Raw genomic sequence first — 209,096 nt, 5'->3', positions numbered from 1 at the left:
ATTGTCCCCTCTGTTTCTGTGCTTTATTTTTTGATCTACCATCTATGAATGAGATCATCTGGTATTTATATTTCTCCTTCTATTTTCTTAGCATCAATCTTCTAACATCCTTTACTTCTATCCATGTTGTAACAAAAGGGCAGATTTAGTCTTTTCTGATAGCTGTATAGAATTCCATTGTGTATGAAATACATGTGTGTATATATGTATATATATATATATACATACATGGTGTGCACATATTTTTAAGTAGTGTTGTATAGACTTGCTGGATCATATTGTATTTTTATTTTATTTTTGCAGTTAAAGGATTGAACCCAGGATTCCACTTGTACATTGTTTTGTGGGAGAGGGGTTATCAAAAGTTTCTAGGGGACCTAAGGAGTCACTGTCTGGCCAACCCAGTAGGCAGTTCAAAAGATGCAGTGTTACAAGGGTCCTGCAGTACTGGGATCAGTAGGACCACCCCAGTGGTTCTGGGTTGGGGGTGGGGAGCTCCAGGGTCACACCCTGGGATGTTTAGGAGGTCATGTGGTACTAGTAACATAGTTAACCATAACATGCTATTTTCTGGCCCCCAAGGCATGCATTTTACTGCAGAGCCACATTCCTAGTCCCAAGAATTTTACTTTTAAGTTTTTGATACATCTCCATAGCATTTTCCATTGGAACTAAATAAGTTTACATTCCCATGACCAGTGAAGATTGATTCCTTTGTCTTTATACTCTTGTTAGTCCTTTATAGCCTTATTTAAAGTGATCTCTCATATCATGTTAAGTGAAATTAGTCAGAAAGAGAGGGACAGACATAGAGTAACTGCACTCATTTGTGGAATATAAAATATCATAATATGAGACTAACACCTAAGGACAGTAGAGACAAGGGCCAGGAATATTGCTCCACAGTTGGAAGCCTGACTTATGAGATGGGGGAAAAGGCAATTGGGATAGAGAAGTCAATGATGGTTGGAGGGATTGCTTGGGATGGGAGATGTGTGCTAAAAGTCGATGAAGTACCAAACATGATGGTCTCTCATTATCTGCATTGCAAACAATAATGCCCATAAGTAGAGAGAGTAAGAAGGAAATTATCTGCCATAAAGGCAGAGGAAGGGGAGGGATAGGGATGGGGGAGGGATACTGGGGACATTGTTGGTGGAAAATATACACTGGTGGAGGGATGGGTGTTTGATCATTGTAGGACTAAAACTCGAACATGAAAACTTTGTAGCTCATGGTGATTCAATAAAGAAATAATAATAAAGTGATCTCTCACTATGATTTTGATTTGTGTATCACTGATAATAATAAAACAATCAGCATGTATGCAAGTCCTTCTTGGTTATCTGTATGTCTTCCTTGGTAGGGTATTTGTTTAAATTTTTCTCCCCATTTTTTGATGGAGTTGTTTGTTTCATTGCTGATGTGCTCAGTGAGTTCTTTTTATATTCTGTTTTGTTTTTGCTTGGGCGGGGTCACACCTAGTGATGTTCATAATGAAGCATAGGGTCCTCGGTATTGAATCTGGGATCCACATATGCAAGGTAAGTCACTGAGCCACATACCTGGCCCCAAGTTCTTTCTTTATATAGCTTTTGTCAGGTGTATGTTGTGCAGATATTTTCTCTGCACATTCATTCAGTACGATGTATTTTTTAGTGATTTATTTATTTTGTAAGGTAGAAACTTTTTACTTTGATACAATGACATTTGCTTATTGTTTAGTAATTTCCTTTATAATCTGAAGTTTTGTTTTGTTTTGGGGCTACACCCAGAGGTGGTCAGGCTTACTCCTGGCTCTGAGCTCACTGACGGATCACTCTTGGCAGTACTCAGGGGACCATCTGGGGGTGCTGGGAATCTAACCTGGGTCAGCCACATGCAAGGCAAATGCCCTACCCACTGTACTATGGCCCTGGCCCCCAAATCTGAAAAATTTTAAAAGAGTAACTCCACTTCAAGTACAAACAGCTCTGAGGAGGCGTTGCTGCATAGATTACTTCTCAATATGCACATGTCTATTAATAGTGAGAAGGAAAAACAGAGGAAGCCAAAAGGGAAGTTAAATTCAGGCTCCATATATAAGTGAACAAAATGGCAATCCCACTCCTCCCTGTCTGCTACCCAGATACTCTCTACTAACAAAAATCTTAGCTTCTCTCTCTGGCCCTTGGTTAAAATTTTTCTTTTGCTAAATACTGCTCACTAGTTCCCTCCTTTCTCCAGACTCTTTCCACTTCATTTTCACAGCTGCAGCACTACCCTGGCTTTAGCTGTGAACTTTATCATACTGATTTTTATATAGCAGGAAGATTACTTTTCCTTGTACACCATTTCCATGCTCCAGAATGTCCAGGAGCTTCCTGTGACAAATTTTGTCAGATTCAAATTCTTCACCCTAGACTTGAGGTATTTTTTTTAATTTATTTTTTTTTACATTTTATTATTTTTTAAAAAATTTTTATTAGCGAGACACCATGAGGTACAGTTGTAGACTTACAAATTTTTGTGCTTGAGTTTCAATTATACAAGGATCAAATACCCCTCCATGGTGGAGGGAAATGGCCTTGAGGTATATTTTTACAAATTTCCTTGATAAGCTTTGTCATCTCCTCCAAACCCTTTCACATAATTTTTCAATTAACATATTTTTTGGATTTGATTTTTTGTTTGTTTGGTTTTGGTTTTGGGGCTACACCGGGCAATACTCAGGGGTTACTCCTAGCTCTGTATTCAGGAATCACTCCTGGTGGTGTTGGAGACCATATGGATGCTGGGGATCAAACCCTGGTCAGCCACATGCAAGGCAAGTGCCCAACCGGCTGTACTATCTCTCTGACCCCTGACAAGAGTGTTTTTTTTTAAATGTTCAATTTTCACTTTTTTGTTTTCTAAAATAGAACTCAGCAGGACTTTTTCCTTTTTCTGTAGGGTAAAGTGAGGGGGTCATCAATGTCCTGTCACTGTGCTGTCACCCCCACCCCATATCCTCTGAGGCTCCCCAAACCATTGGTTACAAAAGCCCCAAAGCGATAGGGGTTCGCCTTCAACAGAACTTTCATTAATCATTTAAATCCTTTGTAAAATTGTCCCTGGATTCTCTAGGTAAATATGTTAATGAAGTCAAGTAAATTTGCAATGATTTTTCTTCTAAGAAAGCTCCTCTAATGGGCCCTACCCAAGTTTGATCAGGGCAATTGTTTCTTAAACCTGCCTGGAAATATTCAGTATTGTGTTCATTTGTACTTAGTATTTTATGCTTTCTTGAGTCTTCTCTCAGAATAATTTTAGTCCTCAAGGCCAGATACCCTGGCTTTTCTTCCTTTGTAATTTTCCCTTTCAGGGTTAAGGCAAGTGCTTCATAAAGGTTGTTGAGTGATTGATGGTGTGAAATAGTCAATGTAGAAGAGAAAAGTCTTGTTAGAGGTAAACAAAGTAATGCGACATTGAGCCTTTGGTTCCTTTAAGTGCAGGTAACAAATAACTGTGTGTTCTGCTGCTTTGCACATCAGGGTAATTTTCCTAATAAGACAAGCCACTTGCCTCTGACAAACAGGGCATCCTTTCAACAGAAGCCAGAAAGCTGATCTCTTCATTCTATTCCTGGGTGTGTAGGCATGTAAGCAAAAGAAGGCAAAGGCAAGGCTGCCATGACATGTCGAGGGGACTTTGATGAGACAACACAAAGCCAGGAACTTCACAGTGATGAGAGGAATCAGGTTGCAACTATCTCTTTGTCACCTAACACAGCAGCCAGCAACCTGGCAGTGTTCCCTCCTACTGCTTAAAGAAAATGCTCTCCAGTTTAGGTACTGATTCTGAGGAGACCTTATAATCTCTCTCCCAATTCCACAGGAAACAAAAGAAGATAGATTCCATGGAGAGCATCCAACTCTGATTGAGCGATAGATAGTGGGGAGGAGGTCAGACATTTCTAAAGTAACGCTTGAAATAGGTAACTAAAGGAACTGAATCATAGTTCCCCTTTAGCCATTCTACTTCTTTGGTAGGATGACGGAAGAAAGGTAATAATTGGAGCCATTGAAATTAACACTGAATCATACATACCAGTTACACCAAATAGAGCAGAGAAAGCCTATCAACATTCATGCAGTGTCAAGTCATACGGAAAGAAAAATGATCAAATTCCACAGAACTTAGGTGTAGCTTTTATTTTAAAGGTTGAAGAAAGTGAGATCTCTCTTTAAGATCATAAATAGAAAGAGACAGAATCACAGAATTTTTGAGTCCCTGGAGTTTAAGTTTTTTATTTTACGAATGAGGAAGAAAGTTCTAGAGAAGATTAAGGCCACAAGAGTAGTAACAGCCAAGATGGAAGCTTAGGTTTCTTGATTGAAGAAGGACGTACACTGTACACTAAGCAATATGAAAGGTGTGTGCTTGCAACTTGGAAGACTGTGAATAAACTTTCCAGAATAATAAAGGTCTTGTGCCTCCACCCTCACCAAAACAACAGTACCTGTTTTTCTAAAAAGTTCTAGTTTATCTGATTTAAAAGTTAATCTTTTGTCTAAGACAGAAAAATAATAATAAAGCATGTGAAGGGAAAGGGAAGGAAACAAAATAATAAAAAGCAGAAAGCAGGGGCTGGAGAGAAAATACAGTGGGTAGGGCACTTGAGGCTGACCCAGGTGCAATCCATCCCTGACACCCCATATGGTCCCTGGCATCCCATACAATCTTCCAGGGTGATCCCTGAGCGCAGATACCAGAGTATACTAAAGCCCTAAGCACTGCTGAGTGTGCCCCTCCCCCCAAGCAAATAAACAAAAGAACCAAACCAAACAGACAAAGCAAAAAGTAGCCCCGTTGGTGGTTAAGAGTTTTTAGAAGCAAGCTGTGAGCCAGAAGCCTGGTTTCCTGATACTAACTGCCACTGACTAAAGTTATGCATCTTTTCTGACTCTCAGTTTTCACATCTGCCAAGCAAAGGAGCTCTATAGTAACTCACTCCTGAGGTCACTTTCATCTCTAATCTGTTAGACCCTTAGACTTATATTAGAGAGGGATTCAATCCTCAAAGAACTAACATAATTTTATTGCATCCTCAATTGGTTATATAAATGGGACACAGTATAGAAGTTAGGCACATGCTAGTTTGCACCCAACCTGAGTTCAATTTCCAGAACCACATCACCCTGAGCAGCAGCAGTGCAGTTCTGGAAGTACCAGTAGGTGTGGACTCAGAGGCCCCAGCACTGCCAGAATGGTCCAGGTATCCCTCAGTAACATTGCATCCTAGGACTCTTGCATTGGCCTAATGGGCCAAGAATTACTGGTGGGGTCCCTGAACCTCCCGAGCACTGCTTTGGAGTCCTTCCCTCCCCATATCTCATAAATATAAAGCAAATATACATATAATGACATTAGTAGGCGATTAATAGTTTATTGTAAATTCAACTGAAGAGACATTGTGTACCTGCTCTATGCTAGACTTAGATACAACCCATGTACTCAAGGCACTGTTAGAATAAAACAAAGGACCTACAAGATACTGTATTCACAAATACTCCAAAGATCACACAAAGTCCTGTCTATTCAGAAGTCAAATTTCTGGTTTCTTTTCCATTCTCTCATCTCCACCAATTCCCAGATGTTACAAATCAAAGGGCTGATTGGTCACTGTAAGATCCCACCTGCATATGCTCACTGGCCAGAAACTTGGAAGGTTTACATTATTTGCTGTTTTAAATAATGGATGTCAACAGTCATTATCTCATGTTTTTATCCTGAATCAAAGCAAAATGCTAGGAATTTGGAGGGTACACCCATTAATCTGCTCTGAAAGGGGGCAAATCAGCCTAAGTATTTCTAAGTAACTTAGGCAAAAATTGGCTTATGGGAATAAGTAGTACAGGAGGTAAGGCACTTGACTTGTATGATGCTTACCCTGGTTCAATCCCTGGTACTGCATATGGTCCTCCAAGCTATGCCAGGGGTCATTCCTGAGAACTATCATGTGTGATTCAAAACTGCTTTCAAACTCACTTTCCAAATAACCAGGATTTTAAAGGATCATCAATAGTCTCAACTTCTTTGACCTGTTCTTTCTGATACCTATGTTGTTTTGTGTCCATCAACTATTCCTTGAAATCCTTTATTATATAATTACTAAAAATGAAAACTTTAATATATTTATTTGTTTGGGGGCCACACCCGGTGGTGCTCAGGCCTTACTCCTGGCTCTTCATTCAGGGATCACTCCTAGTAGGGCTTAGGAACTATAGCAAGACCCTCAGGGTACCTTATTCTCATGGGGACCAACGCAAGTATCCTACTGGCTGCACTTTCTCTCCGGCCCTGCTGAACAGTTTAAATACTCTCTTGGCTCTTCTGCCTTGCATCCCATTTGCTATGTTGTCTTACTGACATTCTGTCTCTAAACATAGACCTTGTCCTTGAACTTTTTCTGAACCCTCTCTATATACAGTATTCTCTCTTGGGAATCCGATTTCATTTCCAGAGCTAAAATGTTTTTAAATCCTCTGCAGAGGATTCTTCATTCTAGGATGGTCCTCAAGACCTATCAGAGGTGTAGGCAGAGTGCTTTACATAAAGTGATACTTCCTCTATTATAAGACTAAAATTTTAGTTTCTGCCATCACTGTATACTGCCTACTTAATGTAGGTATTTGCAGGCTAAATCCATCACTACTCCATGTAATGACTCGGCAGTTGTTGCCTTTCAGTTCACCACATAACAATTTTGATGGCCACGTAGATGTTTTATGCAAAGTAAAAGCTCAGATACGTACAATAAAAAATTAGTTTATTATACCTTAATTTAGGTGGTTACTTTTATTCAAATAGTGCAGACTTGGATGAGTTACTCCCACTACAAAGTCAGGAAAAGGAGAAGAAGGGAAAGATAAAGGAAAATATAGAGAGTGGTCTCAGCCTCTGAAGAAATAATCGACTTCAGATTAAAAATGCACCGTCCAGTTTTCACTGAAACATGAACCGCCACCTTCAGGCTCCTAAACTAGGAATTATAGAGCTCAGGACTGACCATAAGCACTCTGCTCTCCTTTGAGAATCTCATGCCACAAGTTTGAAAGTTGAGTTCAGAGTCTGCCTAATCATAAGCCTTAAACCAAGATGAATCATTCAGTTATAATGTGACAGGCTTCTGCAGTGTTTTAGGATTAAGCAGAAACCTTTCCATACCTCCAAACAGGAGTAAAAGCACTAAGTACCCTTCATGGCACATTACACACAAGGGCCCTTATGAGAGAGGGATGGAGAGAAACAGTAAGGAGTGCTCAGAAAATTTTCACCCTACCCCTGCAGCAACCCCCCACCCCCCACCCCCCTGCTGAAACTTCCCTGAGAAGCAGAAAATTGAAAAATGTCTAGGGGGAAAAAATACATGTCTAGAGAAGTGTTGTCTAAAATGTGCTTTAGGCACAGGGCATCTCTCTCTCTCTCTCTCCTTTCAGTGCGGTTGGGGGAGCGGTTCCTTTAAAGAGTATTCACAACTTATTGTAGAAAAATTTAAGATGCATAGTTGAGCAAAAATAAGTGAATAGAACTAAAAGAATATCACCCATAGTATCTTCAAAAAAAGTTACCATTAACTTTCCTAGCCATTTTCCTGTGCATTTGTGTATTAAGAAAGAATAGAAATTATACTGCATGTTACTTTTCAGCCTGAACTATATTCCTTGAAATTCATTCCATGCCAAATATTTTTATACAGCCATTTTTAATGGCACTATTAAAACATATACCTTTGGGTTGGAACGTTAGCACAGGGGTTAAAGCTCTTGTTTTGCACACAGTTGACCAGGGTTGATCTCCAGCACCACATATGGTACCCCAAACACTGCCAGGAATGATCCCTGAGCGGTGAGCCAGGAATAAGCCCTGAGAATCACTGAGTGTGGCCCCCATCAAAAATCAAAGTAACTAGAATATGAGAAATAAATTTTTGTTCATCACCCAGTCGGTTATGCTTTGTTACAGCAGTCCAAACAAAATATAGGCTGCTTCCGAGTTTTTCAATTAAGAACATCCTTTCATTTAACACTCTGGGCGTACGTCCAATTATTTTCTTGGAATACATTTCTAAACAAAAATTGTTAGGTCAAATGGTTAGTATCTTTTTTAGGCTTTGGACATGTATTGTCCAGTTGCGGAGGGCAAGGGTGTGGTTTCCAGATAGTCCCAAGGCCACTTCCAGGTGCCAGAGTTTTTCATAGGTTTTTTTCCTACTAGAATATTTGTTGAATTTTCCATTAGCAATACACATTGCCTTTACATTAATATAATTTTTGTTGCTATTGTTATTCTAGAAGGTCACACGTGAAGGCTGTGTTATCTCTGCTGGCTTACACATTTATGGTGGGAGTGGTATCGGGCACTATTCCCAACTCTCTGGTCAGGAGTCACTCCTGGAGCTATACACTGGTGCTGGGGTTCGTTCCGAGGTCAGCTATCTAGAAAGCCGTTGCATTATTTACTGTACTACCTCTCAGGCCTGCCCACTTATTATTCTCTTTTCTTAGTTTAATAGGTTCTGTTATAGCAGTGCTGGGGAACCTGAGGGCCACACTTAAGGGTGGAAGTGGCTATCATAGGTTTGCTCCCGGAAACCTGGGGTCACCAGTATTGCACAAAAGCGTGAGGGGTCGGACAGGTGGTATGGTAAAGGAGATTGATCACAGGGCCTTGATTATGCCTTTTTTAAAATTTTTATTATATGGGGGTATGGTGCCGCCAAGTCAATCTGTACCTGTGAGGCGAGTGCATAAGCAACTTGATGGCGCCTTCAGACTTCCAGATACCCCAAAATTGCTGCTGTGCCTTTGGCCAGACCCCAAAAACTTGGGGCAAAGTTTACCAAGAAAGTAAATGACCAAAAGTTAGGTATGTGGGAGACACACCCACAAACCACCTCTGGCTAAGCTATATAATTGGAGGCATGGCCTCTCTGGTTCCTGATTGAACTGCTTAATGGCCATGATCCCAGAGACTCAGAAACAAATCTCAAAACCCAACGGCTTTTGGCAGAACTGTGTCCAGTCCCTGCAGTAGGTTACAGGACCTGGGCCACCCCAGGTGGGAATAGGTGTTGTGCCTTGGCCTGTTCCCCCTGGTGGCCTGGTGGCCACCATCCTCCAGAGGCCACTGGACAGTCAGGTGGGGCCCACAGAGACGAGACACATGGGGCCTCATGGGATGGGGGTGGAGCCAGCCCTTTCCTCCCCGTCCCAATGAGACCCCGAGTTGCTGCCCATGAACGGCCGCTCTGGGTCCTGATCAAGCTGTTAAATGGCCATGATCCCAGAGATTCAGAAACAAATCTCGAAACCCAGTGGCTTTTGGCAGAAATGCGTCCAGTCCCTGCAGTAGGTTACAGGTGCTGGGTCAACCCAGGTGGGAATATGTTTCATGCCTTGGCCTGTTCCCCCTGGCGGCTTGGTGGCCACCATCCTCCAGAGGCTGCTGGACAATCAGGTTTGGGCCCACAGTGACAAGATAATCACAGGATGGGGGTGGATCCGGTCCTTTTCTCCCCACCCCAATGAGACCCCAGTCGCCGCCCACGGGCAGCATCTCTGGATCCTCATCAAGCTGCTTAAAAGCCATGATCCCGGAGACTCAGAAACAAATCTAGCAACCCAGTGGCTTTTGGCAGAAATACGTCCAGACCCCACAGTAGGTTACTGTTGCTAGGCTGCCCTTGGGGGGAAAGGGTGTTGTCCCTCCGCCTGCTCCCCCTGGGCGGCTCTGTGGCTGCCATTCTCCATAGGCCTTTGGGCAGTCAGGTTTGGGCCCTCAGTCGCGGGATGGGGGTGGAGCCGGTTCTTTCGTCCCCGTCCCAGCAAGACACCGTGTCACCGCCCATGGATGGTCTTTCTGGCTTCTAATCAGGCTGCTTGGCAGCCGTGGTCCCAGAGACTCAGGAACCCAGCAGGTTTTGGCAGGGGTCCCTCCAGATTTGAGTGTTGAAATTTCAAAATTTGGGGGACATGTGGCCACTGCTGCAGCCACGCGACATCATATGTTGTTCATGACCAGCAGTGGAGAGCTGATTGTCTACTGTTGCCTTTTCAGCAGATCTGAGTGTTGGGGTGAAATCTCAGGTAGTAATGGTGGGTCTGGTGTCAAACTATTGAGTGTGGTCAGGGTGGAGAGAGAGTAGTGTGGAGATCGTCTACCCCGCAGGTGGGGGGAGGGTGTGGGGTAGGGTTATGCTGGGGTTTTGGGGGATGGAGAGTGGGCAGTAGTGGGGGTGCGGGTGTTTCATTGTATGGCTGAGACTTGGACCCGAAGGCTTTGTGGCTGCTCTCAATGGTGATTCAATAGGTAGAATTATGAAGAATAAAGAGAAGGGAGTGGGGTGGAGTTCATGCCCAGTTCAGTCAGCTGATCGATGGCTGGATGGATGGCAGTGCTCCTACATAAAAAAAAATTAAAAATAATTTTGGTTATGGGGCCACAGTAATAGTATGGAGAGTAGAACATTTGCCTCACATGTGGCTGGCCCAGGTTCAATCCCTGGGATCCCATATGGTCCCCTGAGCACAGCCAGGAGTTATTACTGAATGCAGAGCCGGGCTAGTCCCTGAATTTGGGCGGTATGTCCCAAAAACAAACAAAATATTTTTGACTACCAGGGGTTAGGGAGTGAGAGGAGTGATAAGTGTGTTTGTTATTGTTAATGTTTTATTTTGTTGTTGTAGGGATCAAACCTAGGGCCTCAGGCATGCAAGGTATACACTCTATCACTAAGCTATATCCCTGTGCCCTGAATTTATTTTTTATAAGGAAAAAGAGAGACATATAAAAGATTTACACTTTGGACTAAATTCAAATGAAACTTACATGAAATAGTAGTTTGAAGAAAAAGAACTGAAAGCTAATCAAGATAATGAAAAGACAAGCCATATACCAGGAAAAAATATTTGCAAAAGACATATCTGATTGGAGATTGTTATCTAAACATATATAAAGAAGTCTTCAAACTTAACAATAAGTGGGCTGGAGAGATAGTGGTGGGGTGTAGGTACTTGCCTCAGAATTGAATCCTGTTTGATCCCTACCATCTCACTGTGCCAGGTGTGATGCATGAGCACAGAGCTATGAGTAATCTCCAAACACAGCTGGATGTGAGCCAAAAACCCAAAACCAAACAGACCTCAAAAATCAACAGTAAAAAAACAAAACAATCTGATTTTTAAAATGAGTAAAATACCTAGATGGATATCCTACCAGAGAAGAAATATAGAAGGCAAATAAGTATATAAAAAGATGATCAGCATCATATGTTATAGTGCATTGCAAATTAATACAGCAAGGAGATATCACTTCACATCTATTCACTTGATCACTTGACATCCTGTTACCGATTTGCTCAAGCAGGCATCAGTAATGTCTCCATTCATCCCTGTTGCGTGCTAGTGTAGCCCAATGGCATCTGCTCACTACAGGAACACAAAGAGCCTCAAACCGATCATTCAGGGTCTTCACAAAGAAGTCTGACCATCTCATAGATGGGCGGCCACATGGTCTTTTGACATCCCGTGGAATCCAGTCAGTAACGGCTCTAGTCCAGTGGTCGTCTCCAAATCTCATTACATGTCCAGCCCTTCTGATTTTCGACACCTTGGCTAATGAGACAGTGTCCCTGATTCTTGATCGTCGACGGAGGTCGGAACTCTGGATTCTTTCTCTCATTTGAGTGAAGCATGATACTCCAAGCATAGCTCATTTGATTCCTCTTTGGGAGACCCAAATAGCATTCTCATCCTGTTTTCATAGGGCCCAGGTCTCTGAGGCATATGTCGATGCAGAAAAAACAGTGGAATCAAAGAAATGTGCCTGGAGCTGGAGGTTCTTCATCCTCTTAGCTATTTCTTCAATGCTCTTGAAGGAGTTCCAAGCTGCTCTCTTTCTCCTGCGCAACTCAGGTGCCAGGTCATTTGTTATGTTGACGTCTCAACCTAGGTACACACAACTGTTGCATTCGGAGATGTTCGTTCCATTGAGAGCAAATGGAATGTCAGGAATGGAGACCGTTTCTCATAAACATTGTCTTCATGAGATTCAGCTGTAGTCTGACCTTTCCACACTCACAGTCGAAGTCGGCCAGCATTTGTGACACTTGACTAACATTTGGTATTATTAGAACGATGTCAGCAGCAAAGTGGAGATGGTGTAGTTGCTGACTGTCTATCTTCACTACCATTCCTTTCCATTCCAGTGGTCGCATGACATTCTCGAGGGTGGCACTGAAGAGTTTTGGTGAAATAATATCACCCGGCCGAACACCTCTCTTGACATGGATGATCAGTTCCTTGTAGAATGGTGAGATCCTGGTAGTGAATCCGTAATACAGCTCATGGAAGATCCTGATGTATTGAGTTTGAATACCCTGTTTGGCTAGGGCTTCAATGACCGCTTCAGTCTCAACAGAATCAAAGGCTTTCTTTAAATCAGTGAACATTAGACAGAGCGGCATCTTGAACTCCCAAGAAACCTCAATGAGCTTGGTTATTGTGTGTATATGGTTGATCGTGCTGAATCCTTTTGGAACCAAACGTTCGCAACCGAATGTCCGACCTCGCAAAGCAGTGCAGAGAAGCAATAAAGGAAGACCTCAAAGAGGGAAGAGCAGCAGTGCTGGCAGATGTGGCAGAACCTGGGAAAAGCATTCGCAATGCCCGCCTGTACTTCCCCAACTATAAGACCAAAATGACTGCCCTCCGATGTCCTGATGGATCTATCACATCTTCCAGAAGGGCAATGGAGAAGATTATCCATGACTTCTACTCGGATCTCTTTGATAGCCACGTCCACCCGCCCACAAAACAGATTCCACAGGATAGATATGATCGTTCCCAACATTCTCCCTTCTGAAATCTGACACGCCATTTTGTCGATAAAGAAACAAACAGCACCTGGCCCAGACAAGGTCAGACCCGAAAACCTGAAGAACCTGCCAACAGTACTCATCAATACACTGGCTTGGCTCTTCACACGCTACCTATCTGAATGCAAGGTTCCGTCCCAATGGAAAACCAGCAGGACTGTACTACTGTACAAGGGAGATATCCACGACATTGGAAACTATCGCCTGATCTGCCTGTTATCTTTCATCTACAAGCTGTTCACTTGAGTCATCCTGAATAGAATTGGCAGAACACTAGATGAAGGACAACCATGCGAGCAAGCCGGGTTCTGAAAAAAAAAAAAAGAATTCAGCACATCTATTAAAATTGTGAAAATCCAAAACATCAATAATATCGAGTGCTATATTAAGCAGTATCAATTGTTTATGGGAATACAAAATGGTAGGGAAACTTTGGAAGATAATTTGGAAATTTCTAACAAACTAAATATAAATATACAATCCAGAATTATGTTTCTTCATGCTTTCCCACATTGAAAATTGAAAAATTAATGAGTCACCAAACTTGCATATGTTTGTAGTGACTTTGTTAATAATTGCTAATATTTTGAAGCAATCAAGAGGTCAACAAAAGGCAAATGACCTGTAATCCATCCATACAACAGCATGATCTTCAATATTAAAAAAGAAATGAACTGGAACTGAAGTGATAGTACAGTAGGTAAGGCTCCTAATTACACAAAATGACAAACTTGTTTGTCCTTCTTGAAGAATTCCCTATCTAACTACCCACTTCCATTCACTTAGTATTCTTTTCAACTCAGTTGCCACCTTTCCAACCTGAAATCATCATTGTCTTTCTTTAGGACCAGAAGTACCTCTACCAAATCTAACTTCCACTGTCTAAAATAATGAAGGCAGGGAATACCTCACCAGTTCTTAGGTGCTGGGGACCACTCCCAGTGATATTGGACAGGCGGTGACATGCCTGCTAGTTCAGCATTAGGGCCAGATGAGGCAATGTTTCTTGGAGCCACCAGGTTTACACCATCAGAACAGCCCCAGATGCTGTTGGGGTAGAATTGAGGAATGTGGTGTTGGAAATTGAACTTGAAGCCTGTACATACAAGCCATGTGCTTCAGCATTCCAAGTTAGTTCTTTGCTCCTTCTAACTTCTATACTTTTTTAAAAAATTTTTTGGCAGAGTTAATTATCTAACCCAAGCCATCATATATGCAAGGCAGGTACTTTTACCACTTAGCCACAACTGTTCATTTTTATTGAACAAGACAAAATATCAGCATTCATGCCTATAATAGAACATATAGGCTTAAGTTTTTTTCAAATAAAAATACATCAGGTAGGGCACTTACCTTACACATGGCCAACCCTGGTTCTATCCCTAATATCCCATATGATCCACCAAGTTCCAAGAGTGAACCCTGTGTGCAGAGCCAAGAGCAAGCCCAGGTACTGCCAGGTGTGGCCCCCCCAAAAAAGATAAAACCAAAAATGAGATCTAGAGGATAGCAAAAGTGAACAGTAGTAGTCAGAGAGCTAAGACTAATACCAGAGGGCTGGAGAGAGAGTATAGTGGGCAGAGTGCTTGCCTTTCTTGTGGCCAACCAGACTTCAATCCCCAGAATCCCATATGGTTTCCTGAGCAACACCAGGAGTAATAATTCCTGAGTGTAGTGCCAAGAGTAACCCCTGAGCATCGCTAGATGTGGCCTAAAAACAAAAACCAAATAAAAATTCATTGATGTGTGGCCAGAGAGATAACACAGCAGGTAGGGTCCTTCCCTTGCACATGGTCAACTCAGGTTCTATCCCTGGCACCATATATGTGATCTTATGTGGCCATAAAATATCTCTAAGCACAGAGCTAGAAGTAAGCCCTGGGCTGCTGCTAGATGGCATCCGCTCTGCACCACCTGCTGCCTAAGTACAATAATATGGGCCTGAAGAGATAGTAGAGAGTGTAAGGCACTTGCCTTGCACGCAGCTGATCTGAGTTCAATCCTAGTAGTACATAAGGTTCCTGAGTTAACTCCTAACTAGGAGTTATCTCTGAACATAGCCAAATGTGTCCCAAAATCCCCCTTAAAAATACATTAATGTAAGTAAAGTAAAGTAAAGGCCCTCCCGTTGATCGTCGATTTGCTCGAGCGGGCCCAGTAACGTCTCCATTGGAGACTTTGTTGTTACTGTGTCTGGCATATCGAATACTCTCGGTAGCTTGCCGGGCTCTCCGAGAGGGGCGGAGGAATCGAACTCGGGTCGGCCATGTTGGCCGCATGCAAGGCAGACGCCCTACCCGCTGTGCTATTTTTCCTTTTTTTCTGTAATGTTATTTATTTTTTTATATATTTGCTTTTCATTTTATATTCAGAATTCAAAAAACAAAAATATTTGTTGCTTCCTTTCTGGCAATTATTATTGCTCATTTTATGATTCAAAATTTATTATCATCATCATTGTTATTGTTACTATTATTTATTATCACTATTATTTCTATATTTGGACCACAACTAGTTGGGTCACACCAGAACAAAGACTGAACTAGGTGTTCAGTGTCCATATGAAGTGCTGGGGATTGAACTCAGGGTCAGTTGTGTGCATGGAAAGCACCTTAGTCCCTCTGCTATCTCTTCAGTCCCCTCATTTAATGATTTTTATTAAAAATAATTTTGTTATACAGGGGAGCTAAAAATTACCTATTCCATGTTTTAGCTATTACAATGTTGATAGGTCTATTTGTTGAGTGTATAAATTAATCAATTAAAACTCATTAATGTGTAGGAATACAATTTCTTTCAAAATAACCAGCCACAAACTAACTACAAGGACAACTTTATTTTCACATGCAAATATACTTATTTATTCACAGAACAGAGTAGACTGGACAAGTATAAGACCAGATAAATAAAATATTTTCAAGAGGCAAAAACATATCTACCTATAATATGACAATGAAGTCAAGGACTGACTTAAACCATAATCACAAATCTACAATTTAAAAATGACTGTAAATTCTTCTTTTGTTTGTTTGCTTTTAGGCTACACCTGGCAGTGCTCTCAGGGCTTACTCCTCACTCTGCACTCAGGGATCACTGCTGGCAGGGTTCAGGGAATCATATGATGTGCCAAGGATTGAACCTATGTTGGCATCCAAGGTAAGCACTATACCCCCTGTACTATTGTTTCAATCCCTAACAATGACCCATACATTCAATGGAGTAGATGGAGTGAGTCACTCCTTTCAGAGATACAAATTCCCGAGTTTACCAGACAAAGACATAGAACTGATGGTATAAAGAAGAACATTTCAAAGAAAAAATTTCAGCAGGTTTTGGCAGAAATCCCTCCAGATTTAATAGTTAAATTTTCGGAATTTCAAAATCACGCAGCCACTACTGCAGCCTCGCTACATCATATGTTATTCAAAACCAGCAATAGAAAAGAAATTGTCTACTGTCGCCTTTTCGGCAGATCTGAGCATTGGGGTAAAATCCCAAATAATAATGGTGGGTCTGGTGTCGAAATATTGAATGTAATCAAAGTAGAGAGAGAGAGTAATGTGAAAATCATCTGCCCCACAGGTTGGGGGAGGGTGTGGGATGGGGGTATACTGGGGTTTTTGGTGGTGGAGAATGGGCACTGGTGACGGTACGGGTGTTTCATTGTATGACCGAGACTTAAACTCGAAAGCTTTGTAACTGCTCTCACCGTGATTCAATAAATATAATTAAAAAAAAAAGAGGAACATTTCATTCCTTGCCTTAAGGTCTCTGAGAAAAGATGAGGAGATGTTTATTCAGCAAAGAGTAGGCAGCTAAAACAAACCCATCACTTCTTTTACCTTGTGAGTATGCCTTTCTATACTGCTAGGACAACAAATTTTCTAGGTTTTGGCAACTTCTAGGTAGTAATTTAAGTGAAATGTATGTTCCTCTGCTCAAGGAATCAAAGGATCCCTTTGAGTTTCTTAAATTCCAGTCATTGCTTCTATTTTCTCTATCTTAATTTGCCTTGTCATCTTATCCCTTGCTTTCTTACACACACACACACACACACACACACACACACACACACTCACCAAAGAGCCTCCAGCCCACCACCTCCACTCCGTGCATAGAAGAAAATACTGTTCCTTAGTTGTAGCTACAAAGAGGCCTTTGGTGTTGTATCATAGTTTATCAATGTCTGTTTAGCAGGTGGAGCTTATCTGAAAAATTCAAGGAACTCTTTGAGCTATAAAGCAAGTTCCTGCTTTGTCTAAATTAATTAAAATATAATCTTAAAAAAAACCCAAAAAGTCATAAGTTAGAGTTCAAATAAATTTAATTAGTTTATTTTTTCTTGGGGGTGGGGGGCGTGTGGGTGGTAATGGTGGTTCCTTGCCACTCCCAACAATGCTTAGGGCTTATTCTTGGCTCTGTGCTCAGAGATCACTCCTAGTAGGGCTTGGGCAAACTGAAACTTTAATAGGGAAAAGAGATTAGCGGTATGGTGTTCGCCTTACAAGCGGCCAACATGGCCGACCCGAGTTCGATTCCTCCGCCCCTCTCGGAGAGCCCGGCAAGCTACCGAGAGTATTCGATATGCCAGACACAGTAACAACAAAGTCTCCAATGGAGACGTTACTGGGCCCGCTCAAGCAAATCAACGATCAACGGGAGGGCCTTTACCTTTTTTACTATTAACTCAGTTTTTTTTAATTGAGGAGTTAACTGCTTTCTACTTACCCACTGTCTGGGGAAAAGTTTATTTTCCTAGATTAGAAGATAGTACAAATGAAGGCTTTTAAGTTTGTTTTGGGGTGGATACTTTTAAGAAGGTGCAGGAGGGGATAGAAAGACAGCAGTGGGTAAGGTCCTTGCCTTCTATGTGGTGAATTAGAGCCTGGGGTAAGCCCTGAGGACAGCCAAGTGTGGCCCAACCCTCAACCCTAGGGAGGAAAAAAAACAGTGCAGGCAAGAATAATGTGGAATTACAGGACACAAAAATATAGTCATTTTCTACAAAATTGTAAGCTTTTATATTGCTTCAAGTTTCAGTTTTCATCTTTCCCCTTTAAATTATACAGTGCATGTTAATTTGTGTGATAAATGTGATATTGAAAAGATTATTTGTATTAGAAAATAGCATAAAAAATTTTTGTTAAGGGATCAGAGTGAGAGTATAGTGGGCAGGGCATTTACCATGCACATGGCTGACCTGGATTTAGTTCCTGGCACTACATATGGTCCCCTATCCCTGCCAGGACTAAGATCTGAGGACCACCTGATGTGGCCCCAAAACAAAAAAAAAATATTGGTGAGGCTCTTAAATGAATTAATCACATTCCATTGTACACAGTCAGGTTTTCAGCAGATTTACTTAAAGAGAGGCATGCCTGTACCATGCAATAAACAGAACACTTGAATTCCAGGCTGAATTTCACTAAAGATTTAGTCTAGAAGAAATAAAGCAACAGTATAACAAAATTAGCATCGATAGCCTTACAAAAGATGAAATAGTGAGTTATTTATTGTATATTAAAATTAAAAGTACTAAAGGTCTAATTTGGGCCACCATTATTTAGGAGAAAGGAAATCAGAGGAAGTTAAAGCACATAAGAGAGCATTTATAAACAAATATACTAAACAGAGGTCAATAGAAAGGTGGAAGGGGATTTTATACCCTCAGTGGGCCACATGGAGGGAAATGGTCACTTTGATGGGAGGTGTGGTGCTGGAACATTGTATACATGACACCTTATCACAAATAGGATTGCAAATCACATGTTTACAATTTATATTATAATAAAAAACCAAATTAAAAAATTCTAAACACATCCCAGAGCTACAAGTGGAAAATGTTTAGGTGAGAGGCATTTGTTTATGAAGATGAGGACATTAATATACGTTTTGAAGTTAGTAGCAGATAATGTCACACTTCTCTGGTGAAACAAGGGGCTTGACTTAGAGTAAATGATTTCTGAATGCCTCTTCTTCCTGGTGTTGGTATCTAAAGGGGGTGAATGTATGTTTTATCTTACCTTTGCTTTTTGGGTCACACCCTATGATGCATAGGGGTTAATCCTGGCTTTGCACTCAAGAATTACTCCTGGCGGTGCTCATAGGACCATACGGGATGCTGGGAATCGAACCCGGGTTGGCCTTGTACAAGGCAAACACCCTACCCGCTGTACTATTGCTCCAGCCCCACCTTTTCTTTCTTAAAAGAGGTCTCCCAGAGAGAGAACAAAAGGGAATGCTCTGCCACAGAGGCAGGGTGGATGGGGGGGATGGGGGGTGGGAGGGATATTGAGACCCGCGGTGGTGGAAAATGGGCACTGGTGGAGGGATGGGTACTTGATCATTGTATAACTGAAACCCAAGCACAAAAATTTGTAAGTCTGTAACTGTACCTCATGGTGTTTCACTAATTAAAAAAAATAATAAAAAATAAAAGCACTCATATATACAAAAAAAAAGGCCAGAAGTTGGAATGATTAAACACCATTTTTATAACAAAAAAAAAAGAAGAGGTCTCCCTTTCTACTTTTTCTGACCAAGTATCAAGTATCAAGTTGTCTTCTTTTTTAAGCATTGAGAAGCTTCTGCAAAAACAAGTAAGAAGGGTTCAAATGTGGGGTTATTTCTGATGACTCTATTTTGCTTGGTAATACATATAATAAAACTTCGTTTGGGGTTTAAAATGAGTCAAACTGGTAAAAAACCACACACCAAAAAACTTATCTAATGTAGTTATCTCAGGACTTGTGAACCATATTTTTAGGTTTCAACAGCAGATAGGGGAAGAACATAGAAATTAAGTAACAGTAGTCTTCCTATGAAAGAATAAAATTGCTCACGACTGGAGAGAAAAAATAGCTGCTTAACTTCAAAGTCTAAGCCAGAACTTTAAGTATGGCAAGCATTTTCTCTAGGTCCTTACATCAATTATATGACTAGGATGGGAATTGCTGACCAGAGGGACACTGGAAAGACTAGGATGGTAGTAAAAATGGTATGTATTCTTGTATAAAAGGTCATTTGGAATTGCTGTGTTTTTGGGATAAGTGAAGTCCAGATCTTACCTATATGACATTCAAATAAAAACAAGTTTTTTTAAAAATTTAATTTTTATTAGTGAAACACCATGAGGTACAGTTGTAGACTTAATAACTTTCGTGCTTGGGTTTCAGTTATACAATGATCAAGTACCCATCCCTCCACAAGTGCCCACTCTCCACCTCCAATGATACCAGTAACCCTCCCACCCCCATCCCATCTCCCCCCACCCCGCCCCTCCTCTGTGGCAGGGCATTCCCTTTTGCTCTCTCTTTCCTTTAGGGTGTTGTGGTTTGCAATAGAGGTATTGAGTGGCCATCGTGTTCGGTCCATAGTCTACTCTCAGCACGCAAGAGGCTGTCCCGGGTTAGATCCCTGGTATCCCAAATGGTTTCCCAAGCATCCCTGAGTGCAAATCCAGGAGTAACCCTTGAGCATTGCTGAGTATGGCCCCCAAGCAAAACAAAAAAATGAGGACTGAAGAGATAGTATAGGGGGTTAGGTGCTTGCCTTACATATTATTGACCGTAGTTTGATCCCAAGCACCACATATGAGCATGACCAGGGATTACTACAAAGCAAAGAGACACCTCGGAGCACCACGGGGTATAACCCCCAAACATATATATCACTGTCACTGTCCTTCCGTTGTTCATCGATTTGCTCGAGCAGGCCTAGTAATGTCTCCATTGTGACAACTGTTACTGTGTTTGGCATATCGAATACGTCACGGGTAGTTTGCCAGGCTCTGCCATGCAGGCGAGATATTCTCGGCAGCTTGCCGGGCTCTCCAAGAGGGGCGGAGGAATCAAACTCGGGTTGGCCATGTTGGCCGCTTGTGAGGCAAATGCCCTACCTGTTGTGCTATCGCTCCAGTCCAAACTATCTATCTATCTATCTATCTATCTATCTATCTATCTATCTATCTATCTATTCTGGAGCCCAAACTATATATATGTGTGTATATATATATGTGTGTGTGTGTATATATATATATACACACATATATATGGTCTGGAGTAATAGCACAGTGGGTAGGGTGATTGTCTTGCATGCGGTCAACCTGGGTTCGATTCCTCTGTTCCTCTTGGAGAGAGCCCAGCAAGCTACCGAGAGTATCCTGACTGCATGGCAGAGCCTGGCAAGCTACCTTGGCATATTCAATATGCTTAAAACAGTAACAACAAGTCTCACAATGGAGACGTTGCTGGTGCCCGCTCGAGCAAATCGATGAACAATGGGAGGACAGTGCTGCAATGTATATATATATATATATATATATATACATATATATATATACCCAAAGTTCCTAAAATTGGTAACCAATCCAAACTCGTGTTTGAATTTAATATAATGATATCTTATTCTTCGTTATTTCATTTTCATCTTTAACAAGAGATATCAGAAATTGCATTTACCAGTTACGGTTTCCAAATAATTTCTTAACAATTGATAAACTTCCCGTCAGTTTATATACATAAAAGCATTTTAATGGAAACAAGAGAAAAGATTAAATTATAGGAAAATGGTACATTTTGTTACTTTTAATGATATACAGAGTAATATTGAAGGCTTTCCTATAATTGTTAATGTTAAGAATGTTAAGGTATAAAAAATAATTTTTAGGTATAATTAAATAAGGTAAAATAATTTTAAAGTATAAAATGAAGCAAGATGAAAGATGAAAATGTATCACAAAATGAAGTACCAAGATAGCCAAAGTCAATAATGGTTTAAAAGTCTGAAGCCTAACCTTGCTTACAAAATGACTTCATAAAACTCTGCTAAACTAGTCCTGACAGATACTAGTCTTAGAAAAAAGTGTTTAAGATCTGGATTAGACATCTCTCCATACGTTTCGGGAATTACAAATTATCTTTCATTGCAAGACTGAAATGAAGTCATAGAATAACCAGGTCACAGTAAGGATAACCATGTTAAGTCTTAGCCTTGATATATATATATATATGTAAATATATATGTATATATATGTAAATATATATATATATATTTTACTAGTGAAACACCATGAGGTACAGTTGTAGACTTACATATTTTTGTGTTTGTGTTTCAGTCATACAACGATCAAGTATCCATCCCTCCACCAGTGCCCATTCTCCACCACCAGTGAACTCAGTAGCACTCCCACCCCCCCACCCCTATGGCAGGGCATTCCCTTTTGCTCTCCTTTAGGGTGTTGTTGTGGTTTGCAATAGAGGTATTGAGTGGTCATCGTGTTTGGTCTATAGTCTACTTTCAGCATGTCCTGCATCCCGAGCAAATCCTCCAAACACCCTTTACTTGGTGTTCCCTTCTCTATCTGAGCTGTGTTTTCCCCACTGTGTGCTTCCGGCTTCCAAGCCATGGAGTAAACCTCCTGGTACTTATCTCAACTAATCTTGGGTGTTCGTCTCCCATTCTGTTACTTTATATTTCCCAGATGAGTGCAATCTTTCTATGTCTGTCCCTCTCTTTCTGCCTCATTTCACTTAGTATGATACTTTCCATGTAGAACCACTTGTTTGCAAATTTCATGACTTCATCCTTTCTAACTGCTGCATAGTATTCCATTGTGTAGATGTACCAAAGTTTCTTTAACCAGTCATTTGTTCTCGGGCACTCAGGTTTTTTCCAGATTTTGGCTATTGTGAAGAGTGCAGCAATGAACATACAAGTGCAGATGCCATTTTGACTATATATTTTTTGCCTCTCTGGGATATATTCCCAGGAGTGGTATTGCTGGGTCAAATGGGAGCTCAATTCCTAATTTTTTGAGAATCGTCCATACTATTTTCCAAAAGGGCTGAACCAGTCGGCATTCCCACCAGCAGTGAAGGAGGGTCCCTTTCTCGCCACATTCGTGCCAACACTGGTTGCTTTTGTTCTTTTGGATGTGGGCCAGTCTCTATGGTTTGTGGTGGTATCTCATAGTTGTTTTGATCTGCATCTCCCTGATGATTTGTGATGTAGAGCATTGCGTTTTCTGAAGAGGAGTAACTTGTAGATCCAGTAGCCCAAGTCTTCTCATTCAATATAAAGCAGTCCTGATAGCACTGTCCTCCCGTTGATTATCAATTTGCTCAAGTGGGTACTAGTAACCTCTCCATTGTGAGACTTGTTACTGTATTTGGCATATTGAATATGTCATGGATAACTTGTCAGGCTCTGCCGTGCGGGCAAGGTACTCTCGGTAGCTTGTATATTGTAATAATAAATAAGTAGTATTAATAGGGTCACTTCTGCTTTTTATTCACAATAAACGCAAAAATATTATGAAGCAAATTTCACAAGACATACCACGACTGAAAAGAAAGGAATCCAGTTGTTGCAGTTCTTGGAGTATGAAGTATGAGAGCCATCCAGTGGTCAAAGTGGTGTACAGACTTGCTGCTGAGCACCCGAGAAATAGTGCTTCTGCTCTTTATTACCATCTGAAAAAATTCAACCAACCAACCAAACAAACAATAAACCAAGAGGGGGCTGGAGCGATAGCACAGTGGGTAGGGCGTTTGCCTTGCACGTGGCCGACCTGGGTTCGATTCTCAGCATCCCATATGGTCCCCTGAGCACAGTCAGGAGTAATTCCTGAGTTCAGAGCCAGGAGTAACCCCTGTGAATTGCCAGGTCTGACCCCAAAAGCAAAAACAAACAAACAAACAACAACAACAACAAAACCCCAAGAGGATAACAGCATTTAACCAAAGAACCCGCTTTCTTTTTTTATTTTTATTTTATAAAGTAGTTCACAATATTTGATTACATTTAATATTGAAACACCAATCCCACCAACATTACAGTTTCCCACCACCATATTTCGGATGTTTTCCATCCTGGCCCAAAGCAGAACCGAAATAATATATTTTGTATTGTTTGTTATGAAAAACTGCTGAAGATGCTACAAAAAATGTTTTCTTAGAGGAAAGAGTGTGAAGATTGTTGTATTTCACCGAAGGGCCATTAAGCCCTTATATAAGAGATCACTAACAAGTTGCTAAAGGTTGAGCCTTGTATGCACATATATACATGTATATATGTGTGTGTGTGTGTCTATCTGTAAAAAAAAAACATATTTCCCTTTAAGATTGGTTGCCTTCTACTTTGAACCCCATCAAATGTGGTGCAGTACTCTAGGAGTATGTGTAGCGTGTGTGGTGTGAAGAATCAGATGGCCTCAAATGACGGTTCAGGAATGGGATCACTCATGGGTGATGTTCGCTAGAACTTTTGGAGAGCGGCATGGTGGTGGTTGAGTTCTGGAGGTTTTTAGCTGCCAGTGCTGGGTCCCTTGGGGGCAGGGCGGGGTCTTACCTGCCCCCCTTCTGGGGCGTCCAGAATGAAACAGTCCGGTGCAGAGAACCTGCTTTCTAAGTCCACTTACTCTAACTCACTTTTCCTGCTTAATTTTTTTTATGGGTAATGTTTACATTCACGTTTAAAATTTTGTGTGGGTGGGGGTCTGCATATAGTATATCTGCACATTCTCTCAGTGCTTCTCATTTGGGTCAATTTTAATCCTGAAGATGAACCACAAATCACTTGCAAATGAAAAGTAGCAGTTGAGCTCCTTTTAAAAGCATAGAGAACATAGGTGGACTAAGATATTTGGTTAAGAGGGGTTGAATGAGAATCTACTGTAAAATTTTTAAAGTTAAAATCAGTTCTTCAGGACAGAATCTCCCCACTCCCCCACCCCCATAAATCCCTCTTTGATACAAAGACTGACAATTCAATATGGAGGCACTATAACTATAACACAGCTATAACTACAAAGTAGAGAATGAAGACTGAAAGAAAGCAGCTGCACTGTGGACAACTTGGAATGTTAGGTTGGGAGCTTTAACCATGGATAACCTGATGGAAGCATTGGGTTGTCTAGACAACTGGCATCTGAGTATAAAATTGCATGATGTAGGAAGAAACTAAAAACTAAAGACCAAATATCCCCATAGTAGGATAGTGGTGTGTGTGTGTGCGTGTGTGTGTGTGGTGGCCAAGTGTGACCAACACTGGAGCTTGAATCTTTCCTAAATAGGGGCAACAAACCTTGAGAGTAGATTAAGATATTTTACTTTTAAATTTTGCTGAATTTTTTTTTCAATAAGAAATGTGGCACTTAGAAGGCATCCACAGTGTCACAAACAAATGATTTTGGTGTGGTGGTTGGTGGTGGTGAGTGGGGGTGTTGGGGCATATCCAACTATGCTCGGGGGCTATTTTGACTCTGCTCAGGAGGCCATATGGGGTTCTGGAGACTCAAACTGAGGTTCGTAACATGCAAAGAAAGCACCTAAACCCATGTACTATCTCTGCCCACATAAACAAGTAATTTTAACAACCTTATTAACTTTTAAAAGAAAATAAAATTTTTATTAAAAAAATCTGTGTAATTCAGGGGCCAGAGAGATAGTACAGCAGAAAGGGCATTTGCACTGCATGAGGCTGACCTGGGTTTTATCCTTGGCACTACATATGATTCCCCAGAACCTCCAGGAGTGATCCCTGAGCACAGAGCCAGAAGTCCTGAGCACTTCCAAGTTTGACACCCCATTCCCAAAGTCCAAGTAACTCTAAGTTTCTACATGACATCTAAGGAGAAAAAATTTGTTTTCCTATTTAATCTTGGATTTGGAGAGATAGCTCAAAGGACAAGAGTGCATGCTTAGCATACATAGAACCCCAGGTTTGATTTCCAGTGCTGCATGGCATGGTAAAGTTTCTTTTACTTTATTAAAAAAATTAAATACACATTTGGTTCTTATATTCTTGGGAAAATTCTCTGGAGTTTCCCACTGTTCTAATTAAATAAAGGGTGAGGGAAGAGGTCCTACGTTGAGAGAGGAAGATTTTGATGATATCCTGGAAGAGGGAAACTCTGGGAAAAAGAAACACAACTTGCCTTTCTTGAAGATGACTTATGATCAACACAACTTCCTTGCTATCTACCATTTTAGGGCATCCTATTATTGCTATTGTTCCCTTTAAAGCTCAATGCTCAGTTTTATAGGTCAGGAACAGGGCAACCCCCAAAATATCCTAGTAAATTGCTATGTGCAATAAATAAGACACTATTTTTTTTGAAAAGCAAATTGAATTTTTGTGTTACTTCCAAGGAAGGCTCTCTTCCTGAAAGCATTTCTAAGAAACAATTGGTGAAAACTATATCCATGTATTTTGGGAACCAGAAATATGAACTCATGATATAATAATAGAACAGAATAAAAACTCTTCTATTTTTAAATATTATAATTATAGACCTTTCGGTAAATCACATATTCCCTGACATTTTTAATTTCCCTGAGTTATGGTCAGTCCTTTTGCCAAACTGAAACCCTAATGTTGGTCTTTACCTCTTTCAATGCTCATTGGAATGGCTCACAATAGCACTGTAGCACTGTCCTCCCATTGTTCATCGATTTGCTCGAGCGGGCTCACAGTATCTTGATTTTTTTTTCTCTGACCCAGTCTGTCCTTTCCTACTAACATGACTTCACTCTTGGTTGAAGCTCTTGTTATCTATTATCAGAGTATTGTCCAGGTTTCTATATTCAGCTACCTTTCTCTCAATCTATTCTTCATATTTATTTTAAAGCTCCTTTGTGCAAATGCTTTCATTGACTTCTAGAACAAACAGCATTGTAAGCTAGCCCTTCTATGATATAGTACTATCTAGGTCATGTGTTCTTCGGTATCATTTCTCCCGTACTTTCCCACCCAGTACCCCATATTATACTCTTATAGAACATCTTTCCTTTACTTTGAAAAACCTCCATTCTCACAAGGATGTGTGGGTGCTACAACTTCTGCTTAAAGGGTTTGTTCATCATCTGACAAATTCCTAGTCATATTTTCAGTCAGGAAAGTTATAACAAAAAGGAAAAATTAATAAAACTGGCTTAATAAAGTTGGATTAGGTATCCTTACTATTTACTGCCATAGTATTTACGTTTTAGTCTTTCAATTAGAGCATGTGTTCAAATTCCTTCGGTCACTTACTTTCCTAAGAAACTCTGATCTCTCTATGACACCAAGTGATATCTAGTTTATGATAGCAAGTGTAACTCAATAGTTTGGTCTGGCTTTCAGAATTCTCTCTGTTTAGATCTACTTATTCTGCTGTATTTTCAGTCTGTATTCTTCTTTAACCTTGGTCACTTCAAATATTCTGCCCATGCTAGAGAGACAGCTTAACGGGTTGGAGTGCATGCTTTGGAAGCCTGGTTCCATCCCAGGACTGCATAGTCCTCCAACCATTCCTGGGAGTAGCCCCGAAACATTAGAAAGTATGATTCAAATCCCTCCAAAGAAAACAAAGAATAAATATTCCACCTTCCTGATTTGTTGAACTTCCACCTATCTTTTCAAGTCCCTGCTTAACCCAGATGAAAGTTTGCTTGCGTATTGAGCTTCTAGTTTAACCACTCAATTAGATACTTACAAATTCTAAATTCTTTTGTTTTGGGCATAGTCATTTTCTAGGTAGGATTTCTCTCTTCCACAAGATGGATTAAGTCCTGAAGGGTAGAATCATATCATACTTTTTGATATTTCTCAGTATAGAAAATTATTCAGCTTCAAAAAATTGATACCATATTATACCAATAAAATAAAAGCTGACCAAATATAAAATGTAGACTTTAATTTTAAAAACACTAGAGAATAAGGAAGATTAATCACTATCTTCAATTATCCTTAACAGTAAAAAAAGTTTCTTTTACACAATACATTATGCTAAGATTATTTTACAGGATCTTTTCAAAATATGAAGGATCTAGCTGAGAAAATTACTTGATGTGAAATACAATCACATATTAGGCCAATAGAGATGGTTGCTTTACTACATGTTTCTACAATTTTAATGTCCTCAAACTATTCAGCTATGTTCCTCCTGGCTATGCTATTCAACCAATGTACCATTTCCCATTTTTACTTTTGAGTTAGTTTCTAATAACTAGAGCTTGAAAACTATAGTTAAAATATATATTATATATATGTGGTATAATCTCATCTTTGTCAATTCGTGGCTTTGGTAAAATATTTAACAAGCTAAAGGACAGTGGTATATATTTTGAAGAATTGTTTTGAAAATTATCAATAATATATATTAATTGAAACAGTGCCTGGCATATACTATGTTTGACTATTATTCTAACAGAAGCTAACTTATGAGGCCTGGGAATATATAATACTGAGTAATGGAGGTCATAGAAGATATAACATTTATATCTAGGGGGAATATTCTGGAAACATAATAACAATAATAATTTCTGGTGACCTTATAAAAATCAAGATACAATTACTGTTGTCATTAATATGATCTTTAATAAATGGAATAATGCACCATTTTACAGCAAGCCATTTTAAACCTAAAGAACTGTCTTAAAATCTCCTTCTCCAATGTCTCTTCTGTATCAATACAATCTTTTTTATTTAGGTTTATATATATCAAAGCATTTACTTACAATTATTGATAGAAAACTCTTTAGTGGCTTAATGTCAGCTTTCATAGTGGCATCCATAGATAATACAAAAGAAAAGTGATTTGCTTTATTTCATACTCACACTGATCCATCAAACACAACTTGTACAGCATAGCAAGGTCTCAGACAGCTTATACAAAAGCAAAATAACTGAAAGTAATTATTCATAAATTCATATATGATATCTATCTGTAGTGTAAGAGCAAAACACACCAACAAAAGATACCCGTTAACAAGAAAGAGGGTTCTGAGGGAACTGCCAATATTTTTCAGCTTTTCCTATTCCAGAAAAGCATCCTCAGAGAATACTCTGTAGCTCTGTTTCTCTTGTCCATTCAGAAAAAGCATGGCAGCTACACATCTTCATGTTTCAGCTACTACAACACCCTAAGAGTTAGTGTATTTTACAATTATCCACTTATTTTTATTGGAAAAATTATCAACAGAAAACTAAGAATGATTCCAGCTTATACAAACACTTATACAATATAATATCCATGGAAACATAACAAGACATACACAAACTGTTTAAATAAATAAATGTGACCAGAAAAAGGAAAGCCACAGAAGCCAAGCAATTCAATATTAAACCAGAACCTATTTTTTAATTGCATCTTTTAGCAATTTAGTTTTCTTTCCTGTTAAGCGTCTTTTAAAATGTTTCTTTATTTTATTTAAAAGGATTGATTGGTAATAAGGTAGAGAGCCTGAGACAAGAGACGGGTTACAAATAAATTCACTCCTAGTATTTGAAATATACTGCATACCAATTTGGAGCTTGAATTTACCTGTTTGAAAGAAAAATTCTATTTGGATCTGACAATGCAATAAATAGGTTACCATAGTTTACCTTCTCAGAACCATCAAAGCTCTTACAAACATATATTAGCTCACTTTTAGAAGACAGTATTATGTTTTACTACCTCAAGAAAATTATATCTCAGAGGAACTACTTTACTAAAATCTCCCATTAAAAACAAAACGAAATGAAATGATTTGTCCCATCATGTATAACTAATTAAGAAACAGAAATGGTTTGAAGGTGACGCTTCCAACACTAAGGCCTAAATATGCTGCAACATGTAGCCTGTTAGCTGAGTCATTTTCCCTCTATTCAGTAATTATAGAACTGGGCAAGACTTTATGATTAATGAAATGTGATGTACCTATGCAAATTAAACCAAATCATAAGGTAAAACATTAAATGAACCATGCGCCACAAAACACATTACTTATTTAACTATAACTGTTTGCTAACTATTGAAGTTTTTCAATGTTCAGTGTGCAAAAAAGATGAAGGGGCCCTGAGTTTTTAAGTAATTATTATGTCTGTAGCATGAATCTAAAACGTAAAAATGGTTCTGAAGTCAAAATGTACATGTAATGGGAAAAATCACAAGTTGCCTTTCAAAACATTTTTTAAAAATTGTAGTTTAAAGGTGGAGTTCATGCCCAATTCAATCAGCCTAATCAGTGACTGAATAAATAGCTGTACTTTACATAAAGTAAAAATAAAAATAAAAAATAAAAAATAAATTCTTGTTCTGTTACCTCTTCTCCTGGTTCCCGATTCCCCTGTCCAAAAAAAAAAAATCATAAACAGGAACACCCTAATTATGTGATTTGTTTCTAAAGATTCCTTCTCTCCTATCCAGATTTAATAATCTGGATTCTTAATTTTTAAAAAATGCTATAACATTTAACAGTGACACTACAAGTAGCACAGAAATAATTGACTAAAATTTTTAAGAATGGCTAATTTGGGGAATAATTTTAATATATAGCATACATTTTTTCTGAAGTATTTTATTTCAAGTGTATCAGTTATGAGATAAAATCATAAATTTTTCTTTATATGCACAAACACTTAACTTGAATCTGTCACTTAAAATTTAAATGAAAATTGGTACAGCCCTGCCTACATCGCAAAACTGTATTTCAAAAATGATTTGCAAAAAGGGCCATAGATATCTGATTATTGAAGGGTTTTCTGTTGAAAAAATATTTAATATAAGTAAAAGCACAAAAATGTGTGGCTCAATCATAAATGTTAAGCTCGCTGCATTATAGGTTAAATTTTTAATGGCAAAATGATACATAATTCTGTATGCATGGCTTTTTAGTTTTAACTAATGATAATATAAAATCATACAATACAAATTGATAGAAACTTTTAGGTGATACAAAATGTGAGTAATTTGCTGACAATCTCATGATCTGATCCATTGTTAAATGCTAATAACATCTTGGTTCTTAATTCAATCCTAGTAAGCTATTTACTTAACTGGCATAATGAATTTGAATATAACATAATATTAAGTATTTAAATATATAAATAATGAAAATAGTACTGAGAAGAAAATTCTAAGTGAACCAAAGCAATTTTGACTGAAGAACTGAGACTTAGATGTTAATAGAGAAAAAGCTCAAAGCATACTGAAGAACAAAAATGTTGGTGAGAAGGGTCAAGTGCTCTCTATTTTTACTAACTGGATAAGAGAAAGGAAAATAAAATGAAAGTTAAGGGAAGCAGAAATGATTAAAACTTGCCTGACTGAGAAGACTGCGAGTAAAATAATCAAGGGACAGAATAAGTCCAACACAAAGAAAGAAGAGACTGAAGAAAAGTAATATGTCTGTGCACCAAAACACCGTAAGATTTCCTAGGATTCTTTAATCTGGGAACCTGTAGAAAAGCCTTCTTTTGATAATAACATTAGTGTAACTAGCTAAAACAGTCATTTGCCGTATTTATTTAATAAAAGTATACGTAGGAGGGGAATCATGCAAGGTAACTTTGGCCAAAGTTTGCATAATTCAGAACTGTATAAGTTAAAATTCAATTTTATGTGCTAAAAGCAGACTAATAGTCAAATGTATGGGTACTTAGAAACATCCCAGTCTGAAAGACTCCTTTTAAACCATATATATGGAAGTGGTAATTTCTAGAATAACTAGTCTCAATAATCAACTAACATGTTTGTGCAGATGCTAGCTTTAAGATAGCCTCAAAGGTAAATTAATATATAAGATAATCTGTAAATAGTTATGTAATATCCAGCATATAAATGGTATTAAGTTCAACATAAATTTATAAAAGGTTGCATAGAAATACAATGCAATTTCAAATTCTAGCAGCTACTTCCAATAAAATATTTACTTTCATAAATATGAAAAGAGCAAAATTTATTGAAATATTTTTACCATCTTAAATTACTTCGACTAATGAGGCTTATAGAAAATAAAAATTTCAATAAATTTTTGCCTAACCAGGTATTCTATTTGGCTTTAGAAGTCAAACTTGTCAGTTTTTTTTTTTTTTGGAGGGGGGCCACACTTGATGATGCTCAAGTGTTACTCCTGGCTCTGCACTCAGGAGTCACTCCTGGCAGTGCTCAGGGGACCATATGGGATGCCGGATTGGCTCTAATTCAGGCCCTAAGGTAAGTGCCCTACCCCAGTACCATGATTCAGGCCCCATTATGTTAAATAAAAACAACTGCCAAATTCCGTAACAATTCCCACTGAATACTTGTGTGTTCCTACTTTTCTCTAATTACCTTCACATTAAGAACCAAATGGACACACATAGGAAGCTACACTAACTGCTTTATAAAGGGACAGTCTCCTGTTATCTTCTTACATCCTGCTCAACTAGTACTTTGTAATAGTACATCTTCTAAAGTTACTAAAAGTAAAAATTTTCAAGATGGATTAATACAATGAAAAGTCTTGTTAAATCTATTTCTCCAAATATAGTGTTAAATCAATTAAAGAAAAAACAGCTCAGTTCCCACAGGCTACCTTTACTTTCCTTTAAAATTTCCTTTATGTTCTACAATATAAGAACACCAAAAATAAGAGAAGTAAAATGATTTTATGGTGGACGTGAAATTAAAATTTTATCTTGAATCAGTAATTATTCCTTAAGCAACAATCAGCATAGAACAAGTCTACACATCTTAAGTTTGCCTAACTTCTAAAGTCATTAAGGTATCTGGTTAGGCTTAAATACAAGCCATAATTGTGCTGGAATATAATGACTAAATTTCTTACAGAATGTTAGTCCATTACATATCCTATCACACAGTGTGTAGGCAGTGTGGTGTAGATGAAAGAGATATGAAGAGAGGCAAAACAAGTTTAAAATTTCAGCTTGTCTATTACTAGATGTGAACTTTGGGTATATTAGATTCTCTTACCTTTGGTTTCCTCATCTGTAAAGTGGAAATATTAATTACAATCTTTATATGATTGCAAAGCAGATTAAAAAGGCAGACTGTGGACAGCCCAGTATTAAATATATAATAGATAGTCAATTAGTATTATTTCATTCCTGTGCTTTCCCAAAACTTTTTACTCTGGTGATATGCTCCCCCCCAATTATATATTTTAAAAGAAATATAATATTTTAGGAATTATAATTAATTTTTGATTAAACACAATTTTAATCAAGTTCTTTCAATGATTTAATACTGTTACATAATTAAAATAATTACGAGAATTAACATTAGACTTTGATAACCTATTATGATGTTTTTAAGAGGTTTTAATACTTTAGAGAAAAAGAATTTTTTTTTTATTAAATGGTTTTTAATTTAAAAGAATGCAATGTTTTTCTACATCCAAAATTTGGTAATAAATATTAGCTTTCAGACACACTTATCAAAAAATGAAACATTTCTCATTAGATAAATAAAGTTAGCAAATAAAATTTAAGTCACAGTAATTTTGCTTACTTGTATATTATAGATGCTAAAGTAAACCTGATGTACAATTTAAAATTTATTAAAATTATATACATTTTCTACTTCTACTTTTTCTAGAGTACACTAAAAAAATGGATAATTATTTGTTTTAAGCATGCTTCACAAAATGGACATTTAAAAAATTTAGCATGTAAGTTTTGCATTTTTTGATTACACATTTTAAAAAGTTGAAAAAATAATCAACTGGCCTGAAAACAAAGTGTAATAGGATGTAATATAATTCCTCTTTCTGCCAAGAAAAAATGAATTTTATCTCAAATGTTCATTTATTCTTCAGTGCTTCAAATTGGAGATGGAATATAATTTATTTGACCACCAATGTCTTACAAATGTTTAAAACAGTATCTTGAAATATAGTGGAAGACAAAAGCAAGAGAACTAAATAAAATTTGCTGGGAATGATAAAAGTAACTTGCCATAGAAAAGAAAAACAATGAAAAGGTTTTATGATAGAAGAATATTGATAGGGCTATGAATCAAGAGAAGGGTCAATAAAACAGAAAAGGTAGTAATCCTAGGCACTGGTCAATCTTCTAAAAATTTAAAACTGATTAGTAATTTAGCTGAGTAAAGTGTGGTTAACACCTAACTCAGAAATTCATAGAAGATGTCAAACAAAAGAAGGCTTATACACAAGTCAGTCACAAGCATATTGGACAGCAAATGAGGAATATGAAGCTTCTTTTAGTTAAACTATGAAAATAGAATAATATGGCTGAGAAAATATTATTTGAGATAAAAACCTAAATCAGAAATTTGGGTTTTCGCATATTTCTCTTAGTGCTATCATTGTTATTTGCAGATTGAGTGAAAATGTGTGACTTCTAAAAAGGTCCCTTATTTTAAAGAAAGTGCTTTATTTTAAAAAACAATGCAGAGGTTGTAGTTTTAAAACAGTTATTAATGGAAGAAGCAAAGAAGCTTTAAAAAGCACAATTTCAGGGATATATGTTATCACTGAAAGGTAAGATCTAATGTAAATAATAAAGGTTGCACACATATTAAAGAATATGTGAACAACTGGCAAGAGGAGACATTATGAAAATAGGATTAGTGAAGAAATATAGTTTTGAAAACAGACTTAAGTCTCAGTCTACTAAAAGGAAAAGGACTGGCAGCAATCCTTTCTCCAATGGGGATTTGGCATGCCGGATGAATGATTTTTCTACACAGTGTTTTAGGTCATGGGAAGAAGAATAATTTTCAGATAAGTTACCAGGTTTTGCTTGGAAAAGGAATAAAAAGATAGGTTCAAAACTATGAATTACTTTAGAAGTTTTTTTATTTTTTTAAATAGGCAATGTGTGGCCAGAGAAATAGTAAAGTGGGTAGGGCATTTGCCTTGCACATGGGTGACCTGGGTTTAATCCCTGGCATCCCATAAGGTCCCCTGATCCCTGCCAGGAGTGATTCCTGAGCACAGAGCTAGGAGTAACCTCTGAGCCCTGCCAGATGTGGCCCCAAAACAAAACAAAAAACCAAAGATGGCCCACTCAGCAAATGAAGGCTATAACACTTAAAAATTCCATATAAGTATACTACTATAAGTTTTTCAATAAAAAATGTGCTTCTTAAATAAATGAGTATGAACATGATCACACATACAAAAATAAAATAAAAATTAAAAAAGGCTATTATTCAATTTTCTCTGATTTGTTCTATGCTCTCTTATGAACTCTAAAACCAGAACTAAATGTAATTCTTAAAATGTTGGAAGAGGGACTGGGATGTATCTCAGTGGTAGAGCGCATGCCTTGCATGTATGAGGCCCTAGATATGATCACTGGCATAAAAAATGCCTGGAAGGAAATGTTTAGTATTTGGAAGGTAAGAAGAAATGGCATTTCAAATTAGGTTTTGTTCCTTCTTTTAGAGCCCTTTAAGACAGTGTTTCTGCATATCCCATAAGGAGAAAATAAGAAATCAGGTAGCTGCTTTCTCTTGTGCAAAATTCACTGTCACTGAACAGATCTACCAAAATATATGGGGGACAGGGGAAAAAATGTTTATATTATGGAAGAATGTATACTCTATTAGGAAGAGAGCTTACAAGAAAGTTTATTTCTGGCCTATAGACTATTGCACATTCAAACAAAACACAAGAAGAAGAATGTCCAACAGAGAGTATGTTCAGGAACGTATAAACTAGCTTGTGCCCAGAAATAAAACATGGATACCAGACACCATTGCAGTCAAAACTGTCTTAATTTGCTTCTGTTTTAATGACCTTTAGAAACTGGTCCAAACTGATTATCAGCATACAATGTTTTTTGCTTTTTATCTTAAAAAAATATTTTGAGACCACTTTTGATACACACACATATAATTCTGTGGTCATAACAGACAAATATAACTTTAGCAAGACTAAACAAAAGTGCAAAAACATAAAAAAATTAAAAAATATGGAAGCATAAGCTAAATTTTTCTGCATAGCTGAAATCTATTTAAAGCAAGTCCTTGTTGCAGGGATTGGAAGGGTACTGACAGGAGGAGAAGCAGTTTTAAAAATGTCTTCTGCACATTTAAATGATGCAAAAAATAATTTCACTTCAAAGGCTTGGAAACATTTCACAGACAGTTCATTCCTATATCTTTAGACACCATGGTTGTGGCAGTGCCTCCTTCTGCAAGGTAAACAGCGGTGCTGGATTTAGAATGAACTGCCCTGTCACTGCCATTGTTGTTGACCTCGCAGTCCAGTGGCTCAGTGGAGATGACCCAGGTGGAAGGACGCCATCGTTTAAGAGAATAGGGAGTTTTCACACGTTTTTTTATCTTTTCGCCAGATCCTGATTTGCCATCTTGTATGGACTCACCAACTGAAAGCAAAAGTACAGAAAAATAAATTTTATGTTAAAAAATACTCTTACAGAGTTGTAACTACATTACAGAAATCAATTTCAGAGATGGGTGCTAAAAAACATTCTTTGTAATTCATGATGCCAGGCAACATTTTGCTAGGCAAAATTTAACTGAGATTTCTGAGATTCTTTAAGCCCAATTATTCTCTAAGATAAGGAAGAAAAACTACATATAACACAAAAGTCAGAGTCAGAGGAAAAAAATTAAAATTATCACTTGTGTTCTTAAATGTTTGATTAATAGTGAAGAACTTAACCTGGCGGAATTCACTTAATGATTCTATTTGGTGATCAAAGTGGATCAAAAAATAAGGGTTTGTTTGTGTTTTGGGTTTTATTTGGGGGCCACACCCAGTAATACTCAGGACTTACTCCTAGCTCTGGGCTCAAGGATCACTCCTGGAGAAGCTCAGGGAATGCCCTGAGCTATGTGGTGTTGGAGACAACCCAGGTTGGCTGCGTGCAAGGCAAGCACCATCCCTATTGTACTATATCTCTCAGGCCCCAAAGTAGATCAAATTTTAACAGCATTGATATAGTATTTTTCAGAAGGACACACAAATGTTAAAGTACAAATTTGCCAGTGACTCCTCCTTTCCATATCTGAAAAGATTTTTATGAAACATATGCCATATGAATGCCCATTAAGTTCAAAAGGTTAACACCTTACCCACCATACTATATCTCTCTGGCCCCAGACAGATTTTTTGAAAGCTGAATCCTTTTATTCAATTTTGTAGTCCTGGATAACACCTATTACAAGAATTTTTTTTAAATTAATGTTATCTGTCTAAAATAGAAACAATTTGTATAATGATGACTGTTAGAGACTTTTAGTGAGCTTTCTCCCTTCTTTTTTCTTTGTGGGGGAGGGGAGTGTTTGGGTCACCAGTGGCGATGCTTAGAGGTTACTCCTGGCTCTACACTCAGGAATCATTCCTGGGAGGCTTGGAGAAACATGTGGGATGATAGGGATTAAAACCTGGGTTGGTTATGTGCAAGACAACATCCTACCTACTGTACTATCTCTAGGGCCCTTCTACTTTTTCTTGTGTTATAAACTAAAGAGTACAAGAACCCAAGAATCAAGCTACTTAAATACTGTGGGGTCCATGGTACACTATAGAAGACCTTTGAAAAAGGTAACATCAAAGAGCTGAGAACTTTACAGTTTCTTCGTAGTGACTCTTTTGGGGGGTGGGAGGTGTACATACCAGTGCTCAGGGGACCACATGTGGTGCAGGAGATTTAAATGGGGCTGAGGTATGCAGGATAAATACATTATTTGCTTGTACTACCTCTCTGGTCCCACCTCTGAGCTTTTAAGATTTCTTAAGAGTTTAAGAATACTCCGATAAAATCTAAATGTGTATATAAAAATATTAAAATGCTGAACAAACTGTTTATCATTTTACTTAGTCTTTTTAAATTTGAAATAAGGATAACATCGTGTGTATGTGTGTGTGTGGGGGGGAGGGTGAGTAAAAAGGGGAAGCAGGGTTGGAGCTGCAGGGCTAATGGACCAGGAGACAATTCAGTGCTCATGCTGGTGCTTCCTACGGGTGCTACTAGGCTGAGGGGAAACTAGGAGCATACACAGTTGTTGGAGGGTAGGATGGGACGTGTGATACCGAGGATCAGTCTCAGGGTGTCACACATGCTAGGCTTTGCTCTACCTTATCTTCCTAGTTCCTACTTAGAGCTCTTAAATTGATATTTACTTAACCATCACATAAAGTTTGTGAATTGTATTATAAATCTGCAGCAATGCCAGGCACATATTATATACGTAATTAACTACTATGACACTGACTTTAGTTAGCTACAAGAAAAAAAATTATTTTTTTCTTTGGAATAGTCTAATTAAGATCAAAATGAATGGTTTACATTCATAAGTGATAACATTATATAATTACTAGTTGAAACACAATCTGACTCTAAGCAGTAACTTTAACTGACCCAAAAGACAAGAAGAGATGACAAATTTCCCCACTTACACTGCATACTGCTGCCTTCTAGGACATTTGTGGCTGAAAGATCCAGAGAATTAGGCCTCTGTGCTCTTCTGGGCTTTGATGGTACAGGATCTGCTACTGTGCTTGGAATACCCTGTGTAAGAACATCTTGCTCTGAACATGGATTACTGTTGTTGTTATTGGAATTAGTTCGGCCACCTTCCAGTGGCCGTTCTCTCCTGTCCACAAGACGATCCAGAACAGCTTCATCATGGCCAGCCTGCTGTTCTCGTCTCAGTAAAGGTTCATGTTCATCAGGGCTGGAATTAATATTGAGTCGGGTATCCTCACCAATGAATTGATTCTGCAGCATTTCTTGAGATCTATGTGCCACTGTGTTGGCTGTCTGGCCAGTTGGTACTGCCCCATTGGCATATTGGGTAGTGGCAGCAATGGAGTTAACATTGTGGTTTCTACCTGCTACACCATTCATGGTGACTGTCACCACATGAGGTTCTGCAGCATTGATTGTATTCATCTTGGCAACTCCAGTTTCTACTTGTTTCAAGTTTGATTTGTGCTTGCTGCCAAATTTCAACCGGGGCTCCTTTGTTGAATTTTTGGTGTTTAAAGGCAAACTAGTAGGTCTCTTAGGAAGGTTTTGCTGTTTGGGAAGAGGATAGATCTGAGCAGGTGGTACATCAGGAATTAAACATGCTTGACAATTTGCAGCATGTGTGAAATCCTGCTGTCCAGTTGCTTCTACTGCAAGTTTTATGAGTGGATAAAGCAAGCTAGAACTGGTACTGCTTAGGGGGTCTGGCCCACTGAACTGCTTAAGAGAATGCTCCATAAGATTCTCATCAGAGCTTTCCTTGAGGTTCTTATCAACTTCTTTTGGATCCAGCTTGTTAGTCTCCAAATCTTCTTCTGTCAATTGTAAGCAGACAGGGGTTGGCCCTATTGGCTGTGAAATATTTGCAGCATGGAGATTTGTTTCATCTGGATACGGCATCTCAGATATAGTGGTCATGCCAGTGCTTGGAGTGAGACCAGTGGTGTTTGTGGTTGTTGTATTAGTGGACAGGCTGGTGACACTTGTTTCAGGGCTAGGGATTCGAGCTTGTGCTTGCTGCCGTTCATAGTTAATGGAATTTCGGTTCTTTTCCCCTATAGTCAAAGGTGTGCTGGACATAGAATGCTCAGAGGAAATATTCTTCACAATGCTGTCAGTGTGATGGATAGAGTCTTCAATGTATGAGGAAGAAGAATAATCTGGATAAGGTCCAATCTTTGGCACACGCCTATTGTGTGACAGATTGCTTAAAGATAGAAAAAAGGCATCACAGTAAGGATATACATTTATAATGAATCAACTCTCCAAGTATAACACACATTATTTTAAAATCTGAAATGTTTTTGTTGATGTTGTGGGAGCCATATTTGTCAGTGCCTGGGGCTACCAGGGCAATACCTATCAATGCTAGGGTGAGAAGCAGGAATGACACCAAACCCAGCAGGGCCTCACACATGCAAATCGTGTGCTCTAAGCTACATTGCTAATCCCTAAATACTCTCTTTTATTCCTTTATTCTAGAGGTAATTTAAAATTTTAATTAAAAAATTTATTTTAAAGTAATCAGTATCAATAACTTGACAAATGATAGTTTCACATGAGTTAAAGCTACTGGAAAGTTTATATGATACTTGGCCCAGATGAAAGGGACTGACAGTTTAGTGCTCAGGAAGGTGACGTGGTGTTGCCTGGCACTGAAGTGCTAGGGGCCACAAGAGTCAACCTAGCAGTGCTTCAGAGTCACCAGAGTCATACCCAGCTGTGCTGGAGTAGGGGCACGTAGTTCTGAGGACTAAATACATAATCCGGAGTGTGCAAAACATGCACTCCAACCTTTGAACTATTTCTCCAATCCTTTGATATAATTTTAATACTTATGCTATCATATTTATAAGACTAATTATTAACTTAAAAACCTCTCATGTAGTTTATGATATCACTGAACTTGAATATATACTTTGCATGCTAACATCCTTGGTCTGATCCCTGGCAGAACATGGTTACCTAAAAACTGCCAGAAGCTACTTCCAACCACTAGGCTGGGATTAGATACTGTGTACCTCCAGGTATGGCCCCCAAACAAACAAACAAAAATTGAAGAACTACTAAAAATATCTTTGTGACAAATTTGTGGATGGACATCTTATCCTAAAACATGAAACAAGGAAATGTAAATGAGAGCCTGGAAGTTCCCAAATTTTAAGACATTTATTTGATTTTGGTCCAAACCTGGCTGTAATTAGGACTTACTGTTGGCTCTGTACTCAGGAATCAATCCTTGCAAGGCTCAGGGACCATATGGGCTACTGGGAATTAAACCTGGGTTGGCAGTATGCAAGACAAGTATGCTACTCTCTATATTATCTCTTTTGCCCTTCAAATATTTTAAGTCCTTAAATTAAAAAAAAGTCCTTTTATTTAGAACCCCAAATTGATTTTCAACAAATAAGTGTCTCAAAAAACAAAGTACATATGAGATGGAAAGACTATTTGAATCGCTTTCTATTTTTGAGAGGAGTGTGGGAAGAACCACACCTAGTGTTGCTCAGGCTGGTTTGTGCCCAGGGGTCACACTTGGCAGTGCTCAGGGAAGCACCTATGGTGCTGGAGATTGAACTGAAGTTGACTGCATGCAAGGTAACCTCGCTGGCCCATGAACTGCTTTTTTATGAAAGTAGTAGTAGTAGTAGTATATCCTGTAAGAAAGAGCACTGGATCACAAGCATGAAAACTTCAGCGTCTAATAAAACACTTGCCTCCACACAAGTCCACAGTTACATTTCCTTTAAAAGCAACATCAGTAGGGACCAGAGTGATAGGACAGTGGGTAGGCATTTGGCTTGCATTTAGCTGACCTGGGTTCAATCCCCAGCATCCTATAGGGTCCCTGAACCCTGTCAGAAGTATCCCTGTGCACAGAGCCAGAAATAAGTCCTAGGCACTTCTGTGTGTGACCCCAAACCCCAAAACAAAAAACCCACCCCCAAACAAAAAACAACATTAGTAGCAGCAGTGGGGGGTGGGGGTGTAGGGATAATGATAATAATAATGACAACAAAGTGCAAGTATTTAAAGCTTCTGGAATTATGAAAATATAAAATACTTTTATAATTGTAGGGAAATGGAAACATTTATTAAGAAAAACTAATCTCATTACTATGTCTCTAAACATTACAAAATGAGATGCCATCTTATACTTTTACCACACAGACATCTTCAGTAAGAGTGGGAATATTTAAGAAAAATTATCACTGGATTGTTGATATTAATCACTGTACTATTAGGCTGATTTAAGAGTACTTCTTTCCTGTTCTCTATTGGGTCAATCTTCAATATTGACTGATAGATGCCAAGCCCCTAGAGTCTTACCGTTCATTCTGCATAGCAGTTGACATTGGATTGACTGTGGGGCTCACAGACTTGTTTCTTTCCCATATCATCATCAGTTCAGCCATCCTTTCCTCAGCACACTGTGCAGTAAGCCGAGCCTCTGCATCCTGATCCCAACAGTCTTCGATTGTCTCCTTGAGCGACCTCACTGCCTGTAATAAAGTACATGCAAAATAGTGTAAATTTTTATTTAAAAAATTTTTTTTGGTTTTGTTTTCGGGTCATACTCAGCTCTGCTCAGGGCTTACTCTCCTGGTTCTGGTTCCGCACTGAGGGATCACTCGTGACAGGCTCAGGGAATCACCTGGGGTGCCTGGGATTGAACCCAGATCAGCCAGGTGCAAGCAAAGTACCTAACCTACTTTACTATCTCTTCAGCCCTGTAACTCCTTAAAAAACAGTATTTAACTGATCAGAGGAGAAAAATCAGTATTTCCATAACGCCTATAAAGCATTGTAGATTTTGGAGATTAGTAATGGGGTTTTCAAAAAGTGAAGAACAAGTAAATAAGCACAGTTAACTCCTTGAAAAATTATTCATGAGAACAAGCAACTTTAATACTTACATGATATATATCCCAGTTGACCGACAGTGCTGATATTTCAATCAATAACCACAAATTCCAGCTCAAAAATAAGCATTAATTATTTTGTTTGGTTTTGTATTATACCTGGAAGTGCTCAGGGTCTACTTCTGGTTCTGTGCTCAGAGATCACTCCTGGAAGGGCTCAGGGGACCTTATGCAGCACCAGATATGGAACCCAGGTTGGACATGTGCAAGAAAATTTGCCTACCACTATACTATCTCTCCAGCTCCTCAAAGTATTAATTTTGATGGAATTTTAGTCCCAGATGACCTTTAATTTTTAGGTTTTTTTTCTTACTGCCATTGATAAGTGTTTCATTTCCAACTATAAAACATGAGGAGTTGGGAAGACAATACAGCAGGTAGGAAACTTGTTTTGCATGTGGCCAGGTCAACCTAGCTTTGATCCCCAGCATCCCTTATGGACCTTGAGTAGTGCTATGAATGAGTACAGAGCCAGGAGTAAGTCCTGAGCACTGCCAGGTATGGGTACCATTCTCCCACAAAAAGAATGACCAATTATAACACTCTTGAGATTTGGAACTTTCTTTCCTAAAAAAAAATTGAGTAGTTTAAAGTAGTATTATCTTTATTAAGAAAAAATTATTTTTAAAAATTGAATCAGTAAGGTACACAGTTACAAAGTTGTTCATAATTGGGTTTCAGTATATAATGTTCCAGTGTCATTATGTTATCACTCGTCCATCTCTTCATTTCCTCTCCTGCTTCTTCCTTGGCATTCTTACTTCTATAATCAAGGGGTTGCCATCATGTGATACCTTAAAATGCCTTTCAACTGAGAAATTAGATCTATTTTAAAATAAGCAAATATGAATCGGGGGGGTTCCCAATCTCGGGGTGCACAGGGATCATTCCCAGTGAAATTTATCCCAATGACACAGGCCAGGCAGTTCTGCTTGAGTCCAGTTCATGAGGGGCTGTTCAGTCACTCCCTTCTGGCCTGAATAGTTTCCGCAGACAAATCTGATAGTATAATGTAGGATCCCTTATAAGTGACTATGTATTTTGATTCCATCTTTAAGAACTGTTTATCTTAATTTTTGCCATTTTAATTATAAGGTGTCTTCATGTACACCTACTTGGGTTTGTTTTGTTTGGAACTCTTCCTTGATTTGGGTGTCTAGTTCCTTTCTCCGCTTGAGGAAATTCTTGGTTATTATTTCTTCAAATAAAAATTCTTCATCACCACTACACCCTCCCACTCCTACGACCACACACCTCTCTTTTCCTTCTAGAATTATTAATGGTGTTTGTTACTCTTGATGCAGCTACTATATTATCTTCTACATTTTTATTTATTACTTCTTTTGCTAGTCTTTTTTTCCCTGACTTCCACTATTTTTATCATGAGCTCAGTGATTTGATTTTCTGCTTCCATCCTGCTGTTTGAGACTCAACTATTGGAATTTTTAGTTCCATGATTTCTGTGTGGACTTCTCAAACAAAAAATTCCCTGGAAAAAGAGATAATACAGGGGGATATTATCAACTACATACACTTGCCTTGCATGTAGCTGACCCTATCTGATCACCAGCGCCATATATGGTCCTCTATGCACTGGCAAGAGTGATACTCAAACATAGAGCGAAGAGTAAGCCCTGAGAACTGCTAAGTGTGGCTCACACTTCCCATGATTTCTCCCTCAAATTTTCACTTTGTTAAAACTCTGTTCCCTTGATCTCATTTTAGTAGGCATCATGAGAACTCTTGCATTAAAGTGTTCTTCAGGGAAGTTTTTAATAGTATAGTTCTTTCCAGGACATAGTCTTATCTTGATGTATCTGTGTGGGTGTGTTCCTCCATTTCCCTATTATGTGTGGTGCTCCATAAGTATCTGTGGTCAGGTAGGCATAGGTGGCAACCAGAGAATTCAGAGTCAGAGGTGCCTAACCTTGGTTATGGGATCAAATGTGAACAGTCTTGTGCAATGACCATGAGGCTGTGGTTGCGAGTGGCTGGGATTGGCTGTAGCTTCTAAGTGAAGTATGCCTGGGGGAAACCTGGGGATTCTCAATTTCAAGTTCCAGGACACTTTTGTGCCACTAAAGTTAACTGAGTCCGAGCAGTGATTAAAGGTTGAAAATTTGAATGCCAGGGGCATGTATGAGTCAAATTCAAGAGAGCTTGGGTAGTGAACGGGGTTTCAAGTGCTCGTCAGTGTCATTTGGCTGCCACAGTTATGAGAACTTGAGTGTCTGGAGAACCTATGCCAAGATAAGTTAGAGTGTGCAATGTGGAGCTGATTGTGTGCTGACAAGAAAGCAGAGAACACGGTTCCCCTTGCCAACTCCTTCCTTCTTTCCCTCCCTCCCTCTCTCCCTCCCTCCTTCTTTCCTTCTGTTCTGGCACATCTGGCTGTGTTCAGGACTTAATCTTGGCTCTGGCAAGTTTGGAGAACCATATGGTGTGCTAGGGATTGATCTTGGGTCAGCTGCATTCAAGGCAAGCACCTTAATCAAGGCAAGCACCTTAATCTCTGTATTATTTCTCTGGGTCTTGGTTATTATTCTGAAGACTGGCATGTGGTTTCTGTTTGAAAGGGTCTGACTTGCTTACTAGTATCCACTGCAGATTCGCAGGGGCTATGTTTGTTTGTTTGCCAGGAGTAAGCACTTTACATAATTGTCTCTCAGTCCCCAGCCAATTGAGTTCTCAGGAATTTTCCCCAGAGGGTCTATTATTAAGGAGAATAAAATCTAAAAAGGTAGTCACCACCACTGCTATCAGCAAGGTAGAGGGAGGTTCTTAATATGATGCCTATCACTTGCCTTTCATGTGAGAGGCCCTGGGTTTGATCCTTGTCATTTAAAAAAAGGGGAGAGGGAAGACAGCACCTGCCAATGACTGTGACCCTATTTAAATAAAGTACCGTATAGTTTCTTGCCTCCTACTCTAGTGTTTAAGTCTAGAATCAAATAATTGGAGTTCCAAAAGTTTGATGCAACCCTACTCTACCATGTGCCCCCCAGGATAAAGTTAGTGATAAACCTTTCCCCATAGTGGAATTCTTTCTTGACAAGAGTATATCCCCACTTCACCCAGGTGTGCTTCTTTGTCTACTGCGGTGAAAGCTTGCTCATCAGGGTTTCAGGCTGTTTTTTATGTAAATTAATCCAACTCTGGTATAGATCTTCTATGATTATGAGAGGAGGTAAACACAAGTCCCCCACCTGACTACCTTAGCCCTGGTCCCAACCTTTATTTATTTGTTTGTTTGTTTATTTATTTATCTTTAAAATTTTTATTAGTGAAACACCATGAGGTAAAGTTGTAGACTTACAAATTTTTGTGCTTGAGTTTTAGTTATACAATAATCGAGTACCCATCCCTCCACCAATGCCCATTCTCCACCACCACTGATCCCAGTACCCCTTCCACCCTCCCATCCCCACCCATCCCACCCTACCTCTATGGCAGGGCATTCCCTTTTGTTCTCTCTCTCCTTTTGGGTGCTGTACAACCTTTATTTTTTTAAGTTAAAAATTATTGGCTAGACCAGACCCTAGATCCAAATTCTTTGGACTGTAGCCATGTATGCAGCTACAAGACACCTTCTAATTCCTCAGTACTGAAATTCCAGTAGACACCAACAGGAGCATACCAAATTAGGTGGGAAAGTTAAAACAGAAGTAAACTCAACAAACAAAACAATAGCACAGACGGCTCAACAAGCAATAAACAGCTTAATAAATTTTTAGGCAAAGACAACCCAGTGATGAGAGGTAACAATTTTTCACACAAGATTTTTCTTTTTATACTTATTGATTTTAATATTGGAGCTTTGCCATTTGATCAATTCAAATCTAGAATTTTTTAATTGTATCAACAGTTGTGGTTTTTGTCTACATTAAAATAAACAAAATGATTACTGGCTAGATGCTTTATAGACTAATTTTTAATTTGATATTTTCTCATCCAAGGTATGGGGTTTTGGAAGAAAATTGCAGAAGAGATGCTGTGTTCTTACTGCATCTTCTCATATGGTGTTCAATTCTGATTTGTCCCATTATGAGTGAAGTTAACCTTGAACACATGATTGAGTTGATGTCTCCCAAGTTTCTTTACTATAAAATTCCATTTCCCCCTTTATATTCAATGAATATCTTTTCTATTACAATCTGTGTTTGGGGGAAATTACTCTTAGCCTCTGTAAATATCCTGTTTTGCAATCACCTTTCACTCACTGGTTTTAGTATCTTTCAATGTTTCCTTTTTTCTGTATATTTGGGGGGACAGATTTTGGGGCCACACCTGGCAAGCTCAGGGCTTACTTCTGGCTCTGCACTCAGGATCACTCCTGATGGTACTCAGGGAACAAAAAGGGTTCTTTAAATATGAGTCAGCCACCTGCAAGGCACACCTTACCCACTATACAATTTAACTGGTCCCTCTTTTGATGCTTCTTGGCTGATTTAATAGTATCTATGATGTCTGTCAATACTATTAAGTTTTCAAAAATAGTAAATAGGGGCCAAAGTGATAGTACAGCCGGGAGGGCGTTTGCCTTGCACACGGCCAACCTGGGTTTGATCCCGGGCATCTTATATGGTCCCCCAAGCAATGCCAGGAGTAATTTCTAAGTACAGAGCCAGAAGTAACCCTTGAGCATTGCTGGGTATGACCCAAAAAGCAAATAAATAAATAGTAAATATGTTAAGTGCATGCTTTGCACGTGGCGGGGGGGTGGGGGGGCTAGGTTTGATCCCTGACAGAGCCTGTCCACCCAATCTCTGCTAGGAGTGACTCAGGAGCACAAAGTTGGGAGTAGCACCCATGAGCTGTCAGTTGTTGTCCAAAAATAAAGAAAAACAAAAGAAACCTATAATGGAAATCTAAACAGGGGCACATAAACAAGAAATGCAAATACCACAAAATATAAGCAGCCACACATGTTAAACTTTATTCACTAAGTTAAAAAATTCAGTTGTGCCAGGAGGCTCAGTATAGCTCAGTGACAGGGAGTGTCTGCCCTAAAGGCATGAAGCTACAGATTCAATCCCTGGCAGCATCTTTTAGTACCTTTTCTATAGAAGTCTTACAGAAAATTGAAGGTAAGAAGAAGGAATGAAATAGAGGAACAAGGAGGGGCCAGGGGCTTCAAGGTATTGGTAATCTGGGAGGAGTGGTATAACTATATATCCAAACCACAGACTCAACTGAAAACATGAGATCCAAACTACAATAATCAATTTTTAAAATATGCCTCTCAAGATGACAGGCTGGGAGATAGGAGGGAACTTGGGAACACTGGTGGAGGAAAGCTGACACTGGCAGTGGAACTGGTTCTAGAACATTTATGTGTCTAAAAATTAACTATCAATAACTTTGTAAATCACAGTTCTTTAATAAAATTTAAAAACTTAAAAAAAAACCTGAAGAGGAGTAAAAAATTCCTAACTCAATGTCAGATATTCCATTCAATGGTGATATCTGACTAGTGAAAATGGTAGAGGAAGAACTCCTGCAAGGTACCCAGAAACCTCCTCCCCTCCTTCAAACCAGAAAAACTGCCAGAAATAACTTTATCACTGTATTTAGGGCCAGCGCGATAGTGCATTGAGTAGGGCACTTGCCTTGCACGGGACTGACCAGGGTTCAATTCTGGCACCACATATGCTCCCCACCAAGAGTTATCCCTGAGCGCAGAGCCAGGAGTTTGCCCTAAACATTGCTAGATATGCCTCCCCACCCCCACCAAAATAAAAGAGAACTAATCTTATTGAAACTCTGAAAGAAAAGCAAATGTTTACAGCAACTAAATCATCAGAATAAATTATCTATGAAAAAAGGTTGGAGAGCTTTGTGTGTGGCATTTTAATTTTGTACCACCTAGTGGTAAAGAGTGACACACACACACACAAACACACACACACATACATATATGACAACCTATGTTCCCACTGTAGTATCTGGACCCAGAGGAAATGAATGATATTGCTCCCATGAAATGATATTGTCTGTTTTTATACATCTATGAGTTCCCCAAAGGAGCAATACAAGAGGCCTGCTTTATTTTGTCTAAGGAATCTCTCAAGTCAGGGAAAGTGGCTATGATTAAATGGTGCACATTCCGGAGTAAGGAAAGCCTCTTTAACAAATTGTGCTGGCATCACTGGACGGCTACATGCAAAAAATTGGGCTCAGAACTCTGCCTAACACCGTGTACAAAAGTAAGATCAAAATGGATTAAAGACCTCAACATCAGACCAGAAACCATAAGGTACATTGAAGACAAAGTTGGCAAAACCCTCCATGACATTGAAGCTAATGGTATCTTCAAAGATGCCACGCCACTGGCCGAGCAAGTGAAAACAGAGATAGATAGATAAATGGGACTATCTTAAACTAAGAAGCTTCTGCACCTCCAAAGAAACAGTGACCAAAATACAAAGACAGTCTACAGAATGGGAAAGGATATTCGCCGAATACACATCTGACAAGGGGTTGCTATCCAGGATATAGAAAATACGGGTTAAACTCCATAAGAAGAAAACATCCAACCCCATCCAAAAATGGGGCAATGAAATGAACAGAAACTTTCTCAAAGAAGAAATCCGAATGGCAAAAAAGCACATGAGAAAATGCTCTACATCATTAATCATCAGGGAGATGCAGATCAAAACCACAATGAGATACCATCTCACACCTCAGAGACTGGCCCACATTCAAAAGAACAAAAGCAACCAATGCTGGCAGGGATGTGGCGAGAAAGGGACACTCCTTCACTGTTGGTGGGAATGTCGACTGGTTCAGCCCTTCTGGACAACAGTATGGACGATTCTCAAAAAATTAGAAATTGAGCTCCCATTTGACCCAGCAATACCACTCCTGGGAATATATCCCAGAGAGGCAAAAATGTATAGTCGAAGTGACATCTGCACTTGTTTGTTCATTGCAGCACTCTTTACAATAGCCAGAAACTGGAAGAAACCTGAATGCCCAAGAACAGATGACTGGTTAAAGAAACTTGGTACATCTACACAATGGAGTACTATGTAGCTCTTAGAAAGATGAAGTCATGAAATTTACATGCAAGTGGTACAACATGGAAAGTATCATGCTAAGTGAAATGAGTCAGAAAGAGAGGGATAGACATAGAAAGATTGCATTTATCTGGGGGATATAAAGTAACAAAGTATGAGATTAATACCCAAGAATAGCTGAGATCAGCACCAGGAGGATTACTCCATAGCTTAGTGGCCAGTCGGGCATTCTAGAGGAAAGGGCAGCTCAGACAGAGAAGGGAACACCAAATAAAGGGTGTTTGGAGGACCCTCCCAGGAGGGGAGATGCATGTCGAAAGTGGACTATGGACTGAACATGTTTGCCACTCAATGCCTCTTTTGCAGACCACAACACCAAAAGGAGAGAGAGAACACAGGGGACTGCCCTGCCACAGAGGCAGGGGGGGATGGGGGGATGGGGTGGGGGGGATATTATCCATGGTGGTGGAAAATGGGCACTGGTGGAGGGATGGGTATCTGATCATTGTATAATCAAACCCAAGCACAAAAAATTGTAAATCTACAACTGTACCTCATGGTGTTTCACTAATAAAAAAAAAAAATTTAAAAAAAATGGTGCACATTCCTCACTGCTAACGGTTACGTAAAAATACAATTGAGGGTCACAATAGACAAGGTACAAGTCAGGGAAGAAGAGCTGAGGCATCAGAAACTTTGGGGAGTAAGGATTTGAAAAGCTCTCAGAAAAGCTCTTGGAAAATCCAGAAACGTATACTTGGAAAAGGCCATAAGCTGTGATCCTTAGGTTTAGTGTCATTAAAAACTAAGTAAAATCAAAGGCATTGTTGTAAAAGGCCTACATAATCGTTAAATGAGGGTACATTAGAGAGCCAAAGACTTGGAGAAAATTATCACACATTTTCTTTTGTTTCCTTTTTTGGCCATCATGATAGTCAAAGCATCCAGTTTTCTGTGGTGGAAGTAGTGATAATACTTTGATTGTAAGTACAGTATATATACATCATATGCTTTTAAGAAGCATGAAATTATACACTTAAAACTATACTAGAGTTGTTTATACAACAGTTGTTTAAGCTACTGTTATCTCAATTTTAAAATGCAGTTTTTATTGTTATTTGGGCAACACCCAGAAGTATTCAGGGATTGAAAACAGGTCTTCCATGTACTTCAGTCCTTTGAGCTATCTCTCAGCTGCTAAAAATTCCAGTTTTAAATAAAGAACTACATCATGCAAAGAAACAAAAAGTATCCCATTCACAGAGAAAAAAACCAAACCAAACCAAACCAAACATAAAACCCAGAAACTATTCAGGAAGCATTACTGACACTGAAGACAACAAAGAAGATTTTATATGATCAAAGAATTAAAAAACACATGGGCAAAGGAAACAGGAAAAGAGCATCTTAAGAGAACAATAGCAATAAGGGCACAGAAATTCTAAATGTAACCAAATAGGAGTCACGGCCAATAACCACCTCTGCCATGGAAGCTCATCTTCTACCGGCGGAATTTAGTGAGGGGAGAGAGAGAGAGAGAGAGAGAGAGAGAGAGAGAGAGAGAGAGAGAGAGAGAGAGAGAGAGAGAGAGAGAGATGACAAAAGCGTTCCATTTATTCAGGTGATAATAGACAATAAAAAAAAAGATTACTTAGAAAATATTTATAGGGACAAACCAGACATTATTTTAACAGAGGAAAGAGAACACTCTGCTATCCAAGACACATTAAGAAACAGAGAATAAGAATTTGGAACAGAGGGACTGGAGAGGCAATACAGGGGTTAAGGCACTTGCCTCTTATGTAGGCCACACCAGGCCTGATCACCACCATGACACATCGTTCCTGAGTACTGCCAAAAAGTGAGCCCTGAGAACAGAGCAAGGAGTTGCCCCTGAGCACAACCAGTTGTGGCCCAACATCTTCGCTCCACCACCCAATACCACAAAAAGGATTTGGAAAAGAATAATACATGAAGAAAGGTGTCATAGTTGAAAGAGGAATATTTAACATACGACAAAAAAAACTCTGCTGTTTTTTTAGGGGTCACCCCTGGCAATGCTCAAGGACCATCAAAAGAGTCATATTCTGTCATGCTTGGGTTGGGGGATGGTGGCACACATATGGTACCAGATATTAAATCTAGGACCTTATGCATGTTAGGCATCTGCATGTTGAGGCCCCACAAAATATTATTTTAAATATAAACTTGATGCATTAATTTTTCTTTCTGTCAACACTGTCACACTGTCCTATTGTTCATCGATTTGCTCTAGCGAGCCCAGTAACGTCTCCATATTTTGAGACTTGTTGTTACTGTGTTTGGCTTATCGAATACGTCACGGGTAGCTTGCCAGGCTTTGCCATGCAGGCGAGATATTCTTGGTAGCTTGCCGAGCTCTCAGAGAGGGGCGGAGGAATTGAACCCGGCTCAGTCAGCCTGGCCGTGTGCAAGGCAAATGCCCTATTGCTGTGCTATCGCTCCAGCCCATTTTTTCTTTCAATAACTAAAAATATTAAAACAATAGCCTTCAATTATAGTTTAATAATACATTTTTACTGTAAAACATTTTTTGTTGTTGTTGCTGTTAGGGTCACCCTGAAATGATGCTTAAAGCTTAATCGTGGAGGTGCTCAGGAGACCATATGTGATACTGGGAATTTAAGGTAAAGTGGGTGGGATACAGGACAAGCACTTTAATCCCTGTGCTGGTTCTCTCCCTCCCTTCCCTCACCTCTTCCTCTCACTATCTCCTGTCAAGTCTTCAAGTAGAGGGGAAAAAAAAAGAAAATCTTCATGAGTCCACTACTAAGAGATAACTTAGACTATTTTCAATACTTTCAACTTTATCTGGAAAAATATTCTTTCCATCTATAGTGAAGAATTGATGTTGGGGCCCCTGAAAGTTTTTAAAACCAATTATTTATATTCATTTTATTTGAAAGATTAAGTTAATAATTTAAAAATATTTCAATGAACTATGAAGCAAAAGTTCCTTTAGACTGCTGTGTTTCTCATTTTATGTTCTGTACAGCTGCTATCTAAATCTACTATTGGACTGTCACTGCAGATAAGCAGTTCTAGTAAATGCAGCATATTAGATTTAAATGGGTTTATTGGAAACAAACCAAGCATTACTTATCCCTTACTGAGCAACCTAGTCTAAATTGGGAGAAAACATTTTCAGGTATATTTGCTTATGATGCATATGCTATAATGGTAGGGCTGCCAAAAGATATTTTAAAATGAGTCTTACTTGCTTTGGTGAAGTAGAACAGCTTAAGGAAGATGAAGTTGTATTTTAAAAAATAAAATTTCAGAGATTTTTCCTAAAGTGATGTTGGACTGTGAGGCTCATAGGTCTAATAACTCCCTATAAAGGATTCTGCCTCTCACCTGCTGTCAGGGACCTCTTATAGGTCTGTTCCAATTCCCAGAACTGCAGTGTAGTGGCAATCTAGGGCACAAGTATCATGCCTTCAATTACCTCATACTAGAAGATTTCAAATTAATTTCAAGTAGAAGCCTCCCTTGAAGATAATCTACTGACACAAAAGTGACCAAAGAAAATATTCAATCTATATCTTTATGGAAACATATTATTTCTAGTCTTTCTCTGACATACCATTATACCATATCAGTAGGATACAGTATGAAAATGTACTAATCCTACAGGACCATATAAAATTAAAATATGAAAATATATAGTAAAATTGTTTAGTGAAACTATTTTTTGGTTTCTTGAGCCCCACTTTACTGTGCTCAGGACTTATTCTTTGCTCTGAACTCAGGGATCACTCTTAAAGGGACTTTAGGAACCATATGGGGTGCCAGGGATCAAACCCAGGTCTGTCACATGCAAGGTAAGCATCCTATACATGTACCATTGCTCTGGTCTATCATCATCATCATCATCATCATCATCATCATCATCATCCAAACAGGGGTCATTCCCAGTATTATTTGTCCCTTGTTATCTTAGGCCTAGTGGTACTTAGGGGCAGTGTTATGAATAGTGATGCTGGGAGGCAGGTGTTAGAATCATACCAGATGGAGATGGAACAAGGTTTTGAACACACTAGGCATGTGCTCTACTGCTTGAGTCTCTTCTTTCCTCTTAATTTTAGTATCCCACAAAGTAATCAGGGAGGCAAGGTGACATTCAGTTCGCCGTATAGGCCTGTAGGTCACCACTCTGCAAAGTAGTGCTGCTACACCAGGTACCATCAGGGCTATATCCTGCTGTGTTGAGGGGTCACCAGGGCTATAACCAGAGGAGCTTGGAGAATCATGGAGTGGAACTCAGGTCCTCTGTATGTAGAATGTGCACTTAGCTCTTTTATTTCTTTCCTCAGGTGCCAGGTCTTGATTTTTATTTTCAACTATAATCAACTATTTCTATAAGGTGTCAAAAATTCTATGATACCTTACAAAATAATAAAATTTATTACATTTATAAAATAAGAATATATTGCTATTGCTATAGGGGGCTGGAGAGATAGTAGAGTGGGTCATGCACCTGCCTTAAACTCCCTTTAATCCCTGGCACTCCATCTGATTCCCTGAGCACTGCTAGGAGATCCCTGAGTAACGAGCCAGGAGTAAGCCCTGAAAACCACAAGATATGGCCTAAAAAAACAAACAGAATAAGAATATCTGATATATATAAAATCAAACAATAAGGATTTCCATATATATATAAACTATAAAAAATAAACATTTAATGAAGAGATAGTGATGAAAAACTAAATGAGTGCTTGAAAGATAAATTTAATTAAATCAAAGAACAATCTACCCAAAAAAGGGAAAGAATAAGTGAAAAAGAATTGAAACCTTTTAGATAGCCTAAAATCTATAAGAAAAAAACAAAAAAGAAGAATAACTGTAAGCAATTCCTTTAATACAGCTTTTCTGAAGTTTCACCCCAAAAGTCTGTTCAGTGCAAAGCAAAGTGTGTGAAAAGACCATGATTATAAACAACCAGTGGAAATATAAAAATTCCAACAATAAAAGGCATAAGCTTATAGTTTTGTGGGAGAAGGGAGGATAAAGCAACAACAACAAAGCAATGTAATCAGACTGGCTGGCTCTGAAAATTCTCATTAACATCTATGGATGCTAGGAGACAACGTGAGAAGTGGTTTCAAAACAGTGAGGAAAATGATTTTGATCTTGAAACCAATGAAAGAGAAACATTTTTGAATGTCAAGAGGTTGTAACATTTTCTACCCATGCACATACCAACACATTACTTAAATAAAATTTTCATTAAGGAAACAATTATTTATAAGAAAGAATAATGAGTTTCTGAAAAATACTCTACTAAGTAGAATCTAAAAATAAAGGAAAAGATGATTTAAAATAAATAAAATAAACTGAATAGTGCCTTTCAAAAAATTCTTACTTTAGAAAGTGATATGCATGAAACCCTGTCAGTGACAGTCTTGTAAACCACAGTGCCCAAAAGGAAAAAAAGAAAAAGAGAGCCTGTCACTTGTCATAGAGGCAGACTGTGGGACCTGGGGACATTGGTGAAAGGGAAATGGACACTAGTGAAAGGACTGGTGTGGAACATTGTATACGTGAAACTCAATCATGAATAACTTAGTAACTTTGTAATTCATGGTGATTAAGTAAGTAAAATAAAACATTTCATAAAAATTTAAAAAATTTTCTTCCTGTAGGATTTTACTTCCTTGTTCAAGTGCAATACTCTATTATGCAGTTGATGCTTAAATAATCTTAATTATACAAGCTTTAAAAATATTAAATTTAAATTATATATCAAACTTTATACAAAACAAATTTAATAACAGAATATTACAAAATACCTAGAGTGAGAATGAATTCAAGAAATAAGAATAGCAGCTAAAGTAACCAAAGTGTCCCTAGAAAAGAAAATTAGAAATAAAAGACCTCAGAACACAGTTAATGGGATCTATGTTTGAAAAGTGGACATAAGAGTAGGGAGTCTCTTCCTTTTCCACTTATAGGTATTTGTGGAGGGGTTGGCAGGTGGAGGGCTCACAAGCAGTACTCGGGGTCTGTGGGCCAATCCCAGGATACTGGGTCATCAGGACAGATGTTTATTTACTAGGACCCAGTGATGTAGTGCTGCTTGAACTCTGTGATACAAAGTCACACTCAGTATGCTTGGGGACCTTTGAAGCTATGCCAGGTAGTGCTGAATCAGGTATTAAATACCAGGGATCAAACTCAGGTGCCTGTCATGTACCCTTGATCTTGAATCTTTCCAGTCCTTCCATTTATGTTTTATGACCTTTAAATTTCATTTCACATACCTAGAATAGTTATAACTTAAGTTATTCTAAAAACTGTTTTAGAAAGAAATGCAAAATAATATCATTTATAAGAGAAAATATAGACATCTACCACTGTCCCTATGTCACCTCTAGTGAAAAGTTGTGTTGTTTTCTTTCTATTTAAAAAAACTGAATCACCATGAAATACACAGTTATAAAGTTGTTCATGATTGATTTTCAGCCATACAATGTTCCAACACTCAGTGCACATTTCTGGACACAATGTCCTAGTCCACTTCTTCCCCACCCTCCCAACTGTGGACATTTTTGAGTGCAGTAGCACTGTAGCACTGTCATCCTGTCCCATCCCAGTGGGCACCAGCAATGTCTCCATTCGTCCCTGTCACTGCTAGTAGTAATTTTATGTACTGATACTCTAAACTTTAACACTATTCAACTAACTAAACTATAAAAAAATTATATCCTTCACTGATTAATTGACAAAATGAGAAAAAAACACTTCTATAGGTACTGACATAAAAAACTATCCAGAGAACAGTGGTGCAGGGTCATGGGTAGGCACTTCAGTGGTGGTGGTGTTAAGTAACTTTGTATATCAGTACTATGAACTTAAACACTTTTCTAACCATGTTACTGAAACTAAAATAACATTCCAAAAATTAAAAATAAGTGAATAAAAAGGAAAACATGTTTATAAGTTTTAAAAATAAACTTAAAAAATGAGAGCGGATAATGAAATAATTCTACTCATAAAAGAAACTGCATGTGAAAGATGGAGAAAGAGAGGGTGAGAGAGAATGTTTGTAAGATCTTTTCAGTGTTAAAAAAACAATTTATGCAAATGGCAAGAATCACTGAAGATATATAAATGTTGTGAACTGCATTTTTAATAAGCAGAATTTAGAGGTTACACCTTGGTTTCTTTCAGGTCTAGCCATAGAAAATAAAAGTTTAAACTAAATAACATTTTTGGCATCACTCTCAAGAAAAAAGATTAAATTTTAATAAAGTTTAAAATATTAACATACTAATTATTCCAGCTGTTATCCAAATCTGGCAAACTTCAGACATCAGTTAGTCTCCCTAAATAGTACTTAACTCTTAAAGAAAAAAACTGAACCAAAAAAAGAACATTTTCTACAAGGAGAAAGAAAAATTAAATGTACATCAAAAAGATCAAATTGGATTTTTGGCAGAAAACTCTTAAAATAAAACTATTAATATTATTAACATTCTATTTTTACTTCAAAAATATTAAAACATATTCAGTCACAGCCATCTCTTGAATAATTTAACTTTTTCTTACCAGGCTATTTTCTTTCCATGCTTCTGGGAATTTGGGTCTCTGTTTTTCCCTAGATACCAGAACCTGCATATCTTCAAAAGTGGGATGGTTTCCAACTTCTGTCTGAAAAGCCATCTGGTATTCTGGTACAGATTCACCTGTGTTCATAAAAGAAAAAAAGTAAAATTTCAATTATCAAAAAATTATAGAATAACAGAAGTATTTCTGACATTGATAAAGAAAAAAGTTGTCATTTAAATTTTTAATTTCAAGTACATTAGGAAATAAAAAATATTGTTTGTGTTAAATGCATTATTAATAATAACTTTATTTAGAATACTCTTTGATAGAGTAAATATTAATAAATTAAAATAAAAAATTTCAATGATGTACAACTACTTCTAAATGGCTTCTAGTCTTACTAAACTTGGGGAGATTATTATATATAGGACAAAATATGTATTACTAAATTTGAGGAGAAAAATTATCATAAGCTATAATTTACATGTGAAAGAATGTATCAACTCATCCCATACAATAATGTAATATTGCAAATATTAGGAGAAAGTTGAGGATCCTGTAAAACAAACATATTTGAAAAGAAAATTAAGTGGATGTATTCTCATCATGTTTCATTATATCACTGGTCTCATTTTAGTCCAGCCAGAGTGTATCAAATGTCACAAAAATTTTTATGACAATAAAAGTGTCTGCAGAAAAATCAATACATATTTTTAAATTCCTCTTAACAAGCAGTACCTACATCAAGAATTTTGTAGTGTTGTTAACTTTTCTATTACTGCTTAATCACCTTATTCATAACAATATGCAGAATCAGCTGCTTCTGATGACGCTCTTGATTTTTTACAAAATGTTACCAAGTTAAACTCAAGGAGCTGCACCACAAACTTCTGGATCCAACAATTAGAAAACTAATGTTGAATCAAAATTTAAAAAAAAGAACATAGAAAAAGTAGAGGATCCCCCGCCCCCTCCACCCGACACACACACCTCTCCTAAACGACAAACAGAACACAGGATAAGGAATTAACAGGTTCTACAATAAGCCCTCACAAACAGCTAAAGCAATTCTTGGGAAAAAAAAAATGGGAGGTATAACATTCCCCACCCTCAAACTGTAATTAAAACAGCATGGCATTGCAATAAAGACAGATCCGCAGACCAGTGGAATAGAGTTAAATATCCTTACACACATCCTCAAATATCTGATCATCTAATCTTCGATAAGGCAGCAAGAAATATAAAGTGGAGCAAGGAAAATCTTTAACAAATGGTGCTGGCAAAACTGGACAGCTATGTGCAAAAAATCGAGCTGAGACCTCTACCTAACACCATGCACAAAAGTTAGATCAAAACGGATTAAAGACCTCAACATCAGACCAGAATCCCATAATGTACATTGAAGAAAAGGTTGGCAAAACCCTCCACGACACTGAAGCTAACAGTATCTTCAAAGATGAAACTTCACTGACCAAGCAAGTAGAAGCAAAGATTAGCAAATGGGGCTATCTTAAACTATGAAGCTTCTATACCTCAAAACAAACAGTGACCACTTCCTGTTCCCCCTGGCAGCCCAGGGTCTGCCATCTTCCAGAGGCCAATAGACAGTCAGGTAGGGGCCCACAGTGACAAGACACATGGGGCCTCATGTGATGGGGTTGGAGCCAGCCTTTTCCTCCCCTGCCCCAATGAGACCTGGAGTTGCCTTTCCACGAATGGGCCCTCAGGCTACTGATCAAGCTGCTTAAGCCATGATCCCAGAGACTCAGAAACAAATCTCCAAACCCAGCAGTTTTTGGCAGAAATCCCTCCAGATTTAATTACCAAAATTTCAGAATTCCAAAATTCTGCCCACGTGATATTATATGGTACTCATAATCAGCAATCGAAAACAAATTGTCTGGGCTGGAGCAATAGCACAGCAGGTAGGGCGTTTTCCTTGCATGCTGCTGACCTGTGTTTGATTCCCAGCATCCCATATGGTCCCCTGAGCACTGCCAGGGGGAATTTCTGAGTGCAGAGCCAGGAGTAACCCCTGTGCATCACCAAGTGTGACCCAAAAATAAAAAAAAAGAAAATGAAAGAAAAAAACCTGTCTAATGTTGCCTTCTCGGCAGATCTAAGTTTTGGGGTAAAATTCCAAATAATAATGGTGGTCTGGTGTCGAAATATTGAATGTAATCAAGGTAGAGAGAGGGAGTAATGTGGAAATCATCTGCCACACAGTTAGGGGGAGGGTGTGGGATGGGGGGGTAAACTGAGGTTTTTGGTGGTGGTAAATGTGCACTGGTGAAGGGACGAGGAATTTCATCATTGCATGACTGATACTTAAACGCAAAAGCTTCGTAACTGCTCTCAAGGTGATTCAATAAATAAATTTAAAAAAGAAAAAAAAAAGAAAAAAAACAGTGGCCAGGATACACAGACAGCCAATGAAATGGATAAGGATATTCACCCAATACCCTTCTGATAAAGGGTTAATATGAAGGACATACAAGTCACTGGTTGAACTCTACATGAAGAAAACATCCAATCCCATCAGAAAATTGGGCAATGAAATGAACAGAAATTTTCTCAAAGAAGAAATTCAAATGGCCAAAAGGCACATGAAAAAATGCTCTTTGGGGGCTGGAGCGATAGCACAGCAGGTAGGGCATTCCCCTTACAAGCGGCCAACATGGCCGACCCGAGTTCGATTCCTCCGCCCCTCTCGGAGAGCCCGGCAAGCTACCGAGAGTATTCGATATGCCAGACACAGTAACAACAAAGTCTCCAATGGAGACGTTACTGGGCCCGCTCGAGCAAATTGACGATCAACGGGAGGGCCTTTACCTTTGGGGGCTGGAGCAATAGCACAGCGGGTAGGGCGTTTGCCTTGCACACAGCCAACCTAGGTTCGATTCCCAGCATCCAGCATCCCATATGGTCCCCCGAGCACTGCCTGGAGTAATTACTGAGTGCATGAACCAGGAGTAACTCCTGTGCATCATTGGGTATGACCCAAAAAGCAAAAAAAAAAAAAAAAAAAAAAAAAGGTTCTTCATCATTAATCATCAGGGAGATGCAGATCAACACAACAATGACATATCATCTCACACCACAGAGACTGGCACACATCCAAAAACAAAAGTAACTGGTGTTGGTGTGGATGTGGGGAGAGAGAGAGACGCTCCTTCACTGTTAGTGGGAATGTCGAGTGGTTAAGCCTTTTTGAAAAACAATATGGATGTTTCTCAAAAACTAGAAATTAAGCTCCCATTTGGCCCAGCAATACCATTTCTGGGAATATACCTTGGGTGCCCAAAAACACAGCAGAAACATCATCTGTACTACTGTGTTCATTACAGCACTATTCACCATAGCCAGGATTTGGAATTCCTGAGTGCCTGAGTGTCCGAGAACAGATGAATGGATAAAGAAACCATGGCACATCTACACAACGGACTACTATGCAGCTGTCAGAAAAAATGAAGTCATGAAATTTGTCTATAAATGAATGAACATAGAGAGTACCATGCTGAGTGAAATGAGTCATAAGAAAAGGAACAGATACAGACTGACTGCATTCATTTGTGGTATATAAAATATATATTTTACATATCACAATCACGATCACGATCACCCTGTTATTCGTCGATTGTCCCGAGAAGGCACCAGTAACGTCTCCTTCTACCTAGCCCTGAGATTTTAAAAGAGCCATTTCAATGCTTTTTCAGGATTAGGAGGATGAGACTCATCATTGTTACTGGTATTTGGCATATTGAGTATGACACGGGAAGTTTGCCAGACTCTGCTATGTGGGCAGGATACTTTTTGCAGCCTGCCAGGTTCTCCAAAGGAAAGATAATAAGATGTCACGCGGCCGTGCGCTTCCGGGAGCTGGGTTTTATAGTCTCTGCGTCTTGGCCATTGATGGGACCAACCTGGCGCTGTCAGCAGCTGGTTGGTGTGACACCTACCTACTGGAAGATGGGGGATCTGGGTGGAGAAGGCCCAGTCCCAATCCGAGTAGGTTTGGAGACCTCAGCCCCGGGACCCACATGCCTGGGTTCCTCTGCCAGTTCTTTCATATTTTACATATATATTTATATATATATATATATATTTATATATATATTTAAAGAATAATATTCATGCCAGGGGAAAAAAGACTGGTCAATGGTTAGAACAAGCCAGAAGTGTGTGTGTGTGGGGGCGGGGGGGGGAGGGCTTGGGCCATACCTGGAGATGCTCAGCTGTTGTTCCTGACTTTGCTCTCAGGAATTACTCCTGGTGGTATTCAGGGGACCTTATGGAATGCTGGGATTCAAACCCAGGTCAGCCACATGGAAGGCAAGCACCCTACACACTATACTATCTCTCTGACACATAGTTTAATACTCTAAACGTTAAAGTTAAAAGATGGGAAACCTTTTCCTGCAAAGGACCACTGGATATTTATAGTAACACTCATAAGACATTACTATCAAATGTGCCACAGATGGCCCATGAGAAGCATCCATGTCTGTCCCTCGTGTTCCAAAGTCAGACAATATGCTTTCATGGACCTTCTGTGGCCTGTGGCTGAACATTATACACCTTTGATTTAAGCAGGTACTTAATTTTTTATCAACGATTACCTACTTTGCCCTGTTTTGTTTTGTTTTGTGGGAGCCACACTTGACCCTGCTCAGGGCTACTTCTGGCTCTATACAATATTGCAAAACCATCACTAGCGCCCACTTCATGAAAATTTTTTAACAAGGTGAAATATCCACTAAATAATAATATCTTCCTTCTCTTTTCTTCACATAAACCTTATTTTTATTGAAATTAATTTTATAATTACAAGTAATATTGAATTGCCTTACCCTTCAAGATCTGATATTGTTCTCGATAACTTATCAGGCCAAATGTGAGTTCTTTGAATATTTATATAAAAATGTTGCTGATGGCAATATACCAACACTGACATAAGAATCAGAGACAAGGAAACACAGCAACAGTACAAGGAATAAATTCCTTGCCTTGCACATGGTAAACCCAGGTTTGTCCTGACACTACATATAGTCCCTAAGCAAAGAGCCTTGAGCAGAGCTGGATGTGAACAAAATTGCCTTCCCCACAAAATGAAAATCATACTCAAACATACTTCTGAAAAGAATTCTGAATTAGTATATCTAAAAAAACTGATCAGAATCCAATAAACAGAAATAAAAATTTTAAAATTCCAAAAGCTTTCATATTTAATACTGTGACACTGTTACCATAGATATTTTTTTAAAAAGGGGGATAAGATAAAAATTCTGACTTAACTACACTGTATTTTCAATTAACTGGAAGATACATTAGATATTGTAAATTTATTTCATAAATTAAACATAAATTGCTATTAAATGCTTTTAAACATAAATTGTTATTAAATGCTTGAGTGGACTTTCGCAGGGGTTCTAAGGGTTTAAGGTCACTGTCACAGTATCACTGTCATCCTGTTGTTCATCCATTTACTTGAGCAGGTGCCAGTAATGTCTCCATTTGTCCCAGCCCTGAGATTTTAGCAGCCTCTCCTTACTCATTTTTCCCAATGCTGCCGTATTGGAGGCTCTTTCAGGGTCAGGGGAATGAGACCCCGTTATTGTTATTTTTTTTTTTGGCACATCCATATGCCATGGGTAACTTGCCACGCTCTGCTGTGCGGGTGGGAGACTCTCAGTAGCTTTCTGGGCTCTGTGAGAAGCATATATATATGTGTGTATATATATATATATATATATGTATGTATGTATGTATACATAGATATACACACACACACATATTTCCCTCTAGGATTTGTTGCCTACTGCCTAAACCCCATCAAATATGGTGGTATGGTAATTATGGAAAATGGGTAGCGAGTGTCTTATGATGTGTCCAGGAATATGTTCACTCATATGTGAGGCCTGGCCCGATCATGTAGAAAGTGGCTTGGAGCGTGCCTTGGTTGGTAGTGGAGGTCAGCTGCTGGGGTTGGGTCCCTTGGGGCGGGGAGGGCTCTCACCTCTGGTGGCATGGTTATGGGGGTCGTCATTTTATGCCCCCTTCTGGGAGAAGCAGTCATGAGTTCTGGAGGGTGACCAATGAAGGCTTAGGGTTAATCCCAGAAATATTGAACCTTGACATTCTAGTGCACATCCCTGACAAAGCAGTACAACTCAGGTCAAGTAGTGCTGGTGGCAACTAAAGTTGTACCTGAAGGTCTAGGGGGAGAGGGATACAGAGAGTATTGAGACTCAAATCTGGGGACTTGTACACGGCAAGTGATGCATTCCAGTACTTTGAGCTATCTCCATTGTCCCAAAAGCTTAATGTTTATGAAACAAAAGTATTCAACTTCACCATGGTTTTTATTGAATAGTGCCATTTCATACACTTGTTTAATGCTTCCTATCATATCATTTTGCACACCATCTAGAAGAATGCAATACATAGACTGGTTGTTAGTCTACATTTTCCTAGGACAATAGAATAAAAAAAAAGAAACTAATTTAACTATTTCAAATAAGCTTCAATAAGCATTCACATTAAAATGAGTGTTCTTTCACTGATACGCAGGCAAGGAGGGAGAATAGGAAATGGGAAAGAAGAAAACAGAGAGAGAAGGGAGGACTTAAGTGTGGGAGAGAGAGAGAGAGAATGAGAGAATTCATAATGGATAATTCGTTGCTTCTAATTCCTTTGGATTAATCGTAAACAATTTAACAATAACCTGTAAAATAGTCAGAGGTATGGTATATAAGAAAAATGATGCAAGTTAAAGAAACTAGAGAGCAAACTACACAGTGAAATAAATTAATATAAACAACTTATGTTATACTCAGAGCAAAATTAAATTCTTTTAAAACAATTTTTTCTTCTGATTGATGGTCTTTTGTTAAAATGTTACTGAACACTAGGTGGCAATGAACTAAAGGTTTATGCAAACAAAAGCTAAGTGATCTGTTTAACAAAGGCAGAGGAGAAGGGAGATAACCACTTCACTCCAAAACATACATCAAATTTTAATAGCAGTTCTCTTACCTGGAAAGAGATCTGTGCATCTCATAAATATCTCCCAATAGATAAGCCCAAGCGCATACATGTCAACTTGTTTCAAAGCTGATTCACAGTCCCTTAGGTTCACAGCTCCCTCTAGAACTTCTGGTGCCATATATCTGATTGTGCCAACCTTTCAAAAGTACAGAAAAATCATTTTCAAAAATAATCCAGCATATTTAGAAAGGCATACAATAAATCAAAATTACATATAAATTTCATATCAATCTGTTTATTTGACCGTAAGCATGTAACTGAAAATTTCTACACTGAATTTTTAAAATACCTTTTTTAAACAGTTAAACAATGATAAATCAATCTGTCCTATTGAATACTATTCACTAATCAAGAATGATTTAAGCCAAGGATGTGGCTCAGTGATCCTGCACTGCAAAAAAGAAAAAAGAAAAAAAGAAAGAAAAAAAAGAAAAATAGGGAGGCTGGAGCAACAGCACAGTGGGTAGGGTATCTGCCTTGCATGTGTCTGACCCGGGTTCGATTCCCAGCATTCTGTATTGTCCCCTGAGCACTGCCAGGAGTAATTCCTGAGTTCATGACCAGGAGTAATCCCTGTGCATCATTGGGTGTGACCCAAAAAGCAAAAAAAAGACAGTTTTTTTTGTTGCTTTTTTGGGGTCACACTTGGCAACACACAGGGGTTACTCCTGGCTCTGCACTGAGGAATTACCCCTGGCCATGCTCAGGGGACCATGGATGCTGGAAATCGAACCCAGGTCAGCTGCATGCAAGGCAAACGCCCTACCTGCTGTGCTATCGCTCCAGCCCCAGAGTAAGTATCAAAAAAAGAAAGAAAGAAAGATAGGGGCCAGAGAGATAGTACAGTGGGTAGGGTGCTTGGCCTGAACACAATACACCCAGGTTTGATTCCTGGATCCTATGTTTCCTCGAGTACCACCAGGAGTAATTCCTGAGTGCAGAGCCAGGAGTAACACCTAAGCTCTGATGGGTGTGGTTCAAAAACCAAAATGAAAGAAAAAAATAAAAAAAGAAATGAGGTATACCATACTACAAAAATAAACAGAAGTCAGTCTGATAATACAGCAGGTAGGGCTCTTGTCTTACACAGGATCAATCTGGGTTACAACCCTCGTATTCCATATGATTTTCCAAACCTCACACGAGTAATCCCTGAGTGCAGAGCCAGGAGTAAGCCTAGAGTAAGGCCATACCTGAGTACACACTGGTGTACACACTGGCCCCCAAAACAAAACCGAAAAACATAAAGGAGCCAGAGATATACTACAGTGGGAAGGGTGCTTGCCTTGCAAGCAGCAGACCAGAATTTGATTTCCAGCACCTCACAATGTCCCTCAAACCCAGTCAGGAGTGATCCCTAAGTACAGAACCTGAGCACAAGTGGATGTAGCCCCAAACATCAAAATAAATATTAATTTTTAAGACACAATTAGAAAACCTGAAAATATGAATGCCATTTCATATTTTGAAAAGTCAGTAAGTACATACATATGTAAAGAGAGACATTCATATATGAATGCAAAGAAAGAAGTCAAGAAGGAGATATTTCATATTTTAACAATTATCAGATGGTGATTACTTCATTTCAACTTTGATAACTACCTTTGATTTGAATATCATACTAGGGGCTGAAAAGATAGTACAGTGTGTAGCTTGCCTTGCATGCAGCTGACCTGGGATTCGATTCCTAGTATCCCATATGGTCCCCAGAGCACAGCCAGGAGTAATTCCTGAGTGCAGAGCCAGGAGTTGACCCCCTGAGCATAACTGGGTGTGACCCAAAAACTGAAAAAAAAAATCAATTCCTATGAACTTCTTATTGCTTGCCAAAATGTGAAGGAAAAAAAGTGATTTCCATAATGTATGATGAACTTCATAAGATATCGTCTTTATGTCTTAATTTTGCAATTCCAAATATATTTAAATTGACAGCATATAAAGATAATTTTCCGGAATAGTAAAGTGGATTCATTCATCTCTCTAGGCTTGTCAGGATTAATCTTTTGCATAAACTTACCTCACTTATGGCTGCATTGTCTTCTTCCCCTGGGCGCACCAATCTATTTCCAGTCAGCCTCATGGACAACCCAAAGTCACTGATCACACAGGTCCCATCATTTTTCACCAGGACATTTCTGCTGTTTAAATCTCGATGGGAAATGGCAGGTTTATAATGATCTGTGTGGATAATTCAAATATTTATTAAATTTAAATAGTATTATTAGAGATAAGATAAGCATAGATAATGGGTTACATAAATACAGAAGACTGTTACTTTTGAACGATAATTTTCTTTCTTTTTTAAATTTTGTTTTTATTTTATAAAGTAGCTCACAATATTTTATTATATTTAATATTCAAACATCTTCCCACCACCATATTTCAAATGTTTTCATCCTGAATCGCAATCCCTGCCCCAAAGCAGAACCAAAATAATATTTTATATTGTTTGTTATGCAAAACCGCTAAAAATGCTACAAAGAAGTATCCTTAGAGGAAAGAGTGTGGTGAAGATTGTTGTATTTCACCCAGGGGCCACTAAGCTCTTCTATAAGAGATCACTAATATGTTGTTAAAGATTGAGCCTTGGGCCATTTCCCTCTAAGTTGGGTCGCCTCCTACTTTGAACCCATCAATTTTTTTTAACTGAAAATTAGAATATCTTTAATGGGCAAGGCTGATCCCAGAATAACTATGGCCTTGGGCATTATTACTGTTTCACAAAGGGCCACCAGTGCCATTCCCCAAACAGAGCAACCCTTCGAGTCTGCTGGTGCAGCATCTTCATTAGAGTACAAAAGGGCACAAGCATAGTTGCCCTCAACTGGAGGAGGGGAGAGTGACTTAATAAATGAGCCTTTGACACAGCAGGTAGGGCGTTTGCCCTATACACGGCCAACCCAGGTTTGATTCTCAGCATCCCACATGGTCTCCTTGAGCACCGCCAGGAGTAATTCCTGTGTGCAAGAGCCAGGAGTAACCCATGGCATCACCAGGTATGACCCCCACTCTCCTCCCCCCCCCAAAAAAAAGAAGAAAAAATGAGCCTACGATTAGAATAACAAGAGTGTGGTACTCTTGGAGTATGGGTAGGGTATGTCCTATGAAGTGTCAAGCAGCTGCAGATGTGGCCTGGGCATAGACCAATAATTTTCTAACATCAAAAAAAAAAAGACATAAGAAATAAAAATTTAAAACAGGAATGAATGGAGACTTTACTGGCACCTCCTCAAGTAAATCGATGAGTAACGGGTTATCAAGTGATCAAGTGATAAAAAAAAATTTAATGCACGATTATTAATTTCTACTATATTTTACAACAAAACTACTGCATATACAATTAAGCTTTAAACATTCAGCTACAACTACCATGCTGTTGTTTCTAAATCTAAAATACCGTTGTTTTTCTCACGTCATTTCTATGGTATCAAAAAGAGATAACAGAGAAAGGGTTATTTCTTACCCGTCTAAAAAATAGTATAAATGAAAACTGACATGGTTCAAAACTAAGTATATGAATTTTATACTATTCTATGACTTAAAGTTCAAACCTATGATGAAACATATCAGTTTCGTCCTTCAACCCAATTCAGCTTTTCAAATTAAACTAGAAATCGTTTTAAAATCGATTCTTAAATAAGAGAACAAATAGAAGCACTATTATCTCTCAGTATCATACTAAATCTATTTACATGGGACCAGGAATTAGTGTAGTAGTTAGGATGCTGCCGAGTCTGAGCTTGATCTAGTTTAATTCCCAGCACCTCACGGTTCTCTGAGCATCATCAATGGGTGTAGCACAGGGCCTCTTGTGTGGTGCTGGAGGTATCCAGCACTGCTGAGCTAGCCCAGGAATCCCAGAACCACAGAGCCTGAGCTGCAGTACATCTTCAGGTCCTTGCAATGAACCTCCAGTCCAGCTGGTGAAGAATTGCTAGCGGGGATGCCAAAAACAAACAAAAATCCACCCTGTTTTCTAATTTACAAAGAAAAACACATATATACTCATTCTATTAATTTTGTCACTAGACTATATATTCCATGAATGTATCTTCCAAATTCAAAGAGCTTTTACGTAGCAAATAAAAAAATTTACTGAAAGAAATGCAACTCAAGCCCTGCATCAAAAAAACATTTTATGAGTTGGAAGGCATTTGCCTTGGGTAGGGCATTTGCCTTGCATACGGCTGACCTGGGTTATATCCCTGGCAACCCATATGGACTTAGGAATCTTCCAGGAGTGATCCCTGTGCACAGAACCAGAAGTAAGTCCTGAGGACAGCCTAATTTGGCTCAAAAACTCAAAGAACAAAACAAATCATAAAGAAAGCAAATATAATTCCTGTATCAAAGTAACCTAGAACTCTTTTTAAAAATTCTGTAATATGTTTTCTAAAATGTAAATAACACCCAAAGTAAACCCAAAAAAGTAGTAAAGCAAATATAGTTAATATTAGTTTTAATAGACTCCCATGTAGCGTTCAGGGGACCATTTTTGGCAAAAGGAGGTTGAGAATGAGGGCCTGAGGATCTGATACTGAGTGCAGTGACCTCCAGGGCCATCCTGGTAGTGCTAAGAAGCCTCCAGGACCATATCTGGCAATGCTCAGGAAGATATGTGGCACCAGGGATTAAACTTGGGTTAGTAGCACACAAGCAATGTGCCCTAAGCCCTATATTATTTCCCTAAGCACAGCAGTAGAACCGTTAAAGCAATAGCATAATCGGAAGGAAAATGTGGTTAATAAGTTTCTTGGGTGTGGGGGAAGGGTTTGGGTCACACCCTAATGATGCTCAGGGCTTACTCCTGGCTTTATGCTCAGAGATCACTCATTGCAGTTCTTAAGGGACCATATTCGGTGTCAAGGACTCAAGCCAGGGTCAGTCACATGCAAGGCAAGCACCTCAACCCCTGTACTATTGCTCTAGTTCCAGCTAACAAGTCTTAATATCAAGAGTTCTTTCTTCTTTTCTTCCCTTCCTACTTTGTGGCTTGGGTTTATAAAATGTGTACTAACATGGCCCACTCAGATCCTAAAAGGTCTGCATTTCTTACTCTGCATAAAATGACAACTAAAGTATATATACAATAATCTAGAGCTGATATTTATCTAAGAAAATTTAAACACACTGGAAAGTGTTTAGTACTACCAAATCAATACTTAAAACTACCTCACACATTAGGAAAGCCTAATCATGGAAAGAATGTACAATGAGTTCGAAAAACAGCCAGAGGGGAAACAGTAGAATTTCAACTATACAAACTAATTAGTAATGTTCTAGTTAGGTTTAAGTGATCTGTATGTGTGTTTTTTTTATCAGGGTTTTTTTTTTACTGGGAGAGAGGGAATAAATTCATCATTAGTTTTAAAAAAGCATAGGGAGAATAAAGCACAAACAAGTAGGTTCAATTTCTTATTCTGAAGCAAAAGGACACATAATTATTGTTAATTAGCACAAAGTTTCTGTACTAAACAGCAAGTTAGATTCGAAGACTATAAAAGGAATAAGGTTCTCTAAAAGAAAGTGAAATGATACCTTATATGTTTAAAATATTAAACCTTAGATATTTAAAAAAAATTAGGCAAAATATACATTTAAATAGCTATTATACTTATATTTGCTCAAGCGGGCCCAGTAACATCTCCATTGGAGACTTTGTTGTTACTGTGTCTGGCATATCGAATACTCTCGGTAGCTTGCCGGGCTCTCCGAGAGGGGCGGAGGAATCGAACTCGGGTCGGCCATGTTGGCTGCATGCAAGGCAGAAGCCCTACCCACTGTGCAATACTTAGTGACAACATTATTTGAGTGAAATTCTGTAGAGAAAACTTATTTAAATGGCAATCATTCTTTCCAGTTAATGTCGGACTTGAAACTTTGCTGAATCATGCAAGCATTGAATAGATTTAAGATGTTGTTTTAAATTCTATGCTAAGCCAGCTTTATAAAGCAGTAGAACAATGTTTAAGAGTAAGGAAACATAGTCCAAATGGTTAATGTGCTTAAAACACTAAAGCAAGTACTTCAGGTTGCTGACACAGGCAATAGCACTAACCAATTCTGTATTCAGGAAAAGCAAGATGTCAAGATAAATGAATTGATAAATTATTCAAGAGATATTATTTATATATGAAGCAGCAGCTAAAAAAGATGATCCTCGGCATTATACCATGAAGAAAGATATTAGGTACTGATACATTATGGATTCTTTTCACTACAGAGGTCAGAGAATAAAAAAATGTTCTGAACATTTTTGAAGTACATGTACAGAGCTTTAAGTTTGGCTACATATATATATTGTAGCATAATAAGAAACTTCTTTAAAGGATGAAAGCCTAAAAAAGTTTGAAAACAATTTTCACAGTAAAGTTAATTCAGAGGTAACTGTGATGTGAGGTGTATTTTGGAAGCAAGTGATAATGCAAATGTATTTTTAAAAAGCTGCTTTGAACACCTAGCCAAAATGTGCATAAAGGACAAAAACTATAGTTACAGCATACATTCTCCAACTTCTACTTACTAACAGATCCCAAAATTATTTGAAGTGCATGTTCTCTCCTCCTCTCTCCCCTCCCTCCTTCCCTCTTTCCCTCCTCCCCCACCTCTCTGCATCCCTTGAAGGTGAATGTGGTAGCTAAGTATGGACCATATTCTGGGAAACAAAGCATACATTCAAGGATTATATTTTAGGAGGCAGAAGGGGACAATTTCTTATCTCTTCTCTTTTTCTCCCCTGCTGACTAGAATAAAGAATGATGGATGAGGTGACCTTGAAGAGGAAAAGCTTATAAAAGTAATAATGAAGGAGGAATACAGGAGCAAGGAACCCTAAAAACACAAAGGTGCTGCTAAGCCAATTTTAGATTCCCTCCAGATATTTACATGAGAAAGTGGGGGGACAGTCTTTTTTTAAAAAAAAATTGGACTCACTATTATATTTCTCCCTGACAGATATGACCAAACTTAATGCAAGTTAACAGAAGAATTCACTTAAACTTTATACTAAAGACTAACCAACTTATGATAAAAAAAAAAGATCCATGCACTATTAAAAGAAGTTTATTTTAAGCCTAAAATCAGTGATAATGCATTGCAGTTCCCTTTTTTTTTTTTGGTCACACCCAGCGATGCACAGGGGTTAGGGGTTAGTCCTGACTCTATACTCAGGAATTACTCCTGGTGGTGCTGAGGGGACCATATGTGATGCTGGGAATAAAATCTGGGTTGGCTGCGTGTAAGGCAAATGCCCTACCAGCTGTGCTATGGCTCCAGCCCCGCACTGTAGTTCATTTAAGTGAGTAAAAGAAATTTAAAAAAAACTAAAAGGCTATTAATTTAAGTCCATACATGGACTTCAAATAGTCTACATGGTTCTAAAATCAAAAGACCAAGTTAGAGGTAGAAGTATCTCTCTGCATTCAGTATTTAGAACTTTACTCAAATTCTCAGTTAAATCTTGAAATTCTATTCTTTACTCTTCCTGTTGTATTTAAATACATTTCTCCATGTCAGATCTAGCAAGTTTAGCAATAAGTCTATTTTAATACAAAACATACTTTCACTGTGAATATTTCAATACTTTCTACCCCCCTGCCCCTACCCCCCAAAAAAGGTGATTCATCTTCTACTTATTGTCTTACCTCCTCGTGGTAATTCTGTATGAAGATAAGCAAGTCCTCTAGTCACAGAATGAGCCAGACGGCAAGAGCTTACCCAATCACTTGTCTGAAGACTCAAATACTTGCACAGAGATCCCTACAGAGAGAAAAAACATACACATAAAGAATAGTACTTATGCGAACATGCTGTGAAAACAATCTTTAAAAAGATTTACATAGGCTAAGGTTCCCCAAAAAGAGGATGGTGAGAGCGCACATGCCCTGCATGCTTGAGGCTTTACACTGGGTCTCTGACACTAGATAACCCCAAAATACTATCAGTGTAGCTCTGGGGGCCTCTAAGCACTGCTGCATGTAGACCTGATAGCCCTGTATGATGCCAAGATGGTAAAACTCCAAAAAGATTCCACAGAAATCTAGTTAATTATTTTTCAGAATTTTAAGGGAGAATTAATAAAGGAGAAAAGAAAAACAATTTTATAATTGATTCTCCTGTATTAAAAAATCATAGCACACAGTTTTGGCATTTGATATTCCCTAAGTTTCTTTATATTATGTTTAAGAAGTAGAAAACAAAAGACTTTTGTAAATATACATATCAGTGCTACTCAAAGTACTCACCTACAAGATGCTCTGGGATAAGACACTTATCAGTGGTGTTTGGAGGGGGGAAGAGAAGGTTGGGGAGTGGTAGGGGACAGCAGGTTATATCAGAAGGTCAATCAAGGCACTAGTTTTTTTTAAGAAAATATGACTATAAAAGAAACTGAGCCCTCAAGGAGGGAAAGGGAAGCAAAATCCTCTAACTAGTGACACAGTTGGTTCAACACATTCTGATGTGAGGACCTTATTTCACAGCATAACATTAATAACCAGTCTGCATAGCAACTATGCATTATATTATAGAGGCCCTCCTGATGGTCTGATGGTCAGTTAATATAAACATCAGTTTACATTTTGGAGAACCTACATTTGGATAATATTCCATCACAAGCAGATACTCCATGCGTCCATCTGCAGTGACTCTCTCGTCTCCAACTATAAAGCGGGCAATGTTGTCATGTTCCATCAAAGGCACTCTGTAAATGTTCTTCTCGTTGATAAAATTCTGACGGTTTGCAAAGGAAAATACTTTTACAGCAACTGGACGCTCATCCAAAGAACCTTTATATACTGCTCCATATCGACCTCGGCCAATCAACTATAAAAATTTGTGTTGAAAAAAGCAAGGTATTAATTCATATAAAAAAAGAGCATCATACTAATTAATTAAGTATAAATTCATATGCATGCCCTATTTCCTTAATTCTTATAGTTTTAATGACATTATTATGATAATAATAAAGCCTACATCTTATATGGTTCGAGAATCTCTGATTCGACCAAATCCAGAGATAACTACTTAGGCTCTTAGGGCCCAAGAGATAAGACAGTGGGTAAGGCACTGCCTTGCATGCTGCCAAACCAGTTCAATCCCTGGCACTCAGTATGATCCCCTGAGCACCGCCAGGAATGATTCTCCCCCAAAAAACCCAAAATCCAATACTACTATATACTTTAAAAAATTTTTCAAAAAGAAATCTAATGTATTTGTACATTAAACAAAACAAATGGAGGTACATTCTATACTAAGTCATTTGGGAAAAAAAAGGTATGATCTGGGCTTAATTACCCACATTTATAGCTGTTAGCCTAAGAAGAGACTGAAATCAGTGTGTGATGGTGCAAAAATTGCAATCCATAATCTCTTGAACCCTAGATACCAGAAGATCTGGGGAATCTAAAACCAAAAATTTCAGGCCAACATGAACATGACTATTAGAAAATAAGAAATGAATTCCAGAAGAAGAGAGGGAAATGCAATGGAATACATGAGAAAGATTCTACCTGTAGGTACAATAACTGAACTGAGATTTAATGTGGCCAACCAAGTTAACTGCCTACTAAAATTAACAATGAAAATCAACACACTTTAGAAGATGCTAACAGAATTTAAGGTCTCCACAGCATGATATTCATAGTATCTGGATACAACAAACTATCCAATATGCAAAGAACCAAAATTACAATATATTCTCTCCATTTTGGCTTTTAGTCTCTCTCTTTCTCTTTCTCTCTTTCCCCTCTCCCCCCACCCTTTGGGCATTGTGGTCTGCATACTCAGATACGAAAGGTTATTAAGAATATTCCTTTACCTACTTTTAACACTCAGTTCTTCTCCAGCATGATCATTCCCAGCTATTCTTGTCATACTGGTCTCTATCTTACCTACCCTCTGCCCCACACACAACTGTGTTGGTTGCAACCACTGCCCAGTACTCTTAGCCCATGTTTCTATGAATAGCATTGTAAGGGTCTATCTCAACAGTGATTCAATAAAAAAAGAAAAAAATAATTTTTTAAAAGGTTAGTTAACACATGCCAAAGCAAGGGTCTAGGGTGTTGAAACATTTCCTCTTGTAACAATTACAAACAAGACAAAAATAGTGAAACACTGAAATACTAATGTAATTACATAAGATAAAAATAGTTCAGAAATATAGTAATTTTATAAATCATCACACTGTTTGAGACAATAGACCATGATTATTAACAAGCAACTTAAAAATATTGTTAATGTATGAAGAACAAAGGTCAAAATTATATTTCAGCAATTCAGTCCGTGTGTATCACAGATGCTGATTAAAATATACTTAATTCTAAGAAGCTTCTGCACCTCAAAAGATAAAATGACCAGAATACAAAGACAATCAAGAGAATGGGAAAGGATATTTGCCCAATACCCATCTGATAAGGGGTTGATATCAAGGATATACAAAGCACTGGTTGAACTCTACAAGAAGAAAACATCTAACCCCATCAAAAAATGGGGTGATGAAGTTAACAAAAACTTTCCCAAAGAAGAAATCTGAATGGCTAAAAGGCACATGAGAAAATGCTCTACATCACTAATCATCAGGGAGATGCAGATCAAAACAATGAGATATCATCTCATACCACAGAGACTGGCCCACATCCAAAAGAACAAAAGCAACCAGTGTTGGCGTGGAGGTGGTGAGAAAGGGACTCTCCTTCACTTCTGGTGGGAATGCCGACTGGTTCAGCCCTTTTGGAAAACAGTATGGATGATTCTCAAAAAATTAGAAATTGAGCTCCCATTTGACCCAGCAATACCACTCCTGGGAATATATCCCAGAGAGACAAAAAAGTCGAAATGACATCTGCACTTCTATGTTCACTGCTGCACTATTTATTCACAATAGCCAAAATCTGGAAAAAACCCAAGTGCCCAAGAACAGATGACTAGTTAAGGAAACTTTGGTACATCTACACAATGGAGTACCATGTAGCTGTTAGAAAAGATGAAGTCATGAAATTCACATACAAGTGGTACTACATGGAAAGTATCATGCTAAGCGAAATGAGTCAGAAAGAGAGGGATAGACATAGAAAGATTGCATTCATCTGCGGGATATAAAGTAACAAAATAGGAAACTAACAGCCAAGAATCACTTGATCACTTGACTTCCCGTTAATCGTTGATTTGCTCGAGCAGGCGCCAGTAACGCCTCCATTTGTCCCTGTCGCGTGCTAGTGTAGCCCAATGGCGTCTGTTCGTTCTAGGAACATGAAGAGCCTCAAACCGATCGTTCATGATCTTGATGAAGAAGTCTGACTATCTGGTAGGTGGGTGGCCACGTGGTCTTTTGACATCTTATGGAATCCAGTCGGTAACAGTTCTAGTCCAGCAGTCGTCTTTAAATCTCATTACGTGACCAGCCCATCTGATTTTTGACACCTTGGCAAACGAGACAGCGTCCCTGATTCTTGATCATCAACAGACGTCGGAACTCTGGATTCTTTCTCTCATTTGAGTGAAACATGATATTCCAAGCTCTTTCAATTCCTCTTTGGGAGACACAAATAGCGTTCTTATTCTGTTTGCGTAGGGCCCAGGTCTCTGAGGTGTATGTTAATGCAGGAAGAACAGTGGAATCAAAGAGATGTTCCCGGAGCTGGAGGTTCTTCGTCCTCTTAGCTATTTCTTCAATGCTCTTGAAGGCGTTGCAAGCCGCTCTCTTCCTCCTGTGCAGCTCGGGTGCCAGGTCATTTGTCATGTTGACTTCTCGACCTAGGTACACATAGCTGTTGCATTCAGAGATGGTCATTCCCTTGAGAGTGAATGGGGTGTTAGGAATGAGACTGTTTCTCATAAACATTGTCTTTGTAAGATTCAGCTGTAGTCCGACCTTTCCACACTCATGGTCGAAGTCGGCCAGCATTTGTGCTGCTTGGCTAATGTTTGGTGTTATTAAAACAATGTCATCAGTAAAGAGGAGCTGGTGTAGTTGCCGACCATCTATCTTCACTCCCATTCCTTCCCAGTCGTCACATGATGTTCTCGAGGGTGGCACTGAAGAGTTTCGGTGAAATGGTATCATCCTGCCAAACCCCTCTCTTGACATCAATGATTACTTCTTTGTAGAATGGTGAGATCCTGGTAGTGAATCTGTAATACAGCTCATGGAGGATCTTGATGTATTGAGTTTGAATGCCCTGATTGTCTAGGGCTTCAGTGACTGCTTCCATCTCAACAGAATCAAAGGCCTTCTTTAAATCAATGAATGTTAGACAGAGAGGCATCTTGAACTCTCCAGAAATCTCAATGAGCTTGGTTATCATCATAATTGGATGTTGGTGTGTAGACAACGAAGATAGAAACTGCTGGCAGTGAGCCACATCTATTCAAATGTAAACATCCGATTCAGGTTGTTAGGCATTTGAATGAATCAATGCTCATGGCCAAGTTTGTGTTGACAAGGACACCTCTTTTATCGCATGTTCCGAGGAACAATTCTTCTCCAGTGTTGAAATCGGCGTGATGAGATTGGTGCCTTCTTGTCTCAGTCAGACCAATGATGTCGTACTTGATCTTTCGCGCTTGTACCATCAGGTCCTCGATGGATGCATCTGATGCTAGCGTACGTGCATTGAAAGTACAGATGATCATTTTTGTCTTCCTTCGTTGTGGCAGCCGAATTAGGCCTTGAGATTTTATCGGCCTCTCCTTTCTCATCCTTCTCAGTGCTGCCATATTGGTGACACCTTCAGGGTCAAGGGAATGAGACCCATTGTAATTACTGGTTTTGGCATATCGAATACACAATGGATAGCTTGCGAGGCTCTGCCATGCGGGCGGAATATTCTCGGTAGCTTGCCAGGCTTCCCAAGGGGGATAGGAGGCTTTTGGGGTGACCTCTAATTGCCCTTGTAGGTGTTACCATATTTGAACCCTATCAAATATGATACGGCAATTCTGCAAAATGGGTATTTAGTGTCTTATAATGTGTCGCGTGGTTGCTTTGTGGCCACGCAGGTACGGAAAGCATCCTGGAGTGTGGCAGCAGCTGGGTAGTGGAGGTAGTGTAGGATAGTTGAGATAATTACCAAGAATAGTTGAGATAATTACCAGGAGGTTCACTCCATGGCTTGGAGGCCAGCAGCACATGCTAGGGGAAAAGGCAGCTCAGACAGAGAAGGGAGCACTAAGTAAAGGGTGTTTGGAGTATCCTCCCAGGATGAGATATGCATGCTGAAAGCAGACTATAGACCGAATATGATTGCCACTCAGTGCCTCTTTTGCAAACCACAGCACCCAAAATGAGAGAGAGAACAAAAGGGAATGCCCTGCCTCAGGGGTAGGGTGGGTGAGATGGGGGGGATGGGGGGTGGAGGGATATTGAGAGCATTGGAGGTAGAGAATAGGCACTGGTGGAGGGACGGGTACCCAATCATTGTATAACTGAAACCCAAGCTCAAAAATTTGTATGTCTACAACTGTGTTCCACTAATAAAAAACAAAAAATTAAAAAATAAAACAATATTCTTAATTCTGACCAAGCATGTGGTAGCAGAGAAAGAAATCGGACTATCTTAAATTAAGATGCTTCTGCACCTCAAAAGAAACAGTGACCAGGATACAAAGACAGCCCATGAAATGGAAAAGGATATTCACCCAATACCCTTCTGATAAGGGGTTAATATCAAGGACATACAAGTCACTGGTTGAACTCTACAAGAAGAAAATATCCAATCCCACCAGAAAATGGGGTGATAAAATGAACAGAAACTTTCTCAAAGAAGAAATTCAAATGGCTAAAAGGCACATGAAAAAATGCTCTTCATCACTAATCATCAGGGAGATTGCAGATCAACACAACAATGAGATATCATCTCACACCACAGAGACTGGCACACATCCAAAAACAAAAGTAACTGGTGTTGGTGTGGACGTGGGGAGAGGAGAGAGAGATACTTCTTCACTATTGGTGGGAATGTCAACTGGTCCAGTCTTTTTGAAAAACAATATGGATGTTTCTCAAAAACTAGAAATTAAGCTCCCATTTGGCCCAGCAATATCATTTCTGGGAATATACCCTGGGGGCCCAAAAACACACAGCAGAAACATCATCTGTACTCATGTGTTCGTTGCAGCACTATTCACCATAGCCAGGATCTGGAATGCCTGAGTGCCTGAATGCCTGAGAACAAGATGAATGGATAAAGAAACTATGGCACATCTACACAGTGGAATACTATGCAGCTGTCAGAAAAATGAAGTCATGAAATTTGTCTATAAATGAATGGACATAGAGAGTAGCACGCTGAGTGAAATGAGTCAGAAGGAAAGGGGCAGATATAGTCTGACTGTATTCATATATAGTATAAGAATATACTATACAGTGGTGGCAGTCAGAGAGCCATGAAGTGTCAGAAATTGGATTTGAGTCCTCTACATAACTATCATGTACTCTAGTCCTTTAATTATCTTTCTTGTGCCATAGTAAGGATATCTTTGGCAAATATAGGGAGGGAAGGAGAGAGAGACACGTGCTCAAGTGAGAACATGGGTTTCTTCAAAGTAGAAAAAGCCCAAAATACACAGTCTAAGCACAGATGTGCCGGTCATTTCCCCATAATAGGGAAATATGCCAAAAAAAGAAAGAAAGTACACATGTCTGGTAGATGCAGCCAAAGAGGCACACTCTATGGTAAGACTTTAACATAGATTCTGAAATATTACCAAATAAATTTAAATTACATAATAGTCAGAGATATTTATAAAAACATAGTATTTTCAAACTCAAACATTTATTTGACATCTATCATGAATGCCTTGCCTACCACTCTTCTCAGAATTTCACAGCTTCATTAGGATACTCTGTTGTCTGTACTCAAATATCTCCTCCTTTCTAAACATATTTTCTTTAATAACCTCTTTTATTATTTTATTAACTCTAATTACTTTATTTTACTCCATAGCACTTACTGCTAGGAACTATGTATATTCATTTATTTACCTGCGAGTAGATTCTCTCCCACTAGAACACAAACCTCAGAAAGAATATGTTGATAATGCATATTCTCCCTGCCTACACTGGGCTTTGGCACAAAAACGCCAAATGTTCACTGAATAAGTGAATTGATGTGTTAGTAAGTGAAGTCACTGTCCCCAATAAACTACAAAAGTAGGAAAAATAGTCCACAATATAAAAGCAATGAATCTTACTTCCAGTAGTTTCAGATTATCTAAGTCAAGAGAGGGTTCTGATGTTGCTGCCTCCATCATGTTCATACTGTGAAGACCCTGTTTCCGGTCTCCTAAGGGAACAGGGGAGAAAAAAAGGTTACAAAGTGCAGTTCTCTGATAATTTTCATTACATTATAATCTAAAGAATAGCAACAAAAGGGTTGGGGGAAGGACATGACTAATGTCCATGGAAAAAAACTATTTACTGAACTGGGATTCATATATGAGGATCAAAGATGAAACTCCTGAAAGCTGAATACTGGAAAGAGATAATTTCAGCAACAGACCTAGTTTATAGTCTTACAGATGCTGCAGAAACATTAAAGAATGTTTTATTAAAGTTATTGTAATGAATTAACTGAGTAGATGATTTCCCTTAAATGCCCATTGAACCTGAAACTCATTAGAACATTTCATGATACTGACAAATTTTTAGAAGTAAAAATGGTATTGTAGTTATAAACATACTTTTAAACTCTTACAATTTTGAGATTCAAAATAATCAGGTAGCATTACTGTCATTACTATAAGGAAGAATGTAGTGAGTTGTGCTAGGATGTAAACAATGTTTCCCAAATGGGAACTATTACTCCCTTGAGGGTGCTGAAATTATCCTAGTGTGCATTTGGCATGGAGTTTTGAGGGCGGGGGGGGGGGGGGTGCTGTTTGTTTGCTTAGAAGATAAAATTTTGAAAGGGACACTGAATAATTTTTTTCTGAAAAGGGGGTGGTAGGTCAAATAAGACTGTGAACCTCTCATGTAGGGGATGTAGATGTAATAGTTATTGAAGCTGGTTGATAGGTATTTTTTAAATGTTTAAACCTTTCTGTAAAAATGGGATCAGAATGATAGTACAGCAGGTAAAGCATTTGCCTTGATCCCTGGCATCCCATATGGTCCCCCAAGCACTGCTAGGAATAATTCCTGAGTGCAGAGCTTGGAGTAACCCCTGAACATTGCCAGTTGTGGTCTCCAAACAAACAAACAAACAAACAATAAATGAATCTTTAGAATAAAGTAAAAGGTTCCATGAGAAAGGATGAGAAGGGGCCTGAGATGAAAACAGTGGTAGAGTGCATGATTCACATTGACAATGTACTGGGTTCAATCTCTGGCAGCACAAAAATTAAAATAAAAAGAAAGATGAGAGCTGCTATAATACAAAGGTGATTTTTTATACTAAGAACAGAGACTTTTTTGAAAGGGTGGGGGAGGCTGAGGATGGAAATTTTATTCCCTTTCCTTCTTAACTAATCGACATGACCACTGGTGACACATTACTGTTACTGATACAGAACACTCAAAGATAGAGCCTCTCGAGCTGGAGAAATAGAAGAGCTGAGAGGGTGCTTTCCTTGTGCATGGCCAACCTGGGTTAGATCACCTGCACCCCCACTGTGGTCCCCAGTCACAGCCAAAAGTGAACCCTAAATGCTGAGTGTTGCCAGATGTCCACCCGCCAAAAAAAAAAAAAAGGAAGGAAGGTGTCTCTTCACTCAATGGAGACAGCTCAGGTAAATGGAGTTCCTTAATGGTGACAAATAAGTATGAAGGCTGTCAGCTCATGGCACATACCCAAACCCTCTTGGTTTTAGTGGTTTCAAGTTACCCATAAATTCCACTCAGGTTTTATGCTCTAAGCACAGATTTTTGAAAAGGAGAAAATAAATTCTAGTTAAATGGCTTGTTTAATATATAATAGGTAAAGAGTAGGTTTCATTTTGTTTCTTACCTGTCAGCATTCGGTATCCAAAGCATAAGGCAACTAGCAAAACAGCTAACACAGAGACTGATGCTAAAGCAATAATTATTGTCTCATCTCGACTAAATGAATGAGGTGGACCTAAAAGAAAACAAAAATTTAAATATAGTCATCCTTTAAAAAAAAAGCATTTTGTTAAATAAGACTATCCTTTGGATATGATGTATCAATATAGTCAAATCAACAGTTTTTGTATCAAAGAAATGAAAAAAATATTAATAACCCAGTGATACTTACAAAGCATATACTTTAATCAAAAATTTTTTACATATTTAGAACACTGAAAAACCTGTGCTCCTATTTAAATAAATAGCAACTACAACATAAAATATCACACATAGAATAATAATTAGGAGAACAATCTGTGGAATCACAATTGGTTTTTAATTCTGAATCCATATCACCTGTTGGTCTTTAGCAAATAATTTGGCTTTTCTGAGTTCAAATATCTTACTAGTGAGATGTTCTCTAATTTAAACTTTTCTGAGAGGCTTACAAGCTCAAGTACTTGGTATTGAGTATATTATCAAACAATAAATGGGAGTTATTAGGCTTGTCAGTGCTGATATTATTTAATGAAAAGAGCATAACTTTGCAGGAAGTAAATCTGAACTGGGTTTGAAATTCAATTCTGTGGTTTCATCACTTTGAGAAAATTTCTTCTCTGGTCTGAGTCTATTCACATGCAGGTTGGGAATTCATATATCTAGCTCACAGGGCTATTATGAGCATATAAACCACTTTATGTTTCATTCCCCATATCAGATCACACCTAGAGAAATATGAAATGACCAGTAGGATGGTGTCAGGAACAAGAATACATTTAGAAGATAGCAAGAATAGTGAAGAGAGTGAAGGTAACTCTAACATGTGATGAGTAGAGAACTTCTGATGTGAAACAAGAGAAAACTAAAGGTGTGGTAGTTTCCTTGATGCAGAACAGACTTGTAGTTAGAGCAACAAGATACAATTAGAGAGTGTTCAGTCACTGGTTAAAAGAATATAGTTTTAAGTTCAGCATACAAAAAAAAAAATCCTACCAAGTCTACAACAGAGTAAGTTACCCTCTGCAATAGCTATTTTTTTTACTAGAGATTTCCGTATAGTAGTACTGTAGTAGCATTGTCCTCCCACTGTTCATCGATTTGCTTGAGTGGGCCCAGTAATGTCTCCATCGTGAGACTTCTTGTTACTGTGTTTGGCATATCAAATATGTCACGGGGAGCTTGCCAGGCTTTGCCTATAGTAATTAGTAATAATACACTTACTTAATTTTTTCATTCAAAATCAAGCACATTGTATATTTAAATTAAGACTCTTCTCAAAAGCATTTTTGTTGTTGTTTTGGGGGGCCACCCCCTGCAGTGCCCAAGTACTTGCTCCTAGCTCTGCATCCAGGGATCATATCTGTAAAGGTCTGGAGATCATGTGCAGTGCCAGGGATCAAACCCAGGTTGGCAACATATAAGACAAGTCTTAACCCCTAAAATCTTTCTCAGTTTGGATATCTTAATTATACATGGTATCAAACTAGATATCCTGCTCACAAAGTCATAAGCCTCTATAGCAAAAATTTCTATGGTAGGCATTCCTCTTGTAAGTATGCATTTGCTTCCATCAAATTAATTAAACACAACTGAATGTTAAAATGTCAAAAAATAATTTGGGAAAAAAATTTAAAACATTTGAAACACTTTAACACTCTTTTAATATATAGGACATTTACTGAATTTTAAATAAAATTTAACAATATTATACCTACTTTTAATACACAACAAGTTACAGAAAGAAACTACACATAGACACCCATTTTACCTGAGACACCTCTTCACCTATAGTAGGATAGCTATAGTTTTAGTAACAATCATTTTGAAAGCATCTCAAAAGTTAAACATATAGTTATCTAGAAATATACATCAATAATCTGAAAACCAGACCTCAAATAAACTTTGAAAAGGATGTTTATGGCTGGGGTTGAAACGATAGTACAATGGATAGGGCATTTGCCTTGCACATGGCCGACACTGACCAGGGTTCAATCCCTGGCATCCACATCCAGTAACGTCCCCTGAAAACTGCCAGGAGTAATTCCTGAGTGCAGAGCAGGAGTAATCCCTAAGCATCACCAGGTGGGTGTGACCCAAAGAGCCAAAAAAATTATGGTCTCACCAATCACAACAGTCCAAAAGATACAACACAGATGTCCCAAAGGTGATGCATGCATAAACAAAATATAGTTTTTCCACATAAAGACACAAAAGATCACAATTCTCTTATTCCACTTATATGCAATATAGAGAAAGGGCAAATTCGTAGATACAGAAACCAGATTAGTAGTTTTCAAGAGCCATGAAAGGGGGAAACTGATAGTGTCTGTTGATCATGTAAAAATTTTAGAGCCGTCCACATCCCACACCAGGCTGTCTTCACCAGGGCAATTCAGAGGGGGCAGGTAGAGTTTCCCTCCCCAGCCCAACAGAGTTCTTGGCAGGCGAAAATCTCTAGAACCCAATCGCTGCCATGCTCAGTCATTCTTGGATGAGGAGTCTGCAGAAAAACCCAGGTATGAGGGACCTATGACTGAAATCTCTAAGCTCGCTTGGAGTAGAAATGGGCCTCCTCCTCCCATCTCCCAAGTTTACCAGTAGCTTGGCAGTCACCCCCACAAACTGTCGCTGGCACCATATAACCTTATCAATGGTCATGATCCAGAGACTCAGAAACAAAGCTCCCAGAAGAGAGAAACATAGGCTTCACCCATGTGCGAATCTGCTGTATTCTAGATTTTAGAATTCCTGGAGTAACCTCTCATACTCTACACCACTGATATACATAGCGTAGCACACAACATCTGATGGGGTTTAACACACGTTAGCAATCTCTTATACACGGGCTTAATGGCTCCAGAATGAAATACAACCAGCTTCACACACTTTCCTCTAAGGAAACTTGATTGGACCATTTTTAGCATGTTATTCTTAACAAGCAATACAAAATTAATTGTTTTGGTTCTGCTCTGGGGGACACAGCTTGGGTTCTGGGGTGGAAACATTCAAAATATGGTGGTGAGGAGGCGCAATGGTGGTGGTATTGGTGACTGAATATTAAATGTAATGAACTATTGTGAACGACTTATAAAAATAAAATAAACTTTGGAAAAAAATTTTAGAGTTAGAGGAGATAGTTTTATAATATTGAGAAAAAACAGTTTAGTATGATTAATTCTATTTTTCTTTTTTTGCTTTTTTGGTTACATCTGGCAATGCACAGGAGTTACTCCTGGGCCTGCACTCAGGAATTACTCCTGGCGGTGCTCAGGGGACCATATGGGATGCTGGGAATCGAACCTGGGTTGGCTGCTTGCAAGGCAAATGCCCTACCCGCTGTGCTATTGCTCTAGCCCCTAGTATGATTAATTCTATTCTGTGAGTTTCACCTCTGTTTCTTTTTAAAACCTGATTTTAAAATTTGTCTAATTCAAAGAGAAACTTTTCAATACATGAACAGGAACTTTATACAGATTCACAAATCAATCTATAAATTCTTCACTATAGTAAAATATAAACAAATATTTTATATGCTTTATTATTCTTTCCTTGGGCTGGAGTGATAGCACAGTGGGTAGGACGTTTGTCTTGCATGCGGCCGACCAGGCCGACCCAAGTTTGATTCCTCCACCCCTCTCAGAGACCCCAGCAAGCTACCGAGAGTATCTCGCCCATATGGCAAAGCCTGGAAAGCTACCCGACATATTCAATATACCAAGACACAGTAATAACAAGTCTCACAATGTTACTGGGCCCGTTCAAGCAATTGTTCTTTCCTTAAACTTAGTATCAGATATTTTCTCTTCTTAGAAAATTCTTGGGGCCAGAATGATAGTACAGGGACTGGAGTGACAGTACTGCAGATAGGGCATTTGCCTTGCATGCAGCGGACCCAGGTTCAATCCCTAGCATCCCATATGGTCCTCTGAGCACACCCAGGAGTAATTCCTGAGTGCAGAGCCAGGAGTAACCCCTGAGCATCGCTGGGTGTGATGCAAAAAGCAAAGAAAAAAATCTTAAGCTTCTAAGTAAGGTATATGGCAATACTATTCCAGACTCATTAATATGGAAACTATCATTTAATCAAATAAAAATGTGTAGCACTGTAGCACTGTCCTCCTGTTGTTCATTGATTTGCTCGAGTGGGCACCAGTAATGTCTCCATTGTGAGACTTGCTGTTACTGGTTTTGGCATACTGAATACGCACGGGAAGCTTGCCAGGCTCTGCTGTGCGGGCGGGACACTCTCGGTAGCTTGCCGGGCTCTCTGAGAGGAACAGAGGAAACAAACCTAGGTTGGCTGCATGTAAGGCAAACGCCCTAGCCACTATGCTATTGCTCCAGTTCATAAAAATGTGATATAATCAAAATTACACAATAAAAAGGTACATAACTTATTATGGCATTATTTTGTTTTTAATTTATACATACAGCAAGTTAAACATCACTATTTATTAAAAAATTTTTATTATAGCTTAATATAGTTAGGTAATATGGTCACAAAAACATTAATGTTTATAGTACTGCTGTACAACGTTACTGTGTACTTCACCAAAGTATCCAAGAATTTATACCACTGCCTTTATGTCATCTCTTCTGATCTTCATTCCCTCCTCACATCCCTCTCACTGTTTATCACTTCTGTAATCCATAGCCAAGAATTTTATATTGTTTGATACTGCCTTGTCATCGTTGTTTTGTCTCTATATATTCCACAGATGAGTGGGATTATCCAATATTTGTTCTCCCTCTGTCTTGTTTTGCTTTATAAAATCCCTTATTTTTTAATTTTTATTAGTGAGACACCATGAGGTACAGTTGTAGACTTACAAATTTTTGTGCTTGGATTTCAACTATACAATGATCAAATACCCATCCCCCCACCAGTGCCCATCCTCCACCACCACGGGTCCCAGTATCCCTCCCACCCCCCACCCACCCCCCATCCCACCCTGTCTCTGTGGGCAGGGCATTCCCTTTTGTTCTCTCTCTCCTTTTGGGTGTTGTAGTTTGCAAAAAAGAGGCACTAAGTGGCAATCATGTTTGGTCTATAGTCTACTTTCATTCAGCATGCTTCTCCCATTCTGGGAGGATCCTCCCAACACCCTTTATTTTTTAAGGAAGAAAATAAATATTTAAGGGGCTAGAGAGATACAATAGCAGGTAGGGCACCTTCCTTATATGTAGTTGACACGGATTTGATCCCCAAAACCCCATATGGTCCCCAAGACCTAATAAGAGTGATCCGTCAGCACAGAGCCAGGAGTTAAGCTCTGAGTACCACCAGATGGCTCTTGGCCTCCCTCCCCTCACCTTAAAAAGGAAAACAAAAAAGTTGATTTTACCAAGTAAGAACAAAACAAAACAAAAAATACAGCAAATAAAGCTCAAATTTTATTTTATGGTCCACTAGGGTAAAGAGAAAAGGTGGAAGATAAAAAGGGAGGACAAAAGCAGAACAAGGAGAAAACAGAACATACTGATATTTAAAGCAGACGAGGCAAAGGATGTACCTCAGGGGTAGAATGCAAGTTTTGCTTGAATGAAGACTTGGGTTTGATCCCTGGCACAAAAACAAAACAAATTAGAGAGGTCTGAATAAGGCAGAAGAAAGATCCAAAAGGTTTCCATGGTGAATGCTTGTTTTTGAGATGTTTTGTTCTAATCCTATTTAGCATTCCATTGGGCAGTATGCATCAAAAAGATTATCATCTATTTTTAGATCTCTATAAATCCAAGTTCATAATCTTTAGTGTTACATTTATTATTTTGAAAGACTATTCTTTAGAGTTGTTTTAGGTCAAAGAAAAGTTATGCATAAAACATAACTGAGTTTTATATTTACATATGTACCTACCCCAAAATACCTCTCCTTCTGTTTATATAGTTCATATTTTATAGTATGTGTATGAACATGTCTGTATTCTCTTTATTTTTAATTTTATTTGGGAACCTTTAAACAGCATTCGGGGGTGGGGGGTGGGAACTGGGGTTATACCCAGTGACACTTGCCAACCTGGCAAGAAGCAGAGCGACTCAAAGTCTGTGGTGCATTGAATTTTGAGGCCACTTAACTACTTCCCCAACCCTCCACATTCCCTTGAAAATTCATGTATTGAAGGGGCTGGAGTAAGAAAGCTCAAAGGGCTAGTGCACAAGCTTTGTGTGCTGTTAGCTTGGATTCAATTCCTGGTACCACCTGGTCCTTGAGCACTGACCAGAGTGACTTCTGAGCATCAAGGAGGGAGAAACTCCTAATACTGTTAGGTGTGACCCAAAAGTGTAAAAATAAAATAAATGCCAAGATGACCCATCCTCACAATGTGATGGATATTATAGGCCCTCCGGGAAATAATTAGGTTTAGGTGTAGGGTGGGAGCCTTATGATGAGACTATTGCCTTTTGAAAAAGATAAGGACAGCTTACTTTTTCCCTTCCCCATGTGAGAAGGCAGCCCTCAACAGAAGATGCAATCCTAATTTTAGACTTCCAGTCTCTAGGACTGTGAGAAAACAAATTCCTTTTTCTTTCTCAGTCCATGCATTATGGCTAGTGAATGCAAAAATATGAACCAAAATATTTCTCTTTGGCAGAAGAATTAACTAGAGTTGGTTACTTTTTAAAGAAGAACAAACATGCCAAGGAGCTAGACAGCATGCCCTATATGCATGAGACCCCAAGTTCAATGCTTGGCACTGCATGCCCCCCGCCCCATTATCACAGGGTGTCTTACCAGGTCAAGAACTGAACATCAGGCTAATAAGTTTACTGGAAATTGTGAAAGTAGCCCTCAGGCCCTCTTAGCACAGCTAGGCAGGCTATACCCCTTCAAAATGCTGGAAAGAGAAGGCATACAGTAAAGCAGCTATCCTTGAAAAGATACTTATTTACATTATATGAGAAGCTCTACTTGTAAAGTTGTCATTCTACCACTCCCTATATGGAAGAGGAAGTTAAAATTCTAAAAACAATGAAGGAGGCGGAAAATTGATTCTATTAACAAAATATTTGGGTTTCCTGTGCTTTTTCAGGGCTTTCGCTTACCTTTTGAATTGAACTGTTCATTTTCTTATTCTTAACAGTTCTTTGTAGTTGGAGGATATAAATAACCGTATTAGATATGTTTTCCACATTTTTTTATGTTTTGTATTCGTTATGTCTTGTCTTTTTATTGTCTTGTTAGAAGAGTAATACTAGTCTCACAGAATGAAGGCTAGTATTCCTCTGCTTCTATTTTCTGAAAAAAATTACAAAAATAGTATCATTTCTCTAAATTCTTGCTATAATTCAATAGTGAAGCCAACTGACCCTGTTGCTATTTTGTAAAGTTATTAACTGTTGATTAAATATCACTAAAGGGTGTCTACTCATCTTACATATTTCTTCCTGTTTGAATTCTAATTGTGTCTCAAGGAGCTGGTCCATTACATTTATCAAATCTGTGATAGAGTTCTTAATAATATTCCTTTTGTTATCCTTCTAATGTCCATGGGATCAGTAGTGATGGACCTTTTTCATTTCTGATTATTGGTAATGTAATTTTCTCCAGATAGCCCTGCTAGAGATTTATCAATTATATTGATCTTTTTAAAGAACCAGCTCTTGGGCTTGTTGATTTTTATCAATTAATTTCCTGTTTTCATTTAAACTGATTTTTTTAACCCAAAATGTGTTTATTGGAAATATTTCATCTTGACACAAAGTGTTTTTACTAGGGCATCTATCCAAAAGAGAATCCTTCTGTAAGCCCTGATTTTCCTTCTATAATGTTCTTGGCCTGGAACAACTCTCATAAATTCACATGATACCTGAAACTACCACATACCAATCTGGAATAGTATGTCTTTTTCCTCAGTCTCTCCCTGTCTTCTAGTTATGACGATGAGGGAGTAGAGGCATTTCCAGATTACATACCAAATAAACAGCAATCTGCCCTACAGCACTTATATATATATGACTTTATTAATAATATATTCTGATTAAAAAACCAACTCTACCATCAGAAAAAAGGCACTCAGGTAGCTTTCCTTCCTCAAGTATGTACTTTATGCACCAAAACTAACAAACATAGCATTGTCTTTTGTAGGATAACACTCTTTTGTCCTTCCTCAGGTAGCTTAGGTTTGTCAGGTCAAACCCATCTAAGGACACTGAACTTGTATTGTAAACAATGTCCTTTCTGTGTGGACACAGGAAGACAGTTAATATTATGCTTTGTAACTTGGGAGTTGATTGACTCCGAATCATATTTACTCCTGGGCATCTGATTTCTTGACTCAGTTGCCCTTAGTTCCTAGCACCCCAAAAGCAGGGTCCCGACGAGGGACTGAATGGACCCAGGGCAAGCAGTGAGCTACCCTGGCATCGAAATAGGCCAGGCCAAAGAGTCACGATACTCAACTATAAGTTGAGGGCATGATCATGGACAAATGCTGTCATGATCCAAAAGTAAGTAACGACGAGACTAGGACCCTGCTGGAGCTAGGAAGATTAACCTGGCCTGAGGACTACGAAATGTATAGTGAGATGTTCTCAGGAAGAACCAAACTAAATTTACATCTCTTACTGTGCTCATACAGAATGACATTGCTAGAAATATTAGAAGTAGATTTATTACAACTATTTAAGTAGATTACTGACTGAAGGAAGAACACACCCTTGTTGGGATCCCACCCTTGGGTGGATCTCCTAGTAATCTGAAGTAATCTCTGTAGATGAGATTTTATCCTTGAGTTAATCTCTTGGAGGAGTGGTCTTACCTCTCTTTGTTGATTCGTCAGTATTCAACCCACCTTTATGTCACCGCCTTATGTGACTGCTATATAAACTAAGACTTAAGCTTGGAAAGGGAGTCAGAAGCGAGAGAGCTTGGGCTCCAGAGATCCAGAGTCAGAGCCAGAAGGAGAGAGGGGCCCAGGAGAGAAGGAGGCAGAGAAAGACAGGAGTGAAGAGGACTGGAATAAACTACTATTGATATAGACCGGCCTGGCCCTCGTTTCTTCTTCCGTCTGCCCTTGGCCAACAGCCATTCCGATCCAGGCCACACACAGCGGCTCAAGAGCACCAAACGCAGGCAGTGAGACAGTGCCATCCAGTGAGCCCATGAACACACAACCTTCGGCGTATAAGATTTTACAGTCTTTGAAGACAATAAACGGATCAGACTCTTTATAGATGACAGCCGTAACAAAATAGGGGACAACAATCAAAATAAGAAGTTACCCTATTACACAACAGAATAGACTCTGTAGTCTTATACCTGTAGCACTGTAGCACTGTCCTTCCCATTGTTCATCGATTTGCTCAAGTAGGCACCAATAACATCACCATTGTGAGACTTGTTGTTACTGTTTTTGGCATATCAAATATGCCATGGGGAGCTTACCAGGCTTTGCCGCGCGGGCGAGATATTCTCGGTAGCTTGCTGGGCTCTCCGAGAGGGGACAGAGGAATCGAACCCAGGTCGGCTGTGTACAAGGCCTACCCTCTGTGCTATCACTCCACCAAGTCTTATACCATAAATACAAACTCATATAAGACTACAAAGTCTTGCTCTCATACTAAGTTGCAAATTTAAAATACCAAGAAAATAAAAATAGCTATATACAGTCTTTAAAATGTTACTTGAACCACAGACCATGGTTGCTGGTGGTGTGATTTATAAGTTTCATGAGAATAAGAAGTGCTGGTTTTACTTGGAATAATAGAAAAGAGAACCCTGTGTGACATCTTCTTCTCTGCATATCAGATGTAGATAAGCTATGAAAACAACTACTTGGATTAAAATTTAGTATTTCATTTATATTTGGCCTAATTGAACATATTAAGAAAAACTAGTGGTAGTGTCAAGTATTTATTATCTAAACCAACACTAAGGTGCTGGAACTCTAAATAATCTTTGAAAATTGAACATGTTTCCTTCCGCGACCCCCACCCCCTGCCCCTGGCAGCAACGTAGCCACTGCCTCAGAGCTTATTGGAAAGCCAGGTATGAGCCGGTGGTGACAGGGCAACTGCAGTCTCATGGGAAGGGGGGTGGTACCAGTTCATCCTTCACGCCCTACCGAGGTCACCAGTTGCCCCCCACAAGGGGGTCTCCTGCATGGCCATGGCTCCAGACGCACAGAAGCCAATCCTGTAATTATCTGGCTCTTTGCAGAAATCCCTCCAGACTTACCTAGTAAAATATTAGAAACCCAAAATCACCTGGCTGCTAATGCGGCTGCGCAACATCATATGGTTCTCATAACCAGCTATAGAAAACAAATTATTTCACAACGCCTTTTCAGCAATTCTGATTGTTGGGGGAAATTCTAAACAATAATGGTGCATTTTGTCGAAATAATGAATGTAATCAAAGTAGAGAAAGAGAGTTAAGTAGAAATCATCTGCCTCACAGGCATTGGGAGGGGTGGGAGGGGCGTATATTGGGGTTCTTGTTTGTGAAAAATAAGTACTAGTGAAGGGAAAGGTGTTTGATCATTGTATGACTGAGACTTAATCTTGAAAGCTTTGTAACTTTTCTCACAGTGATTCAATAAATATAAGGAAAAAAATTGAACATGAGGAAGAGATTAGTACTCTCAAAATCTGATTCATATATTTCATTGTGTAGAAAAAAAACTTATACCATGAAAATCTCACAGATTTGCAAATACCACTGCTGTACTACACACAATATATGGATCAAATAACTATAGTTATATATAGTAATAATTTCATGTATTTATAATTTTTAAAATAATACCTTATTATTTATCACTGAATACTTTAGACATATTTAAACACATCAAAACCATATTTTATTCCCACCTAATGCCCAAAGGGGAATTTACTTCGCCAAATAGCATCAATGAAAAATAACTCATATTGGAGAATAAAATATGTTGACAAAAGTGGCTGATTTGTATCTGTAAAGTTTGGGGGATTTATTTTTGTTTTTATTTTGGGGCCACACCAACAAATGCTCAAGGCTTACTCCTAGCAGTGTTCGTGAGATCAACCCTGGGTCAAGTGTATATAAGACAAGTTGTTTATCCACTGTCCAAAACCAACACAATATTTTTTTCTGCCTTTCTTTACACTAAATATATTAGCACAAATTTCTTTTCTACTTGAATTTCTTTACACTAAATATATTAGCACAAATTTCTTTTCTACTTGAATTGGGATTGTCATTCTGAATATCAAAATAATACCTTATGTTAATACTTTCAAGGTCTATCAAGGACCTCAGACCATTGAGTTTTTCTAAAAAATTACATTTGATTTCAAGCAGATTCTTACTTTGTCTGCTATGTCTATTACATGTTACATGCTTGCCTTGAAGTTTTTTATAATACAGAATGAACTTCTGTATAAGGTAAATGGCTTAACTTGTTTTAAATTAATGTAAGTTGTGCGGGTAGGGTGTTTGCCTTGCATGTGACTGATCTGGGCCAACCCTGGTTCGATTCCTCCGCCCCTCTGAGAGCCCAGCAAGCTAACGAGAGTATCCCGCCCACACGGCAAAGCCTGGCAAGCTGCCAGACGTATTCAATATGCCAAAAACAGTAACAAAAAGTCTCACAATGGAGATGTTACTGGTGCCCGCTTGAACAAATCGATGAACAATGGGAGTACAGTGCTACAGTAAGAAAACAGACTTTAGAAGTCTAAAAAGTACTTACTAAATACATGTGTATTTTAATACATTTTGTGGCACATATCTTGCTGTCCTCGCCGGGGCCCCTTGGAGGGGAGCGAGATGAGTTTTCCTCCCCGGCTCCGACCAGGGCTCCGGCAGCCGAAGACCTCCAGGACCAGCCACCACCATGCTGAGACCACTCTCCGCACACATGAAGGTACTGGCAGAGGGACAAAGCCACGCAGGTTTCAGGGCCGAGATCTCCAAGACTACTCGGATTGGGGCTGAGCATCCTCCACTGAGATCCTCCAAATTCCAGTAGGCGGGGGTCACACCCACCAACTGGCCCCCTGGCGCCGTTTAATCCCATCAGCGGCCAAGATTCAGAGACTATAAAACCTAGCTCCCCGAAGCGCGCGGCCGCATTTGCGGCCGGGCGACATCTTATCATCTCATTCCTACTTTTAACAACCTGGCAGGCTACCAAATGTAACCTGCCCACACGGCAGAGTCTGGCAAACTCCCCGTGGCGTACCCAATATGCCAAATACCAGTAACAATAAAGGGTTTCATTCTCCTAACTCTGAAAGAGCCTTGAATATGGCACTTTTTTAAAAAAACAATCTCAGGGCTAGGATGAAGAGATGTTACTGGGGCCTGCTCGAGGCAATCGACGAATAACAGGATGGTTGTGGTTGTGATTGTGATATCTTGCCTTCTGAGAAGAAATACTATTACAGGCTTGATATTATACAGTTCATTAAGTTAGGTATTATTAAAAGTCCATTTAACTTTTATTCCCCAACTTTCCTTTCAATGTTCAGTAACAAGAATTAGTCAAGAATATCAAAAGAGATCTGGACTCACAAATGAATCTTGGAAGAGACCAGCATATCACAGAGATGCTTCTAGACTCCAAATATTTAAAAAATTTTAGAACTCTAGGAGCTCATACTATTCATAACAAGCAATACAAAATAAATTATTTAGCATCTGCCTGTGGGGCCGTCTTGGGTGGTGGTGAGAAAGTTCGAAATAATGGTGGTGGGAAGATGTAATGGTGGTGGCATTGGTGTTGAAATATTGAATGTAACCAATTATTGTGAACAACTTCATGAAAATAAAATTTAAAAAAAAGAGAGAGAGAGAGATCTGGATTGCCAGAGCACAATTGTCTAAGCTTTCCAGGAAGCAAGTGAGGCCTGCTTGGTTAGCCATCGTTGAAGACACCAACCTGTGTGGTATCTACGCCTAATATAAAACAATTAAACCAAACAACAATCAAATAACAGGATATGTGTATATATATATATATATATATATATATATATATAGCCTAAAACTATACTCTAACAGGAACGTTTTAATATTTCCTTAAAGTATTTTTTCTCTTATTGCTGTTATTTTTACCCATGGAGTCAAAAGGCAACTACTGAAATATTTATTATTAGAGGAAAAACAGGAGCAAGAAATTATATATTAGCAGTTTTCTTCATTTTCATGTGGGTATGAATTTCAATATAAATGAGGACAAAATATACCAATACAAGTGAAAAAGGTTCAGTGAACAAGTTTCAGTAGTTAACTTTATAACAATTATAAATAAACCTTCTAAACGTTTCTGGACAATATCAGCATTGGGATTTTTTTTTAAAAAGTAAATTTCTTAAAGATAAGTGTTTTTTGTAGCATTTTTATAATAGAACATTTCATCCATTTAAAATACTTTTCGTTGCCCTAGATTCATGTAAGTATATATCTTTAATATCTGTCTTCTGTGCTGTTCAAGCTTGCTATTTAAGTTCATTGAACTATTTTTAAAATGGTAATACTAGATGACTTTATTTTCCAAACATTTGAGGAGTCGTGTTGGGCCATCTCTGGTATATTCAGGACATACTCTTGTCTCTGTGCACAGCTACTCCTGGTGGGAAAAGGGAACAAATCCCATTTGGCAGTACCTAAGACAAACACCTTACCCACTGTACTATCTCTCTGACCCAGAAGACGACTTTTAAGGCCCTTCTAATTTCAAAATTCATTAATGAGTTCTCAAATATTTTTGAAGACTCAACATTCTTTTCCTTGTATTCTCAACTTTACAAAATAATATACAACGTAACTCATACATAAAGTCATTAACCCAAAATCAAAAAGGGTAATTCATAATGACAGGATTTTTCAAATGTTAATATATATTTTTAAGGATGTTTTTAAAAACATGCTAATGGTTAAGTATTTCAAATGAAAAATTTTGCAGGATATGTCACATGGTCTAAAAATATGAGCTCTCCCAAAAAACAGCCAGGAAAAAATTCAACATGTGTATTTACGTGTGTGTGCAATAAAAGAGGTCTTAAACTAGAAAACTCGGATCTTTTTTTCTTTAAAAGTAGTTCTCTTATTTTGCATACATGCTACATAATATGCTATACTTGAAGTTGTCTTCCCCTCATTCTAATAAATCCTCTTCTTCCTCCTTACCAGCTTTCTCAGTTAAATACTCAGCCAAATGTAAACACTGCTATGTATGCTTGTGTGCAATGGCTGGGCTTGTACAAGCAAGAGCTTCCTGAATGTAGAACAGACAGGGAACCGCTGTCTGCCTTATTGGAGCCTGGGATGTTTCTGTTTACAAATCCTGGAGCCAGGCGGGGGCCACTATTGGAGGCGTGCTGTCTGCTTCCTTGCTACACTCGGCCTTTGTCTGGGTCTGTGTCAAAGAAAGAACAACATTGTTGCATGTGTAGCAAGCAACAAAGAGAAGCTTAAACATAATACAGTCTGTTATGTCAGTTAAACATAATACAGTCAGTTTCTTAATCTTTAACAACTGAGTAGATAGGCAAATTAGGGATCAGATTTTTAATTTTTAAAGCAATAAAACATTTACAATCAAAACAATCTGATCAGAGTTATAATGTATTCCTTAGGAAATTATTCAAATTGATAGTTTCTGTAATGAAGATATATTGGTCAGCTTAATGTTTTGAACAAATATTTTTATAAAGAATAAATGTTATTTATATTAATATGTAACCTGGCATTTTATACTAAATATTAAAAATAAATTTAACTTAACAATAGTTCACTGGAATAAATTCACTAAATAAATATTAGAACAAGAAAATCATTTTTAGTAAATTCCAAAAAATATGTGATAAATTTGTAGACTATGTTATTTGGATGGAGGAGGGTGGGCAGGTTAGGCCATAACCAGTGTGCTCAGGAGTCATTCCTTGCAATGTTTTTAAGACCTATATGGTCTGATGAACTGAACTGAGATTTGCCACATGCAAAGCAAGTGCCTTAACCCTTATCCTATTTCTCCAGTAGCTTTTTATTTTTTTGCTACAGTTAAAAAAAAAAACAGAAAACCCAAACGATTAAATATATTCTCAAAGTAGTTTTAGTATGACTCTTCCAGATTTTAATTGATTTTATTCTGTTATTTACTTCTATGTTATGATAAACAGTGTTGTTACTACACGCAATAGTTCTGGAAATAATTATTTCATAGTTCTTAGTAAGTACCAATAATGTAATTTTTAAAAGTCAATCTGAGACTAAATTATACCCAGAAAATAGAAACCTAATTATTTCAATATTTATTATTCAAAACAAAACAAAAAGAGCCTTAAAATATGGAATCAAAAAGCAAAACATTTAAAATCCCTTAATCTTCTAAACTGGCCTACTTCAAAATCCAGAATTTATAGTAAAAATCCTTCTTGAGAAAATGACCATGTAATATAATCTGTGGAAGTTTAATTTTTCCAGTAATTTACTCACTGGACAACAAAATATGAGTTTGCATTGTTCAGCTGTTAGCTTCCCCTACTTGATATTTTTTTCATTATGACAGTAACGTGCCTACTCTTAAGGAAAAAAAGATGCACTACAGATAGAAACTTAAAATTAAATTTCTGTTTATGTTCTCCACTTTTTTTGTCCTAACTTTCCCATTGTGTATAACTGCTTTTCTTTGTTTAATACACTTTTATTAGAAAACATTCCGTGCACTTTTTTAAGTTACAAATTTTTTTTAAATAATGAACTGTTGTATATAAAAATGAATATCCAACATGTAACCACAATGTTAAAACTAATTCTCCACTAATACACTAAACATGTATTAGTTTTTAAAATGCAATTTTCTACATATTTTCTAAAATTTACTGATAGTAACCTGACAGCTATTATAAGGATCAAAGTTTTTTCTAATTTTTTTGTTAGGTTAGTTTTTAGCTGATCATGTTTGTATGCTGGCTCTACTGATGAAAGGTTGAAGCTACTAAATATTCATTCATTTAAATAGATGATATGACTTTTTATAATTTGAAAAATACTGAGATTTTTTATAACAAATTGTTCTATATCACAGAAATTATAACTTTTGTGGGTTTTGTTTGAAAACTAAGAGACAATTGGGTTAAAAACAATTATCGCATTGCTCAGAATGTTACCAGTGCTTTTAAAAAAGCACGGCATGTGAATGCCTCTAAGAAACAGGTTTGCAAGTAGAAATATGCAGAAAGAAGAAAAGATGCAAAAAAAAAGGAATTGGGGATAACTGAGGAGTTAGGAAAAATAAGTGCCCATTAGAGAGTAATCCAGTACTAACAACACTTATTCTAACTCTCTTTGGCCTCTTTAATGCTCTGGATATTCTGTGCCTTGACCACTTTCAACTTTTGAAAGTTAAGGGTTTAAGGATTGGACCATACGTGGGTAAGGTGCTTGCTTTGCACGTGGCCAGCCCAGGTTGGACTCCTGGCATCCCATACATTTCCCTGAGCACCACCAGTAGTAACTGCTCAGTGCAGAGCCAGAAGTAAGCACTGAGCACCTCTGGGTGTGGCCCCAAAACAAAACAAAACAAAAAAGTTTAGGTTTTTTCAGAATTGAGTTAATACATTTATGAACAGTTTTGGTGAGAATAACCAATTATCTGATAGAGAAACCATTTCTTTTAAATAACTGTTAAATTACAGTAGGAAATAAACAATGTAGAAACTATGAAAAGATGAATATGGCACTCAGTAGATTAGTGCATCTTTTACTTTTTAATTTTGGGGGGCTTTGGGCTTACTCCTGGCTCTGTATCACTCCTGGTGGGGTTCAGGGGACTATATGTGGAGTCGGGGATCAAATCCAGATGGCTGCGTGCAAGGCATCTTGCACTTAGCAAGCACCTACTTGCTCTATCACTCCAGCCTCACTGGTGCAACTTTCAGCAATGGTTATCTTGATTACTTCTACTGCTAAAGCATTAGAATTTAATATTTTTGCTTTAATTAACAGTTTTCTCTTACCAAATAGTTGGATACTTGAACAATATTAAGTATAATTGAAGTTTGTAAGTACTTTTTCTTCCTATATACTCAATACTCGGTAGCACTGTAGCACTGTCCTCCCATTCATTGTTCATCGACTGGCTCGAGTGGGCACCAGTAACATCTCACAACAAATTATGAGACTTGTTGTTACTGTTTTGGGCATAATGAATACGTCATGGGTAACTTGCCAGGCTTTGCCGTGCGGGCAAGATGTTCTCGGTAGCTTGCCGGGCTCTCCGAGAGGGGCGGAGGAATCGAAATATTCCTAATACTCGGTAATAGGAATATTTGCGTATATTTTGTTTGGGTTTTTTGATTGCACTGCAATCAGATGAGTGCAATACCATAACTGAAATTGGGTGGCACAAAGAAAGCACTATAACAGAAGTGTGCATGAGCACTATACCTCTATTGCAAACCACAACACCCTAAAGGAAAGAGAGAGCAAAAGGGAATGCCCTGCCATAGAGGTGGGGTGAGGTGGAGGGGGCATGGGGGGGGAGGGTAACTAGGTTCATTGGTGGTGGAGAATGGGTGCTGGTGGAGGGATGGGTACTTGATCATTATATAACTGAAACCCAAACATGAAAGTTTTTAAGTCTACAACTGTACCTCATGGTGTCTCACTAATAAAAAAAAAAAAATAAATAAATAAATAAAACAAGATATACAACCTCGGAGGAAAAAATAAAGTGTGTGACATCCTTCCCTAGTAAGAACTATTACCAAGTATGTGAACACTGCAACCAAATGTATGCAACTTCAGGTCATGCAACAATTAAGGGAAGGGAAACGCTATAAAAATATTCATTATGTCAAGTATGTGTGTATACACAGACATATATATACACATGTATATATGCATACATAATCCCAGCTAGAACTCACTGATTCAATTGCCAATATTGATAACAAGCTTCAGAGGCATTGTTAGCCTTTATCTCAGAATATTTTTAATCTATGATGAAGGAAATAGAAACGTCAATTTCCTTTTCCTTCTCTTCAAAACACTGACCTTTGGTCAGCAGCTTTGGCAGCTGGAAATACCATGTGACTTACTAATTTGGCACTAAGATGTGTCTGATTAATTTTTTAAGTAAAAAAAAATAGTAAGATCAAGTTTATTTTGCTTGATCTTTAAGCAAAATAAACTGGTAGACAAATTATTCAAAACATGAAAAGAAGACAGCCTTGGGACAGATATAAAAAGATGATCCTTGCAAAGGGACTCAGATCAAAAACACAAAAAAAGACCACACTTGGTAAGAACAGGGAGATATTAACATAGTTAGGGTGCATGACTAGCACTTGCTTACCCCAGATTTGATCCCTGATACTGCATACCACCTGAGAACCCAAGTATCACCAGGTATAATCCTGGAGACCCTGGAGTCACCCTGGTAGTACTTAGGGAGTGTTCTACAGATCATATTCTAAACCCTTAGCACTAAACTGCCAAAAAAGTTTGCTGAGTATTGCTGGGATAGGTCCCCGATGCCCCCTGAGCACTTTCTGGGAGCCTCCCCTCACCACATGCCAAAAAAATACTTAGTAAAATAATTGCTAAGCGGGTAGGGCGTTCGCCTTATAAGTGGCCGACCCGAGTTCGATTCCTCCACCCCTCTTGGAAAGCCCGGCAAGCTACCGAGAGTATTCGATATGCCAGACACAGTAACAACAAAGTCTCCAATGGAGACGTTACTGGGCCCGCTCGAGCAAATCGACGATCAACGGGAGGGCCTTTACCTTTACCTTTTATTCCAAATATATACACATATTTCATTTTAAAAGTATATCCAAACTGGGTCTTTGATATATTTTTTGCCTTTACATATTTAAAAGGTATGGTATTTGCTTTATACACAGTAGACCCAGGTTCAATAACCAGCACCCCACAGAGTCCCACCAGGAGTGATCTCTGAGTGCAGAGCCAGTAGTAAGACTCGAGCATTGCCAAGTGTTCCCGAAACAAAAAACAAACAAGTATAGGAATATTTCTTGTGAGGATTCACATAAAAGTGAGTAGAAAAATTCTAGTTCCAGGCAGCAAGCAGAAACAAAAGTGCTAAATAAACTTTTTAACGGAAAGTCTAATTTGTAAATGAAATAGCCAACTTTAATCTCTGTGTCAATATTAACAGAAATTGAAATTAAAGACTGATACTTCATTTCTCCATCTTAAAATATCTGAAAAAAAGCAAAAAATAACCATGAAAATATTGCTTTTTCATAACACTCAACTACTGGTTCTTCATGGCGAAGACACTTCCACCACGTCTGATCTAATTATGTCAATCTCTGTCAATCACTAATTTAACAAATAACTGATTATCTTGAATATTCAGATGATTAATTATTCTGAGAAGTAGAAAACATAAATATATAATGAAGACCTATGGAGTATCCTAGGATTAAAAGAAATTAACTGGCAGGAATATGAGAAATTTTAAATAATTTCATAATTGTTAAGACTTATAGAACTTTTTACAATAAAAAAAGTAGTTCAATGGTATATACAATAGGATTCTGCATTTTTTGTCTATTCATTTTGGAGTCACATCTGGTAGTACTCAGCAGTACTCAGGGGTAATTTCTGGATCTGTGTTCAGGAATCACTCCTGGTAGGCTCAGGGGACCACATGAGATGCCAGTGATCTGGGCCAGCTGCAGGCAAGGCAAATGCCCTATCCACTGCACAATTTCTTTGGTCCCCAGTGTCTGCATTTCTGATAATGCAACTTCTTCTTGTTACTATAATAAGTACCCCCCCCATCCCATGCTTTTTCTCTCTTAAAAAGAACTTTAATAAGTGCCATAATATATTTAAGTTAGCTAAACCTTTATCAAATCTGTAATCCTTACTACAGAGTCTAGAAAATGGAGATGATTTGCTTTATAGCCACTGTATTTCTGTAAACATATGTAGGATGCAATGCATTTCAACTCTTTTAGGTAGTTGTACTCAAAAAACATAAATGAAAATAATCACATGTGCATTATTAATTATAGCCTTAGGAGATGCTTATGACTATATCTCTTCAACCCAATCTGTAATCACTGTAATCCTATGACACTAATAAACAATCTGATTATTTAACAAAAACACATATTACCATCTGTCTTAGCTAATCATTTTCTATTTATTTACATGGCATAATTAAGAAAATGAATGAGTTAAAAAAATTAGAGAAAAAACAGCCACCTGAATGATAGGCATTTAGAGTCTCAAGTATTACATTACTAGTACTTTTATTAGAATATATTTTCCATGTAGAGCAGACTAAGAGAGTTGATTTATTTCCCCAGAAATTATATATAAATAAAAGTTTCTGAGAATGTTCCTTAGAAACTATGAAGTTGGCAAAGAATTTCCTAAAGATGCCATGTTTCTGTCCCTAGGTACAGAAAACCATACTGAAACATGCATATGGGGCAAATGGGACAGCATGAACAAGAGCATGATAATATTCTGAGCATGTTTATAGATCAGCTAAGGAAAGATATCACTAGGACTAGTGAAAGAGTACAGGGTTTAAGACACTTGTTTTGGGGCTGGAGCTATAGTACAGCGGGTACGGCATTTGCCTTGCACACGGCTGACCTGGGTTCGATTCTCAGCATCCCATGTGGTCCCCAGAGCACCGCCAGTAGTAATTACTGAGTGCAGAGCCAAGAGTAACCCCTGTACTTAAGCACTAGAGGTTCCAATATATGCCAAAAACACCCAAGAGTTGATATCAAAGATCACAGATCTTTCTGAAGGGCCATGACATAGATGGTCTGTTTCATGGGAAAGCAAATATTGAGAGAGTAAATATTTGGCACAAAATAAATACACTATCATAAGTTGTTTCCCCAGTATACTTGGTGTACTTGCCTCTTTGTTACCTCCACTTTCCCAACTTACAAAAAACAGTTACATTTTGTATCTAAGAAAACATAAAAGGTATTATGATATCTGTTATGATATAATGATGTATTCATTATAATAATGCGGCACCTAGATGAGTAAGATATCCCCATAATTTACATTCAGCCTCCATTCTAACGTGCTTTCCTAAAATGCTGAGGCTTTTTGAAGAGAAGGAAGATGGTTTGGGACCACACCCAGTGGTACCTACTCCAAGTTCTGTGCTGAGGAGTGATCCCTGGCAGTGCTGGGGGAATGGGGTCTATATGTAGTGCCAAGGATCAATAGGATTGGCTTAATGCAAGATAATACTTTATCTCTTATACTATCTCTCCAGTAATTTAAAGGCTATTATATAAAAAACCTATGTTTTCTAGATTCTTCCATAGCTAGAACTTCAATCTGGTAACACTTCAGCTAAATGAACACTTATAAAGAAAAAAAAACTTGAAAAGAAGACATGAGATGGAATAATTCTTCTGCTGTTTCTAAAATCAAACATGACTGCTAAAACTACTTTTCTCTCTTTTTTAGGCACCATAATTTACAATATTGTTAATAAAAAAAGTTTTGGACTTACTGTCCCAATATTATACCCACTACCAGAGTGTCAGTGTCCCTCCCTCTTAAAAGTTTCTTCCCACACCCTACCCACTTGACAAACTCAGTTCTATAGGCCAAATCTCAGAACTGGTAGCCACTGGCTATTTGCTATTCCCTTACTATGTATCTTTAAACTTCTTCAGCTATGCAATTACTTGTGGCAGCTGCAATAAATTTACCACAATCGTGGAGACTTGAAATAACAACTATGTATTCTTATATGGTTCTAAAAAATAAGAAGTTTAATGCCTGTTATATTAGCTGAGTCAAGGTTCAGGAGGTTTTTGTTCCTTCAAAGATTCTCACCACCACTAGCTGGTGGCTAAGACACTTGTTAGTTTAAAGATGTTTCAGTCCAGGGGCTGGAGCAATAGCACAGCGGGTAGGGCATTTGCCTTGCACATGGCTAACCCGGGTTTGACCCCCAGCATCCCATATGGTTCCCTGAGCACTGCCAGGGGTAATTCCTGAGGCAGAGCCTGGAGTAACCCCTGTGCATCACCAGGTGTGACCCAAAAAGCCAAAAAAAAAAAAGATGTTTCATTCCAAATCTCTTGCCTCCTTAGTCAGACTAACTTTCCCATATTCTGTACGCTTTAATTTTCCCTCACTAAGGATAATCTTGAGGTCATTTCTATAGCTTACCCAGATAACCCAAAATAACCACCATCACAAGAACTTTAATCACTCATATTCACAAATATCTTTGCTTGAATTAATATTTACAAAACTCATAGATTAAGGCTAGAGATCTTTGTGGAGCCATTTTTCAAACACTTTATGCTGTGTCAGGGGAAACATGATACAGTCACAAGATTTGTGGATACAGAACAGATTCTGAATCTAGTCTTCTGGTGGGAGGTATAAAAGGTATTGTAATATTCTAAAGCCAGCAACAGTCATAGTTTCCAGAATGATGGTTTCCTGATCATGAAAGTGTCAACACAGCTTTCAAGAAGTCAGCTTTCTGAGAAGAAATGTTAAGTCCCTTGGACTTGCTCTATGGTATGGCCATGGAAGGAATCCCTGAAAATTCAAGCTATACAATGCTTCATTAGCCTAGTTGTTTGGTAGGTGTGGTCCTTGAAACATCACCTGTAAACTTGTTAGAAATGCAAATTATTTTGCCCTATCATAGAACAGCAATGTTTAAAACAAATCAACCTCCAAGTGATTCTGAATTATGACATTCGTGAACCATTTATTTCTGAATCATTAATTTAATGGAAATCTAATCATTACATATATGTATATACTTGATATAAAACTGATCATTTATAATGATACATACGTAATCATATATAATTGATACAAAATGTAAAAGTCCAACTACTATCTATTTAAATTAGTTTTAAGGGGCTGGAGCCATAGCACAGTGGGTAGGGTGTTTTCCTTACATGCGGCTGACCTGGGTTGATTCCCAGCATCCCATATGGTCCCCCAAGCACTGCCAGGAGTAATTCATGAGTGCAGAGCCAGGAGTAACCCCTGAGCATTGACGGGTGTGACTCAAACAGCAAAAAAAAAAAAAAATACTGTTTAAAATATATTGGTTAGGGCCGGAGTGATAGCACAGCGGGTAGTGCGTTTGGTCCCCCAAGCACCGCCAGAAGTAATTTCTGAGTGCAAAGCCAGGAGTAACCCCTGAGCATTGCTGGGTGAGACCCAAAAAGCAAAAATAAAATAAAATAAAAGCATACTGGTTTATTATAGAAATCTCTTATTATATAGAATTCTCTGTGTTTAGTGCACAGATTCACTAGAGGCTTCTGACCTGGTTCTTAACTGTTAAGTTCCCAAATGTTGATTATTGAATAGGAAAGTTATTTTCTATTTGCTAGGGGTGCCAGGGATTGAACTGGGGGTCTCATGCATGCAAAGCATGCCATCTACCACTGAGATACTTCCCTGATCTCATAAAAAATTTTTTTTAAATATTTGGAGAAAATAACCTGAAAAATTATATGTATAGTCTATGTTACTTAAGTAAAGCTTTATAAAACCTAGTTTAAAAATTTGATCCCATGCTGATAAATTTCTTTAATGATGCAGATTTATTTCTTGTTAGCAAAAAATGGAAATCAATTATTATAAGCATAATTTGTAGAGTACACATTTTCAAAATCTATGAACCACAGCAGTCACTAATAATGTTTTTTAAAGTTCTTGGTTTGAAGTAGCATGGTACATACATCTCATTTTTAAAATTTGTAAAATTAAGCAGACAAAGAAAAAATATCCAGTCCAGTGATATGGTGCTTGCTCAGACCTAGCAGTGCTGGGAGCTACCATGACAGGTCTTAAGACATGAGGAAAGAGGATGAGGAGGTCTGAAGTGTTGGAGATTGAATTTAATGCCCTGTATGCACAGCACACCTTTCAATGATTTCCCCTGCCCCAGAGTCTATATTCATGACATTCTTCAAACATACAGGCGAAATAGTACTAAAATGTGTGACTTATCACAAAACATACAGTGCTTTTGGTAAGACAGGCTTTTTATTTTTGTTTATTTGGGGGCAGTCTTCAGGGCTTACTCCTGGCTCTATTCTCAGGGATCACCCCTGGCAGGACTCAAGGGACGATGTGCAGTGCCCGGGGATCAAACCCAGGTTGGCTGTATGCAAAGCAAGTGCCCTAACAGCTGTACTATGGCTCTAGCCCAAGAGAGCTATTTTTAACAATGTTATCATCCGCTGCATAAACATAAACATAAATCCATTTCTGGGTCTTCTATTTATTTTAATGATTATTTCATACTCTTCAACAAACAATTTTTACCTCCTTTGTTAATACCTAGATAGGCTATTTTTTACACAATTATAAACAGGTTTATTTGTTTTTCTTGTACGTCACTGTCTTCATATATAAATGCAAGAGATTTCTGTGCATTAATTTTGTACTCTGCCACCTTACTGTCTAGGTTTATTGTTTCTAGGAATTTCGAAGTAGAGTCTTTAGGATTTTCTATGTACAATAGTACATCGTCTACTAACATTGATTGCTTGATTTCTTCTTATTTGAATTCCCTTTCTTTTACTTGCGTAATTGCTATGACTAAAGACTTCCAATCTATATTGAGTAACAGTAGTGTCAACTTCCTTATCTTGTACCTGATTTCAGAGGAAAGGCTTTTAGGTTTACACTGTAAAATATGATGCCAGCTATGGGTTTGCTTTACTATACTAAGTTTTTCTATCCCCATTTCATTAATAATGTTTTAATAGTCAGAAATGGGTACTGAATCTTGTGAAAAACTTTTTTCATCTATCTATACAATGTTACTTTTATTTTCTCTCTTTGATAAATCATATTGATTTATGTACATAAAACATCTTTGCATTCCTGAAATAAATTCATTTGATAATGATGTATAATCTGTTTAATGTACTATTTAATTTGGTTAATCTAATTAATAAGATTTAGCTGAGTATCTTTGCATCTATACTCAATAGCTGATTAAAATTTCCTTTCATATTATTGATGCTGCTTTTGTTACATCAAAGTCGGATGGCAGGGATGAGTGCAATTAGTATAAAGAAGGGACCACTATGAAAATGATAGTTGGAAATGATCACTAGAAACAGGTACTAAATGCTGAAAGGAGGTAAAGGGATATACATGATAACCTTTCAGTACCTGTATTGAAAACCATAATGCTCAGAAAGAAAGTGAGAAAAAGAAAGAGAGAGAGAGATAAGAAAAGTGCCACAGGGGATGGAGCAATAGCACAGTGGGCAGGGCATTTGCCTCACGCTGAAGCCAACCCAGGTTCGATTCCCAGCATCCCACAAGGTCCCCCGAGCACAGCCAGGAGTGATTCCTGAGTGCAAAGCCAGGAGTAACCCCTGATCATCGCAGGGTGTGACCCAAAGAGCCAAAAAAAAAAAGGTGCCACAGAAGGGGGAGAGGGGGAGGGGGAGGGTTGGCAGGAGGGAAACTGGGGACATTAGTGGTGGGAAATATACACTGGTGAAGGGAAGAGTGTTGGAACATTGTATGACTAAAACCCAGTCATGAATAAGTTTGTAACTGTGTATCTCATGGTGATTCAATTAAAAAAAATTTTTTTAAAGAATTATTGGTTGAAGAAATTGTAGCTGAGAACTTTCTCAGTCTGAATCTCTAAATTCAAGAAGCTGAAAGAGTTCCGAACAAAATTCATTCAATAAAAAAAAAACCAAGATATACTGTAACTAAAAAAAGCAAAAGAGATAGAATACTATAAGCAATAAGAGTGAAGCAAAACTCACAGATTAAGTGAGCCCCGTAGGATATCTATCAAATGAAACCATACAGACCAGAAGGAAATGGAATGATGATGACAACACACTGAATGTAATAAGCATCTGATCAGAAATGCTCTATCCAAATAGATTATTCTCAAATTTGAAAGACTCACAAAACTTTACAGACAAGCAATAGTTAAAGGAGTTTATAAATACAAAACAAACTCTGAAGCAGAACTCAATAATATTATTTTTAAAAAGTTTAATGAAATACCAAGCAAAGACTTTTAGCCATCATAGTTCCTGTTTTCTGTCTATCACCTTAATGCTGTTGCAGAAGCATAAAAACTGATTTTAAGAAACCACAATCACAGGAGCTAAAAACCTAACTGTGGAGTTACGCCAAAATGAGTTTCTTTGAACATAGCCTTTCTTTTCTTAGGAGGAGATAAAGATATTTGCTGCCAAACACTGAAATTAGAATTTCTAATCTTAACGGCACAGAATAACTTAGAATATAATTTCAGAAACCTAGCTTTAGATGCAATTCAATCTTTGTCTCTCATTAACCATCAACTTGGGCTGGAGGGATAGCACAGCGGCAGAGCGTTTGCCTTGCACGCAGCCAACATGGCCGACTCAAGTTCGATTCCTCTGCCCCTCTCGGAGGCCCGGCAAGCTACTGAGAGTATCCGCCCGTGACGTACTCAATATGCCAAACACAGTAACAACGAGTCTCATGATCGAGACGTTACTGGGCCCGCTTGAGCAAATCGATGAACAACGGGAGGACCATGACCATGAACCATCAACTTAATAAATAATATGCTTTAAAAAAATAGCGTATTCTATATTTGTGCTGAATTTCACCAAAACAAACTCCAACAGTAAACAAAATTACATTTATTTAATTTTTAAATGACAAATTTTGCCCACTTTGCAACTAACTTGTTTACTTTTTTGTTAGAGATTAATTATACCAATTCTAAGGATTGTCCTAAAATAAGTTTCCAAACCTTGCAATAATTATATAATCCTTTATGGGAAATTACAAACATATAGAATAAAGGTATAAGAAAGTAAAAGAATTTTGTAGATATAAAAACCCATTTACTTAAAATAAAGACTGGCTATCTTTTAGAATAAATTAGGTATTGCAGACTCTCATAGTTGGAAAAGACTTGGAATAATAAGCTTCACTTTCCGAAGTGTCACAATTCTGGCTTTAAGTTGCACATTAACATATATTAGTAAGAGTTTTTCATTCTTTTGTCTCATCACCAGAAAAGAAAAACTCAATTTAGTGGTGATGTGGTGTTAACTATAACGAGCCTACTAGATTTATTCCATGTAGAATAACATTCTCAAAGAATCTTGTAAGTTTAATGCAAGTATTTTATGAAACAAAATCATTAAATATCTAATACTAAGGTTTTAAGGGAAAGAGAGAAAGAGAATAACTTGCCTACTAGATTTATTCCATGTAGAATAACATTCTCAAAGAATCTTATAAGTTTAATGCAAGTATTTTATGAAATAAAATAATTAAATATCTAATAGTAAGGTTTTAGGCTGGAGCTGGAGCGATAGCACAGCGGTAGGGTGTTTGCCTTGCATGCAGCCAACATGGCCGACCCAAGTTCGATTCCTCCGCCCCTCTCGGAGAGCCCGGCAAGCTACCGAGAGTATCTCGCCCGCACAGCAGAGCCTGGCAAGCTCCCCGTGACGTATCTGATATGCCAGACACAGTAACAAGAAGTCTCCAATGGAGACGTTACTGGGCCTGCTCGAGCAAATCAATGAACAACGGGAGGACCGTGACCGTGACCTAATAGTAAGGTTTTAAGGGAAAGAGGGAAAGAGAATTCAGAACAGCCTATGTTGAGGGAAGAGCAGTGCCTTAAAAAGTTAATGTATCAGACCAGAGATATACAGGAATGAAGGTACATGCTTGGTATGGGACCACCAGTACCACATAGTACCCTAAACACCACAAGGTACAGCCCACGAGGCAACACCCCAGCATTAGACTATGACATAGAGCTTCACAGATAAGCAACAGCTCAGGAATTTCATAGTCTTAATTCCAACTTTGCCAAAAGCATTTAAGAGGCTTCTTTAATATGGAATAAATTTCAGTAACTCCTACAAAAAGGTGGCAAAAAGCTTCATGTCATAATCTCACTCAATGTCAATGGCCTAAACAAACCAATCAAAAGACACAAACCAGCAGGATGTTCCAAAAACTGAATTCAACTTTGTGCTGCCTACGACAGACAAATTTGAACTGTCAGGACAAAAACAGGCTCAAGGTCAAAGGCTAAAATACAGTATTTCAAGTAAACAACTCCCTTAAAAAAGACTTTGGTAGCCATACCTGTATCAGACAACTTAAACTTCAGGTTTAAAAAAGTTTAAGGGGATTGGAATGGATATTTCTTAAGGCCAAGGATTATATACACAAGGAGGAACTCATACTCCTAAATGTGAGAAAGCGAGAAAGACAGCAGGGAGGGAGGGAAAGAGAGAGGGAGGACAAAAACCTCAGTAATCCGAATCATAAATGAAAGGGTTGATTTCACAACTGATACCACAGAAATTCAAAGGATCATCAGGATTACATAAAAAATCTTTATGCCACAAAGTGGGAGAACCTAGAAGAAATTGATAAATTTCTGTACTCCTATAACCTTCCAAGGATGAAACAAGAAACACAGTATCTGAACAAGTCAATTATTATAGACAAAGTAGCAATAGCAATTTTTTCTTAAATCCCCCAAACAAAATCCCAGACACAGATGGTTGACGGTGAACTAAACCTTTAAAAAAGACTTATTCCCAATCTTTATCAGGCTCTTTTTAGAAAGCTGAAGAAATAGGAATCCTCCAAAAGTTTCTGAGGCAAACATTACCCTGATATCAAATGCAGAAACATCACAAAAATAACCCTGATGTACATGAATGCAAAGATCCTCATCAAATTATCAGCAAACTGAATCCACCAATTTATCAAAAATATCCATACATCATTACCAAGTAGAATCTGTCCTGGGGAAGCAAGGATGGTTTAACATATGCAAGTCAGGGGCCAGAGAGATAATACAGAGAGGTAATACAGCAGTTAAGGTTTCAGCTTTGCACATGGTCAGCTTGGATTATATTCTCAGCATCCCGTATGGTTCCTCAAGCCCATCAGAACTGATTTCTGAGTGCAGGCCTTAGAGTAACCCCTGAGCATCACTGGCTGTGGGCCCACAAAACAAAACAAAATGAAAAAATATATATGTAGGTCAATCAAAATAATACAACATATCAACACAAGGAAAAACAAAAATCATATGACCATATCAATATATGCAGAGAAAGCACTCGACAAGCTCCAACATCCATTTAAATTTACAAAATCTATAAACTGGGAGTTGGAGGAGTTTCCACAACAGAGCTAAAGCCATTTACCACAAGTTCACAAAATGTAAAGTACTCCAGGGTGAAAAACTGAAAGCCTTTCCTCTAACATCAAGCACAAGACAAGGCTGTCTTTCCACCTGCACCACTACTATTCAATATAGTACTAGATGTCCCTGAATAGCAATTAGGCCAAAAAATACACTAAATGCACTCCAAAAGGAAAAGAACTTTCTTAAGAATACTCATTTTCATGAACAACAGCATATATGCTCATTTCTTAATCCTACAAAGCAATACATATACAATCATATTCAGAAATAAAAAAAAATCTTCTAAAAAGTGTTCACTATTTGTTTTCAGGGCTGGAGCAATAGCACAGCGGTAGGGCATTTGCTTTGAGCGCAGCCAGCCCGGCTGAGCCTGAATCGATTCCTCCGCCCCTCTCGGAGAGCCCGGCAAGCTACCAAGTATCACGCCCGTAAGGCAAAGCCTGGCAAGCTACCCCTGACACATTTGATATGCCAAACACAGTAACAAGTCTCAAAATGGAGACGTTACTGGGCCCGCTCGAGCAAACTGATGAACAGGAGGACAGTGTTTTGTTCTTTTGTTTGCAATTTTTCATCTTTTATATTCCATCTTGCCCCATATATATTTATTTATATATAGCCAAATAGTATGATTATAAAATTTTTAATTACTTTATTCATTTCCTTTAATATGATTATAGATACATAAAATAAAATTGGGTACATTTGTTTCATTTCCATCCTTATTCATTTACTTTTCTTTGCAGATATTGAATGGTTACATGGATCAAAAAGTCAAAATTATATATAAAAAAACCTATATTCAGCAAATTACCACTCCTTTCCTTTTTTTATACTTTTTTAAATACTTTTTTTATACTTTTAATACATTTTTTATACTCTTTTTTTTAAACTTTCTTTATACTTTTCATTCAATACCCCATTCCTGGTAAGTAACATTTTTATTTTTTATTTAATCCTTCCATTGTTTCTTTCTGTAAAAATCTATTTATCTATATTACACAAAAGATAGCATATTACATATGCTTTTTCTTTCATCTGAAATTTTCTCCAGATATCACCTCCTATGAGTTTCGAGAGAATACTAGTTTTTTCAAATTTTATTTTTATAAAGTAGTTCACAATATTTGATTACATTTAATATTCGAACACCAATCCCACCACCATATTTCAGATGTTTTCATTCTGAACTCCAACCCCTGCTCCCAAAACAAAACTGTAATAATTTATTTTATACTGTTTGTTATGAAAAATCAGCTTAAGATGATCCAAAAATGTTTCTTAGAGAAAATTGTGTGAAGATTGTTATATTTCACCTAGGAGCCATTAAGTCCCATACACACACACACACACACACACACACACACACACACATATATATGCAAAATTATATTTCCCCCTAAGATCGGTTGCCTTCTACTTTAAACTCCATCAAATGTATGTACTCCTCTTGGAATATTAGTGGTGAAAAGCATGAGATGTCTACAGTCACATGGTCCAGAAATAGGTCCACTCATGACCCGAGGCTTGACCCGAGCATGTGGAGAGCCACTATGAATGTAGTGGCGGTTGAGATCTGGAGGTTTTTCGGGCTGCTGGGGCTGGCTCCTTTGGGGGCGGGGGACGGACCTCACCTGCCCCTCTCCGGGTTGCCCCAAATAAAATAGCCTGGTGCGGGGTATGGAGGCATGGCTAAGGCATATCATTCTGTGCTCTCTTCCAAGAGATTTATTGTTGAGTCTCTGGATTATAGTTGTTGATGAGGCAATATGGCGCCAGTAAGAAGTGGCTTGTGGGGGTGACTGCCAAGTTGCCAGAAACAGGGGGAGACGGTAGAAGGTCACCCATTCCCGGTAACGTTAATCTTGGATACTACTCAATTTTTCTTTAGTACAACTGACAGACAACACTATTTCAATTTCAAATATATGCCACACTGTCACTGTCACTGGCCTCCCATCATTCATCGATTTGCTCGAGCGGGCCCAGTAACGTCTTCATTGTGACATCTGTTACTGTGTTTGGCATATCGAATACACCACAGGTAGCTTACCAGGCTCTCCGAGAGGGGTGGAGGAATGGAACCTGGGTCGACTGGGTTGGCCATGTGTAAGGCAAAAGCCCTACCCGCTGTGCTGTTCAATATTTTTATATGATGCCTTATGATGACCCCCAAAAGTCTAGTTTATATCTGATATATGAGAATTTTTAAGACCTATTCTCTTCAAAACTGTCAAATATGCAATACAGTATCACTAATTTTAGTCAAGCTGCTATATATTAATCCCATGACATATTCTTTCTATAAATGGATTCACCTTTTTTATTGTACATAGTAATTTATTATTTGTATATACATGTATTTCAATTTCCTATTTGTAAACATTTAGTTTCAAAATTATAGTTATAAATAGTATGTTAATATTACAGTTTTATACATAGATATTTTGATACTGTTTATATGTAGCTTTAAGATGAATACCAAATAGGCAGTAGAAATGGATAGAATAACAAGTAATGTGTAGTCTTCTTAACATTGGCAAATTTCCCCCAAGGAAGCTGAAAAGCTTAGGTATTTTTTTAAATTTAAAATCTTCAAAGGAATTACAAAGAAAAGTAAGTTACTCTAATTACTCACTGAGTGGTGTTGTATCTGGAGGTGGAAAATTCTCAGTAAAGTTGACATTACACAAATCTGTGCTACAGCAACAGAAGCGGTATGTCCCATTCTGAATTGAGGGAGGAGTGGTAGTTACTACACATTCTTCATAGTGACACTCCTGGGGATCTCCAATGTGAGACCAACATCCTACAAATTGACATTAATGTATTTAAGTTACTAGACCATACATTAAACAATACAGTATCCTACAAGAATAATGTGCACTACAATAGAAATGACATCTGTACCTATATATTCATTGCAGCACTATTCACAATACCCAAAATCTGGAAACAACCCAAGTGCACGAGAACAGACTGGTTAAAGAAACTTTGGTGCATCTATACAATGGAATACTATGTAGCCGTCAGGAGAGATGAAGTCATGAAATTTGCCTATAAGTGGACAGACATGGAGAGTATCATGCTAAGTGAAATGAGTCAGAAAAAGAGGGACAAATATAGAAGGACTGTACCCATTTGTGGCATATAAAGTACATAACATGAGACTGACACCCAAGGACAACAGACACAAAGGCCAGGAAGATTGCTCCATAGTTGGAAGTCTGCCTCATGAGCATGGGGATGGGGTGGGATGGGGTGGGGTGGGGTGGGGGGGCTGGGGGAGGGTCGAGAAGGCAGCTGGAATAGAGAAGGGTTCACTAAGAAAATGAAGGTTTGAGGGATCAGTCAGGATGGGAGATGTGTGCTGAAAGTAGATAAACGACCAAACATGATACCCTTTCAGTATCTGTATTGCAGAATATAATGCCCAAAAGTAGAGAGTATGGTGGAAATTATCTGCCATGGAGGGTGGGAAAGGGGGCCTATACTGAAGAGATTAGTGGTGGGGAATGTGCACTGGTGGAGGAATGGGTGTTTGATCATTGTGTGATTATAACTCAAACGTGAAAGCCTGGTAACTATATCTCACGGTGATTCAATTAAAAAAAAAAAAAGGAGCAATGTGTATGCAGAAGTTTAAAATGTTTCCAAAGAGGGATGGAGTGACAGTACAAAAGGTTAGGCGCTTGACTTCAACATTGCTGACCTGGGTTCTATCCCCACTATATCCGTTCCCCAGAGCTCACCAGCAGTGATTTGAGTGCACAGCCAGGAACAAATCCCAAACACTGTCAGGTGTGCTCCCCCACACCTCCACCTCCCCCATAAAAAGAACTCCCAGGTGTGCTTCCTCAAAAACAAAAAGTTCTCAAAAGATATTTAAAGGCTAAGGAAAATATGCATGATAGGGAAAACGGGGAATTGATTTATTTATATAGTATTATCTTAGTTTTGAAAAAATAAAGTACGTAAACATGGAAACACATTAAAAAACATGGAAACACATTAAAAAATACCTCAAGGGAATGAACTTATAGAGTAAAATAGCTTTTAACAGGTAATTGTAGACTTTCTTAGTTTTCTATATTTTTCAAATTTCACACAATGAGGTATATTATCAATCTAATGATTTAAATATATCATTAAAATAAGCTACAAACCATTATCCTTTATAAATCTAATTCTTGTGAACACATATGCACATATACAGACTTTTAAATTTACTATTTCCTTAGAGAGCTTTTTCATAGCAGCAACTCTCAGTAGTACTCAGTGTCCATTCCCAAAGATGTAGGCCTGGCAATCTGGTGCTCTGAGTTGAGCAACAGTGCCACATGTGGCAGTGCTGTGGAAAGGGGATGGCCTCTGTGTCACAGAACAAACTCAGGACCTAAAATACGTTCAGGCACATGCTCTGCTACTTTCAGCTGCCTCCCGATTCTGGGTAAGGCATTAACCTATTTCCATGCCTTTTTTAAGAAGAGTTAATTGTATGAAAAACAAAGTTATTTCCATCTAGAAAAGTATTACTTACCTTGTTTTACAAGATTTATGTCCCCTTTTGATTTCTCCCAAAGGCCATAGCAGGTGCTACCTTTTGAGCATAATACTGTTCCATTTTCATGGGAGATTCGACTCTCACCAATACCAAGGTCTTGCTGATATGGGTCTTTAAATGCACACAGCCGTTCTTGATTCTGAGAAGCTAAAATAAATAATTTTTGAAAAGATTAATGAAAATCTCTGGAAAACAATTTTTTTTTGCAAAATCTTAGTCTTATTGAAAAGTATCATAAATTTCCCTACTAAATAACTGACAAGGTTTAAATAAACCTGCAATTTTATATTTATTCAATAAGTCCTTTCTATTCATTATGACCTCCAAGCAGTAAGAAAAAAATTTCTCAAAAGCAATCTCCTCTTACACAGATTATTCTCACTACTCTTTCTCTCATTACAGCATTCAAATAAGTATATTCTGAATCATCAAGCTTTCTACGCAAACAAGAAAATATAACAAACCAAGAGGGCTTAATAATTTTGGATTAAACTCCTGTTAGCCACATGCAAGGCTGCCCTATCCACTGTACTATTGCTCCAGCTAGGATTTTCTTAAATTGTCCCTTCATTTACATGCTTCACCAACTTGTTATAAAGATTAAAAACAAATATATTTCTACAGATAAAAATATTTAAAACACATATTCATACTTAGAAGATTCAAACTACAAGCAAAAAAAACCCCCTATATTGAAGATTTCAAACCTTATCTATGAGTTGTAATTCCTTCTCTGTGACCAATCCCATTTCACAACTCAGGTTAAGTGTTTCTTACCTACCTATTATCAGATATTAGCTACACAATTCACTCTATTTCTCTTTGTGTCTTGATCATTAGAAAGGTTAAAATGAATATATGTATAAAAAGTATATATGAATGAATATATATCTAGTTTTCCACAACCAACATATCCCAACACTTCTGTGATCCATTTTGATTAGAATTTTATATAAATACTGAGCTAATATAGTAATTTTTAAAAAATTTTTATTAGTGAAACACCATGAGGTACAGTTGTAGACTTACAATTTTTTGTGCTTGGGTTTCAATTATAAAAGGTAAAGGTAAAGGCCCTCCCGTTGATCGTCGATTTGCTCGAGCGGGCCCAGTAACGTCTCCATTGGAGACTTTATTGTTACTGTGTCTGGCATATCGAATACTCTCGGTAGCTTGCCGGGCTCTCCGAGAGGGGCGGAGGAATCGAACTCGGGTCGGCCATGTTGGCCGCTTGTAAGGCAAACGCCCTACCCACTGTGCTGTCGCTCCAGCCCAATTATACAGTGATCAAATACCCATCCCTCCACCAGTGCCCATTTTCTATCACCACAGGTCCCAGTATCCCTCCCACTTCCCATCCCCCCATCCTAATGTAGTAATTTGTACCTAGAAGTATTTAGATCAGACAAATGTTTTATTAAATGTAAACTTTAAAAAGCGTCTATCTTTATCAAACAACAGATGCAAAATATCTTTTAAACTGAATTTCTTTTAAACTGAAAAATAACTGATACCCTGAACATACCTATCTATATATACATATATAGATTTTTCATTGTCATTATGCAATCATTGGATAACAAAACCCTTCAAATTATCCTAACAGACAAAACAATAACAACAACCAAAAAAACACCCTATATCCAAACTCCAATGTCTTTCCCCTACAAACACAATAAAGATTCAGTTCATCTTGGTGGTAGATGAGATCCCTAGCACCAAGACGAACTGAATATTGAAGCAGTAAAGATACAATTTCGAGGAACAAAATATTATCTTTAATATCCCTCAATCTTCATTAAATATTTTTTCTTAAAATAAATCCAGCCTATTTTTAGGAATTCCTTTTATGACAAAGGAACTAGTTAGAGTCAACTATAAATTTGCTATTTTAAGAGTAAATTTCACATGATGATTCTGCAGAGTGTTATAGCAAGAATTCTAACTAGTCTGCCCTCAACAAACCAAAGTCAAATCCAGTTCATAAACATTATTAGTAATTTAAAATATTTACAGAATCATCTCAGCAGTACTTCTGTACAAAGTGTGAGTTCTTCATAATCAGTGTCGAAAAAGTACATATGGAAAGAATACAATTAAAAACAAGATAGCCTAGCATCATATTGTCAAATTACGGAAAACTGATCATTTACTTGAAGGTGTTCTAAATCTGTCAACAGCAAGACACATTATGATCAGTCTAGTATGATACTGTTTCTTTTAAGAGGCATTATTAATTCTCATACAATAGGCATGAGTCTTTTGTTTGTGAAGAAAACTGCTCACCTTGTTTTTATTTCTCCTTACAGTTTTTTCAATTAGATTTGTACTGTTTTGGTGAACTTTGCTGTCTTTCTTATTATTTCTCTTTTCTACATAATGTTTCCCCCTTTAAAAAAAAAACAAATATGGGGGCTGGAGCAATAGTACAGTGCACTTGCCTTGCATGAAGCAGACCTGGGTTGGATTCTCTGCCACCCAAATGGTCCCCCGAGCACCACTAGAAGTAATTCCCAAGCAGAGATCCAGGAATAACTCCTGAGCATTGCCAGGTATGGCCAAAGAAAAACCAAACAAAATAAATAAAAAACAAATGTGTTTTGGGGCAGAGAGATAGTAACAGTAGAAAGGGCTCTTGCCTTACATGCGGCAGACCTGGGTTCAATCTCTGGCACTCCATACGATTTCCTGAGCTCCACCAAGAGTGATCATTGAGCACAGAGCTAGAAGTAAGTCCCAAGCACTGGTGAGTGTGGACCAAAAACAAACAAAAACATGTATTTTAATTTTGTTTTGCGGACAATACCTAGGGTGCTCAGGGGATCATGCAGTGATAAGGGTCAAATCCAGTAATGAGTTATATTCCCTGGCCCTTAATTTATTTTTTAAACAGGATATACACCTGGAGGTGCTTGGGACCTGGGCAACTCCAGCAGAATTTGTGAGATTGTTTATAATAAGAATTGAAAGCACTAAAACTATTCTTTTTTTTTTTCCAGAAGGGGGCCACACCCAGTTGTACTCAGGATTTACTCCTGGCTCAGCACTCAGGGATCAACTGGCAGACTTGGAGGATCATACGGGGTGGCAGGAATCAAAGCCTGGTTGGCATCCTACCTATTGTAGTATGGCTCTGGCCCTGCACTGAAACTATTCTCATTAACATAACTACATAAAGCTAGAAATAGCTTCATCCAAATGCTGAGAGGCATTTTCACAAAAGGCAGCTGATTATACTTAAAATCTGTTAGCTCCTTCAAACTCCTTGAATTAAATCCAAACTCTTCAGTTAGCCTATCAGGCCCTTCATAATCATGCCTCAACAGGGCTACATAATCACATTTGTGGGACAAAAAATTTTTTTCCATGGTCAGTTTCTCTATTTTAAAAAATATTTAAAACTACAGTTTTCAACTGTATCGTTGAAAAAGATTTTATATATATGTATAACTATTTCTATTCTATCTAAAAGTTTATTTTTCCATTTTCCTTTGTTTTGGGGGGGAAGGCCACACCAGGCTGTGCTCAGGGCTTATTCCTGGCTGATACACAGGGATCACTTCCTGGAGGGTTTGGGTACCATATGGGTTGTCAGGGATAAATCCCAGGTTGGCCACATGCCAGACAAGTGCCTTGCTTGCTATACTCTCTCTCCAGTTCCCATTTTTCCTGCTTATTTGAAGAGGAATTAAAAGTTTCATGGGCTTCCAGAAATACTGGGGTCTAGGCTCTGTGCCTATTCAGCCCAGTGGATAAGTCAGTTTTGGCAACCAATCCATCTCTTTCCAACCACCTCGCTCCTCCATTCTTGGTTCCCAAAACTATAATGTAACAAAAACCATCCTGAACTTTAAACATAAGGATTTTTATCCATTATATTACCACTATCTAAATTACCAATTTCCTGCTTTTTAATGAACTCTTCAGACTCTCTACTTTCAAAGCTTCAGCATATGTTTGTTTTACCATTAGACTTTATCTGTTTGCATGTTTAGCTTTTCCATCAAGCTAAAAAGAGTTCTTCATTAGTTCCAGAGCATAAACATGTCTATTCAACTCATTCTGCATAGTATTAAACCTCAAAGTTTTCAGTGCATATGTATTATATTCAATATCATAACCTACTCAAGATTATAGCCTCTAGACAAGAATCACCTGGATTTCTACCACTCTGTGCCCAACAGAACTATAAATGTAGTACAAGTGTCCATGTAACACTATATTCTTCCCCCACACATATTGCCAAATTAAGAGAGTAATCACTTTCTATTTATATTTGCTTCCTGGATCAGTATTTGCTAATCATATGTAGCATTTAATTCCAAGGAACAGAAGTGGCATACCTGAAATATTAGCTGTCTTCTACTTTCCATTTCATAATAAAAAAAACTATTAAAGAAGATTGAGGAGCTAGCTCAATGGGCTGGTGTGCAAGCCAGAGGTGTAGGTTTAGTCCCTCACACCGCATGGTACCCCAATCACTGTCAGGAGTGACCTCTACACACCAAGCTAGAATAACCCTTGGGCACCACAGTTGTGGTTGATCAACAAACAAAAATCAACAAAGTACAGTAAAAAGTTTTAACATATCTATTTTTGAGAAATAAACACTGAAAGCAGGCTAGAGAAAGAGCACAGCAAGTAGTGCACTTGCCTTGCAAGTGGATGACACAGTTTCAATCCCCAAAACCCCATATGGTCCCTTAAGTCTGCCAGGAGTAATCCTGAGCACAGAGCCAAGAGTAAGCCCCAAGCCACAATGGGGTGTGGCCCCAAAGCAAAATCCAACATACAATAAAAAGACAATGCTGGGGGTATGGTGCTGCCAGCAGGTCAATCTGTACCTGTGAGGCGAGTGCATCAGCACCCTGATGGCACTGTCAGAATTTCAGATACCCCAAAATTGCTGCTTTGCCTTTGGCCAGACCCCAAAAACTTGGGGCAAAGTTTACCAAGAATGTAAACGGCCAAAAGTTAGGTATGTAGGAGACACACCCACAAACCACCTCCGGCTCAGCTATATAATTGGAGGCAAGGCCTCTGTGGTTCCTAATCGAACTGCTTAACAGCCATGATCCCAGAGAATCAGAAGTGAATCTCGGAACCCAAAGGCTTTTGGCAGAAATGTGTCCTGTTCCTGCAGTAGGTTACTGGGGCTGGGCCACTCCAAATGGGTATAGGTTTCATGCCTTGGCCTGTTCCCCTTGGTGTCTGGTGACCACCATCCTTCAGAGGCCACTGGACAGTCAGGTTTGGGCCTGCAGTAATGATACACGCGAGGCCTCACCAGATAGGGTTGGAACCAACCCTTACTTCCCCATCCCAGTGAGACCCTGAGTCGCCGCCTACAAACAGCGTCTCTGGCTTCTGATCAAGCTGATTAATGACCATGATCCCAGAGACTCAGAAACAAACCTCGAAACCCAGCGGCTTTTAGCAGAAATGCGTCTGGACTGCATACAAGGTGGCTGCCGCCTCAGAGCTTATAGGAAAGCCAGGTATGAGCCAGCGGTGACAGGGCAACTGCAATCTCATGGGAAGGGGGGCGGTACCAGCTCATCCTTCACGCCAAACCGAGGTCACAAATTGCCCCCCATGAGTGGCTCTCAGGCACAACCATAAACCAGACATACAGAAACCAATCTCATAATTATCTGGCTCTTTGCAGAAATCCCAAATCGTGGCCCCGTGACATTATATGATTCTCATAACCAGCTATAAAAAAAAACAAAGTATTTCACAATGCCTTTGCAGCAATTCTGATTGTTGGGGGGTGGGGGGAATTCTAAACAATAATGGTATATCTTTTGTCGAAATAATGAATGTAATCAATGTATTGAAGAGTTAAGTGGAAATCATCTGCCTCACAGGCATTGGGAGGGGTAGGAAGGGGGTTATATTGGGGTTCTTGGTGGTGAAAAATGAGTACTGGTGAAGGGAAAGGTGTTTGATCATTGTATGACAGAGACTTAAACCTGAAAGCTTAGTAACTTTTCCCACAGTGATTCAATAAATAAATATAAGGAGAAAAAAAAAGACAATGCTGAAAAATAATACTTTATTTTATGAGGGGGAAAATACTCTAAAAATATTAAATACCTTCCCTTTTTATCAAGTACTCTTACAATTAAATTTTCATTAAATGCTATTCATGTGTTACTTATATATTTCAAAAGTAAAAGAATTAATTTTACATTAAGCTTTTTTATTTTAGATATATCCATAAGTAGTTGGAAAGAAAAACAGAAAGTTCAGTGCTTCTTTCCTCAATATGCACATTCCCATGGAATTACTGAAAATCAAGAAATATTACCACTTATTCATATACTCATTTGTGTATATTAATATAATTGTCACATAAAAACACAATCATACAAGATTTTCCATGTTAATTCTGTATAGTAACCATTCCTTTGCAACACACTTAAGGAACAATTTACTAATAGGCAGATAGTTATTGAAAAACAAAATAGATGAAACTGCTTAAAAATGCAAAACACATGACAAATACAAACAAATTAGGGGTAGTGATGTGTGTGTGCATGTGTTCATGTATGTATTAGTGTAAGTGCGGCGTGATGCAATGCTGAGGATCAAACTCAGTGTGTTTGATCTAACTCAGGGTGGTGTATGTGCAAGGTATGCTCTCTACTGTGAAGATATTCCTACCTAAACATAAGTTTTTAAGTGAATAAAAATGTAGAGTTGGAAAAAAGTATTACTTGTCATTTGCTTGGTTGTCATTTACTTTGACTATCTGTTAAACTCACAGATATATAGGAAGAGGGGGAAAGGAAAGTTTAAAAAAACAGAGCAGAGGCCAAATTCTAACAGAGATCTTTCACAAAGAAAAAAATCAAGTTTTTCAAAAATCTACACAGGCTGAAGCGATAGCACAGCGGGTAGGGCATTTGCATTGCACACAGCCCAAGGGGCTGACCCGAGTTCGATTCCTCCACCCCTCTCAGAGAGCCCGGCAAGCTACTGAGAGTATCTCGCCCGCACGGCAAAGCCTGGCAAGCTACCTGTGATGTATTCGATATGCCAAACACAGTAACAACAAGTCTCATGATGGAGACATTACTGGGCCCGCTCGAGCAAATCGATTAACAGTAGTAGGAAAGTGCTACTATTTTATAGATTTGGCAAATATGCACCTTCAGAAAAATAAAAACCCACATATTTGGCTTTGTTTTATACAAGTAATGCTGAAAGTGGGACTGGACAGATAGTACAATGAATGAGTAAGTAGGGCGCTTGCCGTGCACACAGCTGACTTAGGTTTTATTCCCACTGGCCTCCTGGGCACTGCCATGAATGATCCCTTAACCCAAAGCCAGAAGTAAACCCTAAGCATTTTGGGGTGTGTCTTCTCCCACCACAAAAAAGCTAAAGGTATCCAATCATTTACTTTGGAAGGGGAGGGTGGTTTAGGGCCACATCCTCCAGTGCTCAGGGTTTACATGCAAAGTAAGCATATTACCTTACCTCCTGTACTATCTCTCAGCCATCATTTAATTCTGAAAATGTAACTTAAAGGTTATGTTTTGTTGGGCCAGAGGGATATACACTGGGTAGGATGCTTGCCTTGCACATGGTCATCCCAAGTTGAACTCCAGAGCCCAGCCAGGAATCATCCCTGAGCGCATAGTGAGGAGTCAGTTCTGAGCACCACTGCATGTGTCCCAAAACACAACAACAAAAATGTATGATTTACCATTCAGAACAGGGCTGGAGCGATAGCACAGCGGGTAGGGCGTTCGCCTTACAAGCGGCCAACATGGCCGACCCGAGTTCGATTCCTCCACCCCTCTCGGAGAGCCCGGCAAGCTACCGAGAGTATTCAATATGCCAGACACAGTAACAACAAAGTCTCCAATGGAGACGTTACTGGGCCCGCTCGAGCAAATCGACGATCAACGGGAGGGCCTTTACCTTTACCTTACCATTCAGAATGAAAGTGTCTTATGCTGCTTTGTGCTGGAGGGGAAGAAGGTATAGGAGAGTTTAACAGAAAAATTTGCTTATGTTTCTAAAGATCTCATAAGGCTTATCAATAATACACAATGCCACATTGTGTATTAAAAAATACACAATGCCAAGCAGACTCCAAGTTAGAAGCAATCACAGTCTCATATCTCATCCAAACTAAAATTAACTAAAGTCTTTCCTTTCATCCAAAACAATCTAAAGAGGCCTACAAACACTACCTGTATTAATACTACATCCAATACTCTATTCAGTATAATTTTATGAGAATAAAAAAAAGTTTTATAATATGTAGTATTCTATACAGTAACCAAATATAGCTATCCTCTAGCTATATGAATGTTGTGCAATTAAAGTGTAGCTACTGCAAATAAGGGACTACTTTTCATATAATTTAAATTACTGTTGTAACTATAATTTTAAAATATTCCTGGTAGGAAACTAAAAAATAATACAGCAGGTAAGGCACTTCCCTTGCACAAAGCTGACCCAGGTTTAATCCCCCACACCCTTTATTGTCTCCCTAGTTGTCTAGGATTGATCCCTGAGACCAAAGCCACAAGGCAAACCTGAATACCCCTGGATGTAGCCCTAAAACTAAACAAAACCAAAAAAAAAGAAAAAAGAAAAATTGTAGGGTACACAGTAAATTGAAACTATCTCTATGTAAAAATCAAGTACAAGAACAACTTTATTTAATAGCCGTCAGTGGAAATAATCAGGCATTTAAATCAGGTGTTCAAAACAAATTAACACTGGGGCTGGAGCGATAGTACAGCGGGTAGGGTGTTTGCCTTACACACACTACAAATCCAGATTTGATCCCCAGCATCCCACATGGTCCCCCAGCACCGCCAAAAGTAATTCCTGAGAGCAGAGCGAGGAGTAACCCCTGAGCATTTCCAGGTGGACCCAAAAAGTAAACATACACACACACACACACACACACACACACACACACAAATCAACAAAGGTCTAAAAGCAACAAAATGGAGAAATTTTCCACACAATTGATTAGGGGTAAGGGTGGGAGTAGGGGGTATTAGGATGGAAGGGTACTGGAGTCCTGGTGATGAGTATGGTATTGGAATTGTATACATGACAACTCATCATCAGTAGCATTGAAAACCATAGAATCTCAATAAAAAATTTAAAAACATAAATGGATCAACAAAACTCAACATATACAAATAGTACTACTAAACAATTAAAATAAACTACTGATACAAAAATTATATAAATTATATTACTATGCTTTTTAAAAAGACACTACAAATGTCAACATCATAGTAAACACCTTACCTTAAAAAATCTTAAATTTTAAAACTAAATTAAAAATATTTTTAAATAATAATCTTTTTTTGTTTAAGGGTCACACCTAGCAGTGCTTAAAGCTTACTCAAAGTTCTGTGCTCAAGGAAACACTTCTGTCAGGCCTCAAGGGATCATATCAGATGCTGGGGCTCAGCACTTTACCAGCTGTACCTCCCCCACATAATAAAAATTTTATTAAGATACGATAGCACAGTGGGTAGGGTGTTTGCCTTGCACGCAGCCAACATGGCCGACCCGAGTTCGATTCCTCCGCCCCTCTCAGAGAGCCCGGCAAGCTACCGAGAGTATTCGATATGCCAGACACAGTAACAACAAAGACTCCAATGGAGACGTTACTGGGCCCGCTCGAGCAAATCGATGATCAACTATATATATGAAACCAAAATAAATAAATAAGAGATTACTAAGTTATTGCCTCTTGAGCCTAATCTGTTATCCTCTTAAAAGTATGTTCTGTGGATGAATACAAAATTTCCCTTAAGCTTTGTTGGGGAATTTTTTTCTTTAAGAACACCAGTGTCTATGGGGCCAGAGAGACAGTGTAGTAGATAGGGTGCTTGCCTTGCATGTGGCAGACCCATGTTGCATCCTTTATGTCCCTGGAACACTGCCAAAAATGATTCCTGAGTGCAGAGCCAGGAGTAACTCCTCCGCATTGCCAGGTGTGGTCCCAAAACAAAAACAAAGAACAACAATATTTAAACCAGCATATCCCTGAAAGTGCAACTATGCCTGCCCTATCTTCAGTGGGGGAGAGAACAAGGAAGACCATGATGAGGACACTGGAACAATACAAGAGGAGTTATGCATTAGCCTTGGGGGCAAATAAGGGAACACTTTCTCTTTGTTCTTTTAAAGAAAGAAAATTTCCAAGGGGATGTTGAGTAACTTTTTTTTTCTGAAAAGAGGGCAGTAGGCCAAATAAGTTTGAGAACCTCTGATCTAAACAATTCAAGTCATACAACAGTCATTTTTCAGTAGCTGTAATATATTTATCTACACTAGAGAAGTCTAAATGCTTTTATCTTTACGCTGGAACAAAGTCCAAGGACTAATTCTGAGTATGCGTGTGTGTTTGGCTTCTGTTTATCTAAGTGTCAAAGTAAACTATCTAAAGTAAACAACACAAGAACCATGCAGTAATGGGGCAAATAACTGAGTAACTGAAGAAACAAGCATCCTTTTGCCAAAACAAAATTTCTCAGGACAAACACATTTCGGCTGTCATAGTATAACTAAAATTGTAATATGAAACATGACACAAAGGAGCAAGAGTCTTTTTTTTCCCTTTATTTTATTTTATTTTTTTTTACAGTTGTAGATTTATAATTTTTTGTGCTTTGGTTTCAATTATACAATGATCAGATACCCATCCCTCCACCAGTGCCCATTTTCCACCACCATGGATAATATCCCTCCCACCCCCATCCCCCCATCCCCCCTGTCTCTGTGGCAGGGCAATCCCCTGTGTTAGGAGCAAGAGTCTTAACCTAACAAATATCCCTTAAAGTTTGGAATTAAAAAAATTATTTCAGGGGCCAGTGCACAGCAGGTGGGACACTTGCCTTGAATGTGGATGACCCAGGTTCAGTCCCTGGAACCTCAGATAGTCCCCCAAGCCCTAACAGTACTGATCTCTGAATAAAGCCAGGAGCAAATCTTGAGTACTACCTGGTTTGACCCCCAAACGAAAAATATTAATTTATAGTATAAACTCTGATTTATAAATTTAATTATAATAAATTAAGTTAGCAAGTCCCTTACTTTTCCGATTCTTTTTTTTCTTTTTTGGTCACACCCAGAGATGCTCAGAGGTTATTTTTGGCTCTGCACTCAGGAATTACTCCTTGCAGTACTTGAGGGACCATTTGGGTCACCAGGGATTGAACCTGGGTTGGCAGCGTATAAGGCAAAAGCCCTTTCTGCTGTACTATCACTCCAGCCCCGCTCCAATTCTTTCAAAAATATAAATATTCCTTAATTTATCTATTTCTATATCCAGATTATGAGTTTAAAACTGTCATTCTGTACCAGGTATATTTAGTGATCGAGTACATGCATACCATTTATCAGCCCAGAGTTTTATTGTTTCAATTCCCTAACAACAGACAGAGACGAAGAGAGCAACCACAAAATGTCAACAAAACAGTGTAAAATGAATGCTATAATCTTTATGAAGTTTCTCTCTAGAAAGTTTCTAAACATGATACTATATTTTAAGTTCCTAAGACGACAGAGGAATTGACAAATTACTGGGAGAACTCAGAGGACTCACACAGCACACTGTAATATTCACAGCTATAATTTATTATAACAAAATTATATATATATATATATCAGCAAAGGAAAAAAGCCATATGAGCGTACACCCAGAAGAACAAGTTCAAAGTTTCCACATTTTCTCCCCAGGGATTCACATAAGTATGTCTTAAAACTCTAGAACCAAACTGGGAAAACAGATGTGAAATGTTGCCTAACCAAAGAAACTCATTATAGTTTCAATATCCAGTGTTTTTATTGGTGCGGTTGTGGTAGGTGGTTGCTTGAGTAGGCATCTTCTGTCTAAGCACATGAAATAATCCAAACACAAGCTGCAGAGAGTACAGTGTACAGGGCACTTGCCTTGCATGCAGCCCACCAAGGTTCCATCCTCTGCACCACACACATTTCCTTGAGCATTGCCAGGAATGATCCCTGAGCATAAACTCAGGAGAAAGCTCTGGGCATTGCCAGTTATGACTCAGGAAGAAAAAAAAAATGAAGACTCTTGGAAGAAAAGGTAACCAACAAAAGTCATACTATTTGTACAGGAGGTGTTTGCATAAAACATATTTTATGTTTGTACAGGGCTGGAGCAATAGCACAGGGGCAAGGCATTTGCCTTGCATGCGGCTAACATGGCTGACCTGGGTTCGATTCCTCCGCCTCTCTCAAAGAGCCCGGCAAGCTACCGAGAGTATCTCGCCCGCCCGGCAATGCCTGGCAAGCTACCCGTGATGTATTCAATATGCCAAAAGCAGTAACAAGAAGTCTCATTACTGGTTCCCCCTCGAGCCAATTGATGAACAACAGGAGGACAGTGCTACAGTGCTACAGTTTAGATATAGCAAAACACTATCACCTATTCCAAATGGAGAGAACACTCACCAAATCCCTTTTCTTTTTAATTTCAGATACCAGTGGGGAAGTGAGAGAAAAAGCACAATGGGTAAAGTGCTTACCTTACATACCAGATCTGTATTAAATCCACAACACCACATGTGGTTCCCTAGACTCACCAGGAGTGATCCCTAAGCACAGAGCCAGGAGTAAGCCCTGAGCACCACAGAGTGTAACCTAACCCCTCCCTGCCATTCCCCCAACCCATTAAAAAGATACTAGTGCAGCAAGTCCAAAGATTCACGAGTCTTATATATCCTGGGGCCTGCATAACTGTCATTAAACGGCTCAAATATTTATAAGTGACTGTATCAAGCAGTTCTAGAGATGTAAGAAAAAACAGTTTACATATACAACAAAATAGTAGTTCCCTTTAGGTGTTTATATTACTGTGGATGGAAACAGGTAGGTAATAAAAATTTTAGGCATAGAGAAGTCACTTAATGGGAGAATACATGTCCTGTCTATACATGGAGGACCTGGGTTCCATTCTGATACAAAATAATAATAATAATAATAATAATAATAATAATTAAAGGTTTTAGTGCATTTTTCTTTATAAATTACAATCAGTGATTATGCTCAGTAGATACCCTTAAAAGAATAGCAAATTTAAGGGCTTCAGCCCTACAGTGGGTAGGCTGTTTGCCTTGTATGCAGCCAATCTGGATTCGATTCCCAGCTTCTCATATGGTCCCCTGAGCACTGCCAGGGGTAATTCCTGAGTGCCTGAGCCAGGAGTAACTCCTGTGCATCACCGAAATGACCCAAAAAAGCAAAAAAAAAAAAAAAAAAAAAAAAAAAGCAAATTTAATTTAAGAATATTCAAGAATATTCTTTATCTACATAAGTAAAGGCCCTCCCGTTGATCATCAATTTGCTCAAGCGGGCCCAGTAACGTCTCCACTGGAGACTTTGCTGTTACTGTGTTTGGCATATCGAATACGTCACGGGGAGCTTGCCAGGCTCTGCCGTGCGGGCGAGATACTCTCAGTGGCTTGCCGGGCTCTCCGAGAGGGGCGGAGGAATCGAACTCGGGTCGGCCATGTTGGCTGCATGCAAGGCAAACGCCCTACCACTGTGCTATCGCTCCAGCTTTATCTACATAATTTGCAAAATTTCCCTGAAGAGCAATATTTTTTTTTACAAAAAAATGCAGGTACTAAGAACCGTGTGAGGTGCATGCATGTGTGTGTGTGCGTGGGGGGTGGGGGGGTGAGAAAGAGAAAGAGAGAGAGAAGGAGCAAGAGAGAAATTGAAACCCAGCACTTCACATAAGCACAAGTTTCTCTACATTATTGAGTTGCACACTTGGCCCACATCTCAATTTCTGTAGGCATAAGTAAATTAAGAAAATGTATATTAATATGTATGTGATTATTGATGCAGTGTTTATAATAGTTAGAAAATGAAAACAATCAGTTCTCCACCAATAAACATTCAGGTTATCAAGATGAAAGTGTACAAAAAAATGCTATACAGTCACAAAAAATTGTTTAGGGTTGGAGATGTAGAAAAGTAGTAGAGCAATAATTGTATGTCTTATATGTATCTTGTATGTGGTAAATTCCTGGGTTCTGTCCCCAGTACCACAGAAATTTTTTTTAAAGGGAGGAGACTGTTTAGATTTCATCTGCTGACACTGAAAGAACTTCAACACATTAGTTTTTATTTTTATTTGATTTTGAGCCATAGTTGGTGGTACTCAGGGTTTATTACTGCCTCTGTGCTAAGGGCTAATTCCTGGTAGTGCTCAGGATCTAACAAGAATAAGATCACATAACTTACCCCTGTACTAAATCTCCGGTTCCTACAATTCACTTTAAAATAAAATGACCATATTCAACACTTCAATAACATAATACAAAAAATTTGGGGGGGTGGGCCATACCTGTCAGAGCTCAGGTCTTACTTCTAGCTCTAAACTCAGGAACCACACCTGATGGGGCTCTGGGGACCATATGGTGGTGCCAAGAACTGAAAACGGGTCTGCTACTTGCAAGGCAAACACTCTACTGGGAGTACTATCTCTTCCGTTCCAATCTCTTTTTTCTTTTTATTTTCTTTTTTGGGTCACACCTGGCAATGCACTGGGGTTACTCCTCACTCTGCACTCAGGAATAACTCCTGGTAGTGCTCAGGGGACCATATGGGATGTTGGTAATTGAACCCTGGTCAGCTGCATGCAAGGCAAATGTCCTACCCACCATGCTATCGCTCCAGTCCTCAATCCCTTTTTTTCTTAATTCATGTGTGTAAGAGTGAATAAAAACGTTCTGCAAAAGTATACATTCTGTAATACCTGAAGTGGTATTACAGTGGGTAGCACTTGCATTTCATGTAGCTGACCTAGGATTGATTCCAGCACTACATATAGTTTCCCACCTATCCCCTGCAAACCCCACTGAGAGAGATACCTAAGAGAAGAGCCAGGAGTAAGCCCTGTATACTACCAGGTGTGGCTTACAATTTTTTAAGTACATATGCCAAACAGTAGTGATAGTGTAAGTGGTATTAATGCACTTTTCATTATACTGCATGCAGGCAAGCTGGATTCAATCTATGGCACTCTATATAGTCTCCTGAGCCCCACCAGAAGTGATCCCTGAGGAAGAGCCAGGAGAAAGCACAGCCAGGTGTATCAAAAAAACAAACAAAACTAAAACAAAAAAGGCCCACTGCTACAGGAAACTACCAAATACAGAAAAAAGTTTCTAGAAATCACCCATCTGAATGGATCACGGATATAGGTCATCAGTAGAGCACTTGCCTTGCATATGTGTGAGATCCTGAGTTTGGTCTCCAACACAAACAATAAAATAAAATTTTAAAAAATTATTGTGTATGTTCAATTACACAGGATTCTATCATAGGTAATTAAATTTTAAAATACTTAATAAAAAGTTATGCCTATATATCTGGTTTTAGACACACAACTAGAAATAGATAAAAAAAAAATTTAGATCACTATGAAAGTGATTAAAGCCATACTAAGTGAACAGCTACTTCTATATTAATATACTAGGCAAATAACTTTGTTTCATATACATAAGACACTAAAGATAAAATCATAAAGACCAAATACACATCAATGGGAATCTGGACTGAGGGATGAAAGCAGAAAGCAAAGGTGAAGAGGAATGAGGAAACAGGAAGATTGTACAACATTCTTACTAAGATGGTTGGTATATAACACAGGGGATTGCCCTGCCACAGAGGCAAGGGGGGATGGGGGGATGGGGGTGGGGGGATATTATCCATGGTGGTGGAAAATGGGCACTGGTGGAGGGATGGGTATCTGATCATTGTATAATCGAAACCCAAGCACAAAAAATTGTAAATCTACAACTGTAAAAAAAAAAAAGAAAGAAACAAAAAAAAATTTAGTAGCACTCGGATGGGGGAGATGGGGGGTGGGAGGGATACTGGGATCCGTGGTGGTGGGAAATGGGTACTGGTGGAGGGATGGGTACTTGATCATTGTATAATTGAAACCCAAGCACAAAAATGTGTCAGTCTGCAACTGTACCTCATGATGTCTCACTATTAAAAAAAAATTTTTAATTAAAAAAAAAAAAGATGGTTGGTATATAACCCATTTTTTTGCCAAATTTAACAAGGGTGGGGGCTGAAAGAATAGCACATTGGGTAAAGGGTTTGCTGTGCATGTGGCCTATCAGGTTTAATCCCTACCATGCCATATGGTACCCCAAGCACTGCCATGGGTGATTTCTGAGTGCAGAACCAGGAGTAACTCCAAAGCATCACAGGGTATGGCCCCAAAACAAACAACAAAAAGCTAACACAAGGGCGATCATGCCAGTAGAGAAACAATCCAGCTCCATAACTAATCTCAAAAAGAGCATGATGCCAGGGAATCTTCCCAGGTAGACTGTCCAGGCTGAGAATTCCAGGGCCTTCTCAGAATGGGGAGGCAGGAAGATTCCCCTTTCTGCCTCAAGGTCCAATAGCCCAGAGACACGTTGACACTCTCTGGCATAAAATGGTACAGCTTCAGAACTGAACCTCATCAAACTGCCAAAAAACCAAACTGTTCAGTTCCATAGCTCCTGGACAATGTGGCTGCATATGCAGCCAAATGACACCCTAAATTTCATAGTTAGCCCAGTATGATCACAGCAAATCTAATGGGAACATTGCACAGACAACCACAAAGCTCAACAAACCTAAACAACACAGAAGTCTCGACAAGCACCAACTTGCCCAGTAAATTCTTGGACAAAGATTTTAATAACAGCATTGTGAGACATAACAATCACAAACTGACTCTAATTGATAAAAGTTTTGGTAATATAATTTGCCTGTCATTGTAACAATATAAAGTAGCTGACCTTCTGCTTGCTACTCCACCATCCCAGGTGAGGCTTGCCTTCAGCTGACATCTCTAGGTCTATTCTGGAATGGGAGGCAGAATAGACCAACCTGAGCCATATTATGGGCTAATACCACAGCTCCATCCTGATCGCCTGCTTACTGCTCCACCAGGCCAGGAAGGGCGGAGAAGACAGAGGACACTTCCACTTTAGTTACTACAAAGACTCATCCCCAACACAGTTAGAACACTAGAAAATCAATGGGGAAAACATAAAGAAACCCACAAAGCTCCATAAGTAAAAGCAACATCCCCAAAGACCTAAACAACATAGTAAATTTTCAGTGTCCTTAGTGACACTATGATGTTTGATGAATTAAAAGAAACAATAGGACAGATAGTCAGCATAGCACAAGAATGTATGAGTAGAAATTAAAAACTACAACGAGAAATGCTCGTCCTTCATGCCCTACCAAGGTCACGAGTTTTCCCCCATGAGCAGCGCTCCGGCACAGCCATGGCTCCAGAGGCAAGAGGACTTAATCCAGAGCCCAGCAGCTTGCAGCAGAAAAGTGAATGGACTCTGCGTTCAACTACAGAGCCATGCCTCCCTGGGAGGGAAAGGGTGTTTCTCCCTTCTGCCTCCCCCCCCACCCCCACCCCCAGAAGCAAAGCAGCCCCAGCCTCAGAGCTTATTGGAAAGCCAGCTATGAGCCTGCGGTGATGGGGCAACTGCAGCCGCATGGGAAGGGAGGCAGTACCAGCTACTCCTTCACGCCCTACCGAGGTCACCAGTTGCCCCCCACAAGAGGTTCTCCAGCACGCCCATAACACCAGACGCACAGAAACCAATCTCGTAATTATCTGACTCTTTGCAGAAATCCCTCCAGACTTATCTAGTAAAATATCAGAAATCCAAAATCGCATGGCTGCTATTGCAGCTGCGCAACATCATATGGTTCTCATAATTAGCTATAGAAAACAAATTATTTCAGGATGCCTTTTCAGCAATTCTGATTGTTGGGGGGAAATTCTAAACAATAATGGTGCATTTTGTCGAAATAATAAATGTAATCAAAGTAGAGAGAGAGTTAAGTAGAAATCATCTGCCTCACAGGCATTGGGAGGGTTGGGAGGGGGGTATATTGGGGTTCTTGTTTGTGAAAAATAAGTACTGGTGAAGGGAAAGGTGTTTGATCACTGTATGACTGCGACTTAAACCTGAAAGCTTTGTAACTATTCCCACAGTGATTCAATAAATAAATATACCAAAATAAATAAATAAATAAATAAATAAGGAATGAATGACATGATAGGTGATATTTAAAAAAAAGTCAACAGATGCTTTAAACAGTAGAATAACAGAAGCTGAACAATAGACTGAGGAGCTCCAAGGAGAAGAGAAAAAAAAAGTAGAAAACAAGTAGGAGGTTGAAAATAGTCTGAAAATGAACAGTAAATCAGAGAACTGTGGGATAAATTATAAAGGAACAATGTAAGAATCATCAGAGTTCCTGAAGAACAGGAAGGCAAATGTGATGAAGAAACATTAGTAAAAGAAGTCATCAAGAAGTTCCCTGAGTTGAGGACTACAGGCACTAAGATCCAATTAGTCTGGCGAGTCTCAGTGAAAATAGACCGAAGACACATTATACTTAAAGTGACAAAATCCAAGGATAAAGACAGAATATTAAAAGCAGCAAGATCAAAAAAAAGAACTTACATACAAAGGAAAGCCCGTAAGATGTATACCAGATCTATCAAATGAAACTCTCTAAGTCGAAAGAACATGAAAGGATATAGTATAGAAACTCAACAAAAATGAAAACCTCACCAACAATAATTCAGCTGGATTATCACTCATATTTGAAGGAATTATTGATAGGCAACAGCTTAGAGAATTCACAGCCTAGAAACCAGTTTTGCAAGAAGCATTAAAAGAGGTCTTTTAGGGGCTAGACTGATAGCACAGCAGGTAGGGCATTTGCCTTGCATGCGGCCCGACTGCGTTCGATTCCCAGCATCCCATATGGTCCCCGGAGCATGGCCAGGAGTAATTCCTGAGTGCATGAACCAGAAGTAACCCCTGTGCATCGCTGGGTGTGACCCAAAAAGCCAAAAAAAAAAAAATTAAATAAATAAATAAAAGAGGTCTTTTAAAAGAACAGGAGAAACTTCCCATCATGTGGCACTGAGCATGACACTCACTAATGGTGCACCTGGCTGTTGTTTACTAGATTAAGGTTAAAAACACATAGTAATTAATTATCACAAATATGCACTTAATGATTTATTTTCTGAGAATTCTATTTGCCATTTCTTTAAGTTTTATTAGACCATGTAGTATGAAATAAACTTGTTATATGCCTGCCAAGGGGGCAGGGAGGAAATCTGGGGATTTTTAAGGAGGAAAGGGAATAATGGTAGTGGGGTTAATGTAACATTGTATGCCTGAAAGATCTGGATTATGAACAACTTTATAAATCACTGTGTCTAAATAAACATTTCTGGGTGGGGAAAAAAGTACATTTGTTTGTGCCTGCAAGGGGGAGACCAGGGTGATCGGTGGAAAACTGGGGATATTGGTGAAAGGTGACACTGGTGATAGGACTGGTTTTGGAACACTTAAGTAAATAATAAATCTGGGGGTCGGAAAGATAGTACCACAGATAAGGTGCTTGCCTTGCACCTGGCCTACCAGGATTCAATCCCTAGCATTCTACATGGTCCCCTGAGCACCCCCAGGAATGATTCCTGAGAGCAGAGCCAGGAGTGAGAGGAGTAACCCCTGATCATTGCTGGGTGTGGCCCCAAAACAAACAAACCAAAGAGAAAAAGTAAATTTTATAGATATTGAACTTCAATTGTTAACAACAATTAAGTCAGCTCTTACACCAAAAATTCTGTAAAAATCAACTCAATTGAGCTCCCATTTGACCCAGCAATACCACACCTGGGAATATATCCCAAAGAGGCAAAAAAGTATAGTCGAAGTGACATCTGCACTTGTTTGTTCACTGCAGCACTCTTTACAACAGCCAGAATCTGGAAAAAACGTGAGTGCTGAAGAACAGATGACTGGTTAAAGAAACTTTGGTACATTTACACAATGGAGCACTATGTAGCTATTAGAAAAGATGAAGTCATGAAGTTTACATACAAGTGGTATTACATAGAAAGTATCATGTTAATCGAAATGAGTCAGAAACAGAGGGATAGACATAGAAAAATTGCATTCATCTGGGGAACATAAAGTAACAAAATGGGAGACTAACACCCAAGAGTGGCCGAGATTAGTACCAAGAATTTTGCTCCATGGCTTGGAGGCCAGTCACACATGCTAGGGGAAAGAGGAGCTCAGATAGAAAAGGGAGCACCAAATAAAGGGTGTTGGGAGGATCCTCCCAGAATGGAAGAAGCATACTGAAAGTAGACTATAGACCAAACATGATTCCCACTCAATGCCTCTCTTGCAAACCACAACATCCAAAAGGAGAGAGAGAACAAAAGGGAATGCCCTGCCACAGAGGCAGGGTGGGATGGGGGGGATGGTGAGTGGGAGGGATACTGGGACTCGTGGTGGTAGAGGATGGGCACTGGTGGAGGGATGGGTACTTGATCATTGTATAACTGAAACCCAAGCACAAAAATTTGTAAGTCTACAACTGTACCTCATGGTGTTTCACTAATAAAAATTTTTTAAAAAAGAAAAGAAACCTGTTTTGCTATGGGAAAGTAATCCAGAAATTCATTTCATCTGAAAATACTTAGAAAGGTGTGCAATAAATCAAATATTTCAGAAAAAAAATCAACTTAAAGGGGGTACGGTGCTGCCTGTAGGTCAACTTGTACCTGCGGGGCAAGTGCATCAGCAGCCTGATGATGCCTTCAGGCTTCCTGATACTCCCAAATTGTCACTGTGCTTTTGGTTGGACCCCAACAATTTGGGGTCAAGGTTACCAAGAAATTTAATGGCCAAAAGTTAGGTATGTGGGAGCCACACCCACAAACCACCTCTGGCTCAACTATACAAGCTCATTTATTGGCTTTACTTCAGAGACCCATAAATAAATCTTGAAAGAAATCAAAAGCCCCTGGCAGTTGCTTGCTTCCACAATCCAAAATCACCTCCATACCCCTGGCCTAACTCCACCATCTCAGGACGGACCTCACCAATATATAAGCTGCTGAAAAACTGAGTATGTGGGCTTTGTGAATGAAATCTCCAGGCTTTTTCAGAGTCGGGACTGGCTAACTCCCTCACCTCCCTGTACTTCTGGAAGCCTCGGGAGTCACATCCACACCTCAACACAGCCACCAAATTGAAAAGCTGCTCCAGCCTTACCGACCCAATAAAAATACTGAATGGGGTTGGAGTAATAGTACAGGAGGTAGGGTGTTTGCCTTGCATGTGGCCGACCAGGGTTCGATTCCAAGCATCCCATATGGTCCCCCGAGCACTACCAGGAGTAATTCCTGAGTGCATGAGCCAGGAGTAACCCCTGTGCATCGCAGGGTGTGACCCAAAAAGAAAAAAAATACTAAATGCCCTGAACAAATACCATGACCTCTTTGCAATTGTATTGCAAACCATAATGCAAAAAAAGAAAAGGAGAGAGATAGTAAGAATAAAAGTGCCTCCCACAGGAGAGGCTGGGGGTGGGGAAGAAGGGTGTTGGGGGATGGTGGTAGGGAAACAGGGGAAATTGGTGATGGGAAATGTACACTGGTAGAGGGATGGGTGTTAGATCATTGTATGACTGAAACCCATTATGAACAGTTTTGTAATGGGTATTCATGGGTATTCAATTTAAATTTTTTTAATTTAAAAATAATGTGGAGTTCATGCACAATTCAATCAGCATAACCAATGGCTGAATAAAAAGAAGTACTCCTACATAAAGCAAAATCAACTCAAAAATGGATCATAGGCTTTAACCATTAGTCAAAATGATAAAACTCTCAAAAGGAAATAAATGATTCTCATGACTTTGAATTAGGTATTAATTTTTCATATGTAACAGCAGAATAAAGATAGCAACAAAAGAAGAGAACAAAGTAAATCGGGCTTTATCAAAATTAAAAAACACACAAGTCAGGGGCTAGAGAAACAGTAGAGCGGGTGCTTGTCTTATACATGACTTACCCGGGAACGATCCCCAGAATTCTATACAGCCATTGAGCCTGCCATGACTGTTCCTTGAGAGTAGAGCCAGGAGTAAACTGTGTCCCAAAAATCAAAGGAAACACACACACACACACACACACACACACACACACACACACAGAGTCTTCAATGTACACTCTGCATAAAATAAAAACAACTCACAGTATGTAAAATTTTTTGCAAATTATCTATCTCACAAATGACTAGTGTGCAAAATATTAAAAAAAATTCTGACTCAACAATTCCCAACAATGACCCAACAATTCCAGTTATAGGGTTACACCCGAGAAAGATAAAAACATGTTCACGAAGAATTACAGGATGAATATTCACCATTATTCATAGTCAAAAGTATGAACCTAATAAGTGGTGAAAGGAAAACTAAATATGATATTGTTCATAATGAAATACTAAGCAATAAGAATAAATGAATTACCAATATATGCTACAACATGGATAAACCTCAAAAATATTATGCTAACCAAAACAAGACACAAATAATTACAAAGTCTATTTATATTACATTTATATGAAATGTACAGTATTATCAAATTTGTAAACAGATTAGCTATTTAGTAGTTGCCAGATATGAGGGAAGAAATAAATGAACAATTAATGCCAAAGGGCACAAGACTTCTAGCGAGTTCGATAAAAATATACTAAAATCGATCATGATATGACTATGGTGAGTTCCTCTGTAAATATGCTAAATGCCAGGAAATTGCATACTTTAAATGAATTAATTATATAGTAAATAAATTATATCTTGTAAAGCTAATATTCTTGTAAATACAACATGTGATTAAACCCACTTAAAAAATATTTACATGTAATGACTGGAAATAAAAAATAAGACAACAAAGAAGCAGAAGTTTTTGAATGGTAAATTTAATATTTTTGAGACAGACCCCATACAATGTTAATTAACTTAAAATATAATCCTTTTAAAGTGGGGGCTGGAGCGATAGCACAGCGGTAGGGCATTTTGCCTTGCACACAGCCAACATGTACGACCCGAGTTCGATTCCTCCGCCCCTCTCAGAGAGCCCGGCAAGCTACCGAGAGTATCTCGCCCGCACGGCAGAGCCTGGCAAGCTCCTCGTGACGTATTCGATATGCCAGACACAGTAACAAAAAGTCTCCAATGGAGACGTTACTGGGCCCACTCAAGCAAATCGACGAACAACGGGAGGGCCTTTACATTTTTTACCTTTAAAGTGGAGAGATAGTAGAGGTTTAAGGCATTTTGCCCTGCATCCTGCTGGACAATTCAAATTTCTAGCACCACATCTGGTAGTCCAAGCACTGCTAGGTATCATTCCTGAGCACAAAGGCAGGAACAGTCCCTAAGTACTACTGGGTATGGTGTAAAAACAAACAAGAAAAGGTAATTCATTTGGATACCAAAGAAAATTAAAAAAAAAAAAAAAAGAAAAAGCAAGCTCAGTAAAACACAGCTCCAATTGCAAGACAAAATAATGTACAAAGGCTGTTAAGAATTCTATAGCCCAATTTCTTTTAAAACTGCCAAGTGTAGTGACTGGAGAGATAATACAGTGGGAAGGTGCTTGCCTTGTACTTGGCATCTGGGGTCGGTCCCCAACACCACATATGGTGCGTAGCCAGCCAGGATTGATCCCTGAGTGCAGAACTAGGAGAAAGCCCTGACCACTGCCAGGAACAGCCCCAAAACAAAAAAGCTGAAAGAAATAAACAAAAAAAAAAAACTGCTAAGTTTAACAAAACCAAAGTTTATTTTCAGTACCATTAGAAATAACTATTAAAAGAAATATTATTTTCTCCTAAAAAGCCTTGAATATAATCTCAGGGCTAGGATGAAAGAGACGTTACTGGGGCCTGCTCGAGGCAATCGACGATTAACAGGATGATGAATGAATGAATGAATGAATTATTTTCGGGGCTGGAGTGATAGCACAGAGGGTAGGGGGTTTGCCTTGCATGCAGCGGACCCAGGTTTGATTCCCAGCACCACCAGGAGTAATTCCTGAGTGAAGAACCAGGAGTAACCTCTGTGCATCGCTGGATGTGACCCAAAAAATTTTTTTTAATTTTAAAAAATATTATTTTCAAGAAATAGGATCATGAATAAGTTTTACAAAGTATTACTCAGAACCTGAGAAGTCATTATTCATTTTTTAAAACGCTGTAATAAAATAATAAAGGGCTGGAAAGACAGCTCAGTAGACAGATGCAAGGAGCAGGGTATGGTCTTCAGCACTGCATGGTCCCCTGCATATTGGATGTAACCCTGGAGACCCCTGAGAAAACAATGTCTTCCTTGGTGGCCTCCAGTTACTGAATCAGCCAGTTCAGTTCGCTGAGTATTTCTGGTAATGGTCTCTAGGGTCTCCTGAGCAGTGCTTGGGGTAAACCCAATATGAAATTAATTTTAAACAAAGTTATTACAATACTGTTATTTACCAAGTTGTTCATAATACAGTTGTTTCAAGCATTAAATGTTCAACACCAATCCCACCACCGGTGTGACCTTCCCTCACTAATGTCCCCAGATTCCAATCTACCACCCAGGTCTGCCCCCTAGTAGGCACAAATTTACTTCACAATGTTACAACAGGAATACAGATAGAACTTAGATCAAAGTCAATTTGTGATAATTATTATATATCACAATGATGTTACTAAAGTCATTGTCTGAGGATCTACTGTGCTGGTTGGTGCTAGTTGTTACTGTTTAGGCTCATTAAGCTTAGTTGTCTTCTATGTTACTGGGCCAACAGTTCTGTGAAATCTGAAGCATCATGTGACCATGTATGTGTGGTCACAAGGACCAAGTGCTATAGAGCTGGAACAATCTGGTGGCTTGGCAGTTTGTTAAAGTTCAGTGTTAAGCTGGACCATTTTCTATATTCGAGAGTGTGATGTGTGGCTGTGGGATGCAGTGTCTTCAGGCAGACAGGGGAATCTGTATGCCCTCATTCCAAGAAGGTACCATGGTTCTCAGCCTGGATTTGTCATCCTGGGAATATTGGGTGGTTTACTGCTCTTTTAGAGGTGTGATTCTGGGTGATTTCTCTGGTGGCAAGATGGCAGGTGTGGGCAGACTGCTGAGTTTTCTAGTGGCATGGAGGTGTGGGTGGGGTTAAGGTATGAGAGGATTCAGCCTGCCCCCATTATGGGAATACCCCAGAGTTTTTAGCCCAGAGCCTGCTACCACCTGGAAAGGTTCAGCTGCTTGTCATTCTTTTTAAGATTAGATATGGAGCTGGAACATTTCTAAGACAGACTGTCAGGTGTGGCTTCAAGCTGTTGTGCCTTTAGGCAGAATGAGAAATCTTCCCAACCCCACATTGAGAAGGCCCCAGAGGTCTCAGCCCAGACAAGCCTACCTAGAAAGATTCAGCAGTATCATATTCTTCCAAATTAATTATATTTTAATTAAAAAATAAACAGTGACATCCTACATGTAACATTTCTTAAGAAAAATTTACTTAAATGCTTTAAAGGATGGGCTGGAGCAATAGCACAGTGGGTAGGGCGTTTGCCTTGCACACAGCCAACCGGGGTTCAATTCCTCCATCCCTTTTGGAGGGCCCAGCAAGCTACCGAGAGTATCCCGCCCACATGGCAGAGGCTGGCAAACTCTTTGTGGCATATTCCATATGCCAAAAATAGTAACAAATCTCACAATGGAGACATTACTGGTGCCCGCTCGAGCAAATCGATGAACAAGAGGAGGACAGTGCTACAGTACTTTAAAGATAAGAGTAATTTATTTTAGGAGCTTGTTAGGTAGGTCAGACACTGTTTCAAATCATAAGTTTAGGAAGCAAATGAGATCTCTTAATCAAGATAAATTCATTTATTATAAAAACTATCAACCTATCATTATTACTACTAATAAGTCATTTTATTAATTTATAATAGGTTAAGAACTGCTTTCATTAGTGATAACCTGTTTATATACACATAGATATGAAACAAAATTTCCTGAGATAATACTCTTTCTTACTAAATTCAACATAATGACTTTGCTATTTTTCTTTGCGGTGTAGTGTCAACATATTAAATCCTGAATTCAACAGACTGAACAACGATGCCATGTTCTACACCCTTATTCTTTATTTTTATGCTATTTTATAATGCTACTGAAACCTCACAGATTCAGCAACTCAAGAGACAACACTCATTATGATGAAAGTAATAAACTATGATATTTTTAAATGAAAACACAGTGGCAATATAAATTCTTTTCCCATCCCACTGACTACAAAAACTGCAACTAATTTTGTACTGACCTTCTTTACAAGTGGCTATAGTTCATCAAATTAAAGTTAACTCCCATTTCTCTGTTTATTATCAAAGAATTGGAAGGGACAGGTAAGAGCATAATCTATTCCATAACAAATACAATACTGACACACATGTACAGACACAAAGGATAGGTGGTGGATATTTATTTCCTAAAACTAATGTCTTTCAACTAATATGTATATTTCTAATGTATATAATCAAATTATTAACCATAAAACCATCTGTGACCATCTGTGGATGTTTTTGAGAACAACTATCAGAATGAGAAAACACAAGTATATTTATAAATTTTCCTTATATTATACTATTTCTCCTTTATTTGCAACCTGTTATTTCTATTCCTATATTGTAAGCTCAAGAAAGACCATGAAAGAAAAAAAAAAAGGACCATGAAGTTGAAAGTCATATATACGGACTAAAATCTTGGCCCCTAAATTACTGGCTGTATGACCTTGTAGTTTTAACTGCGTGTTTCTAAGAGCAAACAAACCAAATAGTGTAATATGATATCATTCATGTCTACCTCTGTATCACTATATCACTGTCATCCCGCTGATTGTCAAATTACTCAAGCAGACGCCAGTAACGTCTTTATTCCTCTCAGACCTCAGATTTTAGCAGCTTCTTCTTACTTGTCTTTTCCCAATGATTGGAAGCTCTTTCAGGTTAAGAGGAATGAGACCTGTTGTTGTTACTGTATTTGGCATACCAAATACGCCACGGGGAGATTGCCAGGCTCTGCCTGTGCGGGTGGGGTCCTCTCAGTTGCTTGCCGGGCTCTCCGAGAGGCATATATTTATTATTTATATATTTTTCTCTGGACTGGAGTGATAGCACAGTGGGTAGGGCATTTGCCCTGCAAGCGGCCAACATGGCAGACCCGTGTTCGATTCCTGCGCCCCTCTCGGAGAGCCCGGCAAGCTACCGAGAGTATCTCGCCTGCATGGCAAAGCCTGGCAAGCTCCCCGTGACATATTACTGAAACACAGTAACAATTGTCACAATGGAGACGTTACTGGGCCTGCTCGAGCAAATCAATGAACAACGGGAGGACAGTGACAGTGATACTGTTACCTACTGTCTGAACCCCAGTAACGTCTCCATTGTGAGACTTGTTGTTCCTGTTTTGTTCTGGGGTTTGTTTTGGCTTATTGAATACGTCACGGGTAGCTTTCCAGGCTTTGCCATGTGGGCAGGATACTCTCGGTAGCTTGCCAGGCTCTCCAAGAAGGGCAGACGAATCAAACCCGGGTCGACCACATGCAAGGCAAATGCCCTACCCACTGTGCTATCGCTCTAGCCCCATCAGATATGGTGCAGTAATTGTGAGAAATGGGTAGGAAGTGTCTTATAATGTGTCACACGGCTGCTTTGTGGCCGCATGGTCTGGAAAGCAGCATGGAGCATGGCAGTGGTTGGGTTGTGGAGGTCGGCTACTGGGTCTGGGTCCCTTGGGGTGGGGAGGGCTCTCACCCACCCCACAGCCTGGTGCAGAGTCCAGTGGCATGGTTCTGGGAGCCTCATTTTATACACCCCTCTGGGAGGAGCATCCTGAGTTCTGGAGGGTGGCAGAAAAGGAGATTATTTGGTGCCAGCAGGGTGTGGTTTATGGGTGTGATCCCTGAGTCACCGGAAACTGGGGAAAGCAGGCAGAGGATCTCTGTTCTGGGGTCCTGTTGAGTCCAGAGTCCAAGGTCACAATGTTCCGCATTATCTGTGTTCCGTGGTATTCTGTTCATGTGTGAGGCTCGGCCTGAGCATCCGGAAAGTAGCCTATAGCATGGTGGTGGTTGAGTAGTGGAGGTCGGCTGCCAGGGCTGGGTCCCTTGGGCTACCTCTACCTCTACTATCTCATCTTCCCTCTTATCTTTTTGACACTTTATCTTTCAATCCAGAGATCTTCAATGTCACCTATTTCTCATAACTTAATTTCCACCAGGAACTGCCTATTTAATTCACTATCTAGTTGTCAATTTTCAAGAAAAAAAAGCATTTCTAATATACCTAACAAGACTAAAGGTTCAGTATTGAAAAAAATTAGGCATAGGACTTGCACCTCGTTTGGTAAAGCAACGCACCTGAACACTTGACACACTATTATATTTGTAACTACCACAGACAGGCCCTTTAGATAGCACAGAATAAGTAACTATAATTTCAACTTCAGTTGGTTATTAAAATAAAGTCTGGTTTAATTTCAAAGCTTCAAAGAACAGTTCTGAGATAAGAAATACACTTTATTATTTAACTTTAGGAGAAATATTTGCTATAACTTTTTATATGGTTTGACTGTTTTGTTTGTTTTTGTTTTCATTTTGTTTTGTTTTTTGGCTATTTGGGTCACACCCAGTGATGTTCAGGGTTTACTCCTGGCTGTGCACTCAGGAATTATTCCTGGAGGTATTCAGGGACAATATAGAATGCCAGAGATTGAACCCAGGTCAGACACAAACACCCTACCCACTGTACTGTCGTTCTGGCCCCGCTATGTTTTAAGTTAAGCTGAAAACAGAGCAAATGCCATCATAATATGATATAGTAGCTTTAATACTGGAATCAGATAGTGCCCAACATTGTATTTTTTATAGTGGGATGATACCCCATTGTGTATTAATACCACATTTCTATGCATTGTTAGCTCGTAGGCATTTAGATTATTTCCAGTTCTTGAGCACTACAAATAATAATGAGAGTGCATATATCTCTTCCGATTAGTTTTTATAATTTAAGTACCCAGAAGTGAGATAACTGAATCACATGGAATTTCTATTTTTAATTTTATGCAGCATCTTCATATTATCCGCACCAATTTACATTTATGACAGTAATGAATGTATAGGGGTTCATTGGAAACAATGGGACTTAGGGCTGGAGAAGCAGTAAAGAGGGTAGGGTACATGCCTTGCATGTGGCCAACTGGGGTTCAATCCCCAATACTCCGTTTGGTCCCCCAAGCCACATCATGAGCGATCCCTGAGTCAGAAGTAAGCCCTAAGCACCACTGGATGTGGCCCAACAACAATAATAAATAGATGAAATCTTTGGGTGATTATGCTAAGTAAAATAAGAAAGTGAAAAATAATTACAAAATTATTTCACTTTCAAATTATTTAGTAACTTACATACTCTAAGTTACTAAAGCAAACAAAGTGGCAAAACAGAAAACCTAACTCATATACTTGATGAAAATTAAGGGCTACCTTAAGGGAAATTGTAGTGGGGTGATGACAGAAAAGGGTAGAGATCTTACTGGTGGTAGGAGGGTGCTGAAATTTTAGTGGTGGATGTGGACAGTCCTATACAAATACAGAGATGTTAAGCTATAGCCGTGAAATTCTATAATGCTGTCATCTACTAATAAAGTAAAGTAAAGGCCCTCCCGTTGATCGTCGATTTGCTCGAGCGGGCCCAGTAACGTCTCCATTGGAGACTTTGTTGTTACTGTGTCTGGCATATCGAATACTCTCGGTAGCTTGCCGGGCTCTCCGAGAGGGGCGGAGGAATCGAACTCGGGTCGGCCATGTTGGCTGCGTGCAAGGCAAATGCCCTACCCGCTGTGCTATCGCTCCAGCCCACTAATAAATCAGTTTTTTTTTTCTTTTTGGCTTCGTGGGTCTTACCTAGTGATACTCAGGAATTATTCTTGGTTCTGTACTCAAAAATTATTCCTGGCGGTGTTCAGGGGACCATATGAGATGCCAGGGATAGACCTCAGGTTGGCCACTTGCAAGTCAGATGCCCTACCTGATATAATATCATTCCAGACCCAAAATCAAAGTTTTTAAAGGGAAATTTAAACTATTCCTTCATGAAAGCATGTGGAAAGAATATTACTTGTGAGTTTAAACTATTGTAGTAAGTCAAGTTATTTTATATATAATCTTAATATCCTTAATAGCAAAAGCCCTACAAATAATAATTACATTTAAGTTTTTTGCATGCAGCCAAACCAGGTTCATTCCCAATCACTGCATATTTTACTGAGCACCACCAGGTATGGGCCTGTATAAATAAAAGATATTCATGGGGTTAGAAATTGGCTTATTGCAATCAAGCAATCAATAAGATACTCATTCTGAGTTCAAGAAGTTCTTCTCTCAAGGATTCCACTGAGTAATAAGAGAAGAAAAGTACAGATAGATTGATGCTCTTTTGGACACAAACAAAATCTTAGCAAACTTAATAATATCTCATCACTCTGGGGAAATGTCAAGAAATATTGTAAATGTTCGAATCACAGAAATTGCTGAAATATGACAGATAAATAGGATTCACAAGGCAGACCAGGAGAGAAGGAAATTCCAAGCAAGGGGAAAATTCCAAAAGCAAAAGATTGGAGAGAACATGTTAAGTTCCAGTAACCATAAACAGTTCAGCGTTGCTGGAATGCAGAATGGGGAAGGGAGAGTAGTAGGAAATGATGCTGAAAATGTAAGCAGGAACCAGATGATGGATGTGCCATGATAAGGAGCTTAGACTTCATTTTGTGGGCCACAGGGAACAACTGAAGAATTTTAAGTAGAGGGGAAAAATGGACAAGTTTGTATTTTAGGAAAGTACGCAAGCTAACTATAAGAAATACTGGCTGAAGAAGAGAAGTCAGAAATTGTACCGGTTAGGAAGCAATTACAATAATCCAGAAAGAGAAATGAAGAAAGAAAGAAAGAAAGAAAGAAAGAAAGAAAGAAAGAAAGAAAGAAAGAAAGGTTGAGAAAATATGAAGGAATGGATTAGAAATAATTATGGGGCCAAATGAAATAAAAATAGATCTTAAAGTCACACACAAACTTTAACATGAAACAGAAATATAACACAAGAGTTAAAGTGCTTGCCTTGTGTATGGCTGACTCTAGTTCTATCCCCAGAGCCACATATGATCCCCTGAGCACTGCCAGAAGTGATCCCAGAGCACTGAGCCAAGTATAGCCCTTGAGCACTGCCAGGTGAGGCTCAAAACCAAAATATTTTAATATTTAAAGTTGTGCAAATTACTCAGTCTCTTTGAACTTGGCTTTTCCATTTGTGTAAGGGGGACACAAAGTCTCCTGCCCCCGTGCCTGGCTGTCCTCGCCAGGGTCCCTTGAAGGCGAGCAGGTTGAGTTTTCCTCCCCGCCCCGACCAGGGCTCCGCCAGCCGAAGACCTCCAGAACCAGCCACCACCATGCTGAGACCACTCTCCGCACACATGAAGGTACCGGCAGAGGAACAAAGGCACGCAGGTCCCCGGGCTGAGATCTCCAGGCCTACTCCACCCAGATCCTCCAAATTCCAGTAGGTGGGGGTCACATTCACCAACTGGCCCCCTGGCGCCATGTAATCCCATCAACGGCCAAGACTCAGAGACTATAAAACCCAGCTCCCAGAAGCGCGCGGCTGCACGACATCTTATTACCTCATTTCTACTTTGGACAAACTGGCAGGCTATCGAATGTAACCTGCCCACACGGCAGAGTCTGGCAAACTCCCCGTGGCGTACCCAATATGCCAAATACCAGTAACAATGATGGGTCTCATTCTCCTAACTCTGAAAGAGCCTTGAATATGGCACTTTTTTTTAAAAAAATCTCAGGGCTAGGACAAAAGAGACGTTACTGGGGCCTGCTCGAGGCAATCTACAAATAACAGGATGGTTGTGATCATGATCGTAAGGGGGACAAGAAAAATTCCCTAAGGATTATTGAAAAGATATTTATTTCTGTCTCCTATAAGTGCTAACAGTTGTTTCTAAATAATTAGAAATTCTAGATAATTTCCTTAGAATGACAGGATTACTTCAATATCCAGTATCTGTTCTATTGGCAATAGATGAAGAAGGCTAGGCAATTCAATGCTCAGATCTGGCAATGTGGTGTGCTTTCCAAACTACTGAATTCTTATTCCACTCACATGAAAAATAACAAATGTTATCCCCATTGCTGTTTTCCCAACAAGTATCTGAGTATATCTGTCTTTGGGGGACCTTTGGGGGAGGGGAAGTTGAGGGGCAGGGGTGGTGGTGAAGTTGTAGAGAAGTTTTTTACTGAAGTTTTAGTGCCACTTCATACCTCCAGGTTTTTAAAATTCCTCTCCTCCAAGAAACTCTCAGTCTTAAATCCTAAAAATGTTGTTTAAAATCTAAAAGAAGGTGTGTGTGTGTGTGTGTGTGTGTGTGTGTGTGTGTGTGTGTTGGGGGGTGGTGGTTAATTATGAAATGCAATAGAAAATGCTATGAGTACTACTTATGCTGACTTAACATTCTGAGGAAGAAGCCTTTAGTTATTGAGTTAACTGTGTAACTGCAATCATGTTCCTACCTGCCTGTAAAAAAACAAAACAAAAATGATTTTAAAAATTAGACTCTGTAACATTTTTTTTCTCCTAAATCATGCAGCATACATTTTTTAAAAACTTGGGCAGAAGCAATAGTATAGCGGATAGGGCACTTGCCTGGCATATGGCTAACCCTGGTTCTATCTCCAGCATCACATATGTTTCTTGATCCCTGCCAGAAGTGAACCCTGAGCTCAGAGCAAGAAGTAGGCCTAAGAACCACTGGGTGTACATGCCTCCCCAGGAGAGAAAGGGTGTTGCTCCCTTCCGCCTTTCCCCCCCTCCCCACCCAGGAGCAAGGTGACCACCTCCTCAGAGCTTATTGGAAAGTCAGGTATGAGCCGGTGGTGACAGGGCAACTGCAGTCTCATGGGAAGGGGGGCAGTACCAGCTTGTCCTTCACACCCTACCGAGGTCACCAGTTGCCCCCCACAAGCGGCTCTCCTGCATGGCCATGGCTCCAGACCCACAGAAACCAATCTCCTAATTATCTGGCTCTTTGCAGAAATTCCTCCAGACTTACCCAGTAAAATATCAGAAATCCAAAATCACGTGGCTGCTATTGCAGCTGCGCAACATCATATGATTCTCATAACCAGCTATAAAAAACAAAGTATTTCAACAATGCCTTTTCAGCAATTCTGATTGTTTGGGGGGGGGGGGGATTCTAAACAATAATGGTGCATCTTTTGTCAAAATAATGAATGTAATCAATGTATTGAAGAGTTAAGTGGAAACCGTCTGCCTCACAGGCATTGGGAGGGGTGGGAGGGGGGTATACTGGGGTTCTGGGTGGTAAAAAATGAGTACTGGTGAAGTGAAAGGTGTTTGATCATTGTATGACCGAGATTTAAACCTGAAAGCTTTGTAACTTTCCCCATAGTGATTGAACAAATAAATATAAGAAAGAAAGAAAAAAAAAGAACCACTGGGTGTACCCAAAGCCAAACAATCAAAAAATGAATTACTAAATACTGTATCCAAAACTTTTGACCCTCCTAAAGATTTTTGAACTCTAGATAGGATGTGTAGGGGTAATGAATGCATATTTAAATGATAGCAGGCCCCACTTTCCAATTTAAATTCATAAAGACTTAATTGGATGTAAGGTAAAAGGGAGCCTGGATATGTAAGACAGAACAATGAAATACTGGGGGGGGGGGCAGAGAGATTGGGGTTAAAGAGCTTGCCTTGCATGCAGCTGACCCTGATTTCATCCCAGGGACTGCACTTAGTCCCCTAAGCATAGCCAGGAGAAACCTCTGACAAGTGTGGTCCAAAGATCCAAAGAAATAAAATTAAACACTGAATTTTTATGTGTAAAATTTTTTTATTTTATGGCAATACTACCGAAAGCATTGTATAAATTCAATGCAATCCCTATAAGGATACCCATGACATTCTTCAAAGAAATGGAGCAAACACTCCTGAAATTTATATGGAACAATAAGCCCCCACAAATAGCTAAAGCAATTCTTGGGAAAAAGAAAATGGGAGGAATCAACCTCCCTAACTTCAAACTGTACTACAAAGCAGTAATAATTAAAACAGCATGGTACTGGAACAAAGGCAGAACTGCAGACCAATGGAACAGGGTTGAATACACTGACATCTCCCCTCAATCATATGCTCATCTAATCTTTGATAAAGGTGCAAGTAATGTGAAGTGGAGTAAGGAAAGCCTCTTTAATAAATTGTGTTGGCATCACTGGACGGCTACATGCAAAAAAATAGGCTCAGAACTCTGCCTAACACCATGTACAAAAGTAAGATCAAAATGGATTAAAGACCTCAACATCAGACCAGAAACCATAAGGTACATTGAAGATAAAGTTGGCAAAACCCTCCATGACATTGAAGCTAATGGTATCTTCAAAGATGCCACGCCACTGGCCGAGCAAGTGAAAACAGAGATAGATAAATGGGACTATCTTAAACTAAGAAGCTTCTGCACCTCCAAAGAAACAGTGGCCAAAATACAAAGACAGTCTACAGAATGGGAAAGGATATTCACCAAATACACATCTGACAAGGGGTTGATATCCAGGATATACAAAATACTGGTTAAACTCCACAAGAAGAAAACATCCAACCCCATCCAAAAATGGGGCAATGAAATGAACAGAAACTTTCTCAAAGAAGAAATCCGAATGGCAAAAAAGCACATGAGAAAATGCTCTACATCATTAATCATCAGGGAGATGCAGATCAAAACCACAATGAGATACCATCTCACACCTCAGAGACTGGCCCACATTCAAAAGAACAAAAGCAACCGATGCTGGCGTGGATGTGGCGAGAAAGGGACACTCCTTCACTGTTGGTGGGAATGTCCACTGGTTCAGCCCTTCTGGAAAACAGTATGGACGATTCTCAAAAAATTAGAAATTGAGCTCCCATTTGACCCAGCAATACCACTCCTGGGAATATATCCCAGAGAGGCAAAAATGTATAGTCGAAGTGACATCTGCACTTGTTTGTTCATTGCAGCACTCTTTACAATAGCCAGAAACTGGAAGAAACCTGAATGCCCACAAACAGATGACTGGTTAAAGAAACTTTGGTACATCTACACAATGGAGTACTATGTAGCTGTTAGAAAAGATGAAGTCATGAAATTTACAGACAAGTGGTACAATATGGAAAGTATCATGCTAAGCGAAATGAGTCAGAGAGGGATAGACATAGAAAGATTGCATTCATCTGGGGGATATAAAGTAACAAAGTATGAGATTAATACCCAAGAATAGCTGAGATCAGCACCAGGAGGATTACTCCATAACTTAGAGGCCAGCCGGGTATCCTAGAGGAAAGGGCAGTTCAGATAGAGAAGGGAGCACCAAATAAAGGGTGTATGGAGGATCCTCCCAGGAGGGGAGATGCATGTCGAAAGTAGACTATGGACTGAACATGTTTGCCACTCAATGCCTCTTTTGCAGACCACAACACCCAAAAGGAGAGAGAGAACACAGAGGATTGCCCTGCCACAGAGACAGGGGGGATGGGGGGATGGGGGTGGGGGGATATTATCCATGGTGGTGGAAAATGGGCACTGGTGGAGGGATGGGTATCTGATCATTGTATAATCGAAACCCAAGCACAAAGAATTGTAAATCTACAGCTGTAAAAAAAAATAATAAAATAAAGGGAAAAAATTTTTTAAAAAATTTTTATTTTAAATAAAACTAATATTTCAATAAAGATACTTCCCTCAGGCTAAATTTTTCAATTACCCAACATATTTTAAAAAAATATTAGATTTTCTGACTATTACTGGATTTCCCTTTAATTTTTTTAGTTTCTTATTTTTTATTATTCATTGGATGTTTGCCTTAATTCCTACTGTATAAGAAATAAAGCACCACAGACAGTCATTCCGCCTACTTCTAGGAGAAAAATGAAAAAATTAAACAACTGTTATTATGAAAAATATTCTAACTCCTTTTAGAGCAAATACCTATCATTCCAATCCTTAATTTTTTATAAGATATTTTAATTTTTCTTATGGTGCTTTGTTGTGGGAGGAGGAAGTAGTGAAAAGCAAAAGAATGAATAGGATACTCTTTAATCTAAAGACTTTATACATTCTAAATAAATAGGATCTTTACAAAGGAAAATGAAATTGCTTTTAACACTTCCCAGTCAAGACTGTAAACAAAAGTACAAAAGAGAATCAAGAAAATCGATCTAAAAAAGGTCATCCTAATCAAATTTTTAAAAATTACCAAAGAAAAAAATATTTAACTTTTTAAAACAAAAATGTACAGATCTGCACTTTCTGGTTAAAACATTTTCATCGGGGCTGGAGCAATAGCACAGAGGGTAGGGCAGTTGCCTTGCACGCAGCGGACCCGGGTTCGTTTTTGTTCCTCAGCATCCCATATGGTCCCCCAAGTACGGCCAGGAGTGATTCCTGAGTGCAGAGCCAGGAGTAACCCCTGAGCATTGCCGGGTGTGACCCAAAAAGCAAAAAAATTAAAAACAAAATAAAAATTAAAAGTATCATTAAAAAAATCTACTTTAAAAAAAAATATTTTCATCACAGACAACACGGCTTGATGTGTCCCTGTTTAAAAACAGTTTAGTATATAATATTGACTCATTACCATTGAACCCATGGCCAATACCAATATAACGTCTGAATAAAATTGTCTAACACAAGTATTTTTTTCTGGGAGGATAGCCAGCATGTGTTGTTTCCCCCTTGCTGCAAGGGGTGAAAACTAGGACCTCACACAGGACTTCTCTCAAAGTCTAGTGAATTCTTGTACTTAAGAACAACAAATAACAACTCTATAATACTTGTGGGTTATTTTAAACAACTAACTCACCAACAAAAGCCAAATTGAAGAAAAACAAAAATAATTACAGGTGATATTAAATAAACCATGGAAAAGATACTATGAGAAGTGAAAGAAAAAAGCAGAGCCTTGCCTTGTTTGACCTTACTTGGGAATATTCATAACAGATGACTCAATTCTTTTCTCAGCTCTGCATATGTTCACAACAATGCCATATGATTTGAAGGTAACAAACAAATTTTAGTGAGTATCTGAATTTACAAATGTGGTATGCACAAGTGATGATCAACTGTGAACATATGCCTTATCACCAAAAAACATATGACACACATGCAAATAAAAAAAAATTTGCTACCTCAACATCAGACCGGAATCTATAAGGTACACTGAAGACAAAGTTGGCAAAACCTTCCATGACATTGAAGCTAATGGTATCTTCAAAGATGTCATACCACTGGCCAAGCAAGTGAAAACAGAGATAGACAAATGGGACTATCTCAAACTAAGAAGCTTCTGCACCTCAAAAGAAACAATGACCAAAATACAAAGACAGTCTACAGAATGGGAAAGGATATTCGCCCAATACATATCTGATAAGGGGTTGATATCAAGGATATATAAAGTACTGCTTAAAATCCACAAGAAGAAAACATCCAAACCCATCAAAAAATAGGGCAACGAAATGAACAGAAACTTTCTCAAAGAAGAAATCCTAATGGGAAAAAGGCACATGAGAAAATGCTCTACATCATTAATCATCAGGGAGATGCAGATCAAAACCACAATGAGATATCATTTCACACCACTGAGACTGGCCTACATCCAAAAGAACAAAAGCAACCAGTGTTGGCGGATGTGGTGAGAAAGGGCCCCTCCTTCATTGCTGGTGGGAATGCTGAATGGTTCAGCCCTTTTGGAAAACATATGGACAATTCTCAAAAAATTAGAAATTGAGCTCCCATTTGACCCAGCAATACCAATCCTGGGAATATATCCCAGAGAGACAAAAGTGACATCTATACTTGTTTGTTCATTGCAGCACTCTTTACAATAGCCAGAATCTGGAAAAAACCTGAGAGCCGAAGAACAGATGAGTGGTTAAAGAAACTTTGGTACATCTACACATGGAGTACTATGTAGCTGTTAGAAAAGATGAAGTCGAAGAGAAAGAACACATGGAGCGTGCGGGATCCCGGAGGAAAAAAAAAAAGAAAAAACAGGTTCCAAAAAGAGCCAAGTTCACCCGCAAGTTCCAGATGGAGTAGGCGCCGCATCTCGCCTTCCCCAGATGGAACCCCGGTGACCAGAAGCCTCTACAAACACAGCTCGAGTATGCGGGAACGAGGACTTTTTCTCAAAACCGCGCGGCCGCTTACGCGGCCGCGCAACATCTCTCTATATACAAAGTGATCAATGAGAAGTAAACCACCCAATCTTTCTCCCTGAAAGTCAGAGTTAAGTTTGGAGCACGGCCACAGCCCCAGAAACACAAGGACTTAATGCAGAACCCAGCAGCTTAGAGCAGAAAAGTGAAAGGACTACGCGTTAATCCAGGCCATCAAGTCTGCCGGAGGGGAAAGGGTGTTGCCCCATTCGCCCTCTCCTCTCTGGAAAGAAAGATGGCGGCCACATGGGAGCCTTGTGGACAGCAGGTATGAGCCGGGGGTGTGGGGGCGACTAAAACCTCATGGGAAGGGGGGCGTTCCGGTCCGTCCTTCACGCCCTACCGAGGTCACCAGTTGCCCCCCACGAGCGGCTCTCCAGCACGGCCACAGCCCCAGAAGCACAAGGGCTTAATGCAGAACCCAGCAGCTTGGAGCAGAAAAGTGAAAGGACTATGCGTTAATCCAGGCAATCATTTCTGCCCAGAGGGGAAAGGGTGTTGCTCCCTTCCGCCCTCCTCCCTCTGGAAAGAAAGATGGCGGCCACATGGGAGCCTTGTGGACAGCAGGTATGAGCCGGGGGTGTGGGGGCGACAAAAACCTCATGGGAAGGGGGGCGTTCCGGTCCGTCCTTCACGCCCTACCGAGGTCACCAGTCACCCCCCACGAGCGGCTCTCCAGCACAGCCACGGCCCCAGAAGCACAAGGACTTAATGCAGAACCCAGCAGCTTGGAGCAGAAAAGTGAACGGACTATGCATTGACCCAGGCCATCAAGTCTGCCGGAGGGGAAAGGGTGTTGCCCCATTCGCCCTCTCCTCTCTGGAAAGAAAGATGGCGGCCACATGGGAGCCTTGTGGACAGCAGGTATGAGCCGGGGGTGTGGGGGCGACTAAAACCTCATGGGAAGGGGGGCGTTCCGGTCCGTCCTTCACGCCCTACCGAGGTCACCAGTTGCCCCCCACGAGCGGCTCTCCAGCACGGCCACAGCCCCAGAAGCACAAGGGCTTAATGCAGAACCCAGCAGCTTGGAGCAGAAAAGTGAAAGGACTATGCGTTAATCCAGGCAATCATTTCTGCCCAGAGGGGAAAGGGTGTTGCTCCCTTCCGCCCTCCTCCCTCTGGAAAGAAAGATGGCGGCCACATGGGAGCCTTGTGGACAGCAGGTATGAGCCGGGGGTGTGGGGGCGACAAAAACCTCATGGGAAGGGGGGCGTTCCGGTCCGTCCTTCACGCCCTACCGAGGTCACCAGTCACCCCCCACGAGCGGCTCTCCAGCACAGCCACGGCCCCAGAAGCACAAGGACTTAATGCAGAACCCAGCAGCTTGGAGCAGAAAAGTGAACGGACTATGCATTGATCCAGGCCATCAAGTCTGCTGGAGGGGAAAGGGTGTTGCCCCATTCGCCCTCTCCTCTCTGGAAAGAAAGATGGCGGCCACATGGGAGCCTTGTGGACAGCAGGTATGAGCCGGGGGAGTGGGGGCGACTAAAACCTCATGGGTCGGGGGGCGTTCCGGTCCGTCCTTCACGCCCTACCGAGGTCACCAGTTGCCCCCCACGAGCGGCTCTCCAGCACGGCCATGGCCCCAGAAGCACAAGGACTTAATGCAGAACCCAGCAGCTTGGAGCAGAAAAGTGAATGGACTATGCATTGATCCAGCCCATCAAGTCTGCCGGAGGGGAAAGGGTGTTGCCCCATTCGCCCTCTCCGCTCTGGAAAGAAAGATGGCGGCCACATGGGAGCCTTGTGGACAGCAGGTATGAGCCGGGAGTGTGGGGGCGACTAAAACCTCATGGGAAGGGGGGCGTTTCGCTCCGCCCTTCATGCCCTACCGAGGCCACCAGTTGCCCCCCACGAGCGGCTCTCCAGCACGGCCACGACTCCAGAACACAGAAACCAATTTCTTAACTATCTGACTTTCAGTAGAAATACTTCCAGGGTCAATAAGTAAAATAGCAGAAATCCAAAACCAACATTTAATTCTTGAACCCAGCTGGAGAAAGCAAATCACTTCACAATGCTTTTTCAGCATGTCTGATTTGGGGGGGGGGGGTAAACTCTAAATAATAGTGGTGAATCTTTTATTGAAACAATCTAATCAAAGCGGATAGAGTGTTAACTAGAATTCATCTGCCTCACAGGGACGGGGAGGGGTGGGGGGTGGGGTTTTATTGGGGTTCTTCATGGGAAAAAATAAGTATTGGTAAAGGGAAATGTGTTTGATATTTGCATGACTGAGACATAAACCTGAAAGCTTTGTAACCTTTCCCACAGTGATTCAATAAATAAAAAAAAAAAAAAAAAAAAGATGAAGTCATGAAATTTACATACAAGTGGTACTACATGAAAAGTATCATGCTAAGCGAAATGAGTCCGAAAGAAAGGGAAAGACATAGAAAGATTGCTTTCATCTGGGGAACATAAAGTAACAAAATAGGAAACTAACACCCAAGAATAGCCGAGATAAGTACCAGGAGGTTTACTCCATGGCTTGGAGGCCAGCCACACAGGCTAGGGGAAAAGGCAGCTCAGATAGAGAAGGGAGCACCAAATAAAGGGTTTTGGAAGGATCCTCCCAGGATGGGAGATGCATGCTGAAAGTAGATTATAGACTGAACATGATTTTCACTCAATGTCTCTTTTGCAAACCACAGCACCCAAAAGGAGAGAGAGAACAAAAGGGAATGCCCTGCAACAGAGGCAGGGTGGAATAGGGGGTATGGGGAGTGGGAGGGATACTGGGACCAGTGGTGGTGGAGAATGGGCACTGGTGGAGGGATGGGTACTCGACCATTGTATAACTGAAACCCAAGCACAAAAATTTGTAAGTCTACAACTGTACCTCATGGTTTTTCACTAATAAAAATTTTTTTAAAAATGTTGCTACTTTATCAATGTCCCCAGTAACCCTCCCATCACCCCCACCCTATCCCACCCTGCCTCTGTGGCAGACAATATACTGAGCTTTTCATCTCACAAAAGCAGAAAATACATTCTTCTCCAGTGCACATGGATCAATATGGACCACATACTGGGTCACAAAACATACCTCCAAAAAATTTGCACCGTCGCACTGTCCTCCCATTGTTCATCAATTTGCTCGAGCGGGCACCAGTAACGTCTCCATTGTGTGAGACTTGTTGTTACTCTTTTTGGCATATTGAATACACCATGGGGAGCTTGCCAGGCTCTGCAATGCAGGCAGGATATTCTCGGTAGTTTGCCGGCTCTCCAAGAGGGGCGGTCAAACCCAGGTCAGCAGGATAGAAATTGTATCAACTATCTTTTCAGACTATTAGGTACTGAAAATAGAAGTTAACCATACACAGAAACAAAGAATCAAATCAAATACCTAGAAATTAAACAGCTGTTACTGAACAACCTGGGGGTTAGAGAGGAAATCAAAAGACTCCTGGAAACAAATGAGATTAAGGAATTTCCAGAACTTGTGGAACACAGTTAAAGCAGGGTTAGGAGGAAAGTTTATACCTTTGCAATCATACATCAGGAAGGAAGAAAGGTCCCACATAAATAACTTGACTTCACAGCTTATAATCTTAGAAAATCACCAACAAAAGGAGCCCAAATCAGGAAAGGGGAAGAAAATAATAAAACAGAGCAGAAATTAATGAGCTGTAATCCCAATAAACAATCCCAAATCAATGAAACAAGAGTTGGTTCTTTGAAAAAAAATAAACAAGACCAATAAACCGCTAGCAAAACTCACAAAGAAAGAGAGAACTCTAATATAAACCAACCAAATCAAAAATGAAAGCAGGAACATCACAACAGAAACCACAGAAATTCAGAAGATCATCAGACATTACTTTGAAATCTTTATGCCACAAAACAACAGAACCTCAGAAAAATGGATAAATTTCTGGGTTCCTATAACCTCCCAAGGATGAATCAATATTTGAAAAATCTGAACAGAAGGAGCAAAAGGGAGGGAGGGAGAAAGAGAGAGAGAGGGTGGGGGAAGAAGAAAGTACCTGGCACAGAGGCAGATGAAGGGGGAGCAGGGAAGGAAGGCGGGAAGGAAACTGGAGGCATTGGTGTGGAAAATATACAGTGGTGAAGAGATGGGTGATGGGAAAAATAAATAAAAAAATGAAAAATAAAGAAATTGCTATATAATTCTGGATATATAACCAAAAGATTGAACACAAGGACTTGACATACTTGCACACCGATACTTAAAGCAGTATTTTTTCACAAAAATAACATAATGAAATGATAATAGCAATAATATAATATTAAAGGTGAAAGCAATATAAGTGTTCATTGAAGGATGAGTGGATAAACAAAATATGGTATATGCATGCAAAGGAGTATTCTTCAGACTTAAAAATAAAGAAGGTTTGGTGCTAGAGACAGTACAGCAGGTGTGACACTTGCCTTGCACACAGCTGACCCTTTTTCTACTTCTGTCACCCTATATGGTCCCCTGAGCTCTGCCAGAAGTGATTCCTGAGCACAGAGTCAGGAGTTTAAAAACAAAAGGAATTTACTGAAGTTTTGGTTTATCATTTTATTACCATTTTATTCCTTCTAGGAGTCAGAGAAACAGCACAAGGTAAGAAACTGCCTTGCCTACAGCAGCAGACACCAGTTTGATATCTAGCACCACATACAACTCCCAGAACCCCAAAGAGTGACCCCTGAGCAGAGGGCTAGGAATAGAACCAGAACCTAGTTACTACTGGGTAAGATCCAAACACTTTCCTTCTCTACCCAAAAAGAACTCCCCCAATTTACTGAATTATAAGGGACAAACAGTTGCTTTTCAATGCTACATTTTGTTTTAGGCTACCTCCAAAATTGCTGTGTGCAGGGGCTACTCCCAGTGCAGCACTAGGGGTTCTCTCCCAGTGCTATTGGGGGATCATGAAGTTCCAGAGATCGAACTCAGGGCTCCCAAATACATAATTATGTCCTCAAGCCCTTAGACCATCTCCCAAATCTCTCCAAGCTTTGTTTTGGAAGATTTTTAAACTTACAGAAAATATGCCCCCAAAAGGTAGTTCAATACTTTTTAATGAAAATTTCTTTCATTCCGATCATTCATTTGACATTTGTTAACTAGAAAATTATAGTTAAAAAAGATGTCCTTCAATGATATTATAAACTTAAAACTGCTCTAAAATGCAGTTTGATTTGAAAAAAAATTAAATTTATATACACATCATCATAGAGTTGTATAAGCAGGAAATCTAAGTAAATTTTATTCAACCAAAACTATCTTGCTTCGTTTAAAAAAAAAGTAGTAGTTTCTCAGATTTTGTTTGTTTTTCCTGTCATGGCTTTTTCGGTTTAAGTAATGATGAGTTATTTTTTAGTCTGTCTTCCAATCTGGGTTTGTCACTGTGATTAGACTGAGATGGTGCTTTTCTGGAAAGAATATCACAGAGACAATGCTGTACCTCTCAGTTCATCTTATCAGGGAGGGTATGAAGTATAATTATATCATTTGGTTAGGGTGGTGTCTCTACGTTTCTTCACTATAATTAAAGATTTCTCTTTGTAATTACAAACTACCATGAGACTATTCTAGATTCTCACCAGAATTTCATCCAGTAATATTAACCTGTTTGTTTGGTTCCCTTTTTTAGGGGTGGGGGGGTGTCAATGCAACAGCCAGCTGTGCTCAGTATTTACTTCTACTTTCAGTGATCACTCCTGTCAGAGCTTAGGTAACCATACTGGATGCCAAACATGCAAGGCACATGCTAGGCGAGAGCCCTATCCTCTGTACTATTTCTCCAGCTCTCCTGTTTACTGGTTCTTGCCTGCGACAAGAATCAGTGTGATAAATTTTATACCCATCATTCATTAGAAATCTATTAACTGGAAAGTTATAGTAAAAAATAGTTATCCCTCAATGGTGCCATAAACTTAAAAGTGCAGTAAAGTGCAGTTTGTTGATTTAAAACAAAGAAAGAAAAAGAACTGCCCCTGGTTTTATACTAATATGAACTAACATTAATTTTATTCTATGGATTTTTTTTCTTTTTGCTTTTTGGGGTCACACCCAGCAATGCTCAGGGGTTATTTCTGGCTCTGCACTCATGAATTACTCCTGGCAGTGCTTGGGGGACCATATGGGATGACGGGGATTGAACCTAGGTCGATCGTGGGCAAGGCAAATGCCCTACCTGCTGTGCTGTGCTATCGCTCCGGCCCCCTATTCTATGGATTCTTATCCATACCATTGTCTTTTCTATACCAGTTGTGTATGGTCAATAGAGGAACTTCATGATGGCTGTATTCTTGTAATACACCCCAGTCATTTTTTCACCACTTCCTTACATTCTCGTGTATGGGTTCGAGATTCTTCTTGATTTCCCTATCCCAGCACTACCATCATTTCTCCAGGGTTCTATACTACAGAAGAATGCTATTTAGAGACCAAGTGCAGAGAAAGAGAGAGAGAGAGAGAGAGAGAGAGAGAGAGAGAGAGAGGTGCCTCTCACAGAGGTGGGGAGAGGGAAACCAGGGACACTGGTGGTGGGAAATGTACACTGTGAATGGATTGGTGTTGGAACATTATATGACTTAAACCCAATCATGAATAACCGTGTGTCTCCCTGTGATTCAATTAAAAAAAAATTTTAAAGAAAGAGAATAGAGACAGTTTATAGGCAACAACACACACAAAAAAAATAGAAACTAAGTGCTTGGTAGTGATATTTTTTGTTACTAGAATAGTGTCGTTACTAGATTCTTTTGATTAAGATCCTAGGTGTAATCCACATTATTTTTACTTATTTCTTCAATAAAAATACACATTTAAAAATTATTTCTGGCTGGAGAAATAAACCCACCCTGAGTCCTAACTTCAATGCTCAAGACAACATGGGCCCCCAGGCACTATCCTGGGGTATGGCATTGTAGGCCCCCCATTTTTTAAGTATTTAATTGAATCACCATGATATGAACAGAGTTATTCATGATCAGATTTCAGTCATACAATGTTCCAACATCCATCCCTTCAACAATGTACACTGTCTGCCACCCATGTTCCCAGTTTCCCCCTTTCCTCCTCAATCCCTCCCCCATCCCGCCCTTCAGGCATTTTGCCTCCTTTCAGGGCTCAGTTCTTGTCCAGAGTGATCATTTCCAACTATCATTGTCATAGTTATCCCTTCTCTGTCTTAACTACACTACCTACCCCCCACCCCCACCCCATTAAAAAATTTTAAATAGTGGTGGTAAAAATAGTATAGCATGTGTGAACAACCCCTTTCAACCTAGCCACCACGTATAGTCCTGTAAATGTCTCCAGAAGAGATCCCGGAGCACAAACAGGAATTAAGCCCTGAGCACCATCAGGTGTGGCACAAAATTAAAATATATATATATATATATATATATGTATCACTGTCACTGTCATCCCGTTGTTCATTGATTTGCTCAAGCGGGCCCAGTAACATTGTGAGACTTGTTACTGTGTTTAGCATATCGAATATGTCCCGGGTAGCTTGCCAGGCTTTGCAGTGGGTGAAATACTCTCGGTAGCTTGCCGGGCTCTCCGAGAGGGGCGGAGGAATCAAACTCAGGTTGGCCATGTTGGCTGCATGCAAGGCAAACGACCTACCCGCTGTGCTATCGCTCCAGCCCAAAGTATGTATATATATATATTTTTTTTTAAATTAATAAATAGAATTGCTAGTGATACAGCAAGAGATGAGGTATGCAGTACCACGACACTTTAAATCTCTGCCCATGGAACAGGTATTATCAGAATAGATAATAGTATGGCTGGGAGTGGGATTTGGAAGCAGATAAAAGAAAGCCCACAGTGTGCACTCTCTCCCTCCTCCCCACCCTCTCTCAGAATCCTCTGCACACGGGGCTGAGCACTCTGCAAACTTTATCTGTAATAAGCTCTAACTTTTCATCTTCTGAGTTTTATATGAAAATCTTTCATACAAGTCTCAAGAATCCACCAGTGCAGAAAAATGTACTTCTGTGCTAACACTAGTAGCAATTCAGAAATGTTAATCTAGGTGCTAAAGAAGTAGTACAACAATAAGGTTGTTGCTGAGCAAGGTTCAATACCCAGCACCCCATATTGTTCCCCAAACTCAGACAAGAATGATTCCTAAGCACAGAGAAAGGAGTACACCTGTGCACCACCTGGTGTGGTCCAAAAACAAGCAAAAAAAACTAATCTGTGCCTCTAAAGAAAGAAATGCTAACTAACCAGAGTACATTATTTGTATACAATTTTGTCATTAGCTTTATGATTTTTCAACATAACAGAATAGCTCTAGCTCTTTCCTTCCCTTACCAGCTTCAGTTTAATGATATTATTCTTTTACAATACAATTATATGCATTTACGTGTGTATGTGTGTGTGTGTGTGTGTGTACACACATTTTCTCCACATCCTAAATGTAGAATAATTTGGCTGAATGATTTATGTTTGGAATAACAGACCTGTTATAATGAATATGTAAGAAGAGTATTTGGTTTCTTTAATAAATGGAAATGGAAAGAAAACTCATTATCTCCTTGACAAAGAAACATAATGTTCCTGGTATTAATGAATCAATTCAAGACATTCCAGACATGTCCAGACACAGGACACTCAGTGTCCTAAATTGAAAATATAATACAAAGTAGATATAGAGATAAAAAGAAACAAGAAAAATACTCACACAACCATTGTTTGATGCTTTACCCTGTGTTTCCAAGATAGTTCAAGTGGAATGTGAAATAAAAACATAAGCAGACTTTCTGTTTCCTTGCAAGTCCTACGCCCTACTTCCTGGCTTCTTTCAAATCTCAAAGATAGAAGACTGATTATAGTGGCTTAAAATCTCTAATTAATACTACTGCTCACAGGAGTCAAATTTTTATTTACTTTAAAAACACTTGGAACTAGAGAGATAATATAGCAGGTAAGGTATTGCCTTGCATGTGGCTGATCTGGGTTTGATACCCGGCATCCTATATGGTCTCTCAAGCCAGGAGTAATTCCTGAGTGCAGAACCAGGAGTAACTCCTGAGCACCGCCAAGTGTAACCAAAAACAAGTAAACAAAAAAAATTGTGCATGCATCCTCCACTAAGCACAGTCTAAGTACTTTACATGTACTTATCTAACTAACTGAGAGCTCTTTTTAAAGAGCCATTAATTCTGCTATAGTTTGTATTAATTTGTATCCACCCTGGATTTTACTCACTATTGTGCAGGGAAAATTAAAATCTTGTATGATAAAAAGCTAACAGCAAAACTATCAAGCAAATCTATCAAGACGTTCTATGAGAAGTTATTTTATTTATTTGAAGTTTACTTAAAATATATTAATTTCAAGTATACAGCATAAAGATTCAATATTTATATACGTTGCAAAGAATCACCCACTATATTATGACATCTGCCATAATAAACAGTTAACAAAAAAAGCAGGGGTCAGGTAGAGAGAACAGAGGTTAAAGCATTTGCCTTGCATGTGGCTAGACTGGTCAATCCCTGGCACCACATATTTTCTCTTGAATACCACCAAGAGTGATCTCTGAGTACAGAGACAGGAATAAATCCTGAGCATCACTAGGAAACAATTTAGTATAAGTGATATTTGATATTTAGAGCTAAGAAATATACATACATACATGTATGGTTTCTATAAGATAAGCATATGAAATTATTCTGTCCCCTGACGCTGTAAAATACTTAGTTATTGGTTTTTGGGCCACATCTGGCAGTGCTCAGGGCTTAGTCCTGGCTCTGAGCTCACGGATCATTCCTGGCAGGCTCATCATCCCAGATATAATTATAGTCAATATTTGTGTATTATTTTCAGTATAGTAGATAAGTTGCTTGCTTGCCTAGCACATGGCTGACCTGGATTCAATTCCCTGCACAAAATCAAAAAAACAAACAAGCAAAAATACTTGTTTCTCTCATTCATTTCAGATAGTCATTTTTTTACAGTTCAATGTGAAGGCCTGAGGATGAAGTATTACTTGGGCCTTACAGTGCCATGTACACAGGGGCCAACCCACAGATGTTGCTCAGCTGCCTCCAAAGTCACATAACAGTGATGCTGAAATGGGGAGGGGTATATGGTACCAAAGACTGAACCGAGGTCAGGAACATCACCCCCCACCTCAGAGTAAAATCATTTTCAACCATTAATCCATGAACTGGTGTCAATCTGCAAAAATTTATCTGTTGGTCCCCCAAAAATTATTGCTTTTAACACCTGGCTTTTACTTTTTAATATTATATTTTAAAATTAAGATTCAAGACCAGAGAGACAACACTGGAGGTAAGGCACTTATCTTACAAACAGTTTTTCATGGTCTAAATCCTGGCACCAAATATGGTATCCCACCCTCACTCCCCACCCCAGCACCACCAGAGTTCATTCCTGAGCAGTAAGGAACAGCACCTGAGTTCCTCCAGGTATGAACCACAAACCTCCCAAAATAAAATAAGAACTAAAATACAAGAGATTAGAGAGATAATACAGCAGGTAGAGTGCTTGCCTTGCATGTAACTGACCTGAGTTTGAACTCCAGATCCCCATCTGTTCCTGAGCCCCACCAGGAATAATCCCTGAGCGCAGACAACCATGAATAAGCCCTGAGCACTGCCAGGTGTAGTATTTAAAAAGAGGGGAAAAAGACTAACATGGTATACTATTATTTAAAAAAAAGGCTTCTGTTTCATCCTCAAAAGTCCATGATTTATTTTCACTGGTCTGCAGATATAAACTGGCTGAGAATTGCTGTTTTAAGAAATATGAAAAAAAGAAAAAAAAGAAATATGTATGCAGAATGAGTTGGAGCAATAGCACAGCGGGTAGGGCGTTTGCTTGCACATGGCCAACCCAGATTTGATTCCTCCGCCCCTCTTGGAGAGCATGGCAAGATACTGAGAGTATCTTGCTCGCACAGCAAAGCCTGGTAAGCTTCCCATGACATATTCGATATGCCAAAAACAGTAACAACAAGTCTCACAATCTGTTGTGAGACGTTACTGGTGCTACTCAAGCAAATTGATGAACAACAGGAGGACAGTGCAGTGCGGTATGCAGAATACAATGTGATACAGTATTATTAAGGAGAAATGCGTAAACTGAGATGATCACACTAATATTTATAATAACCAACATGGAGCTCCAAGTGGACAGAAGAAATACAGGCATAGAGAATAATGCTTGAACAAGAATGCTCAGGTACACTAACTCAGACCTCGAGCACTATTAGTATCAATTATAGCATCACCACAGCTTTTCATTTATGAGACCATTCCTGCCATCTGTGTATAGGAGCCAATAGTGATAAAGTGAAATACTTCAGTTACTGATTCCCAGCTCTTTTTCTGTGCCTAACTCCAAGCTGAATGACTAAAATACCCTGCCAATCTGACACAGAGGTTTATTTTTTCATTCATGTTTAACTTCATACAGTTTCCATATAAAACAAAAATTAAGCTAATAATGGATTTGTAAGCTATACCTAGAGAGCAATTTCAATTTGCTAAAAATATTTCACACATGAAACTATGTTCTTGTCCCAGAAAACAGAACAGTGAAACTCCTGTTTGGCCTGTTTCTTACATGTCTTTTAAACAATTCATTACTGTGCAAATGTTTAATGACATATAATTTCCTTAACCCGTTGGTAACAAACTGAAGTACTATTGAAAATAATCTACAAAAAGCTGGCAAGTATTCTTAGAAAAGTGAGTCTCTTCCTCGGCCACAGAATACAAGAAAATTTTTTATTAATTCTCTTCTAGAAAGGTGAGAGTTCATGGCGCTAAGTGACGACAGTTACCTGGAATAAAAAAAGGCATCCTTATTCCAATTCAACCTACTTGGTTTAGGCAACTGCTAGTACTGAATCTGATGAGATAACAGGAAGGTAAGAAGAACAGGAAAACCCATGATTCTCAGTGCATCCTTACTCATTAATGAGTCAAAGGTATAATATTAGTAAAATATGCTTATATCAAGAAGTAAAATAACGGAGGCTGGAGAGATAGCACAGCGGGTAGGTCGTTTGCCTTGCACGCGGCCGACCCCTGTTCGATTCACAGCATCCCATATGGTACCCTGAGCACCGCCAGGAATAACTCCTGAGTGGAGAGCCAGGAGTAACCCCTGTGCATCGCCGGGTGTGACCCAAAAAGCAAAAAAAAAAAAAAAAAAAAAAAAGTAAAATAAAAACAGCTGAATTAATTTTATAACATATTCCTACTTTTCTGATGAAAACAACATATGTTAAATTCAAACTACATAATAAGATTAAGCAACTTCAGAAATCCTACAAATGAGTTAAACTCATATATTTGCTTTTTGTTTGTTTGTTTTTGTTTTTTAAGCTGCACCTGGATGTAGTCAGGTCTTATTTCTGGCTCTGTGCTCGGCTTGGGATTCCAAGGATCAAACCCAGGTCAGTTGCATGCAAGGGAAGTATCCTACCTGTTATGCTGTATTTCCAGCCCCTTATATTTGCATTTTAAATGGACACTGCACAACATAAAAAATGAAACATAAAATTTGTACTAATTAATTAAAAATATGTTCTTTACTAACAATAACATTAGATAACAAAATTCTAAAACCCTATGACAAGTCGAAAGAGAAACCACAGGGAAAACTGTATGTTTTAGTGTCTCTTAACAGCACTTTCCCCTTCTTTCTGAGCAAGGAGACCCACCCATTTTTGGTTTTTTTTTTTTTTTTTGCTCTAGGTCTCAGAAATTATGTAATACCAACACTCAATCTTTCATCAGACTCTGAGCTTCTAATGAATGAATAAAAAGCATGATAGCAGAGGAACTGAGGGTTACAGGATACTAACTACTGACTTGGTTAAAGAAAAAAAATTGTAATTAAAGGTCAAGCTCTACTAAATATATGTCTATAAGCAATTCTATGCCGAGCAACAAAATAACAGAAATATTAAAACAGGTCAGTTCCTAAGTTAAAATACATGCCAAATAATCTGTCAAGTCAGATATGAGTCAGAATATGCATGTTACTTATTTTTTTGTTTTGTTTTAGTGCCACACCTGGCACTGTTCAGGGCTTACTCCTTACACTCAGAAATACACTCAGGGGACCATGTGGGCAGCTGGGGATCAAATCCCTGTGCAAGGCAAGTGCCCTAGCCACTGTACAATCACTCCATCCCCAAGTCAGTATATTTTAAAGTTGTAAAGGGTCTTCAAGTTCAATTATACCTTTTAAATGGTCCAGAAAAGTTAAATAACTTACCTGCTTCACATAGCAAAACTGCAAATCCAGATATCTTGGGTCCCAAGTCTTTATTTCCTCAATGCACCACAATAAATTAATTAAATCACTTTCAGGTTCATTAAACAAAATTTTAAAACTTTTTTTTCCAGTTTTTTGCAGGACTTAACCTGGCCAGGGCCTCTCACATGCAATGCAAGTGCTTTATCACTGAGCTATATCCTCAGTCCAGTATTTCACTTTTAATTAAGCATAAGCAGTGAGGAATTGTGATTGATCTGATAAGGCAAAAATATCTAGAAATTTTAATGTAAGGTATCCTAGCATTAAGATATAATTTCATATAGAAACAACCCTGATTAGTGTTCAAATAGCAGTATAAAACTACAATCATAACAGGGGAAAATAAAACAACAGATGATACAAATTCAAAGAAGATTGTTTTGAAAATCGATATGCCATGAAATAAGAGAATGTAAAAAAATTAAAAAAAAGAATAAATTCTTGGACTCCTATAACCTCCCAAGACTGAACCAAGAAGATATGGAACACATGAACAGCAGACCTATCACTATTAAAGAAATCAAAGTGGCAATCAAAAGTCTCCCAGAAACAGAAGTCTAGGCCCAGAGGGATTCACTAATGAGTTATTTCAGATCTTTAAAGAAGATCTACTGCCAATCCTTTTCAGGATTTTTCAGGAAACTGAAGATACAGAAACACACCCAGTTTCTACAAAGCAAACATGACTCTGATACCAAATCAGATGGGGACACCACCAAAAAATGGCTCAGCAATGGCACTGTTCACCATAGCTAAGATTCAGAAACCCAAGTACCCAATGATGGTTGTGTGGATAAAGAATACTCTTCAGCAATAAGCAAAGATGAAGGGCTTGAGAGAGCACAATGGGTAGAGTGCCCGCCTTGCACATGGCTAACCCGAGTTTAATTCCCAGTATTGTTTGACCCCTTAGCACTACCACGAGTGATTCCAGAGTGCAGAGCCAAAAGTAAGCTCCTGAGCACAGCCTGATCTGGTGCAAAAACAAAATCATCATTATCATCATTATCATCACCATCAAATGTTTATAATTTTAAATAATCTATAAAACATTATATTCAATCTGTACTTTATTTAAAATGTAATGTTTTTCAACATTTTTTAAATTACTGGAAAAAGAAGTACCATTTTATATCACAAACCTTAATACTTGGCCTAAATAAGTCAGATTCTCATATCTGTTTCTGTATTCAATTTGTTTTTCTTTGGGGGGTGGGGTCACACCCAGCGATGCTCAGGGGTTACTCCTGGCTCTGCACTCAGGAATCACTCCTGGTGGTACTCAGGGGACCATATGGGATGCTGTGAATCGAACCTGGGTTAGTTGCGTGCAAGGTAAACGCCCTAGCAGCTGTGCTATCACTCCAGCCCCATCTATTCAATCTGTTTTGATAGCTATTTTGGTTAACAAGATAAACATCCACCTTCACGCAGACATGAAGTTAGGAAAGAGCCTAAGCATTTTAATAGCTTTTACTGAGCTATAACTCTTTGATTCTATACCAAAATCTGAGAGCAATTCCACAATACTTGTAGAAACTTTTTATACCATTTCAAAATTTACTGATCTATCTTGTCCTTTAGAAGGACCTTGGATAGTGCAGAATTTTCTAATATATGAAAAATACTGGATCACTGCTTTATAGCACAGCAGTAGGGTGTTTGCCTTGCGTGCAGCCGGCCCAGCCGAGCAGGGTTCAATTCCTCCACCCCTCTTGGAGAGCCCGGCAAGCTACCGAGAGTATCTTGCCCGCACGGCAAAGCCTGGCAAGCTACCCGTGACGTATTCAATATGCCAAACACAGTAACAAGTCTCACAAAAGAGACATTACTGGGCCCACTCGAGCAACTCGATGAACAATGGGAGGACAGTGCTACAGTGCTAAGCTGCTTTATGTATAGCTCCCAAATACTAATATGTCATTATTTTTAAATCACATTTGTTAATATCACCCCTATTGGTCACATTAGAAAATTTTAGCCCCCTCTTTTTGGGGGGTCAGGGGAAGCCAAACCTGGCAGCACTTGGGTACTCTCCTGGCTTAGTTCTCAGGGGTAACTCCTGATGGTCAGGAGATCCGACAGTGCCAAGAACCAAACCTCAGAGTCAAAAATGCAAAACATTCCAGCTAGCTTAGAAAAATCTTTAAACATCAAATTCTGATGAGAAATAAAAGCTTTTAAAATTTACAGCTTCTTACTTTAAATGCTCAACTTTTATCACTGTCAACAAATTCTATCAGTTGATGAGATCACTTCAACCATTTTCAAGAAAATGTTGGCTAAATTCTGAATAACCAAAGTCTGTCAGTTGATCTTTAAATATAAAATGGTGTTCTGTTTAAAAAAAAAAAAAGGGAGCTGGTTTGGTTCTCAACTCAGACAACCACATTTGTAAAACATCATACTATGAAACATAACAGAAATAGTTGTCCTTCCATTTTATCATACAAACTATTTTAGAAAGTCAACTATTCAAATGATTTTAATTTTTTAACAAATAATTTGGGTTGTAGGGGTCCTCACTTGGAATCCATCATCTGGAATAGTGGTTCAATTCAAAGGTCTGAGAATGAGGTGCTGCTCATGTACACTGGAGATTATCAGGGCACCCCAGCAATGCTTAGGAGACTCCGGGTCTGCAGGCCATGTTCAGGTGCAGATAATGGAACCCAGGCCTCCTACATAGAAAGCATGCACACCAAACCTTTGGGTTGTCTCCTCAGTTCTAAACCTAACAAAATAATAAAATTTTAAATTAATGAAAAATAAAGTCCCTAATCCTTCAAATAAGAAATTCTAAAATGGAATCTAGCTTATAACATTGTACTACCGATATTTAATGCTCTTTAACCATTCATTTATAAACTACAGTCATCTCTACTAGGTTCTAGGTTACTAATCCTTATACTTGATAAAAGAGACAATCTTTGGGCTGGAGTGATAATATAGCAGGTAGGGCATCTGTCTTGCATGTAGCCAACCTGGTTTGATCACCAGCACCCCATACAGTCCATAGAGCCCACCAGGAGTGATCTCTGAGATTAGAACCAGGAGTAAGCCCTGAGCACCACTAGGTGTGGCCCCAGAACCAAAATAAATAAAAAGGATACAATCTTAGTGCTAAAATATTTTAAAATCAGATATTTTATTAGGTTTTAGTGTTCTACTTCTGGGGTCAGGAAGACAGTACAATGAGTGAAAAATTTGCCTTGCATGAGGCCAATCTAGGTTCAACTCCTGGCACCACATATGGTTCCCCAAATCCTGTCAGGAGTTATCCCTAAGCACAGAGCCAGAGTAAGTCTCTGAGCACCACTGAGTGTGGCCCCCAAACACACACACACACACACACTTTTTTTTAGAGTCTAATGCTAAAACTATTTAATTGGGATTATTATTTTTTATTTATTGCTCACTTGTTTAATGTTTTGAGTCTCTTAATTCTTTTTTTTTTTCAGGTAAAGTTAATTTTATTGACTATTTTTTTTTTATTAGTGAAACACCATGAGGTACAGTTGTAGATTTACAATTTTTTGTGCTTGGGTTTCGATTATACAATGATCAAATACCCATCCCTCCACCAGTGCCCATTTTCCACCACCATGGATAATATCCCTCCCACCCCCATCCCCCCCATCCCACCCTGCCTCTGTGGCAGGGCAATCCCTTTTGTTCTCTCTCTCCTTTTGGGTGTTGTGGTCTGCAAAAGAGGCATTGAGTGGCAAATATGTTCAGTCCATTAGTCTACTTTCAACATGCATCTCCCCTCCTGGGAGGATCCTCTAAACACCCTTTATTTGGTGCTCCCTTCTCTATCTGAGCTGCCCTTTCCCCTAGAATGCCCGGCTGGCCTCTAAGCTATGGAGTAATCCTCCTGGTGCTGATCTCAGCTATTCTTGGGTATTAATCTCATATTTTGTTACTTTATATCCCCCAGATGAATGCAATCTTTCTATGTCTATCCCTCTCTGACTCATTTTGCTTAGCATGATACTTTCCATGTTGTACCACTTGTCTGTAAATTTCATGACTTCATCTTCATGTATTCCATTGTGTAGATGTACCAAAGTTTCTTTAACCAGTCATCTGTTCTTAGGCATTCAGGTTTCTTCCAATTTCTGGCTATTATAAAGAGTGCTGCAATGAACAAACAAGTGCAGATGTCACTTAGACTATACATTTTTGCCTCTCTGGGATATATTCCCAGGAGTGGTATTGCTGGGTCAAATGGGAGCTCAATTTCTAATTTTTTGAGAATTGTCCATACTGTTTTCCAGAAGGGCTGAACCAGTCGACATTCCCACCAAAGTGAAGGAGTGTCCCTTTCTCGCCACATCCGCACCAGCATTGGTTGCTTTTGTTCTTCTGAATGTGGGCCAGTCTCTGAGGTGTGAGATGGTATCTCATTGTGGTTTTGATCTGCATCTCCCTGATGATTAATGATGTAGAGCATTTTCTCATGTGCTTTTTTGCCATTCGGATTTCTTCTTTGAGAAAGTTTCTGTTCGTTTCATTGCCCCATTTTTTGATGGGGTTGGATGTTTTCTTCTTGTGGAGTTCAACCAGTATTTTGTATATCCTTGATATCAACCCCTTGTCAGTTGACACATACACGTTTTGATACATATAAGAATACAAGCATATATAGAAAAACATGTTTGGGGCCACACCCAGTATATATGGCCTCAAATATAATTTTCTGGGGCCAGGGAAATATAATCACAAATTTAAGACTTAAAAATTGAGGGACACATGGGAAGGGGGGCGTTTCAGTCCACCCTTCACACCCTACCGAGGCCACCAGTTGCCCCCCACTAGCGGCTCTCCAGCACGGCCACGTCTCCAGTGCACAGAAACCAATTTCTTAACTATTTGACTTTCAGTAGAAATACTTCCAGGGTCAATAAGTAAAATAGCAGAAATCCAAAACCAACATTTAATTCTTGAACCCAGCTGTAGAAAGCAAATCACTTCACAATGCTTTTTCAGCATGTCTGATTTGGGGGAGGGGTAAACTCTAAATAATAGTGGTGAATCTTTTATTGAAACAATGAATCTAATCAAAGCAGATAGAGTGTTAACTAGAATTCATCTGCCCCACAGGGACTGGGAGGGGTGGGGGGTGGGGTTTTATTGGGGTTCTTCATGGGAAAAAATAAGTTTTGGTAAAGGGAAATGTGTTTGATATTTGCATGACTGAGACCTAAACCTGAAAGCTTTGTAACCTTTCCCACGGTGATTCAATTAAAAAAAAAATAAAAGCAATAAAATATACAAAAGATAAAAATAAATAAATAAATAAAAAATTGAGGGACAGATGAAGTCATGAAATTTACATACAAGTGGTACTACATGGAAAGTATTATGCTAAGCAAAATGAGTCAGAAAGAGAGGGAAAGACATAGAAAGATTGCTTTCATCTGGGGAATATAAAAAAAACAAAATAGGAGAATAACACCCAAGAATAGCTGAGATAAGTACCAGGAGGTTTACTCCATGGCTTGGAGGCCAGCCACACATGCTAGGGGAAAAGGCAGCTCAGATAGAGAAGGGAACACCAAATAAAAGGTGTTAGGAGGATCCTCCCAGGATGGGAGAAGCATGCTGAAAGTAGACTATAGACCAAACATGATTGCCACTCAATGCCTCTTTTGCAAACCTCAGCACCCAAAAAGGTGAGAGAGAACAAAAGGGAATGCCCTGCCACAGAGGCAGGGTTGGACAGTGGGGGGGGGGGGGGGGGGCGCGGATGCGGGGGAGAGAGATACTGGGATCCGTAATGGTGGAAAATGGGCACTGGTGGAGGGATGGGTACTTGACCATTGTATAACTGAAACCCAAGCACAAAAATTTGTAAGTCTACAACTGTACCTCATGGTGTTTCACTAATAAAAATTTAAAAAAAAAAAATTGAGGGACACAGGGCTGGAGTGATATAGTGATGGTAAGGCATTTGCCTTGAGTGCGGCTGACCTGGGTTCAATCCCTGGCATCCCACATGGTTCCCCCAGCATTGCCAGAAGTAATTCCTGAGTTCAGAGTCAGAAGTAACCCCTGTGCAACACCGAGTGTGACCCAAAAAGCCAAAAAAAATTTTAGGGACCTAGGAATGTGGCTCAGCAGTGGAGCACTTTTTTTGAATGTGAAGTCCTGGACTCTACTCCCGGCACTGCTGTGACAACCAAAGACAAAATTTTTTTAAAAATCCAACATCCCTTACCCTCTCCCCCCAACCCCCCCCCAAACTTCCACCAGCAGCTCCAGCCCACACCTGACACTTCCAGTATAGAAACAACCCAGCTCCACAACTATTCTCGAAAAGAACATGATGCTACTCATTCTTCCCAGACTGATCTGGGCTGAAAACTCTGAGGTGTCCAGGCAGATTCTCCTTGTGCCTGAAGGCACAGCAGCCCACAGCAACACCCAACACCCTCTGTACACAAATCGACCTATTAAGCCACCAAACCACCAAAACATTCCTGCTCCAGAGCACCTCCAAATTTCACAGTACTTCCAAGTCCAATAGTATCACTTCAAATCTGATAGGAAAGCTGTGTAGAAGACCACCAAGCTCAATGAGAGAAAAAAATAGCACAGAAAGTTCAACTAGCACCAACCAGTCAAGTAAATCCCCGACAGTAACTTTAGTAACACCACATTGAGATATAACAATTATCACAAATTTATTTTATTGATCTATTTTTTGATAATTCCATTTGCCTTTATGTTCTAATAAGCTGTATGAAGTAAATCTGTTTGTGCCTGATAAGCAGGCAGGCTTACCTGGTGAGTGGGAAAGTGGGGACAAAGGTGGAGGGAAGGTCACATTGGTGGTAGGATTAATGTTGGAACACTAAATGCCTGAAACAACCATATTACAAACAACTTGATAAATCACTGTTGCAATGTAAAATAAAAAGAAACCCAAGTACCATAAGTATATACAAAATAGAAAGCAAAGGCCTTAATATTTTACTCTTAAGTGAGTGTACAGCCATGTAAATATGGAATAAGTAAGATGAGCAGATGGCTCAAACTTTTTTTTGCTTTTGTTTATTGTTTTGGGGCCACACCCAGCTGTGCTTAGGGGTTACTCCTGGCTCTGGGCTCAGGGATCATTCCTGGTAGAGTTCAGGGGACCACTGTAGACTCTAACATTTTAAGAACCAAGAGAAAAAAATCTAATAATAAAAAAAAAACAGACGATCCTACTATAGTCTTATTTTGTTTGGAACTATAAAACAAAAAATCAAGGGTTATGACTGTTGTTATAATTTAAAAAAATGAAAGTAGAAATGCTACTGTAGAAAAAGTCTAGAGGGCTTTAAAGCCTTAAATTTAATTTATTAAATTTAAGCACAACCCTTTTAACATAATAAATTTAGTATTAAAAAAATCTATTCCACCTTCCACTCCCACCTTTCCCTCATGCTCTTTTTTGGGCCTCAGAGAAGGCTGAGTCTCAACCAACTGAATGCCTGGCCACAATCCAACATTATTAGTTTAATGAAGTCCTGGAAACTTTTAGGCATTACATCCTTTCCCTGAAAGAGAAAACCAACAGGCAAATTTATACTAACAACAGAGAAATAGTAAAGCAGGTAGGGCACTTGTCTTGCACCTTGTCAATCCTGGTTCAATCCCTGGCATCCTATATAGTCCCCTGAGTACTTTCAAGAGTGATTCCTGAACAGAGCCAGGAGTAACCCCTGAGCATTGCCAGGTATGGCCCAAAGTTTAAAAAAAAAAAAATCACTCTTGAATCTTTTTGCTGTGTTCATTTAAGCAATCATTGCCATTTCCAACATTTTAGGGTTTCATAACCATAGAATAATCCTAACAGGAAAACATAGAAAGTCTTCAAATCATTAAATCATTAATGAAATTAAATTTTAAAAATTAATTTAAAAAATTAAATTTTATTTTCTGTTAAGCACAGCGAAGCCTGACAAGTTACCCGTGACGTATTCAATATGCCAAATACAGTAACAATTGTCACAATGGAGACGTTACTAGGCCTGCTAGAGCAAATCGATGAACAGGAGGATAGTGACAGTGACAGTTTCTGTAATATTCTGAAAGTACTACATTGAGACTTTTTGGTAACAGTTACATAAAGTCTTAATCCCTCACTTCAACAAAGATTTGTATGTTATATGTGGTAACGATTAATATTCAGCTTACCTTTTGCTTTAAAATAAAATGCTAGAAATAATGTTCATTTATATCAATTAAATTGTTACCTAATAAAAACTAATAAGACTAAGACCAAATAAACACTAAATTATACATACATGCATATATGTATACACACACACACACACACACACACACACACATATATATGAAGGATTAGCAACCTATAAAGAAAATGGGGGGGGGGACCACACCTGATGCCTAAGGGTTTACTGCTGGCTCTGCACTCAGGAATCACTTCTGATTGTGCTCAGGTGACAATATGGGATGCAGGGGATGGAGCCTGGGTCTGCAGTGTGGAAGGCAAACACTGTAAAACATCTAAAATTAATTTTATAAAACAAACTTGATTCACTTTTAGAACTGTTCCTTTCCATTGTTGCCACCACATGCCATCTAACTTTATGGTTACAAAGAACGGAGAGGGGAGATAGGAGGACTACTGGAAATCTTTACCAGTTTCCCTTCACTCACTACAGCTAAATTGGCTAGCAAGCAAACAAGACATTTGCATACTCCATAGGTTGAATGACATGTAACAGAAAGAGAGCTGTCAACCTTTGCTTGACTTGAAAATAAAAATGTTATAATATGTTAGTTTCATTTTATATTCTTTATAAAATTTGAGGTTTTACTATTTGTGCATTATTTAACTAGTATATTTATATAAATTACTAGCTTTAAATAATTTTTATCTAAATCAAGTATAATGAATTGAAAATTTAGTAACAGAAGTAAAGATTGTTGGAGAATTAATTTAAATAAGAAAAAGTTTTAACTGATTTGCATGAATAAGAGGACACAAAATCTAATCAAAAAAAAGTTTCACAATTAGTAAGCAAATTAAAAATTAAAATAATTTCTAGTAATAAAGCTAAAGATTTTTAATTATGCACTATTTTTAGCTAATTTATCTTGAGGCCTAGGCATAGAATCATTTGCTAGGAAAATCACATTATGAATAAATACTTAAATTTTAAAATTCTCATTAAGATAAAATGTAAACTCAATGTTCATTAGCTCTGAAAAGACAGCAAGCAATGTGCGCTAGTATTATTCTCTATTAAAATGTACGACGACCTCTTCTGTTAGCACTCTAAAAAGAACTTACTTTGCAGTCAAGGCACAGTTAAAATCTGTCTTTGTATCATTCAATTTGAAACTAATTCTGCCCTCTACAAGAAATACTACACTAACATTAGCTAAAGACATTTGGTAGTTGAGAAAAGATGTGAAATCCTATATTCTATAGTTTATTACAGATCATTAGCTATTCTTTAAACCTGCCTAAATGGAAAGATTAGAAAAATACTACATATTTGGAAAAGGAGCAGGTTCAGTATTAACAGTGAAGGGAAGAAAAATCACAAAGGAATTTGATCTCTCTCAGTGTATTTAAAATAGCACAAGAAAGTCTACCTAAGAGCAAAGAGGTACTCAGGCTTCTCTTTGCTCTTTAAGCAAATGCTGGCAAAATTATTCTTAATAAAGACTAAGATTAAGGAACTATCACATATTAAATGAATATAAATAGACATAACTATAACCATTAGTGTCAATTTACAAAGTAGGAATAGACTACCAACAGTATTACACATATACTTACAAATAGGACCTACAGACCCCCAAGTCTTTAACATGAGCTCATTATTATAACCAAATGTATGCTGTGATGTTTAATAATTTTTATCTTTTAACAAACACTTATTAAACAGCCATGTCTACCAGGTCTTGGGACTTATACAGTCCTTCCCATCATGAGTTTCAGACCTTGGCAGAGGTCCAGTGGTATAGCTTAGGATGGGGGGATAAGGCAATGAGAGGTGCAGAGAGGGCAAAATGGCCTACTTCAGGAACTTATGGTAACCTTGCACAGGGGTCATGCTAATATTCTCTTATAATGCTCTAATTTTAGTAAATGTACTGCCAAATTGAGCACCCAAATGTGCTTTTAAATATGAATTTCTAGATTTTTATGAAAAATATCATGTGTACATGGCACGTATTATACAACATTTCCAGTAGAGCCTAGGGAAGCTCCCAGTAGTCAAGTCTATTAATATTTTTAAGTAAGAAGTATAAAATTCACATTTGGATAAAAAGTTCAGATCTAATTTTCCCACCAAATAAGAATGCTGTAAGCAAAACTTTTGAAAATCAGCTTCAAATTTTAAAATTTTATGAGATCATAAACCTATAATAACATTCAACTAACCTTTTCATGTCTTTATACTTAATCATTGCAATGTCTTAGGAACTTGAGTACTTACCAGAGTGAAATAAACATCACACAAATTTCTTAAGATCCTAAGAAATAGTTCTCCCCTCCTCACTTAAGACATGAATAATTAGGACTAGGGAGACAGCTCACAAGGCTACAGTGCATGCTTAGTATGCTAGAGGCCTAACTAAGATCTCAAGGCCCATTTAGTTCCGCTGGACCTCTGCCAGGAGTGACTTCCCAGTCAAACTACTCCCCTGAGAACCACCAGGTGCCCCCCCAACACCCTCCCCACCAGAAAAAAAAAAAAAACGCTTAACAAGGAGGCTGTGGAGACAGCTCAAAATGCTGATTTCAAAGGGCCAAAGAGTATGCTCTGCTCTGCTCTACTCTGCTCTGCTTTGCGTGCAGGAGCCCCAGGTGCAATCCTTAGCACGACCAACCAGATCCAATAAGCACTTCTAGGTGTGGCCGGCCCCCTTGGTGTGGCCACACCTAAAAATAAAAAAGGAAGAAAGAAAAGAAATATATAACTAAGCCACTGAAATAAATACAAATCTACCAGTACATAAAATAAATGGAAAAATAATGGGCAGAGCATAAGTTTCTTCCTTATGATAAATGACAATTAACAAATGCAGAAGAAAGAAGTCTAAAGGCTGGTAATACAGCTTAAGAAGCTGAGCAAATGCTTCGCTTGCAAGAGGACCTGCAGAATACTACTTTAAGCAATCCTTTAAGCACTGACCACCAGATGTAGAAGAAAGGAGGGAAGAAAGGAAGAAGGGGCGGCTGAAGGGAAGGGAGGGAGGAAGGAAGTCATCAGAAGCTGGAGAAAAAGTACAGCAGGAGAGATCTTGCCTTACATATAGCTGACTCGGGTTCTATCTCCAGCACCCTAAGATTTCCAGGAGTGATCCCTGAGTGCAGGGTAAACTCAGAGCACTATCAGGTGTGACACCAAAACAAAAACAAAAACAAAATCACCATTTGGCAAGAATCATTAATAAATGTTGAAAGTAGTCTAGTGAGAAACAGGATATTCACATAATCTCAAATATTTCTTCACAAATTGTCTTTTCATTACAAAGGTAAAAACAGTAATTTTATCTGGCAGATATCACCTTAACCAAGTGATAAAAGTTAAAAATCATCCGTAACGAGGCAAACTGACATCATAATGCCCCTTGATATGCTATACTAAAAAACTTCAACATCATCTTTGAGGTATTTCTACTAAAAATACCTCACTCTAATGAGAAAATATCAGATAAATACAAATTAAAAGACATTCTACAAAATAAATGATCTCTATTCTCCAAAATGTTAAGACAGAAAGACAAAGATTTAGAAATTGCCACAGATTAAAGAAATATAAACATAATAACTAAATGCAATGTATATAGACTGGCCTTCAGGAACAAAAAAATATTTCTTCTTTTGCTATAAAAGAATATCATTAGAAAAATTAATGATTATCTGAAGACATCTATAATGGCATATCAGCATTAATTTCCTGATTCTGATCATTACATTGTGCTTATAAAAAAGTCTGAAATAATTTTAAAGCTTTTTTTTCCAAAAAGGAAGTTATAGAGGCCAGAACACAGCTCAGTGGTTATGGCAAAACACATGCTCATTGAGGATGTGGGTTTGTTCCTTGGCACACACACATCATTAATAGACCCAAAAGTGTAGACAACTCCACCAAAGATGATAGGTCTATACAAGGTCATAGTAGTGAAACTTCAGAATATCTAAGGAATGATTTTCTGGTAGAGTAAAAACAAAAATGAACATGGGGGATGACATCATGTTTGTTGATGGTGCAGAATACATACACATACTTTCAAGCAACACTTAAACACAGTAATTACAGATTATGAGAACAACAGGCAAGAGAAAAAGTACTAGCTTGGTAGCAATAAAAAAATGCAATAGACTGAAAAAAAAATGACTAAAGACTAAAGTTTGACTGGACAAATAGTAAGTTGCAAACAAGTTCAAATTAACAATGATAGGAAAAATATCACTGAAAATCTTCTAAGTTTGAAGAAAGTCTGGCATCTTGTAATGAACTTAGCTACTCTCTCCACCTAAGAACTGAGTATTCAGTGTGCATGATATATGAAGTCATCTTCAAACACAAAGGTTAAGTCAAAAGTCAAACATACCAAACTTACTTTTTTTTTCTTAGATGAAAGTGTGTGAAGAATGCTGTATTTCACCCAGGAGCCACTAAACCCTTTTGTAAGAGATTAGTAACATGTTGTTAAAGGTTGAGCTTGTGTGCTTATATAAATGTATGTATGTATAGATAGATAGATAGATAGATAGATAGATAGATAGATAGATAGATATGTATATATCTATATAGATAAATATCTGTATAAATACATTACCCTCTAAATTGGTTGCCTTCACAATCAAATGTGGTGTGCTACTCTTGATATATTGGTGGTGTAAAGTATAAGATGTTCAGGAATAGATTCACTCACGGGTGAGGCTCTTCCAAGCATGTGGTGAGCTGCTGTAAGCATGGTGGCGGTTGAGTTCTGGGGGTTTTCAGCTGCTGGGGCTGGCTCCCGTGGGGCCGGGAGGGACCTCACCTGCCCCCTCTGGGTTGCTCCAAATAAAACACGCTGGTGAGGATTCCAGTGGCATGGCTATAGCTAACATACCAAAATTTCAAGAAACATCTCAGCATTAAAATTGACTGAACCAAATAAATGGACAGCCATTTAATGTCATCAGTTCAAAAGTTCCTAAATGGAGCTACAGCATCCTCCTGAAGGAAGTCACAGATAAATCACTACTCTTCTTGAATATGTGGGGTAGAGAGAACAAATAAAGTTAAGAAATTCTTGAGCTTTAGAAGCTAGGCGAGGATCTCAAGTATTATAACCAGTGCATGTGTGGCCCTGCATTCAATAAGCTGTATTAGGAAGTCCTAGATGATCATGCCAGTGTATAGAACAGGGATAGGTCGGGCGGGGGGGGGGGGGGGGGGGGAGTGTGAGATTGAGAGAGAGAGAACATAAAACAGAGAACTGTTTTATACATTATTTTAAAGAACAAGAAAAGGGCCAAGGAGCTAGCTTAATATCCTAAAGTGCATGCTATGCATGCAGGAGCCCCATGTTTGATTCGTGATACTACATGGTCCCCCAAGAACTGCCAGGGACAACTCCTGAGTGCTGATCTAAGAGTAGCTCTTCATACAGTCTGGTCTCAAAAAATTTTATGCACACACCCCATCAAACTAGAAAATCTAAAACTTTCAACATAATTTATTATACTTCACTTTGAATGAAATATTGGGTCATATATAATCATTAAAATTTTACATTTTTTAAGACTTTCTTGGCTATTTTAATTAAAAGAAATCTATCCAAAATGGAGAAGTCTCTTTTACTCTGCATACACTATAAATTATTATCAAATTATAAATATGATGCAATAAACATCGCAAAGTTCTTACATGATCCAGTTATAATATCTGCAGTTAATACAGAATTAAAACTTCACATCTAGGGCCACAGACAACAGGTTGCAAGTGCTTAACATGCAAGTGGCTAACCCTAGTTCAATTCCCAGCTCCCCAAATCTGTCAGGGGTCACTCCTGAGCACAGAACCTGAAATAGTCCCAGAGCATCACCAGTATGGCGCCAACTCCCCCCAATAATAAATAAAAATGTAAAATCTGCATCTATTATAAAAATAACTTAAATTCTGATATACATGTTTGCTTTACTTATTTACTTTTATAGCACCAGGGATCAAACCCATATGCAAGAGGTGTGCTCTAAAATTAAGTTTTAAATATCCAAGACTAATCGTGATAAAGAAAAAAGCGCTTTCTTCATGGAAGCTGTTTATGGATTGACATGGAGAGAATCGTGCTGAGTCAAATGAGTTAGAGAGAGAGGGACAGAGTCTGACTGCACTCATCTGCAGGATATAAAATATCTGTACAGTATGAGATAATACACAAGGCAGGAGATGAGGCCAGAAAGACTGGTCTATGGTAGGAAATTTGCCAAAAGTTGTGGGGAAGTGCAATTAGGACAGTGAAGGGAGAACTATTACAATGATAATTGGAAAAAGTCACTCTGGACAAAAACCTAGCAGTGAAAGGAGGAAAGTGATATATATGATAACCTTTCAAAATCAGTATTGTGCCTAAAAGAAAAGGGGGTGGGGGTGAGGGAGGGAAAGAAAGAGAGAGAGAGAGAGAGAGAGAGAGAGAGAGAGAGAGAGAGAGAGAGAGAATGCCTTCCATAGAGGCAGCTCAGGTAGGAGGCAGGAGAGAAACTGGGGACATTGGTGGCAGGAAATGTACACTAGTGAAAAAATAGGTGTTGGAGCACTGCTTAACTGAAAACTAATCATCAATAACTTTGTAACTGTGTATCTCACAATGATTCAATTAAAAAAAACTACTTTCCCACCTTAATTGTAAACATTATGTACAAGGTTACGCATAAGAATACATTTCTGGGACTGGAGTGATAGTATAGCAAGAAGGTGTTTGCACTGCATGGCCAACCAGGGTGCAGTTCCCTTACCCCACCTGCCAGGAGTGATCCCTGAGCTCAGAGCCAGAAGTAAGCCCTGAGCACTGCTAATTTCCCTCCATTAAAAAAAAAAAGGAATATAGAGCGATAGCACAGTGGTAGGGCGTTTGCCTTGCACGCAGCCAACATGGCCGACCCGAGTTCGATTCTTCCGCCCCTCTTGAAGAGCCCGGCAAGCTACCGAGAGTATCTCGCCCGCACGGCAGAGCCTGGCAAGCTCCCCGTGACGTATTCGATATGCCAGACACAGTAACAACAAAGTCTCCAATGGAGACGTGACTGGGCCCGCTCGAGCAAATCGACGAACAACGGGAGGGCCTTTACCTTTACCTTATACTTCTGTATTAAATTAAATCCACCTTCCAGCATAATACTACTATTGTAATGCAAATATGTTCAAAAGAGAGTGAGCAAAGACTATATAATTTTGTTACTAATGGGATATTATCTTAATAAAATAATAGGACCGCCAACAGTCCAGAAGTCTAGCTGTGAAAAGAAGATCAAACAGAGGTCAACAGGTATGAATGTGGTGGCAGAGTGATAGTACAGCAGGTAGGGCATTTGCATTCCATGCAGCCAACCCATGTTCAATCCCCAGCATCCCATATGGTCCCTTGAGCATCACCAGGATTAATTCCTGAGTGAAGAGCCAGGAGTAACCACTGAGCATGAGTATTGCTGGGTGTGACCTAAAAAGCAAACTTTAAAAAAAAATATATAAAAAGAGAGGCATGAATGTATGCTGTATATATGTAAAGTAAGTAAAGTAAAGGCCCTCCCGTTGATCGTCAATTTGCTCGAGCAGGCCCAGTAACGTCTCCATTGGAGACTTTGTTGTTACTGTGTCTGGCATATCGAATACTCTCGGTAGCTTGCCGGGCTCTCCAAGAGGGGCGGAGGAATCAAACTCGGGTCGGCCATGTTGGCCGCTTGTAAGGCGAACGCCCTACCTGCTGTGCTACACGTATAAATGTACACAGTGTTTTTTGCCTACATTTTTTGCATATCTTTTTGTTTTTAAGCCATTTGTCTACATACCTCGTGGTGCTTTTGTCTATTTTGTCTGCTTACCTTTTTGTCTTAAGGATAGGAAATATTGACCATGATTCTGCTGGTAAATAATATTACCAACAAGATTACCAAATAAAAAGGAGGAGGATATAATATATTGATTCATGGAAACAATGAAGAACAAGACACTGGAATATCTATCAGAATGAAAGTGTTTATGAAGAAAGAAACGAGTTTTATTCATTTTATTATTATTCTTTATGCAGTAAAGACTTTATGCAGATTATGCAGATTCTGACACAGGTATGGGATAATTCCAAATCGCTTTACTGACAGATAAAATGGTATAATTCATAGGGAATTCTCTCCACTTGGCAAGTCTTCCAGCCCTTCACAAAACAGTTCAAGCTTCTGTTACCCTATTATAAACCAATTTGCTAGAGAATATGTCAAATACATTTTTCCAAAGAACTGTAACATGGTGTGGTTTTTTTTCAGCAACTGCACTTTAAAGAATCCTGCTTGACTAAAATCCAAACAGTATTTGGTGAGCAGTATAGAATGGAGAGATTTAATGAGATACATAAACATAGTGAAATATCATTCTGACACTGGAGATAAGGCAAATGCAGGAGATCTGGGTTCAATTCCCACCACAGCATAGCACTGTGGGAATCTCTAAGCACTGCCAGGAAAAAACCCCAACCATGTAGCTACACGCAGTTCCTAATCATTGCTGGGCATGAACCAATAAACAGAAATAAATGAAATTAAAAATATTTGAAATTGCAAATAACTGATAAAAGTTAGAAGTTTGAGATCTTATCAAAACTAGAATCAGTGAAAAATCATCCATTAAGTCAAAGATTTTAAGGGGGAAAAAAAGATGAAAGAAAATATAAGCTTCACTCGATGTCAAAACTGACAGATCTTATACCTGAAAAATGTGAAAATGCTCCCATTATTAAAGTAACAATTATCTACTTGTGTGCCTTCACTTTCATTGCTCTTCATTCATTTCCCCTCTAAAGTCTCTCAACTCCTGATCTCTAGAAAACAAAATATATAGAAAATTTAAGAAATTGACTTTTGTCCTATTCTTTGATTCTATGTGATATTATCTATTAACCTCCAAGTTTTGCTTCATACCTTCAAAAATATCAGAAAAATTCATTGCCAATTTAGGCTTCTTTCCTTAAAACTACACATTTACAAGTTATATGTCCTTCAACTAATGAGGAAGGCAAAAATGATGTCTAATCTTTTAATAGGCACTGTAACAAATGCAGTAATTTTAGAATAGAAAATAAAGAAAAGGCAATGGTCAGGAAAACAAATGTTGGACTGAGTCAGAGAGATAGTACAGGGGTTAAAGCTCTTGCTGGCATGCTTTGGCCAGAGTTTGAATCCGATAACTGCATATGGTCACTTGATTTCCAGAAGGAGTAATTCCCTGAATATAAAGGCAGGAGTTAAGTCCTGAGCACAATTGAATGTGGACCATCCCCATACCAAATGTTGGCTAGCTTGTCAAATTATCCTAAATTTAGGGTGAAAATTAGTAACTTCTTTTCACTATTAAACCAAATTCAATATATTTTTTAAATTTTTCCGATGTTTGAACCACCCAACACGTGAGGCAAGCACCCTACCCATTCTACTCTCTCGAGTCCCTCAATAGAATTTTAATTATTAATCTAAATTGAACCAAAAAATGTACACAGTAACACTGCACTAAATCAAGTCTAGAATGATAAATATAAAGCTTAAGAATTAATAATCATGACTGGAGCTGGAGAGATGCATTTGCCTTGCACATGGCCAACCGGGGTTCAATACCCAACATCCCATACAGTTCTCCAAGCACTGCCAGGAGTGATCCCTGAGTGCAAAATCAGGAGTAAACCCTGATTAACAACCCTGAGCAACAACCAGAAAATTAAATTAATATTCATAGGGTGGAGAGACACAGTCCAAAGGTTAAGGTGCTTTCCTTGCTCATGGAAGACCCAGTTTTAATCCCCGGTACAATATATAGCTATCCCAGGAATGATCTGTGGGCAGAGCCAGGAGTAAATCTTGAGCACTGCCAAGTAAGGTTCAAAATACATTATATATATATATATATATATATATACACACACACATACATTTATAAAGAATTAACCATTGGGAACAGAAAGAGCTCAACGGGCTGAGTGCATGCTATGCATGAGGGATATCTAGGTTCAATCACTGATACAACATGATCCTCTGAACACCACTAGATATAGTCCAAAAAACAATTTTTAAAAAATTATATTCAGGGGTCTGGAAGATGGTTCAATGACTTAAAGCCCATGCTTAGAAAGCACAAGGTCTTGAGTTCAAGCCCCAATGTTGCCGACACATGCAGAGAAAATTGTGACAGCTCTATTGGGGTGACTCAGTGACTTAGGAAGTGCCCAGAGCAAGAGTTTGAAACCATGAATTTAATCCCCAGTACCTTGCATACGCCAAGGCAATTCTAACCACAGGAGGAAAAATTTAAATTTTTTAAACGAATATTCAACTTAAAGTCAATACTAATCTTGGTATTTGAAGTAAGGAGAGTAACAAACTCAAAACAGAAAAAGAACTTGAGTTGTTTTTGTAACATAGAGTTACTTGTTCTATGTGTATTTTCACTCTGTGGAAATTACTCTGTGAAAACTCATCATGCCAGAGGTTGCTGCTAGTTCAAAAAGCTAATGTATATGCCTGACATGCACAAGCCCCGAAGTTCAATCTCCAACACCTCTGGACAATCCCCAAAACACCTCTGGTATGGTCCCCAGTACCAAGTCTGAGCACTGAATGCCAAGTCTGAGCACTGACCCACATAGCTGACCCACATAGCTGGGCTGAGCACATCAGGAGGTTCTAGAGACCCCTGAGCACTGCTTTTGATGCCCCAAAACAAGGATCATCTTGCCATGTATTTATGATTTATGCATTTAACATATAGCTTAATAAGTAAAATATACATATAGATACAGATATATAGATATATAAATATACATGGTCAGAGATACAAAGGCACCTGCCTTACACATGGCTGACCCACAGGTCAGAGCAACAGTACAGCAAGTGGGGCACTTGCCTTCCATATGGCCAGCCCAGTTTAGATCCCTGGCATCTCTGAGTACCACCAGGAGTGATTCCTGAATGCAGAATCAAGAACAACCCCTGAGCATCACCAGGTGTGTCCCCCCTGAAAAAAAATAATAAAAAATAAAGACATACATGTGGCTGTCTCTTGCCCCACATATACTCCCACAGAGCCATGAATAGCCCTCAATCAAGCCTGTTTGATTTGGCCCAACCTTCACCCTATGCCCAACACACACACACACACGCACACATATACACACACCACCACCACCACCACCATCACCAAAAAAGACTGGGGGCCAAGAGACCATGGGTAGGGCATTTGCCTTGCACACAGTCAACTCAGTTTCTATCCCTAGAACCTCTTATGACCACCCCTTAAGAAACACCAGGAGTGCTCACTGAGTGCTAAGTCAGGAGTAAGCTCTGAACACTGTCATGCATAGTCCCAAAGCAAAAAACAAATAACAAAACAAACACTGTCCTCCTGTTGTTCATCGATTTGCTCCAGTGGGCCCAGTAACGTCTCCATTTTTGATACTTGCTGTTACTGTGTTTGACATATTGAATACGTCACGGGTAGCTTGCCAGGCTTTGCCGTGCGGGCGAGATACTTTCAGTAGCTTGCCAGGCTCTCTGAAAGGGGAGGAAGAATCGATCCCGGCTCAGCAGTGCTGGCTGCATGCAAGGCAAACACCCTACTGCTGTGCTATCACTCCAGCCAAAAACAAAAAATTAAATTTTAAAAATAAATAAATATGGGGCTGGAGCAACAGCACAGAGGGTAGGGCGTTTGCCTTGCACAAGGCCAACCCGGGTTCGATTCCCAGAATCCCATATGGTCCCCTGAGCACCGCCAGGGGTAATGCAAATTCCTGTGTATTGCCAGGTATGACCCAAAAAGTAAAAAAAAATAAATAATAAATATATAAATAAATATGAGGGTGCCGTGCCACCAGCAGGTCAACCTGTACTTGCAGGGCGAGTGCATCAGCAGCCTGATGGTGCCTTCAGGTTTCCTGATACCCCAAAATTGCCACTGTGCCTCTGGCCGGACCCCAACAACCAAGTTTCCTGAGACATTAAGTAGCCAAAAGTTAGGTATATGGAAGCCACTCTCACAAACCACCTCTAGCTCAGCTATACAAGCTCATTTACCAGCCTTGCTTCAGAGACCCATGAATAAATCTCAAAAGAGATCAAAAGCACAGTTTATCTCGGACCCACTCACGGCTGAACAGACCAGGGTAAATCAGAGGGGGGCAGGACATCCTGGATCCCACTCAGGCAGAGCCCCTGGGAGCCACTTGCTCCTACAATCCAAAATCGTTGCCATGCCACCAGCCAGACTCCACCATCTCAGGACAGACCTCACCAAGATATTAACATGTTGAAAACTCATATATGCAGGTTTTGTGACTGAAATCTCCAGGCTTTCTCAGATTTGGGATGGGCCACCTCTCCTCACTTTCCTACACTCCTGAAAGCATCAGCAATCATCGCCATGAACCAACTCCAGCACCACCATGTAATATCTTCTACCAGTCTTGCTTCAGAGATCTATAAATAAATCTTAAAAGAAATCAAAAACTACAGTTAATCTGGGACCCACTCGTGACTGAACAGACCAGGGTAAATCAGAGGGGGGCAGGTCAGCCTGGTGACCGCCCAAGCAGAGCCTCCAGCAGCCACTTGCTTCCACAATCCAAAATTGCTGCCAAGCCCCCAGTCAACTCCACCATCTCAGGATGAACCTCACAGAGATATAATCTGCTGAAAATCTGGATGTGAGGTTTTGTGACTGAACTCTCCAGGCTTTCTTGAGGTCAGGATGGGCCACTTTCCACCACCTCACTGTATTTCCGGAAGCCTTAGCAGTAACATGCACACCCAAAGCTGCCACATAGTTAAAAAAGCTACTCCAGTCTTACCTTCCCAATAAAAATACTGAATGCCCTGAACGAATATGATTACCTCTTAGTATCTGTATTGCAAACAATTATGCACAAAAAGAGAGAGAGAAAGAAGAAAAGTGCCTGCCACAGAGGCAGGCTGGTGGGGGAGGGAGGGAGGGGGGATAATGGGAGAGGAATGGGGGACATTGGTGGTAAGACATGTACACTGTCTCATGGATATTTAATTTAAAAATTTTAAATGAAATAATAAAAATAAATATGCCAAATACAAATAGAATTTGGTTCTTGAAAGATAATCTCCAATTGTTTGGGCATAATTTCATTTTCTTTTTCAGTATCTTTAATATGTAAATTAACTCTAGTTCTCAAAGTTGAAGATCTGAGAAATGCCAATTTCGCCCCCCTCTAGCATAAAATCACAAATGATTATATAAATTCAAGTTAAATTTTAGACAAATAGGAACATATCTTGTAGAGAAAATAAAAGTTGGGGTCCAGAGAGAGCCCTTCTCATGTAGACGGCCTGGGTTCCATCTGTAACACTACACAGTCACCTAGCACCACCAGGAAAAACCCACAAGTACAAAGTCAGGAATAGCTTTCCACCTTTTGCAAAACCTTAGCTGTGTCATCACCCCTACACCCAAAAAAAAAGTCTGGGGATGTGATCCATCAGTTCCCTTGCATGCATGAGACCTAGATCAGATTCACAGCACCACAAAAAAAAAAAAAAAAGGAAAAGAAAAAAGAAAAAATTGGAAGTCTTTTTACAAAGATTTCATTTAAAAGGTTTCCCAAATCCAAAACCAAGGGAAATACTTGGAAGATCAAATGCTAAAAAACATTCACAGTCACTGGGGGAAAAAAGTTCCCCCATCACCCACTTCCTAATAGTCTAGATCCCTACAGATTCCTTATCAGCCGAAATATCCTCAGAAAAGCACCCCACTAGGAACAAGCTTGACTACTATGACACATTCAAGTTCCCCTTGACCACCAAATCAGTCATGAAGAAGACAAAAGACAAAGACAGACTCATGTTCATTGTACATGTCAAGGTCAACCAAAACCAGATGAAACAAGCTACAGAAAAGCCTTATATCATTGATGTTGTCAAGGGCAACCATCTGATCACTCCTGAGATAGGGAAGAAGGCATATGTTTGATTGGCTCCTGATTATGATTCTTGGGATGTTGCAAACAAAACTAGGATCATCTAAACTGAGTTCTTCTAGCTAATCTCGCTAATTTTAAATACAATTTGTTCACTTACATAAAGGTAATTCTAGGACCCAGAGAAATAACATAGGGATTAAAGGAGCTTGAATTCACACAGCCAACCCTGATTTGATCCGAAGTGCTGCTTGAGGGACTGAGTACAGAACTAGAAGTAGCAACCAAGTGAAGCCAGGTGTGGCCCAAAACAAAAAATAAGTAACTTTAATTGGTTTGTCACAGGCTAACTTGGTTTGTTACACACTAAAAAAAGTTTTTTTCTAAGAGGCTAAAAAAATAAAAAAAAACCTGATGGGGATCAAGGCTTATAAGGCTCAATGGGGTGGCGCTTATGCCTATTATATCCACAGCCCCAAGTCTGATTCCTGGTACCACCAAAGAGCACTGCCAGATGTGGCCCTAGTGGCACATAGGCCCAAACACCACACAAAAGACCCACACTATCTACCCCACTGCTGGGTATAGATGCTATTTTAAAAAAAGAAAGAAAGAAAGAAAAACTGAAGGAAAACCTTTATTTACATTTATACTCTACAGTTTTTAAATTATAGAAGAACGCCACATCTCATAAACATAATACCCTGATGAGGGTATCAGATTAGAAAAGCAGAGTACCAGTTAGTTGTGTTGAGTCTTTTGGAAATTAACCAGAAAATCTTTTAATTCATGTAAGTTCTAAAATAATATAAAATTACTTCAATTAAAAGTAATATAGCAAAGAAAAAATGAATTCCACCTTAACTACTGCACCAAACTATTCCCCTATTATACTGAACTTTCTTTAACTTAACTATAAGAGGGTTTCGCTGACCAGTTATTACTCATAATTTAGACTCTCATTAAAATATTTTTGAAGAGACAATGGAGACTGAGTTATGATATGTTTATTCCACTACCCAAAAAAACTACCAGCCTTATTTGAAAGTAATTAAGAATGAGAAAAATTGCATGAATGAAGAACTATCTGAATGAGTACTTCCTTATGATACAGGGGCAAAGAAAACTAACAACAACAACAAAAATCCTCACACTGAACATGTGCCTGCATGGGGGGAAAAATGATTACATATGTTTTAAATGAGACATGACCCAAGCCTTCAAACACTGCAATAACAAGCCTTTTAAGAACAGGAAAAACTGGAAAGTTCTCATCTACAAAGAGCCATATGACGAGAAATTATTCTTGAAGTCTGTATTCTCTGCATCATAAAGAGAACCCAAGCAGATGAACTTTACTCTTGCTGTTTGAATTTATTTAATGAGACAAAACACTTTCCATTTTTCCAGTAAATTTAAAAACAAATAGTGATAACACTAATACACACTGGCAGTGCATACTGAAAATCTTAACATAAAAGAAGAGGCCAACTAGAAGTGACATAGGAAAAGTGGTAGAAGGCCTGGGGCATTTTGGTAGAGATGTGGTACAGTAATTTTGTACATAAAAATCGCAAACATTAGCACTATTGTAACCATGTTTTCTTGTTATTATGTTTCATTTTTCATTTCATCATCCTGTTAATCGTCGATTGCCTCGAGCAGGCCCCAGTAACGTCTCTTTCATCCTAGCCCTGAGATTATATTCAGGGCTCTTTAGGAGAATGAGACCCATCATTGTTACTGGTATTTGGCATATTTGGTAGGCCACGGGGAGTTTGCCAGACTCTGCCCTGTGGGCAGGCTACATTCGACAGCCTGTTATAAGTATGTTATAAGTATGTAAATACACACAGGGCCAGAGGATTATTAGTAGGGGTAAGAAGTTTGCATGTGATCAATCCATTGGATCCCCAGCACCACAGACCATCCCCAAGCACTGCCCTAGTAACCTCTGAGCACAAAGCAAGGTGCAGCCCCTGTGGACTGCAGGGTGTGGGCCAGCCCCTCCCCTCCCCCCAAAAAAACCACTTTAACATTATCTCTAAAATGATTGTGTTTGAGGAAAATTATTTATTTTATAATTCAACTACACATTCCAAATCTGATAAAGTTCTTGCCATATATAAAACAGCATTGCTATTTCCACTCTGGAGAAGTAATCTTGTTCTTGTTTTCTCTCTTGTTCTCTCTCTCTCTCTCTCTCTCTCTCTCTCTCTCTCTCTCTCTCTCTCTCTCACACACACACACACACACACACACACACACTCTCCCACCCTCCTCACTCCCTCCCTTTATTTCCCAAATAAACTTATTCTACTTAAAAAAAAACTTTCCAAAGCAGTGTATCACAGCAGTAGATATATAATGATACTAAGCTATTACTTCATAGTAAGAAATTAAGGGAAAACCCAACCTGCCACCATCCTGGTCATCTTGACCATAATTTGTCTTACCAGTCTCATTGGTTCTCCTACAGATCTATAAACCTTTTCTATTTACAAGCCAAATTTATCTTTGAAAATGAAATCAGTTTCAAAAATCTTTCAAAGGTAATTCTTATTTTCTCAGGAAAAAAATCCAGCTCTTCATCTTCTTTCCATTATCTTCAGACCCCACACTATTTGGTTCTTGCCTGTCTCTTTTCTTTATCTCTTTCCCTAACACACTGAACCCTTTCCACACAGATCTGGTTTCTAATCCTGCAAAATATCAGTATCAAGCTCTTTCATACCTTCTAGCTTTTGTACTCTATGTTCCTCTACCTGAGATATTCTTTTAATTATTCTGGCTTATTTTAATTCTTCAGATTCATCTCATAATAAAAACTTCATTGACCCCCTTAAGGGGCTGGAGCGATAGCACAGCAATAGGGCATTTGCCTTGCGTGCAGCCAGCCCAGCCGAGCCAGGTTCGATTCCTCCACCCCTCTCAGAGAGCCAAGCAAACTACCAAGAGTATTCAATATGCCAAACACAGTAACAAGAAGTCTCACAATGGGCCCGCTCGAGCAAATCGATGAACAACGGGAGGACATTGTTTGTTCTGTTTTCTGACCCCCTTAACTAAAGTGGTCTACCCTGATTATGCTGATGTAGCCCTATGGCATTTATCACATCTCTAATTATCTTTGAATTCATGTGTTTACTACTTGTTTATGATCTCAACAAGCATGTAAGTGCCATTGGAGGTGGGGATTCAAATGCTTTTGTGGCTGTAAGATACCATGATATTCTCTTAAGTACAACATGTAAAAACTAGGGGCTGGAGTAATGGTATAGAGTGTTTGCCTTGCACATGGCTGATCTGCGTTCAATCCCTGATATGCTATATGATCTCCTAAACACCACCAGCAGTGATTGCTGAGTGCAGAGCCAGAAGCAACCCCTGAGCATCACCGGGTGTGACCCAAAAAAGAAAATTAAAACCTAAATTATAGAATATAAACTCTCTTGCATATTTTGCACAACTAAGCAATATTCAAATAACAGGAGACATAGAAAAAACACAATTATACTAAAAAGTCAAAAGGTAGGTATTTTATCTTAGTTCATTTCAGTACTTTTACAAACTAGCCTTTTCTTTTGTTTTGGTTTGGTTTTGGTGTCACACCTAGATATACTAGGACTTACTCTTACGTCTCTGTTCAGGGTTCAGTCCTGGCTGTCCCCAGGAAACCATATGTGGTCTGGAATCCACCTGGGTATACTGCATACAAGGCAAGCAAGCACCTTACTCCTATGCTATCTCTCCAGTGCACAAACATGCCTTCTCCATAAACATATCTTTAAACCACTATTTCCCAAAGTGGATGATACCACCCGGTGTGGGGGAGTGGAGGACAGGAAGGCAATGAAACAGACTCAAGCACAATGGTATCAGTGTGTGCTTTCTATATGTTCAATTAAAGAAGGCAGATTTGAGGGAAGAGGAGGGGAGCTGCTAAGTAATTTTTGTTGTTGTTTTTCTGAAATGGGAGCACTAGTCCAAAGAAGTTTGGGAACCTCTGCTTTAAACTTACTTTAACTGCTACCCTGTGGAAAGGCACTTAGGCTGTTACCTCCCAGGATGGTTAAATGGTCTCCACACCTCCTTCATTAAATGTACTTGGCAACATTTAAATGCATTACAGCATATAATTTGCTTCACATGCAGCCTTCGAGGAGGGGTAGAGGTAGGGAGAGCCACACCCAGTGGTGTTCAAGACTCCCTGCAGTGCCCTGGGGACCATGTGATGCCAGTTTGGGGCTAATCCAACTGAGGCTCCTGTATGCACAGCATGTATTCCAGTTCCTTGAGCCACCTCCTGGGCCGCTGATCCTTTTATAAAAAGCATCAGTATTTTTCACATGTAATTAGAAAAGAGTTGAATGAAAAATTCCCCAAAAGATACTGCAAAACAGAAAATCTGTAAAGAAGGCAGTATAAAACATAGACCTTTATTTAGGTTTATCAACACTTTTCTCTGTAAAAGTTTCTGTAAGACATTGAAACCATAAAATCACTTTATTTTGCAGTGGGGGAAGGTGGAAAGGGTTTTGAACACACCAGCAGCATTCTGAGTTTATTTCTAGCTCTGTGCTCAGAGATCACTCCTGGCAGTGCCTGGTGGACCATATGAGAAGCCAGGAATCACATAAGAGTCGGCTTAAACCCCGTAGTATCTCTCTGGCCCATAGTCAATTTCTCTAATTATTATTACCTGCTAAGTGAGGTTATAAATCAAAAGTTCTTAGGTATAGATTTAGAGAGAGATGGTTCTAAGGAGCTTTGCATGTGGGACTCTGGGTCTTTCATACCCTTCCCCACTGCCAGGAACTGATGTAGTAACTAATTACCTCTAGATAGAAATATTATTTTAGACAAAAATACTTAATCTCTGGTCATCTGTTCCCAAATTCTAAATAAAAAAATGCCTACTTTCAACTCTTTTTGAGTAAAGAAAATCTATGTTAACTCTACATTGCACTTGACTGAATAGTCATTCAAAAAGAGGAATAATACAGTTATTAAACAGCAGTTATAGCATTTTGTTATTTTCAGAGGCCTCTGTATAAGTATTATTTTAATAATATGACATATTTTGGTACATTTTATACAGAAGATCCTTTAAACAAAACTGAAATATTAGCTGCCAAAATTCACTGCTTCTCCAACACAGTTCTCAAGATAATTGCTGAGGACATGACTAGTTGAATCTCACAGGAATCCATCCCCAAACACCTTACTAACTAGATGCCATCTTCTAAACAACAAATTCTATAATTAGTATCCTAAATAAGTAAGATGTGCTGAAAAAGACTTCATGAACCAGTCCACTTCAGTAACAGTATGATAAATTCAGCTTATAGTAATGTCCATACTTCTGGTTGCCTATTAATTTTCTTCTGATATGGTCATTTAATTGTGCTGAGTTCTCTTTTCAAATATAATTTGTTGCTGTAAATAATACCCCCAAAGTTTCCAATATCAAAGATATCACTTTAAAATGTCAAAATTCACACTAAACTACCTAAACACAAATGACAGTGTGCTTCTTTGGCACCTACATCAATGGCAATGAGGCCAAACTATGAGGCCCATTTGGGTAGAGAGAGATAAACAATGTAGTAAAAAATTAAATACATTACTTTTTCCCTCCTGCAAACTCTGTTCTTTCACCCCCAACTCTGTCCCTTCACTACATCCAGTAAAATGTAGTCACCAGAATGGTATTCTAAGATGAACTAATACATTCTAGTTCATGCTATGTATTTTCAAATACAAAAAACTGCAGAGAATAGCTTCTAACTTAGATTTGTTCTTATACACTAACTAAATATACATACTGAGGCCATTTAAGTCCTTGACACAAGTTTCTGCAACTTACAAGATGGTAGTACTTCATCGACCTGGATCCCTAAATGATGAGCAGAGAACTCCTACCAGTCTCTAATGTGAATATAAATTGTGAACAAGAAATAACCACTACTGCCATGAAATAACTTACCCAATCCAATTGATACATGTCTATATATACCACACTTTCACATAATTTCTTTTAGTGACAAATAACTAGAATTTAATCTATTTATGAGGGTAATGTGAAATATAAAACCAGTTAGCTGCTTATATACAAATTACAATGATTCATTGCAAATCTAAGTCTATTTGTTTTGCTCCTAAAAAGGGGCATCATGAATCAATAAAACTGAATTATTTATAAACCAAATAAAGTAGTAACTCCTATAAAAGCTCTAGAAAAGTGAAAAAAATTGTTAAAGACTAATCTGAATTTAGAGATTAGCATTCTTGATAACATTTCATCAAACTAACACATGGTATTGCCAAAAGCAATACTACGTATCTCAGAAAAGTTATCTTTCATGTAAATTTTTTTCTCAGTAAGTTACACTAATAAATTCATCTCTTGATATCACTTGACTCTTTAATCTTGCTTTTGTTGTCACCACAATATGGCCCTTTGTGTAGTAGTAACTAAATATAGTTACCCTTCACATTAGACTGGCCCCTAGAGTTCTAATCACTAGCAACAGATGGAAACATTAAGAACTTTTCCTCAACTAAATATGTCATCATCACTCTCCTGATCTAACTAGTGCTCCCTTCCAAAACTGAAGCTTGGAATCTTCAATGAAAAATTTTATTATTCATCAACATTTGACTAGTACACACAAAACCAAAACCTAAAACATCTGTTGCCATTTTTTAGTAAAATAAAAGACTAAAACTGAAACATAGTTGATTGCAGGCAATTTTTTCTGAATGATGAAAAGGCCAAAGGCAGGCAGACAGATCAAAGGGCCTCTAAAGTATATGCTCCGCATGAAGAAACCTCAAGTTTGTTTTTTTGTTTTGTTTTTGGGGCACACCTGGTAGTCCTCAGGGTTTAATCCCTGGCTGTACACTCAAGGATCACTCCATGTGGGCTCGAGGGATCATATGGGGTTCCAGGAATCTATCTGCAAGGCATATGCCTACCCACCATACTATCTATCCAGCCCCTACTGTTTTGTCTTTTGTTGTTGATGTTCAAACCTCAAGTTTGATACCTACCTCTGTACAGATCACCAAGTATCACTAGGAGCAACCCTTATAGAAAGACTGCATTCATCTGGGGAACATAAAGTAACAAAATAGGAGACTAATACCCAAGAATAGCTGAGATAAATACCAAGAGGTTTACTCCATGGATTGGAGCCCAGCCACACACTCTAGGGGTAAAGGCAGCTCAGATAGAAAAGGGAGCACCAAATAAAGGTTATTGGGAAGATCTGCCCAGGATGGGAGATGCATACTGAAAGTAGACTATAGACCAAACATGATTGCCGCTCAATTCCTCTTATGCAAACCACAGCACCCAAAAGGAGAGAGAGAACAAAAGGAAGTGCCCTGCCACAGAGACAGGGTGGGATGGGGATTGGGGGGTGGAAGGGATACTGGAATTAGTGGTGGTGAAGAATGGGCACTGGTGGAAGGATGGGTACTCGATCACTGTATAACTGAAACCCAAGCACAAAATTTTCTAAGTCTACAACTGTACCTCATGGTGTTTCACTAATAAAAATTAAAAAAAAAAAAAAAAAAAAAAGAACTGACTGGTCTTAGAGAAGCCCCCAAGCACTGATGAAAACAAAATCCAAAAACAAGTAACAACAAAAAGAAATAGTTTTAGAACCTGGAGAGATGATATGGTGGGTAGTGTGCTTGCCTTGCATGTGGTCAACCCGAGCTCAACCTCGCACCACCCTATAACCTATTCAAAAAACATTTGATTTTCTTAATTTTTATTTCTTGGTAAAACTAAAATCATTAACAAAAGGTAAGTAGATAAAGTCATAAGTACATCATAAATGACTAGAACTTTTACTGAATGATATGGGGAGGCATATCATTCTATTTTTTGTTTTGGCTTTTTGGGTCACACCTGGCAATGCTCGGAGGTTGCTACTCCTGGCTCTGCACTACGGAATTACTCCTGGCAGTACAGAGGGGACCAAATGGGATGCCACGGAACAAACCCAGGTCAGCTTCATGCAAGGCAAACAACCTACCCACTGTACTATTGCTCTGGCCCTCTATTTTTTTATTCTATTTTATGGAGAATTCTATTTTATTTTTTATTTATGGGTCACATACCCCATAGTGCTTAGGGGACCATGATGGTGCCTCTAGTCATGAATACTAACCTTTTTGTTTGTTTTTGGCCAACACTCAGCAGCATTCAGGGCTTACTCCTGGTTCTGTACTCAGGGATCACTGCTGGTAGGACTCAAGGGATCATATATGGCTCTGGTATTAAACTGGGTTGGCCATGGGCAAGGCAAGAACCATAACCACTTAACTATCACTCTGGCCTTACAGTAGATATTTAGGCTATGTCCCCAGCCCAAACTAGAGAATTTTAAGCAGAAAAGTGACAAGGTCCTGCATTTGAAAAGGCTACTATATTGAAAGTGACTGGGCAGTGATGTAGCTCAATGGTAGAACACATTTTGCCTGTATGAAGTCCTGGGTTCAATTCCCAGGGCAAGAAATAAAACAAAAAGAAACTGTAATAAAATATGGCATGGTACTGAGATCAAGAATCTATTGCTAAATGATGATGCCCTGGTTTTGATCTCCAGTACATTCATGCATAAATACAAACATACATACATACAAAAGAAAGACATACAGCAAAGGTATTAACAGGAAAAAACGGTTACTGAAAAATTAAATATGGGCCAAAGATAGCTAAAAAGGCCAAAGATAGCTAAAAAGGCTGAGTGCATGCTTTGCAGATGGGAGGCCCTGGTTCAATCCCTAGTACTGTAAGGTTCCCCAAAAGAACTGAGCTAGAAGTAGCCACAAGCACTACCAGGTGTAACCAAAAAACAAAACCAACAAACAGGAAGACAGTAATCTTTTGATTAATGTGGTAGCAGTAAGAAATGGCAGGCACTAAACAGATTCTAATGTAATTTTTTCTTTTTCTTTTTTTTTTTTAATGTTTGGGCCTCACCCAGCAGTGTTGGTTACTCAGGGTCTACTCTCAGCTCAGTGCTATAGGGCTGCTCCTAGCAGTGTTCAGAGGATGATGTCATGCTGGGAATTGATCCTGGGTCTCTAATATGCAATATACTCCAGTCCATCAAAATATCTCTACAGCCCAGGGCTGGAGTGACAGTACAGCAGATAGGGCATACAGCAGATAGTACAGCGGGTAGGGTGCCTTGCATGCGGCTGACCCATGTTCAATTTCCAGCATCCCATATGGTCCCCTGAGCACCGCCAGGAGAAATTCCTGAGTGCAAAGCCAGTAGTAAACCCTATGCATTGCCACCCAAAAGAAAAAATAAATCTCTACAGCCAACTAAGATGTATTTTGAAGGTAGAAACAAGAGTTTTAGCTATCACATTGGATGTGTGAATAAAAAAAAATAAAGAAATGGAAAATGAAAAGATAGCTTCAATTTTTTGACCTGATAACTGGAAGGTCAGAATTTCCATTTGCAGCACTAAGAAAGACTACAGAAGAGTCCTGCAGAAGAATCACAGTTCAATTTTGGACATGTTAACTTTGGTGTGTCTATCTGATGTACAAATGCAGATGCTGACTATATAGGCACCTATATGAAACTAAATTTCAAGAAAAGGGATTTAGGATAGGAATAAATTAAAACTTGTGAGCCTCTTGATATTTTTAAAGATTTATGTCTGAATGAGATCACTAAGGAATTGAAAATAGATTGAAAAGGTCCAAAGACTGAGTACTGAGAACACATACATACCATTTAGTGAGAGAAATAAAGAGGAATTATCAAAGGAAATATAAAGGTAGAAGGAAAACCAAGGGAAAGTATTTTAAAAGTCAAATGAAGTAGAGGGGGAAATGGGGAAAAGTCTCAAAGAAGAAAATGATCAAATTGGATTATATTGCTGATAAGTCTCAATGAGCAACCTGACAACCAGAGAGACAGAACAAAAGGGAAGGTACTTGCTTTGCATGCAGCAGACCTGGATTTGCTCCTTGTATGGTCCCCTAAGCACCAGGCGTGATTCCCAAGTATAGCATCAGGAGTAAGACCTAAGCACCATGAAGTGTGCCCCAAAACCAAACCCCCCTCCAAAAAAAAAGGTGATTATCCAGAAATAAACTGAAACTTAAGAAGTGTTTGCTCCAAAAGGAGAGAGAGAACAAAAGGGAATGCCCTGCCACAGAGGCAGGGTCGGACGGGGGATTGGGGGGTGGGAGGAATACTGGGATCCGTGGTGGTGGGAAATGGACACTGGTGGAGGGATGGGTATTTGATCATTGTATAATTGAAACCTAAGCACAAAAAGTTATGTCTACAACTGTACCTCATGGTGTCTCACAAATAAAAATAAAATAAAATAATAAATAAATAAAAACTTCAAAAAAAGTGTTTGCTCAAAAATGTATGGACAGGAAGATAGTTTATAGGCCTAGAGTACATGCTTCACATTCAGGAGGCCTGAGTTTGGTCTGCTACACAGCACAGTCCTCCACAGGTGCTTGGAAACTGCAACTTTAAGCAAAATGATTTAAACAAACCAATTTACCACAGGCTTTATAAACAATTGTTTAATTCCTACAACATATATCTGGTTTAAAAAAAATCACTAACCTTTTAAAACCCAAATATTTCTAATATCATTCAATATTATATACTAATTTTTAATATTAATATTAGATGTTATATGAATGTTTTCCCTCACTTTTATTCTACTTCATGTACCTGGGTGAGCAGAGCCTATTTCAAATACACTAGGGCATAGGCAGGAACTAATTCTGAATAGGATTCCCTTTCATCAAAAGGGCCATTAACTCACTGACTCACTTACTCACTCACTCAGACTAGGACAATGCAAAGCACTTCACAAACATGCGTATCTTTACAATGTGGAAGAAAGCCAGAGTACCATGGAAAGCCATGAAAAAAAATATGGAAACACCACACAGTGATGTCGATTTTCTTTCTCAATGCAAATAAGAAACTACATTATCTGAGGGCATGCTGTAATCAACATGGTACCATTTATTAAGAGAAGAAAACTGAAAAAAACACCACACAGAAAAAACCTAAGTACTTTAACATAAACATTCAATGGAATACTACACAGCTCTGTTTATGACATACTCCATGCTTGAAAGTTTAAAATATAGAGGCTGGAGTGATAGCACAGCGGGTAGGGCATTTGCCTTGCACACAGCCAACCTGGGTTCGATTCTTCCGTCCTTCTTGGAGAGCCTGGCAAGCTACCGAGAGTATCCCGCCTGCACAACAAAGCCTGGCAAGCTCTGCGTGGCATATTCAATATGCCAAAATCAGTAACAAGAAGTCTCACAATGTAGTCATTACTGGTGCCCACTCAAGAAAATCGATGAACAACAGGACGACGGGGCTACAGTGCTATAGTGCTACCCACACAAAAACATATAATATAGGAGCCAGAGCAATAGTAAATGGGTATGGTGCTTGCCTTGCATAAGGCCAACCTGGGTTTGATCTCTGCACCCTGTGTGGTTCCCCAAGTCCACCAAGAGTGAACCCTTATGCAGAGTCAGGGGTAAACCCTGGGGACAGCCAGGTGTGACCCAAGAAACAAAACTAAGCAAAACAAAAAATACATAATATATACTTTTTAAAAATAGTAGTAGAGACTGGGGAGATTCCTCAGAGAAATCAAACACATGTCTTTCATGTTTGTGGGCCCAAGTCTGATACACTAAGCAACAACAGATATGGCTCCAGTGGCCCCCAGCATTGCCAAGCATCAGCAACCTACCACCAAGCCTGGTACCACCTGGGCAAATATTGCCACAAGTAGTACACAAGGTCCCAAGCTCTGCTGGAGAACCCACCTCCCAAAAATATGTAAATAAACCAAAACAAAATACAGTATTGGAATTAAGAGATAATTATTTTTCTCTTTACTTTTTCAATAAAAACAAACTTAAAAACCAAAACTCTCTCCTGAAAGATTGGCCTGTTGTGTTGAAAACATTATATTTTTGGGTTTTTTGTTGCTGTTGTTGTTTTTCTTTTTGGGTCATACCTGGCAATGCACAAGGGTTACTCCTGGATTTGCACTCAAGATTTACTCCTGGTCATGATCAGGGGACCATATGGGGTGCTGGGAATCAAACTCAGGTCGGCCACATGCAAGGCAAATGCCCTACCAGCTGTGCTATTGTGTGCTACCCTATGTTTTTGTTCTTAAACTATTCTTGTGCTGGAGTGATAGCACAGCGGGCAAGGCATTTAATTTGCACACGGCCGACCTGGGTTTGATTCCTCCATCTCGGAGAGCCCGGCAAGCCTACTAAGAGTATCACACCCCCACGGCAAAGCCTGGCAAGCTCCCCAGGATGTATTCAATATGCCAAAAACAGTAACAACAAGTCTCACAATGGAGACAATACTGATGCCCGCTCGAGGAAATCGATGAACAACGGGACAACAGTGCTACAGTGCAAACTATTATTATCTATAAAAAGCAAAGACTACAGGGATGGAGAGAAGATTCAAAGAACTGAAGTGCATGCTTCGTACAAAGGAGTTCTAAACTACCACCAAATGGTCCCCCAGCAGTGCACAAAGAGTAGGTACTGAGTACCACTGGGCATGAACCCAAAAGTTTTAAAAAATAAAAAATCAATAATCAATTTAAAGAGTCAGGAATGTCATTCCATGGAAGAGAACCTACATAGCATGTGTGAGAACCTACATTGCATAACCACATCAAAAAGCAATTTTTTTAAGTCAACAATGGAGAGTATCTCGCCCGCACGGCAGAGCCTGGCAAGCTACCTGTGACGTATTCAATATGCCAAACACAGTAACAACAAGTCTCATGATGGAGATGTTACTGGGCCTGCTCGAGCAAATTGATGAACAACGGGAGGACCGTGACCGTGACCGTGACCAACAATGGAGATAGGTAATATGGAGATTAAGATTCACTTTGCTTATGGCTGACACTGTTCAATCCCAGACATGACATATGGTCCTCTGAGTACTGTCAGGAGTAACTACTGAGCACAGAGCAAGAAGTATCCCCCAAACTAGTAAATGAATGAATGAATGAATGAATGAATAAAAAGTCAATTATCTCTTCCATTTTAATGAAACAAAAGAACTGGAGGATCTGAGAGAGAGCACAAAAGGCTAGAATATTAGTGGTATGAGGAATCTCCAGGTTCAATTCCTGACACTGCATGGAGTCCTGTGGAGGCCTTAGTAGTCCCCAGAACTGCTGAGTCCATGCAGTACCGGTCAAATACCTAAGTTTGCTTGGAAGAGTTCCCTTTTTTTCACCCAAAAAGAACTGGAGGTTTGAATTGTAATATTGTTATCCCTTCACACATGTGATTTGTATAGGTCATATTACTCTAAACCATCCTATTTTTTTATATAAAATGCCTGAGACAAAAGAAAGATGTGTATTTTTTATACTTAGATTACATAGAAAATTTATCATCTTAAAAGATGAATGGGGAGACACAAAGAGATAGTACAGAGGGTGTTGTATATGGCTAACCCAGGTTCTATCCCTGGCACCCCATAAGGTCACCTGAGCACCACTGTGATCCCTGAGTACAAAGCCAAAAGTAAGCCCTGAGCAGCAACAGGTGTGGGTGAGAGTGGGGAAAGAGACAGGAGGTAAAACAAGGGCAGAACCTATTTTATATAACAGGCATAGCTCAGCAGTTGCCTTGCATCAGGAGGCCAGTGAGTCCTCAACTTCAATCCCTGGCACAGCCCCCTTAAGCCCAGTTAGAATCCTAGCAATCCTCCTATTTAGGATCACGCAGCAACAACAAAGTGGTGACACCAGAGAAAGCTGCAAATAAGTGTGCAAGCATTGTGATCAACTGTGTGCAACATCAGGTTATGACAGAAACAAGTGTAGATATAAAGATCTGCAAAGATTTCAGGGTTTCTTATATATACCCCTCAACCTGTTCCCCCTCTCATTAACATTTTGTATACTACAACTGTACATTTTTTATACCTGTTATAACTAAAAAAGGAACATGACCATTAGTATTGTTCTTTTCCTGTTCCAGGGCCCCATCTAGGATACATTTAGTCATCATACCTCCTGGTTTGCTTGTTTTTTGGGTGTGCCAGGGATCAAACACAAGTAAATAAATGCTCTACCACCGAGTTACATCCCCAGCCCATTATCAAGTCTCTTTAGGCTCTTCTGGCTTATGATAGTTCATAGTTTCTCAAAGTTTCCTTGTCTAAAAACCTAAGCAGCTTTCTGGGGATTTGGGTTAGGCCACAGTCAGCAGTGCTTGCTGCTCAGGGAATCATGTAAGTGTCAAGACCAAATTGGGGTCATCCTCCTACCAAGGAAGCACCATAAACCCTGTACTAGCTCTCAGATCCCTAATCTAGGCAGTTTTGATAAATATTAATAAAGAATTTTGTACACTTTTGTAAATTGGCCCTCCATTTTAAGATTCTATGTTTTTATCCTGTTTGTGTAGGGTTATGGGTTTGGGGGAAGAAAATCACAGATATAAAGTGCCACTGTCTCACATCATCTCAATAATACTAGCAATGGCCAGAGAAATAGTGGGTAAGAACACCTTAGATGGAGCCAGGTCTTCAGTACAGCTGGGTGTAACTACCGCCAAAATAAATAACAACAATAACAGCATCAAAACTAATCATTAGTGATGTTACTCTTGTTTAACTGAGCTAGAATGTGCCCAAATTTCTCAACTGTAAAGGAATTAAATCTTTACTGGAACCTAATGAATAAGTCCCAAAGAGATCCATTCATCTAGTTTATAGAACAAGAAATACGCATTTTATTAAAAAAAAAATCAGTCTCAAACAAAGGATGATCTCACTTATTTGTGGTATACAGAGTAACTGGATGATGAAATGTATTGTAGTAAAGAAGTAATGCCTAGATTACCCAGACCCCAGAGTTTAGAGAAAAAAAAAGAGGAGAGAAATAAAGCGGCGGGAGGAAGAAGATGAGAAAGTAATGGGCAAACAGAGGTCAGGGCTTCAGTTATATGGTGATACAGGAGAATGGTATAGCTGTATGCCCAAATCACAGACTCAGTAACACTGAAAACATGAGATATAAGCTGCAGCCAGTGAAACTTTATAATGTGCCTGTAGAGGTGACAGGCAGGGGTTAGGGGGAGTGGGAGTAGGGACAGAATGTGGGAACACTGGTGGAGGAAAGGTGAAACTAGTGGTGGGATCAGTGTTGAAATTTTAAATGACTACAACTGAACTATCAATAACTCTATAAATCACGATTCTTTAGTTACATAAAAATTATTTTTAAAAATTTTATATCCACATAATCGTACTGTAGTGCCCACATTTTGAAAAGCATTAAAATAAAGACTGCTGGGGTCGGAGCGATAGTACAGCAGTTAGGGCTCTTGATTTGCATGCAACCCACATGGCTTAATCCCCATCACCCCTGTGTGGTTCTCCAAATCCACCAGGAATGTTTCCTGAGCACAGAACCAGGAGTAAACCCTGAGCACCATCAGATGTGACCCAAAAAGCAAAAAAGTAATTACTGAGTTTCCAGTTCCCTAATAATATTCACTGATTGCTCAAGAACAATAAAAAGGTGAATCTTTCTTTAGGGGATGTATGTATTCCTCAAAAAATACATGTAAAGTTGAAATCCACTCAAGAAAATCACTTCAAATGAAGGAAGAGTCAGCTGACACTGATGTCATTTCAAGTCATGGACATCTGAAGCTAAAGAAGATGATTATGACCTGTTGCAGAACCCTAAGTTACTCCAGAGATTCCTAGAACAGTAGTTTTCAACCTTTTTTTTTCTTTTTTTTTCTTTTTGGGTTGCACCCAGCAATGCTCAGGGGTTACTGCTGGCTCTGCACTCAGGAATTACTCCTAGTGGTGCTTGGGGAACCATATGGGATGCCGGGGATTGAACCTGGGTTGGCCGTGTTGCAAGGCAAACGCCCTACCTACTGTACTATCACTCCATCCCCCTTTCAACCATTTTATACCTACATAAATACCTATTTTCAGTTCAGTGAAATAGGAGAAACAATGGAAAAATATGACACTGACACAGACTCATCAAATCAGACAGCACTGCCCTACTCTATTCATTCCATTACACACTCCCTGAATATAGTATTAAAAGGAAATATTTTAATTAGGGATGTGGCTCAGTGGTAAAGCATGGTCAAAAAAAAAATCCCTGGCAAGGTCAAAAAAGAAAGAAAGCAGAAAATTCAAAGAGGAGAGGCAGGAAAATCTCTGCAGATCTGCATCCCACTGGTTGAAAACCACTGTCCTCGAGAACCCTCCAGGTGTGGCTCCCCACAACTATGCCGTAGGAAATGCCATGTTTGCAGAACTCACAGACTACCAAGGATGACAAGAACAAGAAGGGAAAGAAATGTGACTGAAAGCAAAGAACAGTCAAGCTTACCTCGGGGGGTACATAGGGTTGGATGGGATATAGGGTTAGACATATTATCTATAACAATTATTGTCACTGTCACTGTCCTCCCATTGTTCATCGATTTACTCATCAATTTACTCGAGCGGTTCCAGTAACATCTCCATTTTGAGACTTGTTGTTACTGTGTTTGGCATATCAAATACGTCATGGGTAGCTTGCCAGGCTTTGCCTTGCAGGTGAGATACTCTCTGTAGCTTGCCGAGCTCTCCGAGAGGGGCAGAGGAATTGAACCCGGGTCGGTCAGGTCGGCCGCGCACAAGGCAAATGCCCTACTACTGTGCTATGGCCTAAATAATACTTAGAAATTTTTTTTAAAAATATTTTTTACAGGGGCTGATAGTACAGCGGGTAGGGCGTTTGCCTTGCATGTGGCCGACCTGGGTTCGATTCACAGCATCCCATATGGTCCCCTGAGCACCACCAGGAGTGATTCCTGAGTGCAGAGCCAGGAGTAACCCCTGTGCATCGCCGGGTGTGACCCAAAAAGCAAAAATATACATATATATATATTTTTTACAGAATCAGATACTTAAAGATTAAGTGCCAATCAATCCATCTATAAGCCAAGCAAGCATGTCACATTTTTTATAAATTATAATTTATTTGCATACCAACTGTTCTTAGAATTAAGGAATTCAAAACCTAGATTCCTTAGAGGATGAGGAGATAATACAGTGGGTAGAGTGATTGCCTTACACACGGCTGACCCGGGTTCAATCCCAAACATGGCATATGGTACCCCACCCACACCAGAAGTGATCTAGTGCCTGAGCACCACCAGCTGTGAACAACCACCCCCCAAAAAAAAAAACTAGATTTCTTAGAATTAAGAAATTCAGGGTATGGAGAGATAGTATAGTAGGTAAGGTGCTTGCTTTGCACATTGTTGACTCAGGTTTGACCCCAGCATCCTATATAGTCCCCTGAGTACCACCAGGAATGATCCCTGAGCACAGACACAAGAATAAGCTCTGAACACAGCCAGGTGTGACCAAAAAAAAAAAAAAGAATAAGAAGGAATCAAAAGAAACTTAAGATTTATCCATGATCCATAGAGGGCTGTGATAGGGCTGGAGATGTGGTTCAGTATTCAAGTGTGTGCCCTTCAAGCAGGAGACCTTGGTTTGAACAAAAACAGAAAAAATCAAAAGAGGGATGTAATTTAAAATACCAGTTATTTTAGAGTTTTTTTCCTATTCACTGCACTTATTTGTATTTATCTAGTCACATCAATGCATCTATCACACAGCCCTCTCTAGTCACGTGGTGCTTAGTAAAACTGCACTAACCAATCCAACTTTAATATTCAGAGCCTGAACTTGCATAACTAGTGTTATATCAAAATCCTGTCAGATATCCTTGCTTCTTTTCATTTGCTGATCCAGTGAAGGTACTACTCTCTCTCATGTTCAATTACAGTGAGAAGTTATCTATGTCATATGTAAAGATGCAGGTTATACTTGTGCCTCCACAATTTACTTCACGCTAGGTTAATTTCTCAACTGAGACCAGAAAAATAATTCAAGGGCCTAAGTGCATGCTTTGCATGTAGGAGGTTAGGGTTAGGTACTAACACAACATGGTCCCCCAGCCCTACTCCAGTGCCACACAGGCAAAGAGCTAGGTATGGTCCAAAAACTAAAAATAAGTAAGAAATAAACATATTCTCTATTTTTCAATTGCATTCTGTTAATGGAAATAATTATACCTAACTATAGATCTATTATGAGGAGCAAATGAAAAAAATAATGTGAGATAAAATAGCTGCTAGTACATTAAAAAAAATCTAGATTATGACATTCAGCGTCATAAATTTTTGCACCTAGTGCTAGGTAAAGCTAAAGAGAAAGAGACTAAAGGTATTCATAAGCATCATTCTTTCGATCATTCTTTCATCCCTTTTAAGAGACATTATTTCAATGCTTTATTTACCAAATAAAAATTAAGATTACTTTTCCAAGCAATGTTTTTCTCTTCATCAGTTCTGTTCACATAATGATATACCTATTACTATAACACAATTAAAATCAATATCCTAAGAAGGTGAAGAATCACAAAGACACTGAAAAGTCTATGCTTTGGAATTTGTTGGCTCAAAGAATGACTTGCTTAAGCTTAAGTAAGGCCTTTTAGTCTTCACATTTTAAGGAACCACATGGCTTACAGCTAGAGAATTTAAATAGCTAACACAAAATAAAGAAATTTAGAGAAAAATCATTCATTTTCACCATAAAAGGATTTATGATGACTAATACTAAAATAACCAGTTTCAAAATACATGCAGTTCAGAAGTTCAAAATTTTAACACAACCATGTAGATTTATCATAAAAACAACAGACATAAATCAGCAATCTTAAAAGCACAAAAGGAAACTGCGAATCATTCAGTTTTTTTCTCAGTGCAGACTTTTAAAATGGAAATGAGCAAGAAACCTTTGTGACTAACACAGCAATGAGAAATTTACTGAATGTGAAAATTATGCACTTATAAAAATAAAAACGCAACTGGAAAGCTGTCATGTTGTCCTTTATTGATTTTTAAATGCATAATCTATTTAGCCATCCTAAACCAAATTTAAGAATTAAAAGTAGTAATCGCTCTAAAAAAAATTCTGAAAGCAAATCACTCTCTCGCTCTATCGCTCTTTTCTCTCTTTCGCTCTCTCTCTCTCACACACATACACACACACACACACAACTGCTTACAAAGTACTTGCAAATAAAACAGGTTATTTCAAGGCTATATGGCAGCTAAAGTGAAAATACCTAGTAAAAGAGACAGCTACCATTTCTCTACAAGCCTGAGTAAAATATCCAAGAACTTCAAGAACTCAAATCTGAAAGGCTAATGTCAGGTCAAAGTTGTCTCAATGACAGGAAAGCCAAGAGACGCCAGGTGACTAGATGTAAAGTTATCGAAAATCTTCATACATCCAACCGAACCCCAACGGCATAGGGAGTCCAGATTCAAAGGATGGAAACATAATTACTAAAAATACTTTGGTGGGGGAGGGGGAAACCGAGATTAACATGATACAATGTACTGAGAATCTCACGATTCCGGCTCAATCTGTATTTAAGTCATTCGCCAACACTTTTGAAGGATGTCAGTAACATGGATTCCCAAAAGACTGGTTTAAATCTGAAAACGAGTCAAGTGCGCGTTCTACTTGAACGCTTAGGTTCTTTATGCTGCAAGCCAACCCCGCTTCTTCATATTAAAGATCCACTGCCTCTCTTCCCAAAGATCTCATAATAGACACTCTCTGCTGGTGATTAAAATATTATTTTTAATCTCTGCATTACCTCACAGCTAAAAATGTCAAGATACCACACCCAACATGTCTTTTGCGCCCCCACCCCCCACCCCGCCCCGTGGAGGGGGTTGGGGGACGGGGAACAGGGGAGTGAAGACGTGAAACGAGACAGAAACAGGAAAGGTGCTTTCCCCTGCAGGATCTCAGGTCCAGGCGCGCAAGTCCCCGCCGTCCCGGGGCCCCTGGCCAGTGGTCTGGCAGGGGGCTCGGACAGACAGGCAGGCCGCGGCCTCTGCGGGGCTCCCTCCCTCGCCACCCGCAGGGGCAGTGGCCCAGTCGCGCCGCCGAGTACTCACCGGCCGCAGCGCCGAGCAGCAGGACGGCGCACACGAGCGGGGGCACCCCCCGGGGCCGCGGGCGCGACGGAGTCATCCCCGCGCCGAGCCGAGCAGCAGCGAAGCCGAGAACCGAACGCCGGGAAGTAAACACCGGGCGGAGAAGGGCAGCCGGCGGGCTCGTCCGCTCGGGCCCGATTACAGTGCAGTTTGAAAGGACAAATGGCAGATGCGGGGACCTGGCTGCAGAGCTTTCATGCCGCTACCCAAATTCCCTTCACTTCTCGCCCTCGCGGCCGGGCGGGTTCCTTCGCCTAGAACGGGGTGCCTCGGCCCCCCCAGTTGAAGGCATGTCCGTGGGAAGCAGCCGGAAGACCTTGCGGAAAGCCCCACAGTTATTTCCCTCGTAGTTTCACGATATCAAAAAAATAGCCAGGTCTGGGAGAAAACATAGCCGGGATGCCGAGGACTGGAGAGCGGGGATCCGAGGGGCGCGCGAGGATCAGAACAAGTTCCCGACTGCCAGGAGGGGCGAAGCCGGGCGGGAGGCGGCGGCGGCGGCGGCGGCGGCGCCCGGCGGCCCGAGTGGCATCGCCGGGCGCTCGGGGCGGGCAGGATTCCTTTTTCTTTTTTTTTTTTTTTTAAAGTTTCACTTCGGTGCTTCTTTCACTCCGATCGCAAGCACGAATCCTCCTCCTCGACTGGATCGCAAAAGGTGCCTGCCCCCATGGGCGACTGCACCGCCTTCACGCCTTCGCCGAACAATCCTGCGTGGGGTCGGCGGCGCCGGGCCCGAGGGCTGAGGTGCGGTGGGGAGCGGGGGGAGGGGAGG

General features: G+C 39.1%; 1 protein-coding gene and 1 non-coding gene across 2 annotated transcripts; both read right to left on the bottom strand.

Moving 5' to 3' along the window:
• Positions 1–28,238: 28,238 nt before the first annotated feature.
• On the bottom strand, positions 28,239–208,875 carry BMPR2 (bone morphogenetic protein receptor type 2). The gene is made up of 13 exons (XM_056111883.1): positions 208,286–208,875; positions 114,424–114,594; positions 112,522–112,692; positions 80,642–80,752; positions 78,888–78,979; positions 72,288–72,518; positions 71,339–71,453; positions 65,713–65,873; positions 63,684–63,831; positions 56,649–56,785; positions 41,447–41,619; positions 38,044–39,323; positions 28,239–36,004 (listed from the first exon to the last, which is right to left on the bottom strand). The coding sequence occupies exons 1-13, from the start codon at positions 208,359–208,361 to the stop codon at positions 35,754–35,756; spliced, it is 3,117 nt and encodes a 1,038-aa protein (XP_055967858.1). The 5' UTR covers positions 208,362–208,875; the 3' UTR covers positions 28,239–35,753.
• LOC130021188 (U6 spliceosomal RNA) lies at positions 176,035–176,140 on the bottom strand. Its single transcript, XR_008792095.1, has one exon. It is a non-coding gene; the product is annotated as a U6 spliceosomal RNA (small nuclear RNA).
• Positions 208,876–209,096: the final 221 nt, after the last annotated feature.

Source organism: Sorex fumeus, unplaced genomic scaffold, assembly GCF_029834395.1.
Source record: "Sorex fumeus unplaced genomic scaffold, SorFum_2.1 ptg000014l, whole genome shotgun sequence".
Lineage (NCBI taxonomy): Eukaryota > Metazoa > Chordata > Mammalia > Eulipotyphla > Soricidae > Sorex > Sorex fumeus.
This window is presented reverse-complemented; position numbering and strand designations above follow the sequence as displayed.

Coding starts and splice junctions, on each gene's coding strand:
- BMPR2 (XM_056111883.1), bottom strand. CDS start 208,361: ATGACTCCGTCGCGCCCGCGGCCCCGGGGGGTGCCCCCGCTCGTGTGC. Junction 56,786..63,683: donor ATGCACAGATCTCTTTCCAG/GTAAGAGAACTG, acceptor TTATGAACACAG/GTGAATCTGTACCAGAATAC. Junction 36,005..38,043: donor AGAAGGCAGCAGTATGCAGT/GTAAGTGGGGAA, acceptor TTTTGCTTTCAG/TTGGTGAGTCCATACAAGAT.